This window comes from Apodemus sylvaticus, chromosome 3 (genome assembly GCF_947179515.1).
Source record: "Apodemus sylvaticus chromosome 3, mApoSyl1.1, whole genome shotgun sequence".
Lineage (NCBI taxonomy): Eukaryota > Metazoa > Chordata > Mammalia > Rodentia > Muridae > Apodemus > Apodemus sylvaticus.
The window spans coordinates 121,643,165-121,931,522 of NC_067474.1; the positions used below are offsets into that span (position 1 = coordinate 121,643,165).

General features: G+C 45.5%; 4 protein-coding genes and 1 long non-coding RNA gene across 14 annotated transcripts; 2 read left to right on the forward strand and 3 right to left on the reverse strand.

Moving 5' to 3' along the window:
• The first annotated feature begins 36,397 nt into the window (after positions 1 to 36,397).
• On the forward strand, positions 36,398 to 40,310 carry LOC127681016 (uncharacterized). Its single transcript, XR_007977054.1, has 2 exons — positions 36,398 to 37,940; positions 38,921 to 40,310. It is a non-coding gene; the product is annotated as an uncharacterized LOC127681016 (long non-coding RNA).
• A 4,873-nt stretch (positions 40,311 to 45,183) lies between these two features.
• Positions 45,184 to 179,847, forward strand: Usp24 (ubiquitin specific peptidase 24). 3 transcript variants are annotated; one of them, XM_052176888.1, is made up of 68 exons: positions 45,189 to 45,953; positions 74,665 to 74,830; positions 76,266 to 76,333; positions 81,092 to 81,235; positions 81,860 to 81,982; positions 87,748 to 87,783; positions 88,556 to 88,621; positions 91,349 to 91,414; positions 93,886 to 93,960; positions 94,522 to 94,680; positions 95,692 to 95,806; positions 95,981 to 96,084; positions 98,200 to 98,307; positions 98,463 to 98,558; positions 98,650 to 98,811; positions 98,997 to 99,044; positions 104,335 to 104,442; positions 105,026 to 105,175; positions 106,323 to 106,454; positions 107,227 to 107,338; positions 108,923 to 108,999; positions 109,924 to 110,064; positions 110,246 to 110,299; positions 111,654 to 111,769; positions 113,583 to 113,649; positions 113,771 to 113,881; positions 114,773 to 114,871; positions 114,964 to 115,137; positions 118,083 to 118,168; positions 118,385 to 118,478; positions 120,209 to 120,364; positions 123,249 to 123,346; positions 125,035 to 125,130; positions 125,247 to 125,475; positions 126,014 to 126,173; positions 127,738 to 127,893; positions 129,410 to 129,480; positions 130,144 to 130,304; positions 133,736 to 133,797; positions 135,466 to 135,657; positions 136,578 to 136,695; positions 138,493 to 138,637; positions 140,382 to 140,501; positions 141,002 to 141,127; positions 141,885 to 141,983; positions 142,772 to 142,854; positions 143,126 to 143,267; positions 143,454 to 143,573; positions 143,944 to 144,164; positions 144,598 to 144,722; positions 145,109 to 145,250; positions 145,916 to 146,066; positions 147,557 to 147,652; positions 148,440 to 148,543; positions 149,922 to 150,035; positions 154,138 to 154,234; positions 156,452 to 156,568; positions 156,964 to 157,056; positions 158,369 to 158,471; positions 160,356 to 160,477; positions 161,921 to 162,034; positions 163,729 to 163,794; positions 166,639 to 166,705; positions 167,745 to 167,823; positions 173,319 to 173,394; positions 174,841 to 174,927; positions 175,249 to 175,359; positions 177,297 to 179,847. In XM_052176888.1, exons 1-68 carry the CDS (start codon positions 45,639 to 45,641, stop codon positions 177,357 to 177,359), a joined length of 7,854 nt encoding a protein of 2,617 aa, XP_052032848.1. In that variant the 5' UTR covers positions 45,189 to 45,638; the 3' UTR covers positions 177,360 to 179,847. The 3 variants fall into 3 exon arrangements, with proteins under 3 accessions (XP_052032850.1, XP_052032848.1, XP_052032849.1); XM_052176889.1 differs by lacking the exon at positions 140,382 to 140,501; XM_052176890.1 differs by lacking the exons at positions 147,557 to 147,652; positions 148,440 to 148,543; positions 149,922 to 150,035; ... (11 more) ...; positions 175,249 to 175,359; positions 177,297 to 179,847 and adding an exon at positions 146,458 to 146,761 and having other exon boundaries at positions 45,184 to 45,953.
• A 1,943-nt stretch (positions 179,848 to 181,790) lies between these two features.
• On the reverse strand, positions 181,791 to 201,934 carry Pcsk9 (proprotein convertase subtilisin/kexin type 9). 8 transcript variants are annotated; one of them, XM_052175602.1, is made up of 12 exons: positions 201,707 to 201,934; positions 197,070 to 197,261; positions 195,146 to 195,269; positions 193,139 to 193,272; positions 192,836 to 192,977; positions 188,785 to 188,981; positions 187,673 to 187,856; positions 186,079 to 186,252; positions 185,730 to 185,878; positions 185,019 to 185,196; positions 183,219 to 183,400; positions 181,791 to 182,003 (listed from the first exon to the last, which is right to left on the reverse strand). In XM_052175602.1, exons 1-12 carry the CDS (start codon positions 201,902 to 201,904, stop codon positions 181,791 to 181,793), a joined length of 2,067 nt encoding a protein of 688 aa, XP_052031562.1. In that variant the 5' UTR covers positions 201,905 to 201,934. The 8 variants fall into 8 exon arrangements, with proteins under 8 accessions (XP_052031562.1, XP_052031558.1, XP_052031556.1 ...); XM_052175598.1 differs by having other exon boundaries at positions 195,146 to 195,212; positions 201,707 to 201,904; XM_052175596.1 differs by having other exon boundaries at positions 185,019 to 185,241; positions 201,707 to 201,904.
• Positions 201,935 to 224,264: 22,330 nt separating this feature from the next.
• Positions 224,265 to 231,793, reverse strand: Bsnd (barttin CLCNK type accessory subunit beta). The gene is made up of 4 exons (XM_052175603.1): positions 231,617 to 231,793; positions 227,058 to 227,149; positions 225,626 to 225,877; positions 224,265 to 224,664 (listed from the first exon to the last, which is right to left on the reverse strand). The coding sequence occupies exons 1-4, from the start codon at positions 231,791 to 231,793 to the stop codon at positions 224,265 to 224,267; spliced, it is 921 nt and encodes a 306-aa protein (XP_052031563.1).
• Positions 231,794 to 238,232: 6,439 nt separating this feature from the next.
• Tmem61 (transmembrane protein 61) lies at positions 238,233 to 247,461 on the reverse strand. The gene is made up of 3 exons (XM_052175604.1): positions 247,195 to 247,461; positions 243,449 to 243,795; positions 238,233 to 238,659 (listed from the first exon to the last, which is right to left on the reverse strand). The coding sequence occupies exons 1-3, from the start codon at positions 247,207 to 247,209 to the stop codon at positions 238,431 to 238,433; spliced, it is 591 nt and encodes a 196-aa protein (XP_052031564.1). The 5' UTR covers positions 247,210 to 247,461; the 3' UTR covers positions 238,233 to 238,430.
• Positions 247,462 to 288,358: the final 40,897 nt, after the last annotated feature.

The following is a 288,358-nucleotide window of genomic DNA, read 5'->3' on the forward strand; positions in this document are numbered from 1 at the left end:
AGAGAATGAATACACATGTCTTATTCCTGGTTTTAATGAAAACGCTTTCAGTTTTGTCCATTAGCAGGATGTTGGTTCTGAGCTTCATGTGCATTGATCATCTTTATTATGTTGAGGCATCTCCACTTTATCCCCAGATTCTCCAGAACCTTTATCAAGAAGGGATGTTAGATTTTGTCAAAAGCTTTTCTGTATCTTAAGAAATGATCATGTGTTTTTTGTTCTTGAGTTTATTTATATGGTCCATTACACTTATTGATTCATGTGTATTAAACCATCCTTGAATCCCTGATACACTGTAATTGTATTGAATGATCTCTTATATATGTTCTGGGATTTGATTTGTAGGTGTTTTATTGAGAGTTTTTACATCTATATTCATCAAAGAAAGTGAACTATTTTCTTTTTCTTTTTTCTTTTTTTTTTTTCTTTTTGGTTGAATATCTGGGTTTTGGGATCAGGACAATACTGGCTTTATAAAATAAATCTGCACGTGATCCTTTATTTTATTTTATGGAGTAATTTGAGAAATACTAGCGCTAATTCTTTTTTAACAGTCTGGTAGTATTTTGTACTATGCCCATATGGCCTTGGCTTTTTTAAAAATTGGAAATTTTTAAATTACTACTTCTAATTTGAAGGTGTTATGGATCTGCCTAAGTTATTTATATAGCTTCATCTAACTTTGGTAGTTCCTATTCATCTAAAGATTCATCTGTTTCTTTTCGATTTGTAAGTTTATTAGAATATAGGTTTTGAATACATCCTTAGGATTCTCTGAATTCCTCAGTGTCTGTTGTAATGTCTCTTTTTCCATCTCTAACTTTCTTAATTTGGGTCTTCTCTCCTCCTTTTTGTTAGTTTATCTATCTTGTTTGTATTTCAAAGAAACACCTTTTCATTTCATCCATTATTTGTGATTTTGATTTCTATTTCAGTCATCTCAGCCCTGATTTTGATTACTGTTTGGGGATGTTTTTTTTTTTTTTTTGCCTTCATTTTCCCATGGCTTTCAAGTGCATCATTGTGGTAGTCAATCCGTTAATCTCTGTGTAATTTTAATGGGGAGTTGAGACCATTGCTATTAAGAGCTATTATTAAATGGTATCTATTCCTGATATTTTGTTGCTTTTGTGGTGTTCTAGTAGACAGTTTTTATTCAGCATTATGAGTTCTTTATTTGAGCCTTGTGCCTTTCAGGGTATGCTTACCTTTTTCAGGGTTTCTATTGCTCTGATAAACCCATGACTAAAATCAACATGAAAGAAAAGGTTTTATTTTGATAACACTTCCATATTGCAGTCCATCATGGAAAGCAGTCAAGGCAGAAATTCAAGCAGGGCAGAAGGCAACAACTGAAGCAGGGGCCATCTAAGAGTGTAGCTGATTGACTTGTTCTTTATGACTTGCTCAGCCTTCTTTTTTACAGAGCCCTGGATCACCTAACCAGGGATGGCATTAGCCATAAAGGGTTTGATGGGCCTTCCCCCATAAATTGCTAATTAAGTAAATGTTCTACAGGCATCTTCAACTGAGGTTGCCTCTTCTCAGATGACTCTAACTTGTGTCAAGTTGACATAAAACTGAACAGCACATTGACCTTCTCTTCCTTTAGTGCCCTCTCTAGAGCTGGCTCAGAGATAGTAAATTCCATAAATCTGTTTCTATCATGGAAAGTTTCCCTTTCTTCATTGATCATGACTGATAGTTCCGTTTGCTATAGTAATTTGGCATCTGTATTTTTTCATAACTTGTCGAACATTGTTCCAATCCTTTTTGGTTTCATTGTCTCCATTTATAAACCAGCCGCTATTCTAATGGACATGCCTATATATGGGACCTGGCCTTTCTCTTTTTCTAAATATGTCCTTTGCGCTACACATTTATTGTTTTATATGATCTGGGAGGTTTTTGGTTTATTTGTTTTGCATTGTTTTATTTTCTTGGTCTTGTCTATTTGGTCTTATGTATGACTCTGCCTTGGTGGGTATCTCTTTAGGAATTTTTCTTCCATGATTTTCTGTGTCTTTACCTGAATTTCTTCTTCTTCTAAATATATGATTCATATATTTGGTCTTTTTGTGGCCTCCCAGAATTTCTGCTTGTTCTATTTATCAGTTCTTAATTTAAGTCGTGTGTGTGTGTGTGTGTGTGTGTGTGTGTGTGTGTGTGTGTGTGTGTGAATGATCCAATTTCTCTCCCACTTGATCAATTCTAATGGTGAGGTTTTCCATGAAGCCTTTTATTTGACTTCCTAAAATTTTCTTTTCTTTTCTTTTCTTTTCTTTTTTTTTTTTTAGACAGGGTTTCTCTGTGTTGCCTGGCTGTCCTGGAACTCACTCTGTAGATAGACCAGGCTGGCCTCAAACTCAGAAATCCTCCTGCCTCTGCCTCCTAAGTGCTGGGATTAAAGGTATGTGCCACCACCACTGCCTCTAAAATTTTAAAGTTTTCAATTTCTTTATTAAATTCTATTTTTATATTTTGAATTCTTTATTTCATTCTACTTTCCTCCCATCAGTCTTTTTTCTGGTGTTTATTTATTTTTCTTTGAGTTCTTTAAACCTTCATAATTTCTATTTGACATCATTATCCAACCTTTGTTGAGTAGGCATGTGGATCTCTGTTTGCTGTTACCTTAATTTGTCAGTTATAGACCAGATGAAAGATGCTAGGAATTCAGTCTTGGAGTCACTTGATGTTAATCTGCAAATAGAGCATACGAAGTGTTTCCTGCTCAGCTGGGGCTGGATGAAGTTTATAAGTAAAGAAGCAAACTTTCTGTAGGGTTAGAAGGATCTTCCTGAGATCCTCAGAAACAGATGGAAGGCTCAGAGTTTTACAAGTGGTTTTTCAACTTGTAACCCTCAGGAAGTAGGGGTACAGTTGTGGCAGGAGGTGAGGGTGGTGCTACCTGAGAAGGTGGGCAGGACGTAGGGTCTGTAGACAGCAGGGATGGGGTTGTAGCTATGAGTACCTGGGGATATCCACAGAATACACAGTCCTTAGACTGAATGGAGGCTGCCTGGGAAAGTGCTCAGGGCAAGCAGTTCCCAGATGGTGAGGCTGGATTCACAGTAGGGGGAGCACCACCCAGGAGTGGTGCTCAGGATGTAAGGGTGTAGTCCTTTCATTATACTTTATTTATATGTATCTGTGCATGCTCACAGGCATTTGCAGGTGCCCATGGAAACCAGACAGGAACATCAGATCCCTTGGAGCTAGAGTTAGAGGCATTTTGAGCTGTTTGATATAGGGGCTGGGATCTGAACTTGGGTCCTCTGGTACAGCAGCAGTAAGTGCTCTTAACCACTGGACCACCTTTCTAGCACTGGTTATATTGATTCTGAAGTGATCTTGCAGATGAGTCCATACAGAATATACCAGCAAGTGGAACCATATGCAAATCAGTCAGCAGGTCATGCCAGAGTACAAGGGAAGATGATGATAGCTTAAATTTATAAGAGAAAAGTAGATTCAGAGAATTAGAGGCATACTATAGAGATACTTATAGATAATAAACTGAGTTAAGTCTGGGAAAACTGAACAGAAGGTAATAAGAGTGAAGTTTTGGAGAGAAGATTCAGCGGTTAAGAATACTTGTTGCTCTTGCAGAGGACCCATGTGTAGTACCTAGAACCCAGAACTCTTCTGATCTCCATGGGCTCTAGGCATGCAGATGCGTACTTACATGTAGAGAGTCTTGTTGGGGTGCTATGCCACCTGGCAGGAACTTGACATTGACCAATGTGAAGTTCCTCTCCCAGCCTTTGAGCGGGAACTCCTGTGTCAGCCATAATCCCCTCCACCTAGGGTGGGGCGCTCAGACCCAGGTGAAGCCTATTGTTCTTCAAGAACCTGCAGTTTCCTGAGAAACTCTAGCCACCTGCTGAGCAACTGAACTGGTTCTGCTGAGAAGTTTCCAACCTTTGGGAGAAGGGTTTTCCTCTGCCTATATATTTGGAGTCCTCCATTAAACTTTGAGACCTTGAGTGGCAGGTGTTCTCTTGGTCTCCATCTCTTTTTGCCGCCTTCCCATACATCCCCAGCTTCCCTTCCAGGTAACCCATTCGATATATTTGAGGGCACTTACACTTACACACAGACAAAATACACATAACACAGAAAAAAATAAATACATTCTAAAAAAAAAAAAAAAGAAAGAAAGAAAGGAAAAGGGAAAAAAATGAAGGTATACTTTCATATAGATTTTTCTCCACTACAAAAAGATCAGTTTTGAGATAGAACTCCACAGAATTTAGTTTAAATAACTTGAATTTGGAGTGCCTTTTAGACATTTCAATGGGGATTTTAATATATATGAATCCGAGACTCAAAAGAGAGAATTGGTCTAAAGACATAGATAGATGTGAGCATCGGTGTACCTGGGATCCCTGGGCCCCACATGGCCGTGAATACTGAGGAACAAAAGAAAGAGACTTAGGAAAAACCATTTAGGAATCACATTCAGAAGTCAGAAGAGGAGGGTGATGCTCCAGGCAAAAAGGAGTAGCCACAGAAAGGGGAAGAAAAACAGGAGCAGGCTGCACCAGGGCCAAGGACAGCAAGTGCTGGAAGCTGAGCTGGTGACCACCAAGGTGCAGTCTCCAAGCTGATGGTCTCCAAGGTGTGCTGCTGAGAACTGAGCAAGCTGAGGACTGAAAGGTTGCCAGTTGCTATAGCAACCCGGGGTAGGGTGTTGGTGCTGATGTTGGTAGGGGTGCATCAGGGAGGGTGTGGGGAGCTGGGAGAGGAGGAATGATTGGGAGGTGACCCTTCCTTTGAGAAGTTTTGCAGCACTGAGAAAGGGGGGAAGGGGAGCGCAGGAGGAAGTGGATCCAGACAAAATACTTTGAACTATACAAGCTTTGAGCATTCTTAGATGCTTGAAAGGCACACACAGGAAGGAAGTGGCTGAAATGGGTCTAAAAAAATGGGTCTGAAAATTGTTACACAGTTTTAAACAATTATAGTTACAGATATAAAGTTAATAGTGCCCACTTTCCAGAACAGATTAATGTTTTTAAAAAGGTATTTGATGATTTAGCCCAAGCCACCGATGCTGTGGGACCATCTAGCTGTCTCACACTGCCAGGGCCATGTTAGTACTCTACCCCCTCCCCCCGCCACCCCGCCCCTGCCCCAAGCCACATCACTTGGGCTGCATCTGTTGAAGACTCCCAGTAGTGAACGTGATACGTCACACATCTGCCCTGTTCTTCAAATAGTTTCAAAGGGTACAGACAATAGTTGACCCATCTCTATATGGGCTGGGCCAAGTGTAGAGCCTAACCACAGTATGGCACCATTTAAGTTAGAATGAGCTGGAACTGAGCCATACAATGGAGAGAAAATAGCTTGTGCCATGGCACCTGTCAATAACAAATATGATGGCCTATAACTTAGACAAGAAATAGGAGGTGGGATATCCTGTAGGCAGAGAGGATTCTGGGATATTCTGGGCACGGGAGATTCACCCAGGAAGATGTGACAAGCATAGATGCATGGTGCTTGGGCACAGGTAAGCAGCCATGTGGCAGAATGCAGGTTGGAATAAATGTGTTAAGTTATGAGCTGGTCAAAGAAGAGCCTCGCTATATGGTCAAGGTATTTGTAAACATATTTTGAGTCTGAGTCTTATTTCTGGGAGCATGAGGCTGAGAGGAAGAACTAGACCAACCTTCTACAATACAGTACACTCAATATTTATAGAATGAATGAATGGATAAAAAGTAGCAAAATTAATTTAGGGAGAGGGCTTTCGAAAGAGACCACCAGAATACATAAGTACTTCTCACCTTCCATCAAACCTCACTCACTTCTCCATTTCTCCACAAAGCCATCCCTTTCAAGCTTTCTGAAAAGCCCAGGGGTATAACACATGCGTGTTGCAGGTCCTGGCTGAGGCTCGGCCAAAGACAGCCCTGTGGTAAAGTCTCACTCTTGGGTGCAAAAGACTGGTGGAGTGAAGTCAGCCCCCTGGCCAAGATAACTTCTCCAACAATGAAGACATTTTACCTAAGTCAACCTTAGCCCTAGAAAGGAGCAAAACTCCTTGCTCAATGGAGCAGCCGTCAGGCAGGAATGGGCTGGAAATTGTGCCAGACTAGGCAGTTGCCTAAGAGCTGGGCTGCCTGCTGCCTCCGGAGACCAGTAAAGAATGTATGTTGCCTTCTCTGCATTCATTCCTCAAATAGTCTGGGCATGGATGATTGTGCTGGCTAGTTTTATATCAGCTATGGTCATCTGAAAAGAGGGCACCTCAATGGAGAAAAGGTCTCTGTCTCAGAATTATTTTTGGTGCATGATCAAAAAGCAAGTTGGGGAGGAAAGGGTTTATTTGACTTACATTTCCATTTCATAGTCTGTCATTGAAGGGAGTCGAGGCAGGAACTCAAGCAAGGCAGGAACCCGGAGGCAAAAGCTAGTGCAGAGACCGTGAAGAAGCACTGCTGACTGCTCACTTACCAAGGCTTGCCTACTCTGCTTCCATAAAATCCAGAACCACCAGTCCAGAAACGGCACTACCCACAATGGGATGAGTCCTCCCCGGGTCATTACTTAAGAAAATGCCTTACAGCTGGATCTTAGGGAGGCACTTTCTCAATTGAGGTTCCCTTCTTTAAGATAACTTGTGTTATAAAGCTTGTGTCAGGTTGACATACAAACTAGCCGGGACAGTCTCCATTAGATCTGGCTGTAGGGCATTTTTCTAATTAAGTAATTGCTAGGGAAACCATTGTGGGTGCTACCCTCTCTAGGCTGGTGGTCCTGAGTTCTAGAAGAAAGCAAGCTGAGCAAGCTAGTAAACAGGACTCCTCCATGATCTCTGCATCACCTCCTGCCCCCAGGTTCCTGCCCTGTTTGAGTTCCTGTCCTGACTTTCTTCAGTAATGGCTATGATGTGGAAGTGGAAGCCAAATAAACCCTTTCCTTCCCAAGTTGCTTTTTGATCACGGTGTTTTAACATAGCAATAACCCTAACTAAGACAGTGATTATACTGTTTTGTTTTGTTTTTTTAAGTATTCCTAAAGTTTCTTATCCACTTTACCTGGAATATCAAGTTCACGCACATTAAATGGCAAGAATTCTGTCTTTTGCTGTCCTCTCCACCTACGGAAATGTTACCCTCCCTCCCATGTCTTGCTCAGGATTTCAAGGCACTAACTACTAGGGGTCACATCTCTTGGGCTCCTTTCCTAAGGGAAGGCACTAACAGGCCATGGAGCAGTGTCCTCTTGGAAATCATTCTGGGACTTTAGTCCCTGCGGGGTGACCCCTCCGGGACTCCAGCACCCATGGGCCAGAAGGTGGTAGGGACTTCTCCATGGGACCTTGAGGGACTGAGAGCCAGATTCCCTGATAGACAGTCAGATAGGGAGAGGGGTTAGGTAATCAAGATGGTGAAATTCCAAGATGGATGGTGTCTCCCTCACCTTTCTGACACAACACAAAAGCCTGGCAGCTTAAACTACAGGTCGAGTGGCCCTTTTCTCCCAGCGGAAGGGCTCTCCTGCCTATTGGCCAGGATTATCGGCCTCCCTGTCTTTGCTCAAACTGACCAACCCTAAACTAGGGGAGGAAGACACCCTCAAGGACCCTGAAAACTCCCATCCCTCAAGAAGAGAACTGGCTTCGGCTGCCCCAGGGCCGCCTCTGCTTTTCAGAGGGCGGCCTTCTCTGTGTGCCTTGCTGGGTATGCATTTCCTCATCCCTAATGAAAGCCTTTCTTCACCCGCTGACTTTGTTTGCTGTGCCTGAGGTTTCCTGTGCCACTGCCTGGTGTGCTTCTGCATGCTTTAGCTGCCAGAGAGTCCAGGCACGACCTCTAGATGGCAACACCTTGTCCTTGGATGGGGCCACAACTTTGCTTCTTAGGCTCATCCTAAGGGACGCAGGACCCTGTCTGATGTACATTTCCTCCCCACCCAGCTGAGCTGCAGGCCCCTGACTGATGTACCAACTCCCCCAACCCCCTTTTCACTCAGGGAACAAGGAATGGGACAGTCAAAAGTGGAAACAGCACTGTGAGTCCAACAACAATAAACATTAGGAGAAGGCTGTGTGGGAATCCAACGACTTTCTCGTACTTTTTGTCCTTTAACTGTTTTAAGGGGTTTCTTGTTGTTTTGCTTTTCAGTTTTGTTTTTTTTTTTTAATTTTTGTTGTTTGTTAGACTGGCTGCCTTTTTCCCTTTGCTTTGTTTTGAGGCAGGTTCCAAGGGTGACTCAGAGCCCACTATGTAGCCTAGATAATTCTCCTGCCTCAACCTCCCACAGGCAGTGACATGACAGAGGTGAGGTGTCACACATAGATCTGACCATTTAAAACACTTCCCTGGCCGGGCATGGTGGCACACGCATGTAATCCCAGCACTCTGGGAGGCAGAGTCAGGTGGATTTCTGAGTTCAAGGCCAGCCTGGTCTACAGACTTGAGTTCCAGGACAACCAGGGCTACACAGAGAAACCCTGTCTCGAAAAAAACAAATCCAAAAAAAAAAAAAAAAACCCAAAAAAACAAAACAAAACACACACACAAAAAAAAAAAAAACCACAAAAAAAAAAAAAAAACAACACACTTCCCTGTGGGCTGAGGATGCCAGCCACAAGCTCCCATCAATGTGGCAAATTCCTGACTAAAACTCAGTTTCATAGAGCATGGTTGAAGCCTTTCTGTCACACTAAGCACCACAGAGGAGCACAGAGAGACATGTCATTTAAATGAGTTGGTTTCAAAGAACAAGCTTTAGATCAAATCTCAACTAAACAATTGTCTTTATGTTCCTGCTTTCTGCCTTTCATGCTCTCCTGGCACACTCTTCTTCCATAGCAAACCAAGGAGAGAAAGAAACTAACAGTTAAGGGTCAAACCTGGGACATAGCAAACAGGCTCTCCCAGCATCCCCCAGTCCCTACCTTTTACAGGGTGTGGCTGGCACACCTCACCCTCCACCCTGAACTTTCCAGCCAAGGTGCTGGGCTGCCCTTCCCCCAGAGTCTCTTCCCTACAGAATCCAGACACTGGTTACCTACCTGTCCTCTCTCCCTCTGTTCTCTCCTTTTGCACCTTTGGCCCCCTGGCTGCTGTACTAGGCTCTCCTCTCTCCGTTCCCCTCTCCCTCTCCTGGCATGGGTCTGTCCTAGCTGTGTCTGCCTCTGGCTATGCTCTCCCACATATCTATAACATAAGATAATAATATAATTCACCATACCTACGAGCAATCATGTCCTTTCTTTTCCTTTTTATTTCTTTTTTTCATTCACAAACCACAATAATCACGAGTGAGTCCACCTCTTCAAATCCTAAAGTGATGTCAAAACAGAGGCTAGTGAAATGGCTCAGCCAATAAAGGGACCTGCTGCCAAACCTAAATAACCTGAGTGTAATCCTGAGGGGCCCCACCAAAGGAAGAAAGAACCAGCTCTCTCTCTCTCTCTCTCTCTCTCTCTCTCTCTCTCTCACACACACACACACACACACACACACACACATACACACATACACACACACATTTAAAAGTAAATATTTAAGCATGAAAGGAGAAAGGGTAATTTTATTTTGAGGGGCTACTGTGCTAAGCTGTCTGGTCTCCCCTTCAGTCTCTGATATTAGCCATATATACTGACTTCTGTGTGCTCCTTTGAGTTTGCTGATGGTGCTTCCCCCACTCCCCTAAAAATCTCTTATTCACAACTATGGCCAGACTGTTCCCAATAATCTGCTTGCTTTTGAAACTTTTATTTTCTATTAAGGGGAACACTTGGGTTAGTGGTTCGTAACTCACAACTTAGCATTTTTAAAATTCCACTTCTGACTAATACAGCACATTAATGTAGCTGATGCATAGACACGTGAGGTGCAATTTTATTATTTTCAAGAAAAGGCAGCTGTGGCAGAGACACAAAGCCCATTAAGGCTGATGGACTGCTTCGTACTGTATTGTGTTCAGTAGGGAAGAGAGCTTAGTCATAGAAAATGCAATTGCTCACGCCTCCCACAAATAATAAAAATAGCACCTGGTGAATGAGCGGATGGAGGTGTAAGCAGGTGTGAGCTCACTCCAACAGTCCCCTGGACAGCTGCCAGGGTCTCTTTCTGGGGTGTTCACCAGGCTCCTCCCATTCGTGTCTCCACCCACCCACTCTACCTCCCACCCCACCCCCATGCTCCAGGGAGACCTGTATCTTTAAATCAGCAGGCCTATTTCTGTTCCTTTTTCTGGAGCCCCACAAGCTGCATAATAATTAGTGCACACTAGTGATCCAGGCATTGAAGGAGAGGTTAATGGGACCAGAGCAGGTTGGCAGCTAAGACTATCTGGTTTGCCATTGACCTTTATCAAAAATACACTTATAAACTGGCTCTTACTGGTGAACACCGCGGTGCTTTCATTTCTGCTCTTGCCTCTCTAGTGCATGTATAAAATTGTCCTGGACTCAAAAGAGGATGGAGAGTAAGGGTTGTTTTGCAGTCAGGAAATGTGTGGATCCAAGCATGAGGCATGGTCTAGCCCACTGGAGGCAAACAAGACAGTATGGTGAAAAGCAGGGGGGCAGGAGGAGGCGTGATGGCACTCACCTTTAATCCCAGCACTCAGGAGGCAGAGGCAGGTGGATCTCTGTGAGTTTTAGACCACCCTGGTCTACATATTGAGTTCCAGGACAGCCAGGGCTATGTAGAGAGAACTGCTTTTAAAAACTAAAGAAATAAAAAGGCCCAGTTTACATCCTCATAAAAAAAAAAAAAAAAGGAAAAGATGCAGGATCAAAGGAAAACTACATTTAAATAGGGTAGGCACTAGGGAGCAAGTGCAGTGACTGACTGACAGGGAAGGGGCTAAGGGGAAGCTTCTCAGAGGAGCCTGAATGATATGGGCATAAGACAGACAAGGAAGCTTTTCTGGCAGGATCCGTCAGAGAAACATCCCTAAAGTGGGAAAGTGTGTGCAAGGGACGTGTGACAGAAGCTAATTAACAAGATGAAGAGGAGACGCTGGGCAAGGAGCGGAGGACACAAAGTGAGGAATGTGGGGTTTCTTATATCATAATGTAAAGCCTTGAGGTAATTTTAGATAAGAGACTAGACCTGCCAAATGAAGTCCAATTGACATTTCTTAAAGTTCCAGTTTATATTCACAGGGAGTACAAAAAAAATTTACACAGACTGGTATTAAAATCCTTCACCTTGCTCCCACATTAGCAGCTCGTGTCATTATAGAAGTGTAAGATCCACACTGTGACTGACACAGCTGCGGTGCTCAGAACTTGCCAGATCTCACAGTTCCTACCTACACTCGCATGCATGCATGTGTGTGTGCATGGATGCATGTGTGTGTGTGTGTGAGAGAGAGAGAGAGAGAGAGAGTTGTTGATAATCTTATAACAACCACCATCAACGTCAAGATGCCAGTTACGCCCTCACCACAAGGCTCCATGGCATTCACCCTCTGTAACCAGTCCTGTTCCCTCCTCTCAAATCCCAATCTCAAGAAACCAGTGATCTGGTTCCCATCTCTGTAATTACAACATTCCAAAGATATTGTATAAATGGAATCGCATGGTGTGTTCCCTTCTGAATCAGACATTTTACTAAGCAGAATTTCCCTAGGGCCCATCCAAGGTGTTGTTTCATTTAATTGCTGAGTGGTATTCCTTGACATGAATTTCCATTGTTTTGTTACTATGAAGAAAGTCTAGGCTGTATCTAGTTCTTGGCTATTATGAATAATAAGAATTTTGCATACAGGTTTTTACATAAACATAAGTTTTTCCTCCTCTGGAATAAATGTCCAAGAATACATTCACTATACTATATAGTGAGTACAGTTTTGGCTTAAAAAATTGCTAAGATTGGGGAGAAAGCAGATAAAGTGCTCAGTAGTCCAGGCTTATAATCCAAGCATTGAAGAAGCAGGGACAGGTGTCCCTGGGGCTCTGGGCATTGAGTTTATCCTAATTGGCACTTGGGATATTGGAAGAGCTCTTGGTTCAAAAACAAGGTGAATGGCATCTAAGGAACAATCCCAGGGTTGACCACTAGCCTCCACACACGTGCACACACATGTGCACCTATGTATTTATATAAATATGCACACACTCAAAGAAACTGCTGAACTGTTTTCTAGAGTGGCTACCCTCTTATATTTCCACCATCAATCGGCTGTTGACAATCCAGTGTTTCTGCATCCTCATTTCTGTTAACACTATTTTTCCTTCTAGCTATCTGGCTAGATATACAGTGATAATTCATTTATAGTTTTAATTTGCCCATGGTAATGAATAATGGGGTTACTATGATCTCATGTGCTTACTTGTTGTATTCTGTAGCTGCCTGCAGCTACTATGAACTGGTTTCCTGGAACAGAAGCTGAGGGATGGATGGGAAGGGGTGAAAAGAAGAAGGCCAGAATGATAGTTTACCGAGGCCCCAACTTTAATGAGGGTCAGACCATTAAACAGTTTGGGCAAGCCCCTCTCTCCAGACCCTGGGCTGAATTCCAGGGAAGTCTGGCGGTCCATGGTTGGCTCTACTGCTCAGGCAGCTGGGTGGGTCACCTGTTTAATTCAGGAATTCCTAGACCTGGAGGAACAAAGAACTTAACCTTCACTCTGAGCACTCCACCCTAGGATAAAAATTCCTGCTGCAACCTACTTCCCTATTATGCCTTAACGTCAGATTCCTGCCACTCAGCATGACACCCCTGTATGGCTCTGTACACTTACTTGCCACCTGCAATTCCAATTCAGTGGACATTCTTTATGCACCAGTCTTAGTTATTTTTCTATGGCTGTGACTAAACACCAAGACCAGGGAAATTTATAAAAGAAAGAAAGCACTTAATTATAGGGCTCACAGCTCCACAGGGTTAGAGTCCCCTGAGCATCATGGGAAGGAGCATGGCAGCATGGAAGCAGGCATGGCAGTGACTGATAGCTCACATCTAATCCACAAGTGTGAAGCAGAGAGCTGAGCGTGGAGTGGGCTTTTGAATCTTCAAAGCCCATCCCCAGTGACACCTCCTCCAACAAAGCCACACCTCCTTATCCTTCCCAAACAGTTCCACCAACAAGCAACCAAGTGTTTAAACATATGAATCTATGGGGGCCATTTTCATACAAAAAAATGTCTTTCCCATTTTCTAACTAGATCTTCTTGATTGTTGAATTTTAAGGGGGTCTTTCTATAGTCTAGACACAAGCCCTTTGTCAGATATGTGGTCTGCAAGTATTTCCTCCCAGTTTGAGGACAAACCATCTTTTCATCTTTTCAGAAAGTCTTTCACAAAGCACAAGTTTTCCATTTTGACAAGGTGCATATTCCCCCTTTCCCCCATTTTGGTATGAAGTTATCATTTTGTCGTGGGCTTCTGAAAACTTTGTTGTGTAGTGTTTATGTGTTACTCTTAAACCCACTTTGAGTTAATTCTAAACATTAGAACAAGGTAGGGTTTTTTCCCTAAAAATGTCCAATTGCACATTTGTTGAGAAGGCTAGCCTTCCTTCACAGAACTGTTTCGGATCCTTTGTCAAAAGTCATTTGGGCATGTTTATATGGGTCTAATCCTGAGCTTCTGTTCTGCTCTATTAGCCCATGAGTCTATTTGTCTGCTAGCACCGCACGACTATATAGAAAACTTGCCTTGAGTGTACTCCATGTTGCAGAGAGAGTTGGCACATTTCTGTAATCCTAGCACTTGGGAAGCAGAACTAAGAGGACAAAAAGTTCATGCAGTCTGGGCTACATGAGACCCTTTCTCAAAAAAAAATTTTTTATACTATATTATTCTTCCCATTTAAATTTTTCACTATTCTATAAGTTCTCACTATTCTAGAGGACCTTTGCCCTGCCATATTATATTTTAGAATAAACTCTAATTTAAAAAAAAAAAACAAAACCCTTGCCAAGTTTTAGGGAAATTGATTAAACTTATAAATAATTTTAAATATTTGCCTTTACTTTTGCATTTTTCTCTCTTTCCCCTCCCTGCCCCGCCTCTCTCTGTATGACAATGTGTGCATGTAACCATGGATACAAGAAGAGGGTATCAGATCCCCTGAAGTATTGAAGCAACAGGAGGTTGTGAGCCCCTCAGTGTATGTTCTTGGAACCAAGTTAAGGTCCTGTGGATGAGTAGCAAGTGCTTCTAGCCACTGAACCTTCTCTCTAGATCCCTATAGATCAATTTAGAAAAAAAAATATTAACACTGCATCATCTTTCAATCAATGAACACTGTGTAGCTTTTATTTACTTAATTTTTTTTTTTTTTTTTTTTTTTTTTTTTTTTTTTTTTTTTTTTTGGTTTTCTCGAGACAGAGTTTCTCTGTGTAGCCCTGGCTATCCTGGAACTCACTCTGTAGAGCAGGCTGGCCTCAAACTCAGAAATCTGCCTGCCTCTGCCTCCCAAGTGCTGGGATTAAAGGCATGGGCCACCACCGCCTGGCTTACTTAAATTTTTTAAGTAAAAAATTTCAACTTCATTTTGCTCTTTTTAGCATACAGCTTTTGTGGATATCTTGTGAAAATTATACCTGAGTACTTCATTTTCTTTGGAGCTAGGATACATGGTACTATGTTTTTTAAATTTTGGTTTCTACAGAACCCCTGTTAGGAGGCAGAGTTTTATGTCTGTCTTCCGCTCTGTCTGTGACCTTGTTGAACTTAAGAGTTTCTGCTTTGTTTAGTTGTAGCTTCTTGAAATGACTTGGGACTGTCTATATAGTCCATTATGCTGTGTACAAATCTGTGGAGATTATTTTTGGTTTTCCAAGCTGTATGTCTCATATTTCGATTCTATGGGTGGCATAGAACTTTGAGAACAATGTTGAGTGAGAGTGATGGGAATGAGCAGGCCTGGTTTTCCCTTACAGTGCTGTGTGATGATTAACACTGTCAGCCTGCCAGGACCTAGAATCAACCTTCAGACAAACCTCTGGGCACACTTGCAAGGGATTATCTAAATTAGGTTAAATCTTAGACTTTTATTGCTGTGAGGAGGTACGATGGCCACGGCAACCCTTATAAAGAACACTTCATTGCAGCTGTCCTACAGTTTGAGAGGTTTAGTCTATTATCATCATGGCGGGAAGCATGGCAGCATGTAGGCAGACATGGTGCTGTAGGAGTCCAGGGCTCTACATCCTGCTCCACAGACAGCAGGGAAAGACTGAATGCTTCACGGGGTGCAGTTTGAGCAGAGAACTCAAAGCCTGCCCCCTCTGTGACACACTTGCTCCACCAAGGCCACACCTACTCCAACAAAGCCATGCCTCCTAATAGTGCCATTCCCTGGGGGCCAAGCATATTCAAACACATGAGTCTGTCGGGCCCAAACCTATTCAAACGCCACAGTTAATCTCTGAGAGTGCTTATGAGGGATTTTATTGATTAGGGTAAGTGGGGAGAAAAGAACCATCACCATTCCCTGGGACCTGGGGCTCAGGTTGCATCTCACTTCTCTACTGACATATCTCTAACATCTGGACAGCATCAAGTGGCTTTCTAAGCAGCTTCTCAGCTGACATGCATCTTCTTCAATATGTTACTTACAAAGAAACCAGAGAAAGCAGTGAGCACGAACACCGGCCATCCTGTTTCCTGACTGCGGATGCTATGTGGTCAGTCCTCTCGAGGTCCTGCCGTCAGACTTCCCAGCTATGACAGGCAGTGCTCTTGAACTGTGACTGTTGTCAGATATTTTATCACAGAAAGGAAAGTAACTAAGACATAAAGGGAAAGCCTTTAGCCTTTCACCATTTGATACAATTTTGTCTATAGATAATTTTATAGTTTCTCTTAGTCAAATTAATTAATTTCTGCCTGTTCTTATTTTTATGAGAGTTTTCAAGAATGAAAGTTGAACTTTATCAAAAAACACAACACTGTGTAATTTTCAAACACTGACCAGATTTTTATGCCTGAAATAAACCCCATTTCCCTGTCACCAAGATGGATATCTTTTTTACACAATGCTAAATTCAAATAACTAATTTTAAAAGAACATTTTTGCCTCTGAAGCTGGAGAGATAGCATAATGGTTAAGAGCATTGGCTGCTCATCAGAGGACCTGGATTCAGTTCTCAGCTCCCACTTGGCAGCTCACATCCATCTGTAATTCCATTTTCAATGTATCTGATGCCCACTTCTGAACTTCTTAGTTACAAGACTGTATGTGTGGTGCACATGAATTTGTGCAGCAAATACACACACACACAAATAGATAGATGATTGGTAGATGATAGATAGATAGATAGATAGATAGATAGATAGATAGATACTATTTAACTTGTATTGTTAAAAGATCACTCTTATTTCTTTGTATGGAATGTAAAGAAGGAGAAGGAGGAGGAGGAAGAAGAGGAGGAAGATGAGGAGGAAGAAGATGAGGAGGAAGAAGAAGAGGAAGAGGAAGAAAATGTGGAGGAAGAGGAAGAAGAGGATGAGGAAGAAGATGGAGAGGAAGAAGAGAAAAGATGAGGAAGAAGAGGAAGAGAAAGAAGAGGAGGAAGAAAAGAAGGAGGAAGAAGAAGAGGAGGGGGAGAAGGAGAAGCACATCTGCTGAGAAGCTGCTTAGAAAGCCACTTGAAGTTGTCCAGATGTTAGAGATACATCAGATGAGATAACTCCAGATGTTAGAGATATATCAGCTGGGATAATTCCAGTTGTTAGAGATACGTCAGTAGAGAAGTGGGACTGTATAGGCAAGACCAGATAAGACTGCTGTTGGATGAGGTGTGACTTGTAGGTCACACCTGGTAGGATGGTGTAGGCAAGGAAATACTAGGAATGATGAGGCCAGTACCAGGGAGACCAGTGATTCTGTTCACTAAGACACAAGACCAGAGTGAGGGAAACAGAAGGGATAAAATGGAATACAAAATCAAGAGCTCTGTTTTAGGCATGGTAAGTTTGAAGCATCTTTTGGAACTCATATTAGCAATGTTAAGTCTGGGCCCAAGAGAAGAGGCATTTCAAGCCATGACACTGGGTAACATCACCTAGGAAAAGTGTGATAGTTAATTTTGGTTGTCAACTTGACTACATCCCCAATCAAATAAGGCCTAAGCGGCTGGGCACTCTGGTGAGGCATCCGTTTTCTCTTCTTTCCTTTCCTACCTTCCTTCTTTCCTCCCTCCCTCCCTTCCTTTCTTCTTTTTTTTTGTTGTTGTTGTTGTTGTTTTGTTTTTTTTGTTTTCAAAACAGGGTTTCTCTGTGCATCCCCGGCTGTCCTGGAACTTGTTCTATAAACCAGGCTGGCCTCAAACTCAGAGATTTGCCTCTGCTTGCCTCTGCCTCCCCAGTGCTGAGATTAAAAGCGTGTATCACCACTTCTTCAAGAATCCAATGTAAACTGAAGACCACAGCTCCCCAATAATCTTCCAGGTCTCCAGCACCAGTCTTGGACTGCTGAGACATTCAGATCCATGGACTAAGTAGCCAGTGGCCTCTCAGACTTCCTGTTGTGAGACAGCCATTGTTGGACTTCCATGGACCACAGCCTGTAAGCCACTCTAAGAAATATTCTTTTAATATATATTATTTTATTATTAATAATATTTCTATAATATAGAACACAAATTATATATTATACTATGTTATATATTATGTGATATTGGTATATATTATAAATTATAAATTACAGGGGCTGGAGAGATGGCTCAGTGGGTAAGAGCACCGACTGCTCTTCCGAAGGTCATGAGTTCAAATCCCAGCACCCACATGGTGGCTCACAACCATCTGTAAAGAGATCTGACACCCTCTTCTGGTGTCTGAAGACAGCTACAGTGTACTTACCTATAATAAATAAATAAATCTTAAAAAAAATTATAAATTACATATATGTATATAGTCACTCTATCAGTTCTTTGCTTTAGCAAACCCTGTCTGATACAGAAGGAAGAAAGCAGACCGAAAGAGGAAAGACTTGAGGGCCAGCATCAGATTAGGCTCACCCAGACTCCACCGCATCCTGAATTCCTGCTTCCCTAGTCTCAAGGTCTCGACCAGAGTTGTCCCTTAGATCTCAGAGCAGCTATTGTTCTGTTCATTTACTCTTGAGTTCCCTTCCCAGCTTTGATCTGCATTTGCTTCCTGCCCTGGTAACTTTTCATGTTGCTATAACCAACTACCTGAGAAAAATCGGTGTGACAGGAGAAGGGTGTGTCCAGGCCGACAGTTTGAGAGTCAAGTCCCACCACCATAGGGAAGGCATGACCCTCACTGTGACTGCTCACTGGCTCACATCTCAGAAACCAAAGCAAAGACAGAGCAGAAAGTGGGGCCAGGGTTTAGAAGGTTTATAAACCTCAAGGCTTGTTCCCAAAAACTCACTTCCTCTTGCTAAGCTTCACCTGTAGAAGGTTCCACAACGTCCAAAAATCAGTGCCACCAGCTGAGGACCACATGTTCAACCTTATGAGCTTGCTGGAGATACTCTGTTCAAACGGCAGGGCTTCTTAAGTTGTACCTGCCTCCTTAGAGTCTGGGTGACACAGCAACGCAGGAGATTCACTACCACTGTTTGCTCCAACCTTATCAAAATGATAGCTCATTTATATCCTGCCCTTCCTTCAAGGTTCCACTGAAGTCCTAGCGCCTCCTTAAAGCATGTCTAATGGCCCCAGTGCCTGGTCCCTTCCTCCTACCTCCTACCCTTCTTACTGTCCAAATCACTCATTTCATTTATGCATTTAATTATCAGCTGTGTGCCTATTATCTGTCAGACCCTGAAAATACAAGCAAAGAGCCGGGAACAAAAGAGAGGCAGATGCTGCCATCAATACAATGCAGTCTAGTCATGTATGTACACATATAGATACATACATCGAATATATACATGCATTTAAATATAAACCAAGATAAGCACTGTGAAGAGACAATATGGAGCATCTAGCATCAGCTACTCTCATTTTTCCTGAGAATACTGTCTTAGTTAGGGTTTTATTGCTGTGAACAGACACCATGACCAAGGCAACTCTTACAAGAACAACATTTAATGGGGCCTGGCTTACAGGTTCAGAGGTTTAGTCCATTGTCATCAAGATGGAAACATAGCAGCATCAAAGCAGGCATGGTGCGTGAGGAGCTGAGAGTTCTACATCTTCATCTGAGGGCTGCTAGTGGAGGACTGACTTCCAGGCAACTAGAATGAGGGTCTTAAAGCCCACACCCACAGTGACACACCTACCTCAACAAGACCACACCTCCTAATAGTTCCACTCCCTGGATCAAGCAGATACAAACCAGCACCATACTCCAGAAAAGCTGAACATTTCCTCATCATACAGACATCCAATTTTGCATCACTTAGCTAAACCCGGAAGCTGAGTCATGAATATTTATAATCAACAACAGATGTTTATTAATGATGGTAGTGGCAATAGAGAAGGAAAGAGTTGTGTGGAGATAATTCTTTAATACCAAGGGATAAGGAAGTTGTACTTCTCTTTGCATCCATGCAGAAAGAAGGCAAGGTATAGAATGCATTCTATGTGCTTGGGAGTTGTTGTTGGTGTTTTGTTGGTGTTTTGTTTTACTTGTGGTTTCTCTGGAAGGGGAGGGGTCTGAAGATGTTTTGTAGCACCTACATGCTTGCCCCAGATGCTCACGCATTTTCAGCCTCTCTCCAAGTCATTACCACACCAGTGTGCTGGTGAATGACCAACAGCTGCCTGCACCTACTAAGAACTGGGTTCTTGGAACAGAAGCTGAGGGATGTATGGGGAAGGGGCGAAAAGAAAGAGGCCAGGACGATATTTTACGGATCGAGGCCCCAACTTTAAAGACAGTCAGACCTTTAACAGTTTGGGCAAGCCCTTCCCCCCCAGACCCCCCCCTCCCCCCGGGCTGAGTTCCGGGGAAGTCCTCTGGCAGTTTGCTGGGTGTTGGCTCCACTGCTCAGGCATCTGGGCGGGTCACCTGCTTAATTCAGGAATTCATAGACCTGGAGGAACAATGAACTTCACCTTCACTCTGAGCCTTCCACCCTAGGTGGAGTAGGATCCTGCTTCCAGGAGGATCCTATTTCCCAGTTATGCCCTAACGTAGGATTTCCTGCCCGAAGACCTTGTTCTTGGCCAATGTTAAGTTCCTACCATGTGGCATGACTCCCCAATAAGGCTCTGTACATTTATCTGCTAATATGTGTATACTTTAATTATAATTTTAGTACTGGATGAGTTAATAAGTTGGTTTGTTGATAAATTTATTCATTTATTCCATTCCACTAAGATCGTATAAGTACCATCTAGTATGGTATAAGCAAGCACCTTGTTCATTCTCCAATTGACTAGACCTATACATCTCTCCGACAGAAGCCAACTATGGTAAACAACGTCTTCAGTTAGATTAAAGGGAGAAAGTAAAGTCATATCCTGCTACGTGATCCCCAACTCCCACTTCCATCTCTGTGGAAGAAATCAAGTTCATGCTGAAATTGTTGTAGGAAGAGTGATCACAGAGCAGCTGACCCAAGGCCCACCCCTTGCCACCGGCTCCTTTGTCTGTATAGACAGCTTGATAGAGGGAAAAAACGTAAACACTTGTTTCTCCACTTCTTGGGAGACTGAGTTGCAAACAGAGGGAGTCTTCATGGCTGAGGCCTGTATTATTACAGAGGCTGAGTCAGAGAGATGTAAGTTCAAGACCTGCCTGGGTTACAGAATAAGTTCAAGTGAGAACTTGTCTCAAAATATAAAGTAAAAAGGCTGGGCACATTGGTTAGATGGCTCGGTTTGTAAAATGTTTTCTCTGTGACAATGAGAATCTGAGCTCATGCTCCAACCTTCGCATTTTAAAAAGCAGGAGGCTGTGAGTTTAAGACCAGTCCAGTATACATATGGAGTTCCAGGCCAGCTACATAGCGAGACCCTGTAAATGAATAAATAAATAAACAAAACAAAAATAAAAAGCAAGGCACTATTATATGTGCCTGTAATCCCAATCTGGGCAAAGAAGGCAGGAGCTCCAGGGGTCTTGTTGGCCAGCAGGGTAGCAGAATTCATGAACTCCAGGTTCACTGAGACTCTGTCTCAAGCATTAAGGTAAAGAGTTATTAAACAAGACAGTTAATGTGTACCTCCTCCACATGCATGCGAACACCCCTTCTCACACACACACACACACACACACACACACACACACACACACAGAGCGATATAGCTCAATGACACAACACTAGCTAGCATGAGTGAGGCCCTGGGTTTAATCCACAGTACCATGACTCGCTTGCCCTCCCTCCCTGTCTTGGATGGGACTGGAGTCACAGGAAATATTTTGAAATTGTGAGGCAATAAACACAGGGGCAAAGCCAAGAAAAGTGAAGCTCTGTTGGCCATGAGTTGAGTGGGCTCCTCGACTAAAACAAATGAAGTTCTCACTTTGACATCTGATGTCGAGTTTTCTGCTGTTTACTGCCAAAGTCAGTCTCGCCCCATACACATAGGAGGTTCATCTGTTCCGGCTGCTCTGCCCTCGGATCTGGGAGAGGAGACACGAGCAAAGACTGAGGCACTGAGCACGGTTCTGGGCGCCTTCACATCGCAGTCTCTTTAAGCTTCTCTACATCACTACGAAGGATGACGTTTACAAAAATGAATCATCCACCACGCCTCATTTCCCTTTAGATTTTTAAGGACGATTTGATAGCCTGCACTTATGTAGACCTTGAGGAATTAATTCCGATGTAAAATTTCAAAGGTTTGAGCACTTGCCCTTCCACAGGATATTAAAAGTACATCACACAGCACAGACTTCCTGTGTGATGAACCTGCAAGTTGCAAGATGTGGCGTCTATTCCTGCCTGCAGCTAACTAAGCCTCTGAGAACTTTGACAAATACCAAGGAGAACCTTTCCCCTTCCTAAAGCTATTCTCGGCCTCAAAGAAGTAAAAGAGAGTTCTGTAGCCTTCAGCCTGGGATGGTGGGCTCTGCTAAGGACTGGGGTAGTGAGAGCTACCTTCAGTGGGGGTTGGCCCTCAATCTGAAAAGCTCCTCTAACACATTTCTTTGAGATCGCACAGACTGTGGTGGTTTGCATGAAAATGGCCCCCATAGGCTCAGATATTTGTATGCTCTGTTCAGTTGGTGGAACTGTTTGGGAAAGATTAGGAGGTGTGGTGTTGTTGGAAGAGGAGTCACTGGGTTCTGGCTTTGAGGTTTCAACAGCTCATGCCATTCCCAGTTAGCACGCACTCGCGTGCACACACACACACACACACACACACACACAGTCTCTACCTGCTCCAGCACCACCCCACCATTCCTGCCTGCCTGCCCGAGGCTTCCCACCATAATGATCATGGACTCTAACCCCCTGGGACTGTGAGAAATGCTTTCCCAATAAATGCTTTCTCTTCTAAGTTGCCTTGTCATGTGTCTCTTCAGAGCATCAGAAAAGAGACAAGATGCCAGGTCTGTCCCGATGAGCATCTAGAGAGATAAGAACAGCGCTTCCCCCTCAGCCAACACCAACACAGCCAGGAGTTGGGAATCAGCGGATTTTCGCCATACGTGGAAGATGAGGGCTTCCCTCATATGAATTAGGAAAGCACTGAAAGTGGCAAGGGACAAAAGAAGGGGTAGGGTCGCAGACCACTGTGTAGAAATTTCTAAAATAGCAGCAGTACACCATGTACAGAAGCGGAGCTCCTGGAACTCTGTTATTCTTCAGTCATCCTGGGGAGGGAGGTGCTTCCTGAGCGTCTACTGTGAGCCAGTTACAGAGACGGGCAGATACATTCTTTTGAGACAAGAGTCTCACTATGTGGCCTAGGTTGGTATAAAACTTGCTATCACCATCATCATCATCATCATCATCATCACTTTTTTTGGCCTCAGCCTCCCCTGTGGTGCCAAGATTACAAGAGTATTGGCTGTGGCTGCGGATTTTCAAAGCAGGTATAATTTCCACTCTCGTGAAGTTCACAGGCTGGTAGAGCGAGAGAACTGTTAAGACAGGTTACAATAAAGTGAGATGGGCATCACAGGGAGCAGTGTTATTTACATTCCCTCCGCTGTTTGCGTACTCTGTTGCTATGTGGTGAGGGAGATCAAAGAAACAATCAGAGCGAAGGCCCTTGTGCGACTCAGGGGCAGAAACTGTTAACTCTTGGATAAATCTCTTCAGTCTCTCAGTACTTCCTTTTCTTTAGAATGAGCTCAGACCTGATCACTATGACTGCTCTACCTACATTTTAAAAAGTAGTGATAGCTGGCAACCTCTACTCTGGAACTCTTTTGATCGCCTACTTCAGCATTTGTGAATTACACATCCCAGTGTGTGCTCCAGGGAAGTTGAGGTTTCTTTAGCACGTCTGTCCTCACACTACACAGTTTGGGCTGCCCAGACCCTCCGTGCTGACTGACACAGGGGGCTTCTCATCTGAGACCAGCCCTGTAGCTGCTGGTACCAGCATTCCACAGCAGGGTTAGATCTTTGGATCCAGGTATCCAGGTTCTTCTAGCTAAGTGTAATTTCAGAACAGTGGTTTTTAGCCTGAAGTATTAAGTACCTTGGAGAAGCAACAGTGAACACACTTAAATACAAGCCCCCCAAAAAAAATCATGAAAAAATTTAAAGCATGGTGTGTGTGTGTGTGTGTGTGTGTATGCATGTGCATACATGCATGAGCATTTAGAAAAGAACCCATGAGGTTCAGCAGATTTTTAAAGATTCCCATAATCCTCTACTGAGTGCTGTGGTTCTTGTATCCTTCACCCACCTTCCCACAGGGCTTTCCAACTGTCCTATCAGACTATTACTTCCTCAAGGGTGGAAGCTATAGCTTTTTGAGTCAATAAACTATAGAGAAAATTAAATGGAGTTTGGAGCCATTTAGACTCTTAAAAAAACAAAACAAACAAACAAACAAAACCCTTCCTGTGTAACCTGAGACTCGGCACTGGCATCAGACTTCCACATCACTGGGAATCACTGTCCCAGTGATGGATGGCAAGGGCGAGGCCTGCTGTACCATCACAAGCCCTCCTCTGGTTTTGGTAAGTGAGGTAGGCAGAAGCAAGTCTTTCTTCTCTGTCTGCAGCTTGGAGGAGTGGATGTAAATCGTGTAGCGGTGCTCACATTCTCTGAGGTTTGTCTGTAAAAGGGATGACTGGACCTCAGAACCCTGGAAGCAGAGATAAGGAAAGGAACTGTCGCTTTCAATGTTTCTAAACTTCCCAGTTACAGGAATAAAACCCCGCCCCGCCTCGTTCATGTATATGCGCGGTTTTGCTTGCATGCGTGTTTGTGCAGCACCTGTGTGCCTGGTGTCCAAGGAAGCCAGAAGAAGAAACTGGAGTCACACACAGTCGTGAGCCACCTTGTGGGTGCTAGGAACCATACCTGGGTCCTCTAGAAGAGCAGCCAGTGCTCCTGACTACCGAGCCATCTTTCCAGTCCTTTTTCTTTAAGTAAGTTTCTATTCAACTTTGGCCACAGGCAACCAAGGTCCCAAACTCACCTGTTGAGTAGGGATAGTAATACTGAGACAGATGGTAGAGACCCAGCTCTCCAAAGGGTATCTGGGAAGGACTTATGTGCTAGTACGTACCAATATGTTGGTTTCCTACTAGGCCTTTATTATAAGCACCCTTTGGTGTTTTAAATTCACAAAGCTGTTCAGAGTCAGTCAGTGGGCCACTTGACCAACAGCTGGTAGACCCTTCCCTTGACTCTTGCTGCAAGTAAAGAGCTGTCAGTCCAGCACTGTTGCTTTGGCAAGCTGGCTGTACTGTAGTCATAACAGCCTGGCTTCTGTGAATGCTCTACAACAGTCTCTCTGAGCAAATTCCTCTTTACAAAGTATCCCGAAACCATCACAGCGAAGAAGCTGCAGCTTCAGCTTTGAGGCTCTGCTCTAGTCACAACTGCCCTAGACATCCTGCCCCAACTCCAGGAGATTTCACTTCAGCCACGACAAGTCTCTGTGAACTCCAGGGGACCCACCCCACCAAACCACAGCTGGTCATCCTCAGGAAGAGCAACTTGCTGATTTAGCAAAAAGCTTGCCATTGGTGGAACTCGAAGCTGTGATGGATGGAGCTAGAAACTGTTTACATGGAAATTGTGTTCTTTTTCTGTCCTGATAAGTGGACAGTTTTTACTCTATCTGGATGATTCTGGAGAGTTCCCCTCCTAATGTACTGCCCACAAGTGCTGCAACAGTTGGCCCCACTAAAAGTCTCTTCTGGGCTGTCTATTGTTTCCCTGTGGTCTTTGTCATAGGTAGAAGTTAGTTCAGCTGGTAACACAAAGAAAAGCATAGGCTTCCCACCCTAGCTACCCAGTATCAGCAGCAGCAGTATCAGCAGCTAGAAGCAGTTGAAAAGTGACTCCCAAAGCCATAAACCTGCTGGGACTTATCTTGAGCATGCTATGCCAGGGACATAAATAAAGACATTTGTGGTTTTCTACAGTGCCAAAATTTATTAAATAAAAATTAATTAATAAGCTGGAAAGTTGGCTTAGCGGTTAAGAACATGCATTGCTCTTGCAGAAGACCCAAATTCAATTCTCAACAGGCATATTGGGCTACTCACAACTACCTGTAACTCTAGATACAGAAAGATCTGATGACTCTGGCCTCTGAGGAAGCTAATACCTACACACAGACACATGTGAATACACACTGTTAAAAATAAGAATAAATCATTAAGAAAGTGTTCCAGATCATCTTCTTTTATTTTTATTATTTTTAAAGATTTATTTATTTATTATTATGTGTAAGCACACTGTAGATGTCTTCAGACACAGCAGAAGAGGGCTTCAGATCTCATAGATGGTTGTGAGCCACCATGTGGTTGCTGAAATTTGAACTCAGGACCTTCGGAAGAGCAGTCCATGCTCTTAACTGCTGAGCCATCTCTCCAGCCCCTCCATATGATTTTATCTATTCTAACCTGGTCAAGGCAAATGCAGGCTCATTTATTCCACTATGAATTACTAATGTTAACTCATATCACACACCTGGAAAAAAGTATGTCTCTATCTCTATCTATCTATCTATCTATCTATCTATCTATCTATCTATCTACCTTTATGTGAATGAATATAAACACTAAAGAGGCAATAGCAGACTTCCAAAAGTTTCAGAAGAAGGCCCACAGAAGTACATGTGGAATCTGCATTGATGACCTAACAGACCCAAGCCAGATGCAGGGAAGGAGAAAAGTCAGAGTTGAGAAGGAAGATGTAATCAGCTTTAGAAATGAAGGGGGCAGGACTGAGTTCAGAGCAGAAACAACAGATTTGATCAAGATAGACAAGTAGGAGGTGGGTAGATAGCAGTCAAGTAGGCCACATCAACAGGAGGGGATTGAGGCAAGCTGAAGCTCTGGGGAGAGTCAAGAGTTCTCTGTCAGTCCTTCACACACACACACACACACACACACACAAACACACTGGGTGTCAGATAACTGGTCAGTGGGGCCATGTGATCACAGTGCTAAATATCTACTGCTTTATGGGGTTCAGTTGAGGGGGTTATATCCTTCACTCAGTCTGGCATGCCCAATAAATTGTTGGGCTTGATTGCCCTGATGTGACTCTTAACATATCCATGTGCCCCTAAAGCCTCAAGATATACAGATAGATGTCCCTGTTTGCCAGTCCACCAGGCATACAGGCATACAATCATCTTCTGCCTTCAAGATGTGTGTGTGGTGGGGGAAGGCTTGTGAAATGGAGTCTCCCGTGGCAAAGCATTACCTGAAAAACCACCGTTTTACACACTAAGGAGAAACTCGGAGCAGGGTGCAGCCTGATGGTAACAGATTCCTGGTGTTTTAAGTTCTTGGCTCAGGCAGCAGTTAAGAATCAGCTAGCAACCCAAGTCCTCTGGAGAGTGGCTGGGGTGGATGAACGAGACTATTGAGGACTTCAGAAGAGCGAAAATGGCGAGAAGAAGCAAAGAACTCAGGCTACTGGAAAGCAAGAGAGTAAGAAGAACCAAGACCACTGCTAAGAATATCTGTACATACCAATGGAAACGTTCAAGAGAACCATTGAACGTTACAACCCGAGAGCCTTGTTACCACAGGAACTTCAGAGAGACTACGTTAGCTGCCTGGTACTGGGCTGTCCACACTCAAGGCCTAGAGCAACAGGCTTCTTACTTGAGCATCTAGAGCCATACATCTCTGGCTTTAAGATCTCAGAGTCATAGACTAGTTCTGAAGACCTACAACCATAAGCCTCTGGCTGTGGGAGCCCAAAGCAATAAGCTTCTAACTGGGAATTTGGAGTCAGAAATCTGACTCTTGGGGCTTAGAGACAGAAGTAAGCGTCCATCCCATAAGCTTCTAGAGTTCAGGGCTGCCAGTTCCAAGGGAACTTCTCCATACTTATTATTTCCAATTGAATAGAAGAGTGGGACCCTGAGCTGGTCTTTTCTAAATTCTTTTATTTTTAGGCAGACTTCAAACTTCCTATGTAGCTGATAGAATATAGTCCTACATTTCTCATCCTCCTGTCTACACTTTAGAATACTTGGTTTGCAGGCCCTGTGCCACCATACCCAGTTTAAACCAGCCCCTTTTTGACAATACCTATTCCTAAACTTACGTAAGGATAAACATAACTGGTAGCAGAGGACCTAGCTTGTGACTGCCCATCTCAGAAGACAACATCTGTTTGTCTGTTACTGCGCCATCATCACCATGAAACACTAATTACATAAGCTGTAATTAGACTTTCCATGAGGAGGGGGGAAATGACGAAGTATTTTGAGAAGCGCTTGGTTAAACAGATTCTTTTCCAAGGGACTTTCCAGAGTCTCCAATTTTCTAATTTGCATTATGAATTTCCAACTATGCCAAGAGATATAACCACAGAACCCTACACTGAGAAGAGGCCCTATGACTTTGAACACATCTTGGAAACAGTTCTCTGTATGTGTGGTCAGTGAGCTAGGCAAACACTGCTACACTGTCCTTCTCTACTTAAAAGTCTAGTGGCTTCTTGATTCTGGTATGATGATTACTAGCTTGGTGACTTAGAATGTAACTATTTGAGCCTCACTTTTTGCTTTGTAAGAGGCGTAGACTCCGTGTCTTTAAAAATCTGTCCAACCATGCAGTTCTTTGCTGTGGAATTAATTATAAGAGGATCTAGAAGGGCTAAATGGGGAGTGTGGATACCGGGTCTACAAAGGGAAGGTAGGCCCAGGCACTGAGAAATGATGGGCTTGATGGCTCATGATGAAAACCTCGGCAATTTGGAGGTGAAGGTAGGAAGATCAAGAGTTCAAGGCCGGCCTTGGCTACATAAGGAGTTTGAACCAGCCTAAGCTACCTGAAACCCTGTCTCAAGCAAAAGATAAAAGAGGGGAGTTAGGGGGAAGGAGGAATGAGAGAGGGGAGGAGGGACGGGGAGAGGAGGGAATGAAGAAAGCAAGCAGAAACGTTTCTCTGCTGTGCACATCCATGGTAGCCATTAGATGCAAACCAGGTTTTCAGAGAGTTTATTGCCACATCCTAGCAGGAGCAGTCTTTGGATTAACTAACTTTATTTCACTGAACTGTGTTACTTGAGATGGGGTCCTGCTATATAGCCCTAGATTACCCAGTACTTAATTTAAAGTCCAGGCTGCTCTCAAATTTGCAGCAATCGTCTACCTCAGCTTTGAAGGAACTCGAGCCAGCCCAAGCACTGCAAACATAGCTGTGGAAGGCCTTGCCCTTCTCCCCCATTCCCTCTGCCTTACTTTAAAAACATCAGATTGCATTCTTTTTTAAAATTTTTTTAACATAACCAATTCTTTTTTTAATAAGATTTATTTATTTATTTTATGTATGAGTACACTGACACTGTCTTCAGACACCAGAAGAGGGCATCAGGTCCCATTACAGATGGTTATGAGCCACCATATAGTTGCCGGGAATTGAACTCAGGACTTCTGAAAGAGCAGTCAGTGCTCTTAATCACTGAGCCATTCATTCCTCCAGCTCTAGATTACCTTCCTAAAGCCAGGCCCCCAAGATTTATTCCCTTATTTGGCCACTTCCACCTCCTGAATCTGACTACCAAGGTCCAGCGATCAAAGTATTGAAGTCCCGCGATCAAAATCCCCCTTCAGCTCACCTAATTAACATGTACAATTAAAATTAAACACCGCATTCTAAACTTGGGTTTCCCCTTTTACTTTTATAAACTGTCATCTGTTTATGGCCACATCTGTCTCTTCTCTGTCCAGAGCCAGTGCTTCGCAGGCACGCACCGCACACACACTCAAAAAAAATAAATAAATAACCCCTTCCCCCCTCCCTTTCCCCCTTTCTTCTTTATCCCTTGTTTCCTTCTCCATCTCCCTCTTCCTCTGTCTCTTGTGGCAAATAAATCTCCTTGGTGCCAAGAGCCTGGTCTTGGGGTGTCTTGGACTGACTCTGAGGTTCCCTACCAGCCTCCTGAGAGCTGAGATCACAGGCTTGTGCCAGCATGCCTGGTTCTTAAACTAGGTTTCTATTGACACTGAATTCTGGGGATTTATACGCTATATGGTCTCTGGTAAGACAAGCCTTACAAAACACAAGATGTGTTAGACTAAATGTAAATTGTTCCGTAGTGCCTGAAAAATCCCAGCATCCTACCAAAAGGGGAGCTAGAAAGTGAAGGTCACACAGTACAGACTACAGACAGTCCTTTCCAGGTTCCCATTTCGCCAAGACGGCTAGGAAGTGAATTCTCTGCTGCTGCCATCAGCTACTCAACAGGAAACCTTCCCAGGGCCCTTAGGAAACATCAGCGAAATAATGAGGGAGGAAGTCCTTTGAAAACTGTGAGGTATATCACAGTTACTCTGTTTTTATTATTATTCATACCATTTAAAATGTAATTTTGGCTTCACCACAGACATGACCTCAGGCAACCAATTCATCAACTCCACCCTTTGTGTAAAGTCAGTGCTGTAATGGCCGGAGAAGATCAACTAGAAAATCATGCTGGACACCTCAGAAAATTGAAGCTCACCGTGATGCTTATTAATTAACAGTAGCCAAACGGCAGCGAGGTTGCAAGCAGGCCTGCCAGGGGAAGAGGCCAGGGCCCTCTGTTGCTTTTTACACTAGTTGCCACTTTTAATATTATTGTTTAATCCATTAGCTCCAGTAACGTATAATTAGCATAACGCCCTGGAAAATGAATCCAGTCTGGTGACTCAACATCAGGGAAATGAAACAGGCTTCTAAGCCATGTTGCAATTCCGCTGGAGCCTCAGGGCCAAGTCCTTTAAAAAGTCTCAGATCCTGAGTGTCCAGCCAAAAGTAGGGGAGTCCCTCTTCCTACTGCAAGCCTGCTTCCAGGGCAAACAGATCCCTAATCGAATTCTCTGTTACCGAGCAGGGAAGGGGCCCGTGAGCTCTCTTATTAAGACTGTGACTCACTTATGGGAATGTGGGTTGGAACCCAGAGAAGCTCCGTGGACACTGCCCGCCCTTCTGCAGGTGTGTGGAACCCATTGAAAGCCAGGTGCAGTTATGCCCTGTAATCTCAGTGCTTCCTGTGTGAGGCAGGACATAGACACAGAAGAAACTCTCAGGTAAGAAAGCCTGGCTAAGAGGACTTCTGTGTGAAACAGGGTGCAGTGTGAGCCCCAACACCAAAAGTTGCCCTCTGACCTCCACACATGTGCATGCCCGAGGTGCAGTCTCCTCCCTCTCCCCATCTCCCTCCTCCTCCTCCTCCTACTACTACTACTTCATCTCCCCTCCTCCCTGTACCTCTAGTCCCTCCTCCCCCTCCTTTCCTCTCCTCCTCTCCCTCTCTCTTCCTTCCTCTCCCCCTCTTCCTCCCTTCCTCTCCCCCTCTCTCTCCATCTCCCTCCTTCCCTCTCCCTTTCCCTCTCCCCTCTTCCTCTCCCTCTCTCTCCCTCTCTGTCTTCCCCCAGCTCCCTAACTAGAGGACATTAAAGGAAGGGCAGGAATTACAAAGGGAACTGAGCAAATTGCTTAATGTGCCTAATATGTAGATTATTGGGCCAGATAGGACTGTGCTTACAGGAGAATTAAAATTTTTTAAAGGTTGAACCTAAGAAGCTGAGTTCAGATCCTCAGAACACACATAAAAAGCTATAACCCAGCCCTGGGGGTTACAGCCGAAGGCAGGTTCCTCTGACAGCTAGACTGGTTGAACTGGTGAGTTACAGGTTCAGTGAGACCCTGTCTCAAAGAGTAAGGCAGAGAGACTGAGGAAGGCGCCCTACAAGCAAACACATGCCCATGCCCCCTACACACACACACACACACACACACACACACACGAACACAAATATATACATATAAAGCCAAATTCATTGCCTGTGAACTTCTGGGAGGCTTTAAGACCTGAGCAGAAGTTTTATAAGGCATAAATACTACAACAGTGCAGGTGAAGACTAAAGCCTGTCCCACGGTGGCCAGTTACCTGCCAGATTAAGCTATATACATTTCTCTCCTCCGGAAAGTGACCTGGGGTTTGGAAGATGTTCATTTAGCACTTAGCCCAGCAACATCGGAGAGGCATCAGCAAACCACAGTGTGAACCTGTGAGCTTACAAAGCCAGGAAGCCTGTGCAGGAACAGCGAGAGAGGCCATTCAGTGCAGTAAGAGCTAGCCTCGCCTGGCCAAGCCCATCGGAGTTACAGAGAGTCATGGCTGCCCTGTGGCCGCGCCCCAGGATGAAGCAATGGAAATGACTGAGATTGTGGAAGGTAAGTAGCTTGTGCTCCCACTCACACTGCTCTATCAACGTTGATTTTTTTGCGAACGCAACAGCCTGATAGAATTGTTTCATGGTGTGAAAACTTGACCTTGTCAACTTTTGTCTGTAGTGTCCCTAAGCTGCCGGCTCCCAAGATCAGCTGGCCACATTTGAGAATGGTGAATGGTGGGTCTTCAGCGATCCTTCCAGCCAAATGGTGTCAGGTCATACATTTTACAATGCTGACCTCTGCGCATGTTACATGTTTAGAAAAGCATCTGAAAGACATAGGCACACACCTAAAGAAACACAAGAGGGGAAATCAGTTTTTGTGGTTTGCAAGAGCCAGATACAACTGTGAAGTTCTTGGAAGCTTAATGATTAAGTAAGGCACATATGATACCTGAACCAGTGAGGAAGAAAAATCCTTCAACAGTTTATGCCCATAAGAATGAATGAATGAATGAATGAATGAATGAATGTAAAAACAATTAAACTAATTGGTTCTCCAAGCTACACTTGGGTAGAGTTGTTTCCTTGTTTGCGTTGCTGAAGTCCTATCTTGTCGCGTCCACCCGCGTCCACCCTCGCCAGCAAAGAGGATGCAACACCAGGGAGTTTCTTCCTTCTATGGTTTATTCGGGACACCTTGAATTAAGCTTATTTCTTCTTTTGGCGGCCCCGGGCTCTCTCCCAGCCTCACCTTATAGAGCCTACTCAGCTCTGTCTGCCCAGGGAGATAGCCAGCCGTTTCCTCATACGTCAACTAAGTGAGTACCTCATTAGCATGTAAGTGTGATAAGGAATACAGCACACCGCGCATATACTCAAGTGATTTACTACCAGGGAGCTGCATGTGGCCAGCGCCATCTTGTAATAGAGATGAACAAAGGGTGGCTTACTACACTATCTGGTGTAAACATTTGTTCACGTGCAGCAAAAAAAGTTTCTACACTTGTCCATACTTTTATTTTTGGACATACTTACAAACTACATTCCTTTAAGAGTGAGATATATATATATATATATATGAAATTTAAGAGTGATGTGTATGTATGTACATATATATGTATATATATGTGTGTGTGTGTGTGTGTTTCTCTCTCTCTCTCTCTCTCTCTCTCTCTTTCGTGGGGGGGTGTATCCACATGCGTGTGGGCATGCTTCTCTGTGCACTCACAGAAGCCAGAGGAGAAGGTGGGTTGTCCTGTTCCACCGCTTCCTCTTTATTCCCTTGCAATGGTCTCTCACTGCACCTGGAGCTAGGCTGGTGGCTGCAAACCCCAGTGCTCCCCTGTCATTATTCATCACAAATGCAAAGCAACCTCATTTTTATACAGATGATATGAATTTGAGTTTAGATCCCCATGTTTGCACAATGAGTATTCTTACCTGCTGAGTCATTTCCCTAGTCCTCCATATTTTGAAACAAAATATGAGCAAAATGAATTTAGTGTGATAATGAAGAAGTATATAATATAACCAAGCAGTATTTATCCTTAAAATGTGAGACTGCTTTAATGCCTGAAACCAAAGAAAGTAATATACCATATCCACATAATTTTAAAAATTACATTCTTTCTGGGCATAGTGACCCATGCACATAGCCTCAGCAGCTTAAAAGGCCAACAAGAGGATTGCTTGAGGCCAAGAGTGTGAGACAAACTTAAACAACCTAGCAAGACCCTGACCCAAAAGAAATGAAGATCTCATATGATCATCTTACTAGATGAGAAAAACATTTGACAGGTTAATTTGACGTGACCAAAGGACAGAACGGGAAAGGGGAGAAATTCCTTCAGTTTGGTAATGAACAGCAAGGAAAAATGTCATCGATGGGATACCTAATGGTGAAAGATTGGGTAGGAGCATTTCCTCTCCTATCAGTGGCAGAAAGCAAGGCAAGGATTGCTCTGTTCAACACTGTTCTAAACTTCCACTTGGAATAAACAGACAAGAGAAACAAGTAAGAGGCACCCAGCTTAGGAAGGAAGAAGCAAAACCGTCTTTATTCACAGATAATACGACCCTGCATCAACAAGCTCTAAAGAATCTGCTCAGGAACCATTAGAACTTATCAATAAGTTCAGCAAGGTTTCAGGTTATAAAATCAATATGCAAAATTCTATTATATTTTTATTCACTTATAGTAAACAACACGAAATAATATTTAGAAAATAGTTTTATTTACAAAAACATCCAGGAAAGTAAAACATTTGGGATATAATTTAGCAAGAGAAATATAAGACATACTCTGAAAACAATAGGAAAGATGAAAGGAAACCTAAACAAATGGGAAAATGTCTGATATTCACAGGCCAAATGAGTTATTATATATGTGCCAAAACACCCTTAATCTATCTATAGATTCTAAGCAGGCTTGTGGGAATCACAGAAGACTTATTCATAGAAATTAACAGACTGATTCTAAAATATAATTCCCAGGGATCCAGATGGCCAAAACCATTTTTAAAGTGAAAGACAAAATTGGAGGTGTCACACTAGATTGAAAAATTTGCTAGTAAATGTGCTTACTAGTAAGTCGTAGAGACATAGTACAGACATGAATAAAGACACACAGCCGGGAGTAGTCCTTAGATTTCAGAAACGAACCATGTTTCTATGCTTAATTGATGGTGGGCAAGGGAAGGCCATTCAGCTGGGGAAGAAGTCTTTTGAACAAGTGTGCTGAGACATCTAGATTGCCACATGCGGAAGAACCATACCTCACACACTCAGGAATGAATATTTTCTGCTAATTACTAACTGGTTCTCTAAACGTATTACACCTTCATTAAGAGAGATTCTAGAAATGGATGGAAATTGTGGTTAACCATCAGACTGTTACTCTACATTGTAAATTTTATGTGTTTGGTGGTGGTAGTACATGTGTGTGTGTATATGAGTGTGTGTGTGTGTGTGTGTGTGTGTGTGTGTGGTGCCCGCCCATGCACAGGCATGAGGAAGCCTGAAGCTGACATCAGGTATCTACCGCTGTTATTCTTTACCTTAATTTTTTGAGATGCTGTCTTTTATTAGACCAGGAGCTTGTTATTTGGGCAGAGGAGCCCCTGGGGTCCTTCTGTGTCAGGCGCCCACTCCGGCCTAGGCACTCCTGCCTCACCTGGCTTCCACACGGGAGGTGCGGATCCAAACCCAAGCACTGTGCTCCCTGAACCATCTCCTCGGCACCCAGGATAAAAGACAATTTGCAAATCATACATCTGATAGAATAAAAGACAAATAACCTGGACCAAAAGTGGGCAAAGGGCTTGAATGGGATCACTCTCCTCAAAGGAAATAAATAGGCAATAGGAACAGAAGCACACTTGACATTATCGGCTGTCAGAGAAGTGCAAGCTAAAGCACCCCCTACAATGCAAGGCCACTTGATAGCCGCTACTCCTCAAAATAAGAGTTTGTGGTGGTTTGAATATGTTTGACCCAGGGAGTGGCACTATTAGGAGGTGTGGCCTTGTTGGAGTAGGTGTGTCACTGTGGGCGTGGGCTTAAGACCCTCATTCTAGCTGCTTGGAAGTCAGTATTCTACCATCAGCCTTCAGATGAAGATGTAGAACTCTCAGCTCCTCCTGCACCACGTCTGCCTGGATGCTGCCATGCTCCTGCCTTGATGATAATGGGCTGAATCTCTGAACCTGTAAGCCAGACCCAATTAAATGTTGCCCTTATAAGGGTTGTCTTGGTTGTGGTGTCTGTTCACAGCAGTAAAACCCTAACTAAGACAGAGGTAGACATCCCCACTCCCCACCTCCAGAAGCCCCAAACACTGTTAGAAGGAAGGGCTGTAAAGGGTGAGACGCATTTGGAAAACAATTTGGCAATTCCTGAAAAAGTTCACCAGAACTACATTAACAATTCAATTCCTAGTAGATGCCTGAAAGGAATACAAACATTTATTCACATAAAAACCTGAGTGGTGGTGCACGCCTGTAATCCCAGCACTCTGGGAGGCAGAGGCAGGCAGATTTCTGAGTTCAGGCAAGCCTGGTCTACAGAGTGAGTTCCAGGACAGCCAGGGCTACACAGAAAAACTCTGTCTCGAAAAAACCAAATCCAAAAAACAAAAATAAAACAAAACAAACAAACAAACAAACAAAAAAAAAACCCTGAGTGTTGGGCTGGAGAGATGGCTCAGCAGGGGTTAAGAGCACTGACTGCTCTTCTTGAGGTCCTGCGTTCAATTCCCAGCAACCACATGGTGGCTCACAGCCATCTGTAATGAGATCTGATGCCATCTTCTAATGTGTTAGAAGACAGCTCATTAAAGTGTACTCATTAAAGTAAATAAATAAATCTTAAAAAAAAAAAACCTTGAGTGTTTGCTGAGACATCATTTATAACCCCAAAAAGGTAGATGAGAGCTCATATTCGCCATGAGTGGATAAATAGAATTTAGCATATTTGTATATAACTCAGTTTCATTCATCCACACAGAGTGAAGTTCTAAGCAAGCTACAACACAATCAAGCTTGAAAGGAAAAAGCAGAGGCAGCCAGATGCAGAGGCCACACCTTATTAGAAAAGGCAAAATGTATACGGTTACTTAGGGAGTTGGTTGGGGAATGAGGGGTTAGAGTCTGTTTCCCACTGGCTTTCTCTCCACCTTGTCCTCCCCATCTTCTCTCATTTAAACTTTAGACTCTAAGATAAATTATTTAGGAATATGTTTCCATTAAACTAACTGCAAATCTGAACGCAACGTTGAAATGTATTCCTTTTCATTCCTAGGAGAGGTGGCCTTAAATGCTCCTATTCTAAGATTCTTCTAGGTCCAGCTCACACTGCTTGCGGCTTAATCAGTCCTTAAAGCCAGGTTTGATGAAAAAGTGAAAAAGTAAGTAGATAAGAAGTTAACACAAACACCATGAAAACTGCTAGTAAGTGGTTGATTTTCAGCCTGATTTTAAATAGACTTAATCAAAGGGGCCAAATTTTGCTTAAAGCTATTTTGAAATTATAGACTCACCTGCAGTTTCCAAAGACTTAAAATGTAGGCTTCTAGGGCTCAGAATTGACAGAAGCGTTTATAGTCAATTTTTTTAAAGTAACACTTTCTTCCTCTTAAGGGTCCCTAACACATGTGCAAGAATGATGGTAAAGGGAAACCAATAATAAAAGTGTTCTAAATTACAGTAATAGTCTCATAGTTCTGCAAATAGGTATGCTGAAAACCGTGGAACTGTACACTTCGTATGAGTGAACATGTGGCAGCTGACCCACATTTTAAAAAACCTAAACCACACCCTCCCCACCTGTTGCAGGATATCTGATCACACTGTGAACCCCGAGATTGTTTTATTTACTGGGGGGGGGGGAAACCTGTTTTTTTATTTCTGGTGTTAGCCTTAGCACACACCTAAAGGTATGTTTTATCCTTTCAAGCACATATAATGGGCATAGCTCTGAACTGACCCAACTCTGGTGCAGTGAGTATTATTCTACTTTTTTTTTCTTGTGGTGGTTTGAATCCAAGACCTTTCTGCCTGAATACTGTAAACAGGATTAGATAAAGGCAACCATAGGTCATGAGGCAGAGCAACTAGTTGGCAGGAAGTGAGCATAAGATTGTTAAGAAAAAAAACATAGATAGTAAGAGGTAATCAGGAGGACAGAGAGATGCACAGGAAGTAGAAAGGAGGAACATTCCATATGATGGAGGTTTATTGAGATAGAGTGAGGGGGCATTGCTTCTGGGACATCGGCTGAGGGGGAAGGCCAGCTGGGTGCTTTCTCTGCCTCTCTGAACTAGCAGGCTTTAACCCCAACATCTGACTCCGAGTCTTCATTGAGAAAATGGAATGATTGAGATTTTGTTAAAAAACAAAACACCTCCCCTGACCCCCAATCAATGCCAGATTAGTGCATCCAAAGTTATCAGCTTTCTGGTTGCTGTTTAATCTCTTCTAATATATGTAATGGGCATAAATATGAATTGACCAAACTCTGGTACCTTGAGTATTATTCTAATTTTTTTCTTGTTATGGTTTGAATGAGAATGATACATGTAGCTCCTGCTTAGTCAACAGGGAGTGTCACTATTTGAAAGGATTAGGAGGTGTGGCCTTGTTGGAGGAAATGCGTCGCTCAGGGTGGACGTTGAGGTGTCAAAAGCTCATGCCAGGCCCAGGCTCTCCTTCTGTCCTCCTACAGATCAGGATGCAGCTCTCAGCTACTTCTCCAGTGCCTGCCTACATGCCATTATGTTCCTCACCAGGATGATAATGGACTAAACCTCTGAAACTATAAGTAAGCCCCCAATGAAACGCTTCCTGTCATAAGAGTTGCCTTCATCATGGTTCTCTTTACAGCAGTAGGACAGTGCCTAAGACATCTCTAAACAAAACTCTTCTGAAAACCTGTCTTCCAACGTGTCCCAACACTGGATTCTAGTGTTTCTTTTTTTTTTTTAAATGTCATAACTTCTTTTATATAACAAATTATTTATACCGTTAGTATTTCCTAACATTAATTTTGTGTGTTGAAGGGGTACATATCATAGTTCTTTTCTTCCCTCCATTTGGGTCCTGAGTCACTAGGCTTGGTGGCAAGTGTCTTTATCCTTTGAACCGTATTGTCAGCCCCTATGGAATTAAATTTGAACAGCTACTCTAACCTAAATTGGTTAATTCCAGGATAAATATTAGTTTGCAGACTGCATTTTCTCATCCGGCCCCCTACACATACTGTGTCATAAAGGCATTTAGATTCTAGTCTTTCTTAACACCACAGTTACCTACTCTGCTTATAGATTTCTGAAGTGGCTTTGCAGAGTGGCCTCTGGTCCTTGGTTAACACTAAAAGGTTCATAGTCTATATAAAAATGGCACAGGGTGAGGTTCTCTAAGAGGAGGTTGTTCTATTGCTTCTCTGTCTTGCTAGAGTTTGGGGAACTTGAGGGAAAATAGAGGTCTTAGGGCCCAGATGGTCATTCTTTGAACTCTCTCCACTTCCTGGATACTATGTAGCTGCAGAAAAAGGCTCCTTTTCCTCCACAGGAGCTTCTAGCTAGTCTTGGAAAGTCTCCTCAGTCAGGGGCCTGCCTTGTTATGTCCCCTCTGCTCCTGCTTTTATTGAAAAACAGATGCAGTTATTTCATGCCAAGGCACCATGTGGGAAGCCCAGAGGACGACCTGAGGCAGTCTCCTCTCTCCTACCTCCTAGGGTCTGGGCATCAAACTCTGATAATCAGTTTGGGCAGCAATCACCTTCACTCACTGTCTCCCCAGGCATCTGCTGCTCTCAGCCTCGAAAGTTCCCTTTCCCATCCTCTCTCCACTATGGGATTTCTGCTTCCAGCAGCGACTGATGTGCTCATCTGAGCTAATACCATCTGCGGAGAACAACTAGAAGACCAGGGCGGAAGGCAGGAACTATGTTTGAAGAGTCTGTGAAGTTTCCAAGTCGGTGAGAACTTGAAAGGCCAAATTGCAGAAAGAAGCCATATAGAGATATGCCCGTCATATGTCATTTGACACTGCTTTGATAGACTCCTGGACTCTCCATCTGCAGCTCAGAGAAGACTGGATGGTCTTACTGGGCTAAGATGACAAACTGGAGTTCAAGGGTCATTGAAGAGAACACACTACAATTTTAGTGCATGTAGTAATATGTTACATTGTTTACCTTTAGATCTTGAGATCTGTTTTTATCAGTAGTATATCAGTAAAGGTCCTGTAAAGAGAGATTCAAGGGGCTAGCGAGGTAAGCTCAGTGGTTAAGCATTCTTGCCAGATGACCTAGCGTTTAACATCAACCCAGCTCATGCCTGTGTACTCCAGCTCCGGGAGCCTGACACCCTCTTCTGGCCTCCACTTGTACCCACATTAATGTGGCATTCATTCACACAAAACACACAAAGAATAATAAGAACAAATCTCTTTAAAACAGAGAGATTTTATATACATTTGCTCACTGGGGCTTGTATTTGAGGATCCAGCCTCCAGACTTAAGTCAAGGTCATTCCAAGGGAGAGACTAGGCCTACAAGATGGGACATTATGTTAAGGGAGAAGTCACGTGGAAAGCACTAGAGTTTTCCAGCCAAGCTCCAAGCTGAATGGATTTAAAGGGCAGTTCCAGCCAACACAAGAAGTATTTCTATTGTCTGATTTTCCTCTTGTCTATTCTTGAAAATTTGTAAGCCCTGTGGAGTTTTTGTTTGTTTTAAAAGTGGGGCATTATATCTTAAAAACTACAGGAATGATGATATGTGGGTTTACCTCTGGTTGGTAATTAGAAGTGTTTTGTTTTTTTTTTAAAAAAAAGATTTATGTGTTATGTATGTGGGTACAACATCAATTGGGGTGAAAAATTGTTCCATCAACTCAGAAAATTAGAAGAAATAACAAATCAATGTGTCATGGTTTGAACATGCTTGGCCCAGAGAGTGGCATTATTTGGAGGTAAGGCCCTGTTGATGTAGGTATGTCACTGAGGGCATGAACTTTAAGACCCTTTTTCTAGCTGTCTGGGAACCAGTATTCTGCTAACAGCCTTCAGGTGAAGATGTAGAACTCTCAGCTCCTTCTGCACCATGCCTGCTTGGATGCTGCCATGATGATAATGGACTGAACCTCTGAAGCTGTAAGCCAGCCCCAATTAAAGGTTGTCCTCATGAGAGTTGCCTTGGTTGTGGTGTCTGTTCGAGCAGTAAAACTCTAACTAAGACACCGTGTTTTAAGCCACAAATATTGAGGTGGTTTGAGATATATACTAATAAACAATTAAAACAGCTAGGAACCAAAAAGAACCTAAAAATAGGTTCACACTTTAAAAGCAGTATCACTGGGCTCAGCAATTGAAAACAGATCTAAAGAAACAGAAAGAAGATCTGAAAAAACCTTCAGTTCCTAGCACCCACATCAGGAGGTTCTCGACCACCTACATGTAGCTCTGGGAGGATCTGATGTCACTGGTCTCCAGGGACACCTGCACTCACGGTACAGATTCCACCTACTCACCCATATAAACATACACATAATTAAAAATAATAATAAACACACATCATTTTTAAAAATCACCTCTAACTCCAATTACCTGCCTGAGGCAAAACAAACACAGAATCATTCCTGTAGTTTTTAAGATACAATGACAGTTTTAAAATAAATAAACAAAAACTCTATACTTAGGAACAAATAAGAAGGACAAGGGGAAAATCAGACAACAGAGACCTAAAGGAGATTCAGCTATGGATATTATCAGGCACAGACTATAAAATAGCTGTGACTAATACTTAAAGGAATTAAATATCAAGATAGATACTGAATCCATAAAAAATTAAAGTGAAATTTAAGAACTTATAAATTGCACACCTTTAAACCCAGTACTTGGGAAGTAGAGGCAGGAGGATCTCTGTGAGTTCAAGGCTAGCCTAATCTAAGTAGCAAGTTCCAGGACATCCAGGACTACATAGAGAGACCCAGTCTCAACAAACGAAGAAAAACAAACAAAGGATTTACATATTCAGTAACTAAATTAAAACTCAATAAACAGTTTCACAGAAAAGATACCACTGAAGAGAAAATCTGTGAATTAGAACAGAAAATCAAAGAAAGTATCTAGACTGAGGCAGAGTGACAGAAGGATAGGCGTGAAGGATAGAATGTGTATGTGTAACAGAAGTCCCATGAAGGGGGCAGGGAGGATGGAGAGAGGGAGGGGCTTACAGAGGAAAAGAGGGAGGGAGGGAAGGAGGAGAAGGGGGGAAAATTAAATAGAAATATGTGAAGAAATAACATCCAGTCATATGTGATGGCGTACTTCAAGCCTCCAGTTCATACAGCCCTCTGGGACCGAGTGTCTGTGGTTTTGTAGCTTCTCTTCTTCTACTTACTGAATTCCATAGTTCATAGGGCCCTTGCTTTCTGTGCCTCTCCCTTGCTTTATTCTAATGCGCCTCAGGACACTTGCACATGCTGTTTCTGTCACCTGGGACTTTCTCACCTCACACCCCTGTTCTTGGCTTGCCTGCTTCCTTTCACACTATAATTGAGATGTCGTTTCCTTTCTAGACACCCTGGCCTTCGAAATTTCTCTGTGCAGAGTAAGAAATCTGCTCTGACACCAGAGAGTAAGAAATTCCATCAAAGAATCTATCATGGTTTATTTATGATCATCTCCCTTCACAGACACTAAGTTCAAAGGGACAGAAGCTGTGCCTTTGCTCACACATGTCCCCATGTGAGTTCAGATTACACCGAGTAAAAATGACGAATGGTAGAGTCCTTCGTGTCTTTAAGATTTCCAGCATGGGCTGGAGAGATGGTTCAGCAGTTAAGAGCACTGACTGCTCTTCCGGAGGTCCAGGGTTCAATTCCCAGCAACCACATGGTGGCTCACAACCATCTGTAATGAGATCGGATGCCCTCTTCTGGGGTGTCTGAAGACAGCTACAGTTTACTTACATACAATAATAAATAAATCTTTAAAAACAAAACAAAAAGATACTCCATTGTACCTTATTTCTTCCTGCTTTTTCTTTTTCTCTAGGTTTCTAAAGAAGATATGTGTAAAACAGGTGTAATTTTGTTGCTGTTTTGTTTTATGAGACAGGGTTTTTCTGTGTAATAGCTTTGATTGTCCTGGAACTCTATTTGTAGACCAGACTAGCCCCAAACTCACAGAGATCTACCTGCCTCTGCCGCCCAAGTTCTGGGCTTAAAGACTTGCACCGTCATGCCCGGCTATAATTAAATTTCTTTAAAGTTTTTTTTTTTTTTTTAACATTTCTGGATTTTCTGCAATTAAAATAAAAATGTAAATGGAAACATAGATAAGACACATCTCTATTTCCCCAATTTAACAAGATATTTGTTTTCTTTGGGACTAGGTCTCCTGTAGCTCAGAATGGCTTTCAAATTTATGTTGCTGAAGATGACCTTGACCTCTTAATCTCCTATCTCAGCCTATGGGCTGGGTTGACCTGACCTTCGAGCACTACCACCACACCCAGCTTACTCTACAAGATTTGCTTTTAAAAAAGAATGCAGCCGGGCAGTGGTGGCGCATGCCTGTAATCCCTGCACTCTGGGAGGCAGAGGCAGGCGGATTTCTGAGTTCGAGGCCAGCCTGGTCTACAGAGTGAGTTCCAGGACAGCCAGGGCTATACAGAGAAACCCTGTCTCAACAAAACCAAAAAAAAAAAAAAAAAAAAAAAAAAAAAAACCACCCCCCCCCCCAAAAAAAAGAATGCAAAAAATCCTGGCGTTGCTATTGCTATTGCATCCTCAAGTGACACTCTGGCTTTTCAGTCACTCCAGCATCTGACTCAAAAGTGGCCTTTTTGGCTGGGGGAGGGGGTTGGCTTTGTGGGGGAAGGGGAAGAGGGTAGACTTTTGTTGGGGGGAGGGTAGGTTTGGGGGGTAATCTTTTGTGCGGGGAGGGTAGGTTTCGGGGTGGGGGGTGGGGGTGAGGGTAGTGGCTGCTTTCGAGTTCTCATCACAGACTTTGTTTTTCTCTGCGTCCCGCTCTCGGCTAAGCACAGCTTCCTCTGTCACGGTCTGTAAACCTGCCACTGCTGCTGTGTGTTTCTATGTGCCTGCCATCTGAATGGGCTGGCTCTCCTCTCATCACCTCTTCAGTTCTATCTCCCATCTTAGGAGCAAGCAAGTTTTTGTTGTTGCTAACTCATTTAGTAATTTAGCTGTAAACCCAGGGTAAAAATTCGAGGGTTTTCATTTCACTTTCCATCATTAAATGGTCCTTTTGCTCTCCCATGGCATCACAAGCATTGACAGGACCTGCTTGGTAAACGGTACACTTGGTCGTTTCGTGAGGAGGTCTTGCTATGTAGGTCAGGCTATTCTTGAACTGGAGATGCCCCTAGCTCAGCTCCTGGAGTGCTGGGATTACAGGTGCCCTGACCTATTGTGTTGGTGTATATTCTGTGACAGGCTGCATAAGTTTAGGCTACTTTGGTCTTTATCTATTATATGTACTTAAAACTTCATTGACACCCCGGAACTTGTTATCTCTCGAATAAAATCTTATTTAGGTGTCTACTTTGTAACCAAACCCATAACCTAGCCTTTAGTAACAAGAGAAAAAAATACACACACACATATGTGTATTGTATTACTCACATATGTGTAAATGTACTGGCTTGTTTTGTGTGTCAACTTGACACAGGTTGGAGTTATCACAGAGAAAGGAACTTCAGTTGGGGAAGTGCCTCCACGAGATCCAGCTGTGGGGCATTTTCTCAATTAGTGATCAAGGGGGAGGGCCCCTAGTGGGTGGTGCCATCCCTGGGCTGTATTCTTGGGTTCTATAAGAGAGCAGGCTGAGCAAGCCAGGGGAAGCAAGCCAGTAAGAAACATCCCTCCATGGCCTCTGCATCAGCTCCTGCTTCCTGACCTGCTTGAGTTCCAGTCCTGACTTCCTTTGGTGATGAACAGCTGTGTGGAAGTGTAAGCAGAATAAACCCTTTCCTCCTCAATTTGCTTCTTGGTCATGATGTTTGTGCAGGAATAGAAACTCTGACTAAGGCAATAAATTCACCCTGTAATAATCAAATTGCTGGTGTTTATAAACTGTCAAGTTACTAAGCAAGAAGCCACCAGGATCTGAGGGAAAAGATGCTGGCAGAGAATGCAGAGAAAAGTTCTGGGTGCTATCAATAATTCCAGATGTGAAGTTTGATTGTTGAAAAGTTTTAACAGTGTGAGAAAGAAAGGTTGGTGGATTTGGGGTTCAAGAATAAAGCCGGATGAAGACCACAGGAGACGAACTAATAAGCAAGTATGCGAGAAGGAAGAGGAACCAGGATCTTGGGAGAGAACCCAGAAGAGACCTAGATCAGTGTCCTAGCACACTGAAACGGGTAAAAGGGCAATGCCAACGCTGAGGTGGAAATAGGGGGAGCAAAGAGCTAGACAAAAGCTGGAAGACAGAAACAGAGGTTAGCCCCAAGACAGACTGACCCCTGAGCCAAAGACTTCAGTAGAAACATGGGTTGACAGTCAGAATCAGGCTAGGAGTAAACACCCAGAATGTTTCCACGTGTCTGAAGGACAGCAGTACAGTTTGCATTTTCCGATGTTTTCATACAGAGCACTGGGATCTCTATATTGGGATGGGGGGCAAGGGATGTATTTTAGATTTTCCATGGATGTCGGCTATAAAGTACGGTAAAGTTTATCAGATGTGGTGGGACAGGTAGTGTAGTCAGTGTTCTTGGGACCGGGAGTTCAAGGTCTAGGGGTCCTTAGAGAAGGTTAGAGGGTCGAGGCCCAGGGTGAGCGGAGATGCTACGGATTCAGCGGCGCGTGGGGTCACTTTCTCGGACTGCAGGACACTTCAGGAGAACCACGCAGGGTTCCGGGGGCGGCGGGTGGAATCACCTGCGATGGGACACGAGTGGCTTCAGGCCACCGAGGCCCGGGCGGCCGGGGACCTCGGCGACGCCGCCAGCCAGCCGCTCCGTGCCCGCCCCTCCCGTCCCCGAGGGAACCTGTTGCCGGGGAAGGGGTGGGCGGGAGGCGCGGGCGGAGGGCTCTCGTGCTCGCTCGCTCGCTCTGCGCGCCGCGGCCTCTCACCTCACACACGCTCCGCGCACGCCCCTCCCTGGCCCTGGACGCGGAGAAACACCCACACGTACACACACACACCGCTCCGCGCAGCCCGAGCCCGGGGACGGCCGCCCGGGCGCCGCTTGAGCTGCTTCCGGGAGCGGAGGCGCGGCCCCGCGAAGAGGAGGAGCAGGCCAACATGGCGGCGCGCAGGGCTGGGCCCGCCTGCCGCGCCTGAGCGCCCCACCACCCTAGCTCGGCTCGCGGCGCCCACGCGCGCACCTAACCCTGGCCCGGCGGCCGCGGAGCGCGCGGGGCAGGAGCGCAGGGGCCCTCCCGGGTACGGGGCCGGAGCCGAGGCAGCGCGGCACGGCCCGCCAGGCCCGGGAGCCGCAGCTTCGCCGCACGCCGGCCGGCGCGGTTCCGAGGCCCGAGCCATGGAATCGGAGGAGGAGCAGCACATGACCACGCTGCTGTGCATGGGCTTCTCGGACCCGGCCACCATCCGCAAGGCCCTGCGCCTGGCCAAGAACGACATCAACGAGGCCGTGGCGCTGCTCACCAACGAGCGGCCCGGCCTCGACTACGGTGGCTACGAGCCCATGGATAGCGGCGGCCCCAGTCCCGGACCGGGCGGCGGCCCACGGGGCGACGGCGGCGGGGACGGTAGCGGGCCTTCCCGCGGCGGGAGCACCGGAGGTGGTGGCGGCTTCGACCCCCCGCCCGCTTACCACGAGGTGGTGGACGCGGAGGTGAGTGGGGTTGCCCTGACCTCGCGGGAGAGGCCACCGCGCTTGACTCCCTTGCACAGGGAACGTTGCCTGCCCGGCTCGCAGCGGGACTCTTGGGCGGGGGCTGTAATGGAACTCGGGGCACAGAGATAATAGAGCACCAGCTTTGGTCAGAAATCGGGATCGCTAGTCTGGGGTCATATGGGGAGAAGGGCCTTGGGGGAGGAATATTCCTGCATGGAGTTAGGTATACGGTTCTGGGCTGTGGCGGGGTCTCCGTAGGCTACCTGCTGAGTCTATGCAGTGGGCAGGAATCCCTGGAGGGATGGGGAGAAGGGTCCACATTTCCTAATTCTCGTGGCTTGGGAAATGGGAAGGACATGAATATCAGGTGTCAAAACTGATGTCCCAGTGGAACGGAGTGTTTGTGACACTAGATTGCAGTAAGGGATTGGGACAGGTACCAGTTCAGAGTCAGAAATAGTGCTTGCTATAGGCCTGCCAGGGTAAAGGCCTTTGCCGGGTCATACAGGAGGACCAGGGGAGTTAGGAGTAGGCTTTAGGTTTTTAAGCCAACCGTTAGAAAGAGGACAGGGTCTGAAATGAGGAAGGGCCTAGATAGGACCAGGAATGATAGGAATGAATACAAGGTGGAGGAGCAGGTTCGGCTATTTTAATGTCTGGGCTGGCTGGCTGGGCTTGGCTAAGGTTAAGTATTACGACAAGTAGTGGAATGGGACTGAGATAAAGATTGTGCTGCCTGGGCGGGAGTAGGAGCAAAGGAGGGACCAGGCAGCGATGAGATCAGGAATGGGAGGTCGAAGCTGGGACACAGCCTGGATAAGGGGAGTATGGTCACTGAAGAGGAGAAATTAAACCGAGCCTCACAGAGGTTCACCTGGAGGCGGGTGGTGGTAGTGGTGGTGGGGAGGTAAGTGGGCCTGGAGAGGGATTGCACTCGTTCAGTCAGATACCTCAGATCTTTAGTAGTGAAACTGTGCCTTTTAGTGTTTGGTTTCTACTGTGAGCAAAGAACATGGGGAGGCTGACAAGCTTGCCAAAACAAGGAAGAATCACCCAGAAGCCATTAATTAATTAATTTGCAGAAAAATGGCAGCCCATAGCAGAAATTTTTGTGCTTTTCTTCGGATAGTGTATTTAAGGGTTGAAGATAGCAGCTTGGCTCTGTCTGGCTCCGGAACAGCACAGATCTCAAATTAGTAAGTAGGCTTGTGTTTTTAGAGAAATTAATTTGGGTAATTTCTAAGCTAAGACACCTGATTTTTTTTTCCTGAGCAGTATTCTGTGCCGTAACTATGTTTGCAGCAGTTTCTCAGGCTGGTGGTTGCCTACATACTCCAGGTAGAGGCCCACTGTCAACCAGTAGCTCAGCGATGCCCTTCGCTGGGAGGAAAAGTAAAGGCTGTTGTCCCTCCTTTGGGAATTTTTAAAAAATCTGTGTAATTGATTATTCTCTTCTGTTTGTTTGAGTTTTGAGACAGGACTTCTCTGTGTAGTCCTTATTGCCCTGTAAGACCGGGCTGGCCTTGAACTCTGAGGTTTGCCAGCTTCTGCCTCCCAAGTGCTGGGGTTAAAGGCCTGTGTCATCACCACCTGGTCTTAAAGAGATGGTTCTTAAGTGTGACATCTTAAGATACCAGCTCCCGTCGTCACTCCTCCCCTGCTCTAGCAGGTTTTGGTCTATTTAGAAATCGAGAGAAAACTGTCGCTTCTTCAGAACAAGTTTATACGAGTCTACAAAGCTCAGTGTGCTTTCAGTTTGTAAGAGGTTTTATTTTCTGTTCCCGCTTTTTATCTCCTATGATTGGAAATCAAAGTAAGTTAAAATATTTGTGGCACCTCAACATTAGCTTACTTCCCATACTTTTAATTTGGAGCAATCTGGACCGGCTTCTCTGAACTGAGCAGCAGGCTTAGGAGTTTGCTTTCAAGAAAATCCATAGAATCTATCTTTTAAAAGAAAGTCTAGCCCTCATTTTCCCTGACATGTGGCTTGGGGCTATGGGAGGCTGTACTATTACTTAATACACTTCAAGAGGCCTGTTTAGGGCTGTGTTCGTTGCCCCATGCTGGTAGAATACAGGCCACCTTCTGATACCACATCAGGACTGTGATAACAATGTTTTTTTTTTTTAATTTTTTTTTATTCGATATAATTTATTTACATTTCAAATGATTTCCCCTCTTTTAGCCCCCCCACTCCCCGAAAGTCCCGTATAACAATGTTTTAATAGTTTTAAAAATCATCACGTATAGCAGCCATGAAACTGGGACTTCTGAAAGGTATGTCAGACTGTGGGCTACCTATTTGTACATTTTACTAATCCTCAGTAAAATAGTTACTGCACCACTATTTTTGGTATGTAGTTAGTAGCAGAACCTGCATTCCAATCTAGGTCTCTAGCATCAAAAGCCAGAGTGCTTTTAGCTGTGTCCATGTAATAGTTTTAGATTGAATTCATTTGGTCCAATGTAGATGGCAAGGGAAGGTAAAGAGTTCGGAAAGAAGTGAATTGTGAGGCTACGCTGAGTCTAGGATATAGGTGAGCGCTATATCAAGGCACTAGGGCTGCATTGGTGTGTAGAATGAAAGCAGAGTCTTTTCTTTTTCTTTAAAGCACAGACTTTAGACATTGATACTTAGTTGAGTTACCCTGTTTTATAGATGTGGCCTTTCAGACCCCAAAGGGAAGCTGTCTCTACAGAGGCAGCTAGTAAAACCAGATGATTCCCTTTCCGAGGGCAAAGAAAGGGCGCCAGCCATGTCCCGTTTACTGCTATCTAAAAGCGAACCACTGGATCTTAAAATACATGCACACCTGCTTTCTACCTAGGATATCGTATTTTCAGGGTCCTTTAGAAAGTTTTCTTTGAGGGGCTAAATTAGTTTTTGAGTCAGGGGCTTAGTGGTAGACTATGTTCAGTGTACTTGGAACCCTGGGTTATGTCCTTAGCACATGGATAAAAAAGATTGTAGCAGAAAAATGATAAAAATTGGTTATATTTATTTGTATATATGAATTTTGGGACAGAAATAATTCTGTTAGTCATAAACATTTCATGCCTTCCTTGACCCGCTGGCAAGGGAGGGTGTGGCCAACAGAACAGTTTACATTCTAATGATCTGACTTTCAGACTCATTTTACATGACTTACCAAGGTCATGTAGCTAGCATCAGTTTGGTGATTTGGGGCCCTGTAATTAGAACTTGCTTTAAAAATTAAAAATTTGAAAAGTAAAAGTTGCATTTCAGAAAGAGCAAGAGGACTGCATTTAGAGAGACCTAAAGATAGCCCATAAAACACACAGACTATAGAAAACCTTCATAATGATCTTCAATTAAGTAAAGGTATTGCCATGTGGGTGTAGAAGTAGTTCTTGGGTCTGGAAGGAACTCTTAGAATCCTTCTGGTTTTGGTTTTGATTGAATGGCATTGCTCCAGAACTATTCCATGGCAAATAGGTAGTCTGTTCTATTATTAAAGAGTGTGATATCTCACAACTGCTCTAAATAACTTCTCCTGAGCTTTAAAATCCCCACTGTGGAAAGCCTTTACTGTGGCCAGAGTCAGCCCTTTTGGCCACTGCTGAGAGCTTCGCTGTGGCCCTGCTCTCCACAGAGCTCTGGAGTCGGCCCTTGGAGGCTCGCTCAGAGTATCAGTAGAATTGACCAGGTATCCTCGGCAGCTTAGAAATTTAACAATTATGAAGTTCGCCTTTCCCTTTTTAATTTTGTCTTTAGCGAATGCCAAAATAAAAGGTTTTGAAAGGAGTTTTACAGTGACTAAAGAATGAACTTTTCTTAGCTGTCTAGTCCTATTCATTAATACTCTGAAATACTTCATAGTTTGATCAGATAAGTAATTGTGAATTTCATATTTTATTTTTATGGAATATGACATTCCTTTGGTAGTATTATGTCAGAAGTGTTTGTCAGAATTCCTTGCCTTGTTAGATTTTGGTTTTCAGGTTAAGTTGGTCCCTCCATGCAGTACATGGAACACATGTGGTAATCAAAGTCACACTGATAGGTAGTTTGTAACTTTGTTCTCTTTCCCTTTCCCAGCTGCAAGTGAGGCTTATAGTAAAGTCATTTCCTTCTTTCCTAAAATATATCAGTCTTAGTATGTTTTAGTATCAGTATCAAGTGAGTATACATTTCAGTTAACAGTCATTTGAATATATCACCTGTAATTTGCTTTACTATGATTTGATACATTTAAGAAAATCATGCAAAGGTTTGAGGAAAAGAATTCTCAGATTAGTTGAAAGTAGATGAAATAAAAACAAAGAGTCTGAAAGATGAGTCAGGATGGCCTGGTTTTGAAGTGAGCACTTCTCTGCGGCCATTGTGGGTCCTTGGGGAGCTTCTGCATGCAAGGGCTGGGTTCTCACCTTTGGTTTACCCTCTCATTTTCTTTCAAGATTTTTTTCAATTATTTGTTTATTTAGTGGCGTGTGTGTGTGTGTGTGTGTGTGTGTGTGTGTGTGTCTGTCTGTCTGTCTGTCTGTGTTCGAGATTCAGTTTTGTTAAGGTAGTTAGTCTGCTGCTGAACTGAGTACCTCACAGTAGCTGGCCTGCCAGCCTCTGGGAGATTTGCCTGTCCCTGCCTTCCATCCTGCTGTCGGAATGCAGAGATCACAAATGTACACTACCATATCCAGCTTAAAATTATTTTATTTGTTGTTATTTTGTGTGAATTACATATGAAAAGTGTTTGCTTGCCTGTTATCCGTAGGCATGGCATATATTCCTGGTGCCCACAGAGGCCAAAAAAGGCCCCACATCCCTTGGAATTGGAGTTACAGATGATTGTGAACTACCCTGTGGAATCCAAACCCGGGTCCCCTGGAGGAGCAGCAGTTCTTCTGTGGGGTCTGGCCGTGAGCCCAGCTCGGGAGGCCTCTGCTTCACCGGCCTGGCTTGTACCTGCTCAGCTGGCTCGGCAGCCCCACTTGCTTTTAGAATATTTGTCATTGGTATAGCGAACTTCCTTCTGGGTGTCTTGTGCTTTTAGTCCGTTTATCATAGTAGACCACGACAGAATCATATAGTGTACTAGGTTAAGATTTGAAATCAGTTTCAATATTAGAAAAATAACTATTATAATACTTTATATTGTACTGCTCTTTGATAATTTGAAAAGAAGATTTCAGGGTTTTGTTTTTCTGTTTTAGTGTAAAGGCAGGGACTCTTTGCATAGCTGTGATCGGCCTGGAGTTCACTCTGTAGACCAGGTTGGTCTCAAACTCAGCCATCCTTTTGCCTCTGCCTCTCCAGTGCTAGAATTAAAGGCCTGTGCCACCAGGCCTTGCAAAGTTTCAACTTTTAGTAGGAAAATATATCAGTGTCCTTACATATTTTTACAGTTCCTTCTCAAATATTTGTGTGTGTGTATGTGTGTGTGTGTGTGTACACATAAGTGCAGGGGCCTGCAAAGGCCAGGCGTGTTAGATCCTGTGACAATGGAGTTAAGAGTTTCTCTGTAAGAGCAGTGTGTGCTTTTAACTGCCAAGCTTTTTTTTTCAGCACTGAAATTTTTCATTTTTAATAAGGAGGTGTCAATAGAAAATTTTCATTTTTAATAAGGAGGTTTAAATAGAATCTTTCAAAGCTGATAAGTTTTCTAGGAAATTTTTCATATTTGGGATTCTAAAGAAGTTTACTGCACTAAAGTGCATAGAGTTACTCAGTTGTGTTCAGGCTTTATTGTTTCATCTGCTTGCTTTTTGATTAGTATAGGAGGAGAGAGGTTCCTTCATGGTACTTTCACACACACGCCATTGTACTCTGGGCTTACGTGCTCCCCACTGCGCTCCCCAGCCCTCCTCTTTCCTTCTGGCTGCACCTCACCCCCTACTGCTCATAGAAATATTCCCCCCCCCCTTTTTTTTGTTTTTGTTTTTTCGAGACAGGGTTTCTCTGTGTAGCCCTGGCTGTCCTGGAACTCACTCTGTAAACCAGGCTGGCCTCGAACTCAGAAATCCGCCTGCCTCTGCCTCCCCTTTCTTTTTATTGGAGGTATTTGTATGAATGGCTTTTTGATTTTGACTTTTGAGGCAGGGTTTCATATAGCTCCGGCTAGCCTCCAGTCCTCTGTGTAGCCTCCTCTGGAGTGCTGTGAGGATGGGCAAAGCTTTTTTCCAGCTTATTTCCCATCCTGTCTTCATGACAGAGGTGTTCCATTATTACCTCCTCTTGTTCCTGTTCCCCATATTTAAACATAGTTTCACATGATACGAATTGCTCATACTGTGGACTGTAGTAAGAAGTGTCTGTAGCCCCTTAGTTATAGGAGAAAGGAAACCTTAAAAATAGGCTAGGAAAGTTGGGTTTTTTTTTTTTTTTCTTATTCGATATATTCTTTATTGACATTGCACATGATTTCCCCTTTCTGGGATCCTCCCTCCCTGAAAGTCCCATAAGCCCTCTTCATAGGAAAGTTTTTATAGGGCAATTTGAAACACCTTTGTATGCATCTTAATCCTCAGAGAATGTCTGCATTTATAATGATGCCACAAGCCAAAGGACATTTCGGTGTGCTTTGTTGAAAAGGATTAGAAATGTGTAATATATTTTAACTGAGTTTTGGGTTGAGGGCCTGGAGAGATGGCCCAGCGGCTTAGAGCAGTCCTCAGCACTCACATGGTGACTTAAAAACAGCTGTGCTTGACTCTACTTCCAGGGGACCTAGCTAGCACCCTCTTCCGGTCTCTGTGGTCACCAGGGATGCATGTGGCTTAGATACAATCATGCAGACAAAACACATTTGCGTAAAATAAAAATAAATCGTAAAAAACATTTAGAGCATTGAACAAATAAGCTTCAGATACCGGGTGAATTCAGATAAGACAGTTCAGTCTGAGTAAACTGCAGTCAGCCAAGAAAATTGTTCATTTTCAGAAGAAGAGCTGTTTTTTGCCTTTGTAAGAGCATTGGTTTCATTTTAAAGTTCTCATTGTTTGTATAGAATTTTTATTGATGAATATTATCACAGGTTTTAGTCACATTTGTTTCATACAATTTTTTTTTGCATACAGTTTTGTTTGCTAAGCTCACATTGGTAGTAGTGACATTGTTTGTATTGTCTGGTAAAATTTTAACAAAATATATGACCATTTTCATGTTCATAATTTGGTCCAACAGTGAGAAACTTTGTTCCCACCATTGATGGCTTATGATTTTCTCTCTTCCTCTGTGTGAAAGGGAATTTACTTGTTTTTAGAGATTCCTTGAATCTAATTTATGGATTATAAAGCCATTCTCTTGATTGATTGTATTGTTCTGTAGAGCTAACACAATTAAGTGTAGTACAACCAATTTAGACTTAGCCCCATCTAGCTTACAAAATTGAGACTCAGACTATGGTTATTTTATTTGGCTTTGATAATTACCGGGGTGGGGGGGGGGATAACCCCTTCTAACTGCTGGCCTGACTGCCTCCTGTGATGTACCCTAGATACTTGCTCTTTCTCCTGACCTCGTGCTCATGGTCCCTCTCCCCTCATGGTGGGGATCAGCGTTCTCTCTCTCTCTCTCTCTCTCTCTCTCTCTCTCTCTCTCTCTAGTTCCTCCTCCTCCTGGTCTCTCCTCACTCCTCTGTTCTCTACCTCCAACTAGGTAACTCAAAACCTACCTACCTCTAATTTCTCCAGCAGTTCAATCAGCATAGCCAATTTTATTTAACTAATAGTTTCAAATCAAGCAACCAGGTTTGCACAACAAAAGCCTACAGCGTTTAGCATTACAATACATAGGAGCAGACCAAACTGCAACAATTAAATCAAAATTTCATACACACACACACACACACACACACACACACACATATTTCATATATATATATAAATAGATAGTTTTTTTTAGAAATGAAAATACTTTAGCCTGTCATGTTAGGAAGGTTTGAGGACCGTTTTCCTGGAGCTAAGTCTAGACTTGAATTGCAGATAAGCAGATCTTAGTTACTTACCATCTTCTTCACACTTGTGAACTCAGCTGTCCTGCTGAAGTTTGCTGTCTGGATCCATTGCTGTGACATTCAGTTGACCTAACATGCTTTCACATGAGTTTATATCAGAAATAGATTTTGAAACAATAAGAATTCACATGACACTTATAATCTTTATCGGAGGTCTTCAAAATGACTTTAGAAATTAAAACAAGATTATTGGCCAGACATTTTATGGCAGACACTTTGCAGCGTCTGTGACCTGTGCTTTTAGACCCTAACTTACTGTGAAAAAGAATCCCTTTTTTCTTCTTGCTTTTCACTCCATCTTGTCAGTTTCAATTGGAAATCAACAGCAAGGCATTTAGAAACAATTTAAAGTTTTGCTGTCTCAGAAATAGGAAGGTATTACAGCTACAGGAGAAGCATCCTGTCAGTTCTCCCAGTCACTGTAGCCCCTCCCGTTCTCCTGTCGACACCCACCCTCAGGGCTGGAGAGATAGCTGAGCTGGCGAGTGCCCCTCTGCTCAAGCTGGAGGACTAGAGTTTGGATCCCAGCACCCACATCTCAATGTTCACAAGTCCTTGTAACTCCAGTTACAAGAGAACCAGAGCTGCGGTCCCTGTGCATGCATAAGAGCAGTGCTCCCTTTCTCTGTCTCCTCTAGTTCCCATTCCTGTCTTTTCTCTAAATCTTTCTGTGACATTCTGTGTGTAGCACTAGAAGGATCTTTCTAACTAACATTCAAGCTTTAATCATAACCTTGGTTATAAGGTCATAGTCCCTCATCTCCTCTGAGTAAGATCTAAATTCTTTTCTTCCAGGGTTTCCCTAATTTACTTCATAGTTATCTCTTGCCTTCCTGTCCTTTATAGGTTTCTGCCATCTGCTTCCCCACTGTTTCTTGAGTATCTGGCTAGCACTGATTCATTTGTCAAAGTTAGCTCATGGACCATTTTTTATGAAGTGCACAAATGTCTTATACTGCTACATTCTCCCACCACGTAGTGTGCAGACATCAAGTAAAGCACTGTTGATGATGAAATTTTATCTTAGGAGGTGTTTCTTTTTTTAAAAATTTATTTATTTATTCCCCCCTCCCACCTCCCCCCCAGCTCGCTCCAGGCACTGCTTTCCCATTTGCTCTGGCCCATAGGTTCTTTTTCTCATTACAGATGGTTGTGAACCACCATGTAGTTGCTGGGATTTGAACTCATGACCTCTGGAAGAACAGTCGGTGCTCATAACCACTGAGCCATCTTACCAGCCCTAGAAGGTGTTTCTATATCTGTATTTTATCTGTAGTTCCTGGCTGGTGTTTGGTTGGATAGAGAATTAACTTAGTGGATAAATAGATGGATAGAAAGAGAATCTGAAAGTAAAGATCATATGATACGCGAATATTAAATCAGAGTTTTGGGAGACTATTTTCTGTTCTGGGTTCTTTGCTTGCTAACTATGTTACTGGGTATCTTAGGATTTCCATTACTGTGAAGAGACACCGTGACCTTGGCAACTCTTATAAAACAAAACATTTGATTGGGGCTGGCGTACAGTTTCAGAGGTTTAGTCCCTTATCATCATGGTGGGAACATGGTAGAGTATAGGTAGACATGGTGCTGGAGAAGCCAGGAGTTCTACATCTTGATCCACAGGCAGTAGAAGGAGACTGTGTGTCATACTCTACATAGCTTGAGCATAGAAGACCTCAAAGCCCGCCTCCACAGAGTCACACTTTCTCCAACAAGGACACACCTCCTAATAGTGCCACTCTCTATGGGTCAAACATTCAGATACATGAGTCTGTGGGGGCCTTACCATTCAGACCACCACTGTGCTGCATAGCAAGACTCTTGTTTCAAAAACAAGAGTAAACTGTTGTCTACATTACCCTTTCCCCAACTATATATATGTTACGTCATCGTCTCCATCACCATTCCTGCAGCTGTATATTAAGCATGTTAGTGTGGCCAAGGCCCTGGCAGTTTTAATATCCATGGAGCTTAGCTGGCCAAGGGCGGTACAGACTCTTCCTTCCTTTCTTTCCCTCAGATGTTTGTGCTATCATCACATGGAATTAATATTTCACAGAACACAGTAGAATCTTCTCAAGGGTTTTAGTTAATGAGAGCATGAGCCTTTCAACAGCAGAAACACTACTACATCTGTTATATGATTGGTTGCCATGTTAAGAATTTCATTGAAAACAAATCTACTAAAAGCATTTGAAATCTAGAAGTCTGTCCTAGCTCTTTCATGTTATGACTGGGAAGCTGAAGCTCACTGAAGGGAAATGACTGAGCCAATGTGCCTAGGAAGGAAAGGGTAGGGCTGCGGCACAAGCTTGTTGTATTGATTACTATAAACTCCATCTCCACCAAGGTGTCAGGGCACATACACATATGTACCCACACTCGTGCACGTGCGCACACCTGTGCATGTGTGTGTGTATAGGTGTGTGTGTATGTACACATATGTATATATGTAATGTCTTTGAAAAGGCAGATATTGCCAGGAATGGTGGTACACACCTTTAATCCCAGCACTTGGGAAGCAGAAGCAGAAAATCTTTATTGAGTTCCAAGTTAGCCTGATCTCCATCGAGTTTCAGGATAATTAAGGCTACATTGAGCACTAGGCAGCAGATGGAGGCTGTATGTGTTTCACACTAAGAGTAGCTTGAGCATTTAAGACTTCAAAGCCCACCTCCACACTGACACACTTCCTTTAACAAGGGCACACCTCAATATGGCTATACCTACTAATAGTGCCACTCCCAATGGCCAAGGATTCAAACACATAAATCTCTGAGGGCCATACCTATTCAAACCACCACACTGGGCAGGTCAATTTACCTTTCTGAGTCTTAGTTCTCTCCAAAGTGAATATCTTGGAATGTGGAGATGGCTCAGTCAGTAAAGTGTGTGCCATGTGTGGTGTTTTGAGTAAGAAATGCCCCCATAGTGATAGCCATATGAACACTTGGTTTCTATTTGTAGCACTGATTGTAGATGCTTAGAAGGTGCATCCAGGCTAGAGGAGTGTAAAAAGCTCCAGCTACTTCCAATTTGTGTCAGGTGTCTTCTCAGTCACTCTCTACCCTCCATCATAATCATGAGACAGAGCTCTCACTGTGCCCTTCCCCCAGCCTTGAGTAGGCTAAACAACCCCAGGATGGTTTTACGACCTAACTGGAGTCTTCTGGCCTCAGCGCAGCATTTGCAATTTCGTACAGGGGCTTTGGAGTTAGGAGTTAGGGTTTCCATAGGTGAAAAGGGCCACCATGACCAAGGCAACTCTAAAGGGTAACATTTAATTGGGGCTGGCTTATAGGTTCAGAGGTTCAGTCCATTATCATCAAGGAATGAGACATGGCAGCACCCAGGCACTGGAGGAGCTGAGAATTCTACATCTTGTTCCGAATGCAACCAGAAGACTGGCATCTTCAGGCTGCTAGAAGGAAACCGTTTTCCACACTGGGTGGAACTTGAGCATCGGACCCCAAAGCCCACCCCCACAGTGACACACTTCCTCCAAGGCTACACTTGTTCCAACAAGGACACACCTCCTAATAGTGTCACTCCCTGTGGGCCAAGCTTTCAAACTATTCAAATCAACACACCCTACTTTACACTTAAGGTAAAAATGTGAGCTTTCAGCATCCTGCTCCAGCCCAGCCACCATTCCTGCTGCCTGCTGCCTGCCGCCTGCTGCCGTGCCTCCATGCCACAACAGATTCTTACCTCTCTGGAACAGTGAGCCACATAACTATTCTGTAAGTTGTCTTGGTCAGTGTTTTTATCAAGAGTAACTACTACACCTTGAAACCATGAAGACCTGAGCTTGCATTCCTAGAATCCACGTGTCTTAGTTTGGTTTCTGTTGCTGTTTTGAAGCATCATGAACAAAAGCAACTTGGGGAGGAAAGGGTTTATTTTACTCACAGTTCATACAACATTCATCATTGTCAAAAGCAGTGAGGGCAGGAACTCAAGCAGGACAGGAACCTGGAGGTAGGCCATAGAGGGATACTGCTTTCTGGCTTGCTCCCCCTAACTTGCTCAGCCCTGTTTTCTTTCTTTCTTTTTTTTTTTCCCATGTTGTTCATTATTTTTTTTAATTTATTGATATATTTATTTACATTTCAAATGATTTCCCCTTTTCTGGACCCCCACTCCCCGAAAGTCCCATCAGTCCCCTTCCTTCCCCCTCAGCCCTGTTTTCTTAAAAACTCAAGACCGCAAGTCCAGGGATCCATCACCCACCATAGGTTGTGCCCTCCCACATCAGTTACTAATTAAAAAAACGCGTTATAGCCAGATCTTGCGGAGGTATTTTTCTCAACTGAGGTTTTCTCCTTTCAGGTAACTCTAGCTCGTTTGAAGTTGACATTAAATTACCTAGCGCATCCTGTAAAGTCAATATGGAAAGCAGAAATAGGCAGATTCCTGCAGCTCAGTGGCTGGCTAGGGTGGCCGAGAGAGTGAGCTCCAGGGCTGGTGAGATGGAGCTGTCCAGCAGCCATGGATGAGCTGGGTCTACCTGAGGAGGGGGGCTGGGATTGAGAAAGGACAGGTGAGAGACCGATGAAGCCAAGACAAAGGTTCTGATCATGGCTCAATAATTTTCAGCATTGTGTTTATACTGGGAAAGCCCACAGACCTATCCTTTGTTTCTGCTGGATTGAGTTGCAAAGCGAGCTCAGGAGTTGACTCCTCCAAAGCTCCTGTAGGAAATTGCAAATGCGCTGAGGCCCAAAGACTCCAGCTAGGTTGTAAAACCATCCTGGGTTTGTTTAGCCTACTCAAGGCTGGGGGAAGGGCACAGTGAGAGCTCTGTCTCCTGATTATGATGGAGGGTAGAGAGTGACTGAGAAGACACCTGATGTCATCCGCTCTCCTCTCCTCTCCTCTCCCTCTCTCTCTCCCTCTCCCTCTCCCTCTCCTCTTCTCCCCTTCCCTCCCTTCCCCTTCCCTCTCCTCCCCTCTCCTCCCCTCTTCCCTTCTCTCTCTCTCTCTCTCTCTCTCTCTCTCTCTCTCTCACACACACACACACACACACACACACACACACATACACACACATACACACACACACACACAACTTGGACAATTTATGGCTTTTTTTTCCACCTTCTCCTCTTCCTCTCCCCACTCTCTTTGGAGAAAGGGTCTCATGTAGCTGAGGCACTCAGGCAGGTCTCAAAACTGCTATGTAACTCAGGCTAGCCTTGAATTCTTGATGCTCCTGCTTTTACCTCCCAAGGGCTGAGACTTGAGGTGTGTACCACCATGCCCGGTTTTAATTTTCTTTAATTTATTGACCCATTGAGAAGTTAGAAGCTGTAGAACCATTTATGTTTATTTATTGTCTTAAGATTTTATTGTGTGAAGAGATACTATGACCAAGGCAACTCTTATGAAGGAAAACATTTAATTGGGGCTGGTTTATAGTTTCAGAGGTTTAGTTCATTATCATGTTTGAAAGCATGGCAGCTTGTAGGCAGCTGCCTACATGGTGTTAGATGAGCCAAGAGTTCTAAATCTTAATACCTAGGCAGCAGAAGGAGACCGTCACACTGGCTCATGGCTTGAGTCTGTAGGGCCTCAAAGCCCACCTCCACAGTGACACACTTCCCCTAAGAAGGCCACACCTACTTCAACAAGACCATATCGCCTAATAATACCAATCCTTATGGGCCAAGCATTCCAACACATGTGTCTGTGGGGGCCATACCTATTCAGACCACTGCACATATAAATATATATGCAATATTTGAAATGAGCTAATACTAAAATATTTATATACTGCTATTTTCGGATGATGATGTTTTAAATTAAAATTTTCTTTGATAAGCTTTTAGCAGCTTATAAGTTTTATTAAATGTAATAAACATTAAAACAGACAAATAAATTTTACTGTCTGCCCATTAAAATGCAAGTAGTTAAAAAGTCTAAAGCACTTAACAGTTCTTAAATAGACTGTAAAATTATTCAAATGATTTCTGGGGAAAATTAAGTATAAAAAGATTTACTTGGTTTTTATCTAACATACATACATATATGTATATATATACATATACACATATATATGTAATATATAGTCTAGGTGTGTGTGTGTGTGTGTGTGTATTAGATTGGCTTACACAGACAGCATAGTCTGTGTAGTACAGCAGTGGCTGTCCCACTGGAGAGGCTGAGAGGCTGTGAGGCTGTAATGCTAGAATGGACTCAGAGTCTCAGGTGGCACGGAAGGCTGGTGGAGTCCTGGAGTGCTATTGGTCTTCCGTCTGTTTCGGAAGCCCCAGGAAGCTGGCTCTGTTACCAGGAAGGGGTGCTGAGGGACTCACGGAGCGAAAGCAAGCTCGCCCAGAGCAGTTTCCTTCTTCCTGTACTCTTACCTCTGCCGCCACCATGTTAAGGGGAAGGCGTCCCCCTTTAGGTAGTTCGTAGCAACTCCCAGGTGTGCCAAGCTGTGGAGTGATTACAGATCTAGTCAAGTTGACAATGAAAATTAGCTGCCACAGGAACTGTTTTACAAATCCAAGAAGCACTGGTCTCCAGTATTTGCTTTGTTGTTATTCCTGGCCACGAGAAGACTAATTCCGCAGGAGTTAGCCCTGAGTTTGAGCAGCATTTCTAGTTTGTCTTCCTGTTCTGCCCACCTCGCCCCACACGTGTCCTTCCCCAGTGTCTCAGAATTATTGCTATGTGTTCTGGTGGATCCTTGTCTTAACTTCCTGCCAGCTTCTGAAAGGGCTGTGACAGTATTTTGAAACAGCAATCTTAAGAGGTTCGTCTTAAGGTAAAGGATAGATTACAAAAGAACACAGGTAGACACTGCCAGCACAGTTAGCAGTCTTTCTGTGTTCCTGTGTCCCTAGCAGTGCTAGAATTATTAGGTCATTGTAGGGTCCGAATGTCTGCAGTTTTTAAGATTCCAACACCCGATTCTTTCGGTCCTTCACATACAGGTGTTGGAATAGGAACTAATCTCAATCTCAAAAGTCCTTGATAATACAAAAAAGTCTTTAGATCTGGATGGATGTTGGGACTGTTTGGAAGGCTTGCTAGAGAGGCATGGCAGCAGCCCTGGGAACAGAAGAAAGCCACTGCAGAGGCCACTTAAAGTCGGGCTCTGCCCTATTATTCCTATTTTGATTTTTGTGGTTATGTTTTATGTTGAAATGCTAACCAAAGTAATAATTTGACAATGTTATTTTCATTTTGTGTGATTTACTTCTCATGGTTCATGCCTCGTTTTGAAATGTTCTGGTGAATTATAGTAGCAACAGATCATTGCTGCTTCAGTCTTGTACACACAAACAAGTGTTGTTTTTGACAGAATGTTATGTATTTGGTGAGTAGCTAGCACTTAGTTCCTATTGAAGTGATACATGCCAAATATATTCCTTTGTACCCTCAACCAGTTGTTCACAATATGTGTGAAAGAGGACCACAGGTGTAGGTAGTGGAGGGCAAGCAAGTCCTATCCGCTTTTCATCCCTCTGCACTTTATTTGGTTAACATCTAGAACAGGTCTGTAGTAAAGGAATTCTAAGCATTCTCTAAGGGTCAAAGGTCAGAAATGATGCAACATTACTTCTCATTCACCAAATGCATAGTGATTATAATCTGGAAAGAAGAATCAAGGCTATATAACAAGATATTCCTTATAAAACCGAAAACTTCTCCACAGAGCTGACTGTTTTCTGCTGTTTCTTCCCTTGTTCCAGCAAATAAAGTTTCGTGTTAAAACTTTAGGGATTAAAATAGGAGACTTGTCTCAGAGTTGGAGGGGACCATACAGATCTTGGTGTGTCAAATCTTGTCACTTAGAGAACAGTGACTTTTGGCTCATTATCAAAATAAAGGGGGAAAAAAACTTCCTCTTGCCTCTTTGGGTGGATATTGTTTATTTTTAAAAAATGCCTTTTTTTTTTTTTTTTTTTTTTAAAGGCAGGGCCTTGCTCTGGCTCAGGCTGGCTTCAAGTGTACAATAATCTTCTTCCTAAGCCTCCCAAGTACTGGGATTACAGCCTGTACCATCACACTCAAGTACTGGGATCACAGCCTGCACCATCACACTCCAGTTTGTTTGAGAGAGGGTTTCTGTAGGCCAGGCTGGCCTTCAGTTTGCAGAAATCCTTCTGCTGTAGCCTCTTGAGTATTAGAGCCGACTGCACAGCCATGTATTTCTTTGTAACATGAGGAAGTATTTGACTGTAGGTCATCTTAAATATATCCTTCCTCACAAAGTCTCTGTCTTTAGTCAACATGATTCCCTTTGTTAAATACTGTTTGGGTTAGAAGGTCAAAGTTACCGTGGAGCTATTCCCTTCCATTGCTTTCTTCTTTCTGTCTGTAATTCCTCGTATGTTAGTGAAGACTGCTGAGTTTCAGGAGGAGGAGGAAGAGGCCGAGCAGTTGCTGTCACTTCCTAAGGTGCTATGTCAGCCTGTCACTAGCACACTCCTGGGCCCTGCCTGAGTGTATGCTACCTCAGTATGGGTACTAAGGGCTTGGAAGTAAGCCGTACAATCCTGGGCCTGGCTTACAACTGCTTCAGATTTGTCTCCTTCAGTTCTTTTAAACTGCGCTTTTATTGTCTATATATTAAACATAGACTGTATCAAAAATACCATCTGGGAGATTGTGTACATTTGTAGATTTGAAATTAAGCATTTTGAAAGATAACGTGGGACACTATTAGCATGTTTAGAACGTTTGCCCTAGATTCTGTATGTTAGTAATTGCAGAAATAAAACTGCAAGTTAGTGAACTCTTAGAGGATACCTTAAAAAGTCAGCTTTAAAACATGATGTCGCATTATGATTCCTTGTCTGACCTCCCTTGCCACCTTCTTTTTCTGCTCTCGCTAGATGGGTTGACTGATTTTAAGAGTTAATCCATGACATTGCTAGTGTTGTTGGTTTGACCCCGCACTTGTTCGTTCTCTACAAAGTAGACTTAACATAGCCATGTGGTTGGTGGTAGGTTAGGAAAATTCTTGTTTCAGCTCCACGAGCCCCCTAAGAGCTCACAGGCTGATATGCCCAGTGTGCTGTTAACCACTTTATTAATAGTTGTCAGTTAAGGCTTCATGGAGTATAGCCCTCCATTACACAGCCTCTTACTCATTCTCCCCGCCCCTTGCTACAAGTCCCTTCTTGAATTTGAATAGAAACTTTTACATTTGCAGCATTTTCCCACTATATTGATACTATTATTTTTCTCTCATACTGAACTGGCAGTACTTCGAGGACTGGGTTGCATTGAACATTGAGGTGCTAAGTTAAAAAAAGAGTCTACTCTGGATCCTCTGGTTGTTGGTGTTGTTTTTATTTGTTGCCATCACTATTTTGAAATATTTGTTCCATTCATGTGTATCACATAATCCCCTAAAGTTATGTTGCTTAAAACTCCATCCATCCATCCATCCATCTATCCATCCATCCATCCATCCATCCATCCATCCATCCATCCATCCATCTTTAAAGACAAGGTCTAATTATATAGTTCTATCTGTCCTGGAACTCTCTATATAGACCAGGCTGTATTCAGAGTATAGTTACTGGAAACTGACGGGACAGGACACAGCTCCTTCTGTTGTGTGACATAGCCTGATTGGAGGCACCAATATCCAAGTGCATAGCCTACAACAGCTCCTAACTTGATCGAAGGTAGGAAATGTGATTTAAATCTGTCACTCTGAATTGCAGCAGTGCACAGTGTTCTGTGTGCCCAGGACCTTCCCCTTCTCTTCACTGTTGCAAGCATTCAACAGGTGCCTAATGGTTACTAGTCATCAGGTACTTAGGGAGCATCTTTGATTCTGTGACTAGCTTAGATAAGGCAACAAGAAGGCATTCTCCCTGTTGAAACCTTTCTATTGTATGTAGCTCTGGGAAGACAGATAAAGAAGCAAAACAAAATGTTTCAAACAAACAAACACGAGAAATAAGTAAAATGTAGACTGTTGCATGGTTTTAAGAACTGTGGGAGAAAGTGGGGGCAGCTAACTGGACTATGTGAGTCTGACAAGGCAGGGTGCTTTTAAAATAGATGGTCCAGGGCAGGCTTCATGGAAGAGGTCACATCTGAACACAGACCTGAGGAAGCTGAGGGCACTGCCTGTTAAGGAACTGTGCTCCATGGCAGCTCAGTGAACACCTCAGGAGGAGAGCCATAAAGGGGCTGTGTCTGCTCAGCTCTGCTCTGTCATGAGAGTGACCAGATGAAGGAGTAGGCTTGTGCTCCAGTTGAACTTTATCTAAAAAAGCAGTGTGTCGTGCTGTCTGATCTTCTCTTTCAGTGGAAGGAACACCTTGTGCAGAGACCTCAGGTAAGAATAGGGCTATGGTATTTGAAGTACAGCAGAGAAGCAAATATTGTTGGGGTTTAATGCAAGGGTCAGGAGGAGGTCAGCTCCTCAACTTTGGGAATTAAAATGAAGGAGTTGAAGATATTAAACAAGGAAACATGATTGGGTAGGAAAGATTGGGAGTTGGGGGACTGGGAGATGCCTGTTGGATATTCACATGAAGTCAGAAAGGGAATCGAATTGCATAGAGGGTTGGAGTTCAGAGAAGGGCTATACCATAGTTAAAGTGGAAACCTTCTGCTCAGAAGTGGTACTTAGAGCCACTGGGATGTGCATTCTCAACAGGGCAGTATCACTCCACAGGGAGGATAGGATGTAAACAGCAATTAAAGACAAACCACCAAGATTTCTCAGAGACTTATTCCAAAGCTCAGCACTACCTGACCTTGTCCTTCCTCTTTGGTGTGCAGGTTCTTGGGCAGTGGGGTAATTTAACTTGTAACAAGGTGTTTAGAGAGGTGATGGTGCAAACAGGATGGGAAAACAGCATTAAATTGGACTCAAGCACTAAGTGTTGGTGCCTTAATCGGGGTTTGTAAGGCTGTAGTGAAACACTCTGATCAAAAAGCAAGTTGGGGAAGAAAGGGCTTACACTTCCAGATCATAGCCACCACTGGAGGAAGTTAGGACAGGAATTCATGCACGGCAGGAACCCTGAGCAGGAGCTGATGCAAAGGCCTTGGAGGAGGACTGCTTACTGGCTTACTCAGCTTACACCCGACCACCAGCCCTGGAAAGGCACCACCCACGATAGGCAGGACTCTCTCCCATTGATTACTAATGAGGAAAATGCCTTACAACTGGATTTTATGGGGGCATTTCCTCAACTGAGGCTCCTCTGTGACATCTCTAGCTTGTGTCAAGATGACACACAAAACCAGTCAGAGAAGTGTTCTGAAAACTGGATTCCAAGGCGCTCAGTCTAGACTCTGGATGATGAGAACTAAGCAAGGGCTCTCTCTGTCCCGGAACCCAGTAACAGAGGGCTTTCAAGGAGGAACAAGGGCACAGCAGAGTTAAATGCTGCTGGCGGGTCAGGCCTGAGAATCTAACCACATGTGGAGTATGCAATTGCAGCGAAGTAGTTGTGTACTGGGATTTAGCTTATATATAATTTCATGTAATAGGCAGTCTTCAACTGTGAATATGGAGATTCCCCCTTTTAAAGTGTGTGTTTTAGTAGTGCTAAGTATGTTTATAAGGTTGTGAAACAGATCTCCAGAACTTCTTTGTGTTACAAACATCTTAAGCTCCATGTCCATTCAAATACTTTGCACTCATTCGCCTCTGACAAACACCTTTCTGCTCCGTTTCTATGTTTGATTCCTTATGATACTACTTACAAGGAGAATCATACAGTACTAGTCTTCTGTGACTGACTTATTTCATTTAGCCTCAAGGTTTGTTTATATGGTGTGCTTTGGGGGGGGGCACATTTCTTCTTTTAAAAGCTGAGTGGTTCCGTCATGTTTTTACATAGTACCCTAGAGTAACATGTTCCTTACAAGAAATTAGAATCTCTTATCTAATTGTTTTCTCTAGGCTTCAAAATCAAAACCTGTTATATGTTATTCACAGCTTTCAGATAATGTGGAATGCCAATGCTGTGTAAAAATAGGAAAGAGAGGACGTTACTGTGTTTGGAAGTATATTGGAAATTTGGAAGAGATGATGCTTGAAGTGGCTTTGTGGGAGTAGAAATTTCTTAGGTTGAGAGAGTTATGGACATTCTAGAGGGAAGATCATCCCTGGTGTGCATGACAGGACCTTGTGCTACAGGGCCTGGAGGGGGCGGGGGAGAGACAGACACAGACAGACAGAGACACAGACAGACAGAAAGAAAGAGATTGTGTGTTGGGGGAAGAACATGTACCCAGTGCAAGAAATAAGCTTTTCTTCTTAGGACCTGTCAGCAACAGGGTTAGGTCGTGGAAGAGGATGGTGGGCTCAGTTTCTTTTTGTGTGTATTTGGTCTTCTTGTCACAAAGCTAGACATCTGGAAAGAGGGAATCTCAACTTGAGGAATTATATCCATCAGACTGCTCTCTAGGCAAGCCTGTGGAGCATTTTATTGTTTAATGATTGATATAGAGGAGCTCACCTACTGTGGGAGGTACCACCCCTGGGCAGGTGGTCCTGGACTGTGTGGAAAGCAGGCTGAGCAAGCCACAGGGAGCAAGCCAGTGGGCAATACTCCTCCGTGGCCTCTGCTTCAGCTCTTGCTTCCAGTTTCCCACCTTGGCTTCCCTCCATGGACTGTGTAAGCCAAATAAATAAACCCTTTCCTCCAAGCTGCTTTGGTCATGGTTTTATCACAGTCCTAGAAACCCTAAATAAATCAGGTAGCAGCAGTTTGTCTAGGGAGAGGGCACCGGGCCAGGGCACGGCACTTACATGAATGTTCTTCCAATCTAAGCGACACGTGGAGGTCCTCAGCTAAAGCAGTGTTAAAGGACTGTTTGGGAAATTTCTGAGGTCTTATGTTGACAAGCTGATTGGAAGAATTTCACAAAACTTTCAGAGACTAGCAAGTGTTTTAGTTATTGTTCTAGAAGCTGTGAAGAGACACCATAGCCAAGGCATCATATAAAAGCATTGAAAAGCTTTAGAGGGTCAGTCCGTGACCATCCTGGTGGGAAGGATGGTGAAAGGCAGGCAAGCATGGCTGTGGAACAGGAGCTTGAGACCGTGCAGCAGATCTGCAGGATGGAGGCAGAGAGAGAGAGAGAGAGAACGAGAGAGAGAACGAGAACGACGAGAGGGCAGTACTCAGCCTGTCCTTGTCTTTTGAAACCCCCAGTGTCCCCTGTTGACATGTCTCCTCCAAAAAGGCCACACCTCCTAATCCTTCCTAAATAACCTGCCATCTGGGACCCAAACCCTCAAATATATGAGCCTAGAGGGACGTTCTTACTCCGACCATCATAGGAGGGAAGAGAGAGGAAGGAAACGGATTCTAGGCTGAGCTATTAGTTCTTAGGATGTGGGACATTTGAGGTGCCTTTAATATACCATGGCTAGTCGTCCAGATGAGAGAGAAGTACTTAGCGACAGCCTGAGGAGAGGCCGGGCTGCTGTGTGTTGTGTTCCTGCTGTCTGTGTGTTGATCCTGGTCAGGCCCTGCTTCTCACCAAGGGAAACTAAGGCACACAGGGAAGGTTTGGGATATCACTTAGGGTCACAAAGGCAAGTGGTGGTGACAGAATCCACAATTAAGACTACTTAGAAAAATGTGTGAAATTACCTAAAAAATGAAATTAAGAACAAAAGACTACTTCATTCTGGATAAGGTGACCTCTTATCCAGAATGTTATATTGCGTTTTAATTGGTTAAAAACATTACTAGTGCTTTGGAAGAAGACTAAAGCTTTAATGGGTAATCCTCTCATGCCCAGGTCTTTGTTGTGGACATGTGTAAATTCCAGTTTGCTTGTTTGTACTTTCTGGTTCGGTTTGTTTCTGAAACAAGGTCTCATTTTGTATACCAGGATGGCCTGAAACTCCCTCCTGGCTTAGTCTCCCCAACTGCTGGCACCAAGGTGTGCACCACCATGGCCAGCTTGTTTGCACTTTAAAACTTTAAAATTATTTTATTTTACATGTATGAGTTGTGGGCTGCATGCATGCCTCATTCCTGTGGAGACCAGAAGAGGGCATCAGAAACCCTGGAGCAGGAGTTGTAGAAGGCCATGAGCTTGCCACATGGGTGCTAGGGATCAAATCCAGGTCCTTTAGAAGAGCAGCCAGCATTCCTAACCACTGAGCCATCTCTCCAGCACCCTGTTCGCTCCTTGTAAAATCATTTTCCTGGGTTCTGATTTCCACCTATCCAGGAAGGAACTGGAAAATTTGTTAGGCATGCCTTAGGTCTAAGGGAACTGGAATTTAAGCTTTTTGTTTTTAATTTAAATTGTCATTATTACATCTGTTCTCTCTCTCTCTCTCTCTCTCTCTCTCTCTCTCTCTCTCTCTCTCTCTCTCTCTCTCTCTCTCTGTGTGTGTGTGTGTGTGTGTGTGTGTGTGTGTCCGTCCGTCCGTCCGTCCATGTACATGTTTCAGTGCATGCTTGGAGGACAAAGGACTGCTTTAGGAGAATGAGTTTTCTACTGTGTTAGTCTGCCAGTTGTTATACTTGGCAGCAAACACCTTCACCCACTGAGCCATTTCACAGGCCATAACTTAACATTTTTATCTACTGTAAACACAGGAATGGCTGTTGTTATTAGGCAAGGAACTGTAAGAAGTGAGACTGTGGGTAAGTAGCTGGTCTCACTCAGGCCTAGTCTGTGCCGAATTAGTGAGGGTGCATCTCAGGGCTCCTGGATATGCTGCTTTTCCTTGGATGCTCACTCGTTTTGTCTTAGTATTTTAGGAATTATTTTTGTAGTCTGAAATAACAAATATTAGATATGCACAACTGAATTGTTTTGGAAAATATAAATAAAGTGGACAATTTCAAGATTTTCTGAAAGTTTTTGTAAATCTTTGATGTAAAATCAAATGTTAATGCTTTCATGGTTTAAGCTGCCGGCAGTAGTACTTACCTTGTCTTCTTTAGTTACAGTTTAGCCAGCTTCAGTTTGCTGTATGTGATCAGAAAATTGGAAGTTCTTTTGACTACATTGTAATTGTTGGCTAGTAGGATAACTTGATATCAAAATAAATTGATTTTTAAAAAACATTTATTTTATGTATATGTACACTGTGGATGCCTTCAGACACACCAGAAGAGGGCATCAGATCCCATTACAGATGGTTGTGAGCCACCATTTTGTTGGTGGGAATTGAACTCAAGACCCTCTGGAAGAGCAGTCCATGCTCTTAACCGCTGAACTATCTCTCCAGCCCCCTTGATATAAAAATGAACTCTGAACAACACTGGAAGTCTTTTCTTCATTTAGTTAAATAATCCACGTTTGTTTGTTTATTTGTAGAAAGAGTTTCCCTGACTGTCCTGGAACTTGCTTTGTAGACCAGGCTAGCCTCACAGAGATCCATCTGCCCCCCCCCCCACACACACACACACCCTGGCTAAGCCAAATAATCTTTATGTGAGTTCAGTAGACTGGCATATGAAAACTTACCTATTTGCTAGTAGGTGCTGCTTCCTTCAACGAGGGGTGTTAACGTCTTATAATGTACCCTGGACCAAGGAGCGGTGTGTTGTTTCATTTTTTAACGCCACTAGGATGGCTTCCTAAATAAAAACTAAGGTCATGACATTAATTTAAAAGCTTATTTGTAAATGTCAAGTAATTTTTAAAACTCCACCCCCAGTTAAGATGTCTCAATTTAAGTTGCTTCCTTTGCCTTTTTCAGACATGCTAGTTTGTAGATAATGACTGCAACTCATATGGCCATTGCTAATTGCAATTTAAAGCATTAAAAAGAAGTTAGGTAGACACATATTTCTTTTAGAATTCATATGCTAAATAGAAATATACTTGCTGGTCCCCTGGGGCAGTAGAGACATACTCCATAGTGTCAGGGTGAGAAAGCAATGTGCCTTAGTCTGGACAGTTTGCAAACAGATGCAGTTACAGTTACAATGTCTTTTTTGTTTTCTTTCTTTCTTTCTTTCTTTCTTTCTTTCTTTCTTTCTTTCTTTCTTTCTTTCTTTCTTTCTTTCTTTCTTTCTTTCTTTCTTTCTTTCTTTCTTCCTTCCTTCCTTCCTTCCTTCCTTCCTTCCTTCCTTCCTTCCTTCCTTCCTTCCTTTCTTTCTTTGTTTTGTTTTTTGTTTGTTTTTTGTTTTTCAAGACAGGGTTTCTCTGTGTAGTCCTGGCTGTCCTGGAATTCACTCTGTAGACCAGGCTGGCCTCAAACTCAGAAATCAGCCTGCCTCTGCCTCCAAAATGCTGGGATTACAGGTGTGCGCCACCACACCCGGCCCGTTACAATGTCTTAAATTGATTCAGTGTTCAGGTTCTACGGGATACAGGAGCTAGACCTTGTTTATATTTTCATATCTATAGTATGTTAGTTATAAAGTAATTGCATATTTAGGAAATAACTTACAATGTATGTGTTTACAATGTTAGCTACTGATTTTTAGAACTGGCCAATTTAGAAGCACATTTATAATTTATACGTGGACTTATCTGCATTGTGTTCTCCTTGATAACTGAATACAGATTTGAGCTCATTAACAATGTTGCTTAAAGGGCTCATTCTGTTGTGAGCAGGCTCATTTCCCCTCTGCCTTCATTCAGAACTGTGCATCCCTAACAAGTGCTGGATTCATTAGGCATTGTAAACTATATTTTTAAAAGTAAGTAATTTTCAGTTTTAAGTGAAATTAATAGTAAAAGATAAAGGGGTTCCTTCTTGTTATATACAAAACTGAAAACACTGAGGTGTTGCTGCTTTTGAAAATTAAGCAGTCCTGGTTTGGCTGTGCTCTGTGTCTGCCTAGAGACCCTGAGTTCTTAGGCTGCCTACCCCGCCATCTTTTGTCGCTTCCTCTGCTCTACGCCAGCCTCCTTGAGAAGGAGCCTTTGTGTCTGTTCTCTAGTATTAAGCACCTTGTCAATAAACTATTTCTAGTCAACATAGAATGAATGATCATTAGTAGTTACTTTTATCGTTTAGATTTGCTGTCTTTTCATGTCTAATAAGAAAATAATACATTACATCCTTGAGATTTCCTTAAATGCCTCCCATATGCTATGCCTGCTGTCACTGTGTTACAGGACAGTCCTAAGCTCCTTTGTGTGTGTGTGTATGTGTGTTTGTTCGTTTGTTTTGCTTAATATATCATTTTGCCAAGATCAGGCCCAATACAAAATGATGACTCAGAATGCTGAGCCAGCCTGCTCAGGCTCAGACTTCTGTTCCCGCCTCAGAAGTCCCTGTCTCTGTTGGCGGCAGCTCCTCACACCTAGTGCTGCCTGCACTTGTGCAGTACAGAGCTCTTCCCTCCTTTAAAAAAAGACTATCTTTTACAATTTCATACATATATAGTCTATCCTGATCATATACACCCTAACTCTTCTTCTTCCCTCCTTGTTATACACTAAACATGTTAACTACTTAGCAGGCTGCAGACTAATCACTATTTTAAAATTTTTGTTTTAAGTTTTCACCTGTCAGACCCTAATCACTATTTTTAAATTGTTGTTTTAAAACTGTCGTACTGGCCACAGATATTATATCTTATTACAGCTCATAAAGTTTTACTCTGATTTGAAATTTTTGGTAAGGAACTATAATCACTACCCTTAATGTGTTAATTCTCCTAATGATTTTATTGAGATATAATTCACATGCCATAAAGTATTTGTGCACAGAGTTGTGTATACCATCATAACGTTCAGAATATTTTTGTCACCTAAAAAAGAACCATTATGGGGCTGGAGAGATGGCTCAGTGGTTAAGAGCACTGACTGCTCTTCCAAAGGTCCTGAGTTCAAATCCCAGCAAACCACATGGTGGCTCACAACCATCCATAATAAGATCTGACACCCTCTTCTAGTGTGTCTGAAGACAGCTACAGTGTACTTATATATAATAATAAATAAATATTTAAAAAAAAAAGGAACCATCATGTCCATAGTAGCCATTATCAGTTACTTCCTTCCTAACTCCCCAAGAACTGTCAGCCATTAACCTGTCCTGTGTGGCTGGGGACTTGCCTCTTGCAAACATTTCCCAGGAGTAGCATGATATAGTATGTGGACTAACATGATAGACTTTTTGATTTAGGATAACATTTTGAAGTGTATTCATATTGTAACATATATCCATGTTTTATTCTTCAGAGGAAATATTTCTCTGATGGATATTACTTTGTGGTTTTAAATTATGGTTTTGGTGCACATTTTGAAAAGTTCTATTGATATGGAATTGAAACTGATTTTTTTTGTGCTTTATCATTTCTGTCTTATAATAGTGGATTTTTCCTTTATTGAAGTTACAGTGTTTTTTATGGAATAGTTCTATTATTTTGTTGTGGGTGAATTATGGCATGATTGAAACTAGGTTTTAAACAACTTGAAGGTTTTGGACAGTCAGGGTTTCATTTGCTTTCCTTCCTACAACTTAGCATGGTGAAAACTAAAGGCATGTCTTCCCCAGCCCATTGAGAGCTGCTGCTTTGCATGGGCTAATTCCCACCTGACAGTATTCACTATGGACAGACGTGGACTTGGGCACTTGTCTCTGGAGATAAAAGGTGATGTGAAGGAAGGAGGGTCTGTGCCATATGGAGCCTGGTCTTGTATGTGTGTGACATAAATCATAAGTAAGCCTGCCGTGGTGGCACACGCCTTTACTCCCAGCAGTTCAAAGACAGCCAGAGGTACCTAGTGAGGCCCTGTCTCAAAATCAAACAAACAAGACCCATAAGCCAATGTCCAATTACATTTGTGATTAAATGCTATGAGGGAGTACTTCAGAATGGCAAGAATTAGCTTTTGGATGAAATTTGGCCTGATTTAGACAGCCTTCTCTGAAATAAGTATGTATAGGAATCAAGTAGGCTAAAGCAGGCAAGGGTGAATTAGGATATGTAGTATACAACAGCATTATGACTATTGGTTCTGCAGGAAACAACAGCCTTAGACTTCTCCCCATGGACAGTTTATCCCTGCTGATGACATCTGGGGCTTCAGCTGGAACACTGAAACTGAAGGGAATGGCTAGAGTCTGGAATCTGGAAGTTCTTTCCCTGGCTTTTGGGGCCTGGCTCTGGTGATGCCCAAATAAAGCTGTTGGACAGGGTGCACATAGGTGGCCTCTTACTTATCCTGCACTTCTTCCGTGGGTGACAAAAGAGTCCAGGGCACTATTCCAAAGAGCCAGGAGGAAATATTCCCTTTTCATGGCTTAGTCTTAGACACAAAGCCCCACTCTACTTGAAGGCCAAGGGAAGTAAGGTTTTTGATTATGGGAATAGCAAAGTGGTACAATCAGAAATATTACTCTCAGGAAGCTAGTAGATCTTAGAGAAACACGAGTACAGAAAGCTGGAGAGGGAGACAGAAGATAGGTCATCCACAGGGCCTTGGTGAACACTTAAAAACTGCTTTTAAGGACATTAAGTATTCTGAGGTTAGCATTAGATTCATGCTTTTTAAGGTCAGTGTGGAGGGCTGTCTGAGGTGGCCTCTTTCTCCACCTCCACCCCCTACCAGTTAGGAAGCATGTAAAAGAATCCAGGAGTAAAGTGGGCTAGGAGGTGGCTGTGGAGACAGAAGTGCACAGATGTGAGATGAGTGAAGGAATTTAGGCATAATGATGAGATCTTGAGGGATAAGAAAACAGAGTGCTAAGTAGGCTCTCCTGGTTTCTGATTTGCTGCCCAACAAATGGGCCATTTGCCAGCATGAAAGACAGGAGAAGTGGACTGGAATAAGGAGAAGCACAGGAACTTGGTTGTGGAACACATATTGAATTAGAAAAGATATTAAACGAGACTCTGTATTTGTGAGCCAGAAGAGAGATCTATGCTGAGGTAGACATTTATGGGTCATCCAAGGCTGGTGAGATAGCTCAGATGTTCAAGAGTTCTGCCTTGCAGAGGACTAGAGTTTAGTTCCTGCCACCCACATTGGGAATGTTATGACAGCCTGTTAACTTCAGGGGAATCCAATATTCTCTTATACCCTCATTGGACACCCACATGCACATAATACACACACACACACACACAACTTTACAAATCAAAAGAAGTTTATGAGTTGTCTGTGGGTCATAGTGGAGATTTAGAGAACAGATAAATATGAAGAAAATGGCTGGAACAGAGAAGAGACTTGAGACCCAGCACTGAGGCTTGAGGTACTCACAGTCAGTGGATAGAGGGGAAGGGTGTAGAGAAGGAAAACCAGGCCTTCAGATAGGCATGGGCAGAGGAAGAAAAACCTAGCTTTTTAAGAGAAGTGTCAGGCAGAAGATGAAATTTTCCTCAGAAGTTTTGAGAAAAATTGAAATATGGTGGTTGGTTTAAAGCTGTGTAAAGTTGAGTTGTGGACATGCAGCAGTCTTTTAGGGGAGTAAGGACTCTGGGATCCCAATGGGTATTATCAATAGTTCTTGTCAGTGGTGGGGAGATACAAGTAGCAGATTAGATGCCTCCTTCAAGCTCATCCTCATAGTTTGAAGAAAGAGTAGCATGGCCCACAGTGATGTAGTTTAATACTTTATAAAAAGAAAATGAGAATTCAGGAGAACCTTTGAGAGGGAGTGGGGATATCAGGATGGTAAGTTGAGATTTTCTGGAGTTTGGCAAAGTTGTAGTTTCTGAGAAAGATGAATTCACACTGTTGGTATATATGACTACCATTGATTATCTGCTGTTTTAAATTCTGAGTATTTGGAGGGGGTGGCTCACTGGAGTGCTTTTTTTAAATGCTCATTTCTTTTTCTTTTTCTTTTTCCTCAGAAGAATGATGAAAATGGAAATTGCTCAGGAGAAGGAATTGAATTTCCTACAACAAATTTGTATGAGCTGGAAAGCCGTGTTTTGACTGATCATTGGTCTATCCCGTACAAGCGAGAAGAATCATTAGGCAAATGTCTGCTGGCTTCTACCTACTTAGCAAGACTTGGTAAGCTTCCACACCTCAGGTGTTTGTTGTAGGACGTGAAGTTTCATGAAGGTCAAACACAAATCATTGTCTGTGATTTTGGTCACACCACTTATTTTCTCAGTCTGTCATTCCCAGTGAGACAATAAAAGCTTTGACTAAGTCAGCTGGTTTTGTTTCTAGTAGAACATAAGATTATTTATAATATAATTGCAAAGCTTTGTAGAGATGAAAATTAGCTTTTCCTCTAGTAGCTTGAAGCACTTCATATTTGGGCTCAATTCAGGGCTTTTCAGAATAGAAAGAGTTGCAGTGCACTTCCCTAGCATCCATGAGGCCAAGACCCTGAGAGAGGGAAGGAGTGGTGGGGATGGGAGGAATGGATAGTTTACTATCATGATTAAATGTAAGATGCATCAAGAAAATATTTTGACTAAGCCTAAGTTTAATCTCAGCAGACATCTACGGTGTGTTTAGTATTGATTTGCCAACACTGGCATTTATTAAGAGCCTGTTAGGGTGTGAGGTAGGAATTCTGGAAAATAGAATTGTTTATCAGTATTCCTGATGATAAAATTCATTACTAAGTTTAAGACATAAAAGCATTCCAGACCCAGTGAGTTGTCTCAGTAGGTATATGCTCTTGCCTCCAAGTTTAATGACCTGAATTTTAACGCTGAGACCTAGACAATGGAATGGAAGGAGAGTTCTATTCCTGAAAACTGTTCTCCCACCTCCATACACATACATTACCCAGCCCCACTGTCAATAAGTATAAACAGTAACTTTAAGAAGCAATGCATTCTTTACAGTAGGTTCTTCCATTTGTTTAGCATTCATTACTTGTAGTTTGTGTGGTGCCAGGCATAGTTCTTTTGTTTTATCTACAAAGAGTTCATCTGCATACTTGAGAAAAGAGTGATTTGGGCATTTGTTTCAAATATTTGTGCTGTCCATTTCAGGTTAACTAGTGACTGGGTGACAGGGAGCCATAAGACTGTCCATTTCATGGTTAAGTAGTGTCTGGGTAACATGGAGCCTTTAGACTGTCCACTTCAGGGTTAACTAGTGTCTGAGTGAATGCTACCATTATTTCTCAGCATACTACCACAGCAGAGTGTCTGCTTTTAATAATTGCTTAAGAATCAAAGTTTTAAGCCGGGTGGTGGTGGCGCACGCCTGTAATCCCAGCACTCTGGGAGGCAGAGGCAGGTGGATTTCTGAGTTCGAGGCCAGCCTGGTCTACAGAGTGAGTTCCAGGACAGTCCAGGCTATACAGAGAAACCCTGTCTCAAAAAAACCAAATCCAAAAAACAAAAAAAAAAAAAACCAAAAAATAAATAAATAAATAAATAAAAGATTCAAAGTTTTGAGATAAAGGTCTATATGTATTAATTTAGAACAAATATACAATGTCTGCAAAAAGCACTTATATGCTCTTATTTGTTTAACTAAGGTCTTTCAGAGTCTGATGAGAATTGCAAAAGATTTATGGAGCGGTGTATGCCTGAGGCATTTAAGAAGGTAAGGAAGTATGCTAATTTGATTGCTGGTAAGGGCAAAGGGCAAAAAACCTTTTGGTTTTAGTTTTAGGAACTTATGCATATATGAGAACCTATGCAATCAGTTCATGAGTCTTGTTCAACTGAGAAATTCTCTAATAGGAAATAAGGTCTGAACTTGAAACTTGGTAATAATTTACTTTCATTACATTTAAGTGTTTACACTTACCTTTGGTAAATATAACTCTTACTTCCTAATATTTAATAGCTTCAGAATAGATTAATTTATACTAGGGGATCATATACCTTAATAAACTAAAGGTTGTGACACTTAGTGAATTAGTGTCCATTACCCAAGTCAGAGCCACTTCATGTTTATTGTTTTTTGAGTTTTAATTTTTTGAGATTATAATATAATTAATTCCCTTCTTTCCTCTTTTCAAACCTTCCATGTACTCTCTCCCTTAATTTCTTTCAAATTCATGACCTTTTTTAAATTTAATTGTTGCTATATGCATATATGTGTGTGAGGATGGATGGATGGATGGATGGATGGATGGATGGATGGATGGATAGTAGATAATCCTAAATATACAACTACAACTTGCTTAGTCTCTTTGTTTTCACCCCTCATCACCTCTCACACCCAAAGAAATGTCACTTTGCATCCAGTGGAGTTCATAACAGAAAACCAATCAAAATGCAGGATTATGGAACCCAGTTCCAACCTACGAATTTGCAATACAAATCCTGTGCCTAAGGTTCCGGGATCGTTATGTTTATTGTTTTACTAAGGCAGAGACATTTTAGATTTGTTTGTTTGTTTGTTTTTGTTTTGTTTTTTGAATTTGTTTTTTTTGGGGGGGGGCAGGGTTTCTCTGTATAGCCAAGGCTGTCATGGAACTCACTCTGTAGATCAGGCTGGCCTTGAACTCAGAAATCCGCCTGCCTCTCCCTCCCAGAGTGCTGGGATTACAGGCGTGTACCACCACTGCCCAGCTGACATTTTAAACTATTGAAAGTTTGTTCTTCCTGGAAAAAAATGACATAGATGAGGACATCTTTTGTCAAAGCCAGAATAATAGGTTTGCTCCTCATTCTGGTTACTTCTCTTAGACAGCCATTTTCTTCAACTAGGAGACCACAGTCTTGGCTTTTGAAAAGTAGTCTGACTCAGCCTGATTCACTTTTCAGGAACTGAGTTTTTTTCCTTACAAGAGAGAGGGCTATGTCACAGACATTGCTATTTCCTTAGCAGGAAACCAAGTGCTCAGCACACTTAGCTGGAGTGAGTGTCCTGCAGTCTTGAACTTAGATTTTGCATTCATTGTTGTTCCATATGCAAATTAAATCACTAGATGTATAGATGACACAGATGATCTATTTATAAATGGTTATTCCTGTTTGCACTTTGGAATAATATCCCTTGATTCAAGGCCTAAGCAATAACACAATTAATTTGAGAAACAAAATGGTTTAATCTTTGAAAAAAGGAGGTAAGTCTCTTTAAGTTGTCATTTGGGTAGAAATTATTTAGAATCAAGGTCTGTCCTTCAGACGAATTTGTTCACCAATTTATAATTTTAAATAGAGAGTGCTCTTAATATATAATAGCTTTAAAAATAGCAGATATCCTATAGCGCATACTGACCTGTGTCATAGTGTGAACATAGAAGGAAATGCATGTTTATTTAGTCATAGGAAACAACTTATTAGTTTAAAAAACAGCCTCTAGGGGCCAAGAGTTTGCTCAGCTGTTAAGTACACTTGCTGCTCTTGATGAGGACCAGAGTCTGGTTCCTAGCACCTGTGTCAGGCAAGTACTTGTGACTGTAGCTCCAGAGGACATGACACCCTCTTCTGGTACCCATACACACACCTGTGGATACGAACACGCAGACACACACGTGCACATAAATAAAACATTAAACAAATCTCTAAGCAAGAAAAGAGCCCTTAGGTTGAGAAGCTCCAGACCCAGAAAGTTCTGTAGTGAACTTTATGCCCTTAGCTGACTACTGCAGCCAGGTGCTGGTTGCCTGCTTTTCTCTGAAACTGTGAGCAGAGATACTGTGGGTTTTATGAATTGCCGAAAGTCTCAGGGTTTAGAACTCTGAAGACTTCCTGCCCTCATATTTCGGCTTGCTTTCTTTGACTAAATCAGAACTGCAGACTTGGGTGTGTCTTTAGGTGTGGCCTCTGCAAACTGTGCCGGATTTATCTATTTGGTATTGCTTTCTGTAACTGCTTCCTAGTTTGAGGCTCCTTCAATCTACAGCTTTTCTTTTTTTTTTTTTTTTTTTGTTTTTTTTTTGTTTTGTTTTTTGTTTGTTCGGGTTTTTTTTTTTTTTTTTTTTTTTTTTTTTTGGGTTTTTTTTTGAGACAGGGTTTCTCTGTGTAGCTCCGGCTGTCCTGGAACTCACTTAGTTGACCAGGCTGGCCTCAAACTCAGAAATCTGCCTGCCTCTGCCTCAAGAGTGCTGGGACTATAGGCGTGCGTGCGTCACCCCTGCCCAGCTCAGCTTTTCTAGATATCTGTACTGTAAGCATGGAGAAGGTGCAGGCAGGGCTTTGTTTATGGTTTCTTTACTTGACCTTCCAGCTGACTTGCTTATTCTGCAGGCAGAAGTCATCCGAGTGAGCTCCACTGCGTGGTACGGTTAAGCCTTATTATGCCCGTCTCTACGCAAGGTGCCGCCTGCCTCCCATCCCTTCTAGAAGGTAGAGCTTGAGGTTCAAAGCGAGAATGAACTAGTGAGATGAGAGCAGAGTGGGACATTTGGTTGTTGAGATCACATGAAGCTTCACAATCAGTGCTTCATTTTAGTGTGTAATTTTTAGGTATAGGAGCAGTATATAGTCACTGTTGCCACAAAAAATAGTACCTTGCCAGTTTATATAAATGTAATCTTTGGAGTTTTTCTCATTTGAGCTAATGGTGAAAACGATCAGTGTTTTAAAAACATAAAACTGGGGACATGTACGCCTTTAGTCCCAGCACTTGGGAGGCAGAGGTGGACAGATCTCTGAGTTTAAGACCAGCCTGATCTACAGAGCCAGTTCTAGAACAGCCAGGGCTACACAGAGAAACCCTGTGTGTGTGTGTGGGGGGGGGGGGGGGGATAACACAGAGAAAAGAAATTGTGGGGTCAACGTTCCTTTCTACAACTACTGAGATCTGGGTTTGTCCAGGCTGCTTTTCTTCAGTTCTCAGTGCGACCAAAATAAGTTGTTTTTGTTTGTTTGTTTTTGTTTGGTTTTTGGTTTTTTTCAAGGCAGGGTTTCTCTGTGTAGCCCTGGCTGTCCTAGAACTCACTCTGTAGACCAGGCTGGCCTCGAACTCAGAAATCCACCTGCCTCTGCCTCCCAAGTGCTGGGATTAAAGGCGTACGTCACTACTGCCCAGCCCAAAATAAGTTTTTAGTGCAAAGTATTTTCCCTGTAAAGGGAAATTTTCCAGAAACATGGAACTCGCTCCCTAGCTTGGTGGCACACAACTGTGATTCCAGCACTGGGAAGCTAAGGTGTTGAATTAGGAGTTAGAGGCTATCCTGAGCTAAGACCCAATCTCAAAAAACAAACACCAAAAAACACAAAAAAAAAACCAAAAACAAACCAACAGCAATAAAAAACAAAAAAATCACCATCTATCTAAACAAAACCTTGTGAAAGCATCCTAGAGATGCTTTGTGTCCTCCTGCTCTGACCTCCGGGTAGTCTTAATTAGATATCCTAAGGACTGAAGAGTTGAAGCCTCCATCTTCTTTTATTTTAATGAATCTAATATGATAGACCATTATTTTATATTTGATATTTATTTTACAGTAAATAGATTGCAGTACTTCATTATTTTGAGCTGTTTTAGATTTGCTTTACCATTTAAAAAGTTAACTTTTGCTTTTGTACATACCAAAAAGGGAAATTAAGGTATGTAAACTAGTGAAAGTATTTATAAAATTTGTTCATATTGAGAGTTCTTATTAGTGAGCAGATGAGAAGACACAGTCCTTCTGAGATATGAATGATATGAACTGTGTGTGTGTGTGTGTATATATATATATATATATATATATATGCATATATATATATATAGTCCTTGAATCACATCTTCCTGTTCATAAATTCCAGAGCTACTGATTAGTGTTATCTTGGTGACGTATATTAATACCTTATCATTTGTAAAATGTTCTTGTTTGTTATATCTTTTGATCTTTGTAACATCTGAATGAGATGAGCAGAGATGCCTCACTAGAGATACTTTTATTGTGTAGTATAATAAGAATAGTGTCTCTGAGACCTTGAGAACTTTATTGAAGGGCACGTCAGTTAGGAACCAGTAGTTTCCATAGTAGATGTCAAGTTTCTGTTTGCTCTGTATTACTTGGTTTCCTGACATCATAATGAAGAGCAAATTAAACATTGTTTTAATGCCAGGCATGGGTTCTCTTGTCTTTAGTCCCAATACTCAGGAAGCAAAGGCAGGCCAAGCTCTGTGACTTTGAGGCCAGCCTGGTCTACATAGTGAGTTCTAGGGCAGCTAGTACTACCTAGAGAGACCCTAAAAAAATTGCTTTTGAACAAACTGCTTTGCTATAAAGCCATTAAAGTTCAAAGTTTAAGATACATGAAGAAGGTGGGTTATAGCTGCTAGTCTTAAAGCCGGCTGCAGCCAAAAGGGCATTTTGCTCATACATTTTTGACTGTTGGAGATCTGTTTGGTAAACTGTAGGTTTCTTGTGGTTTTCCAAGTTATACTCTAGATTCCCTTTTGTGCTTGCAGCTCCTGACATCCAGTGCTGTTCACAAGTGGGGGACTGAAATTCATGAGGGAATCTACAACATGCTGATGCTGCTAATAGAACTGGTTGCAGAGAGGGTGAAGCAGGATCCAATTCCCATTGGTCTCCTCGGTGTGCTTACAATGGTACGGTATCTGAAAATGAGGCGCTACTCTCTTTGTTTTTGATTTAATTGAAAATAATATGCTATTCTAATTGTGAACATTTTTATCATGAAAAATATGAACTTAGCTGTTAGAATCTTTTGCCTTTAGTTTAAAAGCAGAGCAGCCAAAGAATGTAGGGGGGAAGAAAAGAAAGCAGAGCAGCCATCATCTTTAGAGGGAAATCTTCTCAAGTTTTAATAGATTTTCAGTAGCTTTCCCTGGTAACTCTCTTATTCCCAACCTAAATATATTTACTGAGAGCTCTGCCTTTTCTCCAGGTCTTTTCTTTCTCCTTAGCTTCATTATCTCAACTTCTGTCATTTGGCTGTACCTGTGACACTGTGACACTCAGGGATGCTGGCATTGGCTTGCCTGAAGTCGGACCTCTCAGGCTGCCGACTCCATCGCCCATGGCATGGACCTCTGAGGGCAGAGGAGCACCATGCAGCCCTGTGCTCCTTCACTAGCCAGGGCCCGAGCCTTGCCAGGGTGCTGCAACAACCCATTGGTGGAGGAACCAAAGGCTGTATTTTTATCTTCTTTTCTAATGCTAATATGTTGCTATAAAAGTAGGTGACGTTTCTCTGTTCTCTTTGAATCTAGGCTTTCAATCCTGATAATGAATACCACTTTAAAAACAGAATGAAAGTGTCTCAAAGGAATTGGGCAGAGGTGTTTGGAGAGGGAAACATGTTTGCAATTTCACCAGTATCTACTTTCCAAAAGGTAAATATACTTTCTTTTCACCCTTTTAATCCATAAATATGTTTAAAAAAAAGTTGTCTGTGCTTTAATATTGACGATTTACATAGAAGAGTTAAAGTCATTTGGAAATAAAGAATAAATATTGCATCTGGTTAATAGAACGTCCTAAAATTTATTAAAATTCTTAAGAATTATGTATTTTTCTGTAGCTATTAAATAATGTTATAAAAGATCTTTTTATCTGAAATTATATTTGGTGAAAGAAAGTGCCTCACTGCCCTACATACTGGATTATCAGAGCCTCAGTTTAATTGGTGTCCTAGTTTTCTAGAGGTATTTGAGAGAGTGGACCATTTGAAATTACGTGAAAGGCTAATTCTACCCAAAAACAAGAATGAAACTAGTCACCAGTGCTATCTAGAATTTTCTTGCAAACACACAAGCATTTAAACTTTTGTTCCTGCATTTCCAGAGCCAGTATCCTGATAATGGAAGGTTGTCATGTGGCAGGAGCGTCATACCCACACAAAGGGTCTAACCTACACGGCCTGAGTCACACACTGGACTTTAAGAAACAGTTGGAATGAGTCAGTTTCAGTTGTTAGGAACGGTGTCCATCACTTTAACAGAAGCACATTTGATGATTATCTGACTATTCTAGGTTTGGGAAATAAATATCAATACTTTTTGCTTTTATCAAAAAGTATAATATTACATGGTTCTTGACTCATGATTATGCTGTGCAGTATAAAAAACTGTCTTTGATAACTTTCCAGTTTTGAATCACTTGAGGGTTTTTATTTTTTTTTTTGTACTGCATTGTTTTAGATTTGTTTTTATTTTGCTGTTTCTTTTATGTATTTTGTATGAGTGCTCTGCTGCATGGACACCTGCACTCCGGAAGAGCCGTCAGACCCCTTAGAGATGTCATGAGCTACCGTGTGGACTGAGAACTGAACTCAGGACCCCTGAAAGAGCAGCCAGCGCCATCTCTCCTGCCTCAGCTTTTAAGTTATATAGCAAAAAATAAAATAAAACAAAACATAGGCAGCAACAGATAACAAAACATCATCAGATTGGGCCCTCACAACATCTAGCAGTGGTGATTGGAGGAGCCTTTGAGAGAGCCAGTGAAAGGTAACATCAAACCAGAGCTTGTGCAGATGCGCTGAGGCAGCCAGCTGCAGTTTTCAATAGAATGTTTCCTGGGCAATTAGTGTTCTTCAGGAGAGGTGACCAAGAAAAAGGAGAAATAGTGGACCAGCCATTTACAGATGCAGACTGGGAAGACCTTGAAACAGTCACCTTGGGTTCCTGAGAAAGTCCCTGGCAGGGTAGAGCCGTCTCTCCGTGCCTGAGCTTTTTACCTCTTTCCCACTGCAGGCATTTTATATGGTAGGATAAGCAGCAGTAACCTGGCTGAGAAAGAACTGGCTTCCCAGGTATTCTCAAGGACATGTTTTAATATCCTTATTTGCTTGCTGCTTTTTGTTGTCCCTCTTTCAGAGTAAAGGGCCTGGCCTGCTCTAGGACAGTGAGGTTTGGAGGAGACAACGCAGAGCCTCTTTGTTCCCTGAGTCAGCTTTCAACAAGCTTGAACAACGCCTAACAGTATACTCGGAAAAGGCCCACCTCCGTAGTATAGTGGAGGAGATAGAAAGCCCAAGGTTGCAGTGAAAGAAACAGTTGGTGCAGTTGTGTCCTGTGTGTGGACTGAGGGCAGGGATCCCTTACTGCAGCGCTGCTTTGCGCACTATCCTACTGCTGAGAGGCAAGGGCGGATCAATCCCTCAGTAATCCGTAATCCTATGAGTTAGATTCTGTTGATTCCCTTCTCGTCCATGAGAAGTTAAAACCACCTAAGTACCTCCCCAAGGCCAGGCACCAGGGTGCAAGAAGAATTTATGCATGAAATTTATTCATGAAATTTGAACTTACACAGTATGGTTTTTCTAAATACTAAAATCTTTTCTTCACTTTTTGTTGTGAGCATAACACATTCGTGGTGTTACATGGCAGGAGTGTATAAAGGTGCCACACTCAGTAGTTTAGTGCAAGTTAAGTACTCAGCAGACATTTATTTCCCTCCCATTGCTTTCTATGTCTGAGACGAGAAAGGCTCTGCCTTTGTTTCTCCTCTTTTTCTCACAGAGGAATTACTTCTCCAGGGAGAGCTGGCTGCCTGTCCTGGCTGCCTGTCCTGGCTGCCTGTCCTGGCTGCCTGTCCTGCCTTCTCTAGCAGTCTACTCCTTCTGTTCCTGTTTCTCCTTTGGTGTCTTGGTCTTTTCCTCGCCGTTGGGTTATTCTCCTTCCGCATGCCCTGCTGTTTCCATCTCTGAATGTCCTTGTTTTGCATCCGTTATGGCTCCAGCATGGATTTCCCTCACCCCAAACCTCATGAAGGAAGGAGGGCAGGTGTTCCTGTCATTCTCCGTGGCTACTCTGAACTTGAACTTGTAACTAAACAAAACCTGAATTTCATTATCTTTATTCTCCGTGATTAATACATAAAAACTTTAGTTCGTTTCCAGTGGTTCCCCCAACCTTTAATTCCTACCTTGTTCTCTCTAGTGTACAATCTCTTAATCCTTTCCTGCCTCTTTTTAACCCTGTAAAAAGGTAGCTCACTCACAAAATAAGCTTTCGTAAAGTGTCCATTAGGGACTGACTTTTTTTTAATGGCCTGAACCTTTATTTCACATTTCTTAATATTTTCATTGGCTTTTAAATTCTGCACTAATATCTATTATTTGTCGGAATAATAAATCTGTCATTTGCAGTGTCTCCTGGCTTTGATTATGCCCATTGAGAAGGTAGCTCCTGGTCTGGTTCTTTATAAGAAATGCATTTTCATCTCCCTTTCCAGCTCCTCTTCTTCCTTCACCCTTATCGGTTTAACTCTTATGTGGCTGATTAAGATATTCCTATAGTTTCTTGGTTGCAGACTCGTTGATTGGACGAGTTTAATGGTTAATGTCTGTGTGCATGTACAATGCAAGGGGGAGGTGTGCATGAATGGGATGAGGTCTGTGGTAGGTGCATTTGTGTATGCAGGTCTTTGTGTATGTCTGTGGATGTAGGCCAGAGGCTGGTATCAACTGTGTTTCTTGGCCACTCTTCTGTTGTTGAGGTAGCAAGCACCTTACCATGGTTAATAGTTTGTATCAATTCTGGCACTTTCAGCCTATCTTTTAGTGGATTACTTTATCAGTCTGTCTTCTTTGGGAACTGTGATTGGATACATGTTAGACTGTCTCATTATGTCTTCCATGTTCCTTCATCTTTCCCTTATTTCTGTTTCTTTCCCCCCTTCCCACCCCCTCCCACCCCCCCCCCCCCACCCCTACTCACCTCTGGCTTTTTCAAGACAGGATTTTTCTGTGTAGCCCTGGCTGTCCTGGAGCTCACTCTGTAGACCAGGCTGGCCTCGAACTCAGAAATCTGCTTGCCTCTGCCTCTGCCTCCCAAGTGCTGGGATTAAAGGCATGCTTCACCACTGCCTGGCCTTACTTCTGTTTCTTTGTATTATATTTGTGATACTATATTCTCCAGTTTTCTATTTACCATTTAAATCTTTAACTTCACCGTGTACACCTCTCCCCCTCCTGTGTATTTTGTTTGTTTTTGAGACAAGGTCTTGTATAGCCCAGGCTGTCCTTGTATAGCCCAGGTTGTCTTGACCTACCTGCCACTGCTTCCCAACTGTTGGGATTTCAGGGATTACTTACCATGTTATTGGGTCCTTTTCTGCTACCCAGCTTTGGTGCAGGCCTTCCCCCCTTTGTACTATACTTTTTCTAAGGAATGCCTTCTATTCTCATTGCTATAATGTCTCCTTAGTGATGAGAACCTTTTCTTTAAGGCTCGGGCTCTTCTCTGAGCATGCCTGAGTTAAGAAGACAACCATCTCTTTTCAGTTGCCATCCAGAGTAGTCAAGATTCACACGCCTGCTGGGGCCTTGTCATTGCCTGCCAGCCTCTTTCCCACTGAGTAAATAGCATCCCTGTCTATCTTGGTGCTCAAGCTAAACCCCAGTTTGCAAAATGGACCTGTTGTCTTAGTTCCTGTATACGAATGGTAACCAGAGTCTTTGGTTTAAAACTGCCATGCCTCTAGTGTCCGCTCCGTTCTGCAACCATTCTGTTCCACGCACCAGTGACCTGTCCTATCTTGTACACTGCATTAGTCTTCTAACTGGTTCTCTGAAAGCTTCCCGGTCATCCTCCTCTGAACTACAAGGGACTGTCTTAGAACGAAAAAACCACACTGCACATCCTTGACACTTGCATGCTGTCCCAACCTTTTCCACAGCTTAGCATGCACAGCCTGAGAGAGAGAGAGAGAGAGAGAGAGAGAGAGAGAGAGAGAGAGAGAGAGAGAGAGAGAGAGAGAGTGTGTTCTCTTAGCATTTCACACACAGGGCAGACTCTTGTGCCTTCTCCAAATAGGCTTGAGTGCCTTGGCCTTCTGCATTTCACCTACCATCTCGTGCAGCACCATTTTGTGTAGAGAAACCTCCTATTCTTTAAAACCTCCTTTGCTTTTTACAAGTGCTGTATCATGACTTGAATTGCTTGTGTATGTAGTGACTTTTAGCTTTTAACTGCTGCACTCTGAGCTCTGTGAATGTGGATGTGACCTCTTTCTCCCTCACTCTAAGCCCTGAGTGCACACAAGAGAGAAGAGAAGGGGGAGCCAGAGGCCTGGTTAAGGGCAGTGAGGATAAGCCTGGAACTGAACTCTAATCTCAGACTTCCTCCTTGGCAGCTTTTAAGGCAATACGTAATTTCTTTTTTTCTTTTTTTTAAAGATTTATTTATTATTATATGTAAATACACTGTAGCTTTCTCCAGACACACCAGAAGAGGGCATCAGATATCATTACGGATGGTTGTGAGCTACCATGTGGTTGCTGGGATTTGAACTCAGGACCTTTGGAAGAGCAGTCAATGCTCTTAACTGCTGAGCCATCTCTCCAGCCCCAATTTTTAATTTCTAAAATAAAATTTCAGCCCCGAGTGGTGGTATGCCCTTGTAACCCCCGGCCCTTGAGAAGTACAAGCAGGAGAGTAAGGAGTCTAATGCTGTTCTCAATTGTGGAACAAACTCAAGGCCAACCTGAGCTACTGAGATCCTGTTTTGGAAAACACAATAAATAAAATACAACTTTCTTAGAGAATTTAACTTGAGTTATTCTTTTCCTTGGAGAACTTAAACAACAAATCCCACCTGTCCCCAAAAAAATGATTGTTCCTAATGGGACAATCCCATGAAGGTCTAGATCTGTGTGCTTCAACTATTATAATGCCAAAGACTTTGAAAATCTAAACTTAACTTACATGCTTCAAAAAAATATATACCACAGGGCCTGAAGAGATGGCTTAGAGTTTAAGAGCACTGACTGCTCTTCCAAAGGTCCTGAGTTCAATTCCCAGCAACCACATGGTGGCTCCCAACAATGTGTGTGTGTGTGTGTGTGTGTGTGTGTGTGTGTGTGTGTGTGTGTGTGTGTGTGTGTGTGTGTGTGTGTGTGTTGCGTGCGCATGCGCACACACAGAACACTCATACATAAATAAATAATTTTAAAAAAAGAAAGAAGGAAAGAAATTGTATACTGTAATGTCCAAGGCTTACATTAAGAAACATTAGGGAAAAGACTTTCAAAGTTGTTTCAAATTTTAATGCTTTTCCTTCAGATTCCCATTTAGGAAATAAAAAATGCAAAGGCTAACAATGGGGAAGCTTTTCTAGTCCCATATTAATTGTTGGATTTATTTTCTCACAGGAGCCTCATGGATGGGTGGTGGACCTGGTAAATAAGGTATATATACACTTTTATTAATTTGGCTTTGATATACTATTCCCAATTTCTAGTGTGACTTCTGGTAGTTGAGTATTTTAAACAAATGACACCTATGGAACATAATCAAGTGTTAGTTATTTCTCTGTTGCTGTGATGAAATACCATGACCAAAAGCAGTGTAAACAAAGTTAATTTTGGTTCGCAGATCCAGGGGCAGAGTACATGTGACTGGGAAAGGCATGGCAGCAGGAGCAGGCATCTGGCGGATCACATCTTATATGAGAGAGGGGGGGGAAGGGAGGGAGGGGGGGGGAGAGAGAGAGAGAGAGAGAGAGAGAGAGAGAGAGAGAGAGAGAGAGAGAGAGAGAAAGAACAGAGTACAGGAAGTGAAATGAGGCCATAAACTTCAAAACCTGCTTCCACAAATACAGCTTCTAGAAGGCTGCACCTCTTAAAGTTCCATAGCCTCTCCAGACAGTCCACCAACTAGAGACCAGACTTTCAAATCCATGGCCTTATGGAGGACTGTTCTCCTTCAGGCCACCACAAATAAGAATGTTTCACTGGGGAGGAATGTTGTATAGTCCCTCCTCTGTGTATGTGATATATACAGCTGAACATCAAGGTTTGGGTTAGCTCGTCTTTTATAGTTCACCTTAGAATTACATTCTGGTCTTCAAAGGTCAGTCTCACAGAACACAGTGGCAAAGAGAAATGTTAGCTTTCATTCTTTGCTTAAATTATTACTGTGGAGCATTTAAAAAATAACTAATGCCTGCTTCCTTTTCAGTTTGGAGAATTAGGTGGATTTGCAGCAATCCAAGCCAAACTCCATTCAGAAGATATAGAACTTGGGGTGAGTGCCCCCATCCCTGTGCTCGGTGTACAGTGTGCTTTATTAGGGTTGGTAATGTTCAAGGTAAACCGTCTGGGGAAAGCTTCATCAGGAGAGTGTTTGTCGTGCAAATATGAGAACCTGAGTTTGACCCCAGGGCCCACAGAAACAGCCACGCGTGGTATACATTGTTGTTGCAGCCCTGGGTGTGCTGCTTGCCATAATTGGACTGATGCACAAGTTCTGTGCTGAAATTCCAACCCCAAGTGTTAAAAATTGAGCAGTTCCTGTGGGACAACAACTGATCCACTCCCCTGGTCCCTCTTTGGAAGAAGGCAGAAGAGACACTGATGAAGTAGTAATAGAATGACCTGGTTTTTGCTTTTGCAAGGTGGGAAGCTTCGTCTCCTACCTTGAGAGTCACTTAGGCTGTTGGATTGTCATTTGTATTAAGTATATTGTAATGGCTTATTGACATGAAAGATAATAGTGATTTGAAAAAGAAAAGCGAGAAATCTCTTCAGAGACAGTTTTGTCTAGTTTGTTTCTCAAGAACTGGCTGTTTAGGTATTGAATAATATTAGAAATTAACTTCATTTCTCAAGAATGTAGAAACATCCAACAGTTTTCTAGTATTTAAAAAACGAAGAACAGTCCTCTCCCCCCCCTCCCCCCCCCAGTTTCTACCCTACATGAATGAAACTGGAGAAGCGTTCACACATACGGGCAACAGTGAGTGATCTAGAAGGATGTGCTGAGGAGAGTCACCTCAGGTCTCGTTTTCATAACAAGCATAATTAAAGTTTCATCCTAAGTACCTGATTTCTGACCAATTAAGAAGGTAGGTAGCTGTGTCCCAGAATAAATTTAGGCCATATAAGAAGACTGTTGATGTCATATTATATTTTAGCTTGAAAAATATTGGGAAAAATAATCACATTCTCACCAGTTAAGAAACGCCAGCCCTAAAAAAGGAAACCAGTTTACCCAAGGCATGCGTCTACCCCTGCTCCCCTTCCATTCCTTTTGTCACTCCCCCCACTTCTCCATTTCTCTAAACAAGTTGCTGTCAAGCTGTACACAGTAGTACTTTTTCACTTACCATATCGTGGACACCTTTCCCAGCTAGTGTTCCCACTAATGTTCTTAGTGATTCCAGGTTACTTGTGCAAAAGCTGTATGCACCATGATGCACGTATTTGTTAATGTCATTGGATTGTTAGTTTTCACTACCACAGAAAATGTTCCTGTTTCTGTGTCTGCATGTAGACACTGTTGTAAAGCATTGTGTAAAGCATCAATTCTTAGAAAGTAAGGTTTCTGGATTAAACACTATATGTTTTAAAATTACAGTGGACTGCTAAATCTCCTTCCAAAAAGTTACTCTGCCTGTCTGAGCTCTCCAAACCCATTTTACAGTATGACCGATAATGCTAATCACAGACTAATCTTTTAGTCTGTGATTTTCTAATATAATTAGCAAAAATGGTGTTTTCTTAATTAATTTGGAGTGCTCTGCTCTTCTGGGACCTAGAGCATTTCTCTATGTGATTATTGTCTATTGGCATTTCATCTGTAAATTGACTTTTTAAATTTCAAGTATAAATCATTATTTTTTAGGAATTCTTTTAATTCTAAACCTATTTCTGTGTGGGTATGCTTGTATCTGTGTGTAAGTGTGTGGCACGCTCATGGAGGTCAAGAGACTAGCCTGATAATGGCTTTCTCTTGCCACCATGTGGTCTGGAGGGTTGACTCAGATGTCAGGTTGGCAGCAGGGACCTTTGCTGCTAAGCTGCCTTGCCAGCCCTGTTTGTGTTCATGGATCAGAAATTACGAAATTTCCTTAATGGCTTAACAAGTTTTCAGACTCGCTTAGCGAATATTCTCCCACTTCAAGGTTACAATTTTGTTTCTTTTATAATTTTTAAAAATTGGCTTTTGATTTATTCAGTTTACTTATATATTGTATAACAGGGATCTAATACTTTTCTTTCTAATAAATAACCAGTTGATACAAGATCCTCTTCGAATAATTCTTGTTTCCATTATCATTGGTGTTTACTAGTTTTGTCTTATCTCATAGTCGGGAGGATGTGATTTGTTCTTGGACACCTGTTGCAATCTCTGATTCTGGGCTCATGCAGCTATCTTTAATTTCTAGCCCTGCTGCTTTTGGCACTGGCACTGTTGTCTAAAAGCCTCTGGCTTAGTTTGATATCTTTTACTCTTCTGCATGGAATCAACATGTCCAGAGGGAAAAAAAGCCACTGAGGCCATGTTTGGAATAGCAGTAAATATGTAGGTCAGTGACTAGACAACTGATGTCCTTATAATTGCTACTTCCGTTCAGGGACACAATGTCTCCGTTATTTATCTGGTCTTTCTTTCGGGGATTTCAGTAACTTTTTTTTCTTCAAATAAGCCTTAACTTTTTTTGTTTTGTTTTGTTTTTTTTTTGACTAGAGGATATTTTACTTCCTCTTTAAATATTCTTTACTTTTCAAAAGAAAATGTTTTAATATTCATCATTTTAAACTTTAGAATCATTTCATTCAGTCTTTCATGGGAGTTTTGTTGACATTCTGATTTAAATGTCTGTAATGTTTTAAGTGGGTTGTCTTTCTGTCTAGGAATGTAAACATCATTACTTCATGACTCGATCAAGTCACCATTTATGTTTTTCTCAGATATGTGGGAAGGGTCTCACTTATTTTTAAGTGTCTCACCTTCACTGTCTTCCCCCAGGCCGTCTCCGCACTGGTGCAGCCCTTAGGGGTGTGTGCAGAGTACCTCAACTCCTCCGTGGTACAGGTAGGATGAAGTCCTTTCTACCACTGCCTGGACATGAGAAACAGTAGCTTCTTTGTTACTAGGTTGCTCAGAATGGTGCTTAGTATAGAATAGCTTCTGTTTGTCAAGACAGCAGTCCTTTTACTGAAAATGTCAGAAAATAAGTTTTCTAAGAGGAAGGAGACCTGTAATATTTGTTGTTGTTGTTTTAAAAGATGAATTTTATCAAATATAATTTCTAGTTTTATCGTTTCTGTAAAGAAGGGCATGTACCCTGCCTTCTCCACAGGGTTGGTTCAGGGTCTGTTTCTGTCTGGCTTCTCCTGCGTCAGCTTTGACCGTAGCCAGGCACATGCCTGTCTCTCTCTCTCTTCCGATAACAGCTTAGCACCGTATCATGTCTGGCTTCCTTCCTTTGAATGGTAATTCATCAAGTCGTGAAGCAGGAAAGCTGTGAGTGCTGGAGTTTGTGTGTGTGCATGCACCTGTGCAGATCCCACCATGCCTCTGGAGGTCAGGGACCTCCAGGGTCCTTCTGTCCCTTTAAAAAGGGTGAGGGAGTCCTGCACTCAGGATCCGAGCTCCGTTCCTCATCATACAGTTGGTTCTTTACTCACAGAAGCATCTTCCTAGTCCTCCAGGTGCTCAGTTTTCAATGCTGAAGGCCATTATTTTCCTGTTGCTCTCTGTTTCTGTTAGTAAGTTATCAAACAAAATGTCCTATCAGAATACCCCCACTTAAAGTTTATAAGGAAGTCGGTGAAAGCTCAAATAGACATTGAAATTGCATCAAACATAGTGCACCTAGGGATCTTATTTCTGTATGTACTATTGTGTTTTGCTGGTACATCGTTTTGTTGGGGACAGATTAACTGGAGTGATGCTTTTTTTTAAAGTATGTGTGAGAAATTTCTTCCATTTCTCAATGTTAAGTTCCTTCTTTAGACATCAAAGTAATATGTAAAAAATTTTAAGAAAAGAATTTAAATATTAATTTTGTATGTTCTTTAGAAACACCTAATGATGTCAGTTTATTAAGTATATTAATATAAGGTTTTTTGTTATGCTTTGATCTTTGAGATGGGGTCTTATGTAGTCCAGACAAGCCTCAAATTTACACTGTAACCTTGAGCTTTAGATCCTCCTGCCTCCACCTCCTGAGTGGTGGGATTACAGGTGTATGCCACCAGATCAAGTTTAGTCAGTGCTGGGCTCAGACTAGGACGTGATGCTTTCTCGGCCGTTCCTCTACCAACTGAGCTGCAGCCCAACTCAAATCTATAGTAACCAAACGTTAAGACAGAAAAGACAAAATAATTTGAGGACTTTTTTAAGGATTAGAATTATAATTAGTAATGCAATTAGCTTAATGAATCAAGCTCAGGGCTAACTTTTAAATGAATATATTCCATGTAAGAAAATTTAGCATAAATACTTTAAAAGCTAATTAGTTGAGTTCTTTAGAAGCTGAAGATTGTGTGTACACACACATGCGTGTGAGCAGGGGCACCTGGGGTGAGAGCTGGAGTGTGAGCTACAGCTACTGTCACCTGTGTCCTGCCGACCTACTTGTCACTGTGTGCACATCATGGACCTGTTAGCTACCATACGTTGTCTCCATTGTGTAGTGTGACTAGAAGTGTGTGCTGCTGTTGTCCCTGCTGCAGAGTGCTGGCAGTAACAGCACCTGCCTCCCAGCGTGAGCAGCCAGTGGCCTGGCACTGCTGACCAGAGCCCTGACTCACTTTGTAATCTCAGCCCACAGCCCTTCCTGTACTGTCGGCTTCTGTATGAAGGAAGAAGTTGTGTCTGATGACATTTTCACTCATGGACCATATATTCTTGCTTCTGACAGCCAAATACTATTTTTTGTATCTAATTTTTTAAATTGCTTATTTCACTGGAAGAGTCAGTTTTCCTCCCGTTACTATTTTACTGTTTCTCAAGTAACAATTTAGAGTTAAATGTGTGATTGTGTTCTCATTCTGGAGCAGTGTGTCAGGGGTCTCATTCATAATAAATGTTGTTTGTATGAAGCATGCTCTGCATAGTCTATGCTTACTTGTATCCACGTTTAAAAGTCAAATATAAAAGTACTCCTGCCAGGCCTGGGAGTCAGAGACAGGCAGATTTTGAAGTTAGAAACCAGACTAGTTCTAGACCAGCCAAGTCTACATAGTAAGACCCTGTCTCAAACAAACAGAAGGTTGCCATACCTCTTAATATTTTAAGAGGGAAGTTCACGTGTCTTGAGTTATTCATCAGATGACTCTTATATGATGTAGTGAGAGGAACTTTGCTCATGTTACATTGAAGAAATAGAGGCACAGAATCAGAATAGGGCACTTGGGATGGTCAGCTGGTCACTGGTGGCACTGCCGGCTAAAACTCACACCTTTCCCTGTGCCCTCCCCTTTGTGTATGGCAGGTGAGGAGTAGCCATGGTAGCGTAGATTCAGGAGTTGTTTATAACTAGTGTTTTATGCCTACAGCCTATGCTAGACCCGGTCATCCTTAGCACAATCCAGGATGTGCGGAGTGTAGAGGAGAAAGACCTCAAAGACAAGGTAATGACTCCCTGGACAGGTAGAACCTAGCACTGCTTAGTCCATGATAGCAAAGCCAAGTCTTGACAGTCCCCATGTCATTGCTTTGTGGATGTTCTTGATATTCTGTTAATGTCAAATTAATTAAAGTTTAATGACCCTTCCCCCAAAAAGCTACTTTCAAACAACTGAGGATAGTATTATCTCAATAAATAGAACAGGTATAGTATTCTCAGGAATGATACCTGATTCAGAGTTTTTCTAACATAATTTTGATGGTATTACAATCAGGCTAGATTAGAAACATATATTGTATTTTTGAGTGTTATCAGAAGTTCTTTAAAGCAGTTTTAACACTGATGAAGACTTTTCTACCTTGAGTCCCTTCTACAAGAATCCTTTTTCCTTCCTTTCCCCTCAGCAAATAACTTTTATTTAGGAGAGTTAACTGGCCATGTAAAATATGAGCTGTCTCCTGGCCGCTGTTAGCCTGTGTTATGTGTGTCATGAGAATTAGTATCAGGATGTTTTTACAGTTTTGTTTGTTCATTTCTTTGTTTTTCTGTTTTTATTAAATGAAAGAGATTGGTTAGCATCCCTGAGCTCTTGTCTGCCATTAAGTTACTTTGCATGCGCTTCCAACCGGCCCTGGTGACAACAGTGGATGACCTTCGCCTGGACATCCTGCTGCGCATGCTGAAGTCACCACACTTCAGTGCAAAAATGAATTCCCTCAAGGAAGTAAGTGTGCACTTGACTCACACGTGCCTTTTAATATAAAGATGTTGGGAGAAAAATAAATCCTCTTGTCTCTGAAAGACAGAGAAAACAGTTCTATTATATGTGAATTGTCTGCTAGTGAAAGGGGTCATATTTGTATTCTTTTCAAGATTTTCTCTCAGAAAATTGTTTTTGTGAAATTTCCTACAGAATCATCCTTAGATATTTACTAAGGGAAATTCTTTTTATTTCACATATAACTTTATCTTCTAGATAATGTTAGGACAAAATAAAGTATCTGCAATAATAGTGTGAGTCTAAACAAAGTGCTAAAAGTACTTTTCCTCAACTTCCTAAAGTTCATTTTAGATCCATTCAAACAATGTGGCTGGATTCAGTGGATGGCAAGTTAAGTTAATAACCTCATTCAGTCATGATTCCAGTTATTTTTCCTTTAGTTTTCTGATTTTTGGCTTTAAGTCAAATCAGCTCATCCTGGATCATTTATTTTAAGTGAAAAGAAGACTTTGTTGAAAGGGACTAAGATATTTCACCTATGAAGGGTTGGATAACCAGGCCATGAGCACAAGCAAAGGCAAGTGTGAACAGGTAAAGTTGGAGCAGGCCAGTGCCAGGACTGTCCATGTCTGACTTCGGCATTCCAGGCCATCTGCCCTGCGGCATGGGTGGTCCACAAGCTTAACCTGACGGTCCCATCACCAGAGATGGCTGTCTCCTTCTGGCTCCTCCTTCACTTATAACATGTGGAGGACAAGTTATGGGTGCAGTTTGGACTGGGTCCTTGTCATTAAGCCAGCCACAGGTAGTCTCAGGATTAAGTAGAGCTCTAAGAACGATTCCATTTCTTTTTAAAGAGACATCATAATTAGTGTTAACTTTTAAGAAATAAGCTAGTTTTGAAATATTTTGATTAATTATTAGACTTCTATAAGTGTATAAAATGACTATACATATATGAGAGAAGAATTGATTATGCATATTTATTCCCTCATGCTAATGCTGTCATTTTAGGTAACAAAACTAATAGAAGATAGTACTCTATCCAAGTCTGTGAAGAATGCTATAGATACAGACAGATTACTAGATTGGCTAGTTGAAAACTCAGTTCTGTCAATTGCACTGGAAGGTAAGCTGCTTTCAAAAAATAAAAATTACTTGACATGTAAATTATTTTTACTTTTAAAAGGTGCAAACATCTTGTTTATTTGTATCAGTCTTTAGGTGATCTTAGGAAGTTATTATTGCTTTGCACTGATAGAAGTGCTGTTACTGCATCTGGTCCCTCTGTTTCCTCTGTTAGGCAACATAGACCAAGCGCAATACTGTGATCGCATCAAGGGAATTATTGAACTCTTGGGCAGTAAACTGTCACTAGATGAACTCACTAAAATTTGGAAGATACAAGTAAGTTGAGCAGAATTATTTTTGCCTTTTTCTGATATGTTTGAACCATAGGAGGCGGGAGTGGGGGGGTGGATAGGGTGGTGAGGAATCAGTCAAACCAGGGGGACCATCTCTGGTTTGCACCAGGTGGGCTATACCTAGTCTGTTTTATGGTTTATTAAGATTGCATATATAAAGGGTTGGGGATTAGGAAACGTAGCTTAGTAGTAGGGCCCTTGCCTAGTAAATACAAGGTCCTGGGTTCCTTTCTTAGTTCCAGAAAAAATAAATTACATATATAAAAGGAATGTTATACTCACAAGACACTTCAGAGCTTACTCTTATTTTTTCTGTTTAAAAAGGTCAAAGTCTTCCAGAAAGCTGTGTGTCAGCTAGTGTAGAGCTAAAATTATGTCTACATCTTCTGTTTATCAATCGTGTTACTTTTCTTTGTATTGTTAATTTTCATTATAATTCTTTTTATTTAGTCTAATAAACGAGGTTGACAATAGCAGCGGGTTATTAGATTTCAGCTCTCAGCACTCATCAGTATGGCAGACCAGCGAGCCTCTCCTCTTGTTCGCATGGCCTCACTGGAGTCTCTGCTGGCCTTAAACTTGAAATTGTCTGCCTTAGTTCCTTCGTGTTGGGTTTATAGATGTCTTTCATCATGTCTAGCTGATCCTCCTGAAATTTCCTGTTAGCTCATTCTTTCTACTTTGCTTCCTCCGTCAAGCCTTAATCTTTTGCCCTTTTCTCACCTCAAGCTTTCATTAGTCCGTTTCATCCAGTCCTGTGGCTGTAATTATATTCGTGTGTTGCCAGCCACGAGACACTAATTCAGACTAATCAGTGCAGCATCTGCATATGTCCACACGTCACCTTCGTGTGTCCATCTTCTCCAGCTGTGAGTGCTGAGTCACGCTGAGAGCTGGTGCCTTTCTTACTTGTGCCCACTTAGTTCTGTCCCAGTCGGAATCCGGCTGCAAACAGACTGTGCTAGGCACTTCAGATGCATGGACTTGGTGCTGGGGAGTTGCTAACAAAGCATGCAAGCTTGTGGCGCACAGGCATATGTGCAGACAAAACACCCACACACATAAAGAATTTTTAAAAAAGTTTAAAACAAAAACAAAAAAAGCGTTGCTAAGGTGGAAGTCGGGCTGGGAGGAATCTACTTTGGGAGGTTCAGACAGTGAAAGTGGAACATGCCACTCCCACTAGCAGAGCCCCCACTGTCCCACCAGCCCTGCCTTCATTCTCTCAGCCTGAACCAGAACACTCCTTCCTCACTTACTGCGTATCCCAGGAAGCTAGCTGACAGGGCACTGTTGGAGCCGTTAGCTGATTCCCTTCCCAGCAGTACAGACAGGGTTACAGTTGGGCAGGATTACATAAAAGCACTCCTAGGTTCCTAGACTTTACTTCCCATAATCTGTCCTCTGGCCTTGGTGAGTGCCCTCATGTATAATGTTTTCTCAGTATGCATTCTGAGCCCACATGAGATGAAGATTAGGAGAGAGACAGAGACAGGGAGAGAAATGAGAATGCGTGCTACATTTAATGAACAACTACATATCCATAGTGATTGTAGACAAAGTTAACTGAATCTATAAACATTTTCCTGCTTTCCAAGTTTATCCTGTGCCGTGACTGAGGTTATAAAATGAGTGTCAGTCATCCACAGTAGGGTCTGTAGCTCTGATGCAGACTTACTGCTGTTGGGTCAAAAGGACTAGTTGATGTCATGAAGATTTTATAAGCATTTATAATGGGACTCTCAGTCAAAACCCTGAACGATAATCTGTAAAAACACTAATAGTATATTTGCCTTGTAATTTTATCAGTTCAAAATAAACCAATTTGGATTTTTGTGAAAATATTTTATTCTCTTCCTAAAATAAATATCAGACTGAGATCTTGATTCTTTTGCTTTTTCACACATGAAAGACGTAAAGCTGCTGGGAGTGGACATGCAGCCAGGTGACTTAGTAATAGCTGCTTCATGTAACCCTGCCAGTGTTGTCAAGGAAGTACGTTAATCAGACTGCCGTTCTGTGTAAGTTGTTGGCAAGAAGACTTAGGTTCTGCCAAGTCGCAGGACTTAATTTTCCCCTGGTGTCTCCTCTTCTCTAGTCAGGACAGTCATCTACAGTAATTGAGAACATTCATACAATTATTGCTGCGGCAGCTGTGAAGTTTAATGCAGATCAGCTTAATCATTTGTTCGTCCTCATTCAGAAGGTAAGGTGTAAACTCCAAGTCCACCCCCAACAGATAGATGCCTTTAAATGTGCTTCTCTTACTTTTTTAACCTTTTTAGTTCAAATTTTAACGTTTTTGCTAATTTCACCAGCTTGACTGTGACACCTCTGTGTCTTGTCTGTTCTCCTATGCAGAGCTGGGAGACCGAGAGTGACAGAGTGAGACAGAAGTTGCTGAGTTTGATTGGACGAATCGGCCGGGAAGCTCGGTTTGAGGCCACTTCTGGAAAGGCAGGAAAATCAAATGGATTTTTGTAGCTACAATTACTTAAAGCAGTCTTCTCTGCCTGTGGGATGACTCATCCTAACGGTGCTATTGCAGGTGTTAGATGTCCTCTGGGAACTGGCTCACCTTCCAACCTTGCCCAGTAGCCTTATTCAGCAAGCCTTGGAGGAGCACCTCACAATCCTGAGTGACGCCTACGCAGTGAAGGAAGCGGTCAAGAGGAGCTACATCATTAAATGCATAGAAGACATTAAAAGGGTTGGTTTGGGCTTCGCTCTAATTTTGTTGTCAGAGCAATAATATTTTGAGTGATTGGAGCCAAGAAAATTTCCTCCCTATTATGTAAATTAACTCTCCTGTTTGGAAACTTTTACCTTAGAATCTAAATTAGGGGCTATAGGTCTTATTTTTACCAAGTCACTTATATCTCCCTGAATTTTCAGCCTGGAGAATGGTCGGGTTTGGAAAAAAACAAGAAAGATGGATTTAAGGTAAGTATTTCCATATGGAACCAACTAAGGTATTGTAATTTTATAATTACCTTTAAATAAATTGCATTCTACCTCTAAGATATTTTAGTGTTCACTAGACTAATATTAATATACAGATTGATCAGCTTTATGAGCTATGCTTTATTTAGAACTTAGTAACTGTTTATCCTTAAATAGAAAAAAATAGGGTTCCATTGAAAAATAATTTTTATGAAATTGTATGGCTTTCAGCATCATTTTCCTTTTAAATTATATATAATTTTTAAAGCACACTGAATTCTAAATAAATTCAGTCCCCATTTTTCTCCCACAAGGGAAAGTGAATATTTGTGGATAGGAGAAAGCAGGGGAAGGTGTGTGTGATGCTGGGGAACGGGAGGGGTAGGTGTTGGGTGCACCTGCGCATGCGCCTGTGCATGCTTTCGTTCTCACAGCAGCCCTGATCAGAGCCGCAGGCAGAGCTCGGGCAGCCCTAGACTTTCATTCCAGTCATGCAGGAACGGTTTTGGTTTTGGAGTTTCATATTAATAACATGGAAACATTTCTGGTTAAAAAATAAACAGGGACTTGTTAGTACTTCATCAGTCAAGCCTCTCCATGGTTCCCACTGGTGTCTCTTCAGAGGAGCTGGAGCACTGCTGGCTTTCATCTGAATACCCACAGACACATAGTTCTTGCTAACAAGCTTTGGCAGTTTACTAGGCCTTTGTGCACTTCAGTTTATCTGGCTATAAAGTTTAGGTGGGAGTATAAGAATGTGGTGTTTCATATTTCTGACATTGTGCTTTGATCAGGGGAATTTTCTGCATAAGATCTAGCTTAGGTGATTTTAAAAACCATTCACAAACTGGCACAAGTAATGCAGGGTTAAAAGGAATGATGAGTGCTTGCTTTCTACTCAGAATTTAAATTTCCCAATTCCCTCTGCTCAGTGGCTCACATAATTTAGTAGTCTCTCTTATGATTTTCATTGAGTTACTGAAATGTATATCTTTCAATCGTATCAATAAAGACAAGGGACCTCTAGGAAAATGCTCTCTTCTTTTAGGCAACAGGCAGTTTTTTCTTTATAGATAGATATGTAGGCTGCAGCTGAAGGGACATTTCCTTCCCTCGTGGGAAACGGCTTTTAAATCCAGAGCCGCCTTTGCACCTCTGTCCCTCCTTGTCCCAGCTGAGCATCACCTCGCCGGCCTAGCAGGTGCATTATTGTGTCTTTATTGCTTCTCTGTGCAGTCACTTCGTTCACGTCTGTTGCTTTATAACTATACAACAGCAAAAGGAAACTGTTTGGTCATTTTATGAGATTCAGAAGGAATGCTCTTCCTTTTTATTCCCTGCTGCTCCCAGAAACGAAGTCTCAGTGCACTGTTGCTCTCCCAAGTACAGTAGCTTGCATTTTATATAGTAGCACTTGCCAGTTTACTAAGAGCTTCACAGATACAGTGCACATGGCTGAGGGGGGCAGTGGGAGATCTCAGCTCCCTGGCAGGGGAGTAAAGTATTTACTGCACTAAAGGTGTTTTTCTATGCTATGCCCTTTCCTGCCAGGCAGCAAGGTGGGCTGACTGGGGATTATGTCTCCCTGCCAGGCTACACAGAAACTAAGCGAAGGGTAAGAAAGATATACTCCCCTCCTGCCCTCAGCCCCCTCTTTTCCCCAACTGATTCCCGTCCTGCTGCTTTTGACACTCCAAGTTCCCAAGTTCCACTGTCATGTTCAGAAACTCTGACTTTATTTCTACAGATTCTCCAAGGTCCCCTCAGCTCCCCTGGTCCTCTTTCTTCCCTTTGCTTCATTTATACCCTCTACTGTCCGCCCCGACCCTTTGTCTCTTACTTCACTTCTTATTTCCTTCAGTTAAAAGTTTAAATGGTCCATCCAAAAAATAATTACTAAACAAATAGAAATGTTTTCTCCAGTAGTGGTGTTTTCATATTCCTTAGGCTGTCTGTAGGTTTCCTGACAGCACCCAGCAGGCTTCTGGTAAATATTACTTCCCTCCTCTTCCTCCCCTCTACCCTAGGAAGATCCATATTGCTGTATTTACACAAGCTGAATAAGCCTTGTCTGAAATGCTTGGGACCTCTGGTGTTTCCAGTTTGGAGCTTTGTGGATTTTAGCATATTTACATAGACATTGCTGGTTGGGCATCACAAATTCAAAATAAGAAAAGTTTCGAGCATAATATTAGTACTCAAAAGAGCTTTCAATTTTAGAACTCAGGTTTTTAGATTGTAAGAGCTGATCTGTATATACGTGATTTACTTGGATAGAATAGACAGTAAAGCCAGCCAGGCATCTTCAGTATGGAAGTCTCAGTGGTGCTGGTAGTAGAGAAGACAAATCTGCTTAAAGACTTTCTTCCTGTATAAAAAAAATTTTTTTTTACTTTATTTCTAGATAAAAATCTAAAACTGGAAAAGCAATACAGATAAGGAAATGGGGGTGTGGGGTATGTGTAGCCCTAAGAGAGAACTTAGAAGAATATGAACCTTTATTTAGGTGCTTAGAGGCACTTAAACAACCAGAAAAATTGGAGTGGATTTAGGTCTTATGTCTCCTAAGGACACAGAGATCCCTACCTTTAGGGATAGGAAGCCAGTGGGCTTTATAGTGAGACTGTCTGAACAGAGTGTCTACCTGCTGAGGCGGTGACTGTCCTGGATTTCATAGGTGGAGGAGGATAATGCAAACATAGGTTTGCAGCCACCTGCTGAGCCTCGCAGCTTCCGTTAGTGTCACTCTGCTTTGGAGAGCATATTGAATTCAGTATCGTCATCAAAGAGACACAGATTACTTTAGCAATCAGAGGACTCTTCAATTGTTCTTGTAACTTAACAATATAATACCATAGATAACCATGGCTAACATGGTTTCCTGATTACTAACACTCAGATTTTATCAGCAATGATTCTTAAATCCCAATTTATAGAATTATTTTCTTAATTTATTCAAATTATAATTTCCACTAGCCATAATTAATAGTTTTTAATGTATCTGCTTATTGCTAAAGGGTTTATGTATATTTTATTTTTTGTATCCTTTTGGAAGGTGTCAGTCCAGATATAAGATTCACAGTTTCCCTCATTGTCTTTACAACTTTGTTTTAGAAAAATATTCTGGCTAACTTCAGAAGAAGTTGGCCTTCAATATATACCTTATTTCTATGATTTGAAGATGCCAGAGGTTGCAGCCTACATTGCAGTTACTGGGTTTATAGAGAAGCTAGACAGAAACTCCCTCTTGGGGTTGAACTTCAGCTCGGCAGAATGCTTACCTGGCATAAAGAAGACCGAATGAGAGTTGCACTATTAGCACACTATGAGGCAAACACGTATCTGCAATCCCGGTGCTCAGGAGATGGAGCCAAGAGGCTCAGAGAGTTAAGATCATCTTCAACTACATAGTGTGTTTGAGGCCAGCCGAGGTATCTGAGACTCTGCCCTGAAACCAAGGAAAAAAGTTCATTTTCCATTTACCGGCCATTGTTTAGACCAGCACCAGAGGTTAAATGAAGCTGTTTTGTTTTATCGATTATGTGTAACTTCACCTTTATACACTGGTTATCGTTACCTGTAGTAGTGATTTGGACCTCCCTGAAATCTGTGGTATGGGAGGTACTAGGAATTGAGTCTGGGCTTGCACATGTAGGCAAGTGTGTTGACACTGAGTTACATCCCCAGCAGTCCTTGAGCCATGCTGAAGCACCGGGAGGTTTGTGTGCTCATCTTCTTTCATGAAAGCAGCTTTTTCTTTGAGTGCTGAATAGTATAGGTCAAGCAGCTTCTGTGAATTAGAGTACAGCTTAAGGCAGAGATACCAGTGCTGAGTGAGAGCGCCACACAAGGGCGCTATCTGCATGGTAGCTTCTGGCTTTGACAGTCACATCAGAGTAGTCGTGCTATGTTATGGTATGTTTCAGTAACATTTAAATAAATTAGTAACCTAAATTCAGTTTATAGACCATCCATCCTTGTTTGGTACTGCCTATACTAAATAACAGCTCAACTCAGATAACAGGTAGATGAACAAAATGTCTTTTATGTATAGGTAAGTTTGTATATACAAAGATAATAGACAGTTATAAAAGCTTACATTTAATGTTTAGTGGCTGGTAAATGTCTGTTGGCATAATTGAAGGAGTATCAAGTTGAGAAGTAGTAAAGGTCATAGAAATGTGTCTTAAAATTTGGGAAATATGTTATTTGGTAACTTATTTGGCTTATATATTTTAGGTGAGGAGAATGTATTGTTTGGCTGTAGTAATTAGTTTGTACAAAGTAACCTATAGTAGTAGGTGCATTTCTTTAAAACTACTATCCTTTCTTTCAACAGGGTTTTCATTTTGTGGAAAGATTTGATAAAATTACTTAAAACAAAAAAATTAGCCTTTTAAATAAATAGTAAGGCTTTAATTGATATTTTGATTAATAATTGATCAGTTGATTTTAATAATCGATCAGTTGATTTAATAGCATTTAATCTGATAGCAGTTTTATTATGAAAGCTTACAGTTCAAGAGATGCTATTGATTAAGGGCTAATTCATGCTTATCAGATTCTTTGATCTGACAACACAAAGATCCAGATTGTTGTACAAGTTTCAGAAATAGTATATTTGAAGTGCTTTGAAAATAAAGTGTAGTAAAGTCTGAGTAAAGTATCCTTAATAATTAATGAAAATAGTAATAGGGCTGGGTGGAGTCAGGGAAGTGTTAGAGGAGGGCTCAGGAGCTCACCCACGCTAGGCTGTGTCTATCTTGGAGCTGTACCCAAGCCCTGTAGTTAGTTATTAAGGCAGTGTGCCTTAGATAGAAATAGAAACAGGTTATATTGTCTTTAATACTTAACTCATTGCCAGTGTTTTGATCAGATCATTAATTAAAGCCATATTCATAGTCCATTTGCTTGCTAGCCAGGTCGGTGTTTAGCTTTGCCATCAATTTATTTTTTTGATACAACATGTCTTAGCAGCCCTGTGCTACTTAATCTGTCCTCTGAAGTTGCTAATTCCCTGTCTGTTTTTTGCTGATGCCCCCCTGTACATTTACTGTCATTTCACATCCACTCCTGTTTGCAGTTCTTGGCCTTAGGAGATTGCATGCAGAGTAAGAAGTTGAAAGCTGAATTATGCTTGCATGGAGATAAGCTATAAATAAGTAATATGAAAGAGAAAATTATAGAATGTGTAACAGTAAAATAATTGACTCAAACATTTTTTATAGCTAATAAATGACTGCCATTTAGTTGTAAACTTAATTAATGTAACTTCTTTTTAACTCTCTAGTCACCTCAACTTAATAGTCCGCAGTTTGTCTGGGTGGTTCCAGCTTTACGCCAGCTTCATGAAATCACTCGTTCATTTATAAAACAAACCTATCAAAAGCAAGACAAGGTAGGAACTTATTCTTGATCCTTATGTGCAAAGCCTATCACAGTAATTGTAATAAGCAAGCATGGCTAAGGTTGTTGCATTGGTAGCATCTTACTGGTAACGTTTAGTAATGTCTGTGGTTTTTAATCATTTGGAACTCTTTCGGAGGAGGTCTTTCTTCTGATATAGTCCTAACTCTTCTTGATGGCTTAATTTACTAAGATAACTAGGCTAGCTTTTAAAAACATTAATGATAGTTCCAAATTTTGAAAAGATTCCTAAAATGAATCTTTTCTATTACAAAAAGATTACTTGTCTAAGGAGAAGGTAAAGGAAGAGCTTCCTTGCTGTCAGGGATTTGGGGGTGGATCCAGGAGCACACAGAGTGCAGTAACTCTTCACAGTCATTTCTCTCTTAGATGCACCGTAGCAATGTCTTAGTTCCCTAGTAAATACCAGATTGATTTTATTTATTAACTGTCAGAAATAATCTCGTGTTTGCTCTTTCCTCTGGGGCTACATTCTAAAATAAGAGCTATACTGTATAGAACAACAAACGACTGCCGATTCTCAGGACGCTTTCACTTCTCTTGCTTTTGTTTAGAGCATTATTCAAGACCTGAAGAAAAATTTTGAAATAGTCAAACTGGTAACGGGAAGCTTATTAGCTTGTCACCGACTTGCAGCAGCTGTGGCTGGACCTGGAGGCTTAACCGGCTTAACCCTGGTGGATGGCCGCTATACTTACCGGGAGGTATCACTCACTGTGTCTGTGTTTGGCGGCTTTGGGATTTGATTAACTTTTTCTATTTGAACTGTAAAACAAATATTTGTTGGGTACAACTATAAAGCAATCTTTGTAATGAGGGAATGGTTTTAAATCTTAACTATAATTTCATTTTTTCTTTTTTTTCATTAGATTATTAATTTGTGTTTTGCTTGCATGTTTGTATGTGTACGACATGTGGGCCTGGTGCTCACAGAGGTCAGACCTGGAGTAGCAGGTGATTGTGATCCACCATGTAGGTGCTGTGCTGGGATTGAACCCAGGCCCTTTGTAAGAGCAATGAGTGCTCTTACCCACTGTGCTGTCTCTCCAGGCCTTTACTATATTTTCAAATTAAGTTTAGAAAAATAGTATTTCTTAGGAACACTTGCTAACTCTGTAGATCATGCATTTTGCTTTTCAAATCAATTGATGGCTAATTTTTTTAAAAACAATCTTAGCTGGGTATAGTGCTTCCCATCTGTAATTCAGGACTCCTTTAGACCAGTGGTTCTCAACCTTCCTAATTCTGAGACACTATACAGTTCCTTATGTTATGCTGACCCCCAACCATACAATTATTTTTGTTACAACTTCATGACTATAATTTTGTTATTTTGCTGCTGTTATGAATCATAATGTAAATATCCTGGTGTGCAGGATATCTTACATGTGACCTTGTGAAAAGTTCCTTTGATTCTCCAGAGGGGTCACAACTCACAGGCTGAGAACTGCCGCCATAGATGAGGCAGGAGGATTTTGTGAGTTCGTGGGCTCTATAGGTTGAATTCTAGGGCATTCTAGAATTCAACGTAAGACCTGCTCTCTACGAAATAAAAACCAAAAAACTACCAGAAATAAAACTTAATTTCATCACTTGTGAGTATGATGGCTCCTTTGAGATTACTGGAATTGAATTTGATTCATGTCTACAGTCAGCTGACTTTGTAATATACTTGAGGTTGCTTCTGCTGCATTGAGTTATTGGCTGATAAGTCCATTTGTCATATTTCCTTTATCATGAATTACATGACAAGTGTTCTGTCTAAATCTGTTTTGTAGAATTTTATTGTAATATTTCTTTTAGGATGAATGCCTTACACGAGTTGACTAGTTGCATTATTGCTCTTTTCAGTATTTAGAGGCACATCTGAAATTTCTGGCATTTTTCTTACAAGAAGCTACACTGTATCTTGGGTGGAACCGAGCCAAAGAAATCTGGGAGTGCCTTGTGACTGGCCAGGATGTCTGCGAGTTAGATCGGGAGGTGAGGCATGAGGTTGTGGGTTCGTGACACTGCACTAAGCGCCACCCTCCTTCATGGGTCTCACGTCGTCTGTGTTCTAAGTCCTGTTTGCTGTGGCTCTATGTATGTCAGCACTGACCAGCAGACTAGGGCCTGTGAGTACAAGGAAAAAAATGTCTTAAAAGACATCCATGGTAGACATAAGTGTGTGGGCTCTCTGATCATTTTGTTTAATTCTAGTTACAATACTAAAGCCAACAAAATGAATATCACTGAAGAATTGTGGTATAATTTAGTTTTCTTCTTTCCTGTGAGACTAAATTTTAAATCACTGCTAAAAACTTAGTTCCTAAAGATGTAGTACCCCTAGAAATAAAAGCATGGGTCAAGAACAGTTACAGTAAAAATGGAAACACTTATTTAACATTTGCACTTGCTAAGAGTGAGTCTCTGTCTCCTCTCATTTGACAAAATAATAATAGCTACTTCCTGGGTATAGTGAAAGGACTGAGTGTGTTGCAGTGCTTAGTACTGGGCCTGACATACAGCAGGGCTCACCTGAATGCTAGCAGGAAGACTTAGGCCTAAGATCCAGTGAGATGTGCGAGTGCATGTTTTCATGACCAGCAGAAAGAAAGCTCTCCTGAGCTCCAAACATTTCAGTTCCCTGTGTCATCTGAGCAGTTAGACGATGTCAGAAGTATTGCATACATCTTTTTACTGTCCAGACGGCCCTGTGTTTCCATCTGCAGTGGATTGTGGCAGCCTTAGGCAGTTCTGTCTTCATCCACAGATGTGCTTTGAGTGGTTTACAAAGGGGCAGCATGATCTGGAGAGCGACGTTCAGCAGCAGCTCTTCAAGGAGAAGATTCTGAAGTTGGAGTCGTATGAAATCACTATGAATGGTAGGGAAAGCTTACAATTATTTGCTTTAGATAGTTTTAGAGCAAGAGATTTTATTCTTAACTTTAATCCTACTTCTCAGAAGCAGCTGAACAGTTTGTAATTCTCCACATATATAACCACCTGGTATCTTACTGAGTTTTAAAATTATATAGCTTAATAGATTAAATTGCCAAAATATCTTTCTGCTATTCCTTAATAAATATGATTCATTAGGCAAAGATATATTAAGGTACATAATGCTTCCTTTCAGTTGTTTCTTTTAGCTGAGTTATTGTATTGAAGTCCATAAAACTCCATTTTGTAAATATGCTATCAGCAGCCTTTATTGTGCACTCCCATGTGCAGCTTGACTCAACTGTTTAAACTCCTTTTTAATCCCAAATCTTTTTAACCACAAAGAGGAGCCCTGCACCGATTGGCAGCCACTTTCCAATCTGCCCTTGCCCAGCCTTTAATCTCTTTCCCTCATGGACTGGCCAGTTTGGTACAAGTAGAATCATATATACTATTTGGGACCTTTCTTACCTGGCTTCTCTGATTGTGGCTGAAGAGTAATATTTTCAAGACACACCCAGGCTGTGATGCCACTTTAGGAGAATAATATTTCACTGTAGATGTCCCTTTATTTTCATTCATTGGTCAGTGAGCATTTATTTGTTACTGTCATTTTAAGCTATAAACATTCATATAGCAGTTTTTTGTGTTCTCATTTCCTTTGGTTATAAATTTTAGTGTTGCATTGCCATGAGATATAATCTTTGAGGATCTGCCAAACTGTTTTTGCAAAGTAGCTGCACCATTTCATAATCCCACCAGCAGTGTATAAAGGTTCCAATTTTCCTCACTGTCAATACTTCTCATTTATCTGCCTTTTAAAAGGTATCCTGGTGGGTGGTGAGTTATGCCCTCTAGTTCTGACTTGCGTTTTCCTGATAATGAATGATGCTGAGTATCTGTTCAGACTGGTTTTTTTGTTCCTTAGAGAAATGTCTAGTTATGATTTTGACTGTTTTGTAATTAGACCATTGTCTTGTATGGGCTCCTTATATACTCTGGGTATTAGCTTCTTAGCAAATACATAGTTTGTAAAAATTTCTAATTTGTATGTTGTGTCCTTTTCTTGATAATGTCCCTTGAAGCACAAAAGTCTTAAATTTTGATTAAGTTAGTTTATATATATTTTTTCTTCTGTTGATTGTGGGATGTTGTTTTTATTAGTCTTTTTTTTTTTTTTTTTTTTAAGGACAGGGTTTCTTTATGTAGCCCTGTCTGGTCTAGAACTTGCTATGTAAACCAACCAGTCTACCTCCAACCCACAGAGGTCTGCCTCTGCCTCCCAAGTGGAGGATTAAAGATATATGGCTTGCTTGTGCTTTTTAAAAGTTGTCTTTGTTTTTTTTGAGATGAGATTTGGGTGGGCTGCCTGGGCTGGTCTGTAGTTTCTGGGTTCTGGGACTGCAGGTCTGCACCATGGAGCAGACGTGCACTAGGAGCACTGTATCCTTCACGTCTGCGTCACTTTAGTCTTTCACTGATTATCTGTGTCTGAGTGCATGGCTTTCACTGGCATTCTATACTCTTAGGTTTCAACTTATTTAAGACTTTTTTTGAAAATGTGAATCTCTGTGATCATCGATTGAAAAGACAAGGAGCTCAGTTGGTATGTATCTTTTTCTCAATCTAGATACATTGAAATATTTGATATAGCTTGATATTCAGAAGGAAAAAAACTGTCTTCTAATGGATTGAAAGATAAACATGTTTGTTTAAATACGGAGGTCTTTTTACCTGCCTACTTGGGCATTACTGGCAGAGGCTCCCTTGAAGGCCCCTATGGCTGCATTACCAGCTCTGCCTCCCCCCTTCCCCCCGCTCCTCCCCTCCCCTCCCCTTCCCTCTCCTCCCATCCCCAGCATGTAGGAAGTCTGCCCACTCTTCATACCTCTCATGTAAACGCAGCTCTGCATCTGTGCTATCAGGTGACTTTCCAGGGGCATTGGTCTAGCAGGCTTCCATGCAGCGACTCCTGTGAGCCTGATAGTGAGAAGATGCACATCATAGGATGTCAGTGGCAAGGACTGCAGAGCAATGTAGGGCCAGACTATGACGTAGGAGAATGAAGAGACACAGAGCGCTTATATTCACATAGGACCTTAAGACTGAAAAACAAGCATTTGATCCTTTCTAAGTCCCTGGTGTTTAGGCCCTGCTACCTGAAGTACTCAGGATATATATAAGATACTCTAAGCCCTGTATCCTACTCTTTCTAACTGTGCTTTGGGAAGGGCTGGAGCAGGTCCCCAAAATCAGTAGCCTTTTCACTTTCTGATTGATTAGCTTCTCTGGGTAGATGTCTTTCTTGTGTCAGGACTATCTAGAGAAACATCCCTGCACTTATTCTGAATGCCATGGAAGATGCCTGTTATCTCTGGTGGGTTTTCATGTGAATAGGGTGTTGACATAGTGGTCTTCATTTTGTTAAACAGAGGCTCAGACTCAATAATGTAGCAGAAAAGAATGACCTGTGATTTTGTAATAGTAGTGAACTATTAAGTTTAATTATATACATTTTAATTTTACACAGTATGTAGAAAAGTTGGAGTTGGTAGGAATGGATTTCATTTGGAAAATAGCCATGGAATCACCTGATGAAGAAATTGCTAATGAAGCTATTCAATTAATCATAAACTACAGCTACATTAATCTAAACCCCAGGTTAAAGAAGGTGAGTGTCCAAGGAGAAAGTTACTCAGAAATAAAAATGTAAAACAGTATGTGTTTTGTTATTGGTAAGTCGTGACCCTTGCTGTATTCCAGTTTGATTTCTTTTGGTATTTTGTCTTGACTAATGGTTACAATTAAATGCCAAAGTTTAATTTTATTTTCCATATGCGTCCAACTTTCAGGACTCGGTGTCTTTACATAAGAAATTCATTGCTGATTGCTATACAAGACTAGAAGTGAGTAAAAGTTTATTAACTGCTTTTTTTTAAAATGAGTTCTTTCCCCCTTTTATAAGTTTCTGTCTTCAGATGACTGTTGGATGCTGATATTTGTGTTAGGTACTATTGGAGAATTGATCACAAGTGCCATGTCCTGGTGCTGGGAGTAGGGATGACCACTGATGTTGGTCAGGGGCTACGTGCTTGCTGCAAATCCTGAGAACTCCATCCAGAACTAGGGGCTGGCATTGCTCTGGGGGTGTGACTCCAGTACTGGAGGCGACTCTCAGGGAGGCTCACGTGGCGGTTTCGGGCTCAGTGAAGAGACCCCGTATCAAAAAACAAGGTGGAGAGTGGTAGATGGCTGGTATTAAATTCTGTCTCCACATGCACAAGCTCACACATGTACTCATGAACATATGCACATTCATGTTGACACACACACACACACACACACACGCACGCACGCATGCAGTTACAGTCTGTATAAAATCTTACCTTCTATCTCATCCCCCCCCACTCTTTCCTGTCTGTCCATCTAGCTAGCTCCCACTTCTCAACATAAGGAACCCTCTATTGTACATAGATTCCACATTGGTGGTAGGGTGTCCATGCTTCACATAATTTATACAAGAAATGCTTTTTGAAACCACAGCAGGAAGCTTAGAAGTAGATGATGTTGGCAGTCTTTGTTCCTTAGGTGCCTACCGCCTTAGGTCCATTGTGATGATTAAATCATTGAAGATTAATGTTCGGTTGAAATCTGTGCTTAAGTTTTATAGCTAACGGGGTATTCTAAAAGTATAAATGCCATTGTCCCCAGATGTTAATAAATTGATCATGGCAAACATGTACTATTCTATACTATATACAATATTCCTCAAATTGTAACTTCCTTACAAATATGTCATCATGAAAGACTCAAATATTTAAGTTCTATATGGAGTACAATATAAGTATTCACATATCTCAACTAGCTCTTTTATTACTTGCTTGTGCGAGTGTGTGATGGCACAGGAGGGATTCACATCCCGTGTTTCATATGTGGAGGTCAGAAGACAAGATTTTATGAAGTTGGTTCTTCTTTCTCCTCAGGTTCCAGGGATTGCTTGCTCAGGTTTTATCTTGGTAAGAGCTTCATCTGCTGAGCCATCTCAGCCTTCAGCTGGCTCTTACTTTGCCTCCCGTAGGTTATTTGGTGACTCTGATTGTCACAACTGGAAAGAGTCTGGGTGGCACCCAGTGGCTAGAGGCCAGGGACCCTGCTAAGTACCTCGCAGAGTCCAGGGCAGCTTTTGCAACAAGAAGTTAGCCTTAACGTCAAAGACCCGGGCGAGATACCCAGACACAGAGTGTGTTTTGTACTTCCCAGGCAGCCAGCTCAGCACTCGGAGGCCCCACTCTAACACACGCTGTGACCCGAGCAACCAAAATGCTCACTGCAACCGCCATGCCAACTGTGGCAACGTCAGTTCAGTCTCCGTATAGGTAAGTGGCTTCAAAACTGAACACACACACAGCACAGACTGAACATTGTTAAAATGTTTACACCATGTCCTCCCCAACATCTCTTCACTGGGATCCTTAGATTCTGCAAGCTGTTCTGTCTTGGAGAAACCTAATTGTATGTTTCCTAAAGTCCACCTTTATCAGTGCCCTGAAGATCTGCAGGTCATCACTAGAGTCACCTCAGTAGTGCTTGTACCTACCCATCTGCCCTGTAGACACATTGTTTTCTTTTACTTTTTTCTACTTTGATTATGCATACCCTAATCATTAGGATTTAATGCTCCGAGTATCCCTCTGCTGCTCTTTACTGGCAGATACTTGCACAGTCCTTTTTTATTCCCCAAGCAGTGTGTATATTTTAACTTGTTGAGATATTACATGTGCACACAGACAGACAGACAGACAACACACACACACACACACACACACACACACACACACACACAGGCACTCACTCACATGGTAATCAAGATAATGTCCTTTCCAAGATTCTTTTAAAATCTGTTTTTTTAAAAATGTGCTGAGTATTATATGTTATAATTTATTAATATGGAGGGATGGAATGAAACCTAGTCCTGACAAGACCCCATTTTTAAATGGTCAGAGTGATTATAGAATCAGTTCATGATAAGAATGAATGCTTTTCACATTCTTGTGTGCATACGTTTGCATGTGTTTTTGTATGTGCATGGAAATATGACAATGTTTCTAAGATGGAGTTCAGTTCTGTTGCTCAGTTCCTTAGCAATTTATCAGTCATTTATGGCCTATTGGATTAGGTTTTCCAGTTGCTACTTTAAATGAATATACTTTTAACCCCTCTTTTCTAGTGCTTTTTATTCTGCATCTCAAATATAGCAAGCTAAAGAGACCACATAATTTTTAAAATGTTCTTATTTAAATAGTGTTAATAAACTGCATTTCAGAGTTGAATCTAGTAAGAATGTTGTAGTTCGTCTCATTGCACTGGTTTTGAAAGAACTGTTTAGACTCTGATTACTGTAGTCTAGAGAGTTTGGGTTATTCTACTGTAGTTTCACCATCACAGTGCTGTCTGTCATTTAGTTCTTTGTTGAGGTGGACTCAGAACAGGTTGCTCACAGCTCTTATTCATTAGGTCTTGGGTATTTCTCATCTGCCTTTGGGAAGGTGGACAGTGTGATTGAGACAACAGCTTTTTAAAGTGAGGGTGTTGGCATGGACTTATGTTTCTTAGTAGAGGAAACCACTGAGCATAAGCTACTCAAGCCTTATTATTTCAGATGATAAGACTCTGAGAGTCATTGATCAAATCGTCATCGGATTTCATTTTCAATTAACAACTTGTGTTAGTGGTATATGTTTCCATTTGTCTTCAGATTTTCTTGTCAAATTGGAACATTGTCAGATTCCATGTTTTTGCAGAATTTTGTGACATATTTTAGTTATGAGACTATGAGCATCAAATTCTCTGATTGTTTGTTCTTGGCGGATTGGTGAACATGAAGGCCTTGAGACTTAGTCCACTCTTATGGAACAGCTGTTTAAACAGGAGTAGAAGCGTGAGAAGAGGCGGGCTTCATCTCCCGTGTTCCAGCCGAGCACAGCAGCTGTGAGCAGGCATAAAGACTGCTCACTGAGGGACAGGGGCGGTGCTCACTGAGGGACAGGGGCGGCTGCTCTTTGAGTGTTTCAGTTCTGACCAGTGAGTGTGGACTGTGATTCTGGGTTTGGTGAAATAGAATAGAATTGAGCTGAAATCAACAATTCATTTCATACATATTTTAAAACTTTCTGTCTTTGTAACTCACAGATCAACAAAACTTGTGATAATCGAGAGACTGCTTCTTCTGGCAGAGCGCTATGTGATCACAATAGAGGTATGCTCTCATCCTTCAGAGCAGCTTCATTGTATTGCTAGACAAGGTGGGAAGCATGGGTTGGTTGGCATGTGCAGTTGTGCCACAGTGCGTCTGACTCAGTTGGCTTATCTCTTTCAAGGACTTTTACTCAGTTCCACGAACTATTCTACCTCATGGTGCCTCATTTCATGGACATCTTTTAACTCTTAATGTAACCTACGAGTCTACCAAAGATACCTTCACTGTAGAGGTAGGTTCCCACTAATACCTATCTTATTTTCATAAGAATGTTTTGGGTGGAGATAAGTGATGGTTCCCACCGATACCTGAAAACTAAATTAAAAATAAAGAGTGAGATCTCTGCGAGCAAGCCTAAGGTTCTGTTGGATGCCTAGCACCCAGAGGGAATAGGATGTACTTAAAGTCCAGGGAGATCCCTAGAGGTTGTTTAGCCATTCAGTGAACTCTAAGTTCAATGAATGTCTCAAAAAATAAGATGGAGAGCAGTAGAAAAAGACACTTGACTTCAGTCTCTGGTTTCACACTCATGAATACATATGCTCAGATACCACACACAGACATAAAATAAAGTCAGCCTGAAACAAAAGAAAAGCTTGGAGTATAAACAGATCTAAAATACAGTGCCAAGTGAAGATAAGTGTTATATAGAATAAGTAAAAGTAAAGGGAATAAGCTGGTTGAAGATGATGATATTCATGAATATATTGGATAAAGATGGACCCCTGAGGTGGATCATGTTCAAGCAGAGATTTGAAAAGCAACAGAGTAATTGCTTTTATTAGTACAGTCTTCAGATAGAGAGCAGCAGATATAAAAGCTCACAAGGTGGGGATAGAAGTGACTTCCAGGGACTGGCTCGAGATCGTACTCTATACATGCAGGGGAGGAAGGAAAGTATAGCATAAAGCATTTAACACTGTACGGGGAACCACCCAGAGCAGTTGTTGTTGAGAAGACTGCTGTCTTCCTAGTTGGCAGCAGAGGACCCAGTACATAGCAGATGCTCGACAAAAGGCTGGAGAAGGCTTGGCAGTCAGAGTACTCACTGCTCTTCCAGACAGTAATGGAAGGAAGTGAGTGAATGAATTCTCTCATGCCAGTGTTGTATTTTATTTTCTAGGCTCACAGTAATGAAACCATAGGCAGTGTCCGGTGGAAGATAGCCAGACAGCTGTGCTCTCCTGTGGACAACATACAGATATTTACAAACGATAGTCTGGTGGGTTTAAACAACAATTGTTGGCATGTTGGCCCAGGTTGAAGAGTTTCCTCCTCTTGTACTCTCAGTAACTAAGAAACAACCTTTTGCAGCTGACAGTGAATAAAGATCAAAAGCTCCTCCACCAGCTGGGATTTTCTGATGAACAAGTTCTCACTGTGAAGACTTCTGGGAGTGGGACCCCCTCCGGAAGCTCTGCGGACTCCTCAACCAGCTCCAGCAGCAGTAGCAGCGGGGTTTTCAGTTCATCCTATGCCATGGAGCAGGTAGAGACAGGGATCTAACAACTACTGTCTGTGTGCTTTGAGCCTATACAGATTTGAGTGAGTGATCACATCTCTTTATTCTGGCAAGATCTGAATACAGCAAACTACATACTTAAGAACTGATTTGGAGCAGAGAAGATACATGCCTTCCCAGTCTTAGTCTCAGGATGTCCTGAAGCACTGACTTGGTCTTCCTGCTGGCATCTTTTTCCGTTGATTTATTGGCTTTTATCTCTCCACTGGGTCCTTCAGTACTCAGACGCAGGGAAGGGAGGTCATTGAGTAAAGTGTTTGCCATACAGCCCTGAGGAGCTGAGTTCAGTCCCTAGCAGCCACGTAAAAAGTAGGGAATGGTGATGCATGTTTATTATATTCCTATCACTTGGGAAGCAGAGATAGGCAGATCCGTCACTGGCCTTGCTGGCCACAGCCTCGTGTGCTTAGTGAACTCCAGGCCAAGTTCGTGTTCTCTGCCTCTCAGTCCTCATCTTGATGGTTCAGGGGAGCACTATGGTCTCTTACAATGCTTCCTTTACTGGTCCTCGATGCCCCCCCTCCCCAGCACCCGTCTTTAATCTTTGCAGGCTCCTCCCCATCCCCCTTACGCAGGAGTTTCCAGGCCTGCTCCTGGACCTTACTTTTCTCTGAATTCATTCCCACATTGCATTGCATGGAGCCCACAGACACGATTTCCACTCACTCAGTGTCCCCTCCTGACCACTGTACACCCCAGTGATGATAGACCCAAAGCTGAGCTCCCCATTCTCTCTCTCTCTCTCTCTCTCTCTCTCTCTCTCTCTCTCTCTCTCTCTCTCTCTCTCCTCTCTCTCTCTCTCTCTCATCTCCTTGCCTTCGGGCCTGAGTTTTTCATTTTATAGTCGTGATCCATCTCACATCATGACATCTTTGTTCTTACAAGTTGCTCATACCTGAGCCCTTAGATCAGAGGTTCTCAGCCTTCCTCATGCTGTGACCCTTTTCTACAGTTCTTCATGTTGTGGGGACCCTCAGTTTTCATTAATTTTTCATTCAGTAATTTTCATTGCTACTTCATAACTATAATTTTGCTACTGTTAGGGATTGTAGTGTAAATATCATCTGTGTTTTCCGATTGTATTACATGTCCCTGTGAAAGGGTCAAGAGCCCACAGGTAAAAGCCACTGCCTTAAAGCCTTCCTTTCCCTTAAACCTATATGAACCTGCAGATCTTTGGTCTACCTTTATTTTACCCTGTGTTCAGAATCCAGCTACTTTTCTCTGCCTCCACAGTTTCGGTACTGTTCAGGGCAGCCATCATCTTTCACCTGAGTGTTTGAATTCTACCATGTCAGGAGTCTTCATGGCACTCAGTACCCCAAAATCATACTGTGCCACTCCAGAACTCACTCTATTGTGAGCATCTCAAAGCAAAAGTTAGGGCCTTGCTGAGACGTTCAATGTCTATTGTTCTTTCTTTTTACTTTTTTTTTTTTTTCTTTTCTGAGACAGGGTTTCTCTGTATGGCTCTGGCTGTCCTGGAACTCACTCTGTAGACCAGGCTGGCCTCGAACTCAGAAATCTTCCTGCCTCTGCCTCCCAAGTGCTGGGATTACAGGCGTGTACCACCACGCCCAGCTTCAGGGTCTACTTTTCTAACCCTTCCCCTGGAGCATGTCTGAGGGCCTCTGCTGTGACCCTCCTCTCACACTGTTAGAGCTGCAGTGCTAAGGGCCCTCAGGTACAGTGGCGCCCGAACTTTAATTGCCTGTGCCAAAAGTGTTCTTTCCTAACATTTCACGAGCTGTCTTATTCTCACTTCAGCTTTTGCTCAAATAGTAGCTAGTTGGTCAGTCGTCCTTGATGTCCTGCGTATGTGTCGGCCATTTCTGGTCTTCCTCTGCTCCTGTCCCTTGTCTGCCTGCTTCTCTTGTTAGCATCCATTTCATCTACTGTCTTCTGAGAAAACACTACGCTCCACAAGACCGAGCTGGTTTTTTTTTTATTTTTTTTATTTTTTGGTGCCCCACCCTAACACGAAACAGTGACCTAGGTCAGTCAATACTTAAATGACTTCATGAGATAATTGATCAGTTTATAATTTTCTGAGTTAAGACTGAGGTTGGCATCAGAGACACAAAACTGAAGAAAGGTGTTCTGTTCTTTAGGGTTTTACTGTCTAGAGAGGAATTGCATGTGAAGTGAAAGTGTTTGTAAGATGTGTGTTTATTAGTCCTTTAATCCATATGTAAAGTCTTTGATTCTTTCGTCTTGACAACATTATCACTATAGATAGTACAGAGCACTTCAGATGTATAGTCCTTCTTAACAAGAACAGAAGAAATCTCAGTGTATCCTGACAGTTAACAAAAACAGTATAAATGGTGATTTCTAATTCAACAACTTTAAACTATCTAATGAATTCAGAGTTATATATCTGAATTTATTAAAACTCTTCTACATTAAATATATTCTATAATGATGTCATTTCTTTTCTTGTGCCCTGTGACCAGGTATCTTGACTTTAATTCCATCTGAACCTCTTTTTTTGTGGTTTTTGTCCACTTTGTCTTCCTTGATCTTTATCTAAAACAAGAGTAACTATTTTCACCTTGAGTTCCATCCTCCTGTGTGCAGGATGTGAGGAGATGTACAAACAGATACTACTTCAGTTTGTTTCCAACTCTTTCATTCTCTTGTTGCTCCAGAAAGCCACTGATAAGCTTCTTACCTGCTTTCTTTGAGGAACCTACCCTCGCCCCTTTACCTCACTCCTGCTCAGCAGGTAGCCAGGGAAGTGTTGACTGAGTGATATACCCACTGGAAGGCAGTGACCTTCACCCTGTTCTTCAGTCTCCCTCAAACTTTGTAGTGCCAACCTCTCAGAACAAGTATTTTTTGTAAGTCTGGTTAGAAAAAAGAAAATTCTTTTGCTAGTATATATTTATATTTGATGTTTTTCCTTCAGGAGAAATCTCTCCCTGGTGTGGTGATGGCACTTGTATGTAATGTGTTTGACATGCTGTACCAACTTGCCAATCTAGAGGAGCCAAGGTAAATGCATGCATTTGTGGGGCTTGAAAGCAAGTTATTAAAGTTAATGAGCCAAGCAATCTTACTTGAAAAGTAATTCATGATATATCTAAAATATATATACTAAATTTATTTCATAGTAGTATATAAATTTATACTAAAAGGCCTGTTAACTGAAGTTATAGTTTATATTGAAAGAAATTAAAGAAACTTATTTTATTTTTGAAATTTTCTCAGGATAACTCTACGAGTACGGAAGCTTCTTCTCTTGATACCCACTGATCCGGCCATTCAAGAAGCCCTTGACCAGCTGGATTCTTTAGGCAGAAAGGTATTCATATCTTTAATAGTTGTTTAACTAGCTTGAAATTTTGTGCTGTGATTCATTGAAAACATTACCTGAATCCTATGAAGGTCATTATGATATATATCATCTTTCTATAATACTTCTCCTTTTTGAAAAATACCCTTGCCATAAGTTAAAATCAGATTATTGTATTGCTTTGTAAAAGGTCCAAACAGATCCAATTATGAGATAGAGTATTAGGAAGGGGTTTTTCTATCATCTTCTCTGTATTCCTAGTATAAAAGGGGAAACTGACACCCAAAGAGATGTATTGTTCAGGGGTCAGGTAGTTCCAATGTGTTGAGTTGCTTCTCTTGTCGATGCTGAGAGGGCCTCTGCAGGTGTCAGGCTATGCACTAAGAGGTAAGAATGAAAACTTGGATTGACTTCATCAACCTGCATCAGACCCCAGGGAGTCTGATGCCCAGTAATTTATTGTCAACAAATTTAAACACAGTATAATTTGGAAAAAAAATGTTTCCTGGTGTAATATAATCTCCTAGTGCACAAGGAAATGTAATTACATTGAAACTCAACTCAGGATACATGTCATTTCTTCCAAGAAGATGGGTTCTAGAGCAATGCTGCCTGTACTAGCTAAGGGCTTAAGGAAGGATCTGGTCTGATCTCAGTCATACAGATAGTGGAAAGCTATTAGTTAGCTCTGGTTCTCCTCATGGGAGCTTGGGCGAGGCCATGGGTATGCAGATAATGTGAGAGCCGTTTAGACTGCACATTTTACATGCCCATTCCTTTGGGAGGACAGTCCTTCATGCTTCACATTCCTGACTCCACTGGAGATCTCTGAGTCCAAGGACCTCTGTGTTCCCAGAAGATGCCTCCCTGCATCTGATCACCCCAGGTCTGAAGTCTTACATAACAGACTCGTTACTTTTTTTCACAAGTACACTTAAAGTTCATTCTGGCTGAGCATGTTGGTGCCTGCCTGTGTAATCCCAGTACGCAGGAGGCAGAGACAGAAAGATCTGAGTTTGAGGTCACACCAAATGACTTAACAGGGTCCTCCTGTCTCAAAAAGATAAAGTTTGGGTATTATGACACTTGCCTTTATACAAAGGTTTGGGGTCAGTCCCTAGCACTGCAGAGTAAAAATGAAAAATAATAAAATTCATTTTGTTTTAATTTTTAAAATATTGTTCCCTAAGAGATTTACATATCAACTATTTTATGTTATATTCTTCGATTACATTCTCAGAAGAAATTGATTTATATCAAAATTGTTGAAACTGAGTTTTTTATTTGATATTTTAGTAGTTGAAATTTGGATCTGCTCAACATGTTACTTGAGGCTTAGGTGTTAAGAGAGAACTCGAGAGAGAATGCATATAACTTTGAAAAACATCATTAGTATCAGTTGAAAAGAAATCCTCAAGACTACTAGTTAAGCATAAAATGTAAACATGGAAACAAAATGACTTTGCAAGTATTTCTAAAAATGCAGTCCCAAGGCGCTCATGAAATGTGTGACCACCATTCACCGAGCCCAGTTGTACAATGAGTTGGATGGTGTGTGAATAGAGAATTAGGTGGTTTTAGAGGCCTTTTTTTGTTTGTTTGTTTTGTTTTTTGTTTTTTTGGAGAACTTTATTATCGTGGCTTATATTAAAGAGGAAGAGAGCACAAAGCACTGCGATCTGCTTTTCTTTTAAGTGTGATTTTAAGACACGTGTTTTTTTCTGCTCTTCCAAACATAGAAAACTTTGCTCTCTGAAACAAGCTCCCAGTCTTCAAAGTCTCCGTCACTTTCGTCAAAGCAGCAGCATCAGCCAAGTGCCAGCTCCATCTTGGAAAGTTTGTTTCGCTCTTTTGCTCCAGGCATGTCAACCTTCAGAGTGCTCTACAACTTGGAAGTAAGAAACACCATATCCTTCCATTTCATTTGGTAGACACCAGAAACAAGTGAAAGGTTTTATTATGGGATGATCTACCAGAAAATTGATGCAGAAAAACAAAGTGAAACTTTTTTTAAACTTTGAAAATTCTTAATTTTTTTTTCCCCATTTATACCTCTATACATTATTTACTCACAAATTAGCATCTAGGTAAAAGAATTAGGAAATCCTGTGTTGGACATCTCCTTGCCTTCCTCTATAAGCTTTGCAAGTCTATAATGTGAATTATCTTTAGCTTTCTTGATTAAATACATATTTCTTTAAATTGTATGTGTTGCCATTAACAGATTTATGAAGAATTTGTCAAGAAGCATACTAACATTACTATTTCAAGTTCTAAGAAGGCTATTAAATGAATTAGAGCAATTATTATTTTCTATTACTTTATTATCTTTTATTTAGTCATCCAGGTTTTATAATAAATCAATAGACTTAATTAGCTTCGACTGCAGTTCATTGCTTATAGTTGTGGAGACTGGACAATCCCAGATCAAACCATCAGCTGACTCGGTGTCGGATGGGAACCCACTCCTGTTCATACGCTCTCACTGGGTCCTCACTTGGCAGGCAGAGGGTGAGAGGGCTCTCTGAAGTCACTTAGACCACCAGTCCACCTCATGAGCTCATCATCTTCAGGGCCTAATCATTTCCCATAACCCCAATACCCTGCAATACACTAGGAATTAAAATTTCAAAGGGTGAATTTGGGGGACATGCAATCATTCAGCCAAATGCAATTACTTACCTCATTAAAGGTAGCTTTAAATGAATATATTTAATTCACCAAACACTACTTCTTTCATGTGTACAGATTATTACAGTAGTTTAAAAAGACAAAGTAGTGGCTTCCAGGTTTTTAAGTAAGACACATGAGATGCTAGGTACACTTAATCAGGAAAGCAGAGCATAAACAAAGGGAAGTGTCTGGGTGCAGATATCTCTGCTCATAAGCCAATCCCTCTAATCACTGTGTTAGTAGACGATAAAGCCTTGAATGAATTGGTGTTATCCTACAGAGGTCTGTTCACATCAGTAACTAAGCAGCCTTAGTGTATCATAATGCCTAAATGGATAACAGGTATCTTGATTAGTATATGTATTTCGAGTAGATTTGAGCATAGCAAATATCATAATTAGTGAGGGGAAACATGGATTTTCCCTGACGTGTACTCTTCTAATCTAATTTGGAGTGTACAGTCATCCCTCTTCTGTTACACTTATTGCTTAAATGTTCAGAGCATGGCGATGTTACATATTCATTGTTCTGAAAAGACAGGCTGGTTTAAAAGAGGAAAATATTTAATAAATAATTTTAAAATGAAATATGCCCATATATAACGTGGACATTTGAAAATAAGTATAATATTCCAAAACAAAATTTGGAATTTTGTCTGGAAGTTTTTGGCCTATTTAAATTTTCCATCTTATGATTTCAACTGGATTTATTGCTTTTGATTAGATGTTTCTAGGAAGCTAAGGTGTAGTTTTATCATCTGTATTTAAGATCACCTAGCAAAGCAAGACTATGCCAGCAGTAGGTGTAGCTCATCACAAAGTCCCTAAAGTGCATTATCTTAGAACCAAAGCGCTGATTACAAACAGTATACTCCAGTGTAATTTTAGGGCTGTAAAGTAACTGAATCCTTCAATAGGTCTCTTTTGCTTCAAATGTACAAAATATGTGGAAAACATAACTTCCAAAAGTACTTGTTTTTGCAAGTTCTTAAAATCATAATTTTCTTGAACTTTGGTCATTAGTTTACACTGTCTACCAGGAAACCTTAAAACTAATACTATAAATACCTGTTCCTTTGAGGAAAATTGATTTTCACTAAATTGTTGCTGAGTATGGGGGGGGGGGTGTGCATGCCAGTGACTAACTGCTCACAGGAAGGACTGCAAACAGAGCAGAGGACTCCGCTTCCCTGTGCTGTACCTATCCTCTGAAACTGAGGAGCCCCTTCCCAAAGAGAAGAAAGTGTCTCTAATAAAAAAAAAACAAACCTCAAAACCCGTATTAAATGCATAAGCTCATAATGCTCATAGGTTCATAGAAGTAGAGGTTTTAGAATAGAAAAGTATGTTGAGTTCAAAATATCTATTTTAAAACTAAGATTGCATGAGATTTTTAAATCATAACAACTAAATGAGCTGTCGTCTGCTGGACACCCGTGTGTGCTGCTGCTCGCAGAGTGCCTTCATTGCTCTGCTGCATCTGGTACACGCAGTCATTCTCCTCCTTGAGCTGCTAGGAAAGGGAGGCCCCGGGAAGGGCGTGCATGGTGAGAATGTTACAACAGGACTGGCTGAGCGGCTACTAAGTTTGATTTCTGTGATAGAATCCTTTACCCACCACAGTATTCAGTTAAGCTTTCCTTTAAGGTAGGCCTTGCAGTATCAGAGAAGGGCAGAGACAGACCCTAGAGGAAGAGCCGCCTCACCTACAAAGCGATGCATGTGCCTAGAGCCGAGCACGTGTCTGTGCAGTGGCTGCGTGCTGTGTTCCCTAGGGACTTCATCTAGTGCTTTTTGGTTTTGAGCTGTTTATAAAACTCTGGCGTATTTAAAGAACTCCTGTGTGTAGTTAAAGAACATATTTTGCATATTTGTTATCTAAGCTTGAAGGTATTTCATGAAAGCACTTGGTTCAAAACTGGAAAAAGAAATCATAATTAAACACAGTATAGAATAATGTGATTGTCTTTACTGAGGGAGACCGGCCTTCATAATCTTCTGAGGAACTTAGAGGCGGCATCAAAGGAGTTGAGCCCTGAGCCGCCTAAGTAAGAGGGCACGCTACAGAAAATATCATAGTGATTAACTTTGCTTCCTTGCTGCCCAGGTTCTAAGCTCCAAACTCATGCCCACAGCTGACGATGACATGGCAAGAAGCTGTGCAAAGTCCTTCTGTGAGAACTTCCTCAAAGCTGGAGGCCTGAGGTCCGTGAGTTGCAAAACCCATCTTGGTCGTATTGACTTATTTCTCCCACGTAAGCGCTGCTTATTCCTCCAGTGAACTGTGTGAGGCATTGTGAGGGTTAGAGCAAATAGTAACAGTGCTTTGCTGTCTTAGGATGGTTCTATTCATTTTCTAACTTTTCAACACTCGGGAAAATTTAGTGAAGAGTGTTTCTCCCCTCTGCAAGGGAGGCAGATTTTCAAGAAAAGTAAAGTTGAAGTGGCTGCCTCTCCCTTAGTCATTCATGAGTTTGCGTCCTGTACTGCAGCAACACTGATGCGAGTGGAGTGGAGCTGATGGCGCCCCTCCTCTTCAGCAGCGTGTGCTCAAGTGGAGAGTAACAGCTAGTTAGCCTGAAAGCATGGCATCTGGCCCCGGCTGAGGGAGGGAAAGGCTGGAGGAAGAAGCTAGAAGCTGATTCACAAGCGAGGGCTCTTTGAGCTGGAGTCGAGAGTGAGTAGAGGAGTCCTTAGGTCGGTAAGCAGAGTGCTGTATCCAAGTGGAGGACGGGGGAGGAGAAACCTTAAACAGGATTGCTCGTCCCATCTACTCAGGTAGGCCTGACGAGAAGGTCACCGTGAAGAAAGGTCCTCAGGCAGGAAGGAATGACGACCAACTGAAGTTTGAACAAAAGATGGTTCATAGAAGTCCTGTGTGGAAAAATAGCATAGAAGAGAATCTAGGCCGCGACCTTGAAGATGAAGAGGGGAAATGAGGGCTAAAAGAATTCCTAAGCGGCGGGTGGCAAGGTGCATGTCTGTGACAGTCAAAGAATTATTCTTGAGCTTACTGTGTGCGTTTGTAAGTTTATAGTTATGACTGTTTCAAGCAATGGGAACAGAAGCAGTGAGTAAAGTAGACAATCTATCTCCCCATAAAGCTAGAGAGGGAGACAAACAGTCGGCCAGTAAGTAACGATTCATGTTAAGAGGGATTAAGAGCAATAGAAAGACACAAAAGAGGAAAGTAAGGAGTAAGTGTGATTTTTAATAGTAGATGAGAAAATGTCCTCTTTGTGAGGTGACATTTTACAGAGACTTGAAAACTAGGTAGGAGCAAAGCTTGGTGAGCAGCTGCCTGGACCCTGTGTAGGACACCCGAGGGAGGCAGAGTGCTTGGGGCCTGTGGCTTTGCCCTGTAGAATGTGGCACTCTGCAACCCTCAGGATCAGGAGGTGCAGCACCTCAGTCTGCTCTGCACACACTGCCTTTCCCGTTCATGTAGGAAGCTGTTGAACAATTTTGTGCAGATGAGTGCCGTGATCTGATTTATGTTAAAAGAATCACTCTGGTTGGCCTTCTAAGAATAGATTTGGAGGGTGGAGAGGTAAGAATGGAAGTAAGAAAAGTGGAGATTGAAAACAAACTTGAATACACCAGTTCTTGATATATTTTTGAATTGCTAGTTCTACTAATACCAGGGTAGGTATTGTTCTGTGATGGCAAACCAATTAGGAGAAAAAGCCGCCATCTGAACACACTATCTTGGTTATCTGTAAGGCAAAACCACAGGTCTAATTACGGAAGTCCTTGTGATAGAAATTATGTATGTGGATAGTTCATTTATATGTAGAAACTTGGTAACTAAACATTTATGGAACATTGCATTTCGTTTTCTATTTTAAAGAAATTGAAGTCTTTACTATTCTATCTTTGTTCTTTCTTTGAAGCTTGGTTGTAAATGTCATGCAGAGAGATTCCATTCCATCGGAAGTAGACTATGAAACAAGACAGGGTGTTTATTCTATCTGTCTACAACTTGCAAGGTATGAAGATGGATTACATTATCCTCTCAAGGCAGTATTCTACTTTTCTTCCCAATGTTTATCATTTTAAAAGAGTATGAAATAACTTTGAATGTGCATTGCCTTCTCTGTTTAAGGTTTTTACTTGTTGGACAGACAATGCCAACGTCATTAGATGAAGACCTTACCAAAGATGGCATAGAAGCACTTTCTTCCCGTCCATTCCGCAATGTCAGCCGGCAGACAAGCAGACAGATGTCCCTATGTGGGACCCCAGAAAAGTCATCCTACAGACAGCTGTCAGTGTCAGACAGGTCTTCCATTAGGGTTGAAGAAATCATTCCTGCTGCTCGAGTTGCAATACAAGTAAGTAGTTGGTGAACTCAGGAAGAACCAAGAACCAAGAGCTGTGACTATAGAAGAGCCCCAGTGTGAACACTGCTTTCAAGCCATTTAGCATGAGGAGGGTGGAGACTGCCAACAAGTACAGAAACCATGTGATCAGGGTGGAAGCAGCAAGTGTAAAACTAGAGACACCCAGCCTCCCGTGCTCTCAGCAGTACGGGCTCATTCACCTGTGCTGTCGTGTGTGTTTAAACCACGAGGTCCTAAAGACTAAGTGGTGAACAGAATGAGGGAATTGGAGAGGAAGAGGAGACTTGTTCAAGCACAGAGGGTAAAGCCAGAGCTCACACGCTGAGTGACAGGACCTTCATGGAAGCTGAAGTGTACAGTGTAGGCGGGGGCGTGGCAAGAAAACGAATTGAGGAATGATTGGGTAGAGCTAGAGCTTAGCTTTAGGGCTACAGGTAAGGCTCCTCACGAGTGTGCGAGGACAGTGTGAGGAGGACAGTCAGGGAAGTCAGCATGTCTTTCTCCTAATACCCTCTCCATGCCTCCTTAGACTATGGAAGCAAGTGATTTCACTGCCACTGTGGCTTGTTTCATGAGACTGTCATGGGCTGCAGCTGCAGGACGGCTTGACCTTGTCGGAAGTAGCCAGCCGATTAAAGAAAGTAATTCTCTGTTTCCTGCTGGAATTAGGAACAGACTCAGCAGTTCAGGTACTGATTTAAAATGGGACAGTGCTTTTAAGTAAACACAGAACAGTATGTTTCCCTATGACTTTTTGGTCCTCATTAGGATGTGTGTGTGTGTGTGTGTGTGTGTGTGTGTGTGTGTGTGTGTGAATTTATAACAATAATAATTAAAGAGGACAAGGCCATAAATTTGAGAGGGAGTGGGGGAAGGGTTGGATGGGGGGGGGGGGGTAGAAGAACCATAAATACAGTACCCATGTAGAAAAATCTCCAGAACAAAAAGGACAATAATGGAACATTGGGCAAGAATTAGCTGTAAGAATAATCCATGCACAGATCTGTCAGATTATAAAAAGAAGCTTTTTCTTTTGCTTTTGAATATGATTAAAAAATTCATGAGTCTTGACACCGTATTTAAGAGAAAGGGCGTTCGTTTATTAGCGCATGGGATAAGTGTGATGGCAAGCCCTGCCGTCGTTAGCTTTGCTGAGTGTACAAGGGCTACACCTGTAACTTGTGGCTGAAACATAAATTTCCCAGAAGTCTAGCATGGTGAACAGTTCTTTTCTTGGTTTTGCACAGCTCCATGCCCCAACTCCAGAGTGTGTGTGTGTGTGTGTGTGTGTGTGTGTGTGTGTGTGTGTGTGTGTGTGAGAGAGAGAGAGAGAGAGAGAGAGAGAGAGAGACAAAGACAGAGACAGAGAGATGTCTAGCTTGTGTGTGATCTACAGATCAATATAAGATTATTGTTCTTCAGATATTTTTGTTCTCTTTTTGGTTTGGGGAGAGAGCGGCTGCTTTGAGGCAGGGTCTCTCGTTGACATAGAAATCACCTGCTAGGCTGTGCTGACTAGGAAGCCCTAGGAATGTGTCTGTCTCCACATCCCCAGTGCTGGATTTGCAGGTGTACTGCTATGCCGAGCTGTGCCCATGGGTTCTGGGTACTGAGTTCAGGTTCTTATAATTAGCGTACTAAGCACTTTACCAACTGAGCTACCCTTCTAGTCCCTGTCTACTCATTTTTGTTAGGCATTTTCACGTAGCTTTATTTCTTAGCTTTGTTAGTTCTTCCTGCCTTATATGTTTATAAATACATCAATAGTAAAAGGGTTTTCTAGTTTGGCTTGGTTTGGGTTTTTGGAGATAGGGTCTCACTATGGCCTTGGCTGGCCAGGTGCTTGCTATATAGACTAGGGTGACCTCAAACTGTCCACCCTTCTTCTCCAATGCTGGGATTAAAGGTGTGTGCCACCATACCCAGAGTAATAATATTTTTTAAATTATGACCAAATATGCAGAAATGTTAAGTTGTATTTTTAGGATTCTTGTGTCCATGTAGCTCATTAAGATCATCTTATAAGACACAAGACATTCTCCCACCTGAAAGGAGTTTTGTCATGTGTAACATTTTGAGTTTCTGCAATGTGTTTAAAACAAAGCAGCTGTCATGCATCAGATAGGGAGACTATACTCCTGTTCCCTAGCAACGCTCTCTTGCAGGATTTACTATTGCCTAGGGACTGTGGGTCTTACATTAAAGTACTGCATGCTCCTAGGAGCTATACTAAACGTGTGTTCCTGCTTTCAGGAAGCAATTGCAGCTCTAGCAGTGAAGGAGAGCCAGCAGCCCTGCATGCTGGGCTCTGTGTCCGGCAGCAGTCTGTGTCCACCAAAGATGCCCTGATTGCCGGAGAGGCCTTGTCTCTTCTCGTCACGTGCCTGCAGCTCCGGAGTCAGCAGCTGGGTAGGAGGCTTATTAGTAATTCATTTCTTTCAGAGAAAATCCAGCTCTCGGTTAAGAGTTGGCATTGCTTTATAAAAAGCTCCTTTTGATGAGAGAAGGGATAGAGAGAGTAAGGATGTAGAACAGGTGAAAACAGTGTTGAGCGGTTGTTTCTGCAGGAATGCTTGAGTGTTTGCTGAGCCTTTTGGGTACAGACACATTTGTGTCCACACATAGAATTCTATATCAGGTATTGTAGGGTGCATGTCTGCTCGATTGGAGATAATTGTAACTAAGGAATTGAAGCACCCAGGTTACTAGTTTATATTAAGTAAATTGTGTCAGAATTAGATATTGCTAGGGCTGCCTCTGTAATCTTTGCTTATGACTTCTAGTGGGTGGAGAAGCTGGGCCTTTGTTCTTCAGTCTCTGCTCTGCTTCTCTTTTTCCTGGTGACTCCATCCAGTTTCAAAGCCTTAAATCCATTAGACACTGTTACCCTCCATGTTAGTGTGAGTCTTTGGTCTGGACCCCCTCCTCATCACTGTACTTGAGATATCTCAAACCTAACCTGTCCAGAATAACTCTGATCTTGCCCGTAGCACTCAGAAGTTCAACCAGGTTATGAGCAGAGCAGTTCGAGCTTTCTCCATTCTCTGCCTAAGAACCTTGGAGTAACTATCACATTTTGCCGTCTCTGCTTCTGTTACGTGAGCGTAACCTCCTCCAGATTCTAGAGTCTACCTGTTTATACCCCTTTTGTGTGTAGTTAGTACTTCCACACTGTCTCCACCTCTTAATTGGATTGTACCAATCAGTGCTGACCTAATTTCTCTCCCTACTCCTGCGCTTACAGTTTATTCCTCAGGCATGCTCCTTCAGAACCACAGGCTTCTCTGCTTATCCACAGTAAAAACCAACTCTCTACTGAGTCCCCAAAGCCAGCACAATCCAGTGTACCAGTGATTCTGTAACATCCAAATGAACTATATAAGTCAGAAGTTAAAATCACCAAGATAAGCATAGAAATTAGACATTTTAGTTCTAACTTATAATTAATTAAAGTAAAAACTACAGAAATTTTCTGAGAACAAATGAATTTGAAGATTTTTATATGGGAAGTTTAAATCATTATGAAATACCTTTTTAAACCTGTACCATATTCATAATTTTCCTGAAATTGTTCGAGACATTTTCAAGTTGAGAAAATATAACTTCTCCAAGTTTTTATCTCATCATGTATGAGCTTAGTTTAAGGTGTATTTTATAGTTAGTAGCACTATAGTTTATAGAGAGAAGACTTCCTTGTTCTGGAACTGGCACATACAGGGTAGTGGTGCTGAGATGTGCATGAGTCACATTCAGTTCCCAGGGACCAGGGGACAGCCGCAGAGACCATTGTAGACAATCCTGGGCTTTGCCTCTATGGAGAAAGGGGAACTTTTTCTGCTTAAATTTGGTCTTATGAAATTACTTAGGAATACTGTCGTTTTGTAAGTGCATTGCCTGATTCTTTCCTTCTCCTTGTCTGCCTTAGCGTCTTTCTACAGCTTGCCCTGTGTTGCTGATTTTATCATCGATATTCTGCTCGGATCGCCAAGTGCTGAGGTAAGGATTTCTATTACTTAGCAAAAGGCCTTTCGGTCTTCTTGTTATGGGCATTCATAAAAGCCTTCAGCATTCACGGAGTACAGAAGGAATGGCTACAGACCCCACCTGAAGGAAAGCGCCCGATCAGATCACATTCTGCTTTCTCTTTCTCCCTCCACATTCCAACAAAAGTTTCAGCACTAATGTTAGAACTGATTAATGCTTGAATTTTGTTGATAACCAAAGAGCAGCCTCCAGTGTTAAGCCTCTGGTAACTGCAAAAGCAGCAGATGTAGGCCTCAGCATGTTGGTCAGTCTAGAGAGATCACCTTCAAACCATGAACTTTTGTTAGGTTTTAATTCTTTCATATGTGAAATTAAACATATGTGACATGTAAACTTTTTAAATATTTGAAAATGGTGATTATTTTCATTGAGTTATAAACCTGTTAGCTCATGTAAAATAGTAGAGGAATTTGGGAAATTAGTATCCAAACCACATTTATTTTTTAGTAGTCCATTTACTCTGCAGAACCTTGACCTTTGAAGTTAGAATCCTCACATCTTTCTAACATATTTGAGTCGCTTGAACAAGTGAATGGTGTGGATTTTCAGGGTGTCACTTTTGAAGTAGTCTGCAGTGTTGATGGCATCTGTCGTTTCCCACTGCTCACATTTCAGATCCGCCGGGTCGCCTGTGATCAGCTGTACACTCTTAGTCAGACAGACACTTCGGCCCATCCAGAAGTGCAGAAGCCAAATCAGTTCCTCTTAGGCGTCATTCTCACGGCTCAGCTGCCTCTCTGGTCCCCGACCAGCATCATGAGAGGAGTCAATCAGAGGTATGGCATAAAGACAGAGTGGGAGAGGGGCTCCCTGTGCTGCTCCTGTGAAGTCCATACGGGTTCTTGAGGCGAGAGCTTCTCTTTCCCTTGCCTCGTGTGCAAGTTCTGCATGTTTTTCCTGTTGCAGGATGAGAGTTAACCCCACCAGGCCTCCCTCCCCACCAGTCCTCACCCCCGTACTGCTTTTCTTATTTGGCAACATCCTGAGGCTATTTGAGCCTGTCCCTTGGTCCACATCACACTTCTGTCCTCTTGCACGCCACTTTCTCAGCTCAGATATTTTATGGAGTCTGTAGGTGACTTTGTTAGTTTGGGTATCTTAAAACTTTGTTTTCTAATCCATAAGCATGAGGTATCTCATGATGTTTAATTCCTCCCGGCAGTGTGTACTGCTTTACTATAAGACTTACCTCCTTGATTAAGGTGACTCTCAGGTATTTTATTATTCTTGATGCTATTGAAATAGAATCGTCTTCTTAATTCACTTTTCAGATTATACACTGTTGGTGGGAAAAATACAACTTTTGTTTGTTGACTTTTATATCCTGTAACTTTGCTAAATTAACAGGCCTTGGGTGAAATCTTTAGTGTTCTCCACACATTAATATGTTTGTCAGATTAGGGAGTGAGTAAGTCCATTTCTACTGCCAGCCTAGATGCCTTCTTTCTTGCCTAATTGCTCTAACGAGAAGTTTCAGTGTTCTACTGAACAGAGATGGTGAAAGTGGCCATGCTGCTCGTGGGGAGGAAAGAGCTTGCGATCTTACACTACAGAATGCAAGGTTCATATGGAGTTCTCCTTCGTGGCCTTTATTATGTTGAGATAGACACTTCAATTCCTGCTTCAGTCAGTATTTTGATCGCAGGGCAGCATTAAACTTGGCTGGCTCCCTTTTTTGTGAAATGTATTGAATTATATTTAATGTGTATGGACGTTTTGCCTGCATATGTGTGTGCATAGGACCTGTAGAGACCAGAAGAAGGTGTTGGATCCTCTGGCACTCAGGTGTTAGGAACCAAGCCCAGGTCTTTGTACAAGAGCAGCAAGTGTTCCTAACCACCGGGCTGTCTCTAGCTCTGTTGATGCTTTTGTCCTTACCCTGGAGCTGATGGTGTGGGCTCCTCACTCCCTCTCTGTTACTAGGGCACTTCATGTCTGACCGTCACTGCAGTCCAAGAAACCAACCTGTTCGTGTTCTAGAACTTTTTAAGTGTACTGGTTTGCTAATATTGGGGATTTTTGCTTTAGCATTTATGAGGGTTTTGGGGTTGTAGTTTTCTTATGGGATCTTTATCTAGCTTCTGTAGTAGGACACTGCTGTCCTTTAAGAATTGGTAAGCATTGCCTTCCCTTCAGGGTCATAGAGTTCGAAAAGGACTACTGTTAGTTTTTTAAATGTTTAATAATAAAATTTACCAATAGAGCTTTCTAGGCTAGTTATTTTCTTAGTTGGGAGTTTTTAAAATTCTACTTTGCTAATATTTGCGTTCCAGAATTTTCATTTCATATAGAATATTAATTTTATGGACAGTTGCTGGTGGTACACATAACTCTTTTTTCTGTAAAAATCAATGGCAACATTCTTACTTTTCATTTTCAAGTTTAATACTTGAGTTTTTGAGGGTTTTTGTTTGTTTTGTTAGTCAAACTAAAGTTATCAAGATATTTCTTTTGTAATTTTTTTTTCCATTCTGGACTTTTAAAATGCATATATTTTCTAGATGAGGCATCCAACACAAAATATCCTTCAATTGTTTTATCTGTTGTTTGTAGGTCTTTATTACAGGATTTTGTGTGTGTTTGTGTGTGTGTGTATGTGTGTGTGTTTGTGTTATGAATGCTTATACTCACATACAATTTTTATTGTGTGAAAATTCATGGTCTACATATTTAATTATCAACATGTTATCTTAGCATTTGACCTTCATGTTTTAAAATCCTCATGTATGAATAAGAAGTCAGTGTTTTTGGTTTTGAAAATCATTATCATTGATTATCAATCGATCATTATGGGTGACTTGTTAACTTTTCAACCCAGACTTTCATTTGCATCTTACCATCAAGACTGACCCTGAGGTAGATGTCAGTTGTATATTTTTAATAATAAAAAATAATTCTTTAATAATTTAAAACTAATTTTCAGGAAATATTTTTACCTGTAAGCATCTGAACTAAAAGTAGATGTCTTTTTCCCATGACTATTTTTGACTTTGGAATTGAAACTTTTCCCACATGAAGTTTTTCTAAATATAAACATTTATTTGTAGGACAGTGATTGTCTAGTGGGTCTTCAGTTGTTTCAGAAGTTGAAGCTGTCTGGCTTGTCCTCACTGTACTAGTTACTTAATTCCTCTACAAGTGAAGGAGAAAAGCCCAGTGGAGAGGTCCGCGGCTCAGTGGGTCAGAGTACACCGTGCTCTTGTAGAGGACCTGGGGGTAACTCCAGCAGCCACATGATTACACCAATGACCCCGGTTCCAGGAGACCCACTGCCCTCTCTGGGCACCAAGCACGTACATGGCACACATGCACACATGCAGACAAACAGTCATAGTAAAATAAATAGAATAAATTTTAAGACAAAACATGAGATGAGGTTTTTTTTAACAAAAAAAAACTTTTGACAGTTGACTTGTAAAGCTGTTTAATTTTGCACAGTTGAATGGTTATACTTTTCATAAATTTGAAATTTGTATTTCACAACATTTTTTAAATGTCTTAATTGGTATATAATTAGCAATTACCATAGCTAATTGTGCTGCACAGTTTACCAAGGTGTGTGTGTCTGTGTGTGTCTCTGTGTGTTTTACCCTCAGAAAGGTCTTAGGTTGGATATTTTATTATCTGTAATTTTAAAAAACCTAAAAATCTTGATTCATTGCACCCACTTGATCCATTTATGTCTAAATATTCATACATTTTTATTCTATAATAAGACTATACTAAGCATTTAGAAATTACAAGACTGAGAGAAATGAGGCGTCCATTGACACCAGCTATAAGTAGCAGAGCCAGGATTGAAACCCGTCTGATCCTACCACCTGTGCTCCTGCCCCCTGTACCACAATCCGATTCTGGACCTGGGTTCCTGCCCACTGTAACAGTCCAGCAACTCCATGCATTTGACAGCTAATTGGTAGATATTGGCTCACGTTTGAGTGAACAAATGCAATCAGTGTTTATGTTAGTTTAAAATATGATACATGTGTAAGTTTTCTTCTCTCTACACTATTGTTCCTAGACTACAGTTCATTAAAATTATTACTTTCTGTCATGCTAAAGTTAGTATTTAGTGTAAGTATTGTATGTTTAGGAAAATTACCTTGCCTCAGCTGCTTTGTGGGCTTTTTTTTTTTTTTTTAGAGGAAAATGCTTTGTATTTTAAAATCAAGCCTTTATTAATAACTGAAATCTATCTGGTTTTTAGACTGCTGTCTCAATGTATGGAGTATTTTGATTTGCGGTGCCAGTTATTAGATGATCTGACAAGTAAGTAAAGTCTCACTTTGATTCGGGGTGGGAGGAATGAAAATAATACCATAGCTGATGTACCTGTCAGGAAGTGAGAGTACATTCATTTTTGATGCTGGGTTTGTTTCGTGGGCATGGCATGTAAATCCATGTGCCACTGAGCTCAGCACCTGTTACATACCCAGCCGGGTACAAGGAAGGCTTGGTAACTTGAGAAATCGCAGGTCTCGTTAGTAATTGAACTAAGAAAGAATTAACGTGAAGGATCTGACATAATTTATTCTACCACGTTTTATTTTTAAGGTTTTTTTTTACTTTATTTATGTGTATATGTATGTTTTGTATGAATGTATATGCACATGTGCTTGGATGCCTATAGAGGCCAAAAGAAGGTGTTAAATACCCTAAAATGGAGTTACTGCAGGTTCTAAGCCACCTGACATAAGCACTGGGGACTGAAATCAGGCCCTCTGGAGGAGCAGCCAGTGCATGTACCACTGAGCCATCTCTCCAGACCCTATTCTGACACATGGGATTATTTAATGGCAGCTGGAATCTGTTGGGACTTGTTGATAGTGACAGAGGTCAGTCAGTGAGTGAAATAGCAGTGAAAGAAGTTGCCTTTTAGAATGAGATTTTACTCAGCTGTACTTTCAAATAATGCAAATATATTATAAATAATGCAAATTTCCCTTGTAAATTTTTGTTGTTCAATATATTCCCTACTCTTTACCCTCAAAATCACTTCAGATTACAGGAAATAAAATTCAGAATAAACAGAAATATTAATTGGAGTAGAACATCAGAGCCAGGTGACAATAGACATCCACCGTGAGTGGACGACATGGAGCCCCTTTGGGGTTCATAGATGGTTCCTGGAGGCTGGAGGTCTGAAGGACAGCATGTGGCTGTTGTCTGTGCTCTAGAAAAGGAACAGAATGGCTTCTTAAAAGAAGCTGCCTTTTCCCAGCACCTCATTCTAAAAGAATTTTCACGCAGAAACCTTTCTTCTTGCAGTTGAGCACAAGGCTCTAGTGTCTGGTGACTGACCTTCCTAAGCGTCAGCTCTGCAGGCAGGTGCTTTCCTGGTTTTCAGATCAGGGCTCCACCTATGCAATGCAATGAGTTACTTGGAGACTGGAGTACATAATAGTTAGTATAAAGTAGGGAGAATGGGACTGCCTCTAACTGGCTAGACTAGCAGATACCTTGAGCCATGCTTCCAGTGTAGAATTTGACCATCAGTCCTTGTTTGTTAGAGTGAGAGAAAGTATTCTCTTGTGTTTATTTGGTTCATGGTTTGGAGACAGGAGCTTATGATACCTGCCTGATCTTTTTCTTTTCTAGATCTACCTCTTTGGTTTAAGAAGCACTGTGGAGAGCCGTAGTTCTTCTCATTACTTTCCATTCCTCCCTTCCCCTGGGAAGTCTTGTTCACAAACCAGGTGCTTTGTTAGAGCAATGATCATCTCTATTAGCATGGTGGCCTGTACAGAGGAGGCAGTCAGGTATTTAGTTGATGCAGGAGATGGCCTTTACAGGGTCTGCAGTCAGAAGGGTTTGTGAGATCTATGAAGTGAAAGATTAGGACTTTATCTGATATCTTTAGTCCAGCACTTTGATTCTATGAACAGAAATCTTTCTTTGTAATAGATTTCTACCCCCTCACCTTTATCCCCATCTCAGCTTCAGAAATGGAGCAGTTAAGGATCAGCCCAGCTACCATGCTTGAAGATGAGATAACATGGCTGGATAACTTCGAACCTAATCGCACAGCAGAGTGTGAGACCAGTGAAGCGGACAACATCCTGTTGGCAGGACATTTGCGGCTCATCAAGACCCTGCTGTCACTCTGTGGGGCAGAGAAGGAAATGCTTGGTGATTACTGCTTTATTTTATTGTGTGAGAGAGGGGACCTCAGTTCTTAGTTACTGCCGTAGCATTGTGTAATTGTGACACTATGATAATTGCTAAGTGTTACACAAAAAATGGCATTTTAGGAGTAAAAATTTGTCTATAATTTTAATGATTAGTAAAACATAGGGTGCCTTTTACCTGTGCCCTAAATCACATGGAGAGTTTTATATTGTTGAAAATAGTTATCAAGTAAAAATTATAATTCAGAGGTTTGTTTCTTTTGCTATTTGTTATATTTTATATATATCTTCATTCTTAAGAATGGTTCTCACCTGGGAATTAATCCCCAGCCATTACCTCCTCAGTATTGGGGAAATGTAAGATTCCCCTGGAGTATAGTTACAACTTGGATATACATATCCAAATGATATAAATTATATTTAGAAAACAAACCAAAGTATAACTACCACAGTTGTAGTATCAACTATGCCAATGCTATAGAATCTCAGTGGCTGTTGAGGACACATAGGAAAAGTGAGTCTTCACCAGGAAGGAAGGAGTATCATTTTACCTGACGGAGATAGCCTTAAAAGTCCCTTTAGCCCTTGCGTGGAGGACTTCCTGATGCCCATATACGAACCATTCCCTCAGACGATTCTGCCTTGTAGTGGTGTTGACACTTGTGCCTTCCAAGTTGAACGCTTGACTCCTTTCACTGTCACAGACTCCAAAAGAAGGCACTGACTACTCCTTACCTTGCTTCCTGGTCCCAGCATGCCACAGGTCTGGGCAGCTTCCTGAGCTCTCAGACAGTCCTCTAAGTTAAAGCAGACGCATTGCTGTCAGGTGGCCGTGGGTGCCTGTGCTGCTCTCATAGTGCAATAGAGTCTTCCAATTAAAATCTGTGTTCCTCGCCAATATGATATTCTGCTCTATTCCAGGTTCATCACTGATTAAACCATTGTTAGATGACTTCCTTTTCCGAGCTTCTAGAATTATTCTAAATAGTCATTCTCCAGCCAGCAGTGCCGCCATCAGTCAACAGGACTTTCATCCAAAGTATGGGAAATGCACGTTGTGTTCAGTTTTGGTAAAATCTCTTAATTCACAACTGTAGTCCAAAAAAAGATTTTCTTAACTTGGAATTTGTCTTCCATCTTGTGAGTTTGCCCTGTTTCCTGCCACTTAAACCAAGGCACGTGAATGAGCTTTGTTTAAAGCGTGCCTGGCACATGATGAACAGAGACAAAGTGTCCTGGTTCAGATCTCATCATCAAGGTGGGAAAGGAAATAGCTGTGTTGATCTGCTGGTCAGGAACAAATCCCAAGGGAAACAAAGGTAGGAAGAATTCATGCAGGCATTGGGGTGTCAGCTTGGTGATAGGGCATGCGTTTAGCCATGTGAGTCCAACCCCAGCACCGAAGGGGAAATAATGGAATATCTCCAGTGTAAACAGACTCCAAGTATAGGCTTCAGGATGTTTTAGGAGAAAGGTCTGGAACCTTGTCATTTGCTGGCTCACACTATGTTCTCATATCTGCAGCTGCTAGTAATTTATTAAAGTTGTAATTTCAGAAGCAAGGTTTTATATTCGTCTTTGGAGATATAAATGTGAAATATGTACAAGTGAAGTGATGTTTAGATTGTTGTCCCTAGAAAAGGCAGCAGTGAGCTGCCACTTACCTTGCTTGGAATTGAACTTTATTTTCTAAAAAGGAGAGTTACAATTTCAGAGATGATTGACAGAGGCAAGGCCTAGGGAGAAGAATGTCCACTGAGGCGTCCTGTGTAAATGCTTTTCTAACTAGAGAAATCCTATTAGCAGACTGTAGTGGAAGGCAGGGAGAGGGCATTTTTAGAGCTCTTAATCTGTCCTTAGCGCTGTGTCTCCCATCTTGTTCCCGTCTGGGCTTGTCTTGAAGCCTTAGGTCTCTGGGATTCTATTTAAAGCACCAGAAATGCATTAGTATTTTTGACTTTTCAGTAAATGCAAAACAATGTATATCTAGCATTTTTAGTGAAAAAAAAATTCATTGGTGACTCCTTCCCCTTATTTTTATTTTAATAATAAACTCATGTATAACTCCTGAATGGAAAAGCAGACATGATTCGTCCTCCCCTATGTGCTAAAAATGCTTCTCCAGCAAAACTGTGAAGCACAAGAGACTTATAATACATGACATCTTTCTGAAAGTAACACAACAACTATATACAGCCTCTGTGTATAGTGCCTCCCTGCTCATTTCTTGTCCATCCTGTTCAATCCATACATCTAGACAAGAATTAAAGACAGTGCCACCTACCTCTGTGGCCCTTGACCTCGGTGGCAGGTGCAGTGCTAACCCAAGAGCTCTGCACTCCCCCTCCTGCCCTTTTGTAACGGGTTCACGCAGAGGCTGGATGCCCTCTTTTTTGTGTATCCATTCTATCTGTGAGCACTTCAGTAGTGCCAGGTTAATCAGAGTTCAGAATTTCTGCCTGGGTTGAAAGGCAGGCAGTAATGGAAATTTGCTTTCCCCTGTGTCAGTTTCATAAACTGATTTGACAAGCTATTGGTTTCTGTCTCCATTTTCTGTTACACAGTTGAAAGCTGTTAGTGTCATTGGAGGATTATTGACCATCAGCATATTTGAAATGTTTGTGGGAATCTATATTTTCACAGTTTTCCTTTTTCTTATTTGAGAGGATTTTACTGATTATTATCACACTAAGATAATAGTTCTGAAACCTCTTCTGCCCCCTGTATTTATGGCACATGATTACTAGATTTCTGCCATAGACCTAACTTACCCGTGTTTAAGAGATTTTGTTTTCTGTTGTTGGTTTTTGAAGATGGCTTGTGCTGTTGTTCTTAGGTGTAGTACAGTAAACAGCCGCTTGGCCGCCTATGAAGTCCTTGTGATGTTAGCTGACAGCTCACCTTCAAACCTTCAGATTATTACAAAAGAACTACTTTCAATGCATCATCAGCCTGACCCTGCTCTCACCAAGGAGTTTGATGTAAGTTTTTAGTCCTACTAATGTTCTTTCTGTGTAAATGAGTCTAGAGGATCCTGGTATCCTCCTCCTCCTCTGTCACACTCCACTCTGGCTGATGCAAAGCATCGCTTGAACCCAGAGCTGCTTAGACTAGGTAGCCAGCTTGCTCTGGGGACCCAAACTGCAGACTTCATGGTTGTATGTGTAGATGACCCTAAGTCATCACCCAGCTCTCAGGTATGCCCAGGACGAGGAGCAGGACAGAGGCCAGGAGAAGTTGCAGGAGTTAGGGCCTCAACACATGGGACCTGGGCATTGGAATCAGGATTTTAGCCTTTGCAGCACCTTTACCTGCTGTGGAGTTTCTCTAGTCCCGCAATACATGAGTTTGAGACTCAAGTTACATTATCCTAACCACAACCGAATGTTTTTTTTCATGGCATGTTTACATATTATAATCAACTAAATTTTTTATTATACTTAACCACAGTATTATTATGAAATATCCTTTCAGTTAGAGATGAGCCGTTTTCAAACTAATAGTTATTCTCAATAAAAAGTGGCATTCCAAACATTTTTGTTATTAGATTTTTTTCTATTCAATTTTTTCTATTTCTATTTTTGTTTTTTGAGTATGTTTATGCTGGCAGAATGCCAGACACTGGATACAAGCCAGATAAATTCAGTGAGATTCATAGAGTTTATCATATATTAAGAAAATTTTTAGGCATGTGAAGTTGAGAAATGGAAGTACTACCCCAGCTGTCGGGCAGACCAGAGCTCGGACAGTAGAAGGGAGAGCCAGCAGTATTGTCTCAGCTCTGCGAGATACAGTGTAGACTAGAGATGTGTTCCAAGTGCTATACTGATGTTAATGAAAAACACATTAGATCCAGCAATGCTTCAAAAGTCTTGCATGTTTTTGTCAGCTGTGTCCTTACTGCATGGGTGCACACACTTGTGTGGTTATGGTCAGAGAGCCAAGTTCCCGGTACTCACATTTCCACATAGAATTAGACTGTCCTTGTACCTACAGAGGTGTGAGGTGGACACTAGCTAAGATGCCATATCTGGATTATTCCTACCCAGAAAAGCAATGTGTTAGGCTCTGCATCAGTTGATAACATTTGTAAATAAAGTAATGGGGTATTTTCTTGTCATTTTAATTGTACACTCACTTATAAGAAAAATGTAATCGAAGATAAAAAGAATAATGTATAAAATCATGTTTTTTTAAAGGTACTGTATAAAAACATTACCTTGCTTGGCTGGTTGCACTACAGAATTCCTCAGGATAAATTTCAGAATATTCAGAAAACTAGGTCAGTGTGTAGTAGGCATCTAGTGTATCTGCGTGATTAATGCCAAAGAGCCTACACAACCACATTGTAAGCTCTTTGGAGACAAAGGACCACAAACATTTCTGTTCTCTCTTACTCCCTGGCACATGACAGGTCATTAATAAATACTTGTTGAATGATAAGTGAATGACTGCAGGTTGATCTTGATTGAACTAATACCTGCTTTGGCTGACATATTTTATGAATAGACAAGAGACATTAAGATGGATTGCATTTCGTCATCGTACCAGTACCTAACACAGGTACTTGGGGAACATAGTTCTGTTGGTGTTCAAACCAAGCTTCATGGATAAATCTGAGTCTACTACGTTTTCTCCTTAGTCCTCCCGAATAGCTGCTGTGGAAGTGTGCTGTGGTAGAGTGCTTGTTCTCCTCCCCACTGTTTGTATTCCTTTTGTTCCCAGTACCTCCCCCCAGTGGATAGCAGATCCAGCTCAGGGTTTGTGGGGCTGAGGAATGGTGGTGCTACTTGTTACATGAATGCAGTCTTCCAGCAGCTGTATATGCAGCCCGGGCTCCCTGAGGTGAGGGCCTCCTTCTGTCCTGTTCGGCATGCTTAATTATTATTTCTTGTGTTTGTAGCTATAGTTAGAAATTCTTTATCAGCTTCTGAAATCTGTAAAAATGTTATAGTCACACATTTTTGTAAATCTATTCTTTTAATCAGTAATTTGACCAAATGTAATTTTTGTACATACAAAATTAATTATTAAGCTATTTTATGAAGTTGTACTTAATATTTTAGATACCTGGCTCTATTTTCAGTACAACTTATTAACATAGTCACAACTTGTTAGTAGCAGGCAGTATATTAAGACTATTCCATAAGTATTATGTCACATGTGTCTAAGAGATAGATCTTCATCTTATCAGCTTCATACTTAACAACACCCACTAGGAGATGGCAAACCTAGATTTCTACAAGGCTGTCTGCACATAAAACACTCCTTAGCATAACAGCAGAGTAGGTGTGTATGTTTGCAGTCAGTGAGAAGCAGTCACACACTTCTCCTTCTCCTTCTAGTCACTTCTTTCAGTGGATGACGATACAGACAATCCCGATGACAGTGTGTTCTACCAAGTGCAGTCTCTCTTCGGGCATCTGATGGAAAGCAAGCTGCAGTATTATGTGCCTGAGAATTTCTGGAAGGTATTTACAGTAACTGTATTTGATGTTAGATAATATTTGGAGATTGGCTCCACTTTGGTTTTCCTCATCACTACCAACTTGTCAGAGACTTGAATGTTCAACAAATTGGTTCTTTTGAAATGATTAAAATTTTAAGAAAGCCATTTGTAATTCCTGGGGATCCACTTACCTGTTTTGACTGTTTTCTTATGATTCTTATTTTAGCTCTTTAAATTTTGTTTAAAGGAACCAAAGAGGTAGTTCAGCAGTTGTTTGGCTTTTCCAGAAACACAGGTTTGGTTCCCAGCACCTGCACCAGACAGTCCACACCTACCTGCAGCTACAGCTGCCGCTGCAGGAGTGTCTGACACCTCTGACCTCTGCATTCAAGTGCACACACCTGCACAGACATCGATAGAGGCACATTCAAAATAGTAGTCTGTCTTCAAGCAGTGATTCAAATAGTTCTTAGGACCTCCAAAGAAAGGACATTGCTGCATTTTGTCACGGAGTAGAAGTCACTTTTAAGAGAGACACTTGCTTTTGTGTAGTCTGAGGGTTTACCCTGAACCCATGTTTAGTTTCAGGGTTTGTTTTAAGACTTGCTGTTAGGAAGGACCAAGAAAATGCACATGTGACTGAGTACAAGGCCGCCTCACTCCAGTAACAGCATCGAGGTCCTGAAAATGAGCTTGCTCAGACACACTTACGTGATTCCGTGTGCTGTTCAGAGCGTGCTGCTCTCCTTGTAAACGCCTGTTTAATTCTTACTGTGTAGATCTTCAAGATGTGGAACAAGGAGCTCTATGTGAGAGAGCAGCAGGACGCATATGAGTTCTTCACTAGCCTCATTGATCAGATGGATGAGTATCTCAAGGTAATGAAGGGCTCCTTGCCCTCTGGCTCCTGCAGCTGTGAGAAGAGTGTAGGTTCACGGTGACTGAGACTCACAAGTTCATTCTTTCGGCATTTAAAATGATTATCTACCCATTATTGCAGTTAATATTTCTTATTCACCTAAGCTGAGAAGATAATACAGTTCCTAATCTGTATTTCATAATAAATGGCCATTTGTGCATGAATTGTTTTTTTTTTTTCAATGTCCCTAGAGATAGTGTGGTTGCAGAGTGCTTAGTGAACTGATGGCCCTGAAGGTATTCTGGGAACTGGGAGACTCTCTGGCAAAGGGCCAGAAGAACTAGACTATTATTTGTTTTGATGCTTAGACTCTAAGGTTTATGCCTTTCTCAGTAAAAAAAACAGACTTGCCCAGAGTTGCCACCATACATCGTATCAATAAGCATAATAAGCACTCTTGATCTGTTTAGACTAACTTACAGACCTATAGTACCCGTCCTTGAACAAGAGCAAAGATTGTCAAAGCGCTTCTGCCTTGCAACTTGTAGCCCAGAAAGAAGATCTGGAATCCTAACGCATGACTTGGAATGATTAGCTCTCTGGCCTTCACTCTCCGGCCTCTGCTGAGTGTCCGCACTGCTCTGATACTGGGCCAATAATGGGTTATTACCTTCCATCAGGCCGAAACTACTGTTGTTACTCTTTACATTTTGGTGGCTAAATTAAGAGTTTTAAAATAAGTTTTATGTGAACCGACTTGTACATTCTAGGGCTATTGGTTAAAACCTTAATTTTTTATTCCAACAGAAAATGGGACGAGAACAAATTTTTAAGAATACTTTCCAAGGCATTTATTCTGATCAGAAGATCTGCAAAGATTGTCCTCACAGGTTAGTGAAGACTCACCACTGCGTTAAACAGTGACTGTTAGGGATAGGGTATAGCTCAGTGGAACAGCATGTCTGGTATGTACAAGACCCTGGTTTTGGTACTAGTTTGTTGACTGACTTGTAGTCTTAAAGTATTTGTTGAAATTGTTGGTTTTGTCCATGTGCTTTTGTGCTGAGGTTTGTCTGATTCTGACCGTTGTGGAGTGTGTTGAAGGTCAGGTCTCACGACAGTTGAATCTCCATTCATGGCCTTCTGTCTTCTCCCAATCAGATATGAGCGTGAGGAAGCTTTCATGGCTCTCAATCTAGGAGTTACATCTTGCCAAAGCTTGGAAATTTCTTTGGACCAGTTTGTTAGAGGTGAAGTTCTAGAAGGAAGTAATGCATACTACTGTGAAAAGTGTAAAGAGAAGGTATTGAACTTGCCCTTTCTAAGAAACAGTGCTAGTGTGTGTGCCACCTGTAGGGGCCATTGCTAGCCTCTGCTTGCTGCTTCCAGTAGATTGTGCTGCTGTTTGTTTTACATAGGTACCAAAAGCTTTTACATCCATTATTTCAATTTTCTCCAGGGAGTTAATTTGGTTTTTGCTTTTTCTTAGAGAATAACAGTGAAAAGAACGTGCATTAAGTCTTTGCCTAGTGTGCTGGTAATTCACCTGATGAGGTTTGGCTTTGACTGGGAGAGTGGACGGTCCATTAAATACGACGAGCAGATTCGGGTAACCTCTTCCTTCCTGAAACTTCTCTCAACCATGACCCCCCCTCCCCCATCCATCTTTCCTTCTGTTTCTACGCCCTCTCTGTCCTCTGAGATGCAGCTCGAGGGGTGTGCAGCCCTCGTTTGAGAAGCTGCCGCTAGTAAGACAGGGGGATCTACAGATGATACCCTTTATTTCTGGAAGGCACCCTAACCATGGTTATGAAATACAATGCTTTCTCTGCACACAGACCGACTGTCAGAGATGCCAGGTATCATGGAATAGGAGTCAGCCCTTCCCTGGGAAAGCATGACTCTCTTTGTCTGACTTTGCAGGTTCTATCTAATACATTCCCACTTAACATTGGTGTGTTCTCTTTACCTTTACATAGTTTCCTTGGATGCTAAATATGGAGCCTTACACAGTTGCAGGAATGGCTCGCCAGGATTCATCCTCTGAAGTTGGTGAAAATGGGAGGACTATGGATCAAGGAGGTGGAGGATCCCCACGGAAAAAAGTTGCCCTCACAGAAAACTATGAGCTTGTTGGTGTCATTGTGCACAGCGGGCAGGCCCATGCTGGCCACTACTATTCCTTCATTAAGGACAGGCGGTAAGGGTTTCCCACAGAAGCCTCGCGTGCTCTCTGCCTTTCCTGATGATGTCTGTCATCCACGCTCACCGCTGGAGAGATTGGGGCAGGGGTAGTGGCTAAGACAAGGTTTTATAGCTCATGCTGGCCTCACATTCTCAGCACTTCTGTGTCCGCCTCCCGAGTGCTGGGATTATAGGCATACATCATAATGCTCAGCTATAAAGAAATCCATATTATACTTTGTTCTACATCTTGAATTGGTAATGTTTTACTCCTTTGATTTGAAAAGTTGTTTTAGAGACTGAAATCATAACACCTCTATTCCTACATTTTTCTTGGATGCTCTTGACTGTCGCTTGCTTGATCTGTGCATAATCTGTAAAGACAAATGCAAGGGATAAACATAATTGTTTTACAGTCTTAAGATGTTTATCTGATCTCTGGGTCCTAGGGGGTGTGGAAAAGGAAAGTGGTATAAATTTAATGACACCGTTATTGAAGAATTTGACCTAAATGATGAGACCCTGGAGTATGAATGCTTTGGAGGAGAATATAGACCAAAAGTTTATGATCAAAGTAAGTATTTATTCCCTTCATTTTGTTTTTTATTATATAGGATTTTTTCATATTAGAAGCTATATTCTTTATATAAAAATACAATAGATTTTGTTCTTATTTTTCTTGTGCAGAGATATGATTACAGAAGATAATTCTAGCACCTGTACTTTCAAAACCTCATTATGTAGTGGGATAAAGAAGTCTCCCCTCCATCCTCCTACCCCAAGGGGATGCACCTTAGCTTACAGTCTCGGCCACACTAAAAAGACCCACATTTTACTTAAACTTTGCACTTTGCAAATTTAGTAAATAAATTGTTGAGTCTGGGGGCCTTTTATTATAGATAATCACTCTAAAAAACATCTTATTTACCAAAACTTGTCTCTTCACATGGTATAAAATAGCGAACCCATACACGGATGTCCGTCGGAGATACTGGAATGCCTACATGCTCTTCTACCAGCGGGCGTCCGACCAGAGCTCCCCTGTGCTGCCCAAGAAAAGCCGGGTGAGCGTCGTGAGGCAGGAGGCCGAGGACCTCTCTCTGTAAGTTGCTCTGCCATGTGATTTCGGTGGGTATGATAGGCTCTTCAAAATATAATGCTTTTTTTTAAAGATTTATTTATTTATTTTATGTATATGAGTACACTGTCTTCAGACACATCAGAAGAGGGCATCAGATCCCATTGCAAATGGTTGTGAACCACCATGTGGTTGCTGAAAATTGAACTCAGGACCTCTGGAAGAGCAGTCAGTGCTCTTAACCAATGAGCCATCTCTCCAGCCCCTTAATATAATGCCTAATTTATAATAATAATTAAGCATAAGAGAAATTCTAAAAAGAAAGTAAGTTGTTTGTTTATTGCTCCCCAGACTTTATTGCCCTGGTCAGAAGTTACTTTGTATTTAGAAACAGGCGTATAAATTATTCATGGCAGAGGCAGAATTGAGATTTTTATTTTCAGTCTAGAATTGAGATGTGTATTGAAAGTGTATTCAATACATATATTGAATACACTTTCCGTCCAAAGCATAATACTATAACCAGAAAGATTTTTATGGTCCTCTTCTCAGTGAACTTGCCTTTACTATATTGATTCAGAAAAATATGCAGTTTCTGTTTGGGCACATTTGCAGTATATGAATCTAGCAAGTTAAAAAACAAACAAAAACCCTTTACACTTAGCAGATCTTTGATTTTTGTCTCTCAGCTCAGCTCCATCTTCACCTGAGATTTCACCCCAGTCCTCTCCTCGGCCCCACAGGCCTAATAATGACAGGCTGTCTATTCTAACCAAGCTAGTTAAAAAAGGTGAGAAGAAAGGACTGTTTGTGGAGAAAATGCCCGCTCGGATATACCAGGTAAGAACTGCATGAACAGAGAGGGCTCAGCTGGTTAACTGAACTGCTCTTGCAGACGACCTGGGTTCAATTCCCAGCACCCATGCGGAGGCTCTCAACTTTTACCTGTAACTTCAGTTCTGGGGATCCAGTACCCTCTTCTGACTTCCCAGAACAGGCACACACATAGTGCATATACATAAATGAAAGCAAAATACTGATACACAAAATGAAAATAAATAAATCTTTCAGAGGGTCAGGGGGAGCAGATAAGTCATTCTCTAAGGGAGAAAATCAAGATGAATATCAGAATCCGTGTTTTAAGTTCAGAGCACATGTGGTGGCTGCCTTCGGTGGCTGCTGCTGTCATGGGCCGCTTGCCACCCTCACTGCCCTTTGTCTTCTTTGCCAGATACAGAGGCTATAGCGACAGTGCCACAAAGATGAGCCAAGATGGCCAGCACCATCCCTGAGCAGACAAACATGTTGTTGAAATTATTTTACTTGAGAATCAAGACTCAAGACCTAGATCCTTTTAGTTAAGACTAAGCCAACAGGGCTGGAGAGATGACTTCGTGGTTAAGAGCACTGAATGTTCTTCCAGAAGATCTGAGTTCAGTTCCCAGCAACCACATGATGGCTCACAACCATCTGTCATGAAATCTGATGGCCTCTTCTGGTGTGTCTGAAAACAGCAACAGTGTACTCATACGTGAAATAAATAAATCTTTGAAGAAAAAAAAAAGACTAAGCCAACAATGATGGCCATTGTTCATTAAATACCTACTCTGTGCCACAAACTATAAACAAGTTTTACAGGGGGGTTGTTGTTGTTGTTTGGTTTGGTATTTTTGAGACAGGTTCTCAACTACCTGGCTGTTCTGGAACTCACTGTGTAGATCAGGCTGGCCTCAAACTCACAAAGATCCTCCAACCTCTGCCTCCCCAGTGCTGAGATTAAAAGCATGCACCACCACACCTGAGTAAAGGTTTTTATAAAATAGGAGATATTACTTCTGTTTCAGATGGAACTAAACAAGGCTGATTAAAGCAGAAAAATGGCCACCATCTCACAAGGCAAGGGTTCGAATTCAAGACTGTCAGCCTGCCCAGCCCAGACTTATATACTAAGAGCCCAAAACTAAATAGGCAGAACCAGAGAATCTAAAGAAAATATGGAGCCTTCAAAAGAAAAAAAGAACTAAGTTGTCTGAGCCAGGGAGGTGTGGAATTGCTTGTTTGTAAACAAACAATCAAAAGCCAAAAACAAACATACCAAAAAAATCCTCTGTTGAATCCCCAAAAGAGATTAGAAATGGCTTATCTTTCTACAGTGCCTTAGATTTAAAGGAAAGATTTTTCTCCCATATTGTTAAAAAAACTCAATTTGAAAAAGGTAATTATAAAGTATAACTTGTTTTTTACAAACCTTTATTACCTAAACATTTTGCTAGATTAACCTTCCATGTATTATTCTGTTTGTTAAAATGACCACTGATTTTGTTCTGTAGATGGTGCGAGATGAAAACCTCAAGTTCATGAAGAACAGAGATGTGTACAGTAGTGACTACTTCAGTTTTGTTTTGTCGTTAGCGTCATTGAATGCTGTAAGTAGCCAGCTGTAACTAAGAACTAAAAAGCAGCCCTCATCTCAGGCATTAGCACTCAGACTAGGTGCAAACCCCACTTCCGGTAAATGTGCTGCGTACTGGGTGATACTGTCATGCAGGCAGCTTTGGGCTATGCACTGTGAATGAGTGGTATAGGTTTGCACATGCAGAATTTTTAGATTTTGAGATCAATTTGAGGGCTATGGAGTTAGGGAGCTATGGGGTTAGGGGATATAGAGTTTGGGGGCTATGGGATTGGGGCTATGGGGCTGACAGCTATGGGGTTAGAGGCTATGGAGCTGAGGGCTATGGGCTTGGTTTTTTATCAGTTGCTTCTGTGCTCTATGAGCTAGCTTTTCCTAATCTGTAATCATATACTGTCAGACTCAAAATTAACTTTCCAATACTTCCTTGTCTACAGTACCATTGTTAATAATGCTAAGAGGAGCAAAGGCACTTTTCTGAAAGTACTTCATTTAAAAATAAAAAAACTGTCTTAATTTTTTAAAAATTTAAATGAGTGTTTTCTATTGTTAACTAGTTAGGCATTTCTTTTTCCTTTGTATATGTGTAATCCAGGTTATCACCAAGTAATGGAGGATGGCTCTGGACTACGTACCTTTCTGCCTTCACTTCCTAAGTGCTAAGATTAGGGTGTTTTCCTACTAACTTTATTACATTCTATAGAATATATAATGATCTGTGAGATTTTTATGAAAAATGTCCTCTCCCCTCTCACAGACTAAATTAAAGCACCCATATTATGTCCTCTCCCCTCTCACAGACTAAATTAAAGCACCCGTATTACCCTTGCATGGCAAAGGTGAGCTTGCAGCTTGCTACTCAGTTCCTTTTCCACACTTACCTGCGGACAAAGAAAAAACTCAGGTAAGGGTGCTGCGTCTACTACTCTGTTACAGAAAAAACTGGTTAATTCAATGAAAGATAAATTTATAGATTCTTTTCAAAATATCACAATATTACCTAATTTAATCAGCTTACTGGAACATACCCTCAATCTTTAAGAAAGGTTTAGTGAGGATTGATTTTTTAAAAAAAAAAATTATGTCTTTGAGAATTGAGCAAAATCATATTTATCAATACCTTCAGAGGATTTTAAAAGGAAGAAAAGAAAAGATGTCATTCTAGGCAGAAAGGATAGCAAGCAGGATTTGCTTAAGGCCGCCCCTGAGTGACTGCTTAGTTGTATTTTTCTGATACTTATAAGGGACTTATTAAGACTAATCACTAGGTACCAGACCAGAAAGTCTGGGCTGTGTTTAGTGGCAGTTCCTGGAGGAGTTTGAACCAGGACATGTTCAGAGTGATAGGAAGAGCTCCAGACATGATCTGCACCTTATTCATCATGACTGGCTTTATCTCCAGCTCCTAAAAAGGGGTCCAGATCATTAAGGGTCTGGGTTAGTAATAGTTGTTCCGTGACTACGTGACAGAAGAAGAAAGAGAGATGAGGGCTCTTGTAGAGAAAGAGGAAACTGGTTGAAATTGGAATACCATTGAGCTCTGGCTAGCAAAGTGAATAAGATTCTCAAGTCTGGGTTTGGGGAAAGATTTTTCAGCCAGACCTATGAAGGAAAATAATTAATGATGGCAGCTTCATTTTATGTGTAATAACCAAAGTTACATGATTTTAAAAAGAACACATTTCTGTCCTTAAGGTTTGCACAGGGTTTAGTAGAGAAATGCAGTTGGTACTTTTCTTGTGAAATTCACTCATATCTGCATGTTATACTGTCACCATCTTGTCTGTTTTCACCATTGGGGTTGGTGAGGCACTGGGGGTCTCAGGAGTGTGAGATTATGGGTAGTATAGTTGGGCCATTTTTTTCTCTGTCCAAATCTTAAAGCAAGATATTAATGATTTTAGCAATATGATATAAAACATACGCTGTTTCTGAAGGTGATTCTTAGTTGTGCCAGACAAAATGTGACAGATCTGGTCTTCATCAGTTGAAGTTGATGAGGAAGATGTAAAAGATGAAAATCAGTCAAAGGTGTAGTAGCACTGCACATGTGTCCTGTGTGTGGGGTGAGGGTGGGGGTGGGGGTTACACAATGGATAGACGAAGAGTGAAAACACTGGTCATGGGGCGGGGTAGCCAGGGAAGGCTGCTTTGCCCTTTGTTCCTGGCCATTGTGGAATAGCTAGGTAGGCGTGGCGCTCTCGCACTGTCTTAGGTCGACAGTGTGAGATCCACTCTGCAGTTGCCTGCTGCACCTCACATTGCACTCTGCTCTTCTACAGGGTTGATACTGAAGAATGGATTGCTACTATTGAAGCATTACTTTCAAAAAGTCTGGATGCTTGTCAATGGCTTGTTGAATATTTTATTAGCTCTGAAGGACGAGAATTGGTAAAGTAAGTGTCAAGATCTTTTAATTAAAAGACCTATCTTTTCCTATTATTTAGAAGTAAAACTTCTTTATGCATTTCAACTTGAAATCATTTTTCAGATAGAGTCCATTTTAACCTTTTCACTGAAGTGGTAAGGAAGTTAGGCTGCTCCAGAACCATCTGCTGAACTAGACTCTGGCAGGGTGTGGTAAGGAAGTTAGGTCGCTCCAGAAGCATCTGCTGAACTAGACCCTGGCAGGCTTCAGTGACCTCAGACAATGAGCTGGGGGCCACCAGGTGCTCAGGAGAAGCGTGCAAGTCCCTTTCCTAGGGTGCTCAGTCTGGTAACGAGGAAGCAGTTCAAGGCTACTATTACATACAGTCTAAGTATGCCTAGATTCTGGCCCCAAAATGTTAACCATGGAACTATATTACCTGTGTACAGTAGCTAGATGAATAATTTGCCTTTTCACATAAAAATTCAAGATTTTCCAATCACATTTATTGTTTATACCTTATTCACAGTTGAACTCTTGAATCAGTTTCCTTTATCCTTGGCAAGTTTATCACTATATGAAGAGTCCAACAATACCCTCCCAGTGTTATGAGACCTTGTCCTGTCTCTTTGGCCCCAGTAGGCTCCTCCTTCTGTTTGATTTGGTCCTCAAACTTGTCATGTGAGAAGCCCACTTCCGGCTAATAGCCTGGCCTCAGGCATCACAGAGGAAGTGATTAATGAATGTTGAATAGGTGCCATAGACTGTCTTGCACCTCTCAGAATGAATATCTGTAGGCCTTCTTAAGGAACTTGGCCTTTTAATTAACCCCCACTCCATCTTTACCTTGTAGACTTTTCTATTGGGTCACTTTGTCAGCATACAAATGTGCTCTGTTATTGTGTTAAAACAGACACAAAGCAGGAAATTCAGAAATTCAGGTCCCTTCCTACTAAGAGAGCAGTCTGGTGTTTGGATTTTTATTTCATTTTTATGTTACTGGGATAAACCCAAGGGCCTCACCCACGTGTGACTAACCTGCTTACGAGCCCCCATCTCACATACAGTCCCTGTGCCCTTGATCTCAGCTCCAAATACTCATTTGCCTACTTGCTGTCTCCATTTCTTTTTCCTATAAAAGTCTGTGGCTTTGAAACAGCTGTGTCACATACCTTCTTCCAGGAAGGTCTTGAGTGGGTCCTTCACACCACGGTAAAACCCACGGGCTTTACTTGCGCCTCCCGTGACCTCCCAGACACTCAGTGTGCACTTTCTCGTCGCAGTCAGTCACCACTCAGGCAGCCTGACAAGTCGGCATGCCTGAGCCTCCTGTCTGGACCATGGTTTTCTCTCTGCTCTGCATAGTAATTGCTCCTGTCCCTTCAGATGTCAGCTTAGATCACACATACACAGAGACAGGTGCGGGTCTGCCCTGTCGCTCTGTGTACTCCTTAGGGGTGGGGTTTGCCTGTCTCTCCTGATGAGCTTCAGTTACTTAAGGATAGAATCAAGTCTGCTGCTTCCTTGCCATGCCCAGGGCGCCTGCCAGATAGCCCACACTCAAATATTTGTTCACACGTACATCACACAGATGCATCAGCTCATGAGGAGAGAACTAATAAACATTTCACAGGACAGTTACATATGTGCCTGCCCCTTTAGAGTTTGCAGTAAAGAAACCTTTCACCCAGTTTTCTAAATCAGTTTGAAAATATTTTCCCATAGGTCTCCCAAGCACCATTTCCAAATGATTACACATTTGGAAAATGCATAGAAAATATTTCATTCATCACCGTATCTGAAGGCAGGCTTGATTTTGACTGTCTCTTGACAAATTGTCTTCCTTGGTCTAATTCTTAGTATTCCTGCTATCAAGTAGCCCAGTGGACCACCTGATCTTTATTATAAGATCTAATTACTTTTAATTGTCATGAGTTGATGTGTCTTAAGAAATTAATAACAGGTGCTAGAGAGATGGCTCAGCGGTTCAGAGCACTTGTTGCACTTGCAGAGGACCTGTGCTCTGTTCCCAGCACCCATGTGACAGCTCATAACCATCTGTAACTCCATTGCCAAGGAATCCAGTGCCTGCCTCTGGCCTTTTAAGGCACTAGACATGTGTGTGGTATACTTTTGTGTAGGCAAAACATTTATACATAAAAATAAGTATAATCTTTCTTAAAATCTAAGAAAAGTAATTTTTATCTAATTTTTTTCTCTAGAACCTTCAGGCTATCTCTCTTTCACTCACTTTATTTGCATATGTGGCGTGTGTGTGTGTGTGTGTGTGTGTGTGTGTGTGTGTGTGCGTGTGTGTGTGTGTATGGCTGCCCTTGCACATGGAGGTCAGAGGACAGACATGTTCAGGAGTGGAAGCCACTCATTTTTTTTAAAAACAGGCTGTGTAGATTTTAAAGACAGTCTGTCTTCACTTTGTATCCCTAGCACTGTGCATTACTGTGCTTTTTTAAAAAAACAAACCATGGATTCTGGGAGTTGAACTCATGCTTGCAGGGCAAGCATTTTACTGAGCTATGTCTCCAGCCCATAGAGCCTTAGAGATAGTTTATCATTACTTTAACTAAATGTGTCTTCACTAGCACAAATCACACACGCCGTCCGAGAAAGCATGGGTGAATATGCCTTCTCTTAACTGCTTGGGACCAGACTATTTTGGAAATTCGTTGAATTGAGGGATATTTGCATTTTTAGAGATGTGTCTCAGGATGGAACACAAATGCAAAAATTTGTTCACTTTTGTTTTATTATCTAAGCATATACATAATCTGGAGATAATTCTATACAATATTGTTCAACTTTTTGTATGCTAAACAGTCTCATGGCATAGAATTTTCCAAGAGTGACTTCATACTGGTTCCAAAGATGTCAGATTTTATTGCATTTTGGAGTGAGGGTCGGTAGTCAAACTGTACAAATATTTCTCTAACTGAAACATGAAGATAACAATGGCCTCTTGTTATCTTCCCCAAGGCTTAAAACCTTTGGGAATAAACACCATAGTTTGTTTTATCGTGTGTATGCTGAATTAGGATTCTGAAGGTATCAGTGTAGAGAACAGGGTTAGAAAGAAGAAACAAAGCTCAGGGAAGGCTGGTTGTTCAGTCTGTGACTAAAGCTTCTCAAGAACAGCACTTACTCCCAAGTCTGCTGTTTCAGACAGCTGATACTTCATGGAAATCTTTGAAAAACAATAGTTTCAGGATAAATTGGCTTCTTGTAAACATTGACTCCAGGCATTTTGTACATCAATAATTATAAGAATGACTGCTTCAGATTCAGATGCTGACTTTGTTATTCAACCTTGAAGGAGGATGGTCCAGATCTAGTTAGTACCCGGGCACCCAAGCACTTGCTGGAACTGCTACTACCTGGCCCAGGAAGCACTATTAGACAAGTTCAGGCATGTGGCTCCACCAGGAACAGGAAGCAAGGAACAGCAAGTTAACAAGGAATAGCAACACCCCATACTGCTTCTTTTTTTTATACAGGTTTTTAATGTAGGTTTTCTGGGGTTTGTAATGGTGAATGTTCTCAAGTTGACTTAAAGTATAAACCACTAACACTAGGGATTCTTTACATCCTTTAGGAACTTCATAAGACACTTACAGTCAGAACAACATAAGATGCTACCCTTCAGGACCTGCATCCCCAAGTGTCCCCTTCTTTGTCTTGCTTTTTATTTTGGAGGAGTCTAGCCACTTGCCTGCTAGACACAGACACAGATACACACACACACACACACACACACACACACACACACACATCTAGATCTACTTTCATTCTTTAGTATTATACTAGAAAATAATCCAGTATTCCTCAAGAGTTCATGCATCTGGTTAAGTCATACTGCAAATGTTATATGGGTATCTCCTGTCCATTTGAGTTACCACTTAGAATCTTGTTGAACTTTCTATCTGTTTCCCAAATCATTACAGCACATGGAGGGGCCTGGGGAAGCCCAGGTCCCTGTGAGCCTGCACGCACACTCTCGGGAGACTTGGACTAACACCTGAGTCACTTCACTCCATGGCTGTTACCATGGGAGGTGTATAGAGCAGGTGAGGGTTAGATACTGTGTCCGTTTCATATCATGTTTCTCTTTATTTTAGGGTTTTCTTGTTGGAGTGCAGTGTGAGAGAAGTCCGAGTTGCTGTGGCCACCATTCTGGAGAAGACCCTAGACAGTGCCTTGTTTTATCAGGATAAGGTCAGTCTCACTTGTAAACTTGATGTACCCTGTTTTTATCAGATGTTCTCAATTGTACATAATATGACCTAGAAATGGTGTCTGGACTGGTGTTTTTGCCACATGGCACACATGAACATACACACACACACACACACACACACACAAAACACACACACACACACACACACACACACGACTTTCTGATACGTACCAGGATAGAAGGTATCCTTGTCCATCCCTCCTTAGGTTTCAGATACCAGGATAGACTGAAAGAGTTCAGGTCTGCTTTTGTCTGCTCTAAGATCCCTGACCAGTCTTTTCTTAAGAACTTTTGCAGACAACGAACTGAGACTAACCGGCACCTAGACACTTCTAATCTAGACATTTGGATCACCCTTGGCTCTTTCTACTTCCTCAAAAGCTATTTTCCTGATCTGACTGCTTTTGGCAGGCAAACCCGAGCCACTCATCACAGGGCAGGGTAGTGCCTTCAGCCTTCAGCCTTCAGCCTTCCCTGAGCTTTGTTTCTTCTTTCTAACCCTGTTCTCTACACTGATACCTTCAGAATCCTAATTCAGCATACACACGATAAAACAAACTATGGTGTTTATTCCCAAAGGTTTTAAGCCTTGGGGAAGTATGTGGTGTCCATTCCCAGTCTGGTTGTTCAGTCTGTGACTAAAGCTTCTCAAGAACAGCACTTACTCCCAAGTCTGCTGTTTCAGACAGCTGATACTTCATGGAAATCTTTGAAAAACAATAGTTTCAGGATAAATTGGCTTCTTGTAAACATTGACTCCAGGCATTTTGTACATCAATAATTATAAGAATGACTGCTTCAGATTCAGATGCTGACTTTGTTATTCAACCTTGAAGGAGGATGGTCCAGATCTAGTTAGTACCCGGGCACCCAAGCACTTGCTGGAACTGCTACTACCTGGCCCAGGAAGCACTATTAGACAAGTTCAGGCATGTGGCTCCACCAGGAACAGGAAGCAAGGAACAGCAAGTCAGATGTGCTCTTAGAAAGGTCCTGAAAGTTCTCTCAGTTCCAGAGTCTTCAGACTTATGTGTACTATAAAGCCATAGTTTTCCATTACTGTAAGCAGCAGAACCTCTCATCAAGCAAAACCCCACCTGGTGCAGGTCACTGGGAGCTGCTTAGAGAGCCTGAATACCACTGCTCTGAGCTACTCCTGTGGGAGCTGTCCAAGGGGTCTGCCCTTAGTGTTTACCTAGACTATCTTACTCCCCTTCTTCCACTGTATAGTCCAAAGAGAAAAGGCAGGATACAGAACATCAGCCTTTTAAAGACTGAAGAGCAGGCAGTGGATGAGAAAGGGACAAGGGAATAAGCATGGAAGCCACTTCCTGAAGTCAGTCCTATTTGATATCCAGCTGGTGTATTTTTGTGTTTGTTTTCCCCACAATGGAAATTATACCTCTTGGCACCCACTATATACTGTCCTTTGAAAATGAAGTGCTATGTAAATGCTAACTTGTATTATTTATAATGGTGTGGCAGGTGGATGGGGTATTCCAGAAGTCTATGAATACCATCTTCAAAGGAATGAACGAATAAGAGCAGTAGCCTGGTCTTAATGCTTGGGGAACAACTGAATTTCTAGGGAGTTGTCCAGAAACAGTTGGGGTGGGAGGGAAAGCAGAAGCACTGTCATGCCAAAATGGTTTCTAAACAAATAAAATGTTTTTCAAAGCTTTCCATGAGGCGTCAGCGGGCTTTCAAGTAAGTTCCTAGTTGAGTCGGTATTGCCGTGTCATCTGTCAGGCTGTTGCTCTCCATCGCTCCATCGGCTTGGTTTCTAGCCCTTCTGCCTGTGTCTGTGTTTGATTCTCTGCATCTGTGACTGTGAAGAAACAGCCCAGTGGAGGGAGGGATTCAGAATCCATCTCCCCTTGGTTCCCATCTCTCTGTAAGGCAGAGAAATTGGCTCTGGAGACCATGTGACAACTGGGCCAGCAGGATCATGGCCTGGAGTCTGGAACCTAGGAAGTAGACTAGCTTCTCTCTTAGTTCTCCTACAGTACTGACACTCTCCTGGAAGGTAAAAGGATAACTCTGTTCTGCTCTCCAAAGCATAAATCCATCTAAATCTGAGACTGGATTGTATCAATAGCCCTTTGTTCTTATGGTGGTTTACTTCAAATTAATCCTGTGATAGTGTCTGTTTTGTCTTCTCTTTCTTTATATAATCTCCTCTTTCCTCTCACCAGTTAAAAAGCCTTCATCAGTTATTGGAAGTCCTGCTTGCTCTTTTGGATAAAGATGTCCCAGAAAATTGTAAAAACTGTGCTCAGTACTTTTCTCTATTCAACACTTTTGTACAAAAGGTAAATACTGTTTCCTAATGCATCTCCCTAATACAGCAGATATATAATCAGAAACTTATTTCATACATGGAAAAATGTTAGATTCCATTCTGTGTAGTTCTGTGGTTTCATTGTGTTTATAATTAAATCCAAATGAATGGATAATTTTACTTGTAAGGATTCTGATACAAGTAGGAGTAGTTACTGACAGCAGTGGAAGGTGGCAGCATTGGTTTTGCCATCGGGTGGTGGTGGAAGGCTCAAAAGTCTTTAATTAGGTATTAACGAGTACTCACTACACATAAGTTACAACAGTTAACTTGGTGATTTCTTAAAACTTCTCATCGGACTGTACTTTTAAAACGACTTTTTATCTGGCTGGGAGTATAATTTGTCATTCTACCGCCTTGTGACAGCAAGGCATTAGGGCTGGGGATCTTCTTCTGCGGCACTCAGCACTGCGACACATGATCAGCTTCCTCCTTGGGGTCAGTCGACAGAACAGTCAGGTAAGGGCTGTTTTCCTGTGAGATGCTGTTGGCTTTCATTTTGTGGATGGTAAATGTTTTACTTCATTTAGTTCTGGGTGTTAATACTATGTAGGTCTTAAAAGCCTTTGGAGAGCAATAGAAGAGGAACTTCAAGTGGTCTTGGAGTCCTCTCCTTTATTCCCTGGAGCTATGAAATTTTTTTAGGGTGGTTGGAATCCATCTGTGAAGCTGGACTGTTAAAAACCAAACTTTACTGCAGTTTAATGTTCTCGGTCAAATAATAGGAATATATTAGTTCCCAGAGCATTGAGGGAGGTGGGGTGGTGGTGGATGTTTTGTCCATACATGGCCTGGCCTGGCCTGGTAGAAATCCCTATATAGCTCTATTTTTCTTATCCATGCATTTCTTTTGATAGATTTTTAAATGCCTAAAATGCTAGAATCCAATAACGGTAACTTGAGTGTTTGTTTTATAGCAGGCACCCTGGCTGTGCTGAGGTGGGCCAGTTTGGATACACACAGCAGTGTGACTCCCATTCTCCAGGAAGAACTTAAGCTTAAGCACAGTTGTGCTAAGTAACTTGTGCAGGATGACAAGGCATAGGCGTCAGTGAAATGGATCTAGTCCCAGCACAGGGGATTTCAGAGTCTGGGCCTTTTCACTGTGCATTGTGCTGTGCATGGGCAGACTTGGCACTGACACTCCTAAGCTCCCCTCAGGCCTGTCACATCTTGCTGCTGTCACTCTTAAGTAGTAAACACAGTACTGCCACCGTAGCATGCTGTGGGCATTGACTGTGCTAGATTTGTAGTACTTCTGACTCTTCACACAGACTGAGGACTGACTTGAATTCACTATATTTACACTGCACATGCAGTCAATATTATCTTGCATTTGTGGAATACAGTATTTTTAAAATGTCTTCATTTTTAACATTTTACTTAGTCCTCAAAACCACAAAGTGGGCAGAGCAAGTAGATTATCTCTGCCATTACACGAAGCACTTTTAGGGAGCGTGTCCCATTTATACAAGACACTGGAGGTGCCACAGGGACAGACTTCCTATCCCCAGCTTCATGGTTGCCCATTTCACTGAGGCTCTGGAAAATTGCCCAGTCTATACTGTATACTTTGTATACGTGGTTTTAGAGTCTGAGTTAATGGCTTCTTTCTGGAGAGCAAACCCTTTGAAGATGCCTTTAAACCAGTGACTTTATATGTTGACCTCTTCCACTGTGGGCATCAGGAGATGCTGTGGTTTAGTACATCACCAGCTAGTGCGCCTTTCCCGCCCGAACAGGAGCATGTTTTCATTTTCTCTATTAACAGATACGCCGATGGAGTTCAGCACAAGCACGGGAGTTTGGGAATCTTCACAACACTGTTGCCTTGCTGGTCTTGCATACAGATGTCTCTTCACAGAGGAATGTTGGTAAGTTTGACCATACCTTCCCACATCAGATGCATGAGAAGAGGTTTTCATCTTAGGAACTGAATGAATAGTATTTATTTCTCAAATGACTATTGATATTTGGGGAGTGCTTAAAGTTGTTTGTTTTGTTTTGTTTTTTGTTTTCCATTAATGCTAAACTTCACCTTATTTAGCCTAGTTTATTAATAATAACAGAAGATAAGTTAATCCTTGATTTGGAGCAGAGAGAAAAAAAGATTTAGGATTAAAGACTAATTCAAAGTTCATTCATCACCATAATGTAACAACTTATGTAGTAGGAAAATAGCCAAAGTCTGAGCTATTGTCTCTTAGCTGTGTGAACCTGACCAAGCCACCTCACCTTTCTGATCCTTCATACAGAATGAAAATAGTTTTGAAATAATTTCCAGGTATAGTAGGGATTAATTAGATAAAATACCAAAGTCCTTTGTGAACGCAAAGGTGATTCAAATGTAAATTTGTGAAATCTTTAATATGTTAGAATTGGAAATGTTTCCTGTTGTCACCCACCAATGGCACAATCACAGACACACCTTTGTGCTCTATACTTATCCAGTATCCTAATCATACACATGTGCTGCATTTGTGTACAGTCCCTAGGATTCGTCCTGGCAGTCACAGGAATACTACAAAGCAGCTCGCTGCATGAGTGTTTCCTGTGTGCTCTGCTTTTTCATGGTGCTGTATTTACTGTGCTCATTCCCCACAGCAAACTTAAGAGGTGCGACCCCCTTCTGTAGATGAGAAAACATAAAGACACAGGGTCACAGCTATAGTGATAGACTTCCATGTGTGGTGGTAATGTGGATAGTAAAATATAAAGGCAGGAAATAAGAAAGATTCCAAAGTGCATCATTCCATCTGAAAGATACGTAAAAACTATATAAAGGGGCATTAAAGGACACACAAATGCAGTTCTAGTTTGCTTTCTGTTGCTGTGATAAACACCACCTTACGGGGAGTGGGGAGTTTCTCTGGCTTACAGGATATATAGTCCATCATCGGTGGAACTCAGTGCTGGAACTCAAGGCAGGAGCTTGAAATAAACCAGCAGAGGAATACTGTTACTGACTTGCTACCTTCCAACTTGCTTAGCCATCTTTCTTACACACCTCAGGTCCACCTGCTTAGGGATGGGATTGCCCCTGGTGGGATGAGCCCTACTATATAAATTAGCAATTAAGAAAACACCCTGGGGAGGTAATAGGAGAATGGATGGAGAGAAGAAGGTTTATGGGACATATGGGAAGGGGGGATCCGGGAAAGGGGCAATCATTTGGAATGTAAACAAAGAATATAGAAAATAAAAATATTAATAAAAAAAAACCCACCCTGCAGGCTAATCTGATCTGGGCAATTATTTACTTGAAGTGACCCTTGGTTAGTGTCAAGTTGACAGCTAAAACAAACTCTGACACATGGTATGAATATAGCTTGCTTTCTACAGCTGTGTCATTCATCTCAAAAATAAAAAGCTATCTATCTCGTTGTTTGAATTCAAACAGATTTACAACAGGAAATACAAGTGTGTGTCCTCATTTCTCTAGACTCAGCCCTGTTATGTGGGTTGAGTCTTCCTTAGCATAGGTGGTCTTTTGCAAACAATTGTTTAGAGAACAGTGACTTGTTCAGTATCTCTTTGGTAGCAGCTTTGGCTACTTTTTCATAGCTATTGCTGAGGCGAACTTTGAAGAAAATAGGATTTTGTCTATATATCTCATTGATCCAATAGACTGAAGGATTGAATTATAAGAACATAGCAATAGTGTTTGCAGACCTGAGAGTTTTGCCCTTTGGTGGACATGTTTTGTGGAACGTTTCCAAGTAAGACAGGTTGTGTTTTGTTTCTTGGGTCTCCTAAAGCTCCTGGAATATTTAAACAACGACCACCTATTAGTGTTGCTCCTTCAAGCCCCCTGCTGCCCCTCCATGAGGAAGTAGAAGCCTTACTGTTCTTGTCTGAAGGGAAACCTTATCTGTTAGAGGTATGTATTGCTGTGCCGAAACCATTTTCTTATGTTATTTTCTCCTATTTGAGCAAAATCCTTTGTTGGTTTATTTTTCAAGTTTCTCTGGTTAAAGGAAATATTGCTAGAAGAAGAAATGCTTATTTTCTATACACATTTCAAACATATTAAAAATGAGGCCTCCTGAATGGTAGAGCACTTGCCCAACATGTTCCCTGTCCAACACTGTATGCATGTGTGCGTGGATGGCTGAATAAATGTGTTAAGTGGGCATTATGCATCTTCTTCAACCAAGAACCTACCCCGTAAGGCCCCAGAGGAGGTGGGTGATCGTTCACATGTAAAGTAGTACTTCATTATCAAAAGATTTTGTCCCTAGTCTGTCTCTCCCTGCTCCTAAAGTACTACAGTCTGGATGCGCACGTGCGTGCGTGCGTGCTTGCGTGTGTGTATACCTGAGATAAGTGTGCTTGGGAGGGGAAGCCCTTGGTCCTGTGCCCAGCGAGGGGGAATGCTAGGGCAGGGAGGCAGGAGTGGGTAGGTGGGTGGGGGAGAATCCTCATAGAAACAGGGGAGAGGGAGGAAGAAATATGGTTGTGGACTGTTCCCATGCCTGCACAGGGCATACACTGTGTGCCTCATTTCCAGCCAGCTCTGGTTCCACCCAGAGCCATCTTCGTTATGACTTCTTCCAGAATCTGATGTTATATGGAAATGAGTTTGTGAGCAACATCTTTTTTTTTTTAAAGTTTAACTTTATTTTCCTGTCATCAGTCATTAATCTCTCATGAGAATTTGAAAATTGGTGAGGAAGACTCTTTAGGGCATAAGAAGTGTGTGTTTGTACAGATCTCTATAATGACAGGTAGTCTCAGATACCCTGAAACACATCCGTAGGCTCCTCAAACAAAAACCCAGATTCTAGAACCGTCAGTGGATCGTCCTCTCTGCAATTGCAGGGAAGGCAAGAACGGCAGCCTGCCGACTGTGCTGACCCACTCCCGTGTCCTGCCGACTGTCCTGACCCACTCCTGTGTCCTGCCGACTGTGCTGACCCACTCCCGTGTCCTGCTGACTGTGCTGACCCATTCCCGTGTCCTGCCAACTGTGCTGACCCACTCCCGTGTCCTGTCGACTGTGCTGACCCACTCCCGTGTCCTGCCGACTGTACTGACCCACTCCCGTGTCCTGCTGGCTGTGCTGACCCACTCCCGTGTCCTGCCGACTGTCCTGACCCACTCCCATGTCCTGCCGACTGTCCTGACCCACTCCCGTGTCCTGCTGGCTGTACTGACCCACTCCCGTGTCCTGCTGGCTGTACTGACCCACTCCCGTGTCCTGCTGGCTATACTGACCCACTCCCGTGTCCTGACTGTGCTGACCCACTCCTGTGTCCTGACGACTGTACGACCCACTCCCGTGTCCTGCTGACTGTCCTGACCCACTCCTGTGTCCCCCCAGGTCATGTTCGCTCTGCGAGAGCTGACCGGCTCCCTCCTGGCGCTCATGGAGATGGTGGTGTACTGCTGTTTCTGCAATGAGCACTTTTCCTTCACGATGCTGCACTTCATTAAGGTACAACTTCAGTGACACCGAGCAATAGCTGGTGGCATTCTGTGAAGGCCCTGGGAGAACACTCTTGCTCCTGGGCAGTATGGATAATGTTTTTCATAATTATAAAAATAGCATTGTGTTTATTTTTAAAGAATTAAGAATTCCTGACTCCACTATCTAATGATGACCACCAGGAGTCTTCTTTTAATTTACCCTGTTATGTCCTTTTATTTTCTGTCTTTGTATTTTGCTATAATTGAGAGTTTATTGACTGTATGATTCTGCCTTCAACAGATGTATTATTTTTATTTGCAGTGTCTTCACAAGTAGGGTTTAGGTGTTCTAGAACAGTGATAAAATTAATTATAAAGCACTAATCAATAATCATTACTACTAAACAGGAAAGCTATGCCAAATGTGCAGCATTTAACTCGTTTTCTTTTCATGCAGTCCTGTGGGGTAGATGTGGTTTCCAGTGCAGGAGGCGGGATTGCGGAAGGAGGGCCTTGAGACTGAGCGGCGGTACACAGTGCTTTTACCCACCGTGCTCACTGCCTTCCTCCATGTTACTGGAAAAGTGTTTTAAGTCTTTGTGTCCTTTTCCTAGCTTTCCAGTCTTTACATAATTACATGGTTTTGATTCTCTTGGTGAAAAATGTAAGTTCATAAATATAGCCAAAGTCTACTTTGATGTGGACTACTAGTCACCCGTAGTCTGCTTCCCAGTGTGCCCTAAGGAGCAAGCTTGCCACAGGCAGTTTCCTTCTAGGCCCTTTATATGAAGTCCACACTGTGTGCACTAGTTTCTACTGGAAGTTCTTTTGTGTAGTAGGATTTCACACTCCCGTGTTTGTAATTGGTATATGAGTGCTAATAGGACTAGACACTTAGTGGGTACACACTGTAGCTCTTAGCAGGGCGTTCGATCCTCGTCAGAGATGAATTCTCCATCTGCTTACTCACTGTGTTAACTGTGTGCCTAAGCTTCCTCCCTACAAAGCAGAAGAAAAAGGCTTGACTTCAAAGCTTGGTAATCCACTTGGCACTAGGCAAAGTGTTTTATTACTGCCATCCCTGCCACCTCAGAAGTGTGTGATAAAATGTGATATTCTTTCTCAACTCACTTTTGCATACAGAAGATGGGGTTAGGACAGAGATCGGTCCCCAGCACCTACATCAGGCAGTTGTAACTGCCTGTACTCCAGCTCAGTGGAATTTTCAGTGTCTTATAGCCTCTGTGGATACCTGTACACACATGCACACACATACACATAAGTAAAAACAAAATTTCAGATGTTTAAAAGGTTTCATAAACCTTGTTTTCTTAGTGGATTTTTCTGTTTCATACACTACCTTTTTAATATGCTTCACACAAAACTTACCTCAGAGTTTTTAATTTGAATTGCCTTCAATACCAGGAAAAAAAAAGTAGAATTTGTATGTAGCTATGTAAGTGTAGGGTGTCAGTGACCCAGAATCCTCCCTTTCTGGCTCACTTTCGCCAGTGACATAGCAGAGTATCATGGGATACTGGGCTGAGACTGCCTTCATGGTTCATTTGCTCCCAGAGAAGGAGTTGGGGAATTGGGCCCCCAAGAGGAGCATTGACTTAACCAGTGACAGGCAAACAGTGGCAGAACCAGAGCTGGATTCCACAGCAGTGCCCTCCACTGAGAAGTTACCACAGTGTTTATCCTTTCACAACATTTTTTCAGAACCAGCTAGAAACTGCTCCGCCCCATGAGTTAAAGAATACATTCCAGCTCCTGCATGAGATACTGGTAAGTCACTGGCATTCACATGTTTACTACTAGCATGTGTTTTTAGACCATTAGTTTCTTACTGGGTTTGGTTCAGTTTGCCGGCAATTGCTTGTTCTTCATAACATTCATGGTACTTGCACTCTTTACTGAGAGAGGAGCAGCAATGAAAACCTCCCTCCTTGAGCCTTCAGGATCTTGAGGAAGCCACGCAATTATACTGCAGAGAGCAGAGGAACGATGGAGGACAGTTAACTTTGCTGAGGCCTCCTATGACCACTGTGCTTAACCCTTAGTACTCAGGAGTCAGTTGCTGGGCTTGCATGTGTGATACTGTTGTCCATACCCTTTCCATTATTACCGGAGGACCTGAGGGCCTCTGGATTTCAGCACAGTGATGAAAGGACCAGGCGGCATGAAGGGGCTTAAAAAGAGAGGATTGGGGTTTAGAGAAATGTGGCACGGCAGTGTGGAGGAAGGGGGTGCCCAGGTGGGCCCCCGCCCAGGCACCTCTTCCCCCTGAGGGACCACACACACAGGCATGGTATAGAATAGAGTTTATTCAGGGTAGAGGTTGGAAGTTAGTGGTATAGTGGAAGTAGAGAAAGGCAGAGAGAGGGAGAGGGAGAGAGAATGAGTAGTGGAGTCCGGCCATGACCACGTGGAGAGAGGGGGGAGGGGAGGAGAGCTCAAGGGGCAGAGAGGTAAGAGTGGGATGGAAGAGAGCAAACAGAGAGGGGCAAGTAGCCCCTTTTATAGTGGGCCAGATCTATGGGGCTGGGCTGGGGCATACCTGGCTATTGCCAGATAGGTGTGGGGTGGAGCTTAGACAGAATACCAACACAGGATATGTGGGGAAGGTAATGACAAAGGCAGGTTACAAAAGGCTTCTGTTGCCAGTGTCCAGGACACACCAACTTCTTCCTGGAGGGCACAGGGTATATTCAGCCAATAAGTGACTGTAAGTGATCTAGCCATATTAGTTACATTTCTGGCAAACAGCAGTCATCAAAATAAATAACCATGTGCTTCCTTGGCTGTGCTGTAGCTTCCAGTTCCCTTAACTCCTTATTTCCCTGTTTCCTCTTTGCTCTCCTCCGTTGTCTCCTAGCCTCTGCCAGTTGTGCTGGTGGGCCGTGCAAATGGGTTAAGCAGAAAGTGAAATGACTCAATTGTGTAGCAAGAGCCTTTGGCAGTTGGTTTTATGTTTGTTTTGGTTTTGGTTTTTGGGGGAGGGGGTTGGTGTTTGTTGATTTGTTTGATTTTTGTTGTGGTTTTTTTTTTTTTTTGTAATCTGTATTTTTATTTGCTTAATTTTCTTTTTACTTACTTGCTTTACATCCTGCTCACTGCCCCCTCCTAGCCACCCCTCCCACAGTTCTTCCTCCACTTCTCCTCTGAGTGGATGGGGACCCCCTTTGGTATCCCTCTTGGCAATTTTTTTGAAGGAACAACTAAAGCAAGCAAGGTTGGTGTTGCGGGAAATATTAAAAAATCCTGCGCTTGTGCTGGCAACTCTGCCTCTGAGGCCTGATCCGCCATGCATTGGCAGGCAAGGTCCGACTTGCTTTTATCTCATGGAGACTCTCACTTAGAACTTCACAATCTCTCCACCCAGCTCACTAGATTCCCACTGCCGGGTCACTACCGTCTTTCAAATCCCCCACAACCTTTGTGGTGCACATCTGGCAAACCCACACTTTGCTGCAGTACCTTTCTCTCTTGAACCCAGACAAGCCACTGCGTGAAGGCATACACAACACAAACTTAGTTCAGAAACAACACTGGGCGAAACAATTAAAGCCTAATCTTGTGAGCCTTATTAAAATCTGATTTCTCCAGATACTGGGAAACTCTAACTCTTACCCATATGCTATCCTGTTCCAAAAGGACTTACTTAACTCTTTCCTGCTTCTTCTGTACAACCCGGAAGTCCCACCTACTTTCCCAGTGATTGGCTCTTCTATTCATTAGGGGATTGGTTCACAAGAAGCCACCTGAGTACACGACTCGTTCCTCATTCCAGACAGCCTTTCTAGAGAAAGCAGAGTTAACATAAAATATAAGCTGCACAGAGCCATCCACAGCGGGTTGGAGATTGGGAAAATATGACTGCTGGAGCCTAGCAAGAAAAAGAGGCAGGGGATAGAAGGCAGCAATGGGCAGATTAGTCGGAAAAAGAACTAAGAGAATTTGATTTGGAATGAGCTTGTGAGAGAGGCCGGTCAAGGGCCTCTCAGAAAAGAGACTGTGTCCCATTAAAAACCCAGTGCTTGATAATTGACCTTGGCTCAGAGGAGGCATTGAAATAGCTTAAAATATAAATATACATTGTTGAAAGTACCTGAGGGGTGCCATCTACCAAAACCCTGTCTTTCGGATCTTTTTCTTCTTTTTGACTCCAATCCTGTTTATAAACTTCGGGAAATGATACAGAGTTGTGTTCTGTCATTGAACTGGGCAGCAACACACCAAAGCAGTGTGGGCTATAGTATGTAGCACTCAGTGCCAATAACTAGACATGTAGGAAGAGCCTGTCTAACAGTAAACCTTAAGCACATTTTTGCTAAATTTAAAAATGAACTTGTGTCCTTATGACCAACCACAAAACGTTTGACCTCACAGCCCTCAGAAAACTATGGACATGGTTGTTAGAAACACATATATAGGAGATGAATAGATCCTTAATAATTTTCTACGTTGGGTTTGAATCAGGGATGTGTTTGAGATGCATGGCCATGGCATAAGATCCCTTCGTAGTGAGCTTCATTGTAGACACTAACTCTTGAGCAGAACTGTGAGGAGACAGCAGGAACTTCTACACAGGCTGTGCTGTCACTTGGTCATTGTCTCCTTCCTTTCCAGGTCATTGAAGATCCCATACAAGTGGAGCGCGTCAAGTTTGTATTTGAGACAGAAAACGGATTACTAGGCAAGTATGCCAGCTTAGGGACAAGTGCCTGCAGTGTACAGTGCACATAAGCAAGCTCTGTTCAGTGGGCATGGGCCCTCTGCTCCCTGGCTCCCATCAGTGGCTCACTGCTCCATTAGAGGTCTTGTTCTTGACCCTGCGGTTCCTCATCCTGACCAGGAGACTGTCCTTCCACTCAGTGTGGTGCAGACTGAGGTTCTTTCCCAGGTCAGGGAAGGTTCGGGAATGCTATAAAGTTTTCTACAAGCTAAAGGAGTCTTTCTGATAACAGAAATCTTTTCCTTCCTTAGCAGCCATGAAAAGAAAAACTAACATCTTGGACTCACAGTACTGCCAGATATATGAAGTGTGATTGTTTTTGATCCACGTGCATTGTCTGCCATGTTCTGTGTCTGGGCTTTCTTTTGAAGACATCTGATTTAGGTCACACAAGATTATGTCATTAGTGGTATAGCTGCCGTCCTTTGTATAAGTTTCCCCTGATTTTTTAACAACACCACACCCACCAAACAATTCTCAGAATATATCCCCATCCTTAAGCAGCACATGGTAGGCAGCATTAAGAGAAACCTAAAAATCACCTTTTCTCACAGAAAGGTGCTATAAGCTCAAGTCCTGGTTTGGAGCAGTGTACCCTAATCATAGCTATCAGCCATACTAGAACCTCTGTAACCTAAAAGCATAAACATATGGCACCTAACAAGAAGTATTACTTATTCTTAAATTGCTAAAATAGAAAATGTGTAACATTAAGTAGAACTAATATCGTAAGTTCCATTACCAAATGATGAATAGTTGTAACTGCTGCTCTTGTCTGGGTAGCAGTGCATGTGAGGTTTACAGTTCTTTCAGTTCTAAGAAGTCAAGCTGCTACTTATGCCTATTTTGAAACATAGTAAAACACTAGAATCTGGATGGTTCTATTGAATCAAGTCATTGTTCCCTACCCACTTACCTAACTTATTTCCAAAGCAAGAATAGCCACTATTATCCAAACCCATCCAGGGCCTTCTTATTAAAGTGTCTTCTCTTCCTCCAGCATTGATGCACCACAGTAATCATGTGGACAGCAGTCGTTGCTACCAGTGTGTCAAATTTCTTGTCACTCTTGCTCAAAAGTAAGTACAAACTAAAAATACAGAAGAGGTGGGTTCCACTGTGGCCTGGGAACTACCTTGTTTTGAAACCCGAGAGAAGCTGACTGATTTGGGAGCATGCTTGCTTGAAATCTACAGGAATGTGTTCAAATTGTTTTCCCAAAGCAACTAAAGGGGGAATGTTAGAAAAGTAACTCATGTCCCAGAATTTCAAAGAGGAGAAATGGTGGGTCGCCTGGTCTTGTGGCAGAAGGGCAGGAATCAGGCTGCTTTGAAGAGAGACTTCAGGAACAACTGGTGCTATGTTTTCCTGAAGTCCCTTTCATTAACCAGCAGCTCCTTTGAGCTGAAAGTCCCCAATTTGAAAGCAGTCTCTCAAGAGACAAAATCTTGTCACCTATATCTGTCAAGCACTTGTAAACCAAAACACCTTACCAGGTACTTTGCTTGTGCTGCCTCATCTAGTCTTTACAACAGTTTGGGGCTGGGAATGTCAGATCCCAGAGGTTGAGTGACATGCATGCCCCCCCCCCATTGTTGAGCTTTCTAATCATGACACAGTGGACAGAGCATATCACCTGAAACCTTGTTAAGTGGCAGTTCATGCAGTTCAGTGATGTTTACCTCTGCAGGGTTTATAGGAAAGAACCAATTCCTATAAGTTGTTCTCAGGTCTGCACATGTGCACCATGGCTCATAAATGGTAACAAATGTAAATTTTTAAAGAAAATTTGTTCTGATCACCGTCTAGCTCTAGAACCTTTCATCTTCCAAACCTAAAACTCTGAACCCTGCTGAATACTGAGGCCCTATTTCCTTCTTCTTAGAGTGTCAGGAGCCATCTTGGAGAGGCTGTGACTAGCAGGTGGCCTTCCTGGAGGGGGCCACTGTTTTGTACGTGGTTTGCGATGGGTGAGCTCTGTGAGGAAAGCCCAAAGAATCCTCATCTCAATGAAGTCAATGTAACCCTTATACTATATTAAATTAATATAATAATCCCTGGGCATTAGCTCACTCTATTGATCAGATTTCCTACAGATCATCATAAAGATGAACATGAATTAATGCTGTTTAGAATTAATGATTCTATAGAATTCCTGATTTGATTCAAATAATTTTAGGAAGAAAGTTTTAAGAGATGGTCTTGGTTGCTTAGCTAGAAAGATATAACAAAGTGAGAATCAAGAATTAAATGTGCCCACTCCTCATAATAGTAAGTAGAGGCTGCATAATAAGAAATACAGTGAGTTTTCATAATCACACTAAAATGAGAAATAGACTTGGGACAATTTTGTGTTTAAGGAAAACCACTTAAGGCCAAGAATAAAGTCACAGGTGTGCACTCTGATAAGGCAAGGCCATGTGAAAACTGTTGCTTTGAACTTACAGTGAGCCGTCTGGAACACTGCTTTGTACTTGTTATCAACGTCTTTCTATGGCTCCCATTTTATATAACATTTTATCTCTGAGGTAATTTTCTAAAGAACTTTTTGTCTAAGAAGGTATAAAATGGCCAAAGAAAAGAAATAAACTTGGTTGGATGGTTTGACTTGGGGAGCTCTGCCCCGTCCATCTGTCCGTCCGTCCATCCATCCATCCATCCATCTATCCATCTATTCAAATGTACATGTCTCTTTGTACATGTGCAGGTATCTGTATGTATGCAAGCATGCATGAATACTTGTGAAGTGAATGAGACAGGTGATTGGGCCCAACAAAAATGAGAATTTATCAATGTGTAAATGAGAATGTGATATGAATGTGTGTGTGTCTACATATCTGCCTGTGTAAGATTTTTTTAACATCCTATACTTTCCTTCCTCTCTGGATCACAGAGTTAACCTAGCCAGAGAGGCTTCTGGCTGCCTGGCCAGAGAAGGAATGATAGCAATAAATTCTTTACTTAATCCTACCCTGCTACAACAGGTACCAATTGCCCAAGCCAGAGGGTTTTTAACCATAGAATAAGCCAGAAAGTTTGTAGGATTTTGTCAGAACTATCAGCAGGCATTCGGTATAGTTAGAAAGCTAGAAGGCCAGAGGCTGTCAGTCTTTAAAACTACCTCTTCATCCAGTGCTGTCCCACTTCAAGCCACTCCTCATGAATTCGACCACTCTGGGTGTCTCATGACTAGCTTGCTTCACTTAGTGGAATATCTTCAAGCTTTGTCCCTGCTCTAGTGTAGCAGCACTTCTTCCTTTTGAAGGCTGTTACTGTATTTATGTGCCGCGTTTTGTGTTTCATTCCTTAGTTGATGTTGAGACGTACAGTGGTGCCCATCTAACCCAGTCACACACAGCCGAGACTATGTAGTGGTTATTTGTGTAGCTGCAGTCACACACAGCCAAGACTATGTAGTGGTTATCTGTGTAGCCGCAGTCACACACAGCCGTGAATATGTAGTGGTTATCTGTGTAGCCGCAGTCACACACAGCATGAATATGTAGTGGTTATCTGTGTAGCCGCAGTCACACACAGCCGTGAATATGTAGTGGTTATCTGTGTAGCTGCAGTCACACACAGCATGAATATGTAGTGGTTATCTGTGTAGCCACAATCACACACAGCATGAATATGTAGTGGTTATCTGTATAGCTGCAGTCACACACAGCATGAATATGTAGTGGTTATCTGTATAGCTGCAGTCACACACAGCGTGAATATGTAGTGGTTATCTGTATAGCTGCAGTCACACACAGCATGAATATGTAGTGGTTATCTGTGTAGCCACAATCACACACAGCATGAATATGTAGTGGTTATCTGTGTAGCTGCAGTCACACACAGCCGAGACTATGGAGTAGTAACATGTGTCTGAGCTCAGCCATCTTTTGCTCCCAGGTTGTGGGCATAGAAACCACCATTCTTGGACTTGTCAGATTAAGAATGAGACATTTGTTAGGCTTAATCCTTTGTGTTTAAACTTCCTAAACCAAGAATTCGGGCTTGCTTCAGATGTTTTCCCTAGAGGACATAGTACTCTGGCCACAGACAGGGGTCACCCTACCACAATTGTGAGTTCCTTGACTAGACTTGTCAAGATGGGCATTTCTGAGTAATGCTAGGACCAATGGCATATTCTCTACCAGCAGCTGCACAGTTGCCTGTCCAGTGTCCTCACACAGCCAGTCTACACATATTAGTAGCAAGATCATCTTCAGTGCTGTCTTTAAATATGAAGGATAGCTGTGTGAATAGGCAAAGTGAAGTGGAAAGGAGAGAGATACTCCCAGGCATGCTTTAAAGTTATTCTTCCAGAATTAGATCAAAAGATTATTTACTAAATGTGTTGGGTTTCTTTAGTTCTCCGGCTTTCCGTTTTAGCAGGACTGTTGATAAGTTAGAGATAGTGACACTAGGCGTTGTATCTGCCTTTGCATTCAAGTAGATGTTGGTCTCACCTGTCCAAACATGAAGGGAAATTTTAGTTTTAGTAAAAGTAGCATACACTGGCCTGGAGAGATGACTCAGTGGTTAAGAGTACTGAATGCTTTTCCAGAGGTCTGGAGTTGAAATCCCAGTAACCACATGGTGGCTCACAACCATCTGTAATGGGATCTGATGCCCTCTTCTATGTAATTAAATCTTTTTTTTATTTGATATAATTTATTTACATTTCAAATGATTTCCCCTTTTCTAGCCCCCCCACTCCCCGAAAGTCCCTTAAGTCCCCTTCTCTTTCCCTGTCCTCCCACCCACCCCTTCCCACTTCCCTGTTCTGGTTTTGCCGAATACTATTTCACTGAGTCTCTCCAGAACCAGGGGCCAGTCCTCCTTTCTCCTTGTACCTCATTTGATGTGTGGATTATGTTTTGGGTATTCCAGTTTTCTAGGTTAATAACCACTTATTAGTGAGTGCATACCATGATTCACCTTTTGAGTCTGGGTTACCTCACTTAGTATGATGTTCTCTAGCTCCATCCATTTGCCTAAGAATTTCATGAATTCATTGTTTCTAATGGCTGAATAGTACTCCATTGTGTAGATATACCACATTTTTTGTATCCACTCTTCTGTTGAGGGATACCTGGGTTCTTTCCAGCATCTGGCAATTATAAATAGGGCTGCTATGAACATAGTAGAGCATGTATCCTTATTACATGGTGGGGAATCCTCTGGGTATATGCCCAGGAGTGGTATAGCAGGATCTTCTGGAAGTGAGGTGCCCAGTTTTCGGAGGAACCGCCAGACTGATTTCCAGAGTGGTTGTACCAATTTGCAGCCCCACCAGCAGTGGAGGAGTGTTCCTCTTTCTCCACACCCTCTCCAACACCTGCTGTCTCCTGAATTTTTAATCTTAGCCATTCTGACTGGTGTAAGATGAAATCTCAGGGTTGTTTTGATTTGCATTTCCCTAATGACTAATGAAGTTGAGCATTTTTTAAGATGCTTCTCCGCCATCCGAAGTTCTTCAGGTGTGAATTCTTTGTTTAACTCTGTACCCCATTTTTTAATAGGGTTGTTCGGTTTTCTGGAGTCTAACTTCTTGAGATCTTTATATATATTGGATATTAGCCCTCTATCTGATGTAGGATTGGTGAAGATCTTTTCCCAATTTGTTGGTTGCCGATTTGTCCTCTTGATGGTGTCCTTTGCCTTACAGAAACTTTGTAATTTTATGAGGTCCCATTTGTCAATTCTTGCTCTTAGAGCATACGCTATTGGTGTTCTGTTCAGAAACTTTCTCCCTGTACCGATGACCTCAAGGGTCTTCCCCAGTTTCTTTTCTATTAGCTTCAGAGTGTCTGGCTTTATGTGGAGGTCCTTGATCCATTTGGATTTGAGCTTAGTACAAGGAGACAAGGATGGATCAATTCGCATTCTTCTGCATGCTGCCCTCCAGTTGAACCAGCACCATTTGTTGAAAAGGCTATCTTTTTTCCATTGGATGTTTTCAGCCTCTTTGTCGAGGATCAAGTGGCCATAGGTGTGTGGGTTCATTTCTGGATCTTCAATCCTGTTCCATTGATCCTCCTGCCTGTCACTGTACCAATACCATGCAGTTTTTAACACTATTGCTCTGTAGTATTGCTTGAGGTCAGGGATACTGATTCCCCCAGATTTTCTTTTGTTGCTGAGAATAGTTTTAGCTATCCTGGGTTTTTTGTTGTTCCAGATGAATTTGATAATTGCTCTTTCTAACTCTGTGAAGAATTGAGTTGGGATTTTGATGGGTATTGCATTGAATCTGTATATTGCTTTTGGCAAAATGGCCATTTTAACTATATTGATTCTACCGATCCATGAGCATGGGAGGTTTTCCCATTTTTTGAGGTCTTCTTCCATTTCCTTCTTCAGAGTCTTGAAGTTCCAGAGGTCTGGAGTTCAAATCCCAGTAACCACATGGTGGCTCACAACCATCTGTAATGGGATCTGATGCCCTCTTCTATGTAATTAAATCATAAAAAAAAAAAAAAAAAAAAAAAAGCATACATGTTTCAAAATGGAACACTGTGGTTGAACAAGAATATTTTCAAAAAAGCATTTGATTAATAATAATCTCCTTGCTCTGCAGGTGCCCTGCTGCTAAGGAATACTTCAAGGAGAATTCCCACCACTGGAGTTGGGCTGTGCAGTGGCTACAAAAGAAGGTAATAGAATTCTGAGCATTCCTGCTCTACAACATAGTTACCCAAAGCAACACAGCCTACCTGGAAAAGGTGTCTTTTCCTAAACTTAACTATTAATTGTTTGTGCATGTCTGTGCATGTGAGTGTTAGTGCCTGTGGAGGCCAGAGGTATCGGACACCCTGGAGCTGGAGTTCCAGGCATGTGTAAGCTGCCTGACATGTGCGCTAGAAATCAAACGTGGGTCCTCGGCAAGCGGAATACACCAGGCCATCTCTCTAGCTCTTCAAACATTCTTTAGGCGATACATACATACATGTATTAAAGTTGTGGGGGTTTTTGTTTTGTTTTGTTTTTGTTTTTCTCTGTGTAGCCCTGGCTATCCTGGAACTCACTCTGTAGACCAGGCTGGTCTCGAACTCAGAAATCCACCTGCCTCTGCCTACCAAGTGCTGGGATTAAAGGCGTGTGCCACCACTGCCCAGGAAAGTTGTGTTTTAATATGGTAACATCCCATCCTCACATCTCACAGGGCTGGCTTTTTTCCTTAAGATTTGATTCTTCCTTGTGTGTGAGTATATGCACATGCGTGTGAGTATCCATGGAGACCAGAGGAGGGTGTCATATGCTCTGGACTAGAGCTTCTGGGATCCAAGTTCAATTCCTTTGCAAGAGCAGCAGATGCTCATAACTACTGAGCTGTCCGTCCGTCCGTCCATCCGTCTCTGCAGCCCAAAGGGCTGTGCTCTGAGTGAGGCACCCCAAGAGGATGACAGCACTGAGCGTACAACTGCTGTTTCCTTTTAGATACGCACACCTATTGATAGAGTTGAGTTTGGATGTTAAGCACAGTGAGAGATTAACGATAATGACAAGGTGGGTGCAGAATACACTAGAAAAGACACATCAAGGCTCTGCAATGAAAGGCTCTTGTACTGTGTTAATACTTGTGGTGATATGAAGTGAAGTGTGAGGAGGTGCAGAGGCCGGTGCTCTGAGCAGCCGCGTGACTGTTGGAATTCAGATTGTCGTCAGCGGAGAGAGCGCGAGACGACAGTAGCTTATAGAGAGCGCGAGACGACAGTAGCTTATAGAGAGGGCAGACTGACGTTAATATCTGAGGCAGGGCAGAGTTGGACAGTGCAGGGCTTCATCACGACACTCAGACTGGACTGGCGCACAGTTAAAACCTAAGAGTGACTCTTTTTTTTTTTTAATTCTCCTTTTAATATATTTGAACCATGATTGATCACAAGTAACATCTGTCTTGACTTTGAAGATGACAGGTTCTAGGCTGGTACTCGTTGAGAAGCAGTGTTTTCCTGCAGGAAGCTGGCAGGCGGTGTTCCATGATAACTGAGGGTGGGAGTCTAGGCAGACGTGCATCTCTGCCTGCCCTGCTCTGGGGTGTGAGGTAGGAGCTGTGCCTGTGGGGCTCACTTGTTACTCTGCCTGGCCTTTGTCCCCAGATGTCAGAGCACTATTGGACTCCGCAGAGCAATGTCTCTAATGAAACTTCAACTGGAAAAACCTTTCAGCGAACCATCTCAGCTCAGGTGAGGCATGTCTGATCTGGCATACTTTAAAACCCTTGTGCTAGGTTCTTAGAAACCATAGCTTGGAGAAGAGAGGGAAGGGTAGGAAATGAGGGGTAGAAGCAGCCATTGGATTCTATATAGTGGACAGTGAGCTGGTGTCATCAGACCCAATGCTAACAGGTCAGCCAGAGAAAAGAGCCTCTCTGCAGGTTGGTCAGTGGGGGTTTGCAGGGCAAGGGGTTATGAGGGACTTTATTGCTGAGGTGCCACCAGAGGTCTCTAAAGAGTAGTTGCTGCTCAGAAAAAGCCCCTAACTTGCTTGTGATTGAATCTCCGCAGGACACATTAGCCTACGCCACAGCTTTGTTGAATGAAAAAGAGCAATCAGGAAGCAGCAACGGGTCCGAGAGCAGTCCTGCCAATGAGAATGGAGAGCGACGCTTACAGCAGGTATCCCGGGGGCTGCCCGAGGCTGAGAGGGCAACAGTTGCTCCTGAGCATTCCAAAGGTCAAGAAACCAAAGACCCTGCTCTAGAAAGTTGGTGTAAAGATAGGCCAGCTCAGTCCTCTGGTGCTGTGGACTGAGAAGCTGGGGCTGTGCACTTCCATAGCTGAACAGCGCCGCAAGGGAAACCAGCCCCAGACTCAGGTGTCCGCTGCCAGCATGCAGATGCTCTGTACACTTACTGCTGTCTGGTTCTCCATTCTGTCCCATTGCTGAAAACCTGTTGCTTTTCCCCAGTCTGCCTAGAAACGTGAACTTGGAAGTCCCATGCAGCTTGAAGGACACCTACTTTTTAGGGAGTCTCAATAATCCTTCAACATTAATTTTACAAAAGAAAGAATGGGCGGGGGAGTTTGGTTACTCATGATGGTAGGAAAGAAGAAAGCAAATCAAACATGTCTCCCCTGGTCCACGGCCTTCCATCACAGCAGCCTCCTCTGAACACAGAGGCAGCCAGCCACCTACCTGTGAGGGAATGCAGCAGCTGCTGTTGCTGCTGCAGAGTCTGCTTCCCCCAAAGCTTGCCTTTCACATCCTCACAACCACATTGGGCAACTATTTGTCTCACTTTATGATGGCTGGTGGCCCAGGTTTGCAAAGTAAAATAATGTAGGCCGATTCTCAGCAGTTACCTCACGGCCGCCCTTATTTATCAGGAAGATGGCCTTTCAGACCAGGGCTCCCCCACTGCCAGCTTCCACACTTCAGCCCCATAATCTGCACTTGTCTATTTCTTTCTAGGCCAGTGAGGGATGTTTCCTGTTAGCCTTCTCTCTGCCTGACTTAATAGAACTTTACCTCCCATCCTGAACTCTGTTCTGCTGACCTCTCTTGAGATGGTTCCTCAGTTACTTCTCCATATTAAAAATCAGTCAGCTTCTGACCCGGCCATCACCCCACGGTTGGGATGGCAGGTGGCCGGTGTTCCTCGGGTCTTATCCTAGCTGCCAGCAACAAGAAGTAGTCCTGATGGACTTCATAGCAGTTCACTCTGGGCTTCCTCAAACCTGACTGACTGACTGCCCCTCCGTATCCTTGGTAGCTGATCTGCACACCTCCATCCTATAGACAGCCTCCTGGCTTCCGATCCATCTGCCACAGTGCAGCTCCTGAGCTCCCGAGCACTGGGTGAACTTTCTCTCAGCTTATCTTGGTTTGCCCAACTCCTCACTTCCCTACAGAGCTGCGCTTCCTCGGCCTCATACCTCGTATGTAGCTCCCTCCCTCCCTCCCTCCCCCCCTCCCGTGTGTACCAGGTCAGTCCCAGGCCTCCTCCTTAGCACCTACCCATTTATTCTCTCTCCTAAGCTCTGTGAGAATCCCCTGCTTGTACTACGTCTATTTTCGGGTCACATTCTGAAACTTCTCCATGGTCTTCCTTTGCCACTGCAAGATTCTCCATGTATGCTGCTTGACGTGACCCCACGGGCCTCGCCCCTCAGTGTCGGCTTTTAGTTTATCAAACATGCTTGTTCATTCCACAGGAGAATCTCTTCTCCTCATCCCTACCTCAAGTGAGAGCAGTTCCAAGGCATAGGCGAGGTCTTCAAAATGAATTACTAAACATAGAAACCAAACAGCCCGCTGGGTACAGAGGAATGACGACATGTCACTGTACAGTGTCACTGTGTGGGTGCAGAGAAGAAAGGACAGCCCGAGGCCAGTCCAAGGGTTCTTTTGGTGACTCAGTGTGACTGTACAAATGCAGATGTTTGCATAACCATCATGAGTTGCCAGTAGAGTCTTGGTTAGCATTGTGTTTTCACCCTTTCTAATAAGAATTAAGATGCTCAGTGATAAGCCACAGCCCACAGTAAGAAGGCAGTGTGGGAAACCATCTGACTTTAATTGTAGGAATCTTATCTTCCTTTCTTTGCCACAGGGTTCAGAATCTCCCATGATGATTGGTGAATTAAGAAGTGACCTTGATGATGTTGATCCTTAGAGCAGTGTGCCCGGATAGGAAGCTCAGCACCTGTTGGGAACCCAGAACCTCGTTGAAGGCCTTAAAAGAGCCTTGAGTGGGGGCCGGGAGTGTGATGAGAGCCGTGTGCTCCAGAGGAGAGACTTCCCTGGCCACTGGAAGGCTGGGAGCTGTTGGGAGAGTTCTGCAGTGCGGACCAGCTGTCCCAGCATCTACATGTGCATTGACACATGATTTTAGGAAATAAATCTGGTGGCAAACTTGTGATCCATGAACATAGGAGGATGAGGACGAAGGATAAAGCTGTGGCTCTCTCTGTGACACAGGGAGAAGAAATATGAGGGAAAATTATTAATCTGCAGTAACATTGAAGAAGAACATCCAATTTAGAATGATGTGAAGATGTGGTAAAATTCTTTCTGTTGTAAAATAGAAATGAACCCAGTTTCCACAGGCCTTTGTATTTAATATGTCTCCTCTGTACAGGGTCTCTGATGTCTGGTGAGAGCCCTCAGCATGGCCTCTAACCTTGATGGCTTGCTTCCAGGATCAGAAACTGGCATTGTTAAGCTCTTTGAGGTATTTTCTGATTCAAGATTGAAAAGAGCAATAGTAAATTTTAAACAAAACAAAAAGCTATGTTCTCTAGAAGAATAGGGTGTCTTCTCTGACATCAGTCACTAAAGACTGATGGGTTGTTCCCAAAATAAAATTTAAAACAACAAAATTAAAAGCACTTTATAAGTTTATTGAGTTTGACTTCATAAAACTATCCTTTTAATGCTTGGAGACATATTGAATAAACTAGTCTTAAGTCATGTGATCTGCAATCATTTGTTTTGCTGAAACATAACTTCTGTGGCCCTTGTATATTGATTGTATATTGAGTTAAATACGAAGGCTGGGAGCTGCTGCTTGTGAGAATCATCAGAATTACTGCAGAGAAAGAATTCAGAACGTTGTTTCTCCTCAATGTGACTAATACTAGAAAGGCAAGATTTAAAACGTGCTTTCTCTGCAGTGACTAGAAAACAGTTCATAGCAGCCATTTAGTCGTGTCTGCCTGTGACATGGTGGCTCTCCCTTGCTTCAGGCTGGGCTTGCGTAGTCACCCCGTGTTCTGTACACTTTCTCTCTTCAGTTGCTCATCGTCAGCCTCGTTTCGCCTTTAGTTCTACCTTGTTTCCACTTGCCATGAACAGAACTGGGGGAGCCTCTGGCAGTGCCAGGCTGCCACTGTCAGCTACATTTGCCAAGTCAAAGAGGCACAGCCAACCCCTAAGTGCCTTTTTGGTTGCTTTTGCATCGTGAGGACACTCGGCAGGCAGGTAGCAGTCCCTGCTGTGTGCTTCAGGGACGCTTCCTCTCACTGTAGATGTTCCGTGCAACCAGCTTCAGCTGTGGGTTCTGTAGCCTAACACAGGCCAGAGGCAGCTTTGGCCAGACTCACGAAGATGGACGGAACAGCATGTAAGAGCAGAGCTGTGTCCTCAGGGAAACAGACAGGCAAGTGGCAGATCTGGTCTGATTCTGGTGTTCTTACAGTTTTTGAATGTGAGGGTCTACAGTTGATTTTGAACACCTGGATACCCATGTCCCATTGTCTCCCTTCCTAGTTCACCATCTCTTCACACCCATGCTTGCAGAAAGATTGTGTGGGACCCGCATTGAAACGCTGGCCATGATACAGAGGAATATCATTGCCAGTGACTGCACTCAGGAGCCCGAAGTCAGGAGTGAAATTGCCACTTCTAGTTAGTCCCTTATTTCCTATGGAAACGCCGCCTTCCGCCCTGCACCTGCTGTCCTCACATAATGCTGAATCAGGGTCGCCGCACTGTCGACGTTGATCCATCCTCTTCCTTTGCTGCCGCAGTAAGCAGCCTTCCGCCTCATCAGGAACCGTGTGATTTCCAGCAGCTTCAGTCCACTGACCTTCTGAGGACTTTTTTAAACGTAGTACCACAAAGTGACAATTACGGCAGGCCTGCCTTGAAAGAATTGTCATTTTTACTGCCAATTTTTGGACGAAGATGTTTTTATAATCTTTTACAGTGGTCTGCAATCAAGCAGGAATTGCACAATTGACTCAATGCTATGTGTTCTCAAAAAGCTCCTTCAGTCCTGGCTGACCTCGGGGCTGCCAGCCTGCCCCGAAGGCATCCTGGGACCGGGACCGACAGATGAGCCTCCACTGGCAGCTTGCCTAGTTCCCCAGGTGGCCTCCCGGGCACCAGCAGCTGTTAGCTAAGGCCCAGAGCCTGAGCCACCAGACTCCCCTGGCTTACCCCACCCTCCCTGCTAGCACCAAGGCGTGGACAGCATCTTTTGAGCTTGGAACAAGCAGACTGGAATTTTCCTCTGCTACCTCTTGTGTATAAAATCTTGTTTATAAAATTTCGAAAGGAAGTAGATAAACTAGGAAAGACTCTGGATTCTAAATTTGGTTCATGTGTGGTGGAGTTCTTAGCTTCTAAGAGTATAAAATAAATTTTTCAAAAATGTAGAATTGGAGTCTCACAGACATTTTTCTCCAGATGTTAGCCTGGGGCTATAGGGGACACTGGGGAACAGCACAGACACCCCTGGTCCCTTCCCGGTGTGCACTGACATGGGTGGGGGCCACAGTGCGATGGGCTGTGTGTCCTCGCAGCCTTCTCTGATCTAGGATCTCTGTGCACCACTTGGGCAGGGCCAGCAATCTTGGGCTCAGGGCCTGTAGCCTCAGCCTTCAGAAACTACGTGTCCTGCACTGGTCAGTCATTCCTGGTGGCCTGCATTGTTCACATGGGTGTCCCCCCTTTACTGCGCCTTCCCTCCCTGTAGGGCAAGCCCTTCCTGCGCATTCTAGGTGAGGGCCTGCCTACATCTGCAGGAGCCAGCTGTCCACCCGCGGCATCTGACCAACCAGTGGGTGGTCACTGCCATGGGGGTGGGGGGCAGGCAGAGGTCTCAACGGAGCTGAAAGCACAGGTGCCAGGGGCTCGGGTGCCAGCCACTGTTGTGACATTTGAGCCGTTAGCATCTGTCAGCTACAGCACATTTCACACATGACGCTGATGTGCAGAAAACCACTTGGAGACTTGGCAGATCCATCGTGTAAGCCGTATAGAGGTAGACTATGCCGACCCCAAGGGGTCCACACTGCATGCCTGGGATATTTGTGCATTACACACTGGAGAGAGATCTGAGAGCGTGCTTCATTTCAAATCAGGGCAACACCCACAGATTCATGAGCCAACAAGTCCATAAACACTGTTGGGCCCTCATCAGAAGGATGGCAGAAGTGTTGGGAGCTAGGAGTGCTGGTGGGCATGAGCCCCAATGAGTCTATAATGCTAGAGGGAGTGGGGGCCCCCAGGACAAAGTACCAGTGCTCGGAGGCATCAGAAGGCTACAGGAACACTGCATTCCTAGAACAGGCCCACTGCAGGCCTGTGCACACCACCATCTGGTAGATGGTTGCACCTGGTAAGCAGGCAGCCTCTTAGGTGAGATCAGTCACATCAGCTGCTTTTATTCTGAAAAACCACTACAAAATAAAACCTACAAAACCCAGCATAAATATCAAGTTACAAAAGCAATGCGGGTGGGGGAAGCTTACTATAAAGAGGCAGAAGAGGTCAAAAGGATAGGGGTGTGCTTGTCAGCTGCTGTGGCCTTGGTACGGTCACCCTGTCACTCCTCCAGTCTCCACGTGGTCTGTGGGTCTGGGACGAAGGGAGCATAGCTGCGGAGACACTGCCTTCCTCTCATTTTTTGTTTGCTTCAGAAATAGCATGCCCAGCCTGGTATTGCCAAGAGGCATGGCTTCAGGGCCAGCCGCTCTGGATTTATGTCCTGACATCACTGGCTGTGACATTGCCTCTCTGGTCCTGTCTCTTCCTTATGAAGTGAGGCCAGTCAGTGCACAGGTGGATGGGGTGAGGTGAGGTGAGCCCTGTATAGTTCTCCAGTTCAAACTAAGGTCAGCTGAAGGTTCACGGTGCGTTATCCTGAGCAGGTGTGGTGCGGCAGATGAGAAGATCCAGGCAGGGCCTTACCACTGGATCCACCCCTGGAGGCGTGCAGAACTGATCTGCATTCAATCAGGGAGCCCAAAATGGTGTCTGCAGTGTGAGCAGGCCATGAGCGGACACCAGACACACCTTTCCAGGCTGGTACTTGGTCTTTGAACCTCAAGGGTCTCTATCCGTCTTTATCTTCCTGCAGGACAAATATACCCTGGAGGCCTGAGGCAAGTATCCTCAGGTTCTGATACACTGGAGCAGCTGGCCAGAGCCAGCTATAGCTTAACATCTTTGATGGCAGAATACCAAGCATAGGCCCCCTGACCATGAAGGAGGCGCTTCCCACACATACACCAGGAATGGGTACCCAAGGTGAGACACCAAGTTCTCCCAGGCAGGTATATCTGCACCCAGCTTCAGGCACCATCCCTGACTGAGGCTGTCACTGGACCCAGGAGGCCTTTGCTGAAGGCCGGCTCCGGCAGCAGATGGCAGCAGCTACTGTGGCTTCTTCACTGGTCCTGCCTGCTCTGTCAGTGTCATGGATCCTTGCCACACACAGGTTGTCCACACTGTAGGCCCCCAGAGTGAGGGCTGCTCCAGGAAACACATTGCATCCAGTCAGGGTCCATCCTGCCTCACAGGCCACAGTGACCTGCCAGAGTCGAGAGGAAGACAGGAAGATGATGGCCTGTGTCCGAGACTTGTGGGTTGTCCAGCTCCACTCGGGGGCAGGGTTGCACCCAGCAGTAACCCACATGCTCTCCTCCCCCAGCAGACATCTTCACAGCCCCAAAGTCAGCACCTCTGCGGCCTTCCGTCCTGTTTAATGGCAGTTCAGAGGCTCAACAGAAACTGAACCTGTTCTTCCTCCTCACCTACATGCATCTCTGGTTGCAGACCTCCCCCTACCTCCCACCCCATCCTAGGCCTCCCCCTAGACATGGAGCAGTGCAGGGGTCATCCTGCAGACCTTCCTGCTTCTCCGTTCAACTGTGGGCCTGGTCACAAGTTTCCAGACTTCTGAGCCCCACCCTGCCCTACTGGCCTGGATGATCCTGTCACCAAGATACACTGTCACCCTTCTTGGCCTTAGCTGTTTCCTCTGCCAGAAACATTGTCCCTGGTGCCACCACCATGGCTTGTAATCCCATTACAAGGGTGTCTCAACCCACTACTCTCCCCTGCTCAATTTTTCTCCATATTAGCCTCTTGGCACTCTGGAACTTATGTTGCTTACCGTCTTCTCCCACCACAGTGGACACTTCTGGTGAGCCAAGCAGGCCCCTCCTCCCAGTCTATCTCCTAGGACCTGGCCCAGCCCAGAGCCAGCCTCTCTGGGAGCCTGCGCTCACTGATACAGTGGAACTGAGACTACCCTTCCCAGAGAACATGGCCTCTGCCCGCCCCCAGAGCTGCTGCCCGCCCCCTGAACTGCTGCCCACCCCCAGAGCTACAGAAAGAATGGGTACTCCTGCCTCAAGCTCTGAAAGGCCAGCCACTGGCCTCAGACTCTCTTCCCAGGGCTCTTCCTTCCCTCAGAAGAGCCTTCACTTGCTCAGCGTCTGCAACACTGTTAGACTACAGAGCCTTGGCAGCCTCCCAGCCAGCTTGCTTGGTAAATAGCGATCAGAAGTGCTCAGGCAGGGTTTCTTTCCCACCTCCACCATCATGCATGTGCTCAAAGAGCAGCAGGGGTAGACAGCAAGCCTTGCTTATGTGGACAAAAGGGAAACCAGGCCTGCCCGCCATACAGAAATGTACACGTGCTGTGCCTAGCTCATCCTCCTACCCTGACACCTCGGGCCCCCTCAACACAGGGCAACACCCCCACAAGACCAAGGGTACCCAGCCATCCCAACTTCTTCACCTGCTCTGCAGGACCTGAGATCCCATGCTCCTTGATTTTGCATTCCAGCCCTGGTGCGTGGCAGCAGGAAGCATGGACACTGGCCGCCTGGTGGCCGACACACTGGCCAGGCTGACGTCTGGACCTCAGCACAGGCTGCCGCTGGACACTAAGGTCTTCCACTTCCCAGTGGAAGCTACAGCCTAGAACAGAAAACATGCAGGACCCCTGGATTCTCACCTCTGCCACTGACCATCTGGGGGGCTGTGGGAGAGCCATCCAACCTCTTGGAAATTCATTTCCTTAAGAAAAACATGGTCTCTCCAGCCAGAGAAGGGGGTTGAGGACATGGGACAGGGCCCCTCAGCCTGAGGTGCTTAGAGCCTCGGTGAGCCCCCCCACCCATCCTACCACCAAAAGTTAAGGTATGAGCCAGGGCTGCATGGGACTTGGGACTCTAGTCTTGGAAGTAAGGGACACTGCCAGCTACCAAACCATGGACAGGGGTCACTAGGCTATACTAAGCCTCAGGCGCCCTTTTGTAGCATTGGGAGTGCGACAGCACCCACAGGAATGCTATGAAGAAGATGGAGGCCTCGACTGTGGTCCCAGGAGATAACCTATTCATGACAAGGACTCTGCATGTTAGGGCGCTAAGAACTACGTTCTCTCTGTCCCAGCTCTACATGGAGGGGCAACTCCCTTAGATCAATAGTTCTCAACCTGTGGGTCGGGGCTGCTTGGGGGCGGAGGGGGGGCGTATAGAATGACCCACTCACAGGGGTCACTTAGGACCATCAGAAAACACAGACATTTACACTATGATTCATAACAGTAGTGAAATGATAGTTTGGAAGTAGCAACAAAATTAATTTTATGGTTGGAGGGCACCACAACAAGAGGAACTGTATTAAAGGGTCGCAGCATCAGGAAGGCTGAGAGCCGTTGGCTTAGCAGATAAGCGGATCTCAGCTAGGCTGCAGATAGGGAGGGTCAAAGGCTCTGCGGCTCCAAACATGCCCTGGGACTTAGCTGTTGATACTCGAAAGGCAAAGGAGAGCCCAGTACAGAAATGCAACCAACAGGTCCAGGGGCCCTTGGCCCAGGCTGCAGCCACCCCCTGGGTTCATCTGCTCCGTGAAGGTCCATTCTGTGCCTGGGCTTTGCCAACCCCATCCTTCACTCTGGAACCTTCGGTGGCTCCCCAGCCTGTACTCCACCAGAATCTGCCACTGAGCGAGCCACGCCCAATGACTTCCCACCCTTCAAGCCCTGCCCTGCACTTATCCTCCATGCAGGGCTATCTGGCCTCCTCCCAACCTGAGAGCCACCATCCCCTAATGGCATCGAAGGCCCTCACTGGTGACCTCTACTACTTGCCGGGGACTGTTTCTGATGGTGACATGTAATGCTCCCCAGACCAGAGTCAGGGCAGTGACGTGACAAGGAGATCTGATGTGCTTTGTCCCAGCACCAGGCTACATGCATGTCACACACCCTTGCACTTAGTGATGAGGAAACCAAGCACAGGGTGCTAAGGAACTTGATCCCACTACTGAGTGCAGAAGTCAAACTGAGGGGGCCCCCTTGGAGACAGGCCTCGGAGCCTTCTCTGGGATGGTGTCAGGCACCCCAATCCTGTGCTCCACTGCACCTCACCATCATCACCCTCTTTTGCAGAAGGAAGCTAAGGGGAAAGAGAATCATGCTACATGGGCGAGATAGAGATCAGCTTAAAACGGGCCCTGGGTCTCGGGCTCCGGAAGACCACAGTCTGGAGTCAACCTGGCCTCTTTTTCACAGGTTGGACTGAACGCCTACCTGTGAGAACATGGTCCTTCTGGTGGCAGTGGACATGGGTCTCAGGGCCAGCTCTGGCTGCAGGGGTGTGGCGGATGCTGCAGTTGGCACGGGGAAGCAGGCAGCACCTAGCGACAGCATAGACACCCTCACCGCCGAATGCATTGAGGGCCTTGCAGACCTGCTGGCCCCCTATAGCCTGAGAATTGGAGAAAAACAAGAGCCAGTGAGAAGGAATACGGGGCTGGGACAGAGGTACACGGACACCTAGTTCCTTGGAGCCCTAGCCTCGTGCTTATCCCAACTACTCTAGACACAGGTCATTTGTCCAGGCCCGAGACAGACTGTTCTGTCTCCAGGCAGCTCCATCATAACGCTTCCAGCAGAGACACTGGGTGGCCAACATACCAGCCCCAGCCCCAGCCCCAGCCCCAGCCCCAGCCTGGTTCTCCTGGTCAGCTGTTGCCCTCCACCCAAACTCAGGGTCACACAGCATCTGCATGCTTTACCCCAACTACAGAGCCACACCCCAACACAGTGAAGCAGCTCTTAACATGTTCTTCCGCCAGGCCCTGACCACACATCCATAGGCACTGCCCATCCTGGGATGTGACTCTCCCTGACCATGCCTTTAAGTCTGATAATTGGGATTAGAAAGGATCAAGCACTTGGTAGCAGCTGAGGGCTGGGACTGGTTAGGGGTACACAGACACACAAACAGGGCCCAGGCACCTCCATCCGATCACCCCGTCGCCTCCCGCTCCTGGAGAAGCTGGAGCAGCTCAGCAGCTCCTCTTCTGGGGCACAGCGGGCTGTGGCTGTAGCTGTACGAGTGGGCCCCGAGTGTGCGGACCACACCGTCCTGCAGAGCAGCTGTCCACCTGCAACAAGGCCCGGGTGAGTAGGGCCAGAGATGTTAGGATCGCCTCAGTGGATGGCAGGAAAAGAGGCTTCAAGATGGCTATTTTCCCAAGAAAATATCATCAAGCCTTTTCACAGCCTCTGCTCTCAAACTGCAACTAAGAAAAGAAAACCATCCCGCGAGGAGCAGGGCAGGGGCTGTGTGCCCTCCATGCCTTACCTGTCTCATGTGTGCTGGGGGGCAGTGTGGCCACCAGGTTGGGGGTCAGCACCTGCTGGTCCTCAGGAAACCAGGCCATGTTGATGAGGTCTTTGGTAGCGAAGTGGATCAACCTTTGCCGCAGCTCAGCCAGGGTAAGAGCCGGCTCCCGGGTCAGCATCCTAGCCACAATGCCTGAGGGTGCAGAGGTACAGCCGGTGGTGACCTGGCCCTCGTTCCCACAACATAGGGCTCCTGCCAGGGCACACGTGCAGGAACAAACACACATGCATGTGTGGGGGGGGCACGAACACACACAGACACTCACAAAACCTGCTTCTTTGGAAATTTAAGCATCTGCAATCCCTTGCTTGGTGAAAACCAGGTAAGAAGACATCTGATCCTGCCTATGGGCCTTGGCAACTGCAGGTGTTTGCAAGGTGAACCATCCACTAAACCCCACATCAAACATTCCTCCTCTGGGGAGCCTTCCAGGGAAGCTCCTCCAGGACCTTCAGGCTTTACAAGTGCCTCCATGCAGATCCATCCCTCTAGAACTCCAACTGCTTTCTGGTCCATCCATTTGTGTATCCTTCCCTGATAGGCCCAGTGTTCTTCAGGACATTGTCTGGTGCTGCTCTGTATCCAAATGCTAAATACTGGCCCCCAAGATCTGGTTGCCCCCAACGAGATCCTCACGTACAGTTGTGCTATGTAAGCTTTGCTCCCCGGCTTAAAGCTATCAGTGAAATAGAAGCTGCTACAGCCAGTTACTGGGGAGAAAATGGCTGGAGTTTCAGTTACGGGGGTGGGGGGGGGAACCACGAAGAACAAGGAGAAAGGAGGGTGAAGGAGGAGGAAGATGGAGAAAACAGGAAGTCTCCACTAGACAAGATGGACCAGGAGCACATGCCCAAGCAAATGCTGCCCCGCCCCCTGCCTCTACCCCGCCCTGGCGCCTCCACAACCTCCAGATGGGACTGCTGGAGCAGAAGTGGCCCAGGTGTGATTCAAACAGCAGGTACTTGGTAATCCCCGGTAGTTGTGCAAGAGCTGATTAAATATTCCATAGGCTTGGGGGGGGGGGCTGGCCAGGTCATATCAATAAATAATAGAGTTAAAAAAATAATAGAGTTTATTAAACTCCATTTACAGGACATTGTGATAACTTGATTCTTAAATTTCTCCCCAAAAGCTTATATATGGAAGGCTTGGTCACCAGCCTGTGGGAGGAGACAGAAACTTTGGGAGGTATGTCCTAATTAAAACAGGTCATTGTGGGGGTGCTGGGGTACCCTTCTCAGCTCCTTTCCAGGTACATGAGGAGAACAGTTTTGCTCTCCCACACACTCCCCACCACAGCATGCCCTAAAATAAAGGTGCCAAGCGGCCATGCTGACCCTTCTGAAACCATGAGTCAAAATAAACACTTCTTCCTTCAAGCGGGTTGGTTACCTCAGACACTGCACCACGCCAGGAAAGCAGCTCACCTCAGGCACCATCTGGTCCCCCTCACATTTGCCCTCAGGTACAGGAGCTGACCCAGAAGGTCAGGACACAGACCCTGCGGCCTGCCAAAGCGCTATGGCGGTAGGATGGTGGGGTGGTGACTCACCAGCCACGTGGGCAGCAGCCTGTGATGTTCCACTCTGGGACGTGAAGCACGTGCTGCAGTCACTGGAGGCTCCAATGATGTCCTTCCCGGGGGCGAAGAGATCCACGCAGCGTCCAAAGTTGGTCCCCAAAGTCCCCAGGGTGACTGGCTGGTCCTGGGCATTTGTAGCCCCAACTGTGATGACCTAGCCCGGTAGGGAAGCGCACAGCACAATGGGGGAGGCAGGCCTTGCCTCTGAAGTGGCCGACTCCAGTTCCCACTGTGGCCCACTGAGATGCCACCACCTCTGAGAAATGCAGCTCCTCGACGGGGGCTCTGGCACCTCACCTTCGCCAGGGCTCCCCAACATTTTCCAGACCCCATTTCCTGACTCCGTGTGGAGCCCATGTTCTAGGGTAGAGACGGAGCAGGAAAGGGGCCTGCTATCAGGCCGTCATGGTGTTGTATAAAGCCGAGAGCAGGCAAGACGGCAATGTTAAATTAAGCACTTTGGTAGGCTCTGGTGGTCAGCGAGGGAAGGCTGGCCTGCGTGAAGCCTTGAATGGGGACAGGTGCCTCCCGTTTCTGCACGTTCAGCTCTAATAGTTCACTGCATAGCAGATGCTCTGCAGGTGTCCCCCAGATGAGGGTGGACCCACTGGACTGTCAACTCCTCCACAGAGGCCGCTCCCAGAATGCACCTGCCACAGTCCCAGATATGGTGGATAACTACATGAGGTCATCACACGAGGGCTTCGGGACCAGCTGTCCTCCCCAATCTCACTAGGGTCAGCTATAGGCAGGGAACTGGACAATGGGAAGGGAGGCTAAGGGACTGGATGGGACAGTGGGTCTGATACATATGTCTCAGGGGTTTGTGGGTGATCGAGCGAAGCCGAGGGGGTGGGGAGACTACTGAGGGTGCTATTCTGCCTTCCAAGGGGCAGAAGAGGGACTGGATAAGGCCCCAGGTCCTGAGAGGGAAAGGGAAAAGGGCTGGTATGGCTGCATGGGACACAGCTCCCCACAGACATTGGAGCAGGGAAGGCACGAGTCCCCTCAGGGTCCGGTTTGGGGGCTCTAAGCACTTTCAGCCCAGGTGGCTTGTTCCAGCAGAGCAGAGCAGCACCCACCTCTGGAGCAGAAGCTGGGGAGTAGAGGCAGGCGTCGTCCCGGAAGTTCCCGGCTGCTGCGACCAGCACTACCCCAGTCCGCGCCAGGTGCTGGCAGGCTGTGTTGAGGATCCGACTATACCCACCCGCCAGGGGCAGCAGCACCACGAGTGGCCCCGAGGGCTGGATTAGCTGGTTCTTCCGAATAAACTCCAGGCCTGCAAAAAATCAAGGCCATGTCACCTGCTAGAGAGGTATGCGTCCTCCTCCAGCTCCTTCCCTCAGAGACACAGTGTGGTGGGTTATTTTGTGGTGGTTTGGTGCCCCACTGATGGTTAGTTAACCTATCTGAATGCTGTCTTGAAAGCATTTTAGGTATGACTGACAATCATCTACTCCCTTTCTTTGAGTAAAGTGGACAGCTCCCACCGCATTGATGGTCCTCACCCCATCTATTGAATGCCTTGAAAGAAAACACTGGGTCCCTGGAGGAAGAGAACGATTCTGCCCCTAGATTAAATTTAGACTCAAAACTGAAGAGGCTGAGTGTTCTCCAGAGCACTGGGGTAAGAGGTTATTTCTGAAAACATCACACACTTGGGTTGCGGGATGCAATGGCTATTCTTGATCGTCAACTTCCTAATCCAGATGCATGAGGTGGGAAGACAGATCTTTTGAGTTGGGAAACCGCACCTCTAATCTGGGTCATGCCTTCTGCTGGGAAGCCTATGTAAGGACATGGAAGGAGGAAGCTTTTGCTCTTCGCCCGCTTGCTCTCACCTTGCTAGCAAGTCTACCCCTTTGCTGACATTAGAGCCTGCTTCTTTGGGATAAAGTGAAGACCAGATGAGACATCTAGCCTCACAGACTGAGCAACTCCTGGATTCTTGGACTTCCCACTCATTGACAGTCATGGTTGGATTAGCTGAACCTATAAATTACATAAGCGAGCGCGCGCGCGCGCACACACACACACACACGAATATGCACGTGGAGAGAGAGAGTGAGAGCGAGAGCAAGAGAGAGAGAGAGAGAGAGAGAGAGAGAGAGAGAGAGAGAGAGAGAGAGACTCACTAACTCTAGCCCTAATTAGCACAGCGAACATGGGGAAATCAAGCTAGAACTGAGTTGGAAGCTGCTCCCTGCTGCCTAGCTCTCACAGCCGAACTATGTTCTGCAGGCTGCTGAGAGATAAAAGTCAACAGGTTGACCCAGCTGTAAGCCTTTGAGTTCAGTTCAAACCTGGCCAGCCGTGTATACTCACTGGTGCAACAGTGACTCGGCTGTCAGGAGGGTAAACTACCACTCTCTGGTTGGATTTGAGGCTCACTCCACTGAAGGGAATTTATGCCTGGTACTGTAAACCTGGTCAAAAATGGGTGCCCAGGAAGGTCATGGGCCCCAGGGCAAGCATGCCACTATTGGTTTGCTAACTGGTCACATTATTAAACTGCCTGCTGAATGTTTACACGGTTACCCACAGATTTGTGCTCCTCCCAAGCTCGGTCTTTATAAAGTGGAGAGACTCATCACTGGGTCGGTTGTAATCACAAATGTCGCCTATACTCCCGCGTCCACGTCACTGCCCCTTGCCTCCTCCTGGTGTGAGAAGCCTCACCTCAAAGTTCTGAGGTAAGTGACCGTGAATGCTCAGCCACAGAGAGACATCCTTCTCACGCCCTCTCCTATGGGGCTCAAGGAACAGAGGTAAGAAAAAATGTAAGGACCAGGGGTGGGCAAGTTCTGTGAAAAGTTATCTTCTGAACAGGACAAGGCCATTGTACTCACGACAGACAGTAGCCATGTCACCTTACCAGGCGGTGACGCTCTCATAGGTGGCTGAGGGACTCGTGAAGCCTCACCCTAAGGAGCTACTAACAGGCAACTGCTTCCCAGGGCAAGGGCTGTGGCTTTTCTCAGCTGTACACTGCTAAGTCGCTCCTGCTCTTGCTAGCAACTGTACTGAAACTCGGAAGGGAAAATAGAAGGGAGATTTACTGGAAAGAAGACAGGGTTCAGCAGAGGGTAAGAAAGAGAATAGGGGAGTAAAATGACCAAAATATACACTTGTATGAGTTTGCCAAACGAATAATGGATTTTAAAAAAACAACAACTAAAAAACACTAGCCCTAAAAAGGGAAACATTTTCTCCACTTTTAACTTCTCCAGCTTCTTGGAAAACCTGAATATGCAAACTACTAGGATCCTCACCAGACTTTGTTTTATGCTTTTCCAGAAAATTCTTAGGCCTCCAGAAATGAGAGACTCTTTGACAGCTCCCAGGCTTCATAAACCTCCACGTCCCTCTGAGGCCGACTCAGAGGCCCTCACCATACTTGGAGTTTTGCACCCAAAATAATCAGAGACCACCCCGGCACCCACTCACATGCTGCCAATCTACCCTGCATAGACAGCGACAAGTGCTATTTATATCACGTCAGGAGTTAAAGACCCCACAGCACCGCCCACAAGAAGATGTAACCCCTGAGCATCAACGCACTCTTCCCCTCCCACCCCCACCCCTGCTTTGAATAAGTGTGAAGATCAATATGCCAAAAGCTCAATCTAGAGATAACTCTAACTCTTGCCGCCCTGTAACCTGGAGACCTGAGTTGACCACACCTAACAGCTTCGTTCCTGTTCAGGCTCCAGTTCTGTTACACAGTGTGGCCAAGCCAACCTCTCAGAACCGTCTGGACCCAGGTGTCCCTGGTGGGCTGTGGCTGAGGTGGGAGCTGGAGTCCAGGACCTTATATGTAAGGGTTGTTTGGTTGGTGAGACCCCTTACATCAGGAGGAGGTACGGGGCAGCAAAGTGGACACCAGAGCACTGGCGACATTCGTGATTGGTTACAAATGGCCCCTAGCTTGTGTAGCCCCGTGCTTACACCTGACACCCCTACCCCCAGCTTCATAGAGGAGCCTGAGGCCCGAGTAACAGCTGCTTCATGCTGAGCCCACTCTACCCTGGACTGCATCCGGAGCTTTCTACACACTGGTGGGGACAGTTCTCCTTCAAGAAGCCCTCCAGAAGCCAGAGCCCAGCCCGTGTAAGGACTTCCAGGGAATGAGTGGTCTCTTTGTACACAGTGGCCTTCAGTGGTGGCAAGCTGGACTAAGGACAATCTATAAGGGGGTAGGACAGGCACAAGGGGTCCCTCATGGAACAGAAGCTATTGCTTTAAATGTGTCAGTGACTGACTGTGCTCTAACGTCTCAAGCATGCGGTTGGAAAGATGGCATAGTGGTCAAAAGCACTTGATGCTCTTGAAGAGGACCCAGGTTCAGTTCCCAGTACCTGGCACACATACAGACATGCAGACAAAACATTCATGATCCTAAAATAAAATAAATCTAAAACAAACAAAACAACTGAAGAAGTTCCACTGATAAGCCAAGAGGAACCAAGACGGTTCCCATATCCCTCTCGGGCCAGTTCGGGGCCAGCATCTGGCTGGTTGGTGGCAGTCAAACCATTAGCAGCTCCTTCCCCAGAGGCTGGCCAGCTCCCACTGTGGGCCCTGGCCAAGCCACCCTCTCTGGCTGGTTTTACTGTTTAGCCATCATCTCATGCCAGTCTCGGGGTCACATGCCAGGCCTCGCACTCTGTGCCCAGCACACGGAGATCCAGTGAGCCAGGACACTTCACTTTCTCTCCCTGCCTACATTCCAAAGCTCTAGGCTTCTGGGTCCCTACTGGAGTGGACGGATAGAGTAACCTGGAATGTCTGGAAAGATCCATTGCCGGTTGCTGGAAAATTCTTCCACCAAGTAGATGTCTGGCTTTGGCGGTAAACACACAGATGGGGAAAACTGGCTTCCACCACCTCAGGGCTTTGCAAATCTAATGCAGGTGACATGTGACAGCACTGTAAGGGAACAGTGCAGACTGTGGGAGAGCACTCACCCTCAGACCCACTGGACTGAATCCCACCCCCTCCCAAGACTCAGTTTCCCACCTGCATTCTGGGTCTCTGGGACCCTGCCAACTGTCTCTCTCTAAACTGTAACAGGGACTGCCTGAGTGTGAGACCTTGCCTCACGTGGCGGGTAGAGCCCAGAGTGTCACTCACCTATGAGGGTGCCGCTGACTGTGCCCTTCCCCTGACAGTTGAGCACACGCAGACTGTGCAGGCTGGTGCCCTTGGCCACACCAGCATCCCGGCCGCTGACCACACCGGCCAGGTGGGTACCGTGGCTCTCACACTTGCTCGCCTGATCAATCAACACAGGGATCACGTGAGAGGGTATGGACAGACTGACACAGCACCCCGCCAGACGGCAGGGAAAGTTAGGCAGTACTGACATGATGCCCCAGGGGTGGCACCTCTGCCCACCCTCACCCATCTCTGGGAAGAAGTGAGAGTCACACTCACCTGTCTGTGGAAGCGTGTCCCATCCTCCTCGGGCACGCTGTTGACGTCAGTGATGGTGACCCTGCCCTCGAGCTCCCTATGGCCACTCTGGATGCTGGTATCTAAGAGATACACCTCCACCTGGCTGCTTCCATCTTCCCGTGGCAGCCGTTGTGGGAGTGAGGAGAATCATTCCGGGGGGTTAGCACTACTGCGCATGCTCCGAACCGTCTGCCACCCCACCCATCAGACAGCTCATGGGAAATCTCATCTCCCCACGCTTCCTGCAAGCTGCATGCTATTGAACCTTACAGCAAGGAGTGGGGCACAGAGCAGGCTGGGAGCTGCCTGTGGCCTGTAGCTGGCAAATGACAGAGCCAGGAGGTAAACTGAGGTATCCAGGCCCATGTGAAATAACAGTGGGAACATTCAGAACACAATATTGTGCTATAAGATGAACCAATCGTCCAAGCATATGTTCCCCCAGCTCCCTAAGGCGAGGTCTGAGAAGACAGAGAGAAACTAGCAGCACTGCCTGGCATCCTGGCTGCCCAACACATTCCCAGGGAGGGAACAGGCTGAGTCCACAAATTCACCCGCAAGGGTCTGGTAAGCCCATGGGCTATTGCTTCCCCCATTGAGTCTGGATGGGACTCGGCAAAGGAGCTCACCATGAGCCTGACACCTGCACCTTCCTTCCCAGAGTGGGTGAGAAACGGCCCGGGGTGAGCACTATGTGAGATGCTCTGGGGAATGGGAGTGCCCTGCAGGCCTGGTGGAGGGAGCCGGCAGAGGGTGGCACATGTCTGGTTCCTATGGAAGGAGAGCTTGGATTGCCTCCCAGCCTGCAGCCTGGCACAGAGAGCTAGGTCTGTGACCACTCTCAGGAGTGCCCTGGCTGGTTGCTGGCACAGAGAGCTACCCTCGGGGGTACCCTGACTGGTTGCGTGACTAACCCAGCAGCCTGAGAAGCTCAGACACTCGCAGCTGCCAGGCTTCATCCGTCTCACTGAATCCACGCCTCATCTACTTAAGCAATAGATCAACCTTCCTTACATGCTCGAAGAGGACACACACTTCAGACTCCACAGAACCTCTGATCCTTTCCCTAATCAGGTGCCCTTCAGCCTTTCTCAACTTGATGTCACCCACAGTCCTACCAGATCCAGACCACCTTCCCAAGTCTCTTTCTCCATCTCTGAAAGCAAGACACATTAGGCAGACTGTTGACAGATGCGGAGAGCCTCCAGCAGGCTGATGGTACTGGAGGTAGTGCAAGGTGAGATGTCTGTCCTGCTGAGGGGTCAGTCCCTGTCTACAAGGATGGGTATCCCACAAATAGTGGGTCAGTCGGGTTTCAGCTCTTCCCAGAAAGAAGTGAAGCAAGAGGGGTCTATCCAGATTGGAGGTGTGATGGTTTGAATAGGAATGGCCCATGTACACTCGTGTATTTGAATGCTTGACCCATAGGGAGGGGCACTACTAGGAGGTGTGGCTTTGTGGGAGTGGGTGTGGTCTTGTTCGAGCAGGCGTGGCCTTGATGGAGTGGGCGTGGCCTTCATGAAGGAAGTGTGGCACTGTGGAGGTGGACTTTGAGGTTTTATATGTTCAAGCTACACCCAATGTGACAGTCTCCTTCTGCTGGCTGTGGATCAAGATGTAGAACTCTCAGCTCCTTCTCCAGCACCATGTCTGCCTACATGCCGCCATGCTTCCCACCAGCACGATAATGGACTGAACCTCTGAAACTTCAAGCCAGCCCCAATTAGATGGTTTCTGTAGAAGAGTTGCCGTGATCATGGCGTCTCTTCACAGCTATAGAACACTGACTAAAACAGGAGGGGATGAAGCCAAGAAGGGTGAAAAGCTAGAGGAGAGGGCCATTTAAGGGAAAACTCTTGCATTTCTGCTTGGAGCAGTGCAGAGAGGACAGAGAGGTCAGGGCACACTCCGGAGCCCTGGGGTGGGACGGGAAGGGGGCGGGCAGAGCAAAGCAAGTGGAGGCTGGGGGATTACGGAGGACCTTACCAGGGAATCTGTCTTCCTCTGTCCGCTGCCATGCTGGGATGATCCGCTCCAGGTTCCATGGGATGCTCTGGGCAAAGACAAAGGAGTCTTCCTCGATGTACTCCACGTGGGGCAACTTCAGGGCCTACAGAACCAGACAGCCATGTACTTAGCTTCAAAAGCCCTTCAGCTAACAGCAGCCACAGCAGCCCCGCCTGAGCCAACTGTCTACCTGCCCAACTTTCTCTCTGGTTGGGGAGCATAGCTCCCGAACTCCAGCGGCTGAAGCTATAGGACTGGTCAGAGGAGTCTCTCTCCCGCTCTCTGGATTCTGAGCTCCGCATCTCACCTGGGAGTCAGGCTCTGCCTAGCCTCAGGGAGGTGATCAGAAGTCTTAACACGGGCACTCTCAAGTCAGGATACCTGTGCTGGCCGTGGTGTGTCTGCCCCCCATCTCTGTCCTTCGCATTGACCCTACAGACCACGGCCACCAGACTCCCAGGGCTCCAGCATGTTCGGCTAACAGGAAGCACCTACATCAGTTTGAGAGAGGGGCCTGCACCCTGCTCCTTAACCAGGCTCTCACGGCTGCATCCTCAGATACCACGCCCTTCCTCCACGCTTCTGCTTCCTCTCTTCACCCCCTCCCCCAACTCCTGGAGGCCCAAGACTTCAGTATCCCCAGGGCTCCTTAACCTACCCTCTGCCAGGTTCTTTAGTTAATATCTGCTTAAACACTCAACAGTCCACTGATGTACCGAGGTACCTGTCTCTACTACAAGCATTCCACTAGCAGGGGTGGGGATATCACGAGTTTGAGGCCAGCTTGGGCTACGGAACAAGATACTGTCTCAACCTATCCCTATTCAAAAAAAAAAAACAAATTCCACATTCTCCACTAGTCCTCCCATGATGGCTCCCATCACCATATCTAGCTTACAGATAATCGTGGGAGAGAGAGGCATCTGCTCTAAATTAAGCAAACTAGTAAGACAGTGAGCTGAGGCCAGTGCACATTTTGAGGCTCTGGGACTCAAGTTCCTAGAGCAAACTCTATGGCCCCCTGTACAGAGCTTGTTGCCCTGACCAGCAGGTATCTGCGGCCACCTGGCACTTCAGGCATCTTGCTCATTCCCCATGGCGAGAGCACACAGCACCCGCTAACTGCTCTGGCATGGACGATCTGGTCTCTACCGTTGTTGTAAGCTTGCTGGAAAGGCTCAAGGCTGTGCCACAGGCGATGCTGGGTGAAGGGCACAGGGGATGAATGGAAAGCACTGACTTGATGTCCATGCCCTGCAGTCATTTAGTAACAAGATCTGAAGTCAGTTTAAACCCTGGGGCTCGCAGCGACCCGAGGCCAGAAGACCAGGTGCATGTGCAATGCACACAGGAGGCCTGGGCAAGGCCCTGAGCCCTGGGACCTAAGTGTGCACAGGAGAGCTGAGAACCCCCAGTGGACCAGAGAGCTAGCAGGCAGGTGAGAACCTGGAGTGCCAAGGTAGGGAGAAGAACAGGGAGGGCACGTGACAGCCTGTGCCCCTTTCACCTCCTTCAGCAAAGAAAGGCAGCAGTCAGAGACGTGATGGAGAAGCACTACCCTGTCCCAGAAGAGAAGAATCTGACACATTTGACACCTTTGAGACCAGTGTCCCCAGGCCTTGTCCCTATAGAGTCTCACAGGTAGTAGACAAACCAGAGAAGTATATAGCAGACAAGCCACGGGGCAGGGGTTCTGCTGCTAGCGGCCTTGTGGTCCCTTCTGGCCTCCTATGAATGTAAACACAACTCTGGGATGTGGCCAAGTTTACAAGGCAGGAACCAAGAGCCACCATAGGTGCTTACTGGTCCTGCCTCTCGGCAGTGGGCACACTAAGGTCAGTCCAGACAAGGACATGGAAGCCCATCCTTCCTGGAAAGTCCCACGCCCAAGAAGGTAGCTCACCAGGCCCAGCATGTCACTGCTCATCTTCACCAAGAAGCCAGGGAAGAGGTCATAAAAGATATGCAGAACCTTGATGACATAGCCCCGGCGGGCAGCCCGGGTCTGCAGGCGATGGGCAGTTTGTTCAATCTGTAGCCTCTGGGTCTCCTCCATCAGCACCACCACGTAGGTTCCTGGCAGCCTCCAGGCCTCCTGATCCCCAGGAAAGAAGGGAAGCAGAGAACATGAGAACCCAGTGGACCCAGCATGACCTCATCCCAGTGGAGCACGCGTATCACAGATTTTCCCACAGTGTCTTGTCGCATGCACTCTGTTCCTGTAGAACTTCATTTCCCTGGATAGAACATCTCTGCCTGCCTAAGGAATGCCTCAGGAAGGATCAGGATCCTCCTCCTCCTCCTCCTCCTCCTCCTCCTCCTCCTCCTCCTCTCCTTCTTCCTTAGCATTTGTAGCTTTAGTGCATTCAGCCATGAGACCTTCTGTCTCCTGAGTACATCTGGTGAGAATAATCATAAATAATGTGTATATTCTTCACTGTTTCTCTGCCCATGCTTAGAACTCTGAGCTATCCAAATAAACTCTCTGCAGAACAGCAATAAAAGGCTCTTATGGAGCATAGAGGCCCTGGTTTTGTTGAATCTTGAGTTGTAGCAATCACTGGTGGATTGAAACGTATGGAACTCAAACAGGGCCTGAGCCAAACAGAGGGAATCTGATGAGAGATATGTGGTTCTGGTAAATACACGGGAGTCCACTCCAGGACACCAGGGTAATCATGGGTGCAAGGCAAAAGCAAAAGAAAAGACCATAAGTGCCTACTGTGCTTTGAGGAAGGCTGAAAGCATGGTTGAAGGGGCAAAAAAGCAGATCTCTAAAGCTTCGAGGACATACGGACAGACTGCCACCACCGGGCACTACACATATAAAGCAATGGAATGGTGGTTTGTGTTATTTTAGCCAAGTCCATGGGCAGGGAGAGGTGTGCCCATTAAATGCCCAGCCCCTTTTAATCTGATCGCCTTAGTTATTCAGTCTTTGCAAACCACCCCTACCCTAAAGAGAAAGCACCAGACAGACCCTTCAGACAGAGTCAGAAGTAGCCAAGCCTTGCCTGAAGCCTTCAGCTCCCCTCAGCCCATGCCCAGTCTTCTGATTCTTCCAGTGATTCAGAAGACAAAGCATCCCCCACGAGTCCTTCCACTGCACCCCTGAGGTTGGTGCATTTGAAGTATCCTGGGAGATTCTGTTAGCTCAGAAAGAAGGGTCCTGAGGCACACCTAACCTTGTATTTCCAGCTCCTTCAACCCTTGGGCCCACCATCATCGTGAAGAGTTGAGATGCTTCTCCTCAGTGAGGAATACATGTGGAGTATGAGCCTATTCCCTTCCCTATAAGGCGCATGCCACGCCCTCTTGTGAAGCTAGTCTCCACATAGCTCTGGAACTGTTGAAAGGGACAGCGAAGCAGACCACCTAGTATGCCATGAGTGGGGCATGATGGCCAGGACTCGTTTAAAACCTGCTAAATCCCTTCATTCAGGACTTGGTGGCATAAAGAGTCTGTTATTCAAACAGCACAAAAACAAAATGCCAAACCTTCCACTGGTGACCAGCACTGAGCAGCTTATGGGGTTAGGACAGAAGAGAGGGTTTGAGAGGCAATTGGGTTATGACCATGAGACAGTAAATCAAACGACTCTGCTGTGTTAGAGCCAAAAAAAGATTTCTATGCCCAAAAAGGTGATTACATAACGGCCTTTAATGCCTACTGCTAAAAGGGGGAGAAGAAGCCTCTTGCCCAGGGCATTCCTTTGGTGGATGGAAGTATTCCTCCTAGGGACTAAACAGTGTTCTAGGGGGAAAGAGATCACACAACAGGATAGTGTCGGAAAGTCAATTACCTCCATGCTAGATCCCAGTCTTGCCTACAGATTAGGAATGAAGCCAGAGAGACAGACTAGACAAACTGTAAATCAAAAGGACCAAATAGCAACTAAAATACAAGTCCCCCAGCTACACAGCTATTTGTGCTACTGGGGTGTACATGTTTTCAAACGTGGTGGTCGGCGGTTAGGGAAGGCATGGGGGGGGGCCGCACTCAGCAACCTCTGTATCACACCCATCTGTCTACAGAATCCATGGCCTGGTCACTCAGCTGACCCTACCCAAAGGCCTTCCTAGTCACCTCCGCATTCAGTAACCCTTCCAAGGTAATTCATTCCCTTCATATCCCAACACCTCTGACTCCCCGCAGAAGCAGCCCATAGGAGAAGACCCAAAGGCTTCGGCCTTTAATAGCATCTCCAGTATTTACTGGCATTTTGGCCCTGAGTAAGTGACTCGACGTCTCAGAGCCCCAGATAGCTCTTGTGTTGTAGGGCCTATCACACTCCCAGGATAGACCTGCAAGGATACTCAAAAGAGACGCGTGTGTCCAGCACCTGGCTCGGTGCTTGGCAAATGGAGGCAGACACAGACGATCTGTGGAAGGAGCAAGACCACACCTCCATTCAGAAAGGAACGAGCCCAGCGCGAGGGCAGGGAGCAGAGGCGCGCCTGCGCAGAAACCTTCCACAGATCCCCGACACTCAACTGCTGAAGAGCAACGAGGATGCTCCTCCTTAGCCTCGACTTTAACCCACTCCCAGCCTTCACCTCCTACAGCAGTGCAGAGATGCCTGTGACTCTCGCCAGAGAGGCTCTGTCCATAACCCTTTGTTCAAGCCCTTGGGTCAACTGGATTCGGGGCTTCAAACTTCACTTGCATTCTAGAATGCAATGGCCAGTGAGGAGTCAGCTCAGGGGTTAATGCAGCAAATGTCTGAATACCCATACGCACCCCCGATGGAATGAGTTGAAGATTCTTGATAACCCTGAGTCAGATCAGACCTACTCTTTACCATCGAGTAAACCACAAAGGCGCTTTGGGGTTCAGAGTAGCTCACATTTCAGAAGATAGAGGAAGGGCTTCAGACACGTGAGCCTTCCTCTGCCTCTGCCTCTGCCTCTGCCTCTCTGCACTTCTTTCATGACACGTCCTCTCTAGAAGATTCTCGTGCCACCTTAATTTGCTGAGCTCCTAGCGATGCCTCAAAGCCCAGTCTAGAGTACCCTCTGCCAAATGTGAAGCTACAGAGCTGGGAAGGTGCCCTGCAATGCAATGCGTTTTCCGGGAAGCCAGGGTCACGCCCCCTCTCTCTGGGTCCCAGTATCTCATAGCTAGAATAAAAAGATTAGACTAAAATTCCTTGCCAACATTATTGTCATTCTAAGTTTTTTTTAAAAAGATTTATTTACTTATTATATGTAAGTACACTGTAGCTGTCTTCAGACACTCCAGAAGAGGGCGTCAAGTCTTGTTACGATGGTTGTGAGCCACCATGTGGTTGCTGGGATTTGAACTCAGGTCCTTTGGAAGAGCAGTCAGTGCTCTTAACCGTTGAGCCATCTCTCCAGCCCTCATTCTAAGTTTTATTCCCATCAAACATTCATTGAATGAATGAATGAATGAATGAGTGAATGAGCAAATTTAAGAATGTTCCTGAGCTCCTCAGATACACACTTCTGCCCACTCATCTCTCAAATCAGGGCTCTCAGTATTTCCTGTGCCAGTCACTTTGGGGACGGTGGTGATTAGAACTGCCTTGTTTGTTTGTGGCAGGGTCTTGCTATGTAGCCCAGGCTGGTCTTGAATTCACAATCCTTCTGCTTCGGCCTCCCGAGAGCCAAGATTATAGGCATGCCTGGCTCTAAAATGCCCTTTATTACCCTGGCCGTGACTCCACGTCCCTTTAGGTACAGAGCATGGGGAACGCTGGGAGGGGTGATTCGAGTTGAGAACCTGACCCTTGCCCACCAGCACACTGGCTGGGCCTAGGCCTCTCCCCGAAGCCCATTCTCCCTTCCCATTCGCAGTGGTCAGGCGGTCACAATGCAGTGGGCTATAATCCCAGAGTGATCTCTTCCCTGGTTAAATCCGGAGAGCTCCCGGTTTGGAGACCACCTTTGGAGGTCACCAAAGGACCTTTATTTCCCTTTTAATAAAAGCTCAAGACAAAGTAGCTGGCCACCCAGGGCCAGATGAACGACTCCAGCCTCCAACCCCAAGTCCGGTTCCAAGCCAGCCAAAGAACCTCAATGGAACTCTGGGAAGATTAATTTGGAGGGAACTGCTCAGGCAGGAGCTTCCGGTGGCCCAGAGCCAGAGGCGGATACGCCCAAGAAGCTGACCCCGCCCACCCACGCACTCGCCTACCCGCGCTCCAGTCCTGCAGCCCTGACACGCTTCCATAGATCGAGGCCCACAGAACTCCAACAGGTACCCAGGATGACTGTTGGCACCCAGTTGAGAAAGTTGTGCCACTAGAGTTCTCAGCCTCCCGATGCCCGCTCCCTGCCTCATACCTTTGGGACCAAGTCCCGCCGCACCTTTCGCACGAGCGCCCCCTCCATCCCACCCCCATCACTCTCTGCCACAAGGTGCAGCTGCGTGCTAGGTCTTGCTCCCGACACCCCCACCCCCCGCACTTCAGGGCTGCACTTCGAGACCTCCAGACGGCTGGATGAACAGAGAAAATCTTTGGAGAGCACCACCCCAACCCCGAAGCAACACCGTTGCCTGGCATCTCGCACCCATACCTTGGAGCAACGGCGGAAGGTGGCGGTGGCCACATGTGTGGCCTCATCAGCCAGGCCATCCTCCTGGGACGGGAGGGCGAGCATCAGTTCTTCGTAGTCTCCGTCCTCGTCCTGGGCACCGGTGCCCGTGGGGCACAGTAGCAGCAACAGCAGCGGCAGCAGCGGCCACCGCGGCCACGCAGAGCAGTGGGTGCCCATCGGGACGAGGAGAGGTGTGCGCGGCCGCGGGAAGGACGTGGACGCCTGGGACTTGGGGCACCCGGCTCCGGGGCTGCGGGCTGTGATGTCCCTGGGGAGCCAAGAACTGGCTCAGTCCTCCGGTCTCAGAAAGAGAGAGAATGGAAGCCCACTGGCAGCCCGCGCGTCCACGTGAAGGTGGAAGCCTTCTAGGGTGTGGGCGCTGGACGCCTGGGGGCCGGGAGATCACGCCACCCCGAGCCCCATCGGAAGATCCTCTCTGATTAAACATTAACGGGGTCTGGGTACTAAAGGATCGGGTTTCGGCCTTGCCCTCCCCAGACTGCGTCAAATGACGCTCAGGGAGAGGACGAAACCCCAAATCCCAATTGGGCTGCAAACCGGACCTGCTACATTTCCACTTCTAATGCCCCCACATCCACCCACCAGTCCTCCTTAGCCGGGAGGCCAACTCAGAGGCATGCTGAGCCCACCTCTTTAGTGCTTCCGGGGTCTGCCAGCCTCCCCTGCAGTACTCCTCCCTCCAACCTATTAACTAACTTCTCCTGGGCCCTCCTCCTATGACCCATGACTCCTCACTGCTGTCGTTGCCTGCCTAAACTTTGCACTCCATACTGCCTGTATCCTCTCCCTCCCCGTAAGGCCCCCACCCTTTGCTCCTTAGGCCCCCCTGCACCCTCGCCTACCTGGAGAAGGCTGCCTTCCTTGGATTCCAGCTACACTGATCACCTGGAGGGACCAGTCTACCAAATCTTCAAAGATGAGGAGACTCAAATTCCATTGTAAGTACAAGCTGGGTCAGTGAGTGTGTGTGTGTGTGTGTGTGTGTGTGTGTGTGTGTGTGCGCGCACATGCGCATGCATGTGTGGTGTAGGAAGATGAGGAAGGGGTCGGTACCCTGGGCTCTGTGACAGATGGAGCCAGAGGAGCTGCCAGGTCTCACCCACACCCTCCGCTGCGGTCTCCACAGGGGTGGGGAGGACACCTCGCTGGGTGCCTTCCACTCGGCTGGGTTTCATCGCTCATTAGTTATGCCCCCTACTGTGAGCTGCCCCTCACGGCTCCCCCTTTTGAGAACCATCCCTTATCCCCAGCCACAGGTCATCAGTCTGTGGCCCTATCCCAGATCTATCCCTATCCTTGATACTGGCCATCAGGTTGAAGTAAATCAGTGGTTCTCAACCTGAGGGTTGAGACCCCTTTGTGGATTAAATTCCTTTCACAGGGATCACATACCAGACATCTTACATGCCAGATATTTATATTACGATTCATAACAGTAGCAAAATTGCAGTTATGAAGTAGCAAGTAAAATAATTTTATGGTTGGTGTCACCACAACATGACTGTATTAAAGGGGACTGTATTAAAGGGTCACCACAGCATTCGGAGGGTTAAGAACCACTGACAAATGTTCACTGGGAAGTTCTTCCTCCCAGTCTTGAAATCATAGAAGCAGGTTTGAGAATGCCCACTCAAAAGATGTGACCAACCTTGACCCAACTTTAAGGGCTGCTTTGATAAACAAAAGAAAAGGAACGTGCAAGCGCCAGAGAAATCCAGGGAAGAGGCTGGGCAAAGACAGAGGCTCTTGTGGGACAGATGCTGAGTCAGGAGGGCCTGGGGGTGCCCCATACTGGGAGAGCCTAGGAGGGGTCCCCGTAGCCTTTGGAGAGCACAGCTCCTCTCACACTTGGTTGAGACTTCTGGCCTCTAGAATCCCAAAATTACAAGGTTCTGCTGTTTAAAACAACCAAACTTGTGGTCATTTGCATTAACATCTATAGAAAATTAATATTACTACTTATTGGTTATCTTTCAGAGATGCTGCATTTTTTATAAAAAATATTTTCAATCTGAATTTGAAACGTGTAACTTTTTATTTCTTTTGGTGAGGTGATGAGCTTTGCTTTCTAGATGCTGGAAACTCTAGTATCCTGTGCTGTGTGTTAGTTGCCTTTCTTATTTGCTCTGAAAACTACCGAAGAAAAGCAATTTAAAGAAGGGTTTTATTTTGGCTTACAGGTCTCCAGCTCAGCCCATCGTGGTGGGAAGTGTAGCTGCAGGAGCAGCTGCTCATGCGCTCACATTTGATCACATGATCACATTTGATCACATGACTGCAGCCACAGTCAGGCTGTGGAGAGAGAAGAGCGCTGCTGTTCTTTTTAATTCAGTCCCAGAGCCATCTTCGTCCAACTAACCCAATCTAGAAATTCCCCCAGACTTGTCCAGAGGCTTGACTCTTGTGTGATTCAGATCCTGTCAAACATTAGATCCAGCTGAGGCTACCACAGTTCCCTGCACCCCAACCCTGAGGCGACCTAAAATCACAGCGTGCTTGACTGTGCTCTTGCCAGCTGCAGGTCCGCCAACCCCTGCAGGCTTTAATCCAAGCCAGAACCCTGAACATTCCACGGCACCACCAAGGACTTCTAGATTGTGGCCCAAAATACCTGGGCTCCACACTGAGCCAAAGTCACTTAAGCCACAATACCAACTCTACCTTGACCCTTCTGCTACTGTAACGTCATAAAGGCACCGTGTCAGAAATACAGACGGACACATTCACATCTTCCTACAACATCAGAGTTTCATGCTGTGTCAGTTTCCCCAACTGCAATTCACTAAGTGATCTTGATTTCACTGGATAGTGGTCACCGGCCATCATAGATTCCTTTATTCCAATCTTAATTACTAATACTCACTCTGAGGTCACACACTACACTTCCCAGTTTATATTCACAGCAAAGTTGAGCTAAATCCTTGAATTCCTCATGGATCTGTGGTCCTCACTCATGCTTAGCCTCCTCCTGCACCCCCCTCCCCACCCCTGCTACTGCCAGCATCTCCTGATACCGTGGTCCATCTGATCAGCTTATGCTGACTCGGTCGACCATGAAATGGTTTGAGGCTGCACTGGAGGCAGATGGAGACAGCTGATGGAGCTAGGAGGTCTCCGTGGGGGACCAGAGAAGCTTTGGCAACTTCAGGGCAGAGCAAAGCTGTTCCAGGGGCTGAATCGGCTCCAGCTGATTCCTGGGGACAGAGGTAGAGGTCCTTTCCTGTGGTGATTTTCCTGGACACGGCTGTGGCTAGAGACGAGATGACAGGTTGATGCATCTGACGCATCTCAGTCTTGGACTGCTACAGTCCCAGATGAGAGACTATGTCTGGTGTTCTTGGTAAGTTCCCAGGCTTGCTTTGTCTGGTATCTTATGCTGCCTTGTGTCCACGTGCCCCTGATCTACTTTGCTAAGTTTTTAGGTGACAGTTTTTACATTTAAGAATAAGTTACTCATCTGTCTGGACCTCCTGCTTCATGCTGGGGTGGTTGTTTACATCCACTAACAAGATACGGAGAGAGTCACCCTGCCTCATCACATGCACTCAGAGTGGAGTCAAATATGGCTTTAAAACATGAGTTCATTCAGGCTGGCTTTGACCTGTAAGCCTACTCAGTGAGGAGTAGCATTCATGGCTCTAGAAGACACCATGTAGGCTTCAAAGGAGGGAACCAGTTAATAGACCTACGCAACTATGGTGCCCGTGAACCACAACAATGACCAGAACGACATTAAAACACTTAGTTAGGGTCGCAATAGTGGCACACGTACTGCCTTAGTCAGAGTTTCCACTGCTGTGAAGAGACACCATAACCAAGGCAACTCTTATGAAGGAGAACATTTCAATGGGGCTGGCTTCCGGTTCAGAGGTTCAGTCCATTATCATCATGGTGGGAAGCATGGCCGTGCACAGGCAGACAGTAGTCCTGGAGGAGTCAAGAATTCTACATCTTGATTCACATGCAGCAGTAAGATGCTGGATTCCTCACTGGGTGGACCTTGAGTGTAGGAGACTTCAAAGCCCACCCCCACGGTGATTCACTTCCTCCACCAAGATCTCATCTACTCCAACAAGGCCACACCTCCTAATAGTGCTACTTCCCATGAGCCTAGCATTCAAACACATGAGTCCATGTGGGCCATACCTATTCAAACCACCACACAGTCCTTGATGGTAACAAAAAGCTCTAAGTCTGCCTGGGGCCCACTCAACAAGAGGGGTCTCATACCTGGTACTGGAAACCTAGCCAACTTCCCAGGGCCAGTGAAGTCAGTGATCTTGGAGAATATCCTACAACCACTACTTTGCTAAACTGGCATAATCCCTAACTACATTCTAAGTGTTTGTCCTTCCCACAGTAAGTGTCTCCTCAGCTCTCACCAAGGAAACTTCTCTTTGCAACAGACAGAGAACCACAACTAATGATAATGTTGAGTTTATGAAGTCTGGTACCAGGTGATGTCTACTACACAACTTCTACAACTAAGGCTCGACAATCATTACAGAAGAAGGGTAGAAAGATTTTAAGAGCCGGGGATGCAGGCAGTCTGCTGGGAGACTGTGTCTCTTAGGAAGGTCAGAAACTGTTCCCATAAACTCTCACCATCATGGCTGACGAGACACGAGCCGAACAAAGACAATGACCAGAGACAACAAGCCAAAGAGGATGCCTCAACCCGGATAAAGAAGCACCGACAACTAGGGAATGCTGAGAGTGGAAGGAATCGTCTTAACAAGGAATGAGCTGTCAGCCCTGAAACCGTATACATACAAAAATATCATGCAGACCGAGCAGGTTGCAGATAGATAGATAGATAGATAGATAGATAGATAGATAGATAGATAGATTAGATAGATAGATAGATAGATAGATAGATTAGATAGATAGATAGATAGATAGATTAGATAGATAGATAGATAGATAGATAGATTAGATTAGATAGATAGATAGATAGATAGATAGATAGATAGATAGATAGATAGATTAGATAGATAGATAGATAGATAGATAGATTAGATAGATAGATAGATAGATAGATTAGATTAGATAGATAGATAGATAGATAGATAGATAGATAGATGGATGGATAGATAGATGGATAGATAGGTAGATAGATAGGTAGATAGATAGATAGATAGATAGATAGATAGATAGATAGATAGATAGATGGGTGGATGGGTAGGTAGATAGATAGATAGATAGATAGATAGATAGATAGATAGATAGATTAGATAGATAGGTTAGATGGATGGATGGATGGATAGATAGGTAGGTAGGTAGGTAGGTAGATAGATAGATAGATAGATAGATTAGATAGATAGATAGATAGATAGATAGATAGATAGATAGATAGATAGATAGATAGATAGGTGGGTGGATAGGTAGATAGATAGATAGATAGATAGATGATAGATAGATTAGATAGATAGATAGATAGATAGATAGATAGATAGATAGATAGATAGATAGATAAATTAGATAGATAGATAGATAGATAGATAGATAGATAGATAGATAGATAGATAGATAGATAGATAGATGGGTAGGTGGATAGGTAGGTAGATAGATAGATAGATAGATAGATAGATAGATAGATAGATGATAGATAGATTAGATAGATAGATAGATAGATAGATAGATAGATAGATAGATAGATAGATAGATAGATAGATGATAGATAGATAGATAGATAGATAGATATCCTATATCTGTCCCCAGTTCTTTAGCCAGCCTCCTGTCATTGAGCCTGTCCTCTCCTTGGCTGTCACATTCAAGTTTGTAAGGATGATTCGTGCTTCCTTACACGTGTGACACAACTATTTCATGAGTTACTAGAAATGGAATTGAGAGGGAAAGGCACTTAGAGGCTTCTTACTGCTCTCATCCTACCTGAAGAAGCTGACTCCCTGGAAGACAGGTGGATACTCCACCATACAGAACCTCAGACCTCAGGGTTCACAGGGATGAGGCTTCCTCTCAGCTTTCCTTCTCTGTCCACAAAGGAGGCCGTTCCTCCACAATGTCGTTATCCTCATCCCAGAGTCAGACTGCTGAAGTCATCACTGGGCGCCTTGCTGGGCACCGAGAGAGAGAGAGAATGTGGACACGTCATTCCAATCCATATCACCTCACACACATACAAACATGCACACACATACACAGGCTCACAAGCATGCACACACACTCACAAATATGTACACACACATGTACACACACACACTAAAAGTAGAATACTTTTAAGATGAAGATTCATTACCCACAGCAGGAAGGAGAGTATTGGTGTTATTTCTAAAGCAATTTCCTCCTCAGAGGAAACCTGGGTGTTTTCAACAGGGGAGCTCATATATTCCTACAGAAAAGTACCTTGGGAGCAGGCATATCTCTGAGCATGCGTGTACTTCAAGAAGGTGATATGGGACACTTGGTATAATGATGTACACCTGTGGCACTGGAGAGACTGGGGTACGAGGGCTTGAGGTTTTTAACACTGAATGTGCTAGTCTCCCTTAGTAGCAGGTAAAGGGCTGGAGGGAGGATATTTAGTAAGAAATCCCCTCCTGGTTAGTATCTAGTTCAGGCTCTCCATTTTGCTGCATTAGTAGCTCTAATCAGCAACAAGCTGCAACGTTGTACATAGTTATGGCCTTGTGACTTTATTTCTTAAGAGTTTATGTCCATTAGACAGGGGACAAATAATGGCATGAAGATTGTCTTACTGAAAATCTAAGGGCAACTGAAGTGCCCGTGAGTCCCAGCAAGGATCCAGGGGTGTCCTCCATCCGTGGCCTAGAGTGGGCAACGGTGGAGAAGGAGTTACTAGTCCCTGTGACTAAAGGCCATCTTGAGTTCCTAACCTGACTCCCGAAAGGACTGCCAGGGCGGGACACCAGCGCAAGCTGGGTTCTAGTGAGGGCGCATGGCAGCAATGGCAGGAGACGTGTGAGGGACCAGAGGCTCATATCTCCAAGGAGAGCAAAGACAGGCCACAGGTTAGAACCCCACAATCTCTCCAATGTGATCTGCCACGGTGATTTTTCCAGTGACCCCTCCCACAAGAACTCACCTCCCGAGATTCCATCCGTCCCAGCAGCACCACGATAGGAACCAAGCTGCAGTCATAATGGACTCTGGAGTGGCATTCAAGTGATATGTCAACCACGGCACACAAGTATCCGTGATGTTTGCCTCCCAGTGTGAAGAACGAAGTCCAAAGTTGAAGCCCCAAACTGGGCTAGAGGCTCCTGCGGCCTGTGTCCTGTTTAAGTCTGTTTGTTTGCTGCGGTAGTGAGGTAAACCTGGCCCGGCCCACCTCACCTTTGTCCAGAGCGTTTCGAGGAGCTTGAAGCCCCCGCACCGTCGTACAGCCTGGAGTCTAGGTGAACCTGACTCCTTTCAGCTGTTTCGTAAGGCCCAGAGAAAGCATGACCAGGAAGGAGAAGGCAGGCCGAGTCTAGTGTGTCAGAGGCCAGGGCACCCCTCCAGCTGGTGGGGATTGGGGGGCAGGTGAGTGAGTGGAGCTGCGCTTTTCTGCCAAAATGAACTTCCTCCCAGTTCTAACAAGGGCAGTGTCAGCTACAGACAAATAGAAATGGCTGCCTGCAAATCAGTCAGGCAGTGTGTCTGTCTTCCCAGAAGCTGAATTTGGTGGGAGCAGGAGCTCTGCCTGAGGTTCTCAGCACCTGACCCTGACTCGTCCCTTTAGCCACTGACTTAATCAATTACCAAGTACACATGGCATTTGAATGCTGTTCTAGGTGCTGGGTTAGAACAATGAGTAGGGACTTCCAAGCAGCATTTGCCCTACATACACACACACACACACACACACTCACGCACACACTCACACACACTCACACAGATACTCACGCACACTCACTCACACACATTCACACACTCTCATACTCACACTCATGCACACATTCACACAAATACTCATACACACTCCCACATAGACAAACTCACACACACTCATAAACACACACATTCATACAAACACACAGTCACACACTCACAAATACACACTCTCACACACTCTTATACACACTCTCACACACACACAGTCTCACACATACACATTCACACACACCATACTCACACACACACACACACACACTCACACAGTCTCACGCACACACACACTCACACACATTCACACAGTCTCACACACACTCACTCACACACACAGTCACATACTCATACACACAGTCACACATACACACTCACACTCTCTCTCACACACTCACACACATACTCACACAATCACTCACACACGTTCACACATGCTCACATACACTTACACACTCTCACACACACTCTAATGCACGCACAGTCTCACACACACATGCACGCACAGTCTCACACACACACATGCACGCATAGTCTCTCTCTCTCTCTCTCTCTCTCTCTCTCTCTCTCTCACACACACACACACACACACTGCAGGCCCTGCCACAGGAGAGTGGAACACACTCAGAACAGGAAAGTCAGGTGCCTAACGTGCGGTGATGACAAGGCTGGAGCGCTGGGAGGAGTGGAAGGCCTTGAAAGGGCAGGGAGGAGGCGCCCTGGAGGGCTGGGTGGGGAGCTCGGCTTCCAGATGATGGGGTGGGCCCATGGGACCCCAGTGCGTGAGGGAGTCGTATGCTAGGAGCGCCTGCACCCTCAGGGTCTCAGGGGGAGGCACGATGAGAACTGTGAGTGGAGAACTCATCTGAACTATTGTTGAAGTATTGCTGCTGCTTAGAAGACAGACAGTAGCAGGGCCAGGGGAGAGACAAAGAAGGCAGTCAGGCGCCCATGAGCCACCCTGCAGTGCTGGTGAGGAGGGAAGAGGGAGGGGCTATGAGCATGGATGTTTGAGTCAACAACTTCCAGAGGGAGGGGGGAGAGGGAGGGAGGGAGGGAGGGAGGGAGAGAGGAAGGGGGGGAAAGGGAGAGGGACAGAGCACACTATGGGGGCTACATGGCTAGAAAGATGGTATCCGAGCTTCCAGAGCGGGAGACGAGCTCGCTGGAGAACCCGGCTCTGTTCGCACTTTTCCATCTCGGCCATGCATCAGACAGGAAGGTGCTGAGCATAGTGGTCCCCAGAGTTCACCCAGGGAGCCCGTCAGGCAGTGGCCCTGGGACAGATACAACTTACAGGCCAAGAACCATTATAGCAGAAATGCTACCACAACTGTGACCAGAAGATGGCATCTGGCATCCAAATTCAGCACCGGAACATCACTGAATGGGCCCCAGGGGAAAGCTTCTTCCTGCAGAACCGGCAAGGCTGCTATCAAGCGGAATCAGCTGGGTGGGGCTCTATTGCACTGGGCGACTGCAGCTAAATATCATGCAGATTTCAAAAGAACCATGAGGAGACATCTGACTGTTCTCACCACACAGAAGTGACACATGCTTGAAGCCATCAATATAATAATCACTCAAATGTGATCATTACACATCACATGCATCTAAACATCACACTGTCCTTCACACACACACACACACACACACACACACACACACACGCTCGAAAGCACACGTGCACACACACTGTTATGTGGAAACTACATTTTAAAAATAATTTTAAAATGCACCCCAAAATAGACAGTGGGTGAAGGGTGTATGTGGCCAAAGAAGCTTTCTTTTCCCACAGGACAGGCAGGACATGCTGGACTGCTGGGGAAATTCTCAGTATTTAGGGAAGAGCGGGCAGTGCAGGTGAGAGGGGCTCTTTCGTCTGTGAGAAAAGATGCTCTCAGAGCCACTGTGGAGAGCACAGAGACCTCTTTCACAAAACAGAAGATGCAGAAAGGTGTGTGCAGGCAGATGTGGGGCAGAGGATGGAGGTGCTGTTTATAGTACACATGGTTTCTCACCAACTGAATAGCAAGGCATCAGCTGCTAGGAAGGAGAAGGGGAGAGTCTAGAAGCCTGAGAAAACAAGACAGCCCTGGGTGAGACAGCGCTGTCTGGGGTCACGATCTCTCTCTCTCTCTCTCTCTCTCTCTCTCTCTCTCTCTTTCTGAGACCCAGTGACCTCATCTGTGTAGTGATAAAGACTAGACCAAGCTTCTGAATTCCCTAAACTGTGCTGGAATTCACATGCTCAGACCATCCCCTGCAAAGCGTAACTTGCTCGTGTTGTTTTGGGGCAGTTTCTCCTTCCAGGCAGGCCTTGAACTCACAGCCATCCTCTAGCCTTAATCCCTCAGCTTCTGGGTTTATAGGCACAAGCTATAATATCCAGCTGTAACTTTGTTAGTTTTATAAATGAGCAATAATCTTGGTCATTATTTTAAAAAGATGTATTTATTTATTTTATTTATGTGAGTACACTGGCACTTTCTTCAGACACACCAGAAGAGGGCATCAGATCCCATAACAGATGGTTGTGAGCCACCATGTGGTTGCTGGGAATTGAACTCAGGACATCTGGAAGAGCAGTCAGTGCCATCTCTCCAGTCCCCCAGCTGTAAGTTTTTTAATTAAAACAAACAACAGGGTCTGGTGGCACACAGCTACAATTCAAACCCTTGGGAGACAGAGGCAAGGATATGACTACAAGTTCCAGGCCAGGTCACCGAGGCGCAGACAGGGGAGGCTCCAAGACTGGACTGTTGAGGCTAACCTCCTGGAGGGCGCTGAGTAAAGAGGGTGTCTGTGATGATTGACGGCTGGGGAGCTGCTGGGAAGGAGGGTGTATCAGATGAGAGTGCGGTCAGAGTTTTAAAACAAGTGCTGGAAGAGACACTGGCACCATAGGACAAGGTCAAGAGGTCAATGGAGTTGGGGAGGATATGTGAGTGGCAGAAAGGCCTCTGACATAGAGGTGACAGTGAGCTAATCAGAACGAGGTCTTCATGTCTCAAGGGTAGCATGGAGGGGGGTTATGGTGACCCATTGTGGGTTTGTGGGGGGCAGAAGACAACAGGAGAAGAGGTGGTCCTAAGGAGCAGCTTCTGTGCCTCTGGGAAAGGCTGGGGAAGAGCAAGTAAGAAGTGGGCCAGGTAGGAGACAAGGCATTCTAGAGCAAGCAGAGAGGGGTGTGTATGGAGAGACCACAGAAGACAAGGCTGAGGATGGGCCAGAATGTCTAGGGCATAATGATGCTGGGAGGAAGAGAGGAAGAGAAAGACCAAACTTGCCCCACCTCTCACAGCAAGCGTTGGAGCCCTGGGAGCAGTGACCATGATGGACCAGCAGAGGGCACCAGTACAACGAGTGAGAAATCTCAGCCTGAAGACAGAGGAGGCAGCGCCCAAGGCTACAAACACCTGCTCTAGAGAGACGAGCTCCGCCCAGCTCTATCTCCACACTCCATGATGGTGGCCCAAGCACTGCACATGGGCGCAGCATCTGTGGTCCGGTCATCATGGCTGCCACATGCTCAGCCCAGGCGGCTGGGGAGAAAGCGTGGCTGTAATGTCTCTTGAGGTGAAGACAAGGCATCGTCTTTCCTGAGAGTATAGAATCTGGAAGGTTAGGAACAGAAGAGGACTTTGACTGTAGCCCTACGCTGAACAATGTTTGCATGCAGGCACATGCACACGTTTGCACACATGGGATCTCCCCCAGGCTCCCCACAGTCCTTGACCATCTTCGTTTCACTACCTTCCCTGTCCTGAAGGCCCTTGCAAGCCATTTGGAGAAGGCATAACTGAGACCTGCTCGCACCTTTCCTCCATCCCCCTCCAAGCACACCCACACTTCTTTCATCCCTTAAAATTAAAATTAAGACAAGTTTCCTCCGTCACCTCAAGTAGAATAGGCACCGGGTCCCAGCTGTAGGCAAGACAGTAGGAACCCAGTGTTCTGCCTGAGGTGGTGATCAGAGTTCCCAAGAAGGATACAATGGATATGTGTGAGCCAGGAAGACGGTTGGTGACACACTCTAAGCAGGTCCACCCTGCGGCTCCTCAGCCCCTCCTACAGTGCACCCCACACCTGCTTGGCCACGTGCTCTGACCAGGGGTGTCCGCAGCCAAGCACCGGATACGTGGCAGCCTGTGAGAAAGTCAACTTCCTCTAACATAATGGGGACCTGCAAATGCCCAAAATGTCGATGACACTGCTCTTCCTCCCATAGCCCACTCCCAGTGGCCTCCCCTATGACAACAGCACAGGTCTTTGTGGACTCTGCCAGGCAGGCACCCTCCTTCAGACACCGGTCCTAGACCTCTCCTTACCTCCCTGACTCCTCTTTGCCAAGTCTGTCAACATCGCTGTGTGCCCATCTCGTCCTGCCCCCCTTTCCTCGCTCTGTGTGGATCTGGGCAAAGTGCTTCCAGAGCCAAGCCGCCATCCAGGAGTGTCTCTCTGCTGGGTGTGGTGGATCCAGTGCTGAGGCAGAGGCCAGCAAATGCACAGGCCTGAGGGGGCAGTGACAGTGGCCGTAGTGGGAGGTGAGGGGCGGCAAAGGCTTTCAGGGGAAGAACAGTCGGGTGGGGCTATGCAGCGGAGCCGTGGCACCCCTATACCCACTCCCAGTCTATTCCCTGATAAATAAAATGGTGACCATAACTCCGACCTCACCAAGGGAAGGGAAGTCAGCCGAGAGAGCAGCTGTGGAAGTGTTTCCCGTTTCACCACACTGACGGAATTCTCACGTCCATCAGTCAAGCACAGAAGGCCAGTGTTCAGGTGTGACGGCAGCCTTGCCCCACGAGCACCCAACCCTGCCCCGACTGGGGATTTGGATCTAAAAGACCCCAAGGGCATGAACCCCATCTGCATCAAGTGAGGAAAGGTCCAGGGATGGAATCCCCAGCATCCAGGGCCCCGGGGCAAGTGGTAGGGGGTGGAGAATAGCCACCAGTGTGAGGAAGTTTCGGGCCTCCAGGCCAGGGTGCTAATGATGTGGGGAAGCCAGCCATCTGAAACACCTTAGCAGCACCCACAGCCAGTCTGCTCTCTGCTGGAGGAAAAGAGAAACTGAGGCTGAGGAGGACTTCTCTGGGAACACATCCCCACTCAGGCTGGAGGATGGAGGGAGCTCCTAGGAAGAAGGGGGAAGGCCCTGGGGTAGGTGGACGAGAGTGGGGGCTCGGGCCCAGGGCTTGGGAGAGGGGAGAAGGAAAGGAGGAAAGAGAAAGCAGGGCCACTGCGGTCCCCAGCTGCCCAGGCCAGTCTGCACCACTCTAAGTGACACCTACGGTGTGAGTGGGTGATGTATTGTCACCACCAGATTCAGCCCTGGGATGCTGCTGCCATCTTTCCCTGTGGGCCTGTATCCCCCACACCTCACAGGAACCCTGGTCATCCGCGCCTGTCCACAGCCCAGGCTATCCCACGTAGGCCATACTGCAGACTGAGACCCAGAAAAGTAGCCATACAGAGCACTGCCTTTGGCTTGGCCATGGCTGTCCCTGGTGTGTTCACCAAGGTGAGAGTCACTGGCATCTCCCTGGCGTCCCCTCCAATGTCCTATGCTCTGCCCCTGGGTCACTTTCACAGGGTTTCACAACTTGAGTTTGTTGTGAGAAGAGCCACCTGGGTGCCCCCCCCCCATATGCCTCTGTTTATATCAAACACATGTGACTGTCACCTGTCAGCCCCACCTTGCAGGCTCCACAGCACCTGGCACGCTGGGTGGCAGAGATGTCAGGGCCCTGGTGTCCGGTAAAGACCTCGTGTCCTTGAGGGGTTGGGTGATCATTGCAGAGCCTCAGGGCACCCTGTCGCTCTGGAGCCCTCATGTCTGCTACTGACCTACCGGGGTTGGGAGCACACACTCCGATGGAGGACGGCATTAGCTTTAGTGTCACATGCCACACCCAGTGAGCACTTTAATCTGTTCTTTAAGGTGCCAACAGGCGACTGGATGTGAGGTCTTTCCCAGGAACCTGATACTTTGTTTAGTTTAAAAAAAAATAGAATCAATATTATTTCCTAAATATAAACCCTTTTCTCATTATTTACACATTTTCTGTTTTAAAAAGTTATAGCATGAAAATGGGAAGAAAAATCCCACTTAAATGGCAACTTTCAAGCTTTTGGAATCACTTCTGCACACATGAATTCTACCGGCTCATACTCTGTACCTATTGAGAATGCATTTGGCTCGGGCTGGAGAGAAGGCTCAGCGGGTAAGAGAACTGACTGCCCTTCCGAAGGTCCTGAGTTCGAATCCCAGCAACCACATGGTGGCTCACAACCATCCATAATGAGATCTGACACCCTCTTCTGGAGTGTCTGAAGACAGCTACAGTGTAATTACATATAATAATAAATATTTTTTTAAGAGAATGCATTTGACTGCAACTGCAAAAAGACAGAGGTAGAATTTTCTCAGTAGAGAGCTTAAGGCTGCTAACCAACCCATTGGCTCAGCAGTTGTGGCCTTTCTGTGGGACTCTTGGACTTTCCTCCACGGCTGAAATATAACTGCAGCAGCTCCGCCCATTGCATCCACGTCTAAGGCCAGCAAAGGTGGTCAGCTCTACGTTTCTAATGGGAAATCAAAGTGTTTTTCAGGTATAACCCCAGCTAACTCTTCTTTAAGGCTTATTTGCTATCATTTTTGATCTTGTGGACACTCCTAGCAGCAAATAAAATTGTTATAAGTGCTTTGAGCCAGTCAGAATTAATCAACCTCCAATAGAAGTGTCATACATGCTTTGAGTCAGTCATAATTAATCAACTGCCAATAGAAGTGGCATACATGCTTTGAGTCAGTCATACTTAACCAACTGTGAGTGGGCATGTGATCGCCACAAGCAAAATCAAGGAAAGAAAGAAATAACAGTCTCTAGCTGCATGTGTGCTGTTTTATAGTTTGTCACCTTTCTCTAAACTATATACACCAAACTGTTCCACATCAAGGAACACGCTCAGTCATTCATTTAACAATAATTCATTGAGAACACACTGCATTCTGGGACCCTAGGTGGGCACTGTGGGTATAATAACAAGCATCATGGAGCCCCATTGTCAGGTACAGAGCTTAATGAAGCACACAGAAACTACAGGAGAAGCGCATAGAAAGTGTGTAGCTTCCATTTTACTGTGTGGTACAGAAAAATAAGTCTGGGCCTGACTCCACAAGGATGGTCTCCACGCTGAGATCGTGGTATTGAATGTAGGCTTGCTGTGTTCAGTGTGTGTGTGTGTGGGGGGGGGTGTCACTGTGTTAAGTAGAGGGTCATCATGTTGAATGGAGAGTTATCATATCAAGAGGCGCATCACCATGTTGAGTGAAGGGGTTTGGTCTGCTGAATGGAAAGTCTCCAATTTCGATGGAGGTCACTATGTTGAACGGTCAGTCACTGAGTTGACTAGATCATCACTGTATTGAGTAAAGGGGTACTGTGTTGAGTAGAGAGTCATCACACTGAATGGAGATTCACCAAACTGAATGGAGGGTCATAACACTGAGTATCTCTACAGAGTCCTCTTCCTGGGCTTGCAGTGGAAGATCAAGCGACTCACGTCAACCTTGCAGCTGCTGTGCGCATTTCTCATTACCCATGCCAATGTTCTGAGCTCTGAGTGCAAGGCACACACATGTAGCCTTATATTTTAATATGCCTTAAATAGCTCAACGGCTGGACCACTCCTAAACCTCCAGGTGGCTAACACCTCCCCTCTGATACTCCTGAGTTATTACTTGCTAAAATCCATGTTCCGTGTTCGCTGCCCTCGACCCAGTGGGGGGCCCGGGGCCGCTCTTCCCCGGCTCTTCCCCGGCTGGTGTGCTCTCTCTGCAGCTCTCAGGCCTGGACCTTACTGCTTTCTCCACAGGTGGTTCTACCTCCTCCTTCCACTCACGGTCCCCTTGGCCAAGAATCCTAGTCTTGCCTACATGTCTCCCTGCCCAGTCATTGGCCGCTGGCAAGTTTATTTACCAATCAAACCCAACTGGGGCAGGGACCCTCAGTGCCTCACATGTGGATTCTCATGCAATAGTTTGGGAACCCAACTAACATAATACAAGCATTAGACCAAAGCCACAGCAGGGTTGTCGAACCAACCTATTGGTGTCATTTAGAGCTTAGCGTGTTTTAACTTCATCAGTCACCACCCTCTGTAAGTCCACCTTAACACACTGCCTTAGGAGAAATTTCTATTCTAAATCACAGTGCCCAGAAGTGACATTGCTGGACTGGCACAGGCTGCTGAGGGTCACTCTGTGGACCTCCTCTTCTCAGAGCACCCACTCCTTACCCTCCAAGACAGCTTATCCCCTGCCTCATCTCCAACACCACTTTCTGTCTTACTGTTGTCTTTCCAAAATGCTGCAGAGTTACGGGGCAGCATTATGCCTGGTTGGTTTTGTTTGCATTCCACTCACATCCCTGGAGCTGATGGCCCTTGGCTCTCTCCGTGCGAGATTTCAGGTCTTGTGCGTACGCACACACACACTTCTCTTGTAAGATATATTACAAAGTCCCTTCCTTCTGTGTCCTTGTCAAACTAACCCTCCGGCTTCCCAATGGAACACCCAAACCTCCCAAATCCAGTCCCGTCTCCCCATCCTCCCACCCTCTCCTGCTACCCTCCATGTTCAGCTCTAGCCATCTGCTTCAGGGCCGGTCTGGGATGTGAGGGGCGAGTCTCCGCTGGCCTTTGCACAAGCAGCATTGCATCAATGGTCCTCCAGGGAGCACCTCCACAGAACAGACGTGTGCCTGGATGTGTGCTCTGCTCCATCGCTGCTCCTTCCCCCTGCTTGCGCCCCTTAATCACCCTCCTGTTCACTCCCTGTCAGGCTCTACCCTTCCAAGCCTCCCCAGGCTCATCCCTCACCCCTCAGAGAGAGCCATTAGCTCATTCTACAGTTGTCCCAGGGGAGTCAGGCTCCCCTGACAGGCAAGGGCCAGCCAGCCACATGTCTGTCCTCCATACCTAGCAGAGTGGTGGCACTGTGTGAAATCCTTATGGCTAGAATGTATTAATTAACGAATGAAGTCTGTCCACTCTCAGCCCCTAGCCTGGTGATGGGACATCTGAAGTCATCAAGTGCTGTTGCCATTTGACCTTTGACCTTACATGCTCTACTCAACTCAGATCTAAGTGCAGATGATATAGACAGCTTGAGGACTTCCACCTTTTACAGTGGAGCTGTCATGTACCTTAGTGACTCCCTAGGACCCAGAGTTGACTCTGGGTCATCTCAGAGCTGTACCCTGTCTGAGCCAGGGCTCTGGTGTCTTGGGGAGAAGCACTGGGCTCTGCTATGTTGGCTGGGCCTGTGATCGGCAATGAGGATGTGGAACCATGGCCCCTTCGGGCCTGACCTGGGATCCAGGGAGGGCTCCCAGTGCAGTAAGTCTTCACGGACAGTCACTGCTGAATTCTGACTGTATTGAGGCAGGGCACAGGCATCCTTGGGCCACCAACGTGTCCCGGGTTCCTTTTACGCCTGTTAACTCTATAGCCCCTCTTAACTGCATCCCTCAGCATTGCCTTCCTCAAGTCACTCCGCTGCTCCTGCGCGTCACCACATCTCCTTTGCTGTTAAGACTGAATCTGGCTCCGTGCAGGAATTCGATAGCCCCAGACCACTGCAGCCTCCCTCTCCCTCCTTGATTTCCACCATGTCAAGCATCCCAGTGTCCCCCAGTTTATGAGACTCCCTTTCTTCCCCTCCCACGACAGATCTGGCCTCTGTCATGCCCTCTGTCTGGGATGCCCTGTCCCTTCTTTTCTGTCTGGGTTCCAGCTTGAGGTCCTTCATGATCCAATCAAAATGAAACCCACAGAGCCCGGGCGCGCCCTTCCCTCCAGCGTCTCTAGCGTGCTCTTTCAGAGTGAAGCTAGATGGGAAGGTGGTGTCTTCAACCCACCAGGTCCATCCCCCAAGTTTGGAAACGTTGGTGACAGGGTTTGAGTGGCAGCCCTGTGCCTGCATGGACTCCTGGTGTCAAGGTTCTGAACACACACACTGCTCATTTCCACAGACGACAATAATAACGGTAAGTGTGGCTTGTGGAGGGCTCATGGGCACTGTGCGTGTGCCACCCATTCCATAAACAGCAACCCATCTGAAGCACTACGGCGTGCCCCTGTGTTAACCGCCTCTGCTGTACAAATAAGGACCATTACGTTCAGAAAGACGAAATCTCTTGGCCATAGACAGAGCTGGCCAGATGGGAGGCCAGCTTCACACTCATGGAAGAGACCCTAAAGCCGGCCCTGTGTCCCAGGCTGGGAATCCCTGTGCCCACGCCAGGGACCTGCAGAGTGGGCACCTGGCTCCTCCAACTCCACTCTGTCCCACGTAACTGCTGCTGCTTACTTTCCTAAGCAAACAATGGAAGGGCCAGGGAAAGGCCCCTAAAGACTTTCCATTTCAGGAGCAGAGACCACCATCAGCTGACCAGCCTAGGGACAAAGGGCAGAGAACAGAGCCAGGCACAGCTGAAGAGACCCTGAGTGGAAAGGGGATGGGTTCTGCTCCAGCGCGGGGCAGGCTGCTTCAGGGTCCAGGGAGCAGAGAGAGAATTGGAGCCAAGCCTTGAGGGCTGGAAGAGAAGGGCGTCCAGGAGCAGGTGTGCCCAAGCCCAGGACAGCACGGAGGCAGGTCTGCAGCGCTGGACACGCGTGGCATAGCGGGTGATTCAGCCACAAAGGGCAGCAGAGGCCAGATGATGAAGGGCTGTGGAGGCAGGCTAAGGGACATGACCTTTAGCAGAACACGGTAGGGAATCCGGGAGTGTGTGGAAGCCAGGGTGTGTCTCCCTCATCACAAGAGCGGGTGGGCACAAGGTGGATGTTCCGCGTGGCCCGGCTGGCTGCTCTGCCTTGCTTCTGTGTGCCTGGAGTTAGAGACACCTCCAGCCAGGACTTGGTGGTCCTACGGCTATATCTCCTTGCCTCCACTTAGCTTTCCTCTGGGGGAAAAATAGACAAATGATCTAACCTCTCTGAGCCTCAGTTTTCTGTCAGATGGGGACAATGCAGCCCTGTGGGCTGAGAGAGGGAGAGGAAATCAGGTGCACTACCTACTCTTATGACTGTGTGGACCACATGGCCCCAGGGGCAACTCAGAGAACCTGTACTGGGGTCCCAGCTGGGCCCCCGAGACAACGGTCCCTCAGTGCTCCTAGGAGACCTGGGAAGCAGCAGAAGGGCCACTGTGCACCTTGTCACCTGTAAGGCACGGGCCTGCTGCACACTTTCTATTATTGGCTACTGGGAGGCAGCAGCAACCCCCAGTGCCCCTGCCACCCCAGGAGACGCCATGCTTAGCTCCGTGCCACTTGCCGCTTGGGCGCCTCTGGCACTCACTCGAGCTTCACCCTTGCGGAGTTTTTCCACGCTCCCTACGCTGTCTCGTTAACGGGTGAGACACAGCTGATTGCCACGTCGCTGATGAGCTAACAGATGCCGAGAGGGATGTGCCCGTGATGTGCTAGCGGGCACTGTGCCCACTTGTTCATGTAACCCTCGGCTCCACCCAGAGGGGTTCTCTTCACTGCAGGAATGTAAACGCAGGAGCTCAGAGGCGGACAGTGACCCGTTCAAGCCTGCACAGTAAAAACCTGGCGGAGAATGGGTGTGAACCCAGGTCTGTTTGTCTGAGATTTAGGACATTTGCCATGTGTGGTCAACAGACTGCTCTTTTCTCAGCTTTTTTGAGGACCAGATGGAATAAAGGGAATGGGTGTGCCCAAGGACAGGGGCTGGACCTACAGTCTTACGTCCTTCTACCTTCATGTGTAGAGAAGGAACAGACAGCTCAGAATGACTGCTGGGTGCCCAGGCCACAGCAAACCATCAGCAGGCCAGGGCTCTGGGCCCCAGGGCAACTTTCTTCTCTTGTCACCCCTCGGCGGGGACTTTCTCCCTAGAGCAGAAACTCCCACAGCAGACAGGGAGAGTAACTACCCCAGCATGAACACCAGTACCTAGGGCTGGGGGCTGGGATGCAGGGTGTGACACCCACCAGTTCCTTCAGGCCTTTCTGACTACTTCAGGCCACCATGAGCACCTTGCGTCCCTCTGATCCCATCAGCCATCTGGGGGACATCTAGAGGCACCGACCGGTATCCCCCATACATTGAGTCAGTGAAGCAACAGGATGGTAGGTTCACTGCGGCCGGCCCTGCAGTGGACAGCCAGAGAGCTAGGGGAGGGCTAGGACAGGAAGAAGAGGGCCCCTGCCCCTGCTGCCTACGTTCTCAACTCTTCCTCGCCATCAAAATCAACCAACAGTGCCCTCTTCTCTGCTCATACCTGGCAGCCACCCGCCGGCTCCAGAGGCTGACAAGGAGCCGGAAGAACCGAGACAGGCAACAGCCTAGGTGGGGCACAGGCAAAGCGAATGGTGCCTAAGCCACGAGAGGAGCAAACGCCACACCGCTGCCCGCCCCGCCCCCAGTCGCCTCCGCACGACCACTGATGCCCTGGCATTAGTGTGGCTTGGTCCAGGCTCTTCCCCTTCCAGAGTCGCAGGTCACAGGATCATAGACAGCAGCCTGCTTCTTGACGCTGCCTGATCTGGAGCAACACTTGCGCCCTCGTCCCCCACCTGACACAAGCCCCGATCCCCCGGGGTATCCTTTATTGCCAAGCTTGGTACCCTGGGGTTGTCCCCTACCCATGCCACAAGCTGGCTTTGATTTCGTGGTTATACTCCTCAGCTAAAACATTAGTGTGAGTGAGCTCATCCCAGGCAGCTCGGGAGCAGGGTCTCGCTTCAAAGTAGGTAGGGAAGCCAAATGCAGGTCCCTCGCCCCGCCCCCGCCACCACTCCCGCCCTGCCCCGCCCCGCCCCCGCCCCATCTGTAGGAAAGGCAGAGCTAACTTCCCCTGCCCGGTGGCTGGCAGCTAGAGGCCTCTGCAGCTATGATTCTGGGCATGGGGTGCCATCCCCGCCCCCTAAACACACACACAGAGCTATCCCACACGGCCACACTGCCATATCTCCTGCTCCCTTCACAAAGAACCCTCGGAGGCAGCCAGCCGTGAAGTCTCATTTTATTCTGCCTGGAGGGGAATGGGCAGTTTCACAGAAAAAGAATTTGCAGGCGAATAAAGGTGACCTTTCAATGTCGAAATTTTTTTATTTCAGCCCTTGGCTCTGGCTCTGCTCCGTCTGATGTGGGTCACAGTTGTCCCTGCCTTGGCCAGCAGTGGCTGGCTACATGTCACCTCACACCTGGCTGGGACACGAGGAGGGACACCTGGTCTGTGACCTATCCGCAGAGAGGAGGTGCCTGGTGGAAGCATCTTCACTGAAGAGGTAGAAAGCGTTGTGGGGTGTTCTCAGTGAGCACCAGTGGGGTCTCCCTCCCTCGGCTGAGACCCTTTGACCTCCCAGCGTCCTGCTCTCAGACATCTCAGAACAGATGTAAGTTGTGTGGGCCTGGCTGGAGAAGGTAGCAACCCCCTGCTCCTTATGGCTCCCTCCATGCTGGGCTGAGAACACAGCAGATGGGGTGACTCTGCTGCCACCCAGCTACTGCTCCACGCTGTGTTCCCAACTTACAAGACAGCGAGCTGAGATCGTGAGCCCTTTGCGGCGTCGGGGGCCAATGACTGTTTTCCAAGCTGAGTGCCTGGCACATAGCAGATGCTCACTAAGTGCCAAGGGCATCAAGTAGAGTTAGTGCAGCAGCTGGATTTGGTCCATCCTAAGCCATTGCAAGTCTGCTCTGTGAGCTGCTGGGTTCTTCTGGGAGCTTTTGGCCCAGTTGTTATGACCGTCTAGAAGCCATTTTGAAAAGTGGGTGCCAGAGACTAAGAGTGCATACTTGTCAAGATTGGGGAGGGTGACACTATCTGCAAAGGTACCCAGATCTACTGAGATCTGCACATACCAAGCGTCTCCTAGGAACTATGGTGAATGAAGCCAAGATGTTGTCCCAGGGCTATACAAGCAACAGCCACAAAAATGGATACACAAGTCCCAGAGGGAAATTCTCATCTGGGTTGGGATGCGAGGAAAACTAGCAGAAGAAAGGTCACATTGGCAGGCATACAGAAATGGGTGGGAATTCACTCGGCACAAGGAGCCCTGGAAGAACACAGCTCAAGCAAGGGCAAGGGTATGGGCTGGGGGCAACTGTAGGAACAGGAGGGACCAGAGAGATATCCAGAGGTCAGATCAGGTCAGCAGAGGTCAGCCACAGAGAGTCATAGATCCCAGCACGGGGGAACCACTGAAGACATTGAGCCAGGAGACAGCATCAGCTCTGAGAGGGGTGAGGCAAACACCCGTCAGAGGACCAAAACACAGTGGACACGGGGCTCTCAGAGGCCCTGGGTAGCACCACAGGAGACTCAATCAGAAGCCAGCATTAGGAAATGGAAAAGGGCTTCTGGGAGGTCTGGCTGTAACACAGGACCTCAGAAAAACCCACTCTACCTGCAGGTCAGCAGAACAAGCTACAACCAGAAGCATGTGGCTCGCTGGGGGCAGAATTGCTGCTCCACTCCATGTGTGTTCTTTTAAGTTCCCAAGATGCCTCAGTTCACTGCCTCACTTGACCCTCTATACAATCCTGTTTGGGACTTGGAAAGCTGAGCCCTTGAGGGGCCACATGAAGACAGCAGGCTAAACCAAGGAAGCAGTTTCATCTCAGCCCTGGACATCAGGCTCGAAGCCCAGCTCTTTGTCGGGGAGGGGGTCCCCAGGGCTGTCTGGCAGCCCGTAGTACAGGTCTTCCTCCTCCTGCTCTGGTTCTTCTGCCCCTGCCTGGACAGTCTGCCCCTTCATCCTCAGGGACCATCGCTGCTTGCTGGGTAGAGCTGCTTCCTGTCTCTGCCCCTCCAGGACCATGTCCTCTGAGGCAGGAGTGTCATCAATTAGAGCAAAATCACTGAAGCGATCCAGTGGACCCCTGCTGGCCCAGGGCACCTCTGGGTGTGGTTCATCACTGTCGGGCGATGGGTGAGGACTGCTGCCTTCGCTGGAGCCCACGTCCAGGTCCTCATGGAATGAGGCCAGGGGTGCAGAGCCTTGGGGATGCGCTGGAGGGCTGCAGAGACAAAGACCATGAGTGAAGGGTAAGCCATGAGTCCCATTGTCTGGGTTCAGATCTCAGTCACTAGCTGCAGAGAGTCCCTATCTCTGAGTCTCCTTTTATTCCTCTGGAAATCGAGGGCAGTGGGAATCCTCTCCTGTGCGATAGTTTCTGAGATTTACAAAAGGTAAAATGTTCAAAGTACTTCATACAGTGCTTGGCACAGAGGTGCTCAAGTAACAGAGCTGTTAGGAAGGAAGGAAGGAAGGAAGGAAGGAAGGAAGGAAGGAAGGAAGGAAGGAAGGAAGGAAGGAAGGAAGGAAGGAAGGAGAGGAGAGAGGAAAGGAGGGAGGGAGGGAGGGAGGGAGGGAGGGAGGGAGGGAGGGAAGGAAGCTAAGAGACTCATCCCGAACTGCCGGCATTCGAGATTCTTCTCTGGACCCTCACAGTCCATCTCACCCTGTCAGGTCCCTCTGTGTTCCTTTGTGCCTCCCCCCTTGGACCAGAATCCCCAGAAAGCAAGAGGGCTGTCAAGGCCTGAGGAGGAGTTGGTGTCTAGTAATGACGGAACATGTGGATGGATTGATCAGAGATAGACTTGAAAATAACCAGGAACTGAGCTGTGGCAGGGACGAACTTGCTGGCTATAGAACAGGTCAGCAGCCCAGCCAGTATTTAAATCCAAGCACTAAGGCTCCTGGCCTCCGGCTGCTCCTAAGCATTGGGAAAAGAAGAACTATGTGCTGGCTACTTAAAGCATTGTCCCCATGGGATGGAAATGGCTGATCTGCTTGTGAGAGAAACTGTTCGGGAGAGTCTAAAACCCACCAGGCTTCTACAGCCAATTAACACCGAGTCCATTAAAGCCCCAGCCAAGCTTCCTTTGTCTGTGACCCCTGCTCCTCATTCCCAAGTGTCCTTGCCACCCTTGCAGTGCCGAGACCCCCCTGAGCCCACTCCTATGCTGCCCACTCACCTGCTCTGAGAACAGGTCTCTTCCTCGGTCTCCTCCAGCCCTCTATGGACGACCACCGGAGCCTCCACCCAGGCCTGAGCAGTATGAGGCTGGCCTTCCCTGACACTGCTGCCTCCTGTCTTCAGCTCGGGGGCCAGCAGCGGCCTGGGGTCCTCACTGTAGCCCATGACCTTCATTTGGATGTGAGTGAAGTCTGGGAGGCTCTGGTCATAGGCAGCTTCTTCCCACAGCCTGACGTACGGGGGTTGGGGGCTGGGTCCCACAGACAGATGGAGAGAAGTCAGGCAGGCAGTCATGGGTTTCCTCACCGTGACCCTCCTGTCTGCCATGGGGGGATGGGCCCATTGATTTCACAATGTCAGGGGTGCCACAGATGATGATGCTAAGGCCCAACGAGGTGAATAAATTTAAGTGGTCTGACCCAAGTGAACTTCACATAATGTCCCCAAAGGTATCCACAGTCCATGACGGCAAGACGGAGAGGACCCCACATGAAGGCTTGCTAGGCCACTCCTCAAGAATCACTGTTGTGGGTTCACAGCTCTGATGCAGAGTAGAGCCACAGAGCGAGCTGTGGAGCAAGCCACAGCCAATACATGCTCCCTGCCTGAGGCTGGGGACTGACTGCCTCTACACGCCCTGCAACTCCAGGAGGTGTTGTGAGGAAACTGAGGCATATACATAACCTGCCTTGTACATAGAGAGACGCAGACCCTGCCTGCTTGGTGGACCAGGACCCTAGTGATCATTTGCTTCAGAGATTAGGCCCTTATTCAAGGTCACATGACTGGGACGTGACAAGATAAAGGAAGGAACCCCAGGTAGCCTGAGCTAGTTATGGTCCCTGCGATAGTGTTTGGGGTGGCCACTGTTTCCCACTGGCACACTTTCCTCTGTGTATCAGGAGTGGAAAATGCCAGTGTTACAAACTACCCAAAGGAAGCAGAGTGGCTCTCAGCGCCCCCTAGCTGCAGAGCCTGTAGCCTGGCCTTTGGAGCGTGGGAGTCATGGCTGAGGGAATTAGCCAAAACCAAAGGGTTCTCAGCTGTGCTCCAAGCTAAAACCAGGGCTTGGCACCTCTGGGGGGGGGGGGGGGAACAGCCCAGGGCCACATCAGGCTGGGATTCCCACCTGCCTCCTTCACTGACTCGCAGTGAGATCTGAGATTTGTGCTTCTCTGAACCTCCATTTCTACATGCGCAAAACAGGAATGGCCGTGTTAAGACACAAAACTGAGAGTTTGAAACTACTAATGATTTCAAAGAGTGTGTTCTCGGGAAACTCAAGGCAAAGAGGGAACTGGACAGAACAAGACAGAGACACAGCACCCAACCCAGGCATGCTGGTCCTCCCTCTCCTTACTTCTTCCTTGCACCCCTCTGCCACACTTTTGACAGGAGGCTGGACTGAGAGCCATTCCGACCGCACTTACCTCTTGGCCTCTGAAAGCCCGGTCTCCAGCAGGCTCAGGGCCTTTGGGGACAAGATACCCTGGAACTCAGAGTCTGCAGGCACAAAGGTGATCTGTAAGAGGAGAGGACATGATCTCTGCAGCTAGCTGTCTAGCTGGGCACAGCTGGCTGCTGGGCCCAGGGCCTCTGCAACCTTCTTTGCACGTTGTACGGGAGAAGGAGGAGCAGGAAGGGCCTCTGCTTGCTGCCGGAGTTCCTGTTATAACAGCTCCAGTGGGTACGCAGACCTCCAGGCTCCTGTCCACAATGTCCTCCCTTCACTGGACAGTCCCTGTGCAGACACCATGCTGGGCACTGGGGGCAGTGTGTGTAGCAGAGATGCCCTGCCCTGGGGTCTCTACAGAGGGTACTCCATCTGCACCTCAGGAGTGAGTGGAAAGCCAGTCACTGACCTGCGTTTCACAGGGCTCGCCTGTGATGGGGAGGCGGAGATACAGATGGCTGCGAGTGTACCCACAAAACACCATCCCTGAACCTTCTGGATCAAGCAGCTACAGGAGTGCTACAGGGGTGGCTGCTGAGGCGTGGGAAGGCCAGCCGTGAAGGAGGGAGTCGGGTGAGGTGGTCCTAGAGCATTCTGGAGACAGGCCCTTGCTGTGGGTCCTAGGAGCCATCCCTCCTTCCAGAGCCTTCTTGAACTCTAAGGGTTAATGAAAGAAACTTCCAAGAGACACCATGCTCAGAGAAACACTGTGAATCACCACCAGGAGACGGGTGATAGATAATATAACACAAGGAACATAGGCAACACCGTGCAGTCAGCCTTTGGAAAGAAGTCCCGACGCAAGCTACAGCAAGGGTAAGCTTTGAAGGCATGGTACTGAGTGAAATATGCCAGGTCGGCATGGGGCAGAGATAAACAGGTAAGATTCCACTTCCCGCTGAGTGATGGTGGCGCACACCTTTGATCCCAGCTCTTGGGAGGCAGAGGCAGGCGAATTTCTGAATTCGAGGCCAGCCTGGTCTACAGAGTGAGTTCCAGGACAGCCAGGGCTACACAGAGAAACCCTGTCTCAGAAAAACCAAAAAAAGAAAAAAAAAGAAAAAAAGAAAAAAGAAAAAAAAAGATTCCACTTCCCTGGTGCACCAAGTTGTGAAAATCAAAGAGGTAGAGAGTAGGCTGTTGGCTTCCCAAGACTAAAAAGAATAGAAATGGGGTGGTACTATTGCATGGTGGGTCTAAATCTTTTATTTCCCAGTTTGGAAAGAGTTCTGGAGATGGGCTGACCGCATTGCTAATGTGTCCAGTGTTTCAGACTGCGTGCTTACTACAGTGCATTGCGAGTGTGTCCAATGCTTCAGACTGTGTGCTTACCCACAGTGCATTGCGAATGTGTCCAATGCTTCAGACTGTGTGCTTACCCACAGTGCATTGAAAATGTGTCCAATGACTCAGACTGCGTGCTTACCCACAGTGCATTGCAAGTGTGTCCAATGCTTCAGACTGTGTGCTTACCCACAGTGCATTGTGAGTGTGTCCAGTGCTTCAGACTGTGTGCTTACCCACAGTGCATTGCGAATGTGTCCAATGCTTCAGACTGTGTGCTTACCCACAGTGCATTGCGAATGTGTCCAATGCTTCAGACTGTGCGCTTACCCACAGTGTATGCTGTGCTTTTATGTCTTATGGAGCTTTTAGTGGTCTCTGTCCCAAGAGAGCAGGGAGTACCACAGAGGGCTCTCGCAGCACGCTACCTGGACACTCTGCTTCTCAGAAAATCACAACCCGGTCCCACTGAAGTGCAAGCCGCTGAGCTCACAAGTCTGAACACTTTTCGTGCAACATCTGGTGAGCCTCTGGTGAAACAGCACTCAGAAGCACCATTCTCTGCCTCCTCCCGCAGAGTACAGGGGGGGAGGGATGCTCTGTGCACCAGCAAAGCTTCATGAGGATGGAAAGATGGGAGTGACGGGTAACGGAGCTTTGACCGCGCACATTCCTGCGTGGGGTCACCACTCACTCCCTCGCAGGAGTCTACGCATCTTACATCCGTACAAAGGATGCTCTGTGGCCAGCTGGATCATGACCCAGATAGCATCATCACCACCACCATCATACTATCACAAACATTACAGTCCTCACCATCATCATCACTACCACCATCATCATCACCACCACACAACTGTTACTATCACCATCACCACCATCATCACCACCACCATCATCATCACCACCACCACCATCATCACCACCACCACCATCATCACCATCACTATCACCACCATTACCATCACCTCAACCGCCATTTTCATTGTCACGATCATCGTTGCCATCACCACCACCACAGTCACGAACATGGGAAGCATGGAGGAGACAGAGGGGAAGCAGCATTCTAGAGCACAGATTTCTAAAGAAAGAGGAAGGACTCGCAAAATTGATGATCAGAGGGAGGGATCAGACCTGGAAACCCTCAGAACCTCAGACTAAAGATTTCAACCCTTCTTCACAGCCATGGGCATTCCAGAGGAGCTTTCTGCAGCGGGTACCCGTGGGATCTCAGTTCAGGCTGGGCACTGGGAGGCAGGAAGGACCCAAGAGGCAGGAAGAGTAGAGAGGGAGGCCCACAAAGAGGACAGGGGCTCCAGCAGAGCAGTGTAAGGACCAGAGGATGCAGGGCCAAGGCTCTGCTCCCCCGGCCACTCCACACCTTTTCCCTCACTCCCCTCTTCCCAGTTCAAGGTTCAGGCTCAGCATCTTCAGGAGCTCCCCACACTAGATTTTCCCTGGCTCAGTTCTCCTTCTTGACCGATGCCTGAGGCCCAGGTGAGCACCAGATCTAACCATGTTTGTGTTCAATCCCTAGTGGGGCAGCCTCCATGAGGCGTAGGAGCCCTTTCTCCCTCCTGCTCCACGCAGGCGCGGAGCCAGCACCCCTCCCACCCCCACAGCACCCTTTTCTTTCTTCCCTTTAACCATGCCCTGCATGGGGGGGCGCGGCTCTGCCAAGGTCACAGACTTGGCACAGAAAGCAGGGACTTGAATTGGTGTCTGAGGGACACTAGGAGGTGTGTGTTTCCACCGCCATACCGTCTCGGCACACAGTGCGTGAGCCTTCAACAGCCACTCATTAATGCTCACCCCTCCCCCTACCCCCAGCCCCCTGCTGTTACTCAGCCCCCCTCCCGCCCCTCTCCCTACCCCCAGCCCCCTGCTGTTACTCAGCCCCCCTCCCGCTGCCCCCTGCCAGCTGTCCCTAGGAAGGACGCCCCTAGGGTGCCTTTTCAACACGCCCACCCTCCCTGGGTGGGGATGTGGTGGCTCTGGCCCCAAGGCCCTCTTCTCCCAGTGACCTCTGCTCAGGACATTGAGCACATAGAGGAGAGTTGACTGTAAACTGCTTTATAAATGGCTCCAAACCAGTTCCGACTGCCCAAGCTCCAGATATAAGTGACATGACAGCCCAGGGCTGGCTACAGAGGCAGCGGGACTGGGAGAGTCTGGGACCTGGCCCCAATTCTTAGAACTCCTTCTGGGTACTCACACCCCCAAAAGAGGGAGGTGCGGAGGAGGCTAGGAGGATAGGGCTGTTAGTATCAGGGTTCAGTGCCCCCTTTCCCACACCATCCTTCTGACCCACATTGTACAGTCAAGGAGGCAGAGGTCGCTCAGGCTCCCAGACACTTAGAGGCAGAACGCAAGTCAGACCCCTAGTGTCCTCTCTATATTCCCGAGTCTGTCTCTAACTAGCTATGTGACATTGTGACAGTCACTCCATCTCTCTGAGCACTGAAGTTCTACAGCACCTGAAATGTTCACTCCTCAGGGCTGTGCAAGGATCAAGAACATTAACAGCAGTTGTTTAACTAAACACAACACTACAGTGGCTAATATGCCCTTCCCCATCTTCCACATATCATACACGGGCTACCACAGGGCTATGCAGAGCTCAGACGGGTGTGTGTGTGTGTATGTGTGTGTGTGTGTATGTGTGTGTGTGTATCGGGGCTATGTAGAGCTGAGACAGGTGTGTATGTGTGTGTGTGTGTGTGTGTGTGTGTGTCTGTCAGGGCTATGTAGAGCTGAGACAGGTGTGTGTGTGATATTTTACAAATGAAAGCACTGTGTCTCAGAAAGTCCCGGCACAGCAGAGCCCTCAGCAGCTGGAGTCCTGTTGAGCACCCGGGGCTCCCGCTGCTTTTAAAGCAGACTCCAACCCAAGATCTGTGCTTCTGCTTCAGGGTCTGCAGGATGACGGGGAACTGCAGAAAACGCAGAGCCCTTGGGACATGGTCAGGTGAGCTGTGGATTCCAGCTTGGCAGATAGCAAATGCTGGCCAACTCTGATCAATCAGGGACAGGGCATGGATACCATTGTGTCCCTGTGATGGCTCACTCCCGGTCCAGACACCGGGGCTTCTGATCAGCCGCAATGAGAGATGGGTAGATAAGCAAAAGGATATTCCCCAGCGCAGAGAGGATATAGGGAGTCCAGATAGAAAGAGCCCAGCAGCCGGAGGCCAGGGGCTGGTATCAGAGACAATGGGAGCCGCCTGTCCTTCCGCCCCGCAGCCCCCCTACCTTAGGATAGCATTGGCACATGCTCCAGAGGACACCCCCAATCACCATGATGCTGCCCATGGCATAGAAGGTACCGTAGACCTGGGGTCGATCGTGGCTCATAAGGAAGGTGCCCAGGGAGAGCAGGAAAAGGCCCAGCACGATGAAACCGATTCGGAAGGTCTTCTCATCAGCCATGGTGGCTAACCAGCCCTGGCAGCTGATTGGCACCTCAGCAGAGGGCTGCCCACAATCCTACTCAGACGTCCAGCTGGCTCCCAAGGAGGGACGCCACACTAGGTGGCTGAGAACCAAGGTAATGCACAGAGCCTCGAACGGTCCCCGCAGGTCCAGCTCTCAGCCGGGGGCCAGGCGGGGCATGCGACACGCTTCAGTGGGCCCAAGGTCCCAGCCATCCACCTTTCTTCCTGCCACTCTCCTCTGCTCTGGGCCCGCTTTGGAGCTTGTGAATCTGAACATGGGGCAGAGGCAGGGGAGGCTGGGGGAGGTCACAGGGGCCGGACCAGCCATGGCTTTGACATCACCTCATTTGCCTACTGTGGAACTGAGCCCAGACGCACTTTGCACCTCCCAACTCTGGGTGGGGCCATGGTGGCTTCCAGGACCCACAGGCTGACAGCTTAGGCACCTTTTCAAGGACACCTGATCATTTAAGCTCAACAGAAAAGTCTGCACCTACTTAATGGTCACCCTCCTAGATATGTCTCCAATCGGCTCAACGAAGGAGACGGGTGGGGGTGGGGGGTGCTCCATTTCACAAATGAGGACACACACATAGACAGGGAGCCTGCCCAAAGTCACAGGTAATAACTGTGGTATTAACACAGAGCCGAGAGGCTGCATATCCCAGTAGCATGACCACAGTCAACCACAGCATAGATGAGAACAGGGGCAGGCCACAGGGGCAGGCCATGCCCATGATGGTCCTGGATCTGCGTCTGCAGATATGTCGTGTATGCTCGCCAGCTGTCTGTGTCTACAAGGGGGTGGGGAGGAGGAGACATAGCCAGAACCAGAGCAGCCTCTAAGCCTTCTCTCCCATATCACCATTGTATGTCACATACAGTCCAGCCCTTGTGTCATGGAGCCTGAAGTGAACTGGTGCCTTGCAGACTGACAGACTGATTGACTGACTGACTGACTGACTGACTGACTGACTGACTGACATCTACTTCACCTGTTCCTGGTCCCCAACCTGGAAAGCCGTCTTTATCATAAGAATGAGTGTTATAGGGAAGGGCTTTTAGTTCTGAGGTAACTGATGAGGAAAGTCAGATTTGCTTCCTCTGCTGCCACAGCAGAAACCCAGAACCACCACAGGTACTCAGAGCATGGCAGCGGGAGAGCTCCCAAGTGAATGGCACCTCTCTGAAAAAACTGCCCAGGTGCCAAGGCTCTGGTCACTTCCAGTCTCACCCCCCCCCCGGGGGAGGAGCTTAGGTGTGGATTGCAAAGCGGCCCTTAGGTACAGCGGCACAGTAGAGGGCAAGTCATTTGAAATTGTGACTAGCAAGGGACTTAAGGGAGCAATTAGAATCATCCTAAAGAGGCTTGGAGACAGGAGAAGAGACACCATGCGTACCTAGCTGGTACCCATCCTAAAACAAGAACCAGGCCCAGGGCCACCTAGATACACTCCTGAGAGCCAGTGTGAGCATCGAAGGGGATGGACCTCTGCCACATCCACAGAAGCTTCTTCTGCCCCCTGGTGGCCTTGCATGTCTGGCACAGTGCTGTCACATCCTCCAGGTGCTGCCTCTGTGCACCCAGACCATGCCCACTTCCCAGATAAGGAAACTGAGCCTGGGAAGTGACAGATTAGTCAAGATCTTCCCGGGAGGTGGGGGGGGGGGGTGCTGGAGAGATGGCTCAGTGGTTAAGAGCACTGACTGCTCTTCCAGAGGTCCTGAGTTCAAATCCCAGCAACCACATGGTGGCTCACAACCATCTGTAATGAGATCTGACATCCTCTTCTGGACTGTCTAAAGACAGCTACAGTGTACTTCCATTAAATAAATACATCTTTATTTAAAAAAAAAGATCTTCCCAACTGCTTCAGAGTTCAAGCAAACGGCTCTAGCCTTTGGCCATTATGGAGAGGGCTGGGTGTTCTCCTCTCTGCTAATTTTTTTCTTTCTTTGCCATAACCAAGTCTTCTCTTTGCCCCGTTTCTCAAAGTACCTTCTCCCAAAGCGACGGTAGTCACATGAATAAGAACGTCTGAGATGAGTTCGTGCTGGCTTAAATGAGTGATCTCCGCTGGAGTCGTGTTAGGAGTTAAATGGCCACCAGGTCAGGATGAGCTGGGGCAACACAAACTAGACCCCCCCCCCAGGCAAGGGAGGGGAAACATTCTCAAGGTTAGGTGGGAAGGGATGGAAGGGCAGAGATAGCTTTATGGGAGGAGCTGGGCAAGGGAGGGTCAATATATTCAAAATACATTGTATGAAATTCCCAAAGGACTAACAAAATATTTTTTTTAAAGAATTAAATGCCCAAAGCTGTTGTTCTCCTGGGCAGACATGGCACCAAGGCAATTCCTAGTGGCATGTTGTCGTACCCATAGATGGATGTCTCTCGGCCTCATTGGAGGGATTTCTCTTTGCAGTGGACCCTGGGCTGGTGAGGCACTGGGCCCTGGGTGCATTGTGTTTTTCCCAACCCTCCCCCCAGGGCTCAGGGATCTTCACACAGGGATGGGCAAGGGGATTGTGGAATCCGAAAGTGGTAGATGACATGATGAGGGGCGGGAGGGGCACAAGGTTTTCTGGACAAGGCTGGGCAGTTGCACATATGAGCTGGTAGCAATTGTGACAGCACTCTTAGGACCTGCAAGGGCTCTGGCCAGGCAGGCTCCCTGCATGGAGCAGGGAGGGTGGGCCTGGGTCTGGCCTCTGGTCAGGGAACTGGTGGCGGCTGGGCGCAGGGTGAGTCTGTTTTCTTGGGTGATGTGATCCCTGGTGGATCAACCACGCTTGGGATAGCCCCACTCCCTGACTCCCAGTAGGGGAGCTGAGGGCTGGGCCCTATGGGGAAAGGAAAAGGGAAGAAGGAATAAGAGCTTGGCCCAGGGAAAGAGGAGGTCACGTGTGGCTGATACGAGAGGAGTTGTTGGTAAGATCAGGATGCACCATGGGAAATTCTCAAAGATTTTGTAACAATGTTAATGAAAAGGGCAATAAGAATTCAGTGGGTTGGGATTCTGCCAGAGGCAGTTCCAGCTCTCCCAGCTGAGTCTGCTCTGGTCCTGACCTTCCTTGCATCAAGAGGAACCACAGGAGCGCTCGGGGAATCGGTGGTTTGTGGTCTTCCAGCAGAGGGCGAGTTAGAGGCTGTCTTTTCGAAGGCAAGTGCCCAATCTGTGGCCAATAACTTGGAATGCAGCCTAAAACCAAATTGTAAATTTATTTAAAACACGAGACTTTTTCCACGCTTCTTTTTAAAACTCAGTTGTCCCATTCTCGGTGTGAACTTGGTGAATGACAGTGTTGTATTGCAACTCAGAGTTGAACGTGCCTGAAGAAACTGCGGTCCCAGGAGTAAGTTGTCCAACAGGCTGCTCGAGCCTAGAAAGAACACACCAGGCCCAAGCAGGGCTGAAACCTGGAAAGGCAAGGCTGGAGCTTAGAGGAGGAGGCTGTGGGTGACAGAGCCAAGGTCCCAACCAGGTTCTGGAAACCTGCCTCTGCTTAGGCCCCGGCCACCCACGCAGGGCGCTCTGAGGGCTGAGACTCGCTGGCCAGCATAGCTTCAAGGACAGAGAGCTCAGCTGCATCTTCTCCAGCAGCAGCGACGGAGATGGATCTGCTCACTCCAGCCAGCCCACGGTACACACCGCCTGTGTCAGCCATCTTCCAGATCCTCCCTGCCCCCCCCCCAAACCCTGTTATCCGAGGTCACTCTGGCTCTGTGCTGTTCCTGGAATGCACACACAACCCAGGGCCTTTGCATCTGCCGTTCCTCCTGCCTGGAATGACCTTCCTCCAGATATCTGCATGACTCAAGCCTGTGGTCTTCAACCTTAGTGGGCTCTTCTCTGGTCACTCCCTAGACTGCAGAAGCCCTTCTCTGAGGCGTTTCCTCAGCTTTCCTAATATGCTGTATCCTGCAGCACTAATCACCACCTATCATACTGTACAAATTATCTCCTTTGTCTCTTGTCTGTCTCTCCAACTAGAACCCAAATTACAGAAGCTGGGGTGGAGGGTGGCCATGTTTCATTCACTTCTGTATCCCCTGGGTCTGGAACAGGGAAGACCCCAGATGGTATTTGGAGGGGGGGAGCTAATTTGTAAGGGCTACAGCTGAGGGAAGCCAGCAATGGACATACGCCCAGGAAATCTTAGGAGTGACATTTTCCCAAAGCCAACAGGAGCCTCTGTAGAGTTAGAGGGGAGGGCAAATCACACTCTGTTTCTAAAAAACCTGATTAAAGGTGGACAGTGTCAGGGGCAAGGGTCACCAAGCAACACACACTGGCAGGAATCCTGGACAAGGTATGGACAGACCTGAGTCACTAAGGTCCCTGACTCCTGGGCACTAGGTGGTAAATCAAGATGAGTCCAAGTGTGGGTGGGTGGTCTGCCATCAAGCTCAGGAAGGGTGGGGACAGGGAACAGCCTGGTCCCACGCAGGGCTGCAGAGGGAAAGGCTGCCTTGGGTACCCGGCTTCTCCACAGGTTCCTCAGCCACACCGTGACAGCTCAGGAGACAGCACCCTGCCTTGGTGAGGGTGCCGTAGTCAGGCTGGTGACCTTGAACAAGTCACTGTCCCTTCCTGAGACAGATGAACAGAAGTGGAGAGAGGCAGAAAAGTCCTTTGTGGCCAGCTAGCCCTCCCTACCTGCCCTTTGGCTGCTGCCAAGACAGAACCTGTTCCCGCCAGTCACTCACTGACTCTGCGCCCTGTGGTAAACACCTCACAGGGGAAACCTCTTAGGAACTGCAGAGGGTCTGATACAGGCTCAGCCTAAGTCACCACCAGGGTTGGAGACAAGGCCTCTCCAGACTCCTTTACTGCCTAGGGTAACCTCTGGGAGCTTGGGGGGTGGGGTGGGGTGGCAGGGGGCGTGACTGGAGAGTAGAGGAGGCGGGACCATAACTTATGAAGGACAGGAAGTGCCAGGGCCCAGGGGTCTGACTGCGCAAAGAGTAAGGGGCGGGGCATAAGTGTTCAGAGCTGGAACTTTGGGGTGGCTAAGCAGAGAAGCCTTTCCCAGCCCAGAGTGTATAAGGGGTGAACTGGGGGCCAGGCCCTAGGTGGACTTGGCATTAAGAGACTCTCAGTGGCCCGAGAGGACAGCAGGAAGCAGGCAGAGTGACAACAGCCCCCCACAGTGGTCCAGCGTGGACGGGGATCCTGCATCCTGACTGTGCTCTGAGCTCTGAGCTTGCACAGGCTGTTTCTGACACCCCACCGGTAATAATAAGGGGCTCCACAGGTGAGGAGGTGACAGGGGCAGAGACCTGGCCTAGTACCAGCTGCTGCTGAGGGGCATTAGGGAGGTCACGTAGTCCCATTGCTGGAGAATATCACTAGTGAGGATCTGGTCTGACCTGACCCATGTCACCTGCTTCCTTCTAGACCTTTGCCCTAAATGCACAGGTGAAAGCCTTTCTTGACTGTGCCTGGCAGTGGCGGCGGGGGATGGGGGCAGGATGGCAATGGAGGATGGGACAGGGTCGGGGTTCAGGGGAGTGACCCTGGACTACACATCCCATCCTCACTCTGGTGCTATGTGTTTAGTATGAGCAGCACAGCCTGATCTAAGAGAATCTTATTTGCTAGTTTGTGATCTGTAGCTCTCGTTGATGGGGCGAGCTAGGAATTAGCAGCTAGGAATGTTCAGAACTGGACGGTTTGGAGGCATGGTGGAGTGGATAGAGTCATCGTGGGCAGAATGCAGCTGGAGACAAAGTTGCTATTAACACCACGTCAGGGTGCTGAGGCGGCAGCGGGCACCTGCTAGAGGAGACTTCCCTCCACCGACTCCAAGACTCGAGACTCACAGCAGGCTTGAGGGCCTTCGCCCAGGGCTGTGTCCCTGCATTCAGCTGCTCATTAACCACCACTGTCACCCCACGAGTCCACTCTGCTCTCTGAAGCAGGGGATGGCACTGCTATTCCCTATTGGAGGGGTGGAGGGTGGAAGTGAGAGACAGCTCAGCAGTTAAGGGCACTGACTGTTCTTCCTGATGTCCTGAGTTCAAATCCCAGCAACCACATGGTGGCTCACAACCATCTGTTATAGGATCTGATGCCCTCTTCTGGTGTGTCTGAAGGTTGAACATTTATTTAACATACATTAAATAAATAAAACTATCTTTTTTTAAAGTACCTATTCCATCTTAGGAATGGGGAAACTGAAGTGGTACAGGATAGGACCTGCACTCAAGGGACTGAGATTAGAGTATGTGTTCTCTTGGCTACAATCAGGTGTGTAATCTTGGACCACATCTGCCCTGTGTTCTGACCCTGCGTTCACCACACGTTCTCCCAGGTGTCAGCTGCTGACGTCAGCACACCAGCATAGAGGTCCTGTTCCAGTTGGGACCTGGGTGATAGCCTCCTCAGTACCTCATGGGGAGAACCACAGGACCAACCATACATAAAACATGAGGCATAACAAAGTGGGGTTTATTTAAAGCTAACGAATGGTCACACAGCAACAGATGCACGAACAGCACCCAGCACTCTTGCTGAACGCCTGCTGTGAGCCCAGTACTGGTGGAGGCCCGAGCAACTCGCTCGCTGGTTAGGTGGGGGCCGCTTTCACAGCCTGCTGGAGACCTGTCACTCTCCTGGAGCCTGAGCTCATCCAGGCCTGGAGCTTGCAGCACTCGATGCAGAAACAGGCCCCTGAGCGAGGATGATGCTCTCGTAGCTGGGTGGGGCTGAGAGGAATGTTGACCCCAGCCGGGCACCCCTAGGGGCGTGGCACTGGAGGTCTTCTTCAGGTTGCATGGGGAATTGCGGGGGACCCTCGGCCAGTGGGCAGTACATGGTCTCCTCGTAAGTGGGAATGGCAGCGTCCTTGGGAGGCCTGTGGGAACAGGAAAGGCTGTTAGCAGGGCCTGCTCCAAACTCTCCTGCATGCCAGGGAGACAGGGGAGTCTCATTATGAAACTTGATGGGGCAGCTGCCAGCATCAGCTCTCCCTCCTCCTCACACTCCTCCTCACAATCCTCATCATACTCCTCCACCTCTCTTCTCTTCCCACACTTCTTGCTGCCACCATTCCCCACTTTGAAACTCCCCTGGGACATCTTCTGATCTGTCCCCACACTGCTCTTTGATGTCACTGTGCTGACACGCCGTGCTTGTCTTCAGTGTCAAAACACTGAGAGTAGATATTTCCGGGCAGTGAGGAGTTGTGAGACTGAGTGCTAGGCCGTGGACTTAAAGGCTCCCGGATGACTGAAATACCATCTGTAAAGTTACAGTTGTGATGTCCAGGCCAGAGTGTGAGGCCTCCATTACCTGTTCATCTGGATGCTTGAGACTTAAAAGGGAAGTTTATCAGGCAATTGCTTATCCTTGCATGCCCACAGTGGGGGAGAGCTCGCTACTGCTGTCCATCCCTGACTCTCCGGCTCACCCTTCATACCTAAACAACTGAACCACCTGGTGCTATGAGGTAAAGACTGCGTCCTCAGAGCACCCCCATCAGGTTTTGCAGGCTGCATTCCAAGGACAGATGTCTTGCAACTGAGCCCCTGTGGAGCCTCTCCACAGAGTTACTGCCTTTCCCCATGCCGGGTCCCTGAGCTGGCTGCCACCCTCAGCGTAGGCAACCGGAGGCAGGCTTACCCTCCTGGTCTCAGAACAGCTCTGCAGGCCCTGGCTTTGAATTAAGTGTGGGTGGAAGGAGAGGGCTGAGGGCCTACCAGGAAACCTGTAGCTCAGTATCAACCAGTGCTCACCTTCCTCGGAGCTCCCAGCAGGCTTTGCAAGAGAAGGCAACGCTCCTGCCAAGCCTGATGGCACATGCATGCACCTCAATATGCTAGAGGCAGAGGCAGCAGGATTTGTGTGTGAAGACAGTTCGGGCTACATAGTAAGTTCAAGGCCAGCTAGTAAGACCCTGTCTTAGCAAATCAGAAAAAAAAAGAAAGAAAAGTAGGCGAGGGTGCTGAGAAGCTGTTTCTGGAAGCAGCATACTGGATTCGATTGCTGTGCATCTGGTCTGGTTTTCACATTCTCTGGGCCTCTCTTTCCTCATCTGTAAAGTGGGGATAATATTTGCCACACCTGTCACACATGCAGAAGGGGAAATGCAGAAAGGGGGTTAATAGCCCAGAGAGGGATGTGGGCCACAGGGCTCCCAGGACCGCTTCCTTCTCTTCTCCCTTCATGTCCACCTCCCAGCAAGCCACGCCCTTCCCAGATTATCTGAGCTGCTTCTGGGTCTGCCTGTGGCAAACCAGAACCTTCTGTCCAGGTTTTGTTCAAGTCCAGGGCCTGCAGAAGCTGCTCTGAGACAGGAGGCTGAGCCTGCCCCCTGGTGGCCTGCCGCGAGGGTGGCAGCCAGCTTGGGGACCTGGGATGGGGAAAGGCAGGAACCCTGAGGAGAGGCCCACAGGGGCTCAGATGTGGCATGCAGCAGGCTAGGGCTCAGGAGCCCCGGGAGCTCAGATCACAGCAGGAAGTTTGCTTAGAGGGCAGGTGTGCAGCAGCCCTCAAGCCAGCGCCTGTCACCTCAGAAGCTCATCAAATGTAACTGTTCAAGGTCATAGGCCAGAATACAAGAACTTGGGGAACTTGGGCCTTTGCAAGGTCCCGTCTTCATGTATGGGAGGCTTCTAGTACACTCCCAACGCAGCTCTGTGGTTGTGGGGTGTGGTCACGCACAGAGACCAGGACAGCCTTGTAAGGGCAAGAGACAGGCTCCATGCTGACCCCCGAGGCTTCCTGTTGAGAAAGCAAACCCAGGAGAGGAGGAGTAAGGCCCACCCACCTCACGAGGAGTGAGTGAGAAGCATCAGCTAAGTGTGTGGTCCTCTTCTCTGACGAGGAGCTCACACTCACCCCACCCTTTACCCGTTTGTAAAGCAGGCCTAATCCCCTCATCCTCCAGGTGAGCAGCCAGGGCTCAAGCCTGTTAAGGACCAAGATGGCGATGAAGAAGGGCAGGGGAAGCTAAGGGTGCAGACTGTGTGGCACACACATCCACCACAGTCATCCCGCAGGAGCCCAGCAGCATGCTGGAGGAGCGAGAGGGATGACGGTTGGTCCTCAGCAGCAATTTGGTAAGATCTGGGATCACCTAGGAGACAAAGCTCTGGTGATAGGTGTGGTACATCATCCCACATGTTCGGTGTAGCATCCCCTGGGCCGAGGTCCAGCGCTGAATGCGAAGAACCAAGTGAGCCGAGCCCCGTTCATCTCTCTCCTTCCCGACCGTGGACACGACATGACCAGCTGCCGCACACGGCTGCCACCACGCCCTCCCCCACTATGGCAGGATGTACCCCCAAACCATGAGCCCACATAAACCCCTCCTAGAGATTTTTTTCAGGTATTTTGTCCCGGCGGTGAGCAGCTCATACAGAGGGTCTGCCCTTCCTCCTGCCACAACTGACAGATGACGCCTCGGGAACTCTAGGGACATTTGTAGACACTCCACTTCCGACAGAAAGGGCCACAGCGACAGAAAGTTGGCCTTCAGAGCAGGCCCAACACTGTCTGCTGTGCTCACTGAAGGACACAGGTGCCTCTGCCCCTGCCACCTCCTCCAGGGCTGATGGCTGGTTGCCAAGTTAGCTCCTAAGGTGGGACCCAACACATGGTAGGTACTTAGTGTTAGATAGAGGCAGGAAAGAGTAAATTATGGCCTAAAAGGCATAAGGGGAAATATGGCCCGCTGTGGAAAGAGGAATGCCCAAGCCAACAAGGCCAACAGATGAAAAGCCTGTTTCTAGCCACAACCAGGTAACCCTAGGCTATGAGGTGCCCCTCATGGGAATGGGAAAGTTCAGACAAGCAGATAACTTCCTTCATACCCAGTCACACCAGTTTCTGAGTCAGAAACTCGGGTCTCAGCGCTGGGAGGTCCCCTTCCTGCTTCCTGGCACGGGGAGTTGGTTACCTTGCCTGACTGGCCGAGAATGGAGCGGCCCACCTAAGCCGCAGCTGCGGCCTGGGCCCTGTTGAGGCAACACCGCTGTGTGTACAGACAACAGCAACACCTCTGCGCCCAGGCCAGGCTGGGCAGGGCAGGAGGACAGGCTGGCCCGGCTGCCAGAGTCCAGCTGGTATTATGCGCAGGCAGGTCATTCTCTGTGAGACAAGGTTCTGAGAAGAGCAAAGTTTGGCTGGACACAGTACCCTTCCCTCGGATGGTCTCTTAAAACCAAGGTTCAGCTCTGTAGCTCAGGCTGGCCTGGAACTGGATTGCTCTATCTCAGCCTTCCAAGTGCCGGATTACAGGTGTACCCTAGCGTACCCCACTTTCAATCCAGCTCTTGGCCTGTGTACTATCTGTTGAATGTTGTATCTGGCCTCAAGGGGCCATGGGATGATAAGATACTCCAGAAGACACTGTCCACCAACAATGGAAAGAAAGACATCCGGGTAAGCCCCCAACCAGTTCCAAGGAGCACAGGTTAGCTCCTACCAAGATGACACCAGTGCTTATGGAGCTGAAGTGCAGAGGCCCCAGTCTCGCAGACTGCAGGCTCACCCCTGTGAGCTGCACGTAACAGAAAAAGCCCCCTACGGACAGCAATGGCGGGTCCCAGAGGCATAAAGGTACAAGCAGGCAGAGGGTGGAGAACGCGCGCAGGCTCCAGGTCCAAGGGATGGTTTGTAGAATAAACAGATACTCAGTGAGAATGCGCATGGCCAACCTCCTTACAGGGCAAGATTGGTACCCAGACAGGAAACACAAATGTACACATACACAAATGTACAACATACACAGGCCCCAGCACAGCTATGGGGATCAGATTCCAAGAAGCTGTGCTGTAAAGTTGGGCATAGTGACGCACGCCTGTCATCCCAACCCTTGGGACAGGAGGATCACACATCTCAGGCCAGATCGGCTTACAAAGTAAGGTTCTGTCTCAAAAAGGGAAGGGCGTGAGAAAGAAAAGATGTCCGAAGGCTGGGGGATGACGGCAATGGAAAAACAGGCTGAGAACGGTTTTGATGCAATTGTGTTTTCCTACCTTCACCCAACCCCCACCCCACGCCCACCCAACCCCCCACCTCACCCCACCCACCCCCACCTCTGTAGGTCAGAAAAAGCTGTCACTTCCAACACACCTACTGTGTGCTGGGCACCTACTGTGAGCTGCTCCCTCACATCAACTCCCTCATTGTCCCTGGTGTCTCCTGAGAAAGCAGCTATGGAGAGCACTGGTCCCCACAAGGTGGCTGGACTTTAGGTCCCAACTGTGACATATGCATCGCTGGGCAGCCTTGCCAAGTTATTTAAGGTCTCTGTGCCTGCCTTCCTCTTCCGCAAATGGAGAAAAGTCCTGGCTACGGCACCAGGGATATGCAAAAGGCACTCAGTGTAGTACCTGGCCCTGGCCTCTTGTTTCTCAGGGACCCTTCCTATGCTGGGTTCTTGGCTCCTGTGCTTCTCTGGTGAGCTTGGCTGCTGCCTCCTCCTGTAAGGCTTCCCAGATTTCTCCCCGTCTTCATAGGACTAAGTCTGGACCCTCACTACTCTCATTTGTCGTTTGTCCCTGTCATGGAGTTTCCACATCCTAGGGATACAGGGCAAGGCCTTGTCCAGTGGAGGAATCTCATGAGAATTTGCTGAACAGCTACTGGCTAGAGTGGCTATGATGAATCACCCAACATCCCCACCCTGCCCCACTGACCTGTAGCTCTCCTTCTCAGAGGACTCCACAGCAAGGTGATACAGGTCTCTAGAGAGTCGGTAGAGGTCCCCCTGGCTGGACTTCTTTGTCCTTTCCTGGATGGACCAAAGCAGGCCAAGGAACAGAAGGATACTGCCCATGCTACAGCAGAGGAAGCTGACAGACTTAAGCCAAGTCAGGGGCATCTCAGGCAACGGCTGCTTCACGGCGGGGTCCGAGCCTGGCTGGACAGCGGCATTACCTTCGCTCCACCACGCAAAGCAGAGTATCCCAGCCACCAGGACCACTGTGCCACCAATCGTCACGCAGTAACGCACTGTGGAGGCCACCCGGCCTCTGACGCATATCTGCACACAGAAAGGCAGAGGAGCATCTGAAGAATGGTTTAGCAAAATGTACCAAGACCTCGGAGATGTCTTCTGACCTACACTTCAGTCTCCTTACCTGTGGAGGCGACACCCTGGCACAGAGGGCTACTTTGATGACCACAGAGAAGCTGTTCCAGGCTCCTAGCAGCACAGGAACTGCATCCCACTGGCATGCAGTTGGAGCTTAATAATGCAATAATAAGTATGCCACATTCATCCTGGGCCTCTAAAGAGGCCTCGGGGGCCTTGGCCTGATAGGTAAATGGTTCCTGTGGGAGATACTTTGTGGGAGACTCCAGGCCTTGCCCCTCCTCCCCTAGTTACCACCTCACGGGGTCCAGCTCTTGTCCCCATATAACTGAAGATATAGGGATACAGGGAGCAGGACAAGTGTGAGTGGCGACACCGGGATGTAAAGGTGAATGTGGTGACATACAGCAGGAGAGCGTACACAGCCGGAAAGAGCCTGTAGTCCTAACCATAACAAACAGTGCATGAACTAGCGCATAGATAGGTGGAGTAATATAAACTCAATAAAAAGTTGAGTTCAGGGCTGGAAAGATGGCTCAATGGTGAAGAGCACTGGATGTCCTTTAAAGAACCTGGGTTCGGTTCCTAGCACCCACATGGTGACTCACATGGGATCTGATGCCCTCTTCTGGCCTCCATGAGTACTGCATGCACAAAGTGCACAGATATGCATGCAGACAGGATACCCATACCTTTTTTTTGGGGGGGGGGGTGTGGATGGGACAGGGTTTCTGTGTGGTCCTGGCTGTCCAGGAACTCACTCTGCAGACCAGGCTAGTCGTGAACTCACAGAGATCTGCTGTCCACTGCCTCCCAAGTGCTGGGATTAAAGGTATGTGCTGCTATTGCCTGGCATACCCGCACATTTTAAAGATTTATTTTAAGTTGGGCTCAGCATGAGTGCTTGTCAGAAGGGGAGCACGTGTGTATTTCACTCTTTGCACTCACATGAATCACGGGAAGAGAAAGGACTTAGCAAAAGCACTGCACAGGGAAGCTGCAGGAAGCAAGCCTGGCCCTAGATCCAATGGACCAGAAGAGGCTAGCCCTGGTCCCCAACGCTCACCTCTAAGCCACTGTCCCAATGAGCCCGCTGTGTGGTGCCTTTCCGTTACCTTCCTGCAAAGCTCAGCTTGGCGTTTGCTTGGGAAACTTCTGAAGACCCCCAGGCTTTCTAGGAGTTCACCACACACCCCCTTGGCTTGTCCTCTAACTAAGCCAGAGTTCCCTGAACCACTGAGTCACAAGCTACATAGAGAGATGCTATGGAATGCAGTGCATTGTTTGGAATTAGCATTTAGGAAAGTTCATCCTGCCTCCAGTCAAGGCATGGTGACTGACCCATTCCAAACAAGGCTGGAGTAACCAGCTTGGAGAAAGCACCAAAGGAGGCAGCAGAGGAAATCCTGGGCCTGCAGACAGCTGACGGGCCGTCCACCTGCAACATCTTTGACTCCTGTAACCAAGGCAGGTGGGTAGCGCAGAGGAATGGCCATTCTACAACTCAGGAGACACAGCTCAAACAAGGCAAGGTCCTTTCATCCAAAGCCTAGTATAGCAGGGATCCACATATCTACAGAGCTCACACCCAGACACACAGGTTTGAGACACCTATAATGGTTTCTGTTTTCCAGGAAAGGAAAAATTGCTCAACATGAAGAGAATGAAGTGGCAAAATACACTCCAGGAGGAATCCCCAGAGACAAGAGCAAGCCCATGCGGCCATTTTCTACCCAGTCCTCCTTTGGTCCACATGCCTGGTGATGATGGCAGGGACATGCCAGGGCCTTTGCCCAGCTGGGCACCATACCAAGCACTTCACAGGTGTCCTCTGGATGCCCACCACAGTGATACCCCAGGGACACTGGTTAGGGCGAGGTTTAGATGTGGGTCTAACCTAACCTGGGTTCCCTTGTTCATGCCCAGCTGAGTCTCTGTATATACAGTTTTAGGTGTCTTCAGTTGACACCACCCCATGAGTCCGGATATGCCAGGCTGCTCTTCCCAACAAGGTACCTTCCTTCTGGCTCCACGTAATGACAATTTGTGTGCCCCAAGCTCAGGCAAGTCCCTGCGATGGCTCTCGGTGTGTCTTGATAGAGTAGTGGCCATCTTCTAAAGGATCTCCCTCCATCTGTGTGGCTCCTGGGGGCAGGCACAGCACATGCTAAGCCGCCATTAGGGAGAGTGGCAAGTTTTGATTCCCCCTGGACAGAAGACAACCTATACCTTGTGTGGTGGTGGTTTTCTTTGTCATTATAAAGCCCGATGGTGGTTGTTATCCACCAGTCCTGTCGCTGGACCCCTCCAGTCCTGTTTCAGAGAAGCCGCCATCAGACACTTCACTACCCTTTACAGAGGTGTGCCTGCCGCCCCTGTATCTTGATAGGGGAGGAAGGAAGGGCTCCCTGGCATGGAGGGTGTGACTTACAACCCCTTGGAGGCAGACAGGAAACTCTCCTGCCCCAAAGAAGTTCCACCACATTCTGGCACCGTGCCAGGTCCTGCCAAGCCAGCCAGCTCCAACTTTACTGTTGTGCCAGGCTCCTTTTGTCCCACCCACTTCAATTTGAGCCACTTGGAACTTTCTCTGAGACCTGTTACTCCTTCTGACTGGGTCCCTACTTCACCCCTGCTCAAAAAGGAAACCAATACCACCTGTCACAGGGAAGCCCACTCCCACCAGGAGGCTTTGTCTGTCACATGATTCTCGTGGTGGGTCGGTTAACTCTGGGACCCTGATTGAGCAGGCTTCTGGTGCCCACATCTTTGAGTTCACATCCTGGCTGTCAGGGCTAAGAGGTTATGGAATTGTGTTCAGCAAGCTGTATCTGAGGTCTGAATTCATGGAGCTAGCCCTACTCAGACACTACCAAAGTTATCTAGTGTCTCAACACCTAAATGCACCCCGTCCCCCCAGTAATGAGTACTCTACCACATTGGGAGGGAATTGGACCAGGAAAGTACCTACTCTCTTGCCCCAGCTGCCTACCACAAAGGGTCCAGTCCAAATCAGCGAAAAGAAAGCCCTGCTGCCATCAGAAGAGGAAGGAGGAAGCTACACATGCACCCCGACTGACAGAAACGGGAGGAACCTTACAATGTCCCCGCTCCTGTCCCATTGAACCCTGTACGAGCACCCTAGACACTTGTTTCTCTAAAGGAGTAACTACCTGAAGCTACACTCAGGAACTGCGGAGAAACTGGCGCCAGGCTGAGCGCAGTGGCGTTAGACAGCTGGAGCAGGGCTGTGGGTGAGCTCTGCTTGGTCCAGGTTAGAGGAAGGGCCGCACCCTTAGCGGACGTTGGAGTGTTGGCAAGGGAGGGAGACAGGATGTTCGCACCCACCTCGCGTGCAGCCATCGGGCTGGTCTAAGGGAGAGCCCAGCGCATTAGAAGGCCTGGTGGCTGAGCATCTGGGGAGGCTCTGGCAGCTTTCCACAGCTGCAGCCTCGGCACTTCACCGGCTGCTCCTTGAGGTCCCTGCTTTCGTCCACAGTAAGCTTGAGCCCAGGGCTCCGTGAGGTTGTTTCTTCCCTCCTTGTCACCCCTCCCAGCAGCTGAGAATCCCACTGGGAAGCCACCCACCCCCTGACTCCTAGTCCCTGGATTGTCACTAACTACCTCAAGGACTCTGGTGGCCCCGCTTCAGTGCTTCCTCGGCCGGCCAGTGTCCAACAGGTCCCGCCCAACCTTAAAGGGATAGTCTACTGAGAGAGGAAGCAATTTTCCAGGGAGGTGAAAACTGTGCAGATGGAATGTAGGCCTGGAAACTCATTTCCAAGAGCCATCCAGGTGGAGTGGACTGTGGGGGAGGGGCAAAGCCAGGACCCTCTCACGCCTGTTTCACAGGAAAACAGAACTGAGGCTCAAAAAGAGAAAGTCACTTGTCCAATTCTTTCCCTCACCCTACATAGACAGGAACGGCTTTATCAGGTCAGAGAGCAGCTCCCCAATCCTCCCTTACCACATTCCAGGACAGCATTATCAGTCAGAGCACCAGCTTGGAGTGCTCCCCTAGGGACACTGCGCACTAAGAGAGAGGGGCCAGGAGCACTGACATCCCCGCAGCCCCTCCTTCTGCATCACTGGGGGTGAGTGTTAAGTCAACTTAGAGTAAATGCCTACTGTTTGGTTTGTGAGCAGGTAGTTCCAGAAGCCCAGGAGAAGGGTTGGAAAGTTTGTGTGTCCTGTCTGTGGGAGGAGCAATGGGCCACAGCATTCCACACAAGGAGAAGTATAGGTCCATGCCAGGCTGGACCAAGTCATGGGAAACTTGTGACTGAAGAAAGAGTTCACTCAGAGTGCCTGAGTTCTTTGAGCGTTGATTCCTCCCTCTGGTGAGGTCCCTTGTGCGATGTCTGATTTCTTCCTCACTGTGTGCTGTCTGCATAGATGTCCCCATTTTACAGCAGAAAACATAGATGGAGAAGGCTGAGTGGCTGAATGGAGACAGGGACTTCTGACTTTACCCCATCAAGCCAGGCTGCCGGGGAGTAAAGGTGTCCGGCAGCCCCTTGGTGCTGTGCTTGGGAGATGTGGGGGGAAGAGAGGAGGTCAGGACGCTTTGGGCTCCTTTAATTACAGCTGTGCAGGTATCCACACACACAGGGTGTGTCTGCCTGTTATCCCCAAGTGAGTCACTGCATGGTAAGGTTGAGGTCCAGCCTGGACCTTTAGCCTCTGGTTAGAAAAATCAAGGCCATAGCTGGGAAGCTGTGGTTCCTGTCTCCGACCATTTGCAGGCTAGGCAAGTCTGGCTGTCTCCTCTGTAACATGGAGATCCAGAGCCCCCATCGCAGGGCAGCTACTGGGGCTTAATGAGACCTTCCCTCCCTCTCCCAGAGAAGCTGGTCTGTGTACACTCTTGCATTACACAATAGCTCGATGCATGACTCTCCCCAACCCTGTGGAGACCTCCCTAAGGGCAGGGACCAAGAACCGTGAAGCTTGGGATTCACCCAGACACCCTTCCCTGGGGACACCAGGGAACTGGAACTGAGTACATTTGGAATACAAAGAACTGGGCCAGTTTTGCCTCCATCTTCTTCCTTCCTACCCCCTTCCAGAAGCTGGTATAGCCTTGGCTAGCTATAATGCTTGGGCGTGTTGCTGGGTGCCGTGAGCCAGAGTCCACCTGGCCATCCTCTTTGAACAAGTAGCCAAAAGAACTCACTTTTAACCAAACTGATTTCTGATCCCAGATAAAAACCTCATGCTGTCCCTTAAGGGCTAGGAAGGCTAGGAAAAATGGTTCCTTAGCAACGCTGGTGTTTCGTCAAACTGTGCTAGGTTCAGAACAAGGATTGAAATGCATGCTGGGGTGGTGTGCATGATTCCAGGGGTTCATAGCATGAGCTAAGGCACAGCTGCACCCCCCAAACTGAATGGCATGCCAGGAGCCCAGGAGCTAAAATAGCAGGCTTAAACAGCAGCCAGCCTGGGTCCTTCCCAGGTGCTGCTTGCTGCTGCTACTAAAGCATGGCTCTGAGCTGAGGGTGGATGTCAGCCGAGTCGCACAGGCGCAGTACAGCGTGTGAACTAAGACACAACAGACACAAGACACAACCAGGCAGATCTCTAAATTCTGGAACAGCCCGGTCTACACAATAAAGTCGGCATGGGACCCTCTACTGATATATACCACCACTTCCAAACAACAGTCTTGGATTCAAAATGACAACACATTTTTTTCCATTAAAGTACTATATAGGTTTTTGCTTAACAGTGATTAAGAATGTCCTTAGTAATTAAAAAAAAATAAATACAGGCTGGAGAGATGGCTCAGTGGTTAAGAGCACTGACTACCATTCCAGAGGTCCTGAGTTCAATTCCCAGCAGCCATATGGTGGCTCATAACTATCTGTAATGGGATCCGATGCCTTCTTCTGGTGTGTCTGAAGACAGCTATAGTGTACTCACATACATAAAATAAATAAGTATTGGGAGGCAGAGGCAGGTGGATTTCTGAGTTCGAGGCCAGCCTGGTCTACAGAGTGAGTTCCAGGACAGCCAGGGCTACACAGAGAAACCCTGTCTCAAAAAAAAAAAAAAAAAAAAGGTAAAGGTAAATCTTTTAAAATAAATACACATCAATCTTAAATTTATATAAATAGAAAGGGAAATATGGGTATGTTTATCATTTCAAATTAAAAGAGGATGCTTTTCTGTTGCTTCAAAAAGCATTTTCCCTTAGAAAGATATTCTGCTGGTCAATGTGGGGACCGAGTGGGGACTCGGGCACAATTGTTTTGCTTTTATCCAACAGAATAACAAAAGCTATGCTCCTGAGAGCTAACACTGCTCAGTGTGGGCAGGCGTTCTCCTTGGAATGTGGGGTTCCCACAGGAGAATGAGATCTAACTTAAAATAGGATGTCATGCTGGTCTGAGCAACCAGTCCCTTCTTAGGGACTTCCAGGGAAGAAGACCTGGGATTCTCAGCTTCAACACAGAAAAGAATTTCAGGGCCAACTAATGTAAAAAGGAATTGAAATTTTTTTAGATGTCTTTAACATAGATCTTAAGCACATGAGCTAACACAGAGAGAGAGAGAGAGAGATGCTCAGAGAAATAGTGAGGCAAACCCAAGATTGGCCAATGGCCTCTCCAGGCAGAGAGACTTGACTGTCTTCTATGGCTGCATAAATGACCCTGTGGCTTCCTAAATTGCCCTGCTCAAAGTGTGTGATTTACAACACAGTTTAAAGGATAATAAATTTTTTTTATGAACAAAGTTGTAAAATGAATTTATGAGCATTGAATGTCCAGATTTAGGGATGAGATTGGAGTAATGAAAAACCTCTCACGACTGTAGGTGGTTTGGCAACAAGCAACCCGGTGTTTGCTGCATTTGGCGTTGTCTCCCTAGGCAACAGGAGTTGATTGGATTGTCTTTGGGAAAGTCCAGCATTGTCTCCACAGGCAATGTGAGTTTTCTCAGTTTTCCTGACTCCATCAGCAGATCCCAGGATGGCAGGCCTTTTTTCTGTTCCATGCCTTCTGTCTTGTCCCACAGCAACATCGTCTTTCCTACTTTTCTGTCCCACCTTAGGTCCCAGGCACAGCCAGCACAAACCTGTGTTCCATCCGTGTTAGTCTTTTATACTGGGCTTTTTACATTACCTTTCTTCAGAGTAAAGCCTGGGGTAGAGGGAGGGCAGAGGGACATCTTAAAAGTCTGGCCTGCTTTGACTCAGAGACTCAGAAAAGGGCAGGGAGTCACCTAAAGTCACAGAGGCCCTTCAGCACAGCCAGGACCCAGACTCAGGGTTCTGGGTCCCAAAGCTCTCTCTGCCAATGTGAGACAGTTACCCACTTCTAGAGCTTTCGGTGAGGAACCCAGAAGGGTGGAGAAACTGTGGCTGCAGACCAGATCTGACTGAAGATGGACCTGCCTCCTCCCTCTTTTCTTCCCTCCCTCCCCCCTCCCTCCCTCCCTCCCTCCCTTCCTCCCTCCCTCCCTCCCTCCCTCCCTCCCTCCCTCCCTTCCTCCCTCCCTCCCTCCCTCCCTCCCTCCCTCCCTCCCTCCCCTCCTTAGTGTGGTACTAGTGATCAAGCCCAGGGCTTCCTGCATACTAGGTAAGTACTCTACCATCAAGCTACATGTTAAGTCCTGGTGGTGGCATTGATCTATGAGTATATATCCTGAAAACAAGAATTTTTACATTTTTAATATAAAAGACTGTCATGAGACAAAATTAATGCACTCTAATGGTGGGGAAATGCCTTACAAACCAAGAATAAGCTGTCTCTCCAGCAATGGGTGATGTATGAGTTTTCTACATTACACAGCAAACTATCACAAAGATATCTGCTTTAAATAAAATTTGTTTTATGTATTTATTATTCCCTAGGATATAAGTCAGATGCCCTGGTAGGTTCAACAAGGTTTTCTGCTCAAGGGCTCCTAAGGACAAAGCCAAGGTGTTGGCTTATCTGGGGGCTGAAGGGGGATCTACTTGCAAGGTTTTTCAAGGTGCTGGCTGAGCTGAGGTCCTTGTAACTGAAAAACTACATACTTGCTTTTGTTTCTGTCCAGGGCCACTCTGTGCTCCCGATGGATACTATACTGACCTGGGAGTGCTCTGATCGAGGACTTTGTTAGATAATCTCTCCTGTCCCACAGAAGAGGCTCCTATGCACATAGAGGCCTCTCATTATCACTCACACGAATGGAGAGTGAGCCTATATGCGTGACTGGAAGTAAAGTTTCAGGAAGCCTCCAGAGTCCTGCTGTGTTAGTTGACTCAAGCTTGGAGTTGGGATGAACTTCTCAAACTTTTGGAGCTAAAAAGGGACATGCCCTTTCCCTTAAGACCCACGACGGGTCATCTCTGATGGCCCCGACAATTCCTGGAACTCTGTCTATTCACAGAGAAGCCAGGGATTGGTGCCCAGGGTTCATGGTCTAAAAAGGAAGGCACAGCCCATGAGTAAGAAAGGAATTAGAAACTTCGAGGCTGCAGCTCCCTCGGAACAACCCAGCCTACTGCTTAGTCTAGGTTCTGGGAAGTCCCGAGGCAAGGTTCCCAGAAGATGTGGAACTGGGGTGGGCGGAGATGCAGGCTCCCTGGTGACTCATGAAGGGCTGGTGGAAGCTTTGGCTCCAGAGGACACCTGAGGTGCTCAGAAATCTGCACAGTGCCCCTCTGTTTATAGCAATTTGAGGTGGATTGAGAAAGATGCCAACCAGTGTCCTTAACACACTAAATGGAGTGAGTGGGAGGAGCAGGGACAGTGAGGTCGTTTGGGCCATGACTGTAACATGCAGCCTTGGCCTGTTCCCTGCCCCTCTTAGCTTGTTTTGCATCTATAAAGATTGGGGATCCTTGAAATTCTGGGACTCCAGCCTTGAGTACACCCTCTTTTTTTTCTCTCTTCTCTCCATCTCTTGTGAGTTAGGCTTACTCGGCTACCCATTCCCACAAGTAGCCAATAGAAATCCAAATTATGTTCAAAGTTGGGGCTCTCTCTGCGGGGAGCAGAGGCTGTCTGGAATCTCCACCCACTTTGTGCCCTGTGTCTTCTGAAGAGACCCATATTCTGTATAGCTTCTGCCCCTGTAACCTCATCCTTCCTCCTGCACCCCAGCCTGCTTACGGGCAACTGTGTCCAAGACCCTGCCATTCCTCGACCCGTTAAAGTGCTGTCTGCCTGGGATCTGGCTTCTGCACACCACACCTCTTCTTACCCAGCACAGCTACTGCCACTCAGGCTGCCCTACTGGGCTTCCTGTGCAGTCTACAGCAGTGATGTGAAGGCTGGGTTGATGGTGATTAAGCTGTAGCTGGCCTGAGTGCTCCAACATTCCTTCCAGAGCCACCATTAATCTGTGGAATGATCCTGGCCAAGCCTTTCCCCATAGACAGTTGAGATATTTGGGCCAGTTAGTTATACAAGTACCATCACGGAACCCTGATAGGGGAAGCAGGAGGTCCATGGACTGTCATCTGCTTGCTAGGGGAGGCTGGGACCACAGCTCTACCAGCCCACCACCACCCCTGGTCATTTAGTTCAGGAACTGCTCTTGTGTTTGTTTTCTTTCCATACTCTGGAAGCTGCTATGTTTTTCTTTGGAACAACCCAAGGCTACTTAATTATTGTAGTCTTATAATAATTATTATGATTATTGTAGAAATATGATGGCATGCAGGCCAACATGGTGCTGGAGAAGGAGCCGAGAACTGTACATCTTGATCCACAGCAGGAGAGTGCCACACTAGACCTAGCTTGAGCATCTGAGACCTCAAAACCCACCTCAACAGTGACGCCCTTCCTCTAACAAGGCCACACCTACTTCAACAAGGACATACCTCCTAAGAGTGACACTGTATGGGTCAAATATTCAAAGACATGAGTCTATGGAGGTTATTTCTATTCAAACCACCACGTTCCGCTCCCTTATCCCATAGGTTTGTAGCCATATCATAATGGAGAAATGTATTCAGTCTCAAAAGTCCCCATAGTCTATAACAGTCTCAACTTGTTTAAAAGTCCAAAGTTCAAAGTCTCTTGAGAGACTTGTGTTATCTGTTAACTGTAATCTCCTGTAAAATCAAGATAAAAAAGTAGATCATGAATTTCTAACATATAATGGCACAGGATATACATTATCATTCCAAAGGGGAGAAAAGGGAGCATGGTGAGGAAATTCTGGACCAATGCAAAACCAAAAACCAGCTGGGCAAACTCTAAACTCTACATCTCCATGTCTGATGCCAAAACTCTCTACAGATCTCCAACTCCTTTCATCTTTGCTGAAGGCAACTTCCCTAGAGCTCGTTCCACGCCCTGTCAGCAGCTCTGCATGGCAGGCATCCCTGGCTCTGGGTCTCCAAGGCAGCCCAGGCTTCATTCAAGGACACGCTGACACACACCTGGCCTCCGCTGCTTTCCTTGGTCATGGAGGGCGATTCTACTCCAGCCTCCGCCATACCCCGTGGGAAGCTGGTGATCCTGTGCCATGCTGGCTAGATATCCCCTAGCCATGCTCAAAAGAGCAGTTCTTGCTCCTCATTCCATGTCCAAGATAGAACCTCATTCTTGTGCATGTAAGCCGTTCCTAATTCTAAACTAAGTCATTTTCTAGAAGGTTCCCTGGAACCTTCTCTGTAACATAAAGACACTGTCCTGAACTTCCACCATCATCCAGCCATACCCCGAGCATTTGTGAGATCCACTCCCTTCTACCCCTCCACCCTACTCATGTAACAAATAATCATGTCTACTGATTTGTCCTTGGAAATGTGCTTCATATCTACCCCTCTCCTCTCCACCCCTAGCCCCCTTATTTCCACATCTCATCCCCCACCAGCCCTGAGCTCATGGCAGCCTGACAACCCCTGCGCCCTCAGTTCACCTCACTCCGCTACTGTGAGACTACTCTTGCCATGTCCCTACTAAAGATCCTGGCCCTTGTCTGGAACACAACTTGATTAAAGTTAGGCAAAAATGGCCAGGTTATGGTGGTGCTTGTCCTTAATCCCAGCACTTGGAAGGCAGAGGCAGGTGGTTGTCTGTGAGCTTGAGGCCAGCCTGGTCTACACAGCCAGGGCTACCCAGCACAGTTGGCCTTGTGTTGTTCCTTCTCCCATGTTTGGTTGTGTGTCTGTCACCTCACTTCCTCTCTCGTCTTTCTTCTGTGGATACAGAGAACCTCTGTCTTGAAGAAAAAAATAAAAACGTTATGCAAAATAAAACTTAATGTTAAGATATTGTACTGCATCAGGGGGCTATAAGAAGAACAAATATTAAGACCTAGGTACCTTAACTCAAACACCATCAGAATATTCACCTTTTTTCAGTGTGGAAATCAGTACTCAGGGCCCTCCACATTCCAGGTGTGACATCAGACCTTTGTGACAAATACCTGAGAGAAACAATTGAAAGGGAGGAGGGATTTATTCCCCCTCATGAGTAAAGAAGTCGGCTCACGGGATGCTGGCTCTGTTATTTGCCAGCTCAGAACAAAGCAGAAACACAGTGGATGCGGAGCATGGCAAAGGAAGCTGCTTGCCTTATGGCTGACAGGAAGCAGAGAAAGATAGGAAGGAGGTAGGGCAAGTCCCAAGAGCATGCCCAGTATAACTGTGTCCCCCAGGTACACTAATTAAAGTGTCTAACACTTCTCAGAATAGCAACACTAGCTAGAGACCAAGCCTACACACAAGCCCGAGGAAGACATTTTATATTTAAATCATAGCAAGGGTCCTGCCACTGAGTTACACCTCCCGCCTGCTATAGAGACTTTGTTATTGTGATGTAACACACTAGTTAGCATGGCACCCAAAAGGAAATGGTCCTGCTAGCTAGACCCCCTACAGTCAGTCTCAGAGATGGTCAACTTAGGGAGAGATGCTTCTTTAAAGTAATTGAATAGATTGTCAATGTGTGGGCTGTTTCAGACTCATTTTTCTAGCTAAAATTTTCTAGTTTTTCACTGCTCCAATGATACTCTCCCCAAGAGGAAGAAGCTATTATCTCCTTTCTGGGAGGAAGCAGGTTTGGAGAGATGGAACAACACCCCTCAGACATACCCCACCCCCTCTGAGGGTTCCTCAGGGGAGTCACAGCCATGGTCTTTCACAGCCTAGCTTTTATTGCAGTCAGTTACTCTGAGCTCATCCAGATCCAGGCCTGTTCACACTCTGTACTTGGAAGATGTTGCCAATTGGAGTACCCGCTAGCACATCCTAGTTGTCCTTCAAACTCCTTCTCTTCTAGGCCAGGCATTGCTTTCCATGAAGAAGCTCTCCCAGAACAGATGAGCCTCTCCTTTTGGGGGCTCCTACTTCCCCATGACCAGACCCGCTAAGATAAGGACTTTTCATGACTCTTACCCAGCATATGGTGACTCACCACCAAGTATGTCCTTGAAGTGCTTGACTGTGACCATCAGTGAGGCCTGCATGGATACTTACAGAAAGTGTGAAGAGCACATATTTGGAAAAGTCACACGGCTGTCCCCTTTGGCATCGCCTCTTTAGGTAGACTGCCATGCTTGGCGACCACTCAGGAGTATGGCCCAGCTGGGGCTCAAGGCCATCACTGGGCTCTGGTTTGATGGTGTCCCTTAAGTTCAGGTGCTAGAAAGCGATCCAGTGCACTAGTGCTGCTGGCAGTAGCTCGGGCCTGAGCGCTCAGCGCTGGTGAGTGACATCCCTGAAAATGGCAGGCTGTCCCTTGAGCTTTCTCTTATCTATCCACCTCTGGTTGAATGATGCAGCAAGAAGTCCCCCCCTGTGTGGGGGCTTGATCTCAGACTACAGGATGCAAACCCTCACCTTCTAGCCATGTCCTAGCCTTCGATATCATATACAGTAGTGCGAAAGGGACGAAGGCAGACATTATCATGGGAAATATGGGGCTGCTCCACGCACACATGCAAGGACCTGTGGAGGAAGTGTTGGAGAGAGATGAGAAGTTGAGGCCAGGGCAGCTTGAAGAGAGTGTGAAGAGAAGTGTGCACCGCCACGATGGTGGGTGAAGGCTCAGAATAAAAGAACTCATATTAGACAGCAGAGACTTAGAGATGACTCACAAGAGTGTGACTACAATGTTGGTAGAAACGTAGGCAATAAGCGTCAGAAATGAACAGCAATAGTAGTATTGGAGGCCGGAACTTTCTTATACATCTTTCTTATAATTGGCAAAGAGCCCTGGCTACAATGCATTCCTTCCCTGGGACTTAATGAAAGGTAGAGGTTAAGGTGTATGGACTAAGGTGTGTGGCAGACAAGACTTTCAGTAAACTATGCAAGTTGCCACATAGCTGTCTTCAACTGCATCCCGTTAGGGGCTGATGACAGCAGCAGGAGTGGAGGGAGGCAATGGCAGAGACGGGATTTCAGAGCTGCTAGTTGAGAATGATGGCCACATCCCAAGAGTGGCTTGGTAGAACCTTGTTCTTCCCATAGACTCCTGCCCTATGGTACCGTAGACCTGGACTGCCAGCGAGTAGGAACCACTATTGCACTATGTTGGGACTGGAGCAGAGACCGATAGCTGCCCAAGTGGTGAACGTCTAAACTAGTTCATAAGTCCTAGGCTTGGGGCACAGTGCACTCTTCTACCTGGCCTGGCCTGCAGAGGCTCAGAAGGCTCAGGTGAACTCTGACCTGCTGGAAGGAGCAACCATCTTGGCATGGCCTGGTGCAGTGGAGGTCTCGGACTTGGATGCATGACATGACGTGGAAGGCTGATATGGTTACAAGGCAAAGAAACACTCCCATTTGTCACAAAGCCAGAGAGAGAGGGAGAGAGAGAGAGGGAGAGAGAGAGAGCATGCACTTCAGACATTCTCTGATACCCTGGCCTGACAGGACTTTATACCAAATGAAAGATACAGGCAAGGACTGGGGAGGTGGTAAAAGGGTACCCACGTACTCAGTGGGTAAAATACTTGTCATGCAAACATGAGGACCAGAACCCTGTCCCTACAACCCATATAAAAAGTTGGATGTGGTAATGTGATCCCTTAATTCCAGCGCTGGGGAGTTGTGACTCTTTCTTTGGGTTGGCTGCCTAGAGCCAGCTTAGCCTAACTGGGAAGCCCTAGGCCTCAGTGAGAACCTGTGTCAGAAACCACGGTGGACAGCTAATGAAGGCCTACACCTGACGTTGACCTTTGGCCTCCACACGCATACACATATGTGTACACGTACCCCAGAACACACACACACAAAATTTTAGATAAGTCTTGTGTATAAACAGAGATATAAATGAAGACTAGAAAATAAAATACATTAATACACAAAGGGAACATTATGCCACAACCAAGTTGGTCTTTTTCTAAAACACTAGAATTTAACATTCCAGAATGAATCCAGCAAAAATAAATAGCTTTTCTATATATTAATAATGAGCCGGGTGGTGGTGGCGCATGCCTTTAATCCCAGCACTTGGGAGGCAGAGGCAGGTGGATTTCTGAGTTCAAGGCCAGCCTGGTCTACAGAGTGAGTTCCAGGACAGCCAGGGCTATACAGAGAAGCCCTGTCTCGAAAAAAACAAAAAACAAAAAACAAACAAAAACAATAATAAACATGCTAAGAAAGAAATCAGGAAAACATTCCCACTCACAGTAACCTCAAAAAAGACAAGCAAACAAACAAAAACTCTAAAATAACAGCAAAAACCAAAACAAATAAATGAAACTCTAAGGCAGAGAAAGACTTCTATAATGAAGGAAGACATTTAAGACATTAGGAAAAAAAAGACCTCCCCCCCGCTAAGTGATTATCAGAACTAATATTTACCAAAAGAGACCTGTAGTTTCAACGCAATCATCATTAAAATTGACCCTCTTTATAAAACTAGGGGAAAAAAAACCTCAAATGAACATGGAAGCAGGAAGGCTTTGAAGAGCTTCAGCTAAAAGAACAGTTTTGGCTATCACACCTAACGTCAAATCTACAGCAAGGCCACGGTAACAAAACCAGCATTCTGCTTCCACAAAAGAAGGCACACTGAGATAGAATGAAGGACTCAGAATTAAAGCCACACAATTTTAGCCACCTGGTTTCAACAGAAGTGCTAAAAACATATACTGGACGAAGACACTCTTTAACAAATGGCACTGGGGGAACTGGGTACCAACATATATTTTGAAGAATCACGTTAAATTCCCACACCTCACTCTAAGCAAAAACCAATTTAAAAGGACCAGTCTACATATGGAGTTTCTGGATGTCCAGGGTTATATAAAGACCCTATCTTAAAATTTTTTTTAAAATGAGTCAGTCTCTAATCTCAGGCACTGTTACATTTTTGTTGTAGGGTGTGGTCTGTGTATTGTAGAATGTTTAACAACACCATGGTGTCTACCCACCAGATGCTAGTAGCGCACAGTCACCCAGAGCTGAATCCATCAAAGGGTCTCTGGACACTGCTAATATGCTGTTAGGAGCAAGATTTACCCTCAATCAGGAATCATGAGGGCTGGAGAGAGGGCCCAGTGGTTAAGAGCACTGACTGCTCTTAACTCATTGAACTCATTGTGAGTTCCAGGACAGCCAGGGCTACAAAGTGAGACCCTGTCTCAAATAAACAAACAAACATCACTGACAAACAGCTTCAACCACAGAACAAGTAGGAAGAAAATATATTAATTTATAGTCATGGAGAAAGCATTTAATAAAAATATAATACAAATTCATGAATTCTTTAAAAATATTAGAAAACATGAATAAAAGAAAACTTAATTTGATTTGAAAGTGTATACTTTAGCACACACCTTTAATACCACAACACAGTAAGTAGAGGCAGGAGGATCTTTGTGAGTTTGAGGTCAACCTGGTCTACCTAACAAGTTCCAGGACAGCCAGGGCTATACAGTGAGACCCTGTCTCAGAAACAGATAAACAAAAATATATTTAAAACAAATCAAATTGGATATTTACAAAAAAAAAAAAGAAATCATGGAGGCTGGAGAGATGATGCACTGACTCCTCTTCTGAATAGTTAAGAGCACTGACTACTCTTCTGAAGGTCCTGAGTTCAAATCCCAGCAACCGCATGGTGACTCACAGCCATCCGTAAAAGAGATCTGATGCCCTCTTCTGGTGCATCTAGAGACAGCTACAGTGTACTTAGATATAGACCGACTAACTGTGAACTCTTCAAGCTTGGGCCAAAAGGCACAGAAGTTAAAGGACAAGCTCTGCACCCAAGGACTGGGTCATTTCTCCTCAGCAGCAGTGGCTTTGCATTGGTCCCTTTCCCACAATGAGGTCTGTCTCCTCATCAGTGCAAAATCCATGGGTGTAGAAGAGAGTTCCTACTGTGCTTAGCCATTAAGAGCTTCACAGATTCCCATATATCAAGTGTTTCAGATAAAATCTCTTTTATAAAGGCTTGTCTCCCCTGCTGGTCATTTATTTCATCCCAGTGAGGTAGGCAGCGAAGAGCTTTACTGACAGATCATGTTGTACCGCAGGCTCTGGTGTAAGCACTTCTCAAATGGACTCATTTAGTCCTCACAGCAACCCATGGGACAGATGGCAAAGCCCAACCACAATCAAGTCAAATCACTTCAAACTGGACACAACCAGCTAGAAGTAGAGTCGGGATTTGAACCCAGGTGGTCTGGCTCCCAAGACCATGATTCAGACCATAGGGCTATCCTTGGTAGTGAACAAAGCCAACAAGAAATGAAGAGAGCTGCCAACATCGGGCTTTTGAAAAGAGCCTTGTCTGTCTCAGAAGACCTGGAGAAGGGGCCAGGCTTAGGGTTAGGATTAGCATGAAGTTGAGGTTAGGCTCATGTGGTGTCTCTTTCCTGAGTAGGAAGCAAACTAAACAAATATAGGCCAGCCCTTCCTGAACACTTCAAAAAGAGGTGCATCGTGTGGCTACTGTCCTGGAGACTATACTACAAGTGACCAAGTGGACAGAGTTTCTTAGATAGATAGATAGATAGATAGATAGATAGATAGATAGATAGAGAGATAGATATAGATAGATAGAGATAGAGATAGAGATAGAGATGAGATAGAGATAGAGATGAGATAGAGATAGAAATGAGATAGAGATAGAGATAGAGATAGAGATGAGATAGAGATAAGAGATAGAGATAGAGATGAGATAGAGATAGAGATAGAGATGAGATAGAGATAGAGATGAGATAGAGATAGAGATAGAGATAAGAGATAGAGATGAGATAGAGATAGAGATAGAGATAGAGATAGAGATAGAGATGAGATAGAGATAGAGATAGAGATAGAGATAGAGATGAGATAGAGATAGAGATAGAGATGAGATAGAGATAGAGATAGAGATGAGATAGAGATGAGATAGAGATGAGATAGAGATAGAGATGAGATAGAGATAGAGATAGAGATGAGATAGAGATAGAGATAGAGATAGAGATAGAGATAGAGATGAGATAGAGATAGAGATAGAGATGAGATAGAGATAGAGATAGAGATAAGAGATAGAGATGAGATAGAGATAGAGATAGAGATAGAGATGAGATAGAGATAGAGATAGAGATAGAGATAGAGATAGAGATGAGATAGAGATAGAGATGAGATAGAGATAAGAGGTAGAGATAGAGATAGAGATAGAGATAGAGATGAGATAGAGATAGAGATAGAGATAGAGATAGAGATGAGATAGAGATAGAGATGAGATAGAGATAAGAGGTAGAGATAGAGATGAGACAGAGATATAGAGATAGAGATGAGATAGAGATGAGATAGAGATAGAGATGAGACAGAGATAGAGATGAGATAGAGATGAGATAGAGATAGAGATGAGATAGAGATAGAGATAGAGATGAGATAGAGATGAGATAGAGATAGAGATGAGATAGAGATAGAGATAGAGATGAGATAGAGATAGAGATAGAGATGAGATAGAGATGAGATAGAGATAGAGATAGAGATGAGATAGAGATAGAGATAGAGATGAGATAGAGATGAGATAGAGATAGAGATGAGACAGAGATAGAGATGAGATAGAGATGAGATAGAGATAGAGATGAGATAGAGATAGAGATGAGACAGAGATATAGAGATAGAGATAGAGATGAGATAGAGATGAGATAGAGATAGAGATGAGACAGATAGAGATGAGATAGAGATGAGATAGAGATAGAGATAGAGATAGAGATGAGATAGAGATAGAGATAGAGATGAGATAGAGATGAGATAGAGATAGAGATGAGATAGAGATAGAGATAGAGATAGAGATAGAGATGAGATAGAGATGAGATAGAGATGAGATAGAGATAGAGATAGAGATAGAGATGAGATAGAGATAGAGATGAGATAGAGATAGAGATAGAGATAGAGATAGAGATAGAGATGAGATAGAGATGAGATAGAGATAGAGATAGAGATGAGATAGAGATAGAGATAGAGATAGAGATGAGATAGAGATAGAGATAGAGATAGAGATGAGATAGAGATAGAGATAGAGATGAGATAGAGATAGAGATAGAGATAGAGATGAGATAGAGATAGAGATAGAGATAGAGATAGAGATGAGATAGAGATGAGATAGAGATAGAGATAGAGATGAGATAGAGATAGAGATAGAGATGAGATAGAGATAGAGATAGAGATGAGATAGAGATAGAGATGTGATAGAGATAGAGATAGAGATAGAGATAGAGATGAGATAGAGATAGGGATAGGGATAGAGATAGAGGTATAGGTATAGGTATAGATATAGATGATATAGATAGATATAGATATATAGATGGGATGGAGAGATAGCTCGGTGGTTAAGAGCACTGGTTGCTCTTTTTCTTTCTTTCTTTTTTAAAGAATTATTTATTTTGTTTTTATGTATGAGTAACTGTACAAATGGTTGTGAGCCATGTGGTTGCTGGGAATTGAGTTTAGGACCTCTGCTCACTCTGGCCCCACTCAGTCTAGCCCAAAAATTTATTTTATGATTATAGCTAAGTACACTGTAGCTTTTTTCAGACACACCAGAAGAGGGCGTCAGATCTCATTACAGATGGCTGTGAACCACCATGTGGTTGCTGGGATTTGAACTCAGGACCTTTGGAAGAGCAGTCAGTGCTCTTAACTGCTGAGCCATCTCTCCAGCACCATGGACAATGTTTCTTGCTACAGAGTTTATTAATCAAATCTGCAAGAGACTGAGCCACCTTGGGAGGCTTCCTAGACTGAGCCACCTTGGGAGGCTTCCTAACCAGGTCTCCTTGTCAGTCCAACCTAGAGGGCAAAGGAACCAGTCCTTTCCTCACCGGGAGCAGCCAACCTAATGCCGAAGTGCTGACAGGTCTTGGGGTAGATGAGAAGGAGCCTTGTTCTCCTAAAGAGAGCTGAGGCCGCTGTTCTGAACTCCTGACACACGGGCCCCAGCCCTCGGGGACCTTGCTTTGTCCAAGAGACCTATGGAAGGTCACTCACATGCCAAGCCTAAGAGGGCACGTTCTCAGGAGACTCCCAGACTATGGACCTCTCTCATAGACACTTTTGTCTACTGACCAGATGTTCAGGTGACAGTTAGGGACTGTGAACATCTAAGAGGGGGAGCGCACACTACATTTGTGATGCTCTCACAAAAACAAAGTTCAAGCGCCATTTCTGCCTGCTCTTACTCCCTCCCCCTCTGAAGCTCTGAGAGGATGATGACCTGCTGAAGGTCACACCGCTGTCTCCGGGGCCTCACACCGCTGGGGGCGGGGGCATGCCAGCTGACACTGCTCTGCTGCCAGCAGGATCACTGAATGAGAACCTTTATTCGGTCTTGGAATCCTAGCCTGCCCCTCCCGGGCAGGGGGAAGCAGGGTAGTTGCAAGATGCTAGAGTACAGCAGAACCCTTAGCACCAGCCTGGTGACTTGCGATGACTGTCACCCTCCTATTTGCTCGGCAACACACCAAGAATCCCGTGTGCGTGCTGAAGGGATGGGCATGAAAAATCCAAATGGGTTAGGAATGTAACTCTGGGCAGCAATGTTCATCTATCCATCCAGTACTTGTGAGTGAAATCCCGCATTTCATCTCTGCATCCAAAATCAAAATATAAAACACTAAACCTGGGGGCTGGAGAGATGGCTCAGTGGTTAAAAGCACTGAGTGCTCTTCTGAAGGTCCTGAGTTCAAATCCCAGCAACCATATGGTGGCTCACAACCATCCGTAACAAGATCTGACACCCTCTTCTGGAGTGTCTGAAGACAGCTACAGTGTACTCATATAATAAATAAATAAATCTTTAAAACAAAACAAAACAAAAACACTAAACCCACAAACAGAAAATGAGTGAGTGCCCCCTGGTGGTGAGATCTTCCATCAGGGAAAGCCCAAGGCTTCAGTGGTGACCGCATAAGCTGCGTTCCAGGGTCAGGGCACAGACTGCCAGGGAAATCTCAGCTGCCTGCCTCTCAGGGCCCAGAACAGTGTGCCCAATCAGAATGGCCGAGAGTAGGTGTTAATCATGAAATTCGTGAGAGAAAAACCACAATTTTGAGCCAAGTTTGAAGCAAGTTTTAATTAAATACTGGTCAGAAAGATGGATTCTGGCCAAATCCACCCAAGGATTCCCAGGGAATCGCCACAAGTCACATTTTACAGAAACCTAAAGAAGCAAAACCCATAATTCAGTGCAATTCCCACTAGGTTGGATCAAGGGCAAACATACACCCTGGCATATCCCCTCCCTACGCACCTCCTGCCTACGTGTGCTCAAGTACATCCAGGATAGTTGGTTCAAACAAACTTGTTTAGGGGAGTGACAGCATGTGGCTATTGCCCAAGAACTACAGCTTCCAAGAATTCCAGAAAATTATCTTGTCCTTGGGACATGCAGGGCTTACAGGTTAACTTCAGCTCTTACAGTAACAGTGCTTCTTTGCTTCACAGGTGAAACTGGCGCTCAGGGATGTGGGGCAGGGTCTTCTCTGCCACCTCTGAAGAGCCTCCGTCTACCCTGGGACTCTAAGTCCATGACTGCCCTCCCACTGCCCAGGCCTGAGTAGCTCTGACAGGATTCACTGCTGCAGAGCATGCTGGGAGTACTGCTCTCCATCCTTGGTCTGATCTTCCTGAGCATCTCCAGGAAAGGCAAAGTCCACCAGAATAAAGACCAGCTAGTTTCACCATTCACACCCCTGGCAAAACATCACTTCTTGGTCTTCTCCAGTGTCCCTGACCCACAGGCTGGGATTCTTGCTGATATGTATGTATGCCTTTGGGCTCCGCTGCCTTGGCCCAGGCCACATAAAGTTGAACTCCTACCTACCCGAGGTCCCTGTCTGGAGGTCAGAATGCTTCAGCTGCCCAGCCCCTTACCCAGGAAACACCACGTCACCAGACCTCAGTCTGGTGCTTCTCACCCATATGCACAGCACAAGCACCCTCTAATTCAACCTGCCCAACCTGGAATTCCCACACCCTGATTCCAGCTCCCTGCCCTCCCATCCCCCACTTCCCACCCCACCCTCTGCAGTGACTTTAGGCAGCCCACCCTCCTTCTGTGTCATCTTCCTAGCCACTGCTAACACTCAGGGTCCCGCCATATGTCTAAGCCTGGTCCTCGGCCCAGTTGACAACCAGCACTTTTCAAACTGGGAGAGTGATCTTCGTCCATCTGGGTCCCACAGAAGCTTGCTTAGAGATAAGCACGCAGACGGTTGAGGGCAGAATGGAAGGAAGCCGGGTTAGGAGGCAGATGCCAGCTCCAGGGCTGGACAGCCAGAGGCAGAGGCAGCTAAGGAAGTGCGCGTGCGCGCCTATTTCTCAGCATCCTCTGTGGCCCTCTTCTCAGACTGCTGCAACTGCACTTCCTAGCTTATCAGGAGAGACGGAGTCTAATCGGAGTCGGCTTCTGCCCTCTGGCGGTTAGGGAGAGCAACCCAGCTCCTCACGTCCACTTGTCTGTGCTGCCACCTGGTGGCCTCGCGGTGATAGCTTTTACTTTTCATCCACAAACTCGAGGGTTTGAAAAATTTGGAGTCAAACCAACCTTAGTGGGCTGAATCCTAGTAATCTTCCCATTGTACTTATAAAACATATAACCAGGAGACAAACAGCAAGCCTCACTGGTATACAACCACTACAGTTTCCGTCGGAGCCTCAATTCCTGCTGCATCCAGTGGCCTGGGACCCTTTCCCGCGGGCAGGTATAAGATTGATACTATAGTTTTGAAACACTGCTTAAGAACCCCATCCCACACTTGCCCATACAGGGCAGCCGATTAATAAGTTCAAACCGTCCCTTCTTTGTGTTCCAGCACTGTGCCCTGGCTGTATCCACAGTGTGTGAGACAGAACTGGCCCTTACCCTCATGCAGCATACAGGTTGCAGCCTGAGACAGGCCTTTCTAACAGTCCTGAAATCCGAGTGCGGTGGTGCACGCCGGAAATCCCCACTCTTGAAGAGTGTCGACAGAAAGATCGGAAGATCAAGGCTGGCTTAGCTAAAATCCCCCAAATCCTATCATTTAAAATGGAGTGAAATATAAAGCAATTGACAGGAAAATGGATTCCAGTGGGACGGGATTTTAGGAAAGGCCTCCCATGAGAGTGACTTTTGAGCTGAGTTCTGGGGAGTAGAAGTCACTGTGACCGCATAAACAAAGGCCCTGGGATGGGAAGGAATCTGATTTATCAGAAGTATTGAAGAAGCCGGGTGGTGGTGGTGCACGCCCGTAATCCCAGCACTCTGGGAGGCAGAGACAGGCAGATTTCTGAGTTCAAAGCCAGCCTGGTCTACAGAGTGAGTTCCAGGACAGCCAGGGCTATACTGAGAAACCCTGTTTCGAGAAACACCAAATCCAAAAAACCAAGAAGGAGGAGGAGGAGGAGGAGGAGGAGGAGGAGGAGGAGGAGGAGGAGGAGGAGGAGGAGGAGGAGAAGGAGAAGGAGAAGGAGAAGGAGAAGAAGAAGAAGAAGAAGAAGAAGAAGAAGAAGAAGAAGAAGAAGAAGAAGAAGAAGAAGAAGAAGAAGAAGAAGAGAAGAAGAAGAAGAAGAAGAAGAAGAAGAAGAAGAAGAAGAAGAAGAAGAAGAAGAAGAAGAGAGGAGAAGAAGAAGAAGAAGAAGAAGAAGAAGAAGAAGAAGAAGAAGAAGAAGAAGAAGAAGAAGAAGAAGAAGAAGAAGAAGAAGTATTGAAGAATCCCAGTGGCTGGAGCACGGGAGGAGCAGCAGAAAAGAGCAGGCCAAGTCTGGATAGGTGGGTGGGGCACCATCTATGGCTCATAGGCCAAGTATGTCTGACAGTAAGGAGGAACCAGGAGGGAGCAGCGGGCACCAGTTTGACGCCAGAGCCTTTGTTTCAAAAGAATTCCCAGTGCTACCTGGAGAACGAGTCAGAGTAGATACAAGTGACTTCACGAAGGTTACTGTGGGACCGAGCAAGATGGCGAAGGAAGTGGCCAGAAAGACGTCACTGCCATCACATCGAGTCCACTCAGGAGGCAATGCACACAGGGAAAGCAAGGAGACACAATGGCGACATAGCCTAGATGCTCATCTTATTCAGGTCATGGGCAATGGTCACTTCCTGAGATGGACCTCTTGGGTTTGGTGGATATTGGGGTCTGGCCCAAACCTCTGTGAACCTCCATTTGATAAAGTGTCGCAAAGGGAGACTGGCAGGCTGTGCTGGGCAGGCTTGGCACGTAGGTTCCATTCCCACAATCACGGAGGGTAGCAGAAAGGAGGGATTGAGATGGGTCTCACGGGATCAGGCTGATTCCTGTGCAGAGTCAGTCACAGCCCAGGAACATTTCACATTGGGACACCTGAGACAGAGTGCAGAGGCCAGGTCTGCAGCAGCAAGAAACAAGGTCTCAGGGCTCAGTGCTGCTAGAACTAACAGAACTAGGAAGCTGCCTCTACTGCAGGCCCTCATAGAAGAGATAAGCAGACAGACACTTTAATCTGGGCTTCTGAGAAACAGGAAGTCAACCCAGTCGGCCATCTTGGACTTCTGGCCCACAAGCCTGGGAGGTAACAAATTTATCTTACTTTAACCTCTTAGAAATGTCTAGAAAGGTGGGTTGTAAAAAGGGCTGGAGGCAGAGGCGCATGGGAGAGAGAAAGTAACTGCTTGTGCTCTTTCTTTCAAAGGCATCAAGGAAGGAAAATATAGCAGTCCCCTGAGATGGCTATTTTGATTTTCCTGACGTCAGTTCCGGGAGTTAACCTTGATCCAAAAATACTTCGGGGAAAATTCTCTAGGAATAGTCAGCATCTTAAAAATACCCACAGAAGTATGTTGTTATAATTTTCTTTTTGTTTGTTATTGTCTTTAATCTCTCACTGTGCCTGATTCCTCTCCCTCTCCCTCTCCCTCTCCCTCTCCCTCTCCCTCTCCCTCTCCCTCTTTTTCTCCTTGTCTCTCTATCTCTCCCTTTCTCTTTCTGTTCCTGGCCAGCCTCTTCCCTTCTTCCTCTTTCTTTCTGTTCTTCTCTGTGCCCTTTCTTTCTCTGCCTCTGTTCCCTTCCCCAGCCCCCTTCCCCATGTTCCAAATAAACTTCCTTTTATACTAGATCTGTCATATGGCTGATACCTGGGGCAGGGGTGCCTCAGCATAGGCCTGCTAAGGCACCCCTCTGGCCACATCATGCCATCACATTACAAAACATATCACACACACACACACACACACACACACAGAGAGAGAGAGAGAGAGAGAGAGAGAGAGAGAGAGAGAGAGAGAGAGAGAGAGAGAGATGCACCCTTAGTCTTTGTTACCCACTTGGGTTCCTAGACTGCATCTGCACGGACCAATGGGACCCTATAGTTCAGTGGTTCTCAACCCTCCTAATGCTGCAACTTGTTAACACAGATCCTCATCTTGTGGTCATCCCAACCATAAAATTATTTTCATTGCTACTTCATAACTGTAATTTTGCTACAGTTGTGAATCATCCTAATATAAATATCTGATGCACAGAATATCTGATACGTGACCCACGGGTTGGGAAGCACTGCTCTGGAGGCTTCCAGGATGTTCCTAGGATCTGCTGAGTCAGGAAGGCCAGTGAGTGACTCGAGGCTTTAATCAAGGGGATGGCTCCAGCTGAGATCTATGAGGTTGCCTGCACAAAAACACAGCATTTACTTCAAAGGAGACAGAAGACAGTTTATCATAGAGCCAACTATGAGTGACAAAAGCCAGAACAGAGATTTTGTTTGTTTGCTTGCTTTTTGGATTTGGATTTGGTTTTTTTGAGACAGGGTTTCTCTGTATAGCCCTGGCTGTCCTGGAACTCACTCTGTAGACCAGGCTGGCCTCGAACTCAGAAATCTGCCTGCCTCTGCCTCCCAGAGTGCTGGGATTACAGGCGTGCGCCACCACTGCCCAGTCAGAACAGAGATTTAAGCCACCCCAAATTCTATGTCCCAAGATGGTGACAGTCTGATGAAGTTTTTATAGTAACAAAGAAAGTCATAAGTAGGGTGCTTTTTAAATACATTGCACCAGGGGCTGGAGAGCTGGCTCAGTGGTTAAGAGCACCAGCTGCTCTTCCAGAAGTCCTGAGTTCAATTCCCAGCAACCACATGGTGGCTCACAACCATTTGGATCCAAGGCCCTCTTCTCTGGTGTGTCTGAACACAGTGACAATGTACTCACATAAAACAAATACACTGAAGAAAAAAAAAAAGAGCCGGGCAGTGGTGGCGCACGCCTTTAATCCCAGAACTTGGGAGGCAGAGGCAGGCGGATTTCTGAGTTCGAGGCTAGCCTGTTCTACAGAGTGAGTTCCAGGAGAGCCAGGGCTACACAGAGAAAACCTGTCTGGGGGGGGGGGGAGGGAGACAAATACACTGTAACAATCCCCAATTCCTGACAGCCTGATTTACATGGCTTCGGTTTCCTGAAGTCCAAATCAAATCCAGAAACAAACAGTAAGCTTTCAATAACTTTCTTTACAGTATGTTGTTAGTTGTAGTGTCCAGTGCTATCTTGAAATGAGGGAAATGCTTTATTCCAGAGATATTTTGAGCGACCACGGTTTAGGCTACTCCAGATTCCATGTTCTAACGTGGAATCAGTTTCATGACATTTTTATAGTTTTACAGAACTGAGAAATCATAAATCAAGGCAAGGTTAATACACTGGTCCAACTGGAAGACAGGTGCAAGAGTATCTCTTGAGTTCAGGGCTAGCCTGGTTCCCAGAATGAGTTCCAGGACAGCCACAGCTATGTAGATAAACCTTGTGTTGCAAAACCAAAAGTAAACAAATTAATTAAATAGAATACATTGGTGACTACATCAGAGTTAGTCACGGTGAGAGAAGGGAAGCTTTGCTAGAGGCCCAAGATGCTATCTGACGATCTTCTTAACTTCCGCATTGGCAGAAGCTAGTGGTCTCATAGTAGATTTCAAGCGCTTTTGGTCTATTAGTCACAGGATATTATTTCTAACACAGAGATGGGTAAGGAATGGCTGGGGGTGCAGAACTAGCCCAACACAAGGTAACTAACCTGTGGACCTGCAGCATTCCAGCCTCCCCACGACTCCAGCTCTAACCGGTTAATCCGCCTTTACAAGCAAGGCTTCTCTTCACTTTTCATTCACACTGGTTAAATTTTTCTATTTTATTATTTGTTATTGTTTTTAATCTCTCATGGTACATTAAATAAGGGCAGGGCTGCAGGGTGTCTGGAGAGCCTCTGCTGCGATCCGATGCTATTTATTGGTAGAAATTAGAATCTGATAAGTTAATACATTTCAAAAAGTTTTAGCTGTCAGTCACCGAATCAGGCAGAGGTGGGGCTGAAGATAGTTCAAGATAATTGTAATTAGGTCCTGGGCCTGCAGCATTCCAATCTTTTCACAATTGAACGTCCCATCTATTAATCAGCTTCCAGAGATACAATGGTCTCCGATGATGTATTTCCTCCAACAAGGCCACACTTAGCTTTATCTAAAACACAGAAAGTGTATATGATGGTATCTTAAATATCTAACAGTTATAAATAGAGGTAAAAGACCATAGTCTTGTTCACCTTTGTAGTGAGTATGCTAATAAACTAACGAGTGGGGCTGGAGAGATGACTCAGCAGTTAAGAACACTGACTGCTCTTCCAAAGGTCCTGAGTTCAAATCCCAGAAACTACATGGTGGCTCACAACCATCCATAATGAGATCTGATGCCCTCCTCTGGGGTGTACTTACAATAAATAAATAAATCTTTGGGCCAGAGAGTGGGACTGGGGAGAGAAGAAAACGTGTCTAAAGACAGCTACAGTGTACTTAGATATAATAAATAAATAAATCTTTTAAAAAAATAATTTAACAAGTATTTTACCTAGGCTGTTTTAAAATAAGATTCATTTGTTTTTATTTGTGTAAGTGTTTTTTGACTGCAGGCAAAGACCAAAAGAGAGAAATAAATTCCCTGAGACTAGAATTGGAGGTGGTTGTGATCTGCCCTGTGGGTGCTAGGAATCAAACCTAGAACTTCTGGAAGATCAGTCAGTGAGTGCTCTTAACCACTGAGCCATCTCTCCACCCCTTATCTTTCATTTTTTAAAATTAAGTGCACAGCCAGGTGGTGGTGGCGCACGCTTTTAATCTCAGCACTTGGGAGGCAAAGGCAGGCAGATTTCTGAGTTCTAGGCCAGCCTGGTCTACAAAGTGAGTTCCAGGACAGCCAAGGCTACCCAGAGAAACCCTGTCTTGAAAAAAACAAAAAAAAAAGTGCACATATGAATAATTGTCCCTGATATATTGCTTTGATGTGATATAACACAGGATTATCTGTAAACCTTAAGATATCTTTATAAATTTTTTCTTGATTTTTGTTTTTGTTAGCTTTATTTTGGTTTTGATTGTTGTTAGGGTTTTAGTGCTGTGAACAGACACCATGACCAAGGCAACTCTTATAAGGACAACATTTAATTGGGGCTGGCTTACAGGTTCAGAGGTTCAGTCCATTGTCATCAAGGTGGAAACATGGGGGCATCCAGGCAGGAATGGTGCAGGAGGAGCTGAGAGTGCTACATCTTCATCTGAAGGCGGCTAGTGGAGGACTGACTACCAGGCAACTAGGGTGAGGGTCTTAAGCCCACACCCACAGTGACACACCTATTCCAACAAGACCACACATCCTAATAGGGCCACTCCCTGGGCTGAGCATATACAAACCATCAAAATTGTGGTCTTGGTTTTTTAGTCAGGGTGTCTTAGTCAGGGTTTCTATTCCTGCACAAACATCATGACCAAGAAGCAAGTTGGGGAGGAAAGGGTTTATTCAGCTTACACTTCCACCCTGCTGTTCATCACCAAAGGAAGTCAGGAATGGAAATCAAGCAGGTCAGGAAGCAGGAGCTGAGGCAGAGGCCATGGAGGGATGTTACTTACTGGCTTGCTTCCCCTGGCTTGCTCAACCTGCTTTCTTATGGAACTGAAAACTACCAGCCCAGGGATGGTCCTCCTACCCTTGATCACTAATTAAGACAATGCCTTACAGCTGGAGCTCATGGAGGTATTTCTTCAAGGGAGGCTCCTTTCTCTGTGATATCTCCAGCTTGTGTCAAGTTGACACATAAAACCAGTCAGTAGACAGGGTCTCTCTACATAGCCCTGATTGTCCTGGAATTCACTTTATAGACCAGGCTGGCCTCAAACACAGACAGCTCCACTTGATTTTGCCTTCCAAATACTGGACGTCTTGAAACAGAACTTTTAAATATCTTTTGGGGAGAAGCAATAATGATAAAATTTCTTAAAATTCTTATTTTTATATATACACATACATACATACACACAGCACATGCATACAGCAAATACATACATATGCATACAATACATACACACATACACTCCTACATACAGCACGTACCTAAAAACATAGAGATAAGTCATCCTCTTAATCTTTGGAAGGAAAAGTTAGCATCTCAAAGGAAGACAGTCATGCAGTCAGAGAATGCACCTGGCGAAGGAGCAATCATCTCTTAAATTTAATTTATATTCCCAAACAGTGGAGATTGTGTTGTTGGAATAGGATTGAGACAAGGATTAAGGAAATAGCTTGGCTAGAAATATATAATTATATATATCTTGTCCTTTTAAAGATTTGCTTTCATTTAAAATGTAAAGCTCATGTTAATCCCTGCAAAGAAAGCTCTAGGATGTTTGTTTTATTGAAATGGTCACATTAGTAAATGTCTTCGCCTCCTTTGCCGGTGTTTTGTCCCTTCAGTCAGAATGTTGGATGTGTGGCTGAGCTTACTTAACATACTGGAACAGCTGAATTGGGACTTTGTTCATTACATTTACACTTTTACTACGAGCCAAAAGGAAGCTGGTCCAAGTTAACAACTTTCATTTGCACGAGACCTTACAAGTCAATTTGGTACCTAGTGAATAATACACAAGCAACATAGACAGTGATACACACGGACGCAATGCACATAGGTCCTGGAAAGCCAAGACCTTAAATGTTCCCGTTCTTTGATATGATACCTCCTGCAATCCTCACCATGAAAAGAGAACTTAATGTAAGGATCATTAGCAAACACATACATCCATTATTTCACATGTAGTCCAGCCTTAATAGAAACTTTACATTTAAGAATTTTATATTAAGAATTATTTGAGGCCTGGAGAGACGGCTCAGTGGTTAAGAACATTGGTGCCGGGCAGTGGTGGCACACGCCTTTAATCCCAGCACTTGGGAGGCAGAGGCAGGCAGATTTCTGAGTTTGAGGCCAGCTAGGTCTACAGAGTGAGTTCCCGGACAGCCAGGGCTACGTAGAGAAACCCTGTCTCAAAAAACCAAAAAGAAGAAGAAGAAGAAGAAGAAGAAGAAGAAGAAGAAGAAGAAGAAGAAGAAGAAGAAGAAGAAGAAGAAGAAGAAGAAGAAGAAGATTGGCCACTTTACCCTAGAGGCCCATGGATCAGAAGTGCTTCTGTTAAGTGTAAAGTTTGAAGAAAATATGAATTTGCATATATTTTATATATATATATACATACACACATCCATGTGTATATGTGTGTGTGTGTGTGTGTGTGTGTGAGTGTGTATGAATGTATGTGTGTGTGAGTGTGTGTCACCAGCTGCTGTTATTTTTAAGCTCTCACAAACATGGGACATGGTTTAAATTAATCTTTTTAGACCTTAAAATCTCCACCAGAACAGGAAGCTGGCTAGCGGGGCTGCGGCTTTACAGAAAGCAGAGGACACAGGCAGGAAGGCAAAGAAGCAGTTAAGGGACAGTTAAGGGACAATGGTGTGCCTCTTTGGTCTGGAATGTCCTGCTTTGGGGAAGCAGCTCCCCACTGCCTCTCAGCCACTCTCTTCCACATCTGTTCCCATCTGTCAGACTCTTAGCCAGAGCTGTTCCGTGGGGATGGAACGAACAGAGTCGCCCTGTTGCTTAAGCTATAATCAGTCACTAATAAGTGACCACAAGGTTGGCTGTAGTCCCACCCTAGCCTTCAGCTCTCTGCAGCTGGCCAAAATCCTTGACAGTGCCAGAACAGTTCCTGGCTGCAAGATGACCTCCTGAGAGCATTGGTGCTTCTGACCACAGCCCAACCCACCCACCCTCCCGCTACTCCTCCAACAGTGGTCCTCCCGGTCCTGCCCAGAGCTCCCCTGGCCCCTCCATAACTGGTCCTCTGTCTCAAGCTGAGTCTCAAAACCTAGCCTTTCCTTGGGATCCCTGCAGAAGCCCCAGACTGATGGCCACAGTATGGCTCCTCACACACGTTAGAATAACTATGCATTACTCGGTTTTACACACCAATGCGCAGCACAGTTCCTGGCTCACAGGAGGTATTTAGAGTGGTAAGTGGGAGGAAGAGGAGACAGGGAGAAAGTATGGAAAGAGATGGAACCGGAAGAAGGGAAGAGGTTTCCAGGGCAAACCTGGCCTGCTGGCTCCCAGGGAGTGCCCAGAGCACAGGTGACTGTTTATGGACACACTCATGCTGTGAGCCCCGGGAGACCTGGAGTCCCCTCACACACCCCACTCCCTTCCACATCTGGTCACTAGCCTTCCTATTACAAGGATTTTAGTCTGGTCCTCCTCATCTTCCTGCTCAGTATTAGTGTCCTCCGGGGCCCCAGTCGCTCTCTGTGGTGATGTGCATCTATTTGTGTCATTATAGTCATGTCTCTATTTGTGTGCCCATCTATCTTTTTATAAGGTGTTTTCATTTATTCATATGAGTGTGCGCCCACATGAGTTTATGTGAACCACATACACGAACGAACGTACCCGTGGAGGCCAGGCAAAGGAAGGTGTTGGAGTCCCTGGAACTGGAGTGACAGACAGTTGTCAGCCTCACGTGGGCGTGGGAACTGAACCCTGATCCTCTGCAAAAACAGTGAGCGATTGTAACCCCTGAGCCACCTCCCCAGCCCCACCTGCACCCTGTTTTTCTGTGGGTTGACCCCACCCACATGAGTGTAAGTTCCCAACTAAAGGAGGGTTTAGGTGCTATGTTCCAGCCTACCCACACCTAGAGCCGTGTGTACGACTCCGCAAAAGGATGGATTCTTCCTTCAGACCCTCCCACTCGCCCCTCACTGTGAGGCTTCCCCAGCCTTCTCTTAGAGTCATTTTCTGGCTGGAGTTGGTTCTGTGCCTTGTGCCCAAGCCACTGCTGGATCATAAGCCTTGCTCAGCCCAGGTTCCCTACGGGGAAGATCTGAGGCAAAGCTTTTCTGAGGAGTATGTCAGGGAAGGGAGGGGAGTGGGCAGTAGGACAGGGAAGCAGGGAGTCAATGCAGGGGATACAGAGGCCCTCAGACTTGGCCATGACGCCCACTCAGCTATGCACTGAGGCCTTTACCTCCATAGGATGCTCTAAGGTGGAGTGAAGGACCCCTAGAGGTTGAAGTCTTGGTCTCCAGCTTGGCACTGCTGGAAGGTGAAATGTAAAGTTTCAGTGGTCTCAGTTCACTACAGGAAGAAGAAGCATGTTCTCCAAGGACTGTGGTACCCAAGGTTCCCTTCTCTTTTGTTCTCAGCCATCAACAGGCTGCTCTGCTACATGTCCCTGCCATGAATGTCACCAAAGACCATAGCAATGGGGCTTATCCATTATACACTTTTGAAAAATCCAAAACCATGGACCAGGCTATCTGCATATGTCAGGAGTTTCTCACAGTAACAGAAAGCCAGCTGACCAGATGATGTTTGCAGATAAGGCCTTGGGGGAGGTGTCAGAGGGGGCCCTGGTGGGACTAGTGTCCTTGAGCGAGGGTACCTCTCCTGGCCATTAAGCTTCCCACACTGGGGTTGTGTTTCTTGGCCACACAGGGCAGATGAGCCTCAGAAGGTTTGCTCCAGGCCAGCTGTCAGACAGCATCCTGCCCAGTGTACCCTAGCCAACCACCACGTGGGGCTTCTTAGCCAGTGATGACTGCGGCTACGCTGCTAGGTAGAATTGTCACTCTTGTTGAGAAGCAAGGCCCGTGGACTGAACAGACACAAGTGGTGGGTCCATGGATTGAGAACAATGGTCCTCAACCTGTGGATCTTGACCCTTTGGGGGGGCCAGTGACCTTTTCACAGGGACAGTATATCAGAATCCTACCTATAAGATGTCTACATTATGATTCATAACAGTAGCAAAAATACAGTTATGAAGTAGTAACAAAATAATTGTATGGTTGGGGGTCACCACAACATGAGGACCTCTATTAAAGAGTCACAGCATTAGGAAGAGTGAGCACCACGCCTGTAGAACAGTGTCTGCTCTGCTGTGATCCATTCCCTCATGCTGATCCAGTCCAGAGGCCATGAATGTTTAGTAATATGGAGGACACTTATCTCTTAGGAGCTAAAATCTTGTGTTCCTGCCTAGGTGGGGCCTTGAAGCCTGGGCCTAGTGAAGAAAAACAAACAAACAAACAAAAAACTGGGTTTTATTTCTAACTACAGCTGAGAACCTCAAGATTGCCCTAGTCCTAGAGCCACACCTATTCCTTCCAAGGGAGAAGCAGTCTGTCAGTCTACCCAGCCCTGAATAGATGACCTTGCAGGGATGTTACAACCCCTGGGTTTCCCAGGCGAGGCTTACAGGAGGCCAAGGGACAGCTGCCTCCCTCGCCTTTGTAAGCAAAGAGAGCTCTTTCTTCATCCGTCGCTGATGCAGACAGTGTAGGTGTGGATTTTCTCAGCCTAGTTCTCCTGTGCCCCTGGGGAGAACTGGAAAGCCACTGATGGATCTTTGTCTTCTCTTTTGCTCTCCAGTTCCTTTTTATGTGGGTGTTTTGCCTGTCTGTCTGTCTGTGCACACAAGTGCCCATGAAGGCCAGAAGAGGGCATCAGATCCCTAAACCAGAGCAGCCATATACAAGGTAGGAATCAAACCCAGGTCCTCTGAAAGAGCAGCCAGTGCTTTTAAGGGGTGAGCCATTGACTTTCTAACTTCGTCTGTACCATGAAGATAAGATGGATCACTCTGAGTGTGACAATCTAGCAACTACAACAATGCAAGCAGCTCTCCTATGTCACAAGAAACCACAAACACCTCCCCCACCCCTCTTCCCGCCCCACGCCCTCCCACCCCAACCTCACCACCCTGGAGCAGACTAGAGGTTCAGAAGGAAGGTGGCACCTCTGCTTGGCTTCTATAGTCTGGTTGCATCCTGAGGCTAACCCATTAGCTATGCCTGCTGGGCTTTTGAAAGGGTGACGCAGACGACAAGCCTTATTATCAGGGAGCATTGCAGCCTGGGGCCAGGTCTTCCACTGCATCTCAACAAGTCCAGGTGGTGCCACCTGCGCATCCTCCTAGCCCCGGCCACATTGCACAGGCAGCCTCCAGCTTCCTGGCTGCCTCAAGACATCCATGAGTCTGGAACCTTCCCTCTACCCTTCTAGTAGATTCCTATCCTGAGGTGTGAGGTGGTGGCAGAAGCTGACAAACCAAGCAGACTTTAACCTGCTATTGAATATTTTTCATTAAATCCCAAACCAACTCCTCTCAACAGCTTCCCCTCCTCTCCCCCCTCTCCATTTTCCTCTCCCCTTCCTCTCAGTCGATCTCCACGCAGTGAAGATAAACAATCTTGATAACCTTGGACATGTCCTTGCCTCACCACATGAGTCTGGAGTCTCCCATGTCAGCTGGCAGTAGATGCTAGTCTCCTGATTCTCAAATCAAACTGTTGATGTCCTCGGGATATCAGGAGCTCAGCTGACTGAAAGGAACCGAAGGCCACTGGAGACTCATCAAAGTGCTGACGAGTCCATTACTCAAAGCCAGTCAGGGTGTCAAGTCCCCTCTCTACCTCATCCTATCCACTCCACCTGGGGTGGTAGGCTTGGGAGGGGGAGTGTCACAGATTTCCTGATCCTCTACCTGGTTCAGTGGTCCTCAATACCCCTACTGCTGCAACCTTTTAATACAGTTCCTCATTTTGTGGTGACCCCCCCCACCACCATAAAATTATTTTCGTTGTTACTTCATAACTGTAAGTTTGCTAATGTTATGAATTGTGATATACAATCTGTGTTTTCCAATGGTCTTAGGCGACCCCTGTGAAAGGGCCCTTCCACCTCCAGGTTGAGAACCGATTGCCTAGTGGACTTTTACCACAGTAAAGGACTCAGTGAAAACTTCTCACTTCACAGAGGAAGAGACAAAGAGAAGCACCTAGCCTGCTCCGGGCTGTACAGCAAGGCCAAAGTTGGTAGGGATTCCTGTAGCTTATTGCCACTAACAGTTGTGCTAAAATGTGGTTGTCAGTATAGTGGTGTTGGGACATGGAGTCTTCAAGAGGAATTCATACCTTTGTCACGTTGACCTGTTCTTGGAAGAATGAGTTTCTAGAAACCCATGAGCCAGTTCTTTGTGTTTTCTCTTCAGCCCACGCCACCCACAACGCTCCATGCGATCCCACCAGATTGTTATTCCACGAGACCCTCACCAGGGTCAGCCATCAGATCTTGGAATCCCCTGCCTCTGAAACTATGAGTTAAATAAACCTCTCTCGTTGTAAATTACCCAATCTAGGCATCCTATTGCAGCCACAGAAAATGAACTAAGGCAGGAGTTGAGTTGGAGTTTAAGCTTGCCTGAAGTTCACCCAGAGTCCCGGAGTCCCAAGTGTTAGCTCAGGCTAGCCCTAAGGGACCTAGCAGCTCTTGCCACCCTCCAGTGGCAAGTACAACAGATGTGCGTAAAAGACCCCCAACCACCTAGATCTCCTCTCTTCTCTCCCTCCCTCCCTCCCTCTCTCTCTCTCTCTCTCTCTCTCTTTCTCTCTCTCTCTCTCTCTCTCTCCTCCTCCTCCTCCTCCTTGTGTGCCCACCCTTTACTGATTTATCCTAGCACCATGCACCACCCATATTTATGCCCTCCCTATAACCATATTCATGATGATCACCATCAACACAGTCACCAAAGCACTCCACACTGTGACCACTATCATCACCCGCACTGCCAACCACTAACAACCAGCACCACCTTAAGAGTGGCTCACCGTTATCTAGCCATCACCACCTCCTCTACCACCATCATAACCAGAGCCATTTTCCATACCAGCAGCTCTATGATCAGCAACAACTCCAACACCATCACTACCATAGCTATCACCACTAATACATCACCGACACCATCATAGCTGTGGTTCAGAGTCCCACCTCTCCACTTGGATTTTCTGGACTCTGACAGGACACCAGCTTGGAGCAGACAGGGTGAAGTCTAGAATGGGTGGGGTCGTAGTCTGCCTCTTCCCTCCAGGGGGAGTATGGTGCAGATGCCCTGCAAGCCAGGCCAGGAGGGGTGAAGCGGGGTCTGGGATAAATGTGGTAGTCCTGGGTCTTCTGCTTTCTCCATCTCAGGGTGTTCAGATGCCGCTGTACACCGGGATAGAAGGGAACTGACAGGATCGCAGTCAGGCTGGGAGCAGGTTGGAGGCAATGTGGGGGGCTTCTCCAAGAATCTTAATGTTACAGCTCTTTTAGGCGACAGACTTCTCCAAGGATCTTCAATGAAACAGCTCTTTGAGACAATCTTAGCCGGTGCATATTTCTTTAGAAACAGCTCTCTGAGATGATTTTAGCCTGTGTGTCTTTCTTTATTCTGGGTGGGTTTGGATGAATACACTTTATCTGGGGATAAGCCAAGGGTTTTATAGTTTGGAGAAGTGGGTGAGACTCTCCAGGGTAGGCAAAGGCCCTTGGCTGAAGCTAAGGCTACCGAGATGCCTCATTTGCATGGGGGAGAATTCCAGGTGACTGACTTCCGGTGACCATCTGGTTGAGGGTCACCGGATTATTACCGAGGCAGGCACAAAACAGGGAGGGGTAGCCCCACTCCTGCCAGTCTCAGGATGAGATCCTAATCTCGGTTTTTGAGATTTCCAGAGTTTGAACTTGTTCCACCTCACCAGTTCTGTGCCAGCTCCACTGGGGGGTGTGGTCCACATGCCCCACCGTAACTACAGCCAGGGTTACTCCGTCCACTATCTCTCCATCATCAGCACGCCCATCAACACCTCCACGAGTACCACTACCGGCTTCTCCCCAGGGTCACACACCGTCCACCACAACCTCAGCTACCCCCACTAACACTCTCTACCACAATTACCACCACCACTTCTGCTCCAGTGTGGTCACTGTCTCCTGGAATGTATCCTGCATTCCAGGAGCTTTAGGATACAGGCAGGGAGTTCCTTCCCCTCTGGAGATGGCCATTTAGCTGCTAAGCAACAGAGCTCCCTCTCCTTCCACTATAAATCCTCTGGAAGCTACTCCTGGGATGCTGTGGTTGAGACAGCCACGGAGCCCATGGGGGAGCATGGCTGAAATAATAAACTGGGATCTGTTTCTGTGAGGAGCACATCAAACACCTGGGAACATCGGGCTCAGAACGAATAATGAGGCGAGGCGGATCCTCACCTCACCGGAACGATCTTCCACTCAGGTCAGAGTGACCTAGGTTGCAACCTGCCTTTGCTTCTACATAGTTGCATAACTGAGTCAGCCCCTGTGAGAGCTATTCCCAGTTATCAGCTTGACCACTTCTGGAATGAACCACAATCCAGAAACGGAGGGCACACCTGTGATCTGATCTTGAGGCAGAGTGGTCATAAAAGTTTAGACCCAGGTAAGGTGATACACCCTTTAATCCCAGGAGGCAGAGGTGAGCAGATCTCCGAGTTCAAGGCCAGCCTGAAACAGAGAAAGTTCCAAGTAAAGAAAGGCTCAGGTCTGGGCATGGTGGCCACACCTTTAATCTGGGCCATCCCCTCTGCTGGAGGCCTGCATAAGGACAATGGGAGAAGGAAGGCTTCCTTCTCCACCTGCTTGCACTTACTTGCCAGCACATCTGTTGGAACCAACTTCGTCAGGATTCCGGCTTACACAGAAGACCAGCTGAAACACCCAGCCTCGTGGGACTGAGCAACTACTAGATTCTTGGGCTTCCCGTTTATAGCTGCCATTTGTTGGGTTAGTTGGGCTTCACACTGTAAGTCATTCCAATAAATTCCCTTAATATATAGAGACATTCTGTAAGATCTGTGACTCTAGAGAAACCTGACTAAATACAGCCCCTTACCCCTTCATCTCTGAAATTTGCTGACAGTCTCATCTCACAGGGAAGGGAGGATGGTGATCTTGGGAGCTGATCACAGCTACAAGACTGAACATGTAGTATCACTAACCCACAGAGTGCTTAGAACATGCACCATTAACCCACAAAGTGCGTGGAACATGCACCACTATGTTGTGGATGGCCCTGGCACTGCCTGTGTTTTGATGTCTGGAACAAGGAATGCGTTACATACTCAGGGGACTTCTTGTGAACCTTCCCCTGAATGAATAAAGGGACAAATCACTGGGCAAGTAGGCGGGACTTCTGGGTTGGATGGAGGACGAGAGGAAGCAGGAGGGAGTTAGGGGCTTTGGGGAAGGGGATAGCGTAAGGACAAGATGTAGCTGCTAGTGTCTCCTGGTTTCAATGTCGGATCTAGATTTAATATGGCTTAAAAGATTAGGGTTTTAGTTGTTGCACCCAGAGACTGAGTTACCATTGTTCTGAGCTAAGTCTGTGTGGCATTTTCCTTCACGCAGGGATTCGACTGGGTTCAAGGCTGCGAAGTGTGGGTTTGCCAGATGTGCACCACAGTGGGGGTGGGGGTTGAAGCATGGGGCTGGCATGGTAGTGACCCACCAATGGGAACTTAAAGAGACATTTCAGGAGTTCTAGAGAGTCTCCACAAGATAAGAACAGGCTGGCCAGCCCACCGGGGCTGAGAGTTGCCAGTCAGTATTGCAGGAACTTGTCATTCTTTTTTAATATTTCCCTCAATACCACTAATCCACAAAGTACTTAGACCATATGGCCTCTCAGTGCCCTGACCTCACCAGAGTGTGGAGCAAATCCATGACCAGCATAACAGGGGCTTTGTCGAGAAAATACCAATGGGTCTCACTATGAAGAACGGACAGGGATTCCCTTGGCTGACATGGATGGAGAGAAAAGGTAAACATGGTTCACTATTTGCTACCTTTTCCTTCCAACAATGCTATGACTCATGCTTGCAGGGTGCCCAGCCCAGTGCTGAGTCCCCAGAAGGCTTGGTGAATGGACACGTGGAAAGTGATGCTATTCAGGTGTGGCCTCGCCGCCGCCGCCGCCGCCGCCGCCGCCGCCGCACTGCACCGTGAATCACTGACAGTAAGAACGCAGCATCAGAGTGTCTGCATCCTCACCACTCTGCAGTGAGCAGCACATAGGGAGAAAGATTGCAGGCAGCACACTGCTTTGGCAGGCACAGAAGCAGAGGAGGCAAATATTAGAGGTTTGGGGGCCCTCGTTGCCTTCTGGAAGGACAAGAGAACCTGGCTGGGAGGCTAGGTTAGTCACAAGGCCACTTGCTCACTGAGAGCCCCCTAGCGACCTCCATGGACACTGGATATTGACTGGTTAGAGTGGCCAGTGCTGTGATTTAGGCCTGGTGTTGTCTCAGGGAACCTACTGGAGCCACTTGCAGTCACTGCCATGACCCTCCCACAGCAGGTCTGTCCACTCAGATCCTCCTGCCTTGTCCTCTAGCTGTGCCTTGGAGTCTAGCCAACACTTCCCATGCTAGCCTATAGCTTTGAGGAAAGCTGTGAAGATAGGATCTGACCTTGTTGGGTTTTGGTTGTGGCACTGCCCTTGGCCTTTGGGGCTTTCCCAATATGGAAAGAAGTTCAGTATAGGAGGCTGTGTCAAACATGAGAGGGGACCCAACTGCTTTCCCTAACACACTTCTCCCATCTAATAAGCCATGTCCCTAAGAAGCCAGACAGGAGTTTCCAGTCAGAAATGAAAGGTGGAGACCATCACTCCTCAAACCAGCATGAGTCCTCCCTGGATTTCCTGAGTATTAAGTAACCAATGGGATATCAAGAGAGATAAACCATGCAACTGCCAACACTCCACTCAGTTCTCACCACAAACCTGGGGAGACCAAGATGACCCAGTTTGGGGTATACATCAACTATAGGCTAGATCAAGGCCACACAAAAAGCAAGTCAGACGGAGAACAGGATTTGAACCCAGAACCATACACCTATCCCAACAGCTAAGTTCATTCTGGGGGCGGCGGGGGTGGGGGGGTGGGAGCTGAGATTCAAGGATGTGGACAGGGCAGTAGTGAAGTTTTAGGATGGGCAGGAAAGGAAAAAAACAGGAGGCTGAGCAGCTAAGTGTCCTTAAGCTCCAGGTCCTGGCTAACGGTCTTATTTTTCCCTTACTAACTTCTGAACTGCTGCCCTCAAAGCCTGTTTTATTTTCTTTAGTTGTTATTATTATTATTATTATTATTATTATTATTTTTAAATTCATATAGATGGTTTGCCTACATGTATGTTTATGTACCATATATATGACTGGTGTCCTTGGAAGCAAGAAGAAGCCATCAGATCCCATGGAACTGGAATTGAAGTCATCATGTAGATCCTGAGAGTTGTGCTCTTTCTAGAAGAGCTAGCTGCAAGAGCTCTGGACCACTGAGCCATCTCCCCAGCCTCCCAAAGCCCTGTTGTAATCAGTCTTTGTCACCCAGCCTGAGACACAGCACCTCATAAGATTCAAGCTGGATGGATGACTGGGTATCTGAGAACAAGTGTCCTCACTTCTTCAGCTCTGACCCCCAGCACAAGGTCTGGACCTCAGGACCTGGGGTCTATACATTGATTGGCCCTCTGTGGTTACCAACTATTTCACAAGTCCCCCAAGGCCTCGTCCGTGAAGGGCCTTCTCAGAGAAACCATCAGCCTCAACCCCCCTCCTTATCTCTATGTCATCAAAACCTGACTTCCCCTTTTTCTCATGTCTACAGATAATTTAATGTCCCTAAGTCACCACGGAGCTCTTGTTCTTCTTTGGAACCTGATGAGGACATCAGTTTAATGTCCTTTTAACATGTGCTCTGGCGGCCATCCAAAGTAGTCTTCTACCGCTGCCTTCCCCCCCCCCACCCCTCACCCCCCGTTACTCTGAGCGTGAAGATGCTGCAGAAGCACCTTCTAGCCGAGGAAGTGGAGTGACTTGCCCTAGTTGTGAGATGACGAAGGCTGGAGGCAAGTCTTTTTGTCTCCAAAGCCTGGACTTGCCTCCTCTAAGAAGCTGAAAGTGTGTGTTCCACTCTACCAGCAAATATTTAATAATAATACACACACACACACACACACACACACACACTACAATGCACTAAGTTCTTACTAATGGATTTTAGACTTGTCCCAGTGACCAGTGGCTGCCCTCTGGTAATTCAGAGTTAGAGCATATATTATTTTTATTGGTAAATTGGCATATCGTAGAGTATATTAGTCAAGGTCCAGTTACATTGAGAAAGAGAAATGTAAGCTGAGTTGAAATTGTCAACTCAGTAATTAGAAGGTCATGAAGAAAACAATGAAATAGAACCTTCACTCCAGAGCTCTGCAAGGTACAAGAAGAGACAGAAGTCACTAAAGGCAAGCTCAGAGGAGAGCCCCCAGGGCATGGCCGCCAGCCCTTGAGAAGGGAGCTAAGTACCTGCTACTGGCATCACTGCGGCTGGAGGACATTTTGGAAGCCTGAACCCAGCTGCTGCCAGCAAGCTAGTGCTTCACTGAAGATGCTGGGTAATGCTCCCAGGGGTGAGAGACCACATAGAAGTCTGCAGGAAGGGAACAGAAGGAGCAAGTGTTTCAGCCCTCATCAAACTGACTGATAAATAGTCCCTCCCTTCCCTGCACCCCCCCTCCACTCATGCCTCTGCCCCTCTTGAGCACATGTGTACACATTTAATGTGGAGCCTGTGGACAAAGCAGAAAAATGTGACTTACACAGTCCCAGCCTATGATGCTCTGTCCAAGCTGCTATAAGGAAAACACCTTGCAGTGGTAACATATATACCTCCTTCCCAAGATTCTAGAGACTAGGAAGTACAAGATCAAGGTACCAGCAGATTGATCTGCCTGCTCCCTGCTTGCAAATGTCTACCTTCTCATTGCCTTATCAAATGGGAGAGAGGGTGAGGACTGGTGGATGAGGAGGAAAAGGAAGAAGAGGAGGAAGAGAAAAGGAGAGGAGAGGAGCTGTAGTGCATTGCTTCAAGAAGTGCTGATTTCATGAATCCAACACGATTGCCACCTAAGTTCTCACCTCCCGATACATCCTGCTGGGGCTCCGGCCTCAGCACAGGAATTTGGTGATGGTGGGTGGGGTGGGGCAGTCACAATATTCGGTTCACAGAACCCATGTGATGGTGGTGGAGGTAGAATTTAGGTAGACCATTGCTGATGGTGGAGGTACATTTAAGTCTGCAGAGTCGAAGGTTTCCAAAGGACTCTAGGTGCAAATTTTCAACAGGCTTTGCCATGTATTGCACTGGAGAATATATTTGTATGTGTGTGCCAGGTTGTCCCACATTCAATAGATGTCTTAGTCTTGTAGATTATTCTAGCACAACACAAGTGGCAAGACAACTTTGTAAAGCACAGAGGTTTATTGCACTCTCTATTTTGAGATCAAAAGCTGTACTGGATTGAATAAAAATTCCCCTCCCCCCATAGGCTCATGTGTTTGCTTAGTCACCAGGGAGTGGAACTCTTTGAAAGGATTAGAAGGATTGGGAGGTGTGGCCTTCTTGGAGAAAGTGTGTCACTGGGGGGTGGGCTTTAAGGTTTCATAAGTCCATATCAGGTTCTATCTCTCCCTCTCTCTGTCCCTCTCCCTCTCCCTCCCTCCCCGCCACCCTGCCTTCAGATCAGGATGTAGCTCTCAGCTACTGCTCTAGTACCATGCTCCCTTCTATGATAATAAAGAACTACGCCTCTGAAACTTTAAGTAAGCCCCCCCCCCCAATTAAATGCTTTCTTTTATAAGCGTTGCCATGATCATAGTCTTTTCACAGCAATTAAACAGTGACTAAGACAAAAGCTAAGACTGGCGGCAGCTTCTGTGGCTCAGCCTCCGGTGAGGGTTGGTCGAGCAGTGGATGATTTCATAACAAGGAAGTGTGGTGAAACTGACTCATGGTCAACTTTTTTCTCTTAGCACTACTGGGATTGAATCTAGGATTGTCACACACATAAGACAAACATTCAACCACTGAACTACAGTCCCAACCCATACCTTATTCTTATTCTGCATGTTAATGGCCAGAATGCTATCCCTGTCAAGAGCCCTGGGCCTGGCCACCATGACTCTCCCCCCCCTCCTCCTCCTCTTCCTCCTCCTCCTCCTCCTCCTCCTCCTCCTTCTTCTTCTTCTTCTTCTCTCTCTCTCTCTCTCTCTCTCTCTCTCTCTCTCTCTCTCTCTGTTTTTTTTGGGGGGGCGGTTCGAGACAGGGTTTCTCTGTGTAACCCTGGCTGTCCTGGAACTCACTCTGTAGACCAGGCTGGCCTCAAACTCAGAAATCCACTTGTCTCTGCTTCCCAAGTGCTGGGAATAAAGGCGTGTGCCACCACCACCTGGCTCTCCACTTCCTCTCATGCATGTCATCTGCTTGATTCTCCTAATGAATCTAGGCTCTGTCAGCTCTCCCACCCAGTCAGGAAATTAGTCCAACTTGCAAGATGCCTACTATTCTTCACCCTCTATGTCCTAGAAATCCATAGTCTTTCTCCCAGGTGACAGTCTAGTGCAGAGCTGGGAAGACATTGAGGGAACCATTCTGCACATCAGCCATGGCCTCCGGTGCTCCAGGGTAGCACACAGACATTACTTTTCCATGTATGGCCCTGGCTTCAATCAGCCCAACAGAAGTTGGTTCCTGGGGTCACCAGGGGTCCAGCCAGGAAGCCACTACCATTTTTGAGATCCCTGGGATGGGTTCCCTGATTCTAAGGAAGCCAACCAGCTAAACAACTTGGAAGACCAGTGGAGCAGCTGGGAAGGCTGCACACCATGGAGGGCCCCTCCTTCGTTCCTACCGGAGAAGTGAAGCGGCTGGGAAGGACCTTAGTTTCACTTGTATCTGCTACTGTCTGGGTAAAGTCCTAGTATAGAGCTAAGCCTAGATGACGTTTCCCAAGACTGTACTATTGATGGTCCTAGCCTACCTGTCCATGAGTGAGACCTCCTTCCTTGTGGCTCCCAAGTTAAACACGACTCTCATATTCACTCATTTGACGATCCTCAGTACAAAGCCTAGAGAGTCATGTGAGAATATCTGGGTTGGTGATACGGCTGTTCAGTGATATGACTGAGGCCTTTCCTGACTCCCTGGAAGATTTGTACAGCACATGCTTACAGGTCCAGGGGAGCCGGCAGCTCTGCCCCCCTGCTGCCAGTCATGCAGACCCTGGTGGTAGCCATCCATGTTAACGATAGTGCAAATGGCTCTCCTTCCAGGTGGATGCTTTCTCCTTACATGTTGCAGAAGCACACAGGGATCTGCCCCCAGCCTCTCCCGCCACTCTCACCCTCTTGGTTATTCTTCTGCCAAGCCTCTCTGGTATCTCAGCCTGAGCTAGGATCAAAGACCCTCCTCTGGGGCCACCAATTACACATCCTTCTTAGAGTGGGCAGGACAGGGTCATGGGAGCTCTCCAGGTCTTTGTATCCCACAGATTCCCTGAGAGATCATCAACGTCGCCCCCCCCCCCCATCTCCCCTGTGAAGGGCCATGGAGGGGGCAGATCCCCTTAGTTCCAAGTTTTCCACCCTTCCTGCAGCCTGTACTTATGCATATATGCACTCACGCATACAGACACAGACACACACAGAGACATACACAGACACACACACACACACCTCTGATATGCTGGGGGAATTTCCAGGTTTCCATTCAGTGACTATTCCTGAAGACCTTTTATCTGAGGCTAAGTGGCCTCTGAGGCTGGGCCAGGACTGGCTTAACAGACTCCATTCCTATCCTTGGCTTCTTGCCAGTCCTCTGGCTTTTCTTGGGAGCTCTGTTCAAGGGCTCTCCCATCTCCCCCAAATGGGAATGACAGGGCAAAACACACACACACACACACCAAAACGAAAATCCCACCTTTTGTATGGGAAAAGCATTCTGGGATCACAAAGATCATAGCGTGGTTTGCTTAAGGTCCTGGAGGCTTAGAGAAGGCATTGTACATCACGGGTTCTTAGAGGAGCTGGGATTCTTTAGTCAATGCCCTT

Coding starts and splice junctions, on each gene's coding strand:
- Bsnd (XM_052175603.1), bottom strand. CDS start 231,793: ATGGCTGATGAGAAGACCTTCCGAATCGGTTTCATCGTGCTGGGCCTT. Junction 225,878..227,057: donor GGGCTTTCAGAGGCCAAGAG/GTAAGTGCGGTC, acceptor TGTGGGACCCAG/CCCCCAACCCCCGTACGTCA. Junction 224,665..225,625: donor GAGACCTGTTCTCAGAGCAG/GTGAGTGGGCAG, acceptor TTGTCTCTGCAG/CCCTCCAGCGCATCCCCAAG.
- Usp24 (XM_052176888.1), top strand. CDS start 45,639: ATGGAATCGGAGGAGGAGCAGCACATGACCACGCTGCTGTGCATGGGC. Junction 81,236..81,859: donor TCCTCGGTGTGCTTACAATG/GTACGGTATCTG, acceptor CTTTGAATCTAG/GCTTTCAATCCTGATAATGA. Junction 105,176..106,322: donor GCCGCTATACTTACCGGGAG/GTATCACTCACT, acceptor TGCTCTTTTCAG/TATTTAGAGGCACATCTGAA.
- Tmem61 (XM_052175604.1), bottom strand. Junction 238,660..243,448: donor TCTGAGAAGGAGAGCTACAG/GTCAGTGGGGCA, acceptor CTGTTCCCACAG/GCCTCCCAAGGACGCTGCCA.
- Pcsk9 (XM_052175595.1), bottom strand. CDS start 201,904: ATGGGCACCCACTGCTCTGCGTGGCCGCGGTGGCCGCTGCTGCCGCTG. Junction 197,262..201,580: donor CTGAAGTGCGGGGGGTGGGG/GTGTCGGGAGCA, acceptor CCTGGGGATCAG/GAGGCCTGGAGGCTGCCAGG. Junction 193,273..195,145: donor AGAGGAAGACAGATTCCCTG/GTAAGGTCCTCC, acceptor TGCCACGGGAAG/ATGGAAGCAGCCAGGTGGAG.